We start from the raw sequence: 288,358 nt of genomic DNA on the forward strand, positions 1-288,358 counted from the left end.
CATGTACACACAAATTTGAACAATAATATGTTTTCTTTTTTTTGGAGGCAGGGTCTCACTGTCATCCAGGCTAAAGTGTAGTGGCATGATCAGGGCTCACTGCAGCCTCGAACTCCTGGGCTTAAGTGATCCTCCTGCCTCAGCCTCCAGAGTCACTGGGATTACAGGCATAAGCCACACCATGCCTGGCTTTTTCTTTTGCTAATCTGTCTTTTGTCAGTTTAATGTACAGGCCCCTAAATACTGAATGTAAGAGCACAGAAGAAAAGTTTTCCTCCCCAGCAATGGTCATGCACTGACACTGCACATGCTGCTCAGAGATCCGTGTGCTTTGTAGGCTAAGGGAAGGAGGCTTTGTGTTCTCAGTACTAAACGCAAGGGGTGCATTGACCCTGGGAACTGTTTTGGGGATGGATATAAGAGGCTGTGGGAGAGTTTCAGGAAAGATGAGTCTGAAAGCCTGGGGAATGCCGTAGAGCTGTGACTTCCTAGAGGCCAGGCCCGGGGGAGAAGGGTGCCCTAACAAAGCTAGGAGTCACAGGGGAGCAGGGAAGACAGAAAGGGGCTCAGTGGCCAACAGGACCTGGCACCAGGAAGACATGTAATGAAAGGAGAGGTGGTCTAGAGAGACTTTCTCCTATCTTCCAAGATTCTCTTATCTTGCCATATTGTTTTTATGGGATTAAAAAAATAAAGTGGGAGAATCCAGGGAGCAACACCTCTAGAAAAGTTGCCCCCTGGATCTAAGCTCTCTGGCCCTGGTCTTTCCCAGCAGGGATGATTCCTTCCTGACTTCGGGCTGAAGATCTGGACTGGGAATTATATGCTAAGTTTCTCATGAAAAGAGCAATAAAATTCACCCTCTGTTTCTGCCTCTTTCTCACTGTGCCAAATGTAAAGAAAAAAGAAAAGAATAAGAAAAGCAAAAAGGATTCACTAGAGATTGCAGGGCTAGAAAGGGAATAAGAAATGAAAACAACAAAATGTTATTTTAAATTTGCTTTAACAGCAGCTCAGAGATGCAGGTCAACCATTTACGAGAGGGAAGTGCCTGATACTTCAGGGATGGACTCTGGGCAGGAGACAATTTAGGATGAGAACCAGGGAAAACACATCCCCTGCCAACTTGCCACTGGGTCACGGAGAGTCTCCTTGGGGAATGGGGGTTGCTTGAGATCTTGCCAGAACCATGCACACGTCTATCTGCTGGCAGAAGCGGGCTGCCGGTGGCCATGGGTGGGAGTGAAGGGGCTCAGCCTTGGGGGCGGGAAGTCTTTTCTTCCACCCAAATCCATTGTCTGAGTGTGAAAGTGCTTTCCTCAGCTGCAAACTGTATTTATGGCTTCTCGGAATTTTCCGAATGAAGTAACATTTTTCCCCAGACCGTTTTCTTCACAACTGAAATTGGATCCCCACAGTCCATGGAGACAAACAAAACAGCATGACATCACCCGCCTGGGAGTTGTCATTTCAGACACCATGGCAGCCTTTTGTTCAAGATCAAATGGATGTGATTTGCCTTGTGGAGGTGGCATCCTGCCCGGGCGGAGGAGGGGATGGTTCCTGGAGCTCCATCTTGAGGATCTGGGAGGCCAGGAAGACAGCAGGTGCCCGGGCTGCCTGCAGGGCAGGACTGGAGAGGAGGGGACAGGTGGTAGCAGGTCCCTCTGCCTCCTAACTGCAGAGCTTTGAGATGATGCTCCATGACACAAGTCGTGATGGAAACAGCCCCACCCAACAGGGACACTGACATCTGTATCCCTTCTTTCTTGCCTTCTGAGGCTCAGGAGCACAGGACACTGACCTGGAGATTAGATGGCCTGGATTCGGCTTCTGTCTTGCCTTGCAAAGCTTCCAAGCTTCAGTGTCCTTCTTTGTAAATGTGGGGAAGATAGATTAAAAAAAAAAAAATCCCAGTTCTGTTAAGCTGCAGAGATGTGCCAGGACCAGATACAATCATAAATATATAGAACCATAAAGCACAGGCGTGTTTCTCCTCTGCCCATCTCAGCTCTCAACACTCACAGGAAGGGTCCTGCTGCTCCACAACTGTCCTTGGCTTCCTATAGGGAAGGCTGGGAAGATTGGCAAGGACTGTGTTCAATGTCCTCTCGAGCTAATAAGGTATTATTTAATGAAAGCTCAAAGAGCTGAAGCCATCTGGGAACCTAATCACCCACTGCCTGCAGGCCTGACCAATTACACAAGAATAGAGGTTGACCTGTCTTTCAGCAAATAAATGCTTCCTAATGCAGCACAGGGCAGAGCTCTAGATCGTGCTTGGCCTAAAGAGGAAGTAATCATATAATTACGCTGATTATTGAGAGCTGCTGTGCACCAACAACAGTGTTGAGCGGCTTACACATCGCAGCTGATCCCCTGGTTAGCATTACTATTCCCATGTAACAGCTGATGAGCTGAGTCAGGAATATCCCCATTGAACAGATGGTGTACCTAAGGCTAGGGGAGCAGGGGTAGATAACCTGCCCACTGACACTCCATCATAGTGTAGGCTGGGGATCCAAACCCAGGTCTGTCTGAGTGCGAGACCCCTGTGCTCACCACCACACTCTTCTGCCTCCCAGTCACAAAAGAGTGGGTGTCTGTGACAAGGAGTGTCTTGTTTATTTTCTTATGTATCTGGTAAATGGTGAGGTAGACACCAAGTTGTGTGTGCGTGCGTGTGTGTGTGTGTGTGTCCTGTGGCATACTGAGGGTAGGCATGTCATCTCATCCTTTCACATCTATTCTTGTAACTCAGAAGCACTGTGCTTCTCATTACTACTTATTTTATCCAAATTAAATGACAAAAAAAATCATATACACATACCTATTTTAAAAGGTTGACATTGAAATAAGTTGACTGTCTGTATTTATTCCATGGCTGGGAATGTTATTTGAGCAGTTGTAAACCAATAAACCAAAGTTAGGCTGTTGGCTGAGTCATTAGGGCTCCATTAAAGACAATGAAGAATTTCAGCTGGGCATGGTGGCTCACGCCTGTAATCCCAGCACTTTGGGAGGTCAATGCGGGCAGATCGCTTGAGGTCAGGAGTTCGAGACCAGCCTGGCCAACAATGGTGAAACCCCATCTCTACTAAAAATACAAAAATTAGCTGGGTGGGGTGGCGCATGCCTGTAACCCCAGCTACTCGGGAAGCTGAGTCAGAAGAATTGCTTGAACCCAGGAGGCGGAGGCTGCAGTGAGCCGAGATTGTGCCACTGCACTTCAGCCCGGGTGACAGAGTGAGACTCCATCTTAAACAAATGAACAAAAAGACAATAAAGCATTTCAATCAGTAGGAGAAAGGGGGAAAGGAGGCTCTGCCACATAACTCTGGAATTGGAATAACTTCTTTATTGTGAGATTGAATGAGCCTGTTTATTTAAGAGAAACTGCATTCTGAGTAAGGTCAGGTGTTTGGTCTGTAGAACAGCATCATTTCGAGAGTGGGGAGCTCCAGGACCCTGCTATTTATAGCATTCTCTGAGCCAGGTGCAGGCAGCAAGGCAGCTGCTTACCTTCAAGCCTCTCTTCCACCTGCAGCTCAAGGCTAGGGCAGGGCAGGCCTTGGAAAGGTATAGAATTAGAAATAAGATAGGGCAGAGCTCTTTCCACTGGGGACTGGGACTGGCACTTCCCAGAATGAGAATTCCAGAATGATGACCGGACAATAGCTGAAGTTATTCATTGAGGATGTAGTGCATTCCTGTTTCTTGTGACCAACACATACTTTTTGAAGATTATAAGAAGTTTAGTGGATTTCTGAGCTCAGCCATTAGAACTCTTTTGTAATTAGGCAAGATGATGTCACCACAGCTCTAGGGTCTTATAGTGTCAAAAATCATGACAGAACAGTTTCATGCTTCCTAAACAGAAAAAAATCTCAACCAGAAAGAAAATATAAGCTTCCATAATTCTCACTGACTCTTAGTTCTGAGAGTAGTTCTATTAGAGAATACCTTTTGAAATAATTTTGCAGTTGTGACTAGCAATATCTGAATTTTTACTCATGGAACTCAATCAAAATCATCCTCTTGAGTGTCACAGGATGTGCATTGGGCATTGTAAAATTTCATGATTGGTTAAAAAGTATACACTTCCCTGTTCAATGTAAACCTGAGATTGGCCGGTTTGGGGGTTAGAAGCCCAGGCATTTTCCTTCTCCCATTACTGGAGAGGTCTCTGGGCTCTATTGAGGCTTTCTTGAGAAGAGACTGCTAGAGTTCCTGAGATGATGCCTGGAAGGTTCTATGGGGTCTTATAAGGCCACTGCTATGAAAAACCACGAACAGGATTTGTAATTGATAATGTAGTTATACTTCCTCAACATATCAGAAATTTTGAGATAGTATGTAGATGAGTTGACCATAAGAAGCTGGAGTTTAGTCAATAAAACACATATAACATACATCGAGTCCCTACAGAGCACCAGGTCCTTTCAGATGTGGGTCTTCCTTCAAAGAAGCACCATGGACGGCATAATAGTTGAGCACAAAATCACTGGAGTGAGTTAGGCAGAATCTGGTTTCAAAAATGACTCTACTCCCTGACTTTAGGATAAATACTTAACTTCTTAAGCCTCACTTTCTTTATGGGGATAATAACAGTATCAACCCTGGTAGGGCCTGGTACACATGCAGTACTTAAATAATACAGTTATTATTTTTATTAATCATGATAGGTCTGTGAGGTTCCTATTATTTGTTTTAAACATGAAAACAGATTCAGAAAATGTATTTGATCAAGGTCAGTTCATATTAAGTTGGGATTTGTTGGCTCCAAGTCTACGTGTTTTCTTGTATAACCACAGCCTCCACTGTCTGATCCAAAATTGGAACTTACCTAAAATAACAAATAAATGTGGATTGTTCAATAAGGTGAAATATAGAACTGTTAGCTGGTTAAATATGACTGCCTTTCCCCCAAATCAGGGGATCTACAAAGAGAATTACCCAAACTTAAGTTATAGTGTAAGAATGCAAAAGCACTTTTGGGGTTAGGGTAACATTTAAGGATCTCTAAGTTTTATTTTCTCCTAAACTTGAATCACAATCTAAAAGAACAGACTGTGCTGGTGGAATTGTACTAACTAGGACTATCCAAAGTAAGTTACAGATTTTTGCCAGCTTTCTGTGCCAGTGACCTAGAAACTACTTCAAAACCTATTTTTATTTCTTATGGACTGAAATTTCGGTGAAACAGTCCAGACAACTCTGACCCAGAGTCTTCAAATTTAGAAATTAATCCCCAAAGAAAGGGAGTAACTTTTATTGTGGCAGAGAATAACCTTCTCATAGCCCAATCACAGGAAGAAATAACTAACTCTTCAATGCCACATTTCCTATTTGCAATTTATGATATGAATATGCAAGAGAATTAGGCTAGCAATTATTCTTGAACCTCTAAAAAGTAATTTGGCCTAGGGACACATAAAAACACAAAAGCATTCTGTAAAGCTGATGTTGCATACCACAAAATTGTAAATGTACATAAAGGGATATTGTGAAAAAGAGGAAAACCATTGAAATTTGCCAAGATGTATCTATCCATAAAATATGCAAACATTAATTTGTAATGATTCCAGCAAATATTTATCTATTTTTTTTTTTTTAATTAGGAGATTTACTATTGTGCATTTTAAGCTGAAATTTCCCTAGGTCAGAGCTTACATTTAAATTGATTCTTAAACTAATTCAGACATGAAAAAATAATCCAAGTTAAAAACAACAAAACAATAATAAATCTTTATGGAAAAAAAGGGAGAAGACTCTATTGAACATCCTGAAAAGTGATTCCTAAGCAGAAACAGTGATAGTTTTATCCTGAGTGTGGGTTATCCCTCCATCTTCTTCTTCTTTTTTTTTTTTTTTGAGATAGAGTCTCACTCTGTCGCCCAGGCTGGAGTGCAGTGGTGCAATCTCGGCTCACTGCAACCTCCACCTCTGGGGCTCAAGTGATTCCCAGAGCTCAAGTGATTCTTGTGTCTCAGCCTCCCGAGTAGCTGGGACTACAGACACGTGCCACCACACCCGGCTAATTTTTGTATTTTTAGTAGAGATGGGGTTTCACCATATTGGCCAGGCTGGTCTCGAACTTCTGACCTCAAGTGATCCAACCACCTTGGCCTCCCAAAGTGCTGGGATTACAGGAGTGAGCCACCACACCCAGCCTTATTCCCCCATCTTCACACATATTTCATTGCCTTTTCAGAGATGCTTCTAAAGATGTGGAAAAGGATACAGAGAAAAACATATTGAAGAGCTTAATTAATACCTTGAAGACATCTCTGGCACACTGGAGAACCAGGCAGTAAATGTTTTTTTGTTTTTGTTTTTGTTTTTTTAAATGCCATCAAAAAAGGCATTTTATAATCCCAGGGCTTAAGTTGACAAATGTTCCTGCAACCATTGATCTCCTAACTTGAATCAAAAGTATGCAGTGGACAATGAGCTTGAATATATAATTGCTTCCCTGTTAAGAAAAGTATTGTGACTAGCCAGTACAAAATGTGGTAACATCATGCCTGCTCTTGAAACCCCGGGGCCTGTTGCTCAGTTTCCTCACAGTATTTCCATGGTGCAAGGTGCTTTACAGAGAAAGTGCATTAACCGAAATGGATTTTTTTTGAGAAGTGACAAGATTTCTCAAAAGAAAATTGTTTATCAAGAGAAGGTAAGTTTAGAGTGAGTCTCCTGTTGACACACAAATAGAAACTAGGTTACAGAAATCCACATCCTCAGCTATGACTATCAGCTTGATGAAAAGATCAGTCTGTATTTGGCCTAACTATGAAAGTACACAGAACACAATAGTGAGACAGTCTATCTTTAGGTATTTCACACCAGACTCTTGTAATTTTAATATTTAGAATGGCACGCTGAGGTGGGGGTGCCAGTGATGGCAGCGTGTGAGGGAGGGGCAGTATGGAAGAGGGAAGAACAACAGACTATATCTGGATTCAAATAATGGTTCTGCTCCTTTCCTAAGAATGGGACCACAGTCATTCAGTTCCCCTTGGTCTCCCCAACCCTCTCCACTCCAGATGACTTCTAATGCCCCATCTCTAAAATTCTGTGATTCCAGTAACTTGTTTTTTTTTTTTTTGAGATGGGAGTTTCACTCCTGTTGCCCAGGCTGGAGTGCAATGGCATGATCTCGGCTCACTGCAACCTCCACCTCCCAGATTTCAAGCAATTCTCCTGCCTCAGCCTTTCAAGTAGTTGGGATTACAGGCATGCGCCACCATGCCCGGCTAATTTTGTGTCTTCAGTAGAAATGGGGTTTCTCCACGTTGGTCAGGCTGGTCTCGAACTCTTGACCTCAGGTGATCCACCCGCCTCGGCCTCCCAAAATGCTGGGATTACAGGTGTGAGTCACCGCACCTGGCCCCCAGTAACTTGTTAATTTTCATTTTTCAGGCTTCATTCAAATGATTCATTAGAATGCTAGAATAGAAGTCAGGTCATTTGATTTCCATAGTTTAGAATAATATCGGCTTATTCAGCTGAACATAAATACTTTTTTGGAACACAGAAAGACACAAATAAGGTAAACTGACATTTCCAGGTATGCTAGAAACCATGACTGCATTTTGAATATGTGGCAACAAAGTATTGTTTCAAATTGCAAAAGGTCAATACATTTTCTGCTGTTATGTTCCAGAAATCAAAAAGTAATTTTATGGTAGTCCTATCAATTCATACTAATAGCTATCTAACTATCCACCCCCCCATCATAATCTAAAAACAACTTAAGTAGGCTAAAGTGAATATTTAGAACAAGAAAATAAAACTAAAGATGAGGATTTAAAATAAATAGGAATGAGGTTCTAGTAATCATCATAATGACGTACATTACAGTTGCTTGTGGTGAAACCCAAATTTAGCATTAAGCTTTTCAGCATCCAGTGTGAAAGACGAATTCTACCTGATCAATTACACAACTCCTAGAGAACATAAATTGAAAGTAAAGTAACTGCTCAGCAGAAATACAGTTGTGCGCGTTAAGAAACAAAAGTTCCTTATCAGGGGTCTTCATAAAGAATGGTGCCAACAGCATCCTCAGTAGCTTTCCTTTATAGATCCAATGGTTAAATCCACAGAAGACAATTTTCACTTCAAGACAATTGCATCACAACTAAGTAGACAGGCATCACAGCAGGATGGTGACAAGAGACCCCGGTCCCAAATTGCCTGAGTTCAAATCCCAGCTCTGCCGCTTACTGGCCGTGTTACCTTGGGCATGCTATTCAAACCTGCCTCAAATGCCTTAGTTTCTCTAATGGGGACAATAATAGCATTTGTGAAGATTGAGTTAATAAGTATAGCATTACCACTTATTAATGAATAGCTCAGTAAAAGCAGTTGGGCTGGGCACTACCATTAGCACAGTTCAAGTACCCAGCTCTCCACTGACCTGACTTGAACTCAAGGCAGTTTCTACAACAGTGTGGTCCCAAAGAACTTCCTGTAAAAATGGAATCTTCTTTACCTTTGCTGCCCAAGAGTACCAGAAATGTGGCTAATAAAGAAGTGAATTTCTAATGTAATTTAAACAGCCACAGGTGGCAAGTGGCTACTGCATTGGACAGCATATAGAAAATTTTCAACGTTGCCAAGTTTGATTGGACAGTGCTGCTCTAAAACATCCTCCAAGCAATACTCTCTAAATACTGTTATCAGTTAAGCTTTTAATGAGTGTTGGGTAACAAGGAACTCCAGATTGTAGTCCTTGACATCTAAGGAGTGTGGCCAAATCTCTGTCCCCAGGTGAATGTAGACACCTGTGCCTCTCTGGCTGCGGAGCAGTCTGGTTGTGCTGTGAAAAGTCAAGAATGAGTGGCTGAACAGAATGCCAGCCTATGTGTGCTTTGAGGGGAGCCAAGGCCAAGATCCCCCCTTAGAAAATTGTTTTGAATCTACTTGGAGCACAAAGGAATGAACCTCATCCCAAAGTTCTATTTTAGCACAGCTGGAATTGCTTCAGCCTGAACAATTTTAAAGGTGTTTTAATCAGATACTGGCCTCATTTTCCCCGAATGTTCTATTAACTTTGGGAAAAGCTACTTCCTGGTGTTCACTCCAAGATAAACTATTTGGAAAAGGTACATCAAGATGACTAAATAAGGCTGGGCGCAGTGGCTCACACCTGTAATCCCAGCACTTTGGGAGGCCGAGGCGGGCAGATCACTTGAGGTCAGAAGTTCAAGAACAGCCTGGCCAACATGACGAAAACCCATCTCTACTAAAAATACAAAAATTAGCCAGGTGTGGTAGTGCACACCTGTAATCCCAGCTCCTAGGGAGGCTGAGACAGGAGAATAGCTTGAACCCGGAAGGTGGAGGTTGTAGTGAGCCTAGGTCACACCACTGCACTCCAGCCTGGGTGAAAGAGTGAGACTCTGTCTTAAAAAAGATTAAATAAGCTAAGCTATAGAATGGGTCCCAGATAAGTAGGAGTTAACAACTGTCAAAATCAATAAAATGATTTCACATAAATTATGTAATAGAAACACAAAATAAAGGGAAAGAAATTTATAATAAAATGTATATTTCAATATGTAAATGCTCAGGCCCAGCTACATTAGAAGAAACAACGAAGTCATTAATATCTGTAATAGAATTATGTTGATGACTTAATTATAAGTAGCACTGCTGTCAATAACAAGATTTTTGAAAAGCGGTGCAATTCTTGATAAAGTTTTGAACAAAATGAAGTCGAATCTTCCCTTAATTATCTTGTGGTTGTATTCTTGGAAAATTCATGATACATTAAAACTATACCAGGCCAGGCGGGGTGGCTCACGCCTGTAATCCCAGCACTTTGGGAGGCCGAGGCGGGTGGATCACGAGGTCAGGAGATCGAGACCATACTGGCTAACATGGTGAAACTCCGTCTCTGCTAAAAAATACAAAAAATTAGCTGGGCGTGGTGGCACGCCCTTGTAATCCCAGCTACTCAGGAGGCTGAGGCAGGAGAATGGCGTGAACCCGGGAGGCGGAGCTTGCAGTGAGCCAAGATTGCACCACTGCACTCCAGCCTGGGTGACAGAGTGAGACTCTGTCTCAAAAAAATAATTAAATAAAATAAAATAAAAAAATAAAACTATACCAAATAATACCTTGTTTTAAAATGTGAAATGGTTGGGTTTTAGGTTCAGATATCTAAAATTGTTTGTTTTCTAAACACACAAATGTCCAGCAGAACATTCAAGAATCATGTGGGATGTAGAACAATCCTTTGTTAGACTAAACTGTCCCATGCACTGTGGGATGTAAAACAACTATGGTCCCTGCCCACTGATTGCCAGGAGTGGCCCTAATCACTTCTAAAACCATTAGTCCAAGCTCAACATATGCATTCTACCAACCCCACCCCTGCCAATGACTAGTTCATCAATCCAGGCCTAAGTCAACCTGTGTAAGGGTACTGGTTGGTTTGAGAATGGGGTACATGATATAATGTCAGCCAATGAAACAGCTTGTTTGCATCAAAGTTTCCTACGAGGGAGTCACAGGAAAGACGGTCTCTTCTCTATGTGGTGATAAATGGATATGATGTCTAAAAATTCTGTACTCATTGCAGAACCAGCTGGAGGAAGCAGCCAACAAGGAGGGCAGGGCAACAGCACAAGGGAACTGGGCTAAAGATTCTGGATGATGTCACCCTTGGGGTCAACCCTACCTTTTTATGTAAACGGGCTTTATGTAACTGGACTTCCAGTTACATAAACAAATACATTTCCTAGGGGGTAAGCTGTTTTGAATTTGGATTTTGGTTCTTGCAGCTGAAAGCACTTTGATACATGCATAAACAATTTCACAAGTCAAAGACTGAGGCCTGGTTTTGAAATAAAAACATAGAAACCAAAACAGCAGCAGTGGCAGGTGAATATTGTTCCTGGGCTTCTACACGAAGTGGTAAACCTGTGGCAGGCGCTGCTGATCGGAAGCCTGCATGCTCCATGGGTGAGGGGGCTCCACACTGCCAGCCTGTATAGTTCGTTCATGAAGCTACAGGCGCACTGTGGAAGGAGGACCAAGCACAGCTCACACCTGCAGCTTGTTGCAGGGGATGCATAAAAGGCAAAGAGCTATTCAACCTGAAAAGAAAAAATATAGCTACAGGTATAAAAGCAATGCTATAAGTATTTGTGTACCAAGAGCTCTATAGGATGCTCTGTAGACAGATGGGGTTATAAAAATAGACTAAGTCCCTGCTCTCATGAAGCTTACAATTAAACAAGTTAGAAAGAAAATCATGTTTACAGAGAAACGGATCAAGGAATGCAAAATACAAGTAATAAAACTGAGTGTGGTAAGTGGTGGGGAAAGGAGGGGTTGGGAAGGAGGCAGTCAAGTACGGTTAACTATGGAGGACTTTCTGACAAGCCAGGGTTGGAGTTTGAATATTAAAGCTTCTATCACTGGGAAGATGTGTAAGAAAGGAAAAAAAGTAAGTATATAGGACCACGAGTGGAAAATTTAGTAATGTCCTGCTGAAATGGTATCAGGCGAGGTTCTGGATAAACATGGTTCCATTTCTAGATTCATGAAAGACAGCGGGACAGGAGGAAAGCGCAAGCATAATTGGGGCTGGAGCCTCAATCTGGAATCCCTCTTCCACCAGGTCCTACCTGTTTGACCTTGGACAAGTTACTTAGCCTTCCCTGTGTCCATTTTCTCATCTTATAACCTGGGGACATGTAGTGCTCAAGGGGGCGTAGGGTAAAACTTGCATGCTAAAAACTTGCATAATTGGGAGGGGCTTAATTGTGGTAGTTATGATCATCACCCTTAAATCTACGAGCAATTCACTCAAATTAATTTCACAGTATTTATAAGGCAAAACATATATGAAACTCAATATACCTAATACATTAGGTTTGAAAAAAAGCTGTGTTTTAAAAAGCAGCTAATTGCAATCCATTACAAAATCCCCAAATTAAAACTATAATACACTTAAAAAAAAAAAAAGAGAAATCGTGATTAAGGGATATATAAACACATTTATTGGTGGTATTCCTGAATGATGAATGCAGAGAACAGAATACAAAGAAATCAGCACATAAAAGGAACCATTAATCTTTAAAAATGCTATATACTTACATTTTGACCAATTTTTGCATATTTGTTTAGATTTACAAACAAATGTAAAGCTAATTCCAAAGTTTTCTTCTGAATATACTTCAAATTTGAATTGTAGTGTTCTCCATTCTAAAGCCAGCTGTTTTTTGCTGGATTTATACCAACTACGATTTACTTTGTTTGTATCTAACCTAAAAGCAAGACTCTGCAAGCTGATCCTGAAGCAGCCAGTTACTCAGGAATTTTACAACAGCTATTAAAGAGAGGATAAAGCCACATGAAAGAGCAAGCCTCAATACTAGATACATAGATACAAGAGAAAATACCAAGAAGCAAAAAGAATCACAGAAATACCAATTCTATTCTAAAGCATAATTTCTAATTCTAGCAGCAATTCAATTAGCAATAGCTTAGGTGCCTTTATTCCAAAAAACAAAACCATTAGTTCTTTCACTACAATTTCCTGACTTTACCCAATGAATAATTATCAAGCCTTCATATTCTTTTTTAACCACTCAAGAACATAATTCATACATTACAGAATCATTAACAAAAGAGGCCTTCAAACATACTGCTGAAAGCTGCAATATAGTTTGAGGGCCAGATTTCAATTTACATAATATTACCATTCATAAAGAGTTTATGACACCCAGTACGATACTGTTCAGCACTGTTAACTCAGAAATGCTCCATCCATTCTTGCCATCAGAGAATTACAGATATGGATGGGATTGTTAAAAGTCTAACAGGGCCTCCAAATAGGATTGCACATGAAATAATTATGAACTATGATAAAACTGTGACAACACAGCTAGCTTATAGAACTGAGTTTTTCACTATAATAGCACTACAGAATTATGACAGTTAAATATCAGAATTATTTTTCCCTGCTAACTATTCAGTAGAAAAAGGATTTTCTGACTGTAATTCTGATGAACTGTTATCTTTGATGACTAGGATACTAGGGAAAATTGGAAAGTGAACAAAATGAACTCATTTATTTTTCACAGATATTAACAAGCAAAGCAGTTTACAAAAAGATCAAAAATTATCCTAAAAACAAATAAATATAAGATCAAATCAATTATCTTTGAACAAAATATAGCTCATTTTCAGAAGTTTTGTTTGGTTTGTGACTAGACTTAAAAATACTAAAATAAGCCAAATAGATGCTAACAATACTAATTTGCACACAAGATTTGAAAAAAGTACTTCAAGTTTTATCTCTTATCCCTAGAGAAAGTAAATAAAAAGTGGCTCTTGCAAAAATAAATGAAAACAAAACCACCAACAAAAACTAATCATATAAGATACTGTTTTTCTTTTTGAATACTTCAATTGGTCCTATATTAGGATAAGGTTTTGATAGCAAGGACTTCCTAGCTTCTTCCTTTATCTTCCATTCTCTAGTCACTTCCGTGTTTTTATCAAACAAGGCTACGTGTAGGCTTTCCTACAAAGTCAGGTTGAGTCAGAGGTAGCGTTAGGATGCAATATACTTGATCATAGTATGTAGTTAGTTCAAATGAACACATCGTTATCTAAAAGGATTACAATAATTAAAAATGCAAAAAGAAACATGTACCACCCTCACTGCTTTGCGCTAAGAAAAATTCTGAGAAACTGAGAACAAACATTGGAAGCCAGGAAACAGGCAATTAATTGCCTCATCTTCCATGAGCTCCTTTAATGCACCAGTTCAGGCTGGTTTTCCACGAAGGGTAGCACCCCACTCACATAATAAGCAATGCCAAGAGACAGCAAAGCAATGACGAAGATCAACAACAATACTCTCCAGAAGCCCAGATCCTCCACAAACTCCTGCCACGTGGTTCGGAAGCTGGAAAGGACTCCTTCACCTTGCTGCAGGTTGGGATTGAGGAGTGAATGGCTTTCCATGGCACTGTGGAAGAAGAAAGAGCAAAAAGGGCATTAAAAAAACACAGCAATTCCAAAAACATAAAACCACAGGGCTACTATTTAGAAAAGACCAAATACACACACACACACACACACACACACACACACACACACACACACACACATATATACACACTCTTACATGCTTACGTATCTGAACAATATATCCTAAACTGTAAATTGCTAAATGGTAATGAGTATGTTTCTCTTGGTTTAGAATTTAGTAAACTCAAGTTAAAAATTCTATTTAAAAGGTCCCGGCTGGACGTGGTAGCTCATGCCTGTAATCCTGACACTTTTGGAGGCCAAGGAGGGAGGATCACTTGAGCCCAGGAGTTCGGGACCAGCCTGGGTAACATAGCGAGACCCCATCTCTATTTTTTTTTAAGGTGTCCTGAGCAGAAGTCTTGAAATAGGTTATGAGTTGTTTCCATCAAGATATTAAACCACAACACATTCTTGTTATGTTAAATTTAGAAGATTCAAAGTGCAGACTCATAATTTAAGAATGTGTTAATACGAATAAGCAGACATGCAGGTGATGACACCTGAAGAGGACAGTCATCTACAAGTCAAGCAGAGAGGCCTTAGAAGAAACCAACTTTGTGACACCTTGATCTCAGACTTCTAGGCCCTAGAACTGAGAAAGTAAATGTCTGTTGGGGGGAGGGGGGAAGATGAGTAAATCTAAAAAGTCACTTATACAGTGTGTGTGAATCTTGAAGTTAAAAGGGAATTTTTATTAATTTAGTTCAATAATCTGACCAATGAAGGAATTCCTTCTTTAATTGTAATTCTCTAATAATGGAAGGTTACTCCTCAGCCCGTTGTACATGTGGACTCGTCTAGTCATCAGAAATTCTTTTTTTTTTTGGAGACAGAATCTCACTCTGCCGCCCAGGCTGGAATACAGTGATGCGATCTCAGCTCACTGAAACCTCCACCTCCCCAGCTCAAGCAATCCTCCTGCCTCAGCCCCCCAGGTAGCTGGGACTACAGGTGCATGCCACCACGGCTGGCTAATTTTTGTATTTTTGGTAGAGACAGGGTTTCGCCATGTTGCCCAGGCTGGTCTTGAACTCCTGAGCTTAGGTGATCCACCTGCCTTGACCTCCCAAAGTGCTGGGATTACAGGCATGAGCCACCACAGCTGGCCTAGTCATTAGGAATTCTTAATAGTTTCTTCCTATTGGTGTTAGTTCTATCTTGTACAATAAGACAGAATATGTTCATTTCTCTTCTGCATAAAGGCTAGTCTAGTTGAAAATAAGGTAGTGCAAATACCATAAAAACACTGATTCTGGTTTTCAGAACTTTATCAATGAGAAATACGACTATCACAAAGAGAAACTGCATCTGACTTTGGTACTTGGAAGCACTAAGGGAAGAGCACTCATGGTTATATCACAACATACAGGCCCAATAAGAGGGTATCATTTAGATTAAAGCAACCATAACCATGATCATAGGAATCAACTATCTACTGGTTATCAAAGTTCATTACTATCCTTCCTAACTCCCATAAAACAATATCTTAGAGTCTCACTCATTATGAACTATGAGTAAACATGCAAAACTGACATTTTTTAACCTACAACTTTTACTACTTGATACCATCAAACAAAAGTCCTTCAGCCTTTACCAACATTAGAGGTCTTCTCTGATCATGGGAAACTGACTTCCTAATGGGCCAGTCTGCTTAACACCCAAACTTTTTTTTTTTTTTTTAATAATTAAAACATGTTTATTCTCTGAATAAGAGATGATGTTTTCAGTGGGAAGCTACAACACCACAGTAATTTTGGAACACTTGACAGCAAGTTTAAAAATAAGATTAGAACTTTGAGAAGGCCTAAAACAGTAAAACCACAAATAGATACTAAAGTTCTGCAGAGGCTTAGTTTGACCTATATAAAATTTATTGATTATGAGTTGACATGCCCTTATACATGTTAGGTATAAAATGAAAATTCCATGAGCATTCTCATTGTTCTTCAGAGCTCATGAAGCTCTGCCAATCAGGATATTCTATAAAGACTTTATCCAATGAAATGCTTTCTACTGTCCAGGGAATATCTGATTCTAACATAATGGGGTGTGTGTATAATCTTTTTTTAAAAACGTGATATCTACACTGTCTTTGGGGGGTGTGTTTGCATGTATCTTTTTTAAAAAATGTGATAGCTATACTGTTTTTGTTATCCCATACCTACAAAGTAAAAAGGAATTAAACTTAAGAGTTATATGGAGGAGTGGGGAAATATCTTTCATTAACTTGATTTATAGTCCCTTATAAGGCCTGCAGAAGTTGTGCTGTCTTGGGGGAATCCTAAGAGAAATGGAAAATATTATAGTAAATACATTTAAAACCCTGCTTTATCTTCTGCTCTAGAAAACGCCGTTACACAATTATGCCATAATGCCATGTGCTAGCCAATCTCTTTAAACTTTTTCATCTACTTTTTATTGAGATATAATTCACATCCCATAACATTTACCTTTTGAAACTGTACAATTCAGTGGCTTTTCATATATTCCCCAAATTGTACAACCATCTCTTCTAATTCCAGTACACTTTCAGCACCTCTATAAGAAACTCTGTACCTATTAGCAGTCACTCCTATTGCCCCTTCTCCCAGCTTCTAGTCTACTTTCTCATCTACTTTCTGTCTCTATGGATTTGCTTATTCTGGACATTTCACATAAACAGAATCATGTAATATGTGGCCTTTTGTGCCTGGCTTCTCCAATGTAGCATGTTTTCAAAATTTATCTATGCTGTAGCATGTATCAGTACAATATAATAATATTAGTAATATTCCATTGGATGAACAGATGATGTTTATTCCTTCATCAGCTGATGGATATCTGGGTGGTATCAATGTTTTGGCTATTACGAATAATGCTGCTACGAACATTCATATATAAGTTTTTGTGTGGATATATGTTTCAATTTTCTTTGGTATATTCCTAGAAGTGGCACTGCTGGTCAGATGGTAACTCTACGTGTAGCTTTTTGAAGGACTGCCAGACTTTTCCAAAGAAGCTGCTCTACTTTCCATTCCCATCAGCAGTGTATGAGGGTTCCAATTTCTCCACATCCTCCAGAGCACTTGTTATTATCTATCTTTTTAATTGCAGCTATCCTAGTGGGTGTGAAGTGGCATTTCACTATGGTCCTCATTTACATTTTCCTAATGACATTACCTTTCAACTTTCTGATTTAAGCTTCAACCACTGAATTTCTACCATGACACTGAGGGGTAGGAGTAAGATAGGAAAACTAGGTAATAAAAGTGTTAATAACTCAATTTTTGAAAAACGAGCTTTATACAGTGTTACAATTAATACAAACTCTCATGCTGCAGTGAAATGGCAGGTATGTGAAGGAAGCAGGAGTACTTCCACTGCTCATCCAATGGAATATTATTTTGTACTTATCACTTCTTAGTAAGTAATCACAACTGAGGCAAACTAATGCTAAAAGTATATTTCTAATAAAAAGGTGCCAAAAAACTGGCTATTAACAAAATAAAGATCCTAAAAATATACCAAACAAAAACACATTCTTGGTTGTTTTTCATGGTAAAGAAGCTTAAAGTACTTAATGTTATTTCATAAAAAGATAAAAATAAATTTCAAGTTATCTTAGAGGAAAAAATCTTTAACAAATAATAGTTAACTCAATATTGTTAAAGTGCTTATGCCATTCTGTCAATCCAAAGTACACAGGAGAGAAAAACAAGGGCTTGCAAATACATCTCTGACTTCTTGTTTATCTATTTGTCAGCTTTCAGTGATCACTCAAGAGGAGTATGCACTGTTCCAGAAGTAAAGCTCTTGGATTTCTTTAGGACTGTATTAAAGTGCTTGAAAGTATCTGAACAAAATAGACCTAAGCTTGAGAGTGGAATTAATGGTCCCCAAAGAGCACATCAACTGGCACACGAGAGGAGGAAAGCAAAAATGGGTACAAAGGAATCAAATGAAGGGTAAGCTATGAAAAATAGAGAGGATTTCATTTAGAACTCACAGAAACAATGATCCCAATGGTCTAAGTGGATTATGTGATTCTAAATCCAAGTCCTAGTCCATCAGCTACTAGGTAAACAGCTGATGTGGGCCCTTGCTTATTCTATTTACAACCTACCGAGAATACTGGGAAGAGGCTACGGAAGCTCAGCATCCTTTTTCCTTTACATGTATAATGTGGAAGGCTGAAACTGCACGGTGGTCAACCAGATAATATGCTACTAGAACTAAGTCTGGCCTATTAACTTTACCTGTTGAGCCCAGTGACATCAGGAGAAAAGATGGTGCGCCACCTTTTTGGAGCTCTCTGAACTGCATTCTCCATTGCTTCTAGATGAGAAATGATGAGCTATTCAAGACCCTGTCAGTTACCACATCTTAGCTTCAATTACTTACAGGAATCCAAATTTCATTAGCTCCAACTCATATGAAAGTCACTTTCACTTTCACATTACTGAACTGTGCATGTGTTAAATACTATCTTGCTTTCCCTCTCCTGTTTTCTTGTTTCTCAGCATTCCACTTCCCTACCCTTGAAACTACCTTTCGGTCTTTTCTAAAATTGCCCAAGTTCTTGGCTTTACTTATACTTCTCTTTTTTTTGAAATTCCATTCTTTTTGTGACCTGTACTTAAAATCATCAAGCTCCGGCTTCCTCCCCTCAGATTCATTTGTTACTATTTCTCCTTTGTACTGTCAATACAGCAGGTGGCTAACAGAACATTATGTGCACATGACATGTAGTACTTTCTGTTAATAGCTTCTCAATTGTAATCTGCAGTCATAAGGTCCTATATAAAGTTCAAGTTGCACTTAAAAGCAAATGAATATTAAAGTTCACAAAGTTAACCATAAATCCACATACTTAAAGTGACTTTCCCCTTAAAAAATCGTATTATCTTGCTGGGTGTGGCTGCATGTGCCTATAGTCCCAGCTAGTCAGGAGGCTGAGGCAGGAAGAATGCTTGAGCCCAGGAGTTCAAGGCATGAGTAATACAGTGAGAAAAAAAAAGTTGTATCTCCAGTACCTTTCACTCTCAGCTGTTTGCATGGTCTCCAGTTTCGAGTGGGTTCCTCTGTTAAATCCTTTCACCTCCTGTTCTTCCAAAGATTCCAGCAATCGGATGACATCTTTATTTACTCCTCTGCGCTTTGCCAGAACTAAAGGGGTAGCACCTTGATGATTGCTAAAAAAAAAAAAAAAGTTTATAAAAATAAAGAAGCCATCATAGCAGTTATACTACATTGTCAGTTCCATTTTTAGTACCCACTTATATAGATCTCAGTGAAGAAAGAATGGGCCCAATTAGGGCCTACCCTAGGGCCGTGGGGAACTAAAGGAGTATTTGGCTCACTGCAACTCTTCCACCATGAGCCTTGACCATCAGGCTGCAATCAGACCTTGACTGATGGGATTTCTGCACAGTTCATCACAGAGGCCGTTATCCTGTTAACCAAACACGTGCCCCACCTCCAGCCCCCATCCTCACACCGAATGTCTCCTCAACAGCAGATTATGGTAAAAGTAATAGCCGCGTGCCTCTATTTTTTTTCTGAATTGTACTATAGAAAGTGTTTATGATGAACAAATCACCAGGGGGAAAAAAAGGATGGGTCCAATTTAACTCAAAAGTAAAACCCAGAGCTGAGCCAAACATCCAGTGTAGCTGAATTTTGAATTAACCCTTGTTTTTCTTTCTTTTTTTTTTTTTTACTTCCAGGGAAAAGAAAAAAGAGAACATATAGTCAAAAAAGTGGATAAATCTAGTTCTAGACTCATTCTTATTTGATATTTACATTTTATGAGACAAGTACTTTTTTTAAAAAAGTCTAAGAAAAAAATGTCAAATAAGCTGCTTCAGTTCACGCAGCTATTTAGCGCTAATAATAGGTTAGAACCCCAATCACATTAAATCCTGCAGTCAATTCCTACCCCATTTTGTCCTGCAGAAACAAAAGCATTTACTGTCTTATTCAGATTTAGGGGCATTATGGCATCAATAAATTAGGGCAGTGTGTAACTGCAATTTAAAGGTCAAGCTCAGTTTTACAGGTGACTTGACATCGTTCCCACTCAAAAAGCAGAGTATCACTAAAACAAACAAAAAGCCCCATGACTTCCTCAAATTGTTCAGTCTAAAAAGGATCCTGGACTCCCGGGAGATTATGAAGCTCACATGGTGCGTTACATGACAGAAGGCACACAAGCGTTAGAGTCAGCGGAACTAGGTTCAAATTCCAGCTCTGTCCCTTATAAGCTGTGACCTTTTCAAATCCTCTATAAACTGCGTGAACTTTGTCCAATCCTTTTTTGTCTTCACTATCTAATCTGTAAAATGAAAACACCTATCGTGAGAGCTCTTCATTCTGAGGACTAAATGAGCTAACAAGTAAACACAGTCTAGCTCATAGATTTTCAACAAATGTTCTTTTCTTCTTCTTCCCTTGTTGTAACACTACATAATTAATTAGTAGCAGAAACTACCTACTATTTTCATAGAAAAAAATATGCTGCTTTAGCAAAAATCTAGAAGTCAGCCCCTCATTCCCTCACTTGCCTAACAGGATTACACCGTCTTCAATGCTTTCTGAACTTATTTCAACTGATTAATGAGGAAACAAAAGCAACAGACCCAAGATAAGACTATCAGTTGAGAGACTAATGGGAAGAAATGACTAGACTTCTAAAACCACAGAGAACTTACCAAATATCAATTTTGAGTCCATTGGAAACCAAAAATTGGATCGTATCCACATGGCCACAGAGGTGAAGAGCTGTGTTTCCTTGATAATCTGTCGCCAGAAGATCGGCACCGAATTTATGCAGTAACTGGCAGATGTCTACATTCCCTCGAGCTGCTGCAAGGTGAAGGCCTGTTCTGCCCCTGCTGTCACGAATATTTGGGTCAAAGCCACTTTCCAAAAGCCGTTTGGAATAATTAAAGTCCCCATCAATACAGGCTTGTAGCAAGGGCACGTTAGTCTGAGAAGAATCATTTACAAAAACATACGACATTGTTCTGATGTGGTGGATGGAACACGCCTGTAATGAAATAGGTGAGTGAGATTCCATGAAGACAAATAAAATCAAGACAAAGGAGTCATTTAGAAAAGCAATATTTCTCATCCTTTTCGGCCTCCTGCCTCTAATAAATAAATTACTTTACCAAACAGAAACAACAACAAAGTTATCAATTATATTTTATTTTCCATTAAAACATTTTATTTTCTTCACATCTGCTGGATTAAAATTCCAGTTCAATTACTGTAAAGCTCTATTTTGCTTTTCACCATGTAAAAAGATTAAGAGATATTTTTAAAGTTAAGCAAGATATAATAGCTTAGATTTAAGTATTACATTGTCAGAACACATAGATAACATGGTGTTTAAACATCAAAGAACTACCCATATATAAATGCTACGGCTGGTAGACATTCTTGTTTAATACAAACTAATTCTCTTTGATATATTTGCTTCTTCTTGTCTTTGAGATATTCTACATGGTAACTAAAACTACTTGCATGAAAAGAACTTATATTCAACAAAGACCTGTAGAGTGTTATGTTTATAGCACAATTTTTTTTTTTTGAGATGGTGTCTCGCTCTATTGCCCAGGCTGGAGTGCAGTGGCGCGGTCTTGGCTCACTGCAACCTCCATCTCCCGAGTTCAAGCGATTCTCCTGCCTCAGCCTCCCAAGTAGCTGGAATTACAGGCGTTTGCCACCATGCTCAGCTAATTTTTTGTATTTTTAGTAGAGACGGGGTTTCACCATGTTGGCCAGGCTGGTCTTGAACTCCTGACCTCATGATCCTCCTGCCTTGGCCTTGCAAAAAGTGCTGGGACTACAGGCGTGAGCCACCGCGCCTGGCCTATAGCACAAATTTTAAGAGAAAGGCTAAGGAAAGTAACAAACTGAATTTAAAAATCAGAGCATGAAATCAATGCAGATTATGCTTTTTACACTATTGATCTTATTCTGCTGTGCTCTGTGGTTATCTCAATATGTGACTGTGCCAAATTCCCACCGTCCAAAGACTGAGAGATGAGGGAAAAAAAAAAGTAGGGCTGTCTGGGAATACCAAGTCAGGACAAAGCAGCAATCCCAACTAGGTCTGATGTGAATTTCATCTCTTGGACTCATCCAGCTCACCAGTTTGCCCACATCTCTTTCACAGATGTTTCCTGGCCCCACTGGCGCACCTGAACTCAGGTGAGAGTTCAGCATCTGCCTTGTGCACCTGAACTCTCAGGACATTCTGCTCTACCAAACTGCATACAACTAGGTCTCTCTCTCTTCCCCTAGGTTCATTTAAGAAAGAGTTAAAGCCTGTCAAAAGAAACTTCGCTAGGAAATTGACGAGAAAACAAACAAGAAAACAGAAAGGCAGAGACCAATGCTTTTCTAGAGATGGCTTTTTTATTCTTAGGTTACAAAAGCTTAGTCACATATGGACTTGGCTTATACAGCTGATCAGGTAAAGTCTCTTTCTGAAACACTGATAGAACTGGACGCTAGACCCATCTATTCTTGTGCCTAACCTCAAGGGGATTCAGGGAAGCCTGGTTGCTGAGTTTGGTGAGATTGCTGCCCCTATTCCTTTCAACTTGGCTTCTCAGCAGAGCCATTGTCCCAAAATCTGGGGCTGCCTTACAGAAGGGCTCTGCTGATACCATGGGCTCTCTGTGGAAAGAGTGGGCATTAACATACACTGAGACTTGTTCTGAGCCAGGTACCAACTAGGAGCTTTTAATGAATTTAATTTAATCTTCCTAACAACTCCACAGTAAGGCTTTTTTATACCTGAATTTCAGTGAGGAGCCACTGAAGGATTTTTTTTGTTTTAAATTGAGACAGGTTCTTGCTCTGTCACCCAGGCTGGAGTGTGGTGGTACAATCATGGCTCACTGCAGCCTCAAACTCCTGGGTTCAAGCAATCCTCCCACATCAGCCTCCTAAATAGCTGTGACTACTATTTCAATGAGTCCAGGCCATTGAAGAATTTTAAGTCAAAGAAATGGCACGGTCTTACTAGTCTTTCAGAAAGATGACTTGGATGGCAATATGGAGGCACTGGATTGTAGAGACAAAGACTGGAGGCAGGAAGATCAATCATTAGGTCATTGCAGCTATCTAGGCAAGAAATGAAAACCTGACCTAAGGCAGTGGCAGGCAGAAGGGGACACACTGGAGAGGAACAGAGAAGACAGAATTAGCACAACTTAATGACTCACTGGATATGAAATGAAGGGTGAAAAGGGGCTGTTAAGAATAATTTCAAATAAGAAAAAAAGTTTATGATTAAAAACTACAGAGACTAAAATAAAAATAAACTTCAGATTATGATACATATGATGACTTTTTAAAAATCTGGCTGGACACAGTGGCTCACACCTGTAATCCCAGTACTTTGGAAGGCCAAAATGGGAGGATAGCTTGAAGCCCAGGAGTTCGAAACTAGCCTGGGCAACATAGCGAGAGACCCTGTCTCTATAAAATATTTTAAAATTAGCCAGGCATGGTGGTGCGCGCCTTTCGTCCCACCTGTTCGGGACGCTGAGGTGAGAGGATCACTTGAGCCCGAGAGGTCGAGGTTGCGATGAGCTGTGATTGAGCCACAGCACTCCAGCCTGGGCATCAAAGTGAGGCCTGTCTCAAAAAAAACAAACCAAACCAAACCAAACCAAACCAAACCAACAAACAGAAAAACTCAATGAGAAGAATTTACTCAATAAAATAGTCAAGAATTCTTTTGCGAGGGTAATCTAAATATTTTCCCTTACAGCAAGGGTGTCCAACATTTTGGCTTCCCTGGGGTCACAGTGGAAGAAGAATTGTCTTGGGCTACACATAAAATACATAATGATAGCTGATAAGCTTTAAAAAATTGCAAAAAAAATCTCAGAATGTTTTTTAAAAGTTTATGAATTTGTGTTGGGCTACATTCAAAGCTGTTCTGGGCTGCAGGTTGGACAAGCTTGCACAGTATTGAATCATAAAAATGGAAAAGCTATCACAAACCTTTTTAAAAATGAAATGCCACATATCAAGTGCTTTTCAAAAAGTAATGTGTTTTGGTTAAATTTTTAAAAATAGATAATTTAAAAAATCTAGTTGGTGTTTTTGATTCAAACACAGTAAGAATTCTTGTGGTTTGCAGACTAGGATACTTCTGAATGTTGGCTCAGCAAGAAATACAAGTCTCTATTTTTCAGGTGAGAACAAGTGTGTATTTTGTCAGTTTCTCTGTGTCCCTGAGCAACTACTAAACTTAATCCCACATTTAATAAGCCCAATGATAGTTATTTCTCATCTTGATCACAGAACTGAATCTGTCCTAAAGCAGTTCACTGAAGGTTTCACATCTTGTGAGGAAGTCCACAGTAGTAAATACTCACGTAAGCCTTAAGATTAGATCTTTTCGTTCAGTGGTCACTCAGCAGTTTCTCTGAATTCTCAAGAAAGTTCAACAAAAATATTCTGTAATGTGCTGGCAAGGATCTACAGTAAATAGAAAATTAAGTTATAATAGAAGTGTGGTGAGAAAAAGAACACACTGTTCTATTAAATACAGACAGGTTACTGAGCCTGAAGAAATTCTCTAGAAAATCTGTAGGTGAGGCATCAACTTGTGAGGCCAGAAAAATACCTGACGAGTAACAAAGTAGTGAAAAGGAAGCAAAGAAGGGCTTAATAGAAGCTACTCTGTGGCCCACAAACAAGAAAGCAAGACAGAAAGATAAAAGAATAAGAATCAAATTATGTGCCATCAGTAAAGAACAAATTGGGCTCCGAAAATTCACTCTGTCATTACTTGGAATTCAGAATGCATATTTTTCACATTATAAATGGAGGCTAGATCCCAGATTAGTCCACAAAAGCATTTTTATAAATAAAATACTATTCATAGTGGGAAAAAATAAGTTTAAAAAGCCAATACTTATATTTAAACCAAACAGGATACATTTAAGAAAAAGTATTTCTAATCTACCTTGAATGCTGGTACTTAAATCTCTTTAAATCTGTTCCCTTCCTTGTCTTTTCAGTGTGAAATAAAACCTGGCCAAGTCTATCTGTAGTCTTCTTTACATAGCCTGACGCTGCTCCCCCCGCCCAGGCTGCACTTCTCTGCACTGAGAGAGACTACGAGGGCACCCTGTCTGCCCACTCAGCTCTTCTCTGGAGGGACCGTGGAAGCAGGGTCATGGGCAGGCAGTAAGGACCACAAAAATAGCAATATTAGTTCATGAAACAAACATTCACTGTGTGCCTGAAATGTGCCAGATACCATGCTATCAAGTCCAAATCCCAAATTCCTGGTCAGGGTGAAATACAGGTTAACTTTTTACCGATCATCCTTGTTCATTGTTATCAAATCCCTGTGAACAAATTTATATAGGGAAATAATTAATGGTATTTTACAAAGCTCCATTTACAATATGTAAGTCAGGTTGTATCATAAAGGCTATCAGTGCTAGGCTGGAACTGATGACAATAGCTGACAAACTGTACCTGAGGACCAGTCCCACATGAGGGTCAGTAAATATCACGAAGACATGATAACACACAAAACATCTACGCTCCTCGTTTCCTACTTCTTTTGTGATACCACAGTATCAATTTAGACGAACTTCATATCACGGAGCCACTTACCTTGATTTCCTTAAACAAATATTATGTATTCACCCAAAGCCTAATATTTTTCCTCTCTTGTCCTGACCTCTAGAGCTGAGTCTTTAACGACTAGAGCCTGTCTCTAATGTATGATTTGGCTTTAATTTTCAATGTTAATTAAAATGGTGCAAGTGGGTTATTCTGGATGTGGTAGAGCTCACATTATGGAAAAAGAAAAAATTTTGTTTTTCATCTAGAGATGGAATTATAGTTCATATGGTCATGCCCCCAAATAATCCTAATGTTCTCTTAAATCCACAAGAAAGACAATGCTTCTGCAATTTTTTCTTTTTTTATTTTTGAGACAGAGTCTCACTCTGTCGCTGGTGCCGGAGTGCAGTGGTGCAATCTCGACTCACCTGCAGAGGCCTCCGCGTTCAAGCAATTATCCTGCCTCAGCCTCCCCAGTAGCTGGGACTACAGCCATGTGCCACCATGCCTGGGTAATTTTTGTATTTTTAGTAGAGATGAGGTTTCACCATGTTGGCTAGGCAGGTCTTGAACTCCTGACCTTAGGTGATCCACCCACCTTGGCCTCCCAAAGTGCTGGGATTACAGGCGTGAGCCACCGCAACCAGCCTGCCATTTTCTTTGGATATTACAATGCCCCATAAGAAAATACACTTGAACAAATTACAGATTTGTATGATTTCATAATAATATTATACAAATTCATTAGACTAAATTACTAGAAACCTGCCAAGAAAACTTCCAAGACCTCAATTAGACCTTACTCACTAGACTCTGTTAATAGCTTCCCTAAGAAGTCATAAAGTGAATACAAATCAGAGCACATATTTAACGATTCTCCAATGGGTGAAGAGGACTAAAGACTTTTTTAAATTAAACTTTTTGAGATAATTATAAATTCATATGCAGTTGTAAGAAATAACACAGAGTGATCCTATGCACCCTTTATCCAGTTTCCCCCAATGGTAACATCTTGCCAAACTATAGCACAACATCACAACCAGGATACTGACATTGATATAGTCAAGATACAGAACATTTCCATCACCATGAAAAATCTCTCATATGTTGCCCTTTTTAGCTATTCCTGCTTCCCTCCCATGCCAGTCTCTCCTTAACACCTAGAAAACACTACCTAGTCTTCCATTTCTTTAATTCTGTCATTTCAAGAATGTTGTATAAATGGAGCCATACAGCACATACAGGAACCTTTTGGGATTGGTCTTTTCACTCAGTATAATTCTCTGGAGATTCATCCAGGGTAGCTGTGTGTATCCATAGTTTGTCCCTTTTTTATCCATAGTAGTATTCCGTGGCATGGGTGTACCACAATATAACAGTTCATCTACTGAAGGACATCTGGTGTCTCCAGTTTTTGGCCATTGTTAAAGCTTCTACAAACATTTGTTTGTATGTGACTGTAAATCTTCATTTCTCTGGGATAAATGGTCAGGAGAGCAACTAGTGAGTCGCATGAAGACCTGAAGATTGTGACTAAAAGACTGTTGAGCATGAAGGTGTCTATTTCCCCCATTCAAGAAGAATATAAGGTCATCTTTGGAGTCATGTGTCTCGGTGTCAGGTTATTTATGGAAGAACCTGCAGGACCAAGCATTTGCAAGGGCACAGGTGGATGTACTGGCATTTACCAAAGGGAGTGTTTAATAAGAAACATTCTTCAAACAGAATTACAGGCACTAATAAAAGTGTGAATAATGAACCAGTAATCTTTCAAGATTCACTGAGGACTGAGTCTGTGCCCCTGTGAATGGATGTGAAACCTAAGTAAACATAATGAAGCCTGCTTGGAGAGGTGGGAAAAGTAGCGGGGAGAGATATGTGATAGTCTGACTCTCCTGAAAGGCACTACTCTTAGGAGTGTACCACAGAGAGACAATTTTCTTGTCAGATGCTGTTAAAAGAACTTGATTACTCCACCCAGAATGTATATGGAGCTGGACTGCCTGGGTTTGAACCCCAGCTCAGCTACTCACTAGCTGTATGACTTAGCACTCAAAAATAAGCTATTATCCTTTTCAGGCTAGACACAGTTCTCGGGAGACAGTCCTCAGCCATACGGAAGAAAGCTTGCATACAGCACTGTTCCCCTGGTAACAGAGCAGCTTCTGACAATGGGGTGACATCTAGTGGGCAGTAAAGACCTCCAGGAAAGAAGAATAAAAGAACTGCTTCCTGGCAGAGGAAAAACCACATAGTCTAGTGCAAGAACAGTCAATATGGGAATAACCACGCCCCAGAAAGCACGCTGGTTGCTGACCAGGGCCCTGGTTCCCAAGGAACAGTGTCCATGAGGAACAGTGTCCACTGACTGGTTCAGAGGCAGACTAGCTGGCATTGTTAAAAGCAGAACTTTGGGGGTCAGGTTTTTGAGGGCTGGTGTAGCCTGACACTTAAAACTCCTCACTCTGTGCTCTGTGGCACTGCCTGAGAGACTTGAAGATGGAGTCATTTCTCCTTTCACATGACGCAGTCACTTAGATCGCGGCAACAAGAGCTTCTTATGTCAACCAGCGCGCTTGTCTCAACCCAAACAACAATAAAAAGGTTTTGATGGAAGCTTGTGATTCACTGACTTGATGAAAAGTCATGCCTAATTTTCTTTTATATCTCAAATTTTGGATCCACAATCTTAGGTCAATCTGTAAAACTTTAAGATATAATAGTATTCTTAATGGTTAAGGACTAATGGAGAGAATATATATACTTATAACTAAAAATTGTTCTATATCCAATATCAACAAGAATACATAATAGATGGATTTTTCATTTTGAAAGGCCATTTGGAAAGGGAAGACTAAGTACCACATTCTTGCTTCAAATGGACTGACTACATTATGCCTACACAAGCAATTTTGGTCAGAGATCAAAGCACCAGACATTTCAACAAAATGCAAGGAAAAAACGACATAGCTGGAAAGATATTCTGTCAGATCTTATTGCCTTTACCATTTTCTAATGTCAAAGAAAAGTACTAAAACTGTAAAAATGAATGATACACAGTAAATGAAACCCCCAAATCTAGATTCTATCACTTGGTTATTCTTATCCTTTTAAGAGGATACAGCTGTTTCAAAATATAATCTCAGAGAACTATAAAACAAAAATTTCCAATGAAGTCATTAAATCCTAACTGCTAGTACTTTAAAATTACTGTTCTTAAAACATGAGCTCTGCAAAAACCCAAAGATACTGGGCAAGGAAAAATGTCATGTTGAAAAGAAATTTAGCTGTGAGCAAGTAAGAATTTTAACAATTTAAAATCCTTTCCAAAACATTAACAATATATTTCTTCAGTCTGCTTATCTTCAGCAGCTATTTAAACAGCAACTCTTTCTCTAATACAGTGATCTTAATTCCCAAGGCCCACAGACATTGAGTCTAGGGCCATACTGCTTTAAGTGGCAGAGTGGGGCTTCATATTTAGCTTATATATTTCCAATATGCCCTGCAGCCGCTGTAAGTTGTCAAGATAACCAGGAGAAAACAGTTCATGTAAAACTTTGTTGCTTGTTCACAACTGTCCTAAAATTCCTGCCAGAATATGTTTCTAGAAGCCAAGAAATGGGTCTGATTTGTCTATATATACTGGCTGACTGCAATGCCTGGCACATTAAGTTTCTTGAAGTCTAGACATAGGGAAATCCAATAATTCTTTCCTGAATGTACACTCGATTAAGTTCATTGTCACAAGATTTTAAAGTAATATTTTTTCTTATGACTAGTTCTGCAGTGCATTGTAAAAATTTTTAGGAAATAAATATGAAAAAAAAAGAAACTAAAAGCTGCACACAATCAACTATGAATCAAATTAATGATTCAACCAACCATGAATCAAAAATATTTGGGGAAAAAATTGCATCTATACTGAACACGTATGTACAGACTTTCTTTCTTGTCATTATTCCCTAAACAACACAGTGTAACAACTACTTCCGTAGCATTTACATTGTATTAGGTATTATAAGTAACCTAGAGATTATTTAAAGTATATGGAAAGATGTGCATAGGTTATATGCAAATACCATATCATTCTGTACCAAGGACTTGAGCATCTGTCAATTTTGTTATCTGCATGAGGTCCTGAAACCCATCCCTCTTCAAACAGGGGTTTGAAGAGGATACTAAGGGAAGAGAAACCCATCCCTCTTCAAACAGAATTACAGGCACTAATAAAAGTGTGAATAATGAACCAGTAATCTTTCAAGATTCACTGAGGACTGAGTCTGTGCCCCTGTGAATGGATGTGAAACCTAAGTAAACATAATGAAGCCTGCTTGGAGAGGTGGGAAAAGTAGCGGGGAGAGATATGTGATAGTCTGACTCCCCTGAAAGGCACACTACTCTTAGGAGTGTACCACAGAGAGACAATTTTCTCGTCAGATGCTGTTAAAAGAAATTGGATACTAAGGGATGACTGTATTCTATGTATGTACCATAATTTTACTGAATTCCTTAGCACATTAAAAAAGAATTTGTCCTGTATTTTTCCTATCACATAGATTCAATGACGTTTTTGGCTAATCAAAATGTAAACAGAATTTTGTGATGCAGATGAAAGCTGTCTAATGTATGGCTGTGGAACCAGTCTCTGACCGGTGAATAGTTTTACTGTGACGTCAATCTTGATGCAATGCTTTCTTTGCTCACTGCAAAACTTCTAAGATTCTGGTTTATGGTTCATCCTAAACTAGGATGGACTTAAGTTCCTTATTTCTCTATTTTTTGGAAAATTGTATTAGAAGGGCCTAGGAAGTAATTTCTCACTGATCATATGGCTAGGGCCCAATTTTTAACCTTTTAGTGATCTGTCCTAAATAAAGATAAAATATGTGAATATTTATTTGGATTCTTTAAAAAAGGAAAAGAGTTGCTCTCTTTCTGTGGGAAGTAAATAAAAGGAGGAACTAAGAACACTATCCTTTTAGGATATCCCAGTACTATGAAGAACATTGGAAAGAAGGAGTTTATAAGCAGAATCTTCTGAATTTTATTTCCAAGGCTCAATAATAACAGAAGTTCAAATTTTTTAGCAAATTTTTGGAGCAATTTTTAGGCAGATGTGGATCTACCACAGACATACATTTTTATTTTATATCCAACTTTGTAGAAAACACACATTTTGTGGTATTTCCAACATTTCAGTCTAATGTGGCTGTGTCTAAAATTCTTAACTTTTTGATGTCTTCAATACAAAGCTATTAGTAACTTCATAATTAAAACTATTAATGCATAAAAGTGAGGTTAATTTGAAGTATGTGAATTATAGAATAATACTTAAAGACAGGCCACTAGCCAGGTGCAGTGGCTCATACCTATAATCCCAGCACTTTGGGAGGCCAAGGTGGGAGGATTGCTTGAGCCCCGGAGTTCGAGACTAGCCTGGGCAACAATGCAAGACCCTGTCTATACAAAAAACAAAAAAGGCCAGTTCATTGTGTTAAGTTCATATAATTAAAACTCTGTTAATCAGATATTACTTAGTAGATGTTCTTCTGGAATTAAGCTTAATGAAAAGAGAAAAAAGAATTTCTTGTTTGTTATGTCTGGTATTACTATGCAAATAATTGCTTGGCAACATTTGAGATACACAGTATTCTACATTTATTAAGTTATACTGCAGGCACAGTTCTAAGTGTTTTTCCTATAATAACTCATTTAATCCTCATAGAAACCCTACAAGGTACATGCATACTATCACTATACTCATTTCATGAGTAAAAAAAAAAAAGGTCACTAAGTTTGTTTCATAAGATTTTTTGTTTAATGAATTAGCTTAGCAAATGTCTTCATCAAACATAAGGGAGAACATTAGTCTAGCATACACATTCCATATAACTCTTTACAATCATTTCATTCAAAGTGAACTTCTTAAACTGTAGAAACAATACCTGGAAATGTCTTTTACTTCACAGAAAATATTCTAGCACACATAAGCCAAATTAACTGTTTTTAATCATCTCATAAAAATAAGTTTTTAAAGTATGGGAAAATAACAATAAAATATTTTTGGAAAAGTCTTCTACTTCACAGGTGACTAAATTCTTAGACTCATCATTCTCAAGTACTTCCTACTGATTGGGATAACACGAAAACACCTAAATTTTTCTTTCTCCATCAGGAAATCAAAAAACACCAACAACGATTTCTGATATATTTCTGGCAATATTTATATTGCTTAACTATTATTTGTTTGCATTATTAAAGTTCAGTTACAATTCAACTTTTAGAAAAGGTATTGGCTTAAGACAAATCAAAATTAATTGTTCACAAAAGGAATGCTGGTTATTTTGGATATTCTATTTCACATTCTAATATCTTAGTATTTTCCAAAATCTTTACTATGTAATTTTACCATGTTTAAAATTCTTAGCAAGGGACTTCCTCCTCAGGAGGTTTCCAGTTTATAGTCTATCATTACATAATAAAGTTACTTGATTCTTTAAAACTGTTTTTTCTAGTTGCAACAGCACTTTATTTATATGGCCTAAGGGTGCCACCTTGTGGCCTGCGTAGGCTTCAAGTTCAACTTGAGCATCTAGTATGGCATAAGGTGAGAAGTCTGTACCTCCGAAGTTTCTCTGTTCCATTTCAAGTTATTTACCATAATTCTCACTAACTGTGAATTTGTGAAAATCCAAAATTGGGATGAAGTTCAATTTTCCTTTTAAAAAAACTTTTCAAGAAAATTAATAGCAAAAATATGATTCCAGGCTTATTCAGAAATCTAAACCTCATTAAACCCACCTTAGCAGACTTTATATAAAGTGCTACTTAAATGGCATTCTAACTTATTCATTTATTGTGTTGTTTCAAAATATAAGAATTGTGAGTTTTGCAAAATATTCCTTATTTTCTAAATAGTCTACAAAATTTAAACCAGACTTCACCCTAAGTAAGTTTGAAGGTATGAGATTGTATCCTTAGAAGAAGCTTAACTGTAGTAGTCACGTGTCGCTTAATGATGGGGTATGTTCTGAGAACTGCATTGTCTGGTGCTTTCACTGTTATGTGAACAACACAGAGTGTCCTCAGGTGCCTACACAAGTCTAGAGGATATAGCCTACTACATGCCCATGCTATACATGACTATTTCCATAAAATTCTTAGAGCTGGAAGGCCATCCAACATCATTTAACTCAATCTCATTATTTTACAAATAAGGACACTGAGACCAGAAAGGCTGTAACTTTGTTACTTTACATGCTACCGCTCATCCCCACAGGTTCTAGTCCTATTCATGATTCACTGTCGAAATACAAAATGCAGTCATACACTGCATAATGGCATTTTGGTCAACGATGGACTGCATATATGAAGGTGGTCCCATAAGATTAGAATATTCTTACTGTAACTTTTCTATGTTTAGATACACAAATATTTGCCACAGTGTTAAAACTGCCTACAGTATTCAGCACAGTAACATGCTGTATAGGGTTGTAGCCTAGGAACAACAGGCCATACCATATGGCCTGGGTGTGCAGTAGGCTCTTCTATCTAGGTTTGGGTAGTAAGTACACTTTGTACACAAACAATGAAATAATCTAATGGTGCATTTCTCAGAATGCGTGTGCTTGTCATTAAGCAATGCATGACTATACATCATCTTCAACATAATAGTTTACTTTTCACGATTCTATTGTAATTTGTCCCTTTCCATGCTCTAGATTATGTGCTAGATGGGTGCAAGCATCTTCACACAAAACATACATAATGACAGTGGGTGGACAAGGGCCCTCCTCCCTACACTATAAAACCCTGGAGGATCTAGTGGACTTCTTTAAGGTGGGGTCTGCTGTGTGTGAAGCTATGCAAATCACTAGTCTACATTTACCATTTGTACATTTACGGCCTAGGTAAAACCTTAAAATTCAGAATTCTTTACATATCCTTATTACACACACATCCTACCTCACTCACTCCGACCTCCAGGGGCCCTCGTAAATAAGGATATACAACATAAGACAACCGGACAGCGGACTAAGGAGATGCCTTAGTCAAACTGTATTTTTAAAATGGCATGTTTGTAGAACAGACATGAAACGACTGAGAAACGGCAGAATGACTCATATGTGTGGTATTAGATGTATTTCTTCTCTCGCCACTGGAAATGTTGATTTAATGCTGAGACCCTTGGTAGAAAGGGAATAAACAGTCTTATATCTAAGGGAGTTGAGGAGTGTCTGTGGCTTTAAAGGGAATCGTGGCTCTTTTCCTGCTGTCCCTGCTCTGGACTAGGGGTAACCTACTTTGGGAAGGAGTCTTTTTTGAGAGTAGGAAGTACATGCTTAGAAATGGCTCCAGATTCACAAAAGAAAAACAGAGATTCCCTGCCCCCAGGTTTTCTAGCCTAGTTTATGAGGATAGAAATAAATAAAGGATTATAGGCAGAAGTTGTAACTTTTGGCTAGTGCTTTCCTCATGCTGCCAATTAGGAAGGGGTGGGGCAAGAAGTGGAAGACACCGATATTCTAAAGCAGAGCTCAATCACCAGTCCTGATAACTCCTTCAGCAGAGTAATTTCAAGCATAAGACAGTGAATTACAGCAATTCTCTTTCTGACTGAGCCCTGGACCCTCCACACAGCCTCTCCTATTAAAATGGTGAATCTGTGAGTTAGCTCAGTTTACATGTGTGTACTCAGAGCATTCTGGAGAATCTTTCAGAAATAGGAAAAGAAGATGACAAGTTCCTATATCAGTTTCCCATGGAGCTATTTTTGCAAACTGCCCAGAGACCAGAGACCTGCCCATTGTGACTAACATGGCAAAGAATGGTCAAAGACTATGGATCTCAAGTTTTAATAGCTACATAGCTCTTCCAGATTTGCTGCTTTCCAGGAAATGTCTTTAATAAACAGGCTTTGTTTGTTTAGACACTGTCAATTAAAACTGATTCCCAGTGTTAGCAACTGTTGATACAAACCTTATTTTCCTTTTAATTCTTATTCTCAATCTCAAAACCATTTAATATTTTGCGATTTGTTCTATAACAAATACTAAGGAAACTGGGAATAATATGGTAAATTTCTTTATATCAAAAAACAATTTTCTAAATGACTTGCAGATAGGAGCAGGACACAATATAAAACTGTTAAGAACTCGTTTTTAAAAGTTTGAACAACCGCTAAACTTTCGTCCTTGTACTCAAGAGAACTACAGTGTTAAACAAAGATAATTATGATTTAAAAATTGTTCTTTAAAATGCTGTCAGAAGATAATGGCTTCACAGTCTTCAAACAATAGGAGAGTAAGTTTCTTGTTTTTAAATAAATAAATTACACTCTCAGGATTGACGAGCTTCGGATTTGGGGAAATGAACTATAATATGAAATGTTATATCTTAAACTGTAGAGAAGTATAAGAAAAGACACACAAAAACAAATTAAAGGCAAACTTTCAGGTTTATGGTAGCTATTAAATTTACCACTAATATATTTGCATGTCTTCTTCAGTGATACTATCAAAATAAATCTATTCCAAATACATCTAAATATTTTTATTCAAATAGTGTCCTTTCATACCATGTCTCTCTGGCCCAAATTTTTCGTTTTAATTATATTTTATTGGATGGTTTCAGGAGTGTAATTGAAATCATTTAAAGATTAACCCAAGAGTTCTTAATGTCAAAGACCTTTATGTCCACATCACTTCCATCACTTAGTTGGACTTTGCACACTTAGAACTTAACTCCACTGCCCAGATCTTGACCTACAACTACCTTTTATATTCCCTTACACTTTAGGAAATATTTCTCATTTATGTCTCTCAATCTCTCCCTCACCCTCCTTTTGGCTACCCCAAGCAGCAAGAAATCTGCCCATACAACCATCCCCAACTCTCTTCAGTCAGCTTCTGGTTCCTTCTAAGGCTCAAAGCAGATCACTTCCACTTCCACCAGGAAAGAAAATACCTTACCCATCCATGGGACCCGGACATAAAGAAGCAAGGACAAAGAACATAAGCCTAAAGTTGGGGAGAGGCCTAGCAATTGGAGAAAAGACTATAATCAACATCTAGAAAGAACTGAGCATTGGATCAAATCTCAGTGTCAGGATTCTGCTAACCCCAAAGTACAACTTGCCTCGCACTCTAGACAAGGCTGAAGCAAGGAAAAACAATCAAGTGATCTTAAGTGATAAATAGCAAAGGCAGACTTCCAGACTTGAATCAAGAGATCCATGATCTGTGAATTCATCAAGAATTATTTCTCAGGATAAGCACTAAGTACTAGACACCAATCAAAAGGTTTGTATCTTAGGTCCTAACTCGGCCATTTTCTAAGGCACTATCTTGAGTAGTCCAACTCTAAGAGTCCCAGTTTCCTCATTTGCAAAACTGAGATAATATCTGTCTTACCTACTTCACAATATTTTTGTACAGAACTTTGAAAACTATAATGAAATATACAAATATAAGATGCTATATATTTTTTCTTAGTTTCTTATTCCACATCTTGGTAACAAGTAAAAGGATTTCTGCCTTGAATGGGGTCAGAGGCAACAATGGGAGCAACTCATAGAGTCTGGTGCTCCTCACAGAGTGAACAAGCAGAGAAGCCCAAGGAGATAATAACAATATTGTACACTGGCACATGAGTATGTACATAGGGCAGATCAACAGTCCCAAATGGATATTTTGCCATGGCCTTAATATCATATCTAAAACCAGCACTCCAGAGGCTGGGTGTGCTGACTCATGCCTGAAATCCCAGCACTTTTGGAGGCAGAGGTGGGAGAATTGCTTGAGCCCAGGCATTCGAGACAAGCCTGGGCAACATAGTGAGACCTTGTCTCTAAAATATATATATATAAAAGTTAGGTGTGGTGACGTGCACCTGTAGTCCCAGCTATTCGGGAGGCTGAGGTGGGAGGATAGTGATTTAATTTGGCTTTGTGTCCTCACTCAAATCTCATTTTAAATTGTAGTCCCCACATATCAAGGAAGGGACCTGGTGGGAGGTGAATGGAGCATGGGGGTGGTTTCCCCCATGCTGTTCTCACGATAGTGAGGGAGGGCTCATAAATAAGATCAGATGGTTTTAAAATTGGTAGTTTCCCCTACACATTCTCTCTTGCCACCATGTAAGATGTTCCTTGCTTCCCCATAACCTTCCACCATGATTCTAAGTTCCTTGAAGCCTCCCCAGCCATGTGGAACTGTGTGTCAATTAAACCTTTTGTTTATAAATTACCCAGCCTCAAGTAGTATCTTTATAGCAGTGTGAAAACAGACTAATACAGAGAATTAGTACCAGGAGTAGGGCACTGCTATAAAAATAACCTGAAAAAATGGAAGTGACTTTGGAACTGGGTAACAGGCAAAGGTTGGAACAGTTTGGGGGGCTCAGAAGATATGGGAAAGTCTGGAACTTCCTAGAGACTTGCTGAATGGTTTTGACCAAAATGCTGATAGTGATATGGACAATGAAATCAAGGCTGAGGTGGTCTCAGAAAGAGATGAGGAACTTTTTGGGAACTGGAGTAAAGGTCACTCATGCTATGCTTTAGCAAAAAGACTGGTGGTATTTTGCCCCTGACCTAGACATCTGCGGACCTTTGAACTTGAGAGAGATGATTTAGGGTATCTGGCAGAAGAAATTTCTAAGCAGCAAAGCATTAAAGATGTGGCCTTGATTTTTCTGAAAGTGTACAAATGTGTTCACGAAGAGATAATCTGCAATTGGAACTTCTGTTTCAAAGCGAAGCAGAGCATAAAAGTCTGGAAATTTGCAGCCTGACTGGTAGAAAAGAAAACCCCATTTTCTGGGGAGAAACTCAAGCATGCTACAGAAATTTGCCTAAGTAACAAGGAACAGAATGTTAATAGCCAAGAAAATGGGAAAAATTTCCCCAAGGCATGTCAGAGATTTTCATGGCAGCCCCTCCCATCACAGGCCACAAGGCCTAGGAGGGAAAAAAATGGTTTTGTGGGCTGGGATCAGGCCCCTGCTGCTCTCTGCAGCCTCAGGATATGGTGTCCAGTGTCCCAGCCACTCCGGCTCCAGCCATGGCTAAAAGGGGCCAGACTACAGCTCAGACCATTGCTTCAGAGGGTGCGGGCCCCAAGCCTTGGCAGCTTCCATGTGGTGTTGGGCCTGTAGGTGTGCAGAAGACAGGAGTTGGGCTTTAGGAACCTCTGCCTAGATTTCAGAGGACATATGGAAATGCCTGGATGTCCAGACAGAAGTCTGCTACAGGGGCAGAGCCCTTATGGAGAACCTCTGCTGGGGCAGTGTGGAAGGGAAATGTAGGGTTGGAGCCCCCACACAGAGTCCCCACTGGAGTGTTGCCTAGTGGAGCTATGAGAAGAGGGCCACTGTCCTCCAGACCCCAGAAAAGTAGATCCACTGAGAGCTTGCACCATGCATCTGGAAAAGCCACAAGCATTTAATGCCAGCCCATGAAAGCAGCCACAGGGACAAAGCTGCTCAAGGCCGTGGGAGCACACCCCTTGCATCAGCGTACCCTGGATGTGAGACATGGAGTTAAAGGAGATTTTGGAGTTTAAGATTTAATGACTGCCTGGCTGGGTTTCAGACTTGCATGAGGCCTGAGGCCCCTTTGTTTTGGCCAATTTCTCCCATTTGGAATGGGAGCATTTACCCAATGCCTGTGCCCTCATTGTATCTTGGAAGTAACTAACTTGCTTTTGATTTTACAGACTCATAGGTGGAAGAGACTTGCCTTGTCTCAGATGAGACTTTGGACTTGGACTTTAGGTTAATACTGGAATGAGTTAAGACTTTGGGGGACTGTTGGGAAGGCATGATTGGTTTTGAAATGTGAAAAGGACGAGATTTGGGAGGGGCCAGGAGCAGAACTATATGGTTTGGCTCTATGTCCCCACCCAAATCTCATCCCAAATTGTAATCCCCGCATGTCAAGGGAGGGACCTGGTGGGAGGTGATTGGATCATGGGGGCGGTTTTCCCCATGCTGTTTTCATGATACTGAAGGAGTTCTCATGAGATCTGATGGTTTTAATAGTGGCAGTTTCCCCTGCATTTTCTCTCCCTCCTGTTGTCATGTAAGATGTGCCTTGCTTACCTTTCACCTTCCACAGGGATTCTAAGTTTCCCGAGGCCTCCCCAGCCATGAGGAACTGTGAGTCAATTGAACTTCTTTTGTTTATAACTTCTTTAGAGCAGCGTGAAAACAGACTAATTCAAATGGCTTGAGCCTGGGAGCTTGACGCTGCAGCGAGCTGTGATCATGCCACAGCACTCCAGCCTGGGCAACAGAGTAAGACCTTGTCTCAAAAAAATAGAATAAAATAAAACAAAACCAGCACTCCATACATATACTCCAGACACTGCTCCAAAATTCTCTGCCAATGGTAACAATACCTCCCTAGAAACCCTGGCTTCAAATCCTTGATGCTTTCTTTTCTCCTGACAGTGAATCAGACACAAAGGCCTGTCAGTTCTGTCTTTCATTGTCTTGCAAATTCTTTTTCCATTTTATTGACACTGCTTTCACTCTTAATTTGTGCCCTAACAAACAATTTTATACATGAAGTTTTCCAATGTCTTCCTAACTGGTCTCTCAGTCTCATTCTCTCTTCTGTCACCCTCTACCCCAGTCAATCTCATTAAGCTATCATGTACATTTTTTCAACCCATGCTTTGTGAATATCACTTCCAAGCTAAAAGTATTTTTAGTAGCTCCCATGGCCCAAGCATGGCCTTCTACCTTAGCTAATCTCCATTTTCACTTCTGCCTCTCTACAATCCATTCTCAATACAGAAAAAAAAAAAAATCTTCCCAAAACACAAACCATTTCCTTTCATTCCCTTACCTGAAATATGTCAATGGCAGCCCAATGTATTTAAAACAACAGCCAAAATCCTTAATAAAGGATAAATTATCAGGCTACAAAGCCCTGATAATTTTGTTCCTGCCTACCTCTCCAAATTCATCTTTAAACATTCCCCCTTCTTGTTCTCTATACTCTACCCCCGACTTGCCTCCTTCCTGCCTCAGAGGTACACTTACTTTTCTTCCTGCTGGAATGTACTTCCCCTGGATGGAGAATCACTCAGGTCTCAGCTCAAATGTCACCTACTTCTCCCCACATTACTTTTCACATCACCCTGCTTATTTTGTTCGTGTTCTTATTACAATCTATAATTTTCTTATTTATGTGCTTAATCATGTATTGTACATCTCCTCAGTTTGAAAGTAAACTTTGAGGGCATGAGTTTGTCTTGTTCCACACTATCCACAGTATTTCGCATTACCTATTACACACTAAGTGCTCAACCTGTATCTTTTCTGTTAAGTGAATGGATGGTCCAAACGTAAAGCATGCATTCAAACAAGTCTTTCAGTGGAGTCTGGAAGCCAGTATAAATGCTTAAGTAATGACAATGAAAATGAAGGCATTCACTGAAGGTGGACAAAAAATATAACTAAACTAAAAATGTATAGCAAAAATGGGGTACCAATAAAACTGATATTACATTTAAAAAGAAATCAAATCATGTTCATATGACTACTTCTTGAACATCTTTTAATGTCTGAGAAATAGGAATATTTAGAAATAATAAACATTTGTTGACTCCTCCCATAAGCAGGTACATATTAGATAGAAATGCAATATGATATACACCTATTATGTATCCACAAAAATTTTTAGAAATAAGAAATTTTTTTAATTAAAAAAATTTTAAAGATTTACCCAGAAATGAAAAAAAAAAGTAATTTGGGTATTTCACACTTATTTTATATAATATGGAACACTAGCATTAATGCTGTTTTTTTTTTTTAGTTCAGAATTTTTTTTAAAACATATGGGGTCTCACTATGTTGCCCAGGCTGGCCTCAAATTCCTGGGCTCAAGTGATCCTCCTGCCTTAGCCTCCCAAAGTGCTAGGACTACAGGCATGAGCCACTGTGCCCAGCCTGGAATGTTTTAACAAGTTAAATGTTCAACACATTTGAAGTAAAAAATAACATTTCAGAACATTAAAAACTCATAAACTTATAAAAATACAAGTGTTAAGCATACATTGCCATTCTAATATAAGTTAGGAAAAAAAGTGAAACATTTTAAAAGAAACCATATAAAAATGGGGAAAATTTAAATAATCACCAAAAAATTGAGAATTCTGGTTTCTTCAAAAGCACAATTTTGCATAAAAACTGCATTACTAGTATCACAACTGAGCTGTGAGCATATTTTTTATTACTTTATCTTTTTTAAAACGGTCTTTATTTTTTAGACCAGTTTTAGGTTCACAGCAACACTGAGCAGATTTCCCATATTCCCCCACCCTGCCACCACCAGAGGGTACCTCTGTTATAACTGATGATCCTACACTAACACATCATTATCACCCAGAGTCCATAGTTTGCATTAGGGTTCACTCTTGGTGTTATACATTCTATGGGTTTAGACAAATTTACAATGACATGTATTCATCATTATAGCATCATGCAGATTAGGTTCACTGCCCTAAAAATTTTCTGGGCTCTGCCTATTCATCCCTCTCTCTACCCAACCCCTGATATTTTTATTGTCTCTATAATTTTGCCTTTTCCAGAATGTCATACAACTGAAATCATACGGTATGCAGCTGTTTCAGATTGGCTTCTTTCCCTCGTAATATGTGTTTTCTGTATCTTTTCATGGCTTCATAGCTTCTCTTTAGGACTGCATAATATGTCATTCTCTGTATGTATTACAGTTTATCTGTTCACCTACTGAAGGACATCTTGGTTGCTTCCATGTTCTGGCAATTATGAATAAGGCTGACATGAACATCCACATGCAGGTTTTTGTGTGGACAGTTTTTCACTCCTTTGGGTAAATACCAAGGAGCGTGATTGCTGGATGGTAAGAGTATGTTTAGTGTTTTTAAGAAACCACCAAATTGTCTCCCAAAGTAGCTGTACCATTTGGCATTCCCACTAGCAATGAATAAGAGTTCCTGTTAATCCACATTCTCACCAGCATTTGGTGGTGTCAGCGTTCTAGATTTTAGTTAGCCATTTTAGTAAGTGTGTAGTGGGATCTCATTGTTTTAATTTGCATTTCCCTGATGACATATGACGTGGAGTATCTTTTTCATGTGATTATTTGCCATCTGTATATCCTCTGTGATGAGGTGTCCATTAAGATCTTTGGCTCATTTTTAAAATCAGGTTGTTCATTTTCTCTTTTTTTTTTTTTTTTTGAGTACAGAGGACTTTATTGATGGTACACGACAAGATAGAGCTCTTTGTGGGGTCTGCATGGAAACTGTAAAGAGGGGAGATTCCCAGTGTGGTGGGGGACTGAGCATGGCAGGGACTGCCCAGAAGCTGAAGGTCTCTTTCTTCCTCTTGTGCTCTCACTGGGGCTGGCTGTCGAGCAGTCTTACTCCTTGGAGGCCATATGGGCCACCACCCTGTTGCTGTAGCCAAATTCACTGTTGTACGAGGAAATGAGCTTGACAAAGTGGTCACTGAGGGCGATGCCAGCCCCAGCATCGAAAGTGGAAGAGTGAGTGTCACTGTTAAAGTCAGAGGAAACAACCTGGTGTTCAGTGTAGCCCAAGATGCCCTTGAGGGGCCCTCTGACGCCTGCTTCACCACCTTTTTGATGTCATCATATTTGGCAGGTTTCTCCAGATGGCAGGTCAGGTCCACAACCAACACGTTTGCAGAAGGACACGGAAGGCCATGCCAGTGAGCTTCCTGTTCAGCTCGGGGATGGCCTTGCCCACAGCCTTGGCAACACCAGTAGATGCAGGGATGATATTCTGGAGAGCCCCACAGACATATGCCACAGTTTCCCACAGAGGCCATCGAGTCTTCTGGGCAGGAGTGGCAGCATAGATTGTGGTCACAAGTCCTTCCGCAATGCCAAAGTTGTCATGGATGGGCTTGGCCGGGGGATTAAGCAGTTGGTGGTACAGGAGGCATTGCTGATGATCTTGGGGCTGTTTTCATACTTCTCAGGGATCATGCCCATTATGAATATGGGGGCATCAGCAGAGGGGGTAGAGATGATGACCCTTTTGGCTCCCCCATTAAGTGAGCCCCAGCCTTCTCCATGGTCATGAAGATGCCAGTGGACTCCACGGCATACTCAGCTTCAGCATCACCCCATTTGATTTTGGTAGGATCTTGCTCCTGGAAGATGGTGATGGGATTTCCATTGATGACAAGCTTCCCATTCTCAGCCTTGACGATGTGGTGGACTTTGCCATGGGTAGAAATACTGGAACATGTAGACCATGTAGTTGAGGTCAATGAAGGGTCATTGATGGTGACAATATCCACTTTACTAGAGTTAAAAGCAGCCCTGGTGACCAGGTGCCCAATATGGCACAAATCTATTTACTCTGGCCTTCACCTTCACCATGATGTCTTAGAGACATGGCTTTGAGAAGAGGATGGTCAGCACTAAGCGACCCCAGCCAGCACCCATACCCACCTCTCTTTTTGTTGAGTTTTAAGAGTTCTTTGTGTATTTTGGATAACAGTCTTTATCATATATGTCTTTTGAAAACATTTTGGGCTGGGTGCTGTGGCTCACACCTGTAATCCCAGCACTTTGGGAGGCCGAGGTGGGTGGATCACCTGAGGTCAGGAGTTCGAGACCAGCCTGGCCAACATGGTGAAACCCCCTCTCTACTAAAAATACAAAAATTAGCCGGGTGTGGTGGTGTGCACCTGTAGTCCCAGGTACTCGGGAGGCTGAGGCAGGAGAATAGCTTGAACCTGGGAGGCAGAGGTTGCAGTGAGCCAAGATCACGCCACTGCACTCCAGCCTGGGTGACAGAGTGAGACTCTGTCTTAAAAAAAAAAAAAAAAAAAAAAAAGAAATGTGTTATTTAATGTCTAAGTATTCAGTGATTTTCCAGCTATCTTTCTGTTATCAAATTGTAATTTAATTCCTTTTCGTCTGAGATCAGATATTGGATGATTTCCACTTTGGCCAATTCCAAAACAGCTACAGCCTCACTCATTACTTTGTGCTTGTACTCTATAGAGATGGTTATCCTATTTACTATTCTGACTATACTTTGGAGCTTTTTTTTTTTTTTTACATCAGTTATTGCCAGGTGCCCAAACATGAATTTAATATGTTATTTTGACTGAAAATCAACTATGTGTTTTTAATTTCCTCAGATGTCCACTGCCTACCTAGACTCCATTCCTACCTGTTCCACTGGTACCCAACTCCACTACTCTTCACTGCTCATATGCTTTGGAGGGGTCAGTCTTTATTATCTAAGGCCATGTAACATATCACATTCCCTAGCTATTGTGGTTTATTTAAAGGTGAGCAAGTGACCAGTCCAATAAAACTCTTTGCTTGGAATGCCAGAGAAATACATTCACTTTATTTTTCTAAAAATATGGTGTATAAATGAGATACCTAAAATTGCTTTTGTCATTTTTATATTTCACAGATATCAAGTATACAGAGTCAGGCAGAACAGATAAAAGGGCCAAGCCTTGGGCTTTTCCTATTACGGGTATCAATAAAGGATCTTTTTAAGACAGTTTAAATTAGGTTTTCTGTTACTTAGAACAAAATATCTAAATGACACAGAATCTGAAGTGGTCATTACTATTTGATTTCCACTCTTATATGCTTCTGTCATTGCTTCCTAAAAAGGAAAAAAATATTGTTTGTGGCACATGTTTCAGCAAAAGACAAAGGTCAAAGGGTGAAGTGCACTGATATTTAACTCTCTTTGAGAAGGAGCTGAATCGAGGCCTAAGAAATCTCATGTTCAGCACAGGAGATTGAACACTGACTGAGAGCTTGGTAAATTCTAGAACTGACCAAGGAGATAACCTGAAGGACAAGTTGAAAGGATTTCTGAATAAACAAGTGGAATAAAAATAAGCCTATTGTGGGAAAACTCTTTTATAAGCAATCCACGGTTTTTGTTGTGTTTAAAAAAAATGAGCATTAACAGCCAATGGGCAAAATACAGCCAAAAGACTGAGGAGAGGGCAGAGGGGCAGATTTAAATTAACATAGCAGCAATGCTGGGCTACTGGAAAAAAGATGACTGATAGTAGGACTAAAACTGCCACCAAAGTTAAAATGCCTATATAAACTGTTTCAACAAAGTCACACTCAGAACATTTTTGTTTTTTTAATTAAACTTACGCAGGCTGGGTGCGGTGGCTCATGCCTGTAATCCTAGCACTTTGGGAGGCCACAGCAGATCACTTGAGGTCAGGAGTTTGAGACCATCCTGGCCAATATAGTGAAACCCCGTCTCCACTAAAAATACAAAAATTAGCTGGGTGTGATGGCATGTACCTGTAGTCGCAGCTACTTGGGAGGCTGAGACAGGAGAATTGCTTCAACCCAGGAGGCGGAAGCTACAGTGAGCTGAGGTTGCACCACTGCACTCCAGCCTGGGAGACAGAGCAAAACTCCATCTCAAAAACAAACAAACAAAAACCAAAAAAGCTTAGGCAAACCAAAAAAGGCATCATAATGTAATAAAAGAAAATATAGGTTATTTGGCTAGTTTTAATATGTTTACCTTAAAAAATAAAATACAGCAGAGTATCTAATGTCATAAAGACCCAATATGGAAAGGTAGCTAAATAAACCATTCGTGCTCTTGCATTTGTTTCTGATTTACTTAGTACCATACCTAAATAATAATGTGCACAAATCTTTTAATTGATTGTGTTCAGAATTTATTAAAAGCACCACTTATTGGATAGTTTATTAAATGCATGCAAGTATCTGTATATGATTTCTTCAGCATATGTGTATTTAAGGCAACATGACAGAGAGCTAGAGACAGGAAAGCTGTCCATTTTAAAATCAAATTGGTGTATATCTCCTGCTTATTCAACATGTTTTGGTCTTGGAATTGTTTCTCTAATAATGTACTGGCAAGTCAGACGTTAAATTATTTAAGGTTTCTAAACACTGATTTGGTGGAAGTGCTAACAACCCTTGTGAACAAACATAAGCTTCAGAAAAACTGAACAGCACTAAAAAAAAGTATCTACTTTGGAAAATAATGATCCTTTGTAATTGATTTTGGTTTTAGATATAAAGTTTACACTGGTAATTCTAATGTCTGTTTACCAGTTTAATTTTAAAAAGTACTTAGCTGGGTGCAGTGACTCACACCTATAGTCCCAGCACTTTAGGGAATCTGGAGCAAGAGGATCACTTGAGCCTAAGGATTCCAGACCAGCCTGGGCAACATAGTGTGAAACCCCATCTCTACAAAAAAATTTAAAAATAAACCTTGCATGGTGGTGCGTGCGTGCCTGTTGTCCCAGATATTCAAGGCTGAGGCAGGAGGATCACTCGAGCCTGGGAGGTGGAGGGTGCATTCAGCCATGATTGTGCCACTGCACTCCAGCCTGAGCAACAGAGCAAAACCCTGTCTCAAAAAAACACAAGGAAAAAAAAAAGTACTTAGCCAGGTGCAGTGGCTCATGCCTGTAATCCCAGCACTTTGAGAGGCTGAGGTGGATCACTTGAGGTCAGGAGTTAGAGACCAGCCTGGCCAACATGATGAAACCCCATCTCCACTAAAAATACAAAAATTAGCTGGGTGTGGTGGTGTGTGCCTGTGGTCCCAGCTACTCAGGAGGCTGAGGCAGGAGAATCGTCTGATGCAGTGAGCCAAGACTGTGCCACTGCACTCCAGCCTGGGTGATAAACTTAAGTTCTAATAATACTGAAAGTTATTTTAAATAGAAATCTTTTACAAACATCACAATAGTGTCTTTTATAGAATGCCTAGACGAAACCCAGTTCTCTAATTATTTTCCTTATAGGAAATCTAGAAAAAACCTTTAGTAGAATGGTATTAGTATGACAAATTCAATATTATAGTCTCAGAAGTTCTTTCATTTTTAAAGGATAAAAAAAAAAAAACAAAAGAAAGTCAACATGGAGTCAGTGAAAAAATTCTACACCAGAAGCAAAGAGGTGCACCAGATCTACATGAAGAAAAGCACACCACTGAGAATTATTTACAATAAGAAAATGAAAAAAATCCAGAAAAATACTGTGCTCTCAGGGGCATACAAAAAATTAAGAACTCAGGGTGGGGGAAAAAACAGTATTAAAGAAGACAGGGACTAAAAAAAAAGACTATAAGTTAAATAAAAACACAATAGAAATTTAAAATCCAAATTATAAGCAGTAAGGAAATCAGTGACGGAAGGGCCTAACTTAAGAAGCTATGCAAAAGAAAAAAGTTAGAAAGGATGTGTGAGATGACAGCAATGAGAACAAGAAAGGAGAGCCAACCAATGAAAAATTCCTGGAGAAAAAAACAAGTACAAAACAAAAGGCACCAACTTAATATTTTCCTCAGCTAAAAAAAAAAAAAAAAAAAAAAAAGATTTCAACACCTAAAGGACCTGTTATCTTTTAGATAAAATTATTGGATTTAAAAAATCAGTAGCTATAACCCTAAACTTTGAAATATTTTAATCATTTTACATCGATAATGCAACAGATGGCTGTATTTGCCATGGAAAAGGCACATTTATCCAGTCAGGATGGTGTAAATCTGGTATTTTACTGCATACCTTGATTATTTTGCATTTGGGTTTGGACATTAACTTGCTGAGGGCAGAAACAAGAACCTGAACTCATGCCTTAAGATAAAAATTGCATTCTTTTTATACACTTACTACATTTGAAACTATGCAGTGGCTCAATCATGGCTCACTGAAGCCTCAATCTCCCAGGCCCATGAGATGCTTCCACCTCAGCCTTCCAAGTAGCTGGGACCACAGGTGTGTGCTAGCACGCCCAACTAATTTTAAAGTTTTTTGTAGAGATGAGCTCTCCCTATGTTGTCCAGGCTGGTCTTGAACTCCTGAGCTCAACAGATCCTCCAGTCTCGGCCTCCCAAAGTGTTGGGATTACAGGCACGAGCCACTTCACCCAGCCCACCCAAGCATTTTTATGGGCTCTGAAATGTACTACGTAAAAAGGACACGCTTTATTGGTTTAGAAAGTTAAGTATACATTATTATTATGATCAGCAGTAGGATAGCTATTTTATTTCCACCAGTCATTGATAAAACAATCCAAGTGTAGTAGGTATTAATCAGTAGCTTAAGTTAGAAATAAAAATTTACTATGGGAACGACTACAGTGCTTTCAAATAACCGACATATGAAAAATTTACAGCTAACCTCTTCCAAAGAGCTGTCCACACTGCAGTCTCCAATGCTCTTCCTCCTGTTGTCTCTTGAAACCACACCAATCAGGTTTTCTTCCTCACTATTCTCCTGAAAGTGCTCTTGCAAGGTCACCAAGGACCTTCCTATTACTAAATCCAATGGTCATCTCCTAGTCTTCATCTTACTTGACTTGTCAATCAGCAGGAGGAGACACAGTTGGCCACTTTCTCCCTGAAAAACTCTTTACTTGGCCTTCAGTACTCCATACTCGCTTCTTTTTCCTCCTACCTTCAAAAGCCTCTCCTTTGTAATTATTCATCTCTCCAATATCTGAATGTGGAAAGCCCTAGAGCTCAATTCTCATTTCCTTACACTAGATCTCATAGGCTCATGGCTTTAAATACTACCCTTCTGTGCAGGGGTAGCCAATCTTTTGGCTTTCCTGGGCCACAGTGGAATAACTGTCTTGGGGCACACATGTAACGATAGCTGATGAGCTTAAAAAAAAAATACAATCAATCTCATAATGTTTTAAGAAAGTTTACAAATTTGGGTTGCACAAGCTTGCATTAGTGACTCCCAAATTTCTATTTCCAGTTGGACCTTTCTCTTCAACTCCCGTCTCTATAACCCCACTTGAACAGGCATCTCAAACCTGACTAAAACTGGCTCCACCTACCTTCACACTCAGTCTTCTCCATCTCAGTACACTGTTTAACTAAAGCCTTCCAATAGCTCAGGCCAAAGGCCACAGGGTCGTGCTTCACCCTTTCTCTCATAAGCACATCCAAACCATAAGCAAATCCTATCAGCAATACTCAGAATACGACGGCTTCTTACTGCCTCTCTTACTACCCACCTGGTCTAAGCCACCATTCTCTCTGGCTTCAATTACTGCATCAACCTAACAGGTCTCCCTGCTTCCATCCTTGCCCTTACAGTCAACACTGAACACAGCAGCCAGAGTGATCCTTTAAAAACCTTAAGCCAGATCCCCTCATTCCTCTGCTCAAAACCCTCCAAACACCTCCCTTCTCACTCAGAGTAAAAGCAAAAGTCCTTACCTGGGCCCATTAGCTCTCTGACCTTGTCTCACCCTCCTTCCCTCCGGGTGCTCAAATCTACTGGCCTCCTTGCGGTTCCTCTCTTGCTGTCCCTCTAACAAGACTGAAGGGTTCTGGGCTTTTGCCCTTGCTTGGTATGCTCTTTCCCTAGACAGCTGCATGGCGGTCCCCAACGCCTTCAGTTTTGCTTGAGTCTTTTCCATGGCACCAGTCCTTATTTTAAAACTGCACCTGTTCCTTCCTTGGTGCTTCCTATCCCCCTTTGCTACTTTATTTTTATTCCTAGTAACTGTTACCATCTGACTCCAGATACGTTAACTTTCACAAATCCCGTTTATCGTCCCCAACCCCACCTTCCTCCAGTGACATGTTAGCTCCTGGAAGACAAGGACTTCATTTTGTTCACTCTCACATCCCCCAGTGCTTAGAACAGAGCCTGGCCATAGAAGGCGCTCAATATACGCTTGCTATATGAATGCCGAATATGCAAATTCTTAAATCTATAATAGGTAAGGCTAAGAAGTTTGGGACTATAAAGCCCAACTTATTTCCACAATGGGAAATACAATTTCCCTTTTGATAAAGAACTGTGAGAATCCTTTGTTTTCCATAGTAACACAATTTATATAACATGCCAAAAATTCCTTATCACTTCACATCCTCTCTCCAGTGCCTTTCCTGTATTCTGTAAAATATTAACTTACTATCATCAAAAAATCTTTGATTTCCCTCTGGTACTGCTACCATAATACTGCAAAGGCAAAGTGAACTCACTAAAAATGGTATGGAAACATAAATAATGAAGAAATGTAATAAAGTGTGTTAACAACCAAACAAATTCATCTCTATTTCAAATCAAATTGTACTGACACAGTGAGAACCCCAGTCCAAGTTTAACTTTATTATCACTATAGTCCTTAATGAGCTAACAGTTTTCTTACTAAACTCCTTTTAAACTAAAAAGGAGTTCATGTAGGACTCCTGCATATAACCATGAAAACTAAGCCTGAGAGAAATCAGTTCAGGCTACAAATCTAATTGATAAAACTCTTAGACAGCACTACATGTTTGGCTAGATAACAGACGCAGGGATACTGAAGTAAGGGAGATGAGACCAAATCTCGCTCAGCCTTTGCTAGCTTTCTGACCTTGGACAAGTCAGACTCTCGGTGCCTCAGTTTCCTTATCTGTATAATGGAAATGGTACCTGATAGGGTTGCTTCAAGGATTAAAGGTACCAGGTATTTAAAGCAATGGCACCGTGTCTGACATAAAATAAGCACTGAAAATAGCTATTACTAGAACATAAAAACAATCCCCACACCACTCATATTACAGCTCTTTAAGAGGCTCCTAGGTACCACCGTCATTTTTTAAAGACTGAGAAGTGCTACTATTCAATGGCATATTTTTACCTTATTATGTTCTGTAGCCAATTCCGAATACCGTGGAACGTTACAAAAAACAGATGTTTTTTTCTTGAGGTACTGTTGGGAAAACCTCAGAGAGAACGATCTGCTTTTTAGCACTGCAAGCCAATTAAGGGAGAAAGTTTGCGATTACCCGAGCCCTAAGTGGAAGGTGTGCAAATCCTGCCTTTTGACCCGGGCACCCCGGAGCCATGTGCCATTCTGGAGAGCTCACTCACACCCCAACAGCTTGTCCCGGCGCCTGAACTGTGCGCTCCTGCAAGCACACGCCGCGAACGCACCGTCTCGCCCCGGCCGAGCAGCTGGACCTGCGGCGGGGCTTCCGCGCTCACCCCCCGATTAACCGCGAGCCAGGGCTGCCCGCGCTGCCCAGGGGTTCCCCGGACCACAGCCCTAACCCGCAAGCGCAAACGAGAACCCTCGCAGGCCTCTGCCCCGCCCTCGTGAACACACAGACCGCGAAGAAGCCATCACGGACCCGCGGTCGCTTCCTCGGCCCGGCTCCCTCCAGTCGCCGCGGAAGGTGTGGGAAGCCCGGGCACCCTCGCCCCTCAGGGCCCCGGCCAGGCCTACTGGACTTCCAGTGCTACAGGGACGGTGCAAGAGATATCAAGTGGCTCTAGCCCAGGCGCTGCCCACAGGCCCCGGGCCAAGTACCTGCGACTCGAACGTGCAGCAGCGACAGCGGCAGCTTCAAGGCGGCGGTGACGGGCGGATGGGAGGGGCCAGACAGGGGTAGTCGGAGTCCCCGCTGGGCCAGAGCGGTCTCGCGCTGCAGCCCCCGGCGCGCCCCCTGCAGGTGGGCGGTCCTCACGGTGGCTCGGGCTGCTCTGAGTCAGAGACTCCGGGAAAGCCTGCTCTGAATTAGGGAAAGCATCAAAACTGTGGCTTCAGAAGAGAAAGACAGCCTAGAAGAGGTTTATCCGATCTGAGTCCGGGAGCATTTTGCACTTTTCACGTCCTATTCTAAATTCACATCCCATCCCCTTAGTTAAATGCGGGCTTCAAAGGCAAGGGCAGTTTCATTAGGTGCTATAAGCATCAATTAATAGTTGCTGGCCTCTAGGTAGGTCTTCTATAGACCCCAAATTGACATATTAGGAATAGCCACTAATGATTGCCTGCGCTATTTCTAAAATATAACCCTGCATTTTTACTTTTTTCAAAGGCAGTTTGAATCTTTTTTTTTTTTTAGACGGAGTCTCACTCTGTCGCCCAGGCTGGAGTGCAGTTGCTCAACCTCGGCTCACTGCAAACTCCAACTCCGCCTTCCGGGTTCAAGCGATTCGCAGTTTGAATCCTTCCATCCTACTTTGTAGGGTTCCTTGACTTATTGCAACATGTACAGCCAAGACTAACTAAAAGTGTGGTGGGACATTCATATGCTGGAAACATTCTTTCATGCAAAACTAGTTTTTTCTTTTTTTCATTTTACCAACTCCAGTCCTACAGCCAAGACAACTCTCACTGCACAGTGACCGTCCTCTGAATTCTAGCACCCTCATCCAACCAAGCCACCCTCTATGGCAAACTTGTCCAACCCCTGGCCCACACCTGCAGGCTGCATGCAGCCAAGACAGTTTAGAATGCAGCTCAACACAAATTAATAAACTCTCTTAAAATATTATGAGTTTTTTTTTTTGCAATTTTTTTTTAGCTCATCAACAATTGCTGGTGTTAGTGTATTTTATGTGTGGCCCAAGACAATTCTTCTTCCAATGTGGCCCAGGGAAGCCAAAAGATTGGACACCCCTGCTCTAGGGTATCTCATGGTTCATTCATTCAAGGACCACCTACACCATCTAATAATTTGTTCTTGAAAATGTCATGTAAAGGTTTAGGACTATTGTCATATTAGAGGAAATCACTATTACATTTCTTTCATGTAAGAATTATAAGATCTGGCCATGCACGGTGGCTCACACCTGTAATCCCAGCACTTTGGGATGCTGGGGTGGACAGATCACTTGAGGTCAGGAGTTCGAGACAAGCCGGACCAACATGGTGAAACCTTGGCTCTACAAAAATACAAAAATTAGCCAGGCACGGTGTTGCACACCTGTAATCCCAGCTACTCAGGAGGCTGAGGCACAAGAATCCTTGAACCCCAAAAAGCGGAGGTCACAATGAGCCGAGATCTCACCACTGCACTCCAGCCTGGGTGACAGAACAAGACTCCATCTCAAAAAAAAAAAAAGTTATAAGATCTTAGGGCATTTCACATTTTATTGTGCTATGACTAATCAGCAATATTACTTGTTAAATTGATGACATTTATTAATCAGTTTGTTATTGATGTCCTCCTTCTGGTTGTGTATTGAGTTTATAATATCTTCACTGATGCCTATAAACTATGACAAATTAGCAAGGAAATTAAAGCTTTTCCCAATGTATTAATAAGATTTACTCTTCATTAGTTGACTCATCCAACAATCTGAGAGCCTCTCCATTACTTCTATTCAAATTTATCTCTTCCTCTTCATGAATTACTGCTTTTGATTGATATGAAAAAATGTAGGGATGGGGAAGACAGCTTTTTTCTCTGACGGGATTAAAGTGAACTGCATGCTGCACATATTCTATGACTCCTTCATGTTACCACACCTGGGCACTTTGACACAGTGGCTGTTAGGAGCTGATATGGTTTGGCTGTGTCCCTGCCCAAAATCTCATCCTGAATTATAATAATACCCATATGTCAAGGGCAGGACCAGGTGAAGATAATTGAATCATGGGGGCAGTTTCCCCTATGCTGTTCTCATGAGAGCGCGTGAGTTCTCATGAAATCTGATGGTTTTATAAGGGGCTTCTCCTTTTGCTCAGCACTCATTCTGTCTCCTACCACCCTGTCAAGAAGTGCCTTCTGCCATGATTGTAAGTTTCCTAAGGCTGCCCCAGCCATGCAGAATTGTGATTCAACTGTGAGTCAATCACACCTCTTTTCTTATAAATTACTCAGTCTTAGGTATTTCTTCATAGCAGTGTGAGAACGGACTAATACAAGAGCATTCGCAGAAGCCATTCCTACTCTCCAGCAATAACTTAATGGAGCATGGAAGTGACCACGAACCACATGAACATCTCCCATTAGATGCAAACCAAAGTACCCCCAGCTGCATTTCTGCTTAGCTGGATACCAAAAATGCCTGTAGTCACTCCAATGTTAGCCAGTAGAAGAATACTCCGGAAGTCTGAGTGGAAAGAGAGAAATCTTAATCAATTGTAGGTAAAGTATTTTAATTTTGCAAGCTTTACAAAAACATATAACCATATCAGCACTGCTTCCCAGGGCCTTGGAAGGGGCCTGAACAAGGGAGGGCTATATATTGGTTTCCTATTGTCATTGTAACAAATTACCCTAAATTTAATACTTTAAAACAAGAATTATCTTACAGTTCAAGAGGTGAGAAGTCCAAAATCAGTTTCGCTGAGCTAAAATCAAAGTGCGGGAAGTGCTTTCCTTCTGGAGATTCTCAGGAGAGTTGGTTGCCATGCCTTCTCCAGCTCCTAGAGGCCACCTACGTCCCTGGCTCATGGCTCCTTTTTCCATCCTCAAAGCTAGCAGTGTAGCATTTTTACTCCCCTCTGACTTCTGCTTCTGTCCTTGCATTTCCTCTGTGACTCTCCTGGCTCCTTATAAGGACCCTTGTGATTATATTGCGCACACTTGGATAATCCAGAATAATCTCCCTATCTCAAGATCTTTCACTTAATCACATTTGCAAACTTCTTTTTACCATGCAAAGCAACATATTCATAGATTCTGGGGATTAGGATTAGGATGTGGACATCTTTGAGGAACTGTTATCCAGCCTACCACAAGAGCCCTGAAGCTTAAACTTTACACTCTTCAGGTAAGTCTGCCTCTTCTTCCTCATTACTAAAATCTATTTGATCCTGAATTTTGATCGTGAGAGTTCCAATGGTGGAGGAATACCTGTAATTACAACCGAGATAAGTGTCATGAAGCGAAAGAGAAAGGATTCCTTGAGGGCAAACAATATGGGAGCTAATTTAGATAGAAGGGCAACAATGTCTTCGAATAAGTGATATTTAATCTAAGATGCAAAGCATGAGGAATTAATTATGTAATGAACAAGGGAAGTATTCTAGGCAGAGGAGACGGTATGTTTGGCCTGTGAAAGGTGATGGCAGAAAGCTATCACCTTCTGTGGCAGTATCTCTACCACTGAATCCTTAGCACCACCACAGTGACTGGCACATCAGACATGTTTGGGAATATTAGCTTAGTAGTTTTCAACCTGGCAGCATGTTACAATCATGCAGCAGCTTAAAAAATAACAGTGCCAGCCGGGCGCAGCATCTCACGCCTGTAATCCCAGCACTTTGTGAGGCCGAGGCGGGTGGATCATGAGATCAGGAGTTCAAGACCAGCCTGGCCAAGATGGTGAAACCCCATCTCTACTAAAGATACGAACATTAGCCGGGCGTGGTGGTGGGTGCCTGTAATCCCAGCTACTTGGGAGGCTGAGGCATAGACTTGCTTGAACTTGGGAGCCAGAGGTTGCCATGAGCCGAGATCATGCCTCTGCCCTCCAGCCTGGGCCACAGAGCAAGACTCTGTCTTAAAAAAAAAAAAAAAAAAAAAAAAAAAAAACCGGGCCTGGGCCCTAGCCAAGATCAAGTTAGAATCATCTGGAAGTACGGCCCAGGCATCTGCATTTTTAAAAGCTGCTCAGGGAACTCTAATGTGCAGCCAGGATTGAGTTGAGAATCGCTGTATTAGACACAATTGAGTGAATGAATGAATAAGTGAAAGGAAATATTTGCTTTGGGTAGGCTTTTCATTTAGAAAGTTTTCTTATTAGGGATAAGAAGGGTTTTGGCTATATTCGTTACATAAATTCCTATCCGGTCTTAAAAAATGCAGACAGACTTTCAAAAATGTTATACTTGAATGCTCATCAGAAGAGACTGAAAGTGATCTAGCAACTATCCCAATGTAACTAGTTGTCTCTGTAGAAAGGCGATATGGTCAGAATGGGGAGGTGTTTGAAAAAAATACACCGCACCTACGAAGTAAGTGTTTTGAGCTCTGCTTTCCTGTTCCAGGGTGCGTTTGGTTTCTGTAGTACTGACGAATGACCATGAGAGGGAGACATGCTCCTGACAGGTGTTGCTTCCGTGGGTCTCCCATCTCTCAAGCTCGGCTAGCACGAATCAGGTGTTTTCCACAACACTGTGGGTTCTCAGGCATAACAATGGAATGAGTAAGTACAGGAGATGAGACAAGTAGCACATATTTATCTACAACAAAGTTAGGGTCATTTCAGTTCCCCAACAATTTTAAACATTTAAACAACCAGAAAAAAAAAAATGAAGTGTTTTGTGTGCCGGACATATTTGCGAAACTGTTAGAGAAAAAATTTGAAGCCCAGGAGAATAATATTTTCCTAGAGCAACTGGCACAACTAAAAAATATTCAAGAAAAACTTTCAGAAAGGTATCTCTTTTCTTAATTGCAAAGTAAAATCTTAGATGTCCTTGGGTTTCTGAAGTTACTAAGATAACAGTTGGACTCTTGGAAAGAAAAAAAAAGATCTCAGCTCCTTGCCATAACATCCATTTGTCGTTTCTCTTTCCACTTACCTACACATGCCAGAACCACACAGATTGTCACACACACACACAAGGCAAAATATGATGGAATGTACATTTAGGCAAGTTACCTAACATATGTCCTATACACCTTCTAGCCCTGCTGCCTTGGGAATTAAGTTTCCAACACATGCTTTTTGAGGAACATATTCAAATCATAGCAACTGGTTTGATAAATTTGCTTAGAAGCAGGCAAGGAAAAGTAACAGAAGATAACACCAGAAAAGCTCATGGTCCAGGCTCATCTTACCTTTCCTCCAGTTCCTTTCTGGCCCTGGTTTCCTTTCTAATTTTGTAATATTTCAACTCCTTTGAGACCAGGATAGTTCATGGCTTGTTAAGTCTGGGCAAAGGTAAAGTTAAGGGTTCATGCAGGTCCCAAAAGTCTTTGGGATATCCATTCAGTTCAGATAATGAGGAGAGTTAAGGATTCCAGCAATCTGTGTTGTTAAAAGGTTCACTTCAACCCTAGAATGGAACTTAGCTTACCCCAGGGACTTAAACTGAACTGAAATCTTAGGCTTAGAGGGATCTTAACTTTTACATTAGCCCAAAACAAACTCCTGGCAATCATTCAAACAGAAGCAAAGCACATCTCCTTCTCAGTCTTGAAACATATGCCAGGAACGATATTAGACTTTGCCTCAATTCTGCTCTCCTCCTCTCAAAACACTGATCCTGCGGTTTCATTTCCACCTTTACAAAATTGTGATGCCAGTGTCAGGGTAAAGCCTGAGGCTATCCCATTCTGACTTTTGAGGATATAGTCATACTCTGACAACTATTTTCTGCAAATACAACTGAATGAACATATCTTTTGGACACACACTCCTGCCTTATTCCATTCAGGCTGCTATAATAAAATACCACAGACTGGATAACTTAAAAAGAATAGAAATCTATTTCTCACAGCTCTGGAGGCTGAGAAGTCCAAGATCAAGGCATCAGCAGATTCTGTGTCTGGTGAAGTCTTCTCTCTGCTTCCAAGGTAGCACCTTTTTCCTGTGTCCTCATGTGGCAGAAGCTGAAAGGGCAAAATGCACTAGGGTGTTCCCATCGACCTCCTTTATAAGAGCACTAATCCATTCATGAGGGAGGGCCCTCTTAACTTAGTCATTTTCCCAAAGGCCCTACCTTTTAGTACCGTCACTTTGGGCTTTAAGCTCCAACATATGAATTTTGGAGGGACACATACATTAAAACTATAGCAACTCGTGACCAGCAAGAAAGGAAACTTTTGACATTTTTATAAGAAAAACAAATAGGTGGATAAGTAATACAAATTGCTCTTAGCCTATGATTTATTTTAAGGCAAACAGAATGAGAAAAGACTCTTAACAATGACTTCAAATTATTTTATTTTATTTTATTTTTATTTTTATTTTTTGAGGTGGATCCTTGCTCTGTCACCCAGGCTGGAGTGCAGTGGCGCAATCTTGGCTCACTGCAAGCTCCACCTCCTGGGTTCCCACCATTCTCCTGCCTCAGCCTCCCAAGTAGCTGGGACTACAGGTGCCCGCCACCACTCCTGGCTAACTTTTTGTAGTTTTAGTAGAGACGGGTTCCACTGTGTTAGCCAGGATGATCTCGATCTCCTGACCTCGTAATCTACCTGCCTCGGCCTCCCAAAGTGCTAAGATTACAGGCGTGAGCCACCGCTCCCAGCCAAATAATTTTATTTTTTTATTTATTTTGAGACAAGGTGCAACCATGACTTACTGCAGTCTGGACTTCACAGGCCCAAGCTGACTTCTTACCTCAGCCTCCCAAATAGCTGGGACTACAGGTGAGTTCCATCATGCCTGGCTAATTTAAAAAAAGAAAAAAATTTATAGAGACAGAGTCTCCCTGTGTTGCCCAGGCTGGTCTTGAACTCCTGGTCTCAAGTAGTCCTCCTGCCTCGGTCTCCCAAAGTGCTGGAATTACAGGCATGAGCCACCATGCCTGGCCTGATTTTTATTTTTCAAAGACCTGAAAAATGAATTTTATTTGTTTATCTGGCAGGTCACAAGAGACATTAACAAAATAAATGGAGTTAGTTGCTTTTTGTGTTTTTGTTTTGTTAGTCACCCAACAGGATTTTTTAAGTCGCAGGTAACAGTTTGCAATAGGGTAGTAAGGTTTTAGGATTTTTCTACAGTGAATTAACTGCCTAAGATTTACTCCTCCTATCTTCATTGTGAACCCCCAGACTGCATGTCTGTCACCTCTTTTAATTTTGACAAAGAAAAAGGGAAAACAGAGGAAGTTAAAAAAAGGAGGGGGATTAAAAAAAATCTATGAATCTATGACACAAACAACCCATAGTTAATTGCAAAAGTAACTAATACTTATATTACATGATTAATAAAAATCAAGTTACCTGTAAAAATGTTAGGTTTAACCACTATGATTTGTATCTAGTCAATAATTAAAAATAAACCCTAATTTATAATCTTATTATGTTCTTCCTTAATGTGGTGCTATGCAAGTCATGGTAGTGGAATCGCTTTCTCTTTATGCATAAGTGGGGTACTTGTTGGCAATGTGCCTCTGGAGAGCATGATGCTCCACCAGCTATTGTGAGGCAACACCCAGGTATCAATTCAATAGCTGATTTTGGAATGGAATTTGCCTTCAGGTAGTTGACTTTTACAAATACTTAAGAAGTTTAATAACTGCCATTTCACTTGCTTTACTCAGCATTTTTGTGTTGTAGAAAATCAAATTCTGAACTTCCCCTGATCAGGACCCAAATACAGTAGTAGATTTCTATCTTCTCTTCCTCTGCACACTAGACACCATGACAAAGGGAATCTCCCCAGAAATTCTGCCAGGACCAGTTTCCAGTGAGGATAAGAGCATGCATGCGCACAGCAAAGCCAACTCAGAGGACGAGTTTCAGCCTGCTGCTCTGAGTGCCTCCGCCCAGACAACTGCTGCAGCTTGGAACCCATCAAATACATATGAGCTCGTGTGGACAGATGGAAAACCCATTAGGAAGTACAGCCAACTGTGTGTTACCACATTTCTGGGAAAGAAACCACATTTGGTGCAGGAGCAGTGCAAAATCACTAAGGTCAGCACCTTTAAATCAACAGAATGTCTAACCTCTTTCAAGCTATCACACAAGTAAAGCTATCTGGTTAGCTAAAGACTTTGCCCTACAGAAAAATACATGGGCTAGGGCTAGACCAAAGACCCAAGCCCACCAATGACATCATGTACTTTTCTGTAGCTGTCTAATTTTTCTTAAAATTGTGATACAAACAACTTACTTCATAAGAATACAACTGTTAGCTATTATAAAGTAACTTATGAGCAAAATGTAATTATACCTCAATAAAGTGGGGAGAAAGTACAATTACAAAGCTTAAAAGCCATCTTGTAAGAAGTCGTTGGTTAGCCGTACTTTTTTAAAGTTAACTCAGCATGTCTTTTTGTGTGTGACAGAAAAGCATACCTACTTTTTTGACATTTTTCTTGGACTATGGGTGACAGGAAGGAGAGAACTCTCCCCTGTCTTCCACAGTCCTGCGTCCACGCAAGCCACTCCCCTCATGGGCCACTGAATACACGCTGCAGGACAAGGGACAGCTAAAACAGCAGCTGAGAAAGTAGACTTGCCTCTATTGCTGAGTTTTCTTTTGTAGTTTTCCTTTGTTTGGTATTTTAGAATCATTTTGCCACTGTTTTACCACCAAAGCTTGGCACCTACTTGTTTTTTCCACAAAGTAGGATCACCAAGCTCTTCTCAATTTTACTTTGAGGGTAATCTTAAGGTAATTTCTAACTGAAATGTTTAATGTAAAATTTGCTTAAATGTCCATGTGGGGATGTGTGCAAGCTGTATGCTGACCACACGCTGATGTAAACTGAGACCTAGTTCTGGGGAGGATGTTAGCTCATATATATATATGGGATTTTAGAGTTATGAGCCAGGAACCATGGATGAAAACCAATATATATGTATCATAACACCACCAGCCACCGATGGGGACAGTCCTTTAGTCCCTTCATGTTGAGTGTTAACACATACTTGTGAAGGCATGTAAACCAGCCCTTCATTTTATCTCCCCATTCTAGACAACCAATGTTCTAATTAGTTGTTCTACTTCTCTATTACTAAACGTTTACTCTAAACTATCAGGCCACCCCCTGGTTTTCAAACACAGATCCCTTACATCACAAGAATATACAGGCCAGGCATGGTGGCTTACACCTGTAATTCCAGCACTTTGGGAGGCAGAGGTAGTAGGATCACTTGAGACCAGGAGTTTGAGACCAGCCTAGGCAACGTAGCAAGACCTTGTCTCTACAGAAAAATAATTTTTACAAAAGGATATACAATTCAAAAGATACTGCCTTATTACTAGAATCCCACACAGTCATTAATAATTAGTCCAGTCCGTCATTGTGTATGAATGTCTCCCAGAGTAAAGTCACTCAGGTTTGCAGGTTTCCTCTCAATCTTGTCAGGTGCCAAAAACAGGAGTGGTCTTGGCAACTATCCTCACCCTTTGAGGCATCTGGAATAACTGAGCCGAGACATCATGTCATCTTTTGCTCTGAGACTCTTTTGAGGTATTAATGTAATATTGAATTTCCTTCCATTAATAACCTTTTTTTTTTCTTTACTCTCAGCTACTTTTTCTCCTTCTCTCCATTAATACTCAAACTTTTTCACCTTTGGAAGGGACATGAGAATTGCCACTGTGCTGGTCTAGATTGTGGGCAGCAATACTAGTCTAGCAAGTAGCTCCTCCTCAATCCACTGCCATTCAGATAGGGTAAGGTTACACAGGTGCAGAACTAGTGAGCTAGTTTTGCCACCAGAGAACATAGCTGCATTCACTCTTGATCCCAGTTTCTTAGATGGGGTGAAGGCACAACCTGCCCCCATTATCCCCTTAGGAATTCAGATACAAAGTTTAAAAATGTAGTTACAGCTTCTTGCTTAGAAATCATCCTTGCTTCCAGCACTTGTAGTTGTAGCCCTGGTCCTAGGATCATTGCATCAGGTAGAGGAGAGAAAAAAAAAAATTGAGGTTGTTTGGGGAAGAAAGAGAAAATTATAGTCATTATACTAGTGTACTCCTCCCTTGGCAAGAATTGCATAGTCATATCAGCATCCTCCCCAATCCCTCTTCCCAAATCAACCAAAAAAAAAAAAAAACAAAAAACAGAAAAATCTAGTGGGGACACTCCTTTAGTCCCATTCATGTTGAGTGTTACCACCTACCTGTGAAGGTGTGTAAGCCAGCCCTTCATAATTTATCTCCCTGTTCTAGACAACCAATGTTTTATACTCCTTCTACTTCTCTATTACTAAACTATTACTCTAAGGAGGTATCTCTCTGCGCATTGTTGGATATTATGGCTTATACATTGTTCCTTGGTCTGAAGAAATGACAGTTGTCTGTACAAATCCATGCAAGTCTTCAGTTGTTTTTTTATGGTGCTCTGAGCATTTTCGTCTTCCACTAAGGAAGCAAAGCCCAGTCCACAGTCAGTGTCTAATTCCTGTCAAGACCAATGTGTAGCCCCCCAGGGCTACCAGCATCAGTTTCACTTGCCAGCTCTGGTCAGGGCCTTCCCACCAGGCAATCTGCCCCATAGCCACTGGAAGTTTCTGTCTCTCTTGCTGACAAACAGGACAGTTCTTATTGGCATTCTGTGTCTGCAAAGATGCAAAAGGAACATGTTTAGATTCATCCCATCTCTGCACTGCTGCAGTATTCCTATATCCACTCACTTCATGGACCAGGTGGTGACCACAAGGGCAGACACGGAGATAACTGCTTGTCTATTCCAGTCACCTTCTCAGCCTGGGGAGGAAGTTCTTCTGATGGGCATTGACTTATTCTCCTTTAATGCACCCCTCAAATTTCTATAGGGCTATGCACCATGTGGACATTCCGTTAATAGATCAGATTTCCATCGTCCTCTTGCCTGAGTGTATGGCCAGGCCATTGGTCACTGCCCATGAATCAGTAAAAACCCAAACATGGAGGCTTCTACTACTGTTCAGTTCTTCCATTACTGTAAGAAAGACAGCATGCAGTTCAGCCCCCTCAGCTAATCTGTTTTTACCTTCTTTGATCAAAGCAGCAGGCTTCCAAACAGGAGGATGTTGTCCATTCACTTTGGAAATGCTTTCTGTAAACAGAGCAGCTCCTTATTGGTCAATCAAGAGCTGTTCGCAGTGCACTGTCCAAGTGTCTACAGAAACCAGCAGCACCTCACAGTCTGCGTCAGTCCTGGGGGTAAAGAGGCTCCCTGCTCATGAGTATCTCCTTCTTGCATTCCCCAGGTGGCATGATCCCCTAGAAACAATTTCCATTTTATTGGGGAACTCTTCTGGGCACTGCCACTCCCTGTAGCATGTTTCTCTGCTGTCAGCTCTTCAATCAAAGCCTGCACATGCTTCCCTCCATAGGGCCCAAAGGGGCTCAGTGGGGCCTGACCACAATTTAATCACCTCTGTCCAATAGTTATTCTCATTATGATTTGTGTGAAATTTTCAAACTCAGTTGTGTTTGCCTGTGGGCAAATTGCTTATGCCAGTTATTTTAGGAGTATAAACAGCAGTAAAATCTCATATGAATGTCTAGAAGTGGAAAGAAGTGATGGTGGATATAGACATGGCAGGAGAAAATGTGGTTGCCTGGGGACCATTTTTGCACGGATATGAGGAGTGGACAAAGGCATAGGCTGGTAATTGGCAAAGCCATGTCACACCCCTTAGGATTAGCAGTTACCGAAGGATATCAGCAGTCACCTACCTGATAAAGCCATGCACCAGCTGACGGCTTCTCCAGTGCTGGGGCGGCTGTGCCGGTGGCAGGGACTACCGCAGAGTGAGGTCCTCACCTCCTGGAGTGATGAGGGGGTCTCACTCGCCATCTTCTCCCAGAACCTGCAGCTGGGGAGCTCACTCTGGCAGCTGAAGTTCTGACTTTTTACGCAATGATCAAGTGTTTTGATCCAGAAGTGATTTAAACTCCTAAATTCCTAGATAAAACTAGGCCCAGTAATCCCCCAAAAAGGCTAATAGCTCCTTCTTCTCTCACATAACTACTAAGAAATGTATCATTTTACAAAATAAGTTTTGAATTTTGTTTCAATTTTTGTTTTATCAGGTGCTACCCTAGTTCCTTTATTCTTCATGTTATATTTATATACTGTGGAATGCATGTCATCAATTGTATTTTTCTTTTCATATTCTGACACTGATGATAATCTCAATGTTTGGAAAAAAAACTATTAAATAAAATGCTTCTGTTTTTCTGCATCCTCAAAGGATAAACTGCTCTACATATACTGTAGAGATGCTGCATTAGGATATGCATATATTTCTGATCCATCCCACTTCTTAGCTTTATCTCCTAACTACTCCCTTAACCTAAAACTTCGCTAGCACAGAGCAAGTTTACTCATTTTTCTGCAATGCCACATTTATTCTCCCATCTGTAACTATCCTTCCCTTTCTCTAGGGTGCCCCACCTTTGCCCACATGGCTCTACTCTTTCTTCAAAGTCCCTCTTCCCCTTGGGGCTTTCTTGATGGCCCCGACGTCCTTTGACATGCAGGTCCACACTACGCTGTTGTTGTTGTTGTTGTTGTTGTTGTTTAATAGATATTGGGTTTCACTATGTTACCCAGGCTGGTCTTGAACTACTGGGCTCAAGTGATCCTCCCGCCTTGGCCTCCCAAAGTGCTGGGGTTACAGGAGTAAGCCACCATGCCCAGCCCACATAGCACACTTTTGACACCAACCACATGTTGTCTGGTATTACTCACTCTCTTACATATCAAGTTGAAACATGAAATTGTCAACATAAAACTATTTTTGGCCTACAAAGACAGCAGTTATATATGGTTCAATTTATGTGTCTTCTTACTCCAAATACAATTTGTTGCATTCTTGTTTTCTCTGATAGCCTCTTCCATTGTGTAGGTGTTTGCTATTAAAAAGAGATAGAGCTTGACTACTCTTAAATTGGCAAAATAGTAGATAAACTTCCATTTTAATCTGAAGAGGATCCTAGTCCATTAACACATTCACTTAGGATGATTTGAGATGTTTGTGAGTCTCTGCAAAAATATCCTACTACAGCCTAAAATTTAAATATAAAAACTTCCAGTACTAGGAGTTACAGCTATAGGCATATGTTTATAAATATTATAGAATTTTTAATAGATTCTATATTTCAAAAAGATTATTCACAGAATTTTAATCAACAAATTTTATATTCACTGGAATTATTTTGTATTTATTATATAATTAGGTATACAACCCAGTTAGAACATTAGAATATTGTACTTTTTCTAATTACACTATACAGATTCCTCTGATCATCTCCCTTATTGTGGTCTTAATTCTATACATAATTACATTAATTACCATGAGAGAAATGAAGCTAGATAAGGAAAAACCTTGTGAGAAAGTATACATATTTTTAAAGCTAAGAGAATTATAAGGTATCTGATATCAGGTGCAGAGCCTTATTGCTTTCCAAATTAAAACATTCCAAATAGCATGTTGATTATTGCACTGCCTTCAGTACTCTAAGGGCAGAATAAAATTATAACAATGGTCAAGCAGAGAACAGGGCAGCGTTTCACTTTGAGTACATCCATATTGGTAGGCTCAGACTTATGTGAGGAAACAGATCAGTATTTCATCACCTCCTTGCTCTAGTTCTGTGTGGATAGATCAGAGAACCCAGGTTTCTTTTTCAGTGATTCCATTTCTTAGAGCCCTATTTTCCTCCATTGAAGAGTAACATCTTTAGAAACTGATCCAAAATACCTTTATGATATTTGATGAGACTTTCATTTATGTAAATTCAAAACACATAAAAGACTTCATGAAGCCATATAAAGATCTATTTTAGAGAAAAAATAGAATGAGTTTTATATGAGTTAATTTGAATTTGCCACTTGTCATTTATGAGACATTAAAAACAAACTCTATACTCTCACGACGAAGTGCAAAAATAAAATAAAAACTAACTCTATAACTTGGTTCTTTTTTTTTTTCTAATCTTGAGATTTCCATAGAGTGCTGTGATATAATACCTTGATGAATACAGTCTATCTTAATGCCAAAAAAATGGGAAGAGGTCAAATTTCCCCCACTGATGGTAGGTAGCCCACCTGAATCCCCAAGTTCTTTCACTGTCTTGAGATAGCCTCCAAGGATATTTTAAAATATGAGAGTTTTCTTCAGAGATCTTCTTCCTTTATGTTCCCAAAAACGCAGTCATCTTTAGCTATCTTAATCTTGCTTTTTCTTGATAGAAAACTAGAATAGTCTTTCTGCTGTGAAGTAAACAGAGAGGTCAGAAATGTAAATGAAAAGAAATCATTTCCATAACAATAACAAAGTCACAGAGGTTAAAACAGTATTGAAAGGGCAACAGAAAGCTTACATTTGTATAAGCAATGGTTATTTTAAACAGTTTTATTCTGTAGAAGCTTTATTTTGGGGTGAGTGTAAATACACTCGTTAGGACTGGGAAGAGCACCGCCTACTGGTTTTATGTGTCCTCTGCATCTTTCAGGGCCCCGGGATGTCACCCAGGTTAACATTTAACTCTACCTGTCTTGCCTCTTTCCCCTCTTAAAGCCATGCGACTTTCAATTTTTAACTTTGCCCAAAATCTTTAGGGCACATTCCACTCAGATACAAACTTTAAAAAAGAGGCTGGGCGGCCAGGTGCAGTGGCTCACGCCTGTAATCCCAACACTTTGGGAGGCCAAGGCGGGCAGATCACGAGTTCAGGAGATCAAGACCATCCTGGCCAACATGGTGAAACCACATCTCTAATAAAATACAAAAAAATTAGCTGGGCACGGTGGCTGGCGCCTGTGGTCCAAGCTATTCGGGAGGCTGAGGCAGGGGAATCACTTGAACCCTGGAGGCAGAGGTTTCAGTGAGCCGAGATTGTGCCACTGCACTTCAGCCTGGCAACAGAGTGAGACTCTGTCTAAAAAAAAAAAAAAAAGAAGAGGCCGTGTACAGTGGCTCACGCCTGTAATGTCAGCACGTTGGGAGGCTGAGGTGGTGGATCACTTGAGGCCAGGAGTACGAGACCAGCCTGGCCAGCATGGTGAAACCCCATCTCTACCAAAACTACAAAAACTAGCCAGATGTGGTGGTGCACACCTGTAATCCCAGCTACTCAGGAGGCTGAGGCAGGAGGATCGCTTGAACCTGGGAGGTGGAGGTTGCAGTGAGCCGAGATGGCACCACCGCACTCCAGCCTGGGCAAGGGAGCGAGACTCTGTCTCATTAAAAAAAAAAAGTGTTACCCTTATTTTAAAACATTTTAGAGGTTAGGGTTACCGCAAATCTTTAAAGAGTAATTTGCCTTCAGTACTTATGAAATCTCAAAGACAGGGTTATGGAAAGTGGAAAGTGAAAAAAAAAATGTGGAGCCCCTCAATGGGCAGATGGGCTACAACTTTTTTTCTGCGAGGGATTTGTTTTGATAGAGGGCCTCACTGCCAAGTGGTTAAAGCAACAAACTAATTTTATTTGTTAAACAACAAATAAAGACTGCTTGGGTTCAAATACTGGCTCTGATATTAACTGACTGTGTGACCTTGTGCAAGTGACTTAACCTTTCTGTGTTTCAGTTCTCTGTGCAGTAAGCCAAGGATAATAACAGTGCTTTGGTTGTTTATTGGGATTAAATGAGTTATACATAAAAAGTAATTATAGCAGTTCATGGCTCAGGATAAGGTCTATACAACAGTTTGCAAAATAAATTAAAACTCAATATAGTTGGACACTAGGTCTCTTTCTGACCTGCTGGTCCTACTCACAGCATGAGATAGGTTGGCCTGTATTAGAGTTACCACTCATCTGAGAGGACAACTGAACTGATCACAGTTGTGCTGAGTGTTATCTGTTGTCCTAGGACAGTGGCTCTCAAACTTGAACATGCATCAGATTTGTCTGGTGGTCGTGTTAAAGAGATTGTTGCGGCCTTCCCCCAGAGCTGCTGATCCAGTAGGTTTGGGGCCTGAGAATTTGAATTTCTAATAAGATCCACGTGATACAGATGCTGTTGGTCCAGGGACCACACACTGAGAACTGGTGTTCTAGGATAATGGTTCCAATTCTGGTTGTATAATAGGACCACTTGGGGAGCTTTTAAAAATTCCATTGCCCAGGCCCCTCGGACCAATTAAATCCAAATTTCTGAGGGTGGGGCTCAAGCATTAGTTTTTAGAGCTCCCCAGGTGATTCCAATGTGCAGCCAAAGTTGAGAACCACAGCTCCATGCTGTCGGCATGCTGCTAAAATGGGTGCATTAAAATGATGAAGTGATTACCATCTACATTCTACAGACAAAGATATGGAAGTGCAGTATCAGAGTCCCTAATGAAGTTAGGTTTTGGATCTGGCTAATGACACATAGCCAGTAAGCAGTGGAGTTCCTATCTCGTCTCTCTGTCCAACCAGCCAGAAATGCTGTGATTATGAAGGAGAATGCTTTTATGCATTTATGCTAGTTTATTTTCCCTGACTGTATTCATTCAAGAAAGGACTTTATGTACTTACATATTTATAAATACTGTACATATATACTAAGGATGTTTACATACACACCAGTCTCTGTGACAGTTGCTGGATCAAGAAGAAATCCCATTCAAATGCTACTTAGAAGTCACTTTTCTTTCATTCACCTACACTAGGATTTGGACTTAGAAAGGAAGAGTTAGCAAGGGCACAGTTAGTTAAGGCATAGTTCCAGGGTCAGACTGCCTGCTTCTTTCCATCATTGACTGCTGTGCAACCTTGGGCAGGTCACAAAACCTCTCTGTGCCCTAATTTCCTCAACTTATTTATAGGGCTGTGAAGGAATGTGTTAATTCACATAAAAGTGCTTAGAATACTGCCTGGCAATAATGAGTGCTCAAAAATGTCATTGATTATGATTTTTTCTATTATTATCTGCACAGCAGATCTAAATGCTCAAAAAGTATTTTGTAAACTTAAAAGTTGCTTTATACAGAGTATACTGCAGAAAACTATGAGACCAAAATATACTAGATATGTAACATATACAAACTAGAAAGAGAGTTGCCTCCAAAAAGTGCATGGGGTGTACAAAAAAATCACCAAATAATTTTGTGTTTCTCTTGGAAATTTTCTATGTAAAAATTCTTGGTAGTGCTATGGGGTGCTACAATAAAAATACTATGCTTCTGTGATGGCCTTCCAATTGGCCCAATCTACAAAGAGGAGCTTCTGAGAAACATAATTCTGACTTATTATTGAAAGTGGGATGACTTTGGTTAAAGAGGAAAAAAGATCAGATTTATCAAAATTATAATGTATCAATTACATAATTTTACTCACAGACCTGGCTTTGTTGAATGTGGTATTTTTTACTTTTGCTTTGTTCCGGAACTTCAATCTGCTAAATAGATTAGTGAAATGTCAGTCAGCTCAGCCCAGAGAAGCAAGCACACAAACAATCTATTTAACTAGCACATTTTCCCTTCCACGATAATCCTCTTAATGGTCCCAAAGGCTGCCGGTCAGCAGGTACACCTGCTTGTCATCTGTGCATTCCTCTTTCACTTGTCAGGGTCTAAATGTTACAGAAATAGAGTCCCCAAAAGTTAAGTAAAACTTAATGTTTCACATTAGTGGTTGTCTATGGATTTTGTGATTGAAGAAAGCTTTTAAAAGAACATCACACGAAATGAAATGTCCTTCCAAATCCTGAAATAATTCTTGGGGTTGCAATCCATATGCTGACTCAAAGCCCAGCGGGGCTTTGGTTAATCAAAAGCCACCATTAATCAAACGAAGAATCAAAGCGAAGTTCAAGACACTTGAATATACCTCATGTACATAAGGTAAACCCAATATATCAGCAGGAAACAGATGGTGCAATCTTGGGGTAATTGAGGAGAATTTTAGGAAGGAACCGTTTAACTATTTAATGGAGGTGTGGGCAGGATTACATTGAATGCATGAAGGGATGTTGGGGCCCCCAGGGGCTAGCAATGAGGGGGATTTCCAGAGGATTCTTACCACCTCTAGGCCTGAAGGGGCGAGGGAGCAGCTGGGGCTGGAACCAGAGAGTAGCTGTAGCTATAAGGAGGAGAGAGTGCCTGACGGGAGCTGTATCCCTCAGTAGAGAGACATTCCAGCCACAGAGACCCAGCAGGTTCCAATATGGAGAAATAAACACCCTACTCTCACTTTTCTCCCACCCTCCAATCTCCTGCTGGTTTCCCAATGAGTTATCCAGGGATGTCCAACCTTTTGGCTTTCCTGGACCACACTGGAAGAAGAGAATTGTCTTGGTCCCCATGTAATATAGCTAATGAGCTTTTTAAAAATCACAAAAAAAACCTCAGTGTTTTAAGAAAGTTTATGAATTTGCATTAGGCCACATTCAGACATGTCCTGGGCTGCATGCAGCCCGCAGGCTGCGGGTTGGACAAGCTTGAGTTATCCCATTGAGGGTAAGGTTGTAGTACACAGTCTCCCAGGGCACAGAGCAGAGTGGGAGTGAATCTGGAAAGGCAGAGTGCCTGGCACACCTAGTAAACACTACCTAGCCAGGCTTTTGGGGGAAAGAGTTCTTAGACTCTTCTTAATGGGAAAGAAAAGAACTGCTATTAAACAACTGTGCGTTAGGTACATAACTCAAACAAGTTGCAGTATTTATTTACCCTACAATTGTCAACGTCTCTGTATTAATCGCCTTTCTCCTCCAACATATTAGCTCTTTGACTCTGGATCCTCAGGTTTAGCCATCACATGGTACACACAGGCATTCATAAATGACAGAATAAAAAAGTGACTTAATTGTTTATTATTGCTTACTTCTCATGAGAATATAAACTGAGACATTTCAAAATAAGTGGGCTAAATAACATGACACTGCAAAAAAGCATTACCTTTTAACTATGGTTAACTTTGTTGTAAAATCAATTGCTTTAAGGAGGTATGCATAAGACTTCCTTTAGGTTAGTACTCTTAATGGAAATGTTCACATATTTAAGCCTATTTCAATAATTTTTTATTTTATTTTATTTTATTTTATTTTGAGACAGAGTCTCGCTGTGTTGCCCAGGCTAGAGTGCAGTGGCACAATTTTGGCTCACTGCAACCTCCACCTCCTGGATTCAAGCGATTCTCCTGCCTCAGTCTCCCAAGTAGCTAGGAATACAGGTATGCGCCACCATGCCCATCTAATTTTTTTATTTTTGGTAGAGATGGGGTTTCACCATGTTGGCCAGGCTGGTCTCAAACTCCTGACCTCAAGTGATCCACCTGCCTCGGCCTCCCAAAGTGCTGGGATTACAGGCACAAGACACTGTGCCCGGCCTCAATATTTTTTAAAAAACCAGTTATTAAGTCTTGGTAAATGAGAAATTAACAGTCTGATGTCTTATGTGTTTTGCTACTATTATTATTATTTTACAGTGTTACATTAGGGTCCGTAAATAGTCTTGCAGCCATGAAATACAGAGCTTGGAGGAAAATTCTCAGAATTTTTCTCTCTCCTAGTCTCCTTCCCCTCCTGCTCCCTATGTCAAAGTAAATAAAATCGAACCACTACAAATGTTAAGCAATTTCTGACATAATCAGTTTCCTTGACTTCTTGCAATAAGGCCTTCAATACTTTATGTACTAGGGGGAATAAAGCTGGGGAAACAAGCAAATCTTTTTTCATAATGCAGTATTCCTATACTTTCTTTTTCATCAATAGAGTGGTTTCTGTTAATAACATAATCACTTATTCCTGCATAGTAATTTCCCCCTGGCTGTCTAAAACTGTGTCCTCCTGCTATGCTCATACCATTCTCCTGACTGCCATACACAGTTTTTCCATTTTCTATATTGGACCAGCTCTTCAAAAGGCTAACATTCCTCAGATATCAGAGGCCACTGTCCTTGGTGTTTCCCCTCCTCACTATATAATAGAAACATGTTTAAAATTGCCAGTTGCCTTTTAAATGGTTTCACCTTGCCTAAAAGGAAAGAAGAATGGAGGGAAAAATACATCTGGTGATGGTAGTTGAGGATGGAGTAAGAGGTGTAAGGTAATCAGGAATCAGAAAGCCATCTTGTTCTTTGCCATTTTTGAGGGAAACTAATTTTGAGATCAGATCTACTTTTAAGAAAAACAAAGGGAAAATATACAAACTAGGTATAGATTATTAGAAATATAAATTGTTTCTTGCCAGGCATGGTGGCTCACACCTATAATCTCAGCACTTCGGGAGGCCAAGGCAGGCTGATTGCTTAAGCTCAGGAGTTTGAGACCAGCCTGGGCAACATAGTGAGACCCCTGTCTCTACAAAAAATACAAAAATTAGCCAGGCATGGTGGTGTGTTCCTATAGTACCAGGTACTTAGGAGACTGCAGTGGGGAGGATGGCTTTAACTTGGGAGATGGAGGTTGCAGTGAGCTGAGATTGCACCACTGCACTCCAGCCTGGGAGACAGAGCCTGTCTTAAAAAAAAAAAAAAAAAAAAGTCTTTTTAAGTCAGAAAATTATTCACCAGCATACTCCTGATGTACATCTCATGTATCCAGATTACAGTTCAATATGTAAAATAATAATAATGCACTTTCAGAAATTCCTTAGGAACACATCTATTGCATAAAATACATCTACTCTCTTTTCTTGGTGTCTTTTGGAATTCTCTAAATGGCAGAGATTGTTGGTAGTTTACTCCATTATCCATTCCGCCCTTCTTCCTTAGTAATTACACCCAGTTTTATTTGAATAGACAACACACCCTGCTAAAAGACCACATTTACCAGACTCCCTTGCAGCTAGGTGTGGGCCTGTGATGTGACTATCTCTTGGCCAATTGTCGTAGGGGAAATTCTGAGTGAGACTTCTGAAACTTCTCCTTAAAGAAAAGAAGTGAGCCCTGCTTCATATTTTCCTCATACTTGCTGCCTAGAATGTGGATGTAATGATGGGTGTTCTGGCAGCCATTTTGGGGATGAGGTGAAAGCCACATACAGAAGATCCACAACAGAAAGGTCTGTGTTGATATTATGGAGCCACCCCATCCAGCCCTAGACTGCCTACCTCTGAACTTCTTTTAGATGAGAGAGAAACAAACTTCACTGTGTCTAAGACACTTGTTTTTTCTTTTGTTTTCTATTATATGCAGCAAAACCTAACTCTAACTAATATACTTTATTTTTAAATAAAGCAATCCTTTATAATTCTGCTCTAATTAAGAGCAGCAAATATTAAGGAAATTGATTCAGGCTTTTGTACAGGAGCATAGCTTTAAGAAGAATGTTACACTTTTTTTTCTTCCAGTTTATGGTTAATATTGCCTTTAAGGGCCAGGTACAGTGGCTCATGTCTGTTATCTCAGCAATTTGGGAAGCCAAGGTGGGAGGATAGCTTGAGTTCAGGAGCTCAAGACCAGCCTGGAAAACATAGGGAGACTTTATCTCTACAAAAAAAAAAAATTAGCTGGGTGTGGTGGCACATGCCAGTGGTCCCAGCTACTTGGGAGACTGAAGTAGGAGGATCACCTCAGTCTGGGAAGTTGAGGCTGCAGTGAGACATGGTTGCACCACTGCACTCCAGCCTGGGTGACAGAGAGCGACCCTGTCTTTAAAAAAATTATATATATATATATATATATATATATATATATATATAGCATTTAAGAACTTAATATATTTTTGTTGTGGCTGTATGTTTACATTATTCTTTAGTGCATTTGCTTGACCCAAATTTTAATGACGTCTTCATAAACAGAGCACAAGTTTTATCTTTGAAAACATTACCTAAAGCTAACTAAGCTAATTAAGTTAACAATACATTTCTTTTTTCCCTCATTTCCTCTTACTAGGATAAAACTAGCACTATTTAATCTGCTTCTAGGGATGATCTGCCTTATTTATGGGGCTCATTTGGTTACAGTTCTCTCCCCTGCTTCAGATTCTTTAAGATGATCAAAATCTTGGACTCGGAACCTGCCCTGCAAAATAGAGACCTCTGTGTCCTAGTCCATACAAGCCTTCTATAAGTGCTATGTGTCAGTTTTGACTTTGTGTGTTTCCCTGGAAAACAAGGGAATGTCGCCATGGTACATTTATATGGTTTCCTTGAGCCACAAAATGACTTTAATCGACTGTACTTGTGAGGGGGCCCAGGACTCAGGATGAGTTCAAACACTGAACTGTCTGCTCTCTCTATCTCCCAGGTTCCCCTCTACCCAGAGCTTTGTAGATAAAATTCGAGATTAAAATGCAGACTATCCTTACAAAATCCTCTTAGAAACCCAATTTTCAAAATGAAAGGTCTGAACTTTTCATTCCAAGAGCCAAAATAAGTAAAAAAAATAAAGAGTTTCTGGAACTAAAACGTGTTAAATATTTGGATAAAGCAATACAAGGGTACTGACTAATGTGCTGATCTTGCTAACCTCAGAGATTAATTATGGATTTCGATCCATGTGCAAACTTAAGATACATAGTGTGGTTGTTTTTCTTGAAAACTTTAAATAGACTACTACTTTCTCCATTTTACTGAGTTAACTCTTTAGCTACTTATTGTACAAGTATTTCCTGAATCAAGTAGCTTACATTTTTTTCATCCACATTTGAGAGCACTTCTCCCTTTTAATGAGTCTACTTCAGTTAATTACTTTTCTCTTTCTTCTTTTTAATACATACAATAATCTCAGCCTAAGAGGGTCCATCCTGCCTGAGAGGTTGGATTTTATTATACTACTCTTTTAAAAAGAGTTTCCTTGATTCTTTTATTGCTTTGATTTACTACTCTCTAGCACATTTTGAATTGTTCAACCACCAAGAGGCAGTGAATTTATTTTCCCTGGAAAAGGTACGTTCAGTTCTAGAAGAAAGAGAAATAATTACAAAACACAGCTATTTTCTTAGAAAAAAGCTGGAAAGTCAAGTAAAGATCAATGTTAACTAAAGATGTCATCCATCGTCTTAGTCTAAATTTAAATGAAAACATTAGAAAAGTTTCCCGGCCGGGTGTGGTGGCTCATGCCTGTAATCCCAGAACTTTAGGAGGCCGAGGCGGGCGGATCATGAGGTCAGGAGATCGAGACCATCCTGGCTAACATGGTGCAACCCCGTCTCTACTAAAAAAAAAAAAAATACAAAAAATCAGCCGGGCGTGGTGGCAGGGACCTGTAGCCCCAGCTACTAAGGAGGCTGAGGCAAGAGAATGGTGTGAATCCGGGAGGCGGAGCTTGCAGAGAGCTGAGATGCACCACTGCATTCCAGCCTGGGCAACAGAGTGAGACTCCATCTAAAAAAAAAAAAAAGAAAAGAAAAGAAAAGAAAAGAAAAGTTTCCCAATATTTTCTATTATATTTTAAAATATCAATATAATATTCTACAAAAGAATTAAGTTTATGAATGTCAACCAGGTACTGGTATTTCTTTCTTTCTTTTTTTTTTTTTAAGATGGAGTCTCACTCTGTCACCCAGGCTGGAATGTAATGGTGTCATCTTGGCTCACTGCAACCTCTGTCTTCTGGGATCAAGCAATTCTCCTGCCTCAGCCTCCCCAGTAGCTAGGACTACAGGTGCCCACCACCACACCCAGTTAATTTTGTATATTTGGTGGAGATGGGGGTTCACCATGTTGGCCAGGCTGGTCTCAAACTCCTGACCTCAAGTGATCCCCCCACTTGGCCTCCTGAAGTGCTGGGATTACAGGCATGAGCCACCATGCCCGGCCCCAGGCATTGGTATTTCTAATCATTTAAAAAAAAAATTGTACTGTCTTGTTTGGGACATACTTGTATCATGATAATGACTAGACAATTAAAACAGTTTAAAATATAATTTTTTCACAGCCTTCTCACCAACCTTTCTGATGAGTTACTAGGCCTTTAATAAATATAATAATAAATAAACACTAGAACAATAAAGTTTAATTTTATATTGAGGAAAAAAAATAGCCTTGAGAGTTTATTTTACTACTTCCCCCAATTGTTAAAGGCATTTTCATTTGGCACAATGGAAGTATCAAGAAGCTATGGATTCTTTCTGGAGATAAACTTATAATAAGATCATCCCCACTGTGTTAAAGACCCCTCAAGACCCTGACTTGAAGATGTAGCTTCTATAATAAATCTGAAAGCCTCCATGTCAGAGAAGGCTGAAATAAAATGATACAAAGTCGAGGGTTAGAATTCTCAGTAACCCAAAGATGACTTCTCATTGGAAAAATGACTTCAATTCTAAAGACAGGCTTCCTTCTGCCCTGCCATCCTGACCACTGAGCTACCAGAGGGAAGAGGAGCTCACTTCTGTGGTTTGGAGTCCTCCCTTTAGGACTAGACCTGCTGGCTCAGGGAGCTCATGAGTGTAGTTTGGTCTCCAACTGTTGGCTGATGGTGGGAACGTAAAGTGAAAAATAGACACAGGTAAGAGCACTCACCATTTCTGTATTCTCAGCAGCTAGCTTTACCATCTTTTCTGAGATCATCTTTTTCAAGCAGCTACTCAGCAAAAAAGCCTAAGAAATGCAGGAATAAAGAACTCTTGTAACCGAAGAAATCTTCACTCTCTTTCTTCCCTCCTCACACCACAAAGTGGATTTTGACTCTGCCCTCCAATAACACACATTCAAGAATTTAGATTTCTTCATTAACCTCTAGAAGTTTTCATAAGATCCAATTAGCAAGTAACTATACATTTTCTCAATTATGTGGATATATTTACAGCAAATTTTTTAAAGAAATGAAAAATGTCCAGGATCTCACTATTAACATTTTTCCTCTTAAAACTCACCCCCTTGCATCCCATGTTTTCTATTATTTTGTAAGCAGATCATGTTTTATGAGCAATAAACAATAAAAACTAATTATTATTATTATTATAATGAGATGAACTGATGATGGTCAATCCTATATTTAATTCTAGACATTGTATACATAATTATTGAGAGACCTCTACTGGGCATAAAAGTAACTGGTTTGTTTGAAGGAATATATTAGCACCTTATTACTTTTACTAAACTGAAAAAAAAGATCAGCTGTTTTTCTTCACTTCACTTTCTTATTTTTCTTTTTCTTTTTTTTTCTCTGAGACATAGTCTCACTCTGTCACCCAGGCTGGAGTGCTGTGGCTGCGATCTTGGCTCACTGCAACCCCCGCCTCCTTCGTTCAAGCGATTCTCCCGCTTCAGCACGCCACCACGCCCAGCTAATTTTTTTGTATTTTTAGTAGAGACGGGGTTTCACCATGTGGGCCAGGCTGGTCTCAAATTCCTGACCTCAAGTGATCCTCCCGCCTCGCCTCCCAAAGTACTGGGATTACAGGTGTGGGCCACTGTCCCTGGCCCACTTTCTTATTTTTCTAGTATCTTTAATCACTCATGTTCTAGACTCATAGTCACTTCCACTATCCTTCGTGGCTTAATCATCATTAGTGCCAAGACACTCATAGTTGTACAACTTGCTACACAAAAGCTGGGCTTCCTTATTCCAGGCTCTTCAATACTATGAGCAAAATTGAAGGTTCCCTGTGATTTTCCCATTTGCTCCTTTCCCACTTATCCTTTTTCTCTCTTGTCCTGCTCTTAATTCTTGGCTTGCTGTTTTCTCCTTTGGCCCTACTAAGGTTTGGGACAACTGCCAATCAAAGTTGAGGCTAGAAGAACTTAGCGCAGGGCTGTGTTCAGGGGTGGTCACTGTGTTGGAGGCGAGGTTGGAGAGGAGAAGGGAGGAGAGAGTGAGAGAAAGCACAGGCTGGGGTGGAGCCAAGTAGGAAGTTCTTGGAGGGGAGAACACAGAAAGCAGAATTAGAGGGAAAATGGGCTACATACAGCTCTCAATGTCTTGCAGGGGTGTAGAGCATTACAGGAATTAATTTTATTTAAAACGGGAAAAGAGGGAAGAGAGAAAAAAAGGCTGACATCAATTTTTAAAAGAATTAACAGATGGGGCATTTGTGCAAACATTTTGACTTCCTAGCTTTGCTAAGAACTAGCCCTGTTTATATGTGCATATATGTAACCTATGCAAAGCCAGATAATAAAATAAACAATAAAACCCTGAGCAAATGCAGCTAGGAAGGATGTTTAATAGTGTCCAATAAGATGCAGACCAATTCCATACTCTTATACAATGTACACAAGTACATAGGCCAGGACTCTGCTATAAACTGTCAGGTTTATTAAATATGAAAAGATTGAAAATGAATAAAAAATTTAAAAAAGACAAAGCAAAAGGATCGAGTTGTTGTTTTTTTTTTTTTTTGAGATGGAGTCTTGCTCTGTCGCCCAGGATGGAGCACAGTGGTGTAATCTTGGCTCACTACAACCTTCGCCTCCCAGATTCATGGGATTCTCCTGTCTTAGCCTTCCGAGTAGCTGGGATTACAGATGCCTGCCACCATGCCCAGATGATTTTTGTTCTTTTGGTAGAGATGGTGTTTCACCATGTTGGCCAGGCTGGTCTTAAGCTCCTGACCTCAAGTGATCTGCCGGCTTTGGCCTCCCAAAGTGCTGGGATTACAGGCATGAGCCACTGCGCCTGGCCAACGATTCAGATTTCATTTAAAAGGTCTCAAAAAGATTTGGGCCCAAGCCCTCATTTGCATTTGCAAAGCACACAAGTCACATTTCCACCTTTTACAAAAGTAGCCCTTGAGTGTGTACAACTATTATATATCCATAAAAATTATAATGTTTTTAAAAAGTAGCCTTTGGGTGTACATCAATAAAACTCACACTCCAGGGGAAATAAGACCTTACTAGGAATCCTTTGAAAGAATGTTTATTGAACCTCTTTATGGTGGTTTAAACTCATTTGCTACTGACTAGATTGAAAAATCATAGTAAAATTTAACCGCACTTAGCATTCTGAGGTTGGGAGGTAGTTTTACTACCCAAATCTCTCTATGTCTCTCCAAGTGACTGATAATCTTGCCTTAGCAAACCAGTCTACCATTTCCCTAAAGATGTTTCATATTTAAGGTGGACCTAAGGACCCACTCCTTTAACCTAGAATTTTGGTTTAGTACTTCATGTTTTCAGAGGACTTTGATATAATAACTCAACTATACTAGAAGTAAAGAGTCAAAAGGGGCCTTGGTTTCTGAACCAGAATGTTCCATGGAACTTAGCCTGATCACCAGAGACTCAAGTTGAATATGACATCGATGCAAAGAGTACTTTACTATTTTGATTCCATTTCAGAACACCTACAATTTTGGTTTCAATTTGAAATGGCTTAATTTAGTAAAAAGGACTTTTCAATTGGATTTGGTGTTTAGATTTTCTCTTTTTTAGCATTTCCACTCCAATTTTAGTTAAAAGCCTATGGTAGACATGGATAGTTGGCTACCCAACAGCCATTGCACCTTCTTCTTTCCTAAGAGACCCTGATTTTTTTGGGGACGATAACATGCTCAGCCCCAGGCAATGGTTCATGCTTACTCTAAGCCAACCATAAATCCTGTTTCTCTTTGCTAGATGCTTGGTTCCCAGACTCCCTTGCAGCTAGGAGTGGTCATATGATCCAGTTCTGGCCATTGAAACATAATAGGAAGTCTACTGGGGGGTTTCTGGGGTAAAACTTTTGCTTTCCAGATAAAAGAGATATGGGTTGAGCATCCCTAACCCAAAAGTCCAAAATGTGAAACTTTTTGAGCCACTTAAATGATGCCACAAGTGGGAAATTCCACACCTGATCTCCTGTGACTAGTAACAGTCAAAAGCCAGATGTACAGCACAGATTCTGTTGCTGTTGTTTCACAGGGTTCACAGCTGATACAGGTATTCTAGTGATGCTATTGTGCTGATTAGCTACCCTGAACACATAATTTTTCACTGCATTAATGGTATGTCATGTTTTCTACTGTTGATTATGTATATGTGAATAAGTATAAGAAATGGATTGCTTATCAGTAGCATATAAATTCAGAGTCAGGAATGATGGTGATGCCCAACAACCATAGATGGTCCACATGTGTGGCTCAGGTAGTGACATCTTTGCTTTCTGATGGCTCAATGTCCACAAACTTTGTTCCATGCACAAATTTATTTAAAATATCATATAAAATTACCTTCAGGCTATGTGTTTAAGGTGTATATGAAACATAATTGAATTTCATGTTTAGACTTGGGTCCCATCCTCAAGATATCTCATTATATACAATTATACATCACTTAATGATGATGGGGGTATGTTCTGAGAAATGCATCATTAGGCAAGTTTGTCATTGTGCAAACAACATAGAGTGTAGTTACACAAACCTAGATGGTATAGCTTGCTATATACCTAAGCTAGATGATAGAGCCTCCCACTTTTAGGCTATAAACCTGTACAGTATGCTACTATACTGAATAAATTCTGAGGCAATTGTAACACAATGATAAGTATGTGTATCACCTAAACAAAGAAAAGGTACTACAGGAAAAAGGTGAAACATTAAAAAAAAAACATAAAAAAGGTACAGTAAAAATACTGTATTACAAACTTATGGGACCACTGCCATATATACAGACTGTCATTGACCAAAATGTTATGTACCACATGAATGTATATGCAAATATTTCAAGATTAAAAAAAATCTGCAATTGGAAATAATTCTGGTGCTAAGCATTTGGGATAAGGGATACTCAACCAGCGGCTTTTTATCTGCTTGGAAAAGGTCAAGAGAATAATAGGGATGCCAATCATCTACCCTCAGTATTTTTATTAACTAAGATCATAAAAATCTGTATTGCCTAAGTCAGGGGTTGGCAAACAAGGCCAGACCACCATCTGTTTCTATAAATAAAGTTTTATTGGAACATAGCCAGACTCACTTGTTTATATACTGCCTATGGCTGCTTTTAACAGAGTTGAGCAGTTGCAACAGAAACTGTATGGATCTCAAATCCTAAAATATTTACTATCCTTTAAGAAAAAGTCTATGGACTCCTGGTCTAAGCCACTGTTGGTTGAATCTTCTATTACTTGGTAACTAAATTCATTTCTAACTGATACAAAGGCCACGGTGACTAGTAAAATATAACAAAACATAAAACAAAATAAAAGGTATTACGGTCCCAAATGAGAGTGCATAGAACACTTTAGGGTCCTGCTCTAGTTGGGTTAGGGTCATGTGCTTCATCCACCCCAGCAAGCAAGACAGTATTTCAGCACAGAGGGTGTTCAAGGTCTGCCCTGAGAACTCACCTGTTTGGTGTAAATAGCAAACCACTGCCAGCAACTATCCTCACTGTATTGAAATCTGAGCTCTAAGTTCTGGTTGAGAGTTCTCTGGGGCCCATCCGTATCCAGCAGAGTTCCCTACAAAGGAAAATATTTTATATTCAATGTAAATTTAAATGCCTATTAATTTGCCGGGCACGGTGGCTCACACCTGAAATCCCAGCTGAGGCGGGCAGATCGCCTGAGGTCAGGAGTTCGAGACCATCCTGGCCAACATGGTGAAACCCCATCTCTACTAAAAATACAAAAATTAACCAGGTGTGGTGGCAGGGGCCTGTAATCCCAGCTACTTGGGAGGCTGAGGCAGGAGAACCACTTGCACTAGGGAGACAGAGGTTGCAGTGAGCCGAGATCATGCCATTGCACTCCAGCCTGGGTGACAAGAGTGAGACTTCATCTCAAAAAAAAAAAAAAAAAAAAAGCCCATTAATGTGTTGGGCAAAATATCAAAATGAGGGAGACTGTCCCTATTTCCAAGAAGGTATCAGTCTATGGAGGAGCCATGAAAGTAAATCACCACAGTTTGATATATTAATAGTTAAGTGTTAGGAAGGAAACACAGGTCTATGGAAGTAAATAGGAGGGGCACCTAACCCAGGCTAGGAGGGCAAAGGAAGACTTCCTGGAAGGGCCATCTGAGCAGAGGTAGAAACTACCCAAGTTTGTTGTGGTGGTTTTATTTTGTAGTGTGTAGGGGAGGTGAGAGGTGATTTTTGAAAGAGGAAATATTCTAGCAAGTGCAAACGTCCTGAGGCATGTTGGAGACACTACAAGGGACTGTGCATGTGGCTGCAGTACAGGCTCCAAGGCATGGAGGGTGATATGAGAAGAGGCTTAGGACCAGATCCTGAAAGCCTGGTAGGCAACATCTGTGATTTTTGCTTTGCAGCATCCATCATTCTTTTTCCTAGTAATGGAGTCTCAAATACCCTTGGAAAAACCATCCCTCTTCCACTGTTGGCTATTTATGTAGGACTATCAGGGAATGAAAAGTCAGAGGATGGCATATGACCAAATTTCAGGCCAAGTGGACAAGTAATTCTCTATGCTCCTCATGTTATTCCAGTCAGAGAGACCCAAATGGTAGGTCCTGATAGAGTTCCTATTTCTTAGAAAGCTTGAGCTCCTTTGGTTCTTAACTTTCTAAAGCCTCTGCATCCGTTTTTCCTTTGAATCTGTAGGTTACTCCATATCCTTCCAATAAATCCCATTTTCCACTAGAGTCCAATGTGTTGGTTTCTATTGCTTGCCAACAAAGAGCCCTAACTCTTACAGGTTTTATAAGCTAAGGATCCCTTCCTGCAGATTATATGCAGTACACAAAAAAGAAATAGGGAAAGAAAAAAGATATTTTTCCCCCTAGGGGGCAACAGACATTATCCTAAGGGCAACAGATTTTCTTTAAGAGGTTTCAGCTAGGTGTGGTAGCTCATGCCTGTAATCCCAGCACTTTGGGAGGCTGAGGCAAGAGAATCTCTTGAGCTCAGGAGTTTAAAACCAGCCTGGGCACCATAGCAAGTCCTTGTCTCCAAAAAACAGGAATTAGATTTATATTTTAGAAATATTGGTCTGGCAGCATCAGTTAAAACATGAATTGGAGGCTGGGTGCAGTGGTTCATGCCTGTAATCCCAACAGTTTGGGAGGCTGAGGCAGGCAGATCACTTGAGGTCAGGAGTTTGAGACCAGCCTGGCCAACATGGTAAAACCCCATCTCTACTAAAAACACACAAAAAATTAGCTGGGTATGGTGGCTGGTGCCAGTAATCCCAGCTACTCGGGAAGCTGAGGCAGGATAATCACTTGATCCTGGGAGGTGAAGGTTGCAGTGAGCTGAGATTGCGTCACTGCACTCCAGCCTGGACAACAGAGTAAGACTCCATCTCGAAAACAACAACAACAACAACAACAAAATATGAATTGGAAAACAGCTGTTTTCAGACACTGAACAACAGATAACGCAGTACTGTTAACCCAGAGAGAAGGAAAACCAAAGGAAGTGAGCCCCATAATTATCCCAGCTTACCACCTGAAGAGGTTTCCAGGATATAACACAAAGACAGGGAACCCAAACAGAGCCCAGAGGTCTTAATGAGTAGAGGAGAAAGGGTAAAAGTTTCAAGAAGTTGAGATTGGAATTTGTGGTGCAGAATACCAAAGACTAGGGCTTTAAACACAGCGAGAGCTCTAGGGAGTTTTTGACAAATCTTTGGCTGAATAATGATCTATGCATGTATAGAGTAAACCTACATGAGGCTGGGGAAAGAACATCTGGAAAGCAGTAGGTTGGAAATTGCAGGAGCTCACAAACAAGGATGGAAAGAGTTCATGTTCCCATTGGTCAGAGCAGAGAGACAATAGACAAGATGTCAGGTAGAGCTCTAAGAATGGTAGCTAAGGCACAAAGGGCTAAATTAGCCCTAGACTAAAGATTACTCTGCAACTTCATTAAGGCGGGCAGACGCCTGTAGTCATAGCTACTCGGGAGGCTGAGGCAGGAGAATGGCTTGAACCTGGGAGGCAGAGCTTGCAGTAAGCCGAGATCGCGCCACTGCACTCCAGCCTGGGCAACAGAGCGAGACTCCGTCTCAAAGAAAAAAAAAAAAAGAAGGAAATAAAGCTTAAAAGCAAGCATCAAAAAAGTAAAACTGGCCAGGCATGGGGGCTCATGCCTGCAATCCCAGCACTTTGGGAAGGTGAGGCAGATGATTGCTTGAGGCCAGGAGTTCAGGACCAGCCTGGGAAACATAGCAAGACCCTGTTTCTACAAAAAATGAAAATTAGCTGGGCATAGGCACATGCTTGTAATCCCAGCTACTTGGGAGGCTGAGGAAGGAGGATCTCTTGAGCCCACAGGGTTGAGGCTGCGGTGAGCCATAATTGCGCCACTGCACTCCAGCCTGGGTAACAGAGTGAGACCCTGCCTCTTAAAAATAAAAATAAAAATAAAACCAATCCTAAGTAATGTAACTGCATGCCAGAATAAAATCTAATGCTCTTTAAAGGAATTCAATAAAATGCGACATTCAACAATGTAAAATTTGCAACGTTTAGCATGCCACAAAAAATTACTTGGCATGAATACGAGGAGGAAAATATGATCTGCAAACAGTAGAAAAATCAATCAATAGTACATACTCAATGTCAGATGATAAAAACAAACAAAAAAAAGCAAAAAGAAAAAAGTAATCAATCAGTAGAATTAGATCCAGAAATGACAGAGATGATGGAATTAGTAGCAAAAATATTGAAACTGCTATTTAAAGTATGTTCCATACACTCAGGAATTTGGAGAAAAATAGTAGCATGATAAGGAGAGAAATGGAAAATATAAAAAAGATCTAAACAGAACTTCTAGAGATGAAAAATACAACACTAGAAGTAAAAATGCACTGAATGGGATAAATAGCAATGTTAGACATTACAGAAGAAAATATCAATAATCTTAAAGCTACAGCAGTAGAAAGAACCACAAATAAAGCAGAGAGAGAAAAAATACTGAGATAAATGAAATCACAATGGGATACCGTGTCACATCTATCTACTAGGTTGGCTATAATAAAAAATTAATAACAAGTACTGGCAAGGATGAGGAGAAATCAAAACCCTCCACTGCTGCTGGGGATATAAAATGGTGCAGCCACTTTGGAAACTAGGCTGGCAGTTCCTCAAAAAGTTAAACACAGAATTATCATTTGATCCAATGATAATTCTACTCCTAGGTATATACTCAAGAGACATGAAAACATGCCTACACAAAAGCTTGTGCACAAATGTTCATAGCAGCATAATTCATAACAGCCAAAATATAGAAGCAACCCAAATGTCTATCAATGGATGAGTGGGTAGAATGTGCTATAACCATAAAGTGGAATATTATTTGTCCATAAAAAACAATAAAGTACTGATGATACATGCTACAAGAATGAACCTGGGAAACATGCTAAGTAAAAAGCTAGTCACAAGGATCACATATTATATGATTCCATTAATATAAAATATCCAGAATAGGCAAATCTATTCTATAGAGACAGAAAGTAGATTAGTGGTTTTTTAGGGCTGGGGGGATAGGAAAGTGACAACTAAAAGGTATGGGGCTTCTTTTTCAGGTGATAAAGTGTTCTAAAATTGATTGTGGTGATGGCTGCACAACTCTGTGAATATACTAAATACCGTACCATTGAATCGTATACTTTATATGGGTGAATTGTATGGTATGTGAATTATATCTCAATAAAGCTGTTACAAAGAAAGACACGTGTGATATTTGTGGGGGAATATACACATAGATCAGCCAAACAGAACAGAGAACCTAGAAACAGACCCATACAAACATGCCCAACTGATTTTTGACAAAGGTATATAAATAGCTTACTTGAGGACAGACAGTCATTTCAACAAATGGGTACTGGAGCAACCGGACCTCCAGAGGCAAACAAACAAACAAAAGGTTGGGGATGGGGGGATAACCACCTTATTTTTATTTTATTTTATTTTATTTTTTCGAGACAGGGTCTTGCTCTGTCTCCCAGGCTGGAGTGCAGTGGTGTGATCTTGGCTCACTGCAACCTCCCCCTCCCAGACTCAAGGGATTTTCCTGCCTCAGCCTCCCAAGTAGCTGGGATTACAGATGCGCCCCACCACGCCCAGCTAATTTTTGTAGTTTTAGTAGAGACAGAGTTTCTCCATGTTGGCCAGGCTGGTCTCAGACTCCTGACTTCAACCAATCTGCCCACCTCGGCCTCCCAAAGTGCTGGGATTATAGGCATGAGCCACTGTGCCTGGCCTGATAACCTTATCCTAAGTCTCATGCTCCATACAAAAATTAACTGAAAATGGATCATGAACTTACATGTAAAACCCCTAACTGTAAAACTTTTAGGAAAAAAAATAGAAAAACTTCAGCATCTATAACAGGATTTATCAAAGAGTTCTTGGACTTGACGGCAAAAGCACAATCCAAAAAAGGAAAACTGATTAATTAGATTTAATCAAAATGAAACATTTTTGATCTGCAAAAGACCTTGTTTAAGAGGACGAAAAACTATAGAGTGGGCCAGGTGTGGTGGCTCACACCTGTAATCCCAGCACTTTGGGAGGCTGAGGCAGGCAGATTGTTTGAGGTCAGGAGTTTGAGACCAGCCAGGACAACGTGGTGAAACCTCATCTCTACTAAAAATACAAAAAATTATCCCTGCCTGGTGGTGCATGCCTGTAATCCCAGCTACTTGGGAGGCTGAGGCAGGAGAATCCCTTGAACCTGGGAGGTGGAGGCTGCAGTGAGCTGAAATTGCACCACTGCACTCCAGCCTGGGCAACAGAGCAAGACTCTGTCTCAAAACAAAACCAAAACAAGGAAACAAACAAACAACAACAACAACAACAAAACCAAAACTATAGAGTAAGAGAAAATATTTGGAAACCAGATGGCCAACAAAGAACAAGTATCTAGAATACATAAAGAACTCTCAACACTCAACAGTAAAGAGCCAAACAATCCAATTCAAAAATGGGTAAAAGATATGAGAAGACATTTTACCAAAGAAGATATACAGATGGCAAATAAACACATGAAGATATTCGGCATCATAAGCCATAGTGAAATGCAAACTTAAGTCACAATGAAATATCTTTACACATATATTAGAATGACTACAATAAAAAAAATAGTGACAACACCAAATGCTGGTGAGAATGCAGAAAACTGGTTCACTCATACATTGCTGGTGGGAATGTAAAATGATATAGCCATTCTTAAAAACAATTCGGCAGTTTCTTTAAAAAGTAAACATGCAATTACCGTACAACCCAGCAATTGCACTTGTGGGCATTTATTCCAGAAAAATGAAGATTCATGGTCAGGCAAAAACCTGTATGTGAAGATTTATAGCAGCTCTATTCATAATAGCTAAAAACTAGAAACAACCAGAGGTTCTTCAATGAGTAAATGGTTAAGCAAACTTTGGCACATCCAGACCATGGACTGCTGCTCAACAATAAAAAGAGACAAACTACTGATATAGTCAGCAACCTGAATGAACTTCCAACAAATTATGCAGAGCAAAAATGAGCCAATCCCTAAGGCAATTGATATTTATAGAATGTTCTACCCAAAATGGAAGGCACATTCTTTTAAGATACATGTGAAACATTTACCAAGATAGATCAAATTTGGGGCCACAAAACACGTTTCCATACGTTTCAAAGGGCTAAGATCATACAATATATTTTTTCTGACCTCCAGGAGGAAAGAGTGGTGTAGGGAGAAGGATTAGGAAACTGTTCAATCCATCCACACACGGCATGTTGAGACCAAGCTGTGAGTGCGGAGATAGAGGGAATTTTTTTTTTTTTTTTTTTTCAGACGGGTCTCACTGTTGCCTAGGTTGGAGTGCAGTGGTAATCTCACCTCACTGCAGGTTCTGCCTCCCAGGCTCAAGGGATCCTCCCACCTCAGCCTCCCCAGTAGCTGGGACCACAGGCGCACACCACCATGCCTGGCTTATTTTTGTATTAGTTTGTAGAGATGGGATTTTGCCATGTTGCCTGGGCTGGTAAGGAAGACTTTTGAGGGACAGCAAAGTATAGAATGGATAGGTCTCCATTAGCACTTAAATGTGTAGGGTCAGAGAAAGAGAAAAGTCAGAGATAATTTCAAGATTTCTGGTTTGGCAATTAGGGTGTGGTAGTGGAAGTTCCCTTGACCAAGTAGGGAACACAGGCAGAAGAACCCCATGAAAGGCATAAGGAGGAAAGGACACGTCTGCTTCGGGGAAAGGCTGCATTTGAGATGTCTGTGAGACACCTGGTTGAAAGCATCCAGAGGTAGAAAAAACTGGGCCTTTGAGCAGGGTCTGGGCATTGATTTCAGAGAATATGTAGAGGAATGATGCTAGAATGCAATGCCAGAAACACCAGAATTTCAGGAATGCTCAGAGGGAGAAGTGGCCTACAAAAGTAGGGGAGAAAGGAGAGAGATCTTTGAGAAGTAAGAAATGGTTGACAGTATCGAATGCCACAGAGAGGTCAAGTATGAGCCCAGCTAAAAAATCCCCAGGGATTCCATGGATTTAACAAGTGGCTGTCATGCTTTGATAGCTTTTGTCCTCTATTAGTTAACCTCAGTTTCCTGTGTAAAGAGCATAACACCACTTAGCTCACTGGGGTCTTACAGGCTGAATTAAATAATAGATGAGACAGTGCAGCGCAGCCCCTGGTACAAAGTGGGCACTCAATAAATCTAATAAGGGTTTCTCTTGGGAGAAGCTGGCAATGCAAGCATGATGCCAAGGTGTTGTAAGAAGAGCTCTGCCAGTCAGTGCCAGTCTTGAAGGGTAGAGACCTTGTCAACACTGAGCACGTAGTAAGTGCTCAATAAATGGTAGCTGTTATTGCCATCTGCTGTTATTACTACAGCCACCCTTCAAGCAGTAGGGAGGCCTGTTGTTAGGAAGGTGGAAAGATCAATGTCTCTGCTTCTCTGGGCGGGGAACGTGCATCAGACTACAGATAGGTTTTACCACTAGGTGATATTTAATGTGGCTTAGATGTCACTCCACTCAAGGTACAGATTCAAATGGCAAACCTGTCTCCCTAGTGTCAACTTTGTCATCCAAGGGCACTAGGATTTTTAAGTCATGGGCAAAGCATGGTGCCAAGATACTCACAAGGAAAGTGACCTGCCAGCACTTCACCCTGCTCATCTGGAAAACGATGTCTTGGGTCTGGCTGTCAGGCAGGGTGATGCAGCAGCTGATCTCATTATTGCCAACAGAAAGAACAGCTCCAGAGCCTGATTCTGGGTAGTCACAGGTACAAGGATCCAGCTGCAGGTATCCATAGTGCCGTACCTCCCGGGCCAGCTCCAAAAACTGCTCCAAAGAGGGTGATGTGGGGGGAGGGGAGGCAAGAGGAAGCAAAAGACCACTTGAAACAGATGAAAACCTCATGTCAGAAACTACTGCCATTCTAGGATAATACATGGAACTGAGTCATAGTGAAAGCTCCTTTTCTTGATCCTACACATAGAGATAATGCCCCTGGTGCTCACCAGAAGCCCAGGGGAAATTCATGGAGTGTCCTTCCAGGGAAGGGACCATTCCTGCCTCTTTCACCACTGTGTCCCTGCCCCTGTTATGGTGCTTGGTACACAGTGGAAATGAAAATATTCCATGAGTAAATGAAGAATGAAGAAAAGAGTCCATAAAATGGATGAACAGATATGATTCTGTCTCAGCAGATTATAATGGCAAGTAAACAAAAAAGTGTATATTGGCTTTTTTTTTTAGACGGAGTCTCGTTCTATCACCCAGGCTGGCGTGCTGCGGCACGATCTCGGCTCACTGCAACCTCCGACTCCCTGGTTCAAGTGATTATCCTGCCTCAGCCTCCCAAGTAGCTGGGATTACAGGCACGTGCCACCACACCCAACTAATTTTTGTATTTTTAGTGGAGACAGGGTTTCACCATGTTGGCCAGGATGGTCTTGATCTCCCGACCTTGTCGCGATCCACCTGCCTGAGCCTCCCAAAGTGCTGGGATTACAGACGTGAGCCACTGTGCCTGGCCTAAAATGTTGGCTTTTAAAAAACTAAGCTGAGATCTACGTAGGAAGAAAAGTGGTTCATTTCTACAGGCTGCTTTATATGATGGTGGTAGTAATTGCCAGAGAAAGAGATTTTAGAAATGGCAATGAGGGCACGAGCTGGTCTGCTTTCTAAATAGAATTCCAGAGATCCCCCAGTTGCCCAGGGAAGACTTTTAAAATTTAGCTTTTCCCTCTGCTTCTGAAGTAACCTAAGAACTGAGGACAGCTGCATTCACACCACTGATCAAGGCATCCTGTCACATTAATGTCTGTCCAGGGCTTTCCATTTTGTTAATGATTGCATTTAAATAAGCTGGTATAGGTTTGGTGAACTCCACTCTGTTCTTCCAGCTTTCGCCATGGGCCTGGCCTAATGGTATGTGAGATGTGCATGTGGAGAACAGAGTTCCCACTTTAGCACATGGTTAAATCAGAAAGAAGACTACCTAGTGACAACTTGTGATCCTTTCCTGAAGCAAGGTAACTCACACCTCCTTTACAGGGACTCCGGAGGCGTTCTCTGATACAGTGAAACAGGCCGAGTCAGAAGCAGTAAGGGACAGCTGACTCCTGATCTCATGCTGGCAGGAGTATTCAAAGCCACTGTCCCATCCAGCCACATGTGCCAGCTCATTGTGCTATGGTCCAAGCTTCAGCTTGGGAGATGCATTAAGGTGCTGGCCTTCAGTTGGGTCAGTGAGAGACATCAGAAAGGACAGGTTGTAAGTACATGGTACTTGTGCAGTGATTGGGGGCAGGAGCTGAGTCATCTTGTCACAGAGCAGACAGAGAGTAGTGTCATGCTTTTGCTACAACACTTTCTAAGTGATATGGTATAAATTTATAATTGTTTATCTTATTGTTTGATAACACTTCTTTAAAATTGTAATAATCTCTTGGCTGCAATGAGCTAAAAGAAAGGAAAGTGTTTGTTTAATTAAAAGTGAAGCTCTATTTTGCAAGAAAGTTGGTGATGAGTAAGTAACTTATGTAAAATGCCTGTTGGCATTTGACATTCGATAAAAGGGTGTTGTGATATTACTAACTATATGAACACCAGAAGACAGGATTCTACAAGGATTCTCTACTTGAAAATTAGTTAAGATTGTACCTAAAAAAGACAATTTAACATACACAGCTGCAGAAAGTATGTTTATATTAATATATTTTCATTTTGATCAGGGATTGGTAAACTTTTATGTAAAGAACCATCTAGTAAATATTTTCAGCTATACAGACATATGGTCCCTGTTGCAACTACTTACCTCTGCCACTGCAACACAAAAGCAGCCTTAGACAATACATGAATGAATGATTGTAACTGTGTGCCAATAAAACTTTATTTGCAAAAAAAGTGGCCCATGGACCACAGCCTTTCTCTGATTTAGATCAAATGACTCTTTTTTAAGTTAATTTCATTCATTTCACTTCCAAGTTTTCTTGTACAGAAAGTATAGTTGTTAATGTTTTTGCTCCATTAGCAGAAGAACTTGACAAACAAATAATGTTGGTTACGTATCAGTACATGTAGATGCTTTGAGAGAAAGTAAATCTCAATAATAATTAAATTTTTTGATTCAATTTATGTACTCAAAGCAAAGCTTTTTTAAAATAGCATTATTACAAATAGTATGGTAAATTCAGATAAAATGTTTATCATAGAAGATAAAATTTATTTTGTGGAAAAACTACAAATACACATTTTGGCAGGGCATGGTAAGAACAATAGTCTTACTAAATTAAGAAGTTTATAGGGCAGATATGTGTGAAGACTTGGTTGTGGTGTACACAGTTTGTAATTGCATATGAAGTAACAGCGATATTCTATCCATCAAAATAGAAGCTGCACTTGTCAAAATTTACAAACACACAGAGAAACTGAACTCTTTTTTGTGTGTGTGACAAAGCTGAGGTAGAACACTGGGCTGGCAGGTGGGGGGGATACTAAATTGTGGCAGTATGTGCCTTTCCTTTTTCTCTTTTTGCAGTTCATCAATAAAAATCTCAAAGGTCTGAGCCTTTGAAGAATTATTTTCTGTTACGTATAAATGAGTCCTCTAAATTTTGGTTGTATTTTGTTCAAAAATCAATGTTGCAGTTGTGAACATTGGCAAAGTCAAAAGAATTTTTAAAAAGACAACACAACAAAACAGAGGCCATTTCTTCTGTTAAAATACGTCTTGTCAGACACATTCACTGCTTGGGGGCAGGAGGTATGTGATTTGGTAACACCTTTACGGAAACTTTAAAAATGAATGTTTAGAAATATATCCTAAGGAATAATAGAACACATACTCAAAGAGGATGTTGGTTGAAATGTTCAGGGACTTCAGCCAGGAACTGTACCAGGTGCTGTGAATACACAGAGTATGTATAAATTATACACAGCCCTGGGCCTCATGGCTCTTGCTGCCAAAGTGATTTATAGCAGCAAGAGCTGGAAACAACCTGACTTCCAGTAATAGAAAAGTGGTTAGCCAAACGATAATATAACCATAAAATGGAATACTCTGTAGTCACTAAAAATAATGCGGAGGATCTATATTAATTAACTCAGCAGAGGACTCACAATATACCGTCTGTATTTTTTTTAGAATCTTTAAACAATAAGCTTTTATTAATTCTGTACTCAGAACAATCAATGAAGATATTCTTATTTTTTTAAAAAGAGCTCCACTTTTAGTGCTTGGTAGGTTTATCAGTTACAGAAACAGTTCAATTCTAATATGTTTCTTTAACTCCCTTTCAAGGGATTTCTCTTGGAGCAATATTTGATTCACCTTTGTTTGATTGTCTTCTTTCTGGAAAGCTTCTAATTTCTGCCTCTGTGCCTGTGTGGGTTTGGCCCATCCTTTTTCAATGTCCTGTATTGCCTTAAAATAACATAAGTTGTAAAATTAGCAGTCTTAGCAGAAATTAATCAATCTGACAAAAACATACTCTTGTATGAGGGGATATAAAAACAAACCCAAGTGGATATATATTTAGGGATTTAGCATATTATAAGTCTTATTTTTTAAATTAGTAAGAAGAGATTGTTCAACAGCTTGGGGACAATTGGCAACACTTGGCAAAAAAGAAAATAAAATTAGCTCTTTCCCCACACCACCTAATCAAATAAATTCCAGATAAAGATTTAAATGTATAAGACCATAAAAGAATCAGGAAAAAAATAAAGGTAAATATTTTTATCTGATCTTGAGGTAGGGAATATCTTTTTTAAGATATAAAAACAAAATGTCATAATGAAGAAATAGTCATATATAATTATGTGAAACATAAAACTTCTGTACCTGAAAACCAACAACAACAAAACTAAGAATCAAATGGAAAAACAAGGAAAATGATTGCATCATATATATCAAACAGTTGATATTTATATAAAGCAATAGGAAAAATGTAAGCATCACCAAAAGGAAAATGGGCAACAGCTATGTATTGGCAATTGACAAAATGGAGTTCCAAATAATAAGTATATTTGAATCATAAACACAGATATTGGAAAAAATATATTGATAAGGTCATTACTGCTATTGTTTATAACAATGCAACATTTTCAACTTGATAGTGGCAAACACATGTATAGTGCTTACTATGTGTCAGGCAATGTTCTAATTGCTTCAGAACAAGTCAATCCTTACAGCCACCCTGTGATGTAGGTACTGTTATGAAATGCCCCAAAATAGGCAACTGAGTTTGGGTATAACTAAATAATAGGCTATGCTATCATTAAAAATTACACAGAATATTTAACAACATGGGAATGTGTGTAATGTGCATGAAAAATATCAAATTGCCAAGTAAGAGTCTAGTAGACCCTAATTTTTATAAAACAACAAAAAATAAATATAAAACAACACAAAACCCTCATATGGATACTTACAAGTCAAGGAAATGGATGTGCAAATACATGAAATGTATGAAATAAATATACCCAAAGAGTTAATCAATAGTTTATATATCTGGTTGATTTAAGATTTGGGGTGACATCTACTTTCATTTTTGAACTCTTCCACATTTGCAAACTTTTTATAAGATAAAAACGAATTTCACATTAAAAAAATTAAAGTTGAATATATTGTTGGGTCCTGTCTGGTCAGCCTAGGGTAACCATCATCAGCAAGTGTTCCCAAACTCCAAATCCCTAATGGGGTTCTTGGTTGCTTCCTAATCCACTGCAGGCTTCAGCAGAATGACACTGGGCTCAAAGGCAGAAATCGCCTTGAAGGCAATGGCCCCCTGTGGAAGCACGTCAGGACTGTGGTGAAGCAACATGAAACGTGGAAGTAACAAAGCCTGTTGTCTCAGCCTACCCTCCCTGAGCTAGGCACCTTTTCCTGTGCTCTTTCTCTCTCCTCTCCGCACCCAGCTCCCTTCCCCTTTAGCCAGTCTGGCCCTGAGGAGGCCGTGGAATCAGCTGTCCACTTCCTCAGCCACACACACTCGGCCTGTGCTGCTCTAACTTGTCATGACAGGGCAGAATTTGCCATTGTCCCTCAGTTAGGCTGTCAACCCCTAAGGGAAGACCCCGCGCCCGTCGTCTCAGTGTGCCTTGCCCAGTGTCCTACATACGGCAATGCCCAGCAATTCTTTGCCAATTATCAGGTGCTTATTTTCACCTTAGTCTGAACATAAGCCTATCTGTTACATCCCTCAGTGATATTGGCAGGCTATGCTTTATCTCCCAGAGAAGAATGAAAAGCTAAATATGCCTTAAATATTGCTGTTTAGGCTGGGGGAAAAGGACATGGGATTTAGAGAGGAGAAGAAAAATAACAATATTTGTTGAAAACTTGTTTTAGATCGATTTTATCATTGACTTTTTCCCAACTACAGTGGTCCCCCTTATCCTCAGGGGACACTATCCAAGACTCCCAGGAGGGATGCCTGGTACTGTCATGGATAATACCAAACTCTATATATAGTATGTTTTTTTCCTGCATATACATACCTATGATAAAGTTTAATTTATAAATTAGGCACAGTAAGAGATGAACAACAATAACTAATAAGAAAATAGAACAAGTATAACAATATGCCAGCATCACTACTCTTGCACTTTAGGGCCATTATTAGGTAAAACTGGGGCCTTGAACACAAGTGTTGGGATACCAGGATGGTGATAACTGAGATCACTACTAAGTGACTGACGGGTGGATGATGCAGACAGCACGAAGAAACTGGACAAAGAGATGATTCGTGTTCCGGGCCAGCAAGACATTTCATCATACTACTTAGAATGGCATGCAATTTAAAACTTATGAATTGTTTATTTCTGAAATTTTTTCACTTAATATTTTCAGACCATGCTTGACTGCAGGTAACTGAAACCACAGAAAGCAAGACCAAGAATAAGGGGGGCCTACTCTGTTCTGTGGGAAGGAACAATACCACCATTTTACAGATGAGTAAATTGAGGTTCAGAGAGGTTACGATGTTCAAGATGACCCAGCGAGTAAGTGGCAGGAGTTAGAGCAAACCCAGGTCTGGACACTACACCAAGCCCTCCTTCCCTTGCCCAAGCCACTGAATCCTTACCAGGTAGGCAGCTACCCACCCCAAGGCTTTCTCTGTGTCGCCAATTCTTCATCAAACCAAACCTACAGACCATACGAGAAAGCATGGTGTGAAGAACGAAACGCTGCCTTCTTTCCTGAATTGTACTTGATGGTAGAGCCCAGTAAGGGCTGTTGGCACAAGGGAACAATATCAAAAAGAAGGGATGGCTGTGTAAAGATAAACAGGAGTCACAGCAGTAAGTACTAATCCAAGACCTGTCATTCACCATCAGAGTAACTGGATCCTCAGACAGAGATGCAGATGTCTTACAGCAAAGGTAATGTAACTGTTTTGTTTCATTACCTCTTTTTTTTTTTTTTGAGACGGAGTTTTGCTCCTGTTGCCCAGGCTGGAGTGCAATGGCACAATCTCGGCTCACTGCAACTTCCACCTCCCGGGTTCAAGTGATTCTCCTGTTTCAGCCTCCCAAGTAGCTGGGATTACAGGCATGCGTCACCATGCCCAGCTAATTTTTTGTCTTTTTAGTAGAGATGGGGTTTCACCATGTTGGTCAGGCTGGTCTCGAACTCCTGACCTCAGATACCTCGGATGATTGGCCTGCCTTAGCCTCCCAAAGTTCTGGGATTACAGGCATGAACCACCACACCCGGCCTTTTTTTTTTTTTTTTTTTTTTTTTGAGACAGCCTTACTCTGTTGCCCAGGCTGGAGTGCAGTGGTGTGATCTCATCTCACTGCAGTCTCCGCCTCCTGGGCTTAAGCCATACTCTTGCCCCAGCCTCCCGAGTAGCTGGGACTACAGGCATGTGCCACCACACCTGGCTAATTTTTGTATTTTTAGTAGAGACGGGGGTTCACCACATTGGCCAGGCTGGTCTCAAACTCCTAATCTCAGGTGATCTGCCCACCTCTGCCTCCCAAAGTGCTGGAATTATAGGCGTGAGCCACTGCGCCCAGCCTTATATCATTACCTTTGAAAAGAGTTGACCCTGATTGTGGGTTCACAAGTCATCACTCAAATGTGATATTATACAGTGCCTCACTCTGAGTAGGTCCAGACAATGAGAGTCGAGTCTAGACAAGTCTACTCAGTTACACGGTTCCCTGAACACTGGCTGAGAGGGGCGTATGCAGAACTGAACTTAAAAAATCAAGCATCCTAAAGGTGCTGCAGATAGAAAAAAAGAAAAAATAATAAAATTAAAAATTTTAAAAATCAAGCAAAATCACATAAGCCATAGTCTTCCTGAGCTTCAGTCTCACACGCTCTAGTGTCCTCTGCAGAGGGCACAGTAGTGAGAAATGGAGGTCATATGCCTCTCAAAGGCGGGCACTGGCCACTCGGCTCTGGCGAAAGCATGGTGGAGAAGGGCAAGGGACGTGTGTGCCTGGACAAGGTCACCAGGCCATAGGGGAGTCAGGAAGCCAAAGGTCAGCTCCCCTCCACTCACCAAGCCATGGGCCCCGATGCAGGACTAGCCCCACCTGGAGGATGGGGTGCCTTTTTCTAATTTGCATCACTGTCCAGGCCAGCAATGGCCCTGCTGAAATGCAGGCCCAGAATTGACTGAGCCTTCAAAATTTATACTTACTTATAGTTTTAAATGCAATCTCTCATTTTTAAACTCAGGTTAAAAGAGGAGCAGAAGAAAGGAAACAGGCTGTGGGAATTCAGTTGACTCATTGGATATCACTGGGCACATCTGCTTTAGAAAATCAAAGCTGTGCCCCTTAATAGTTAATTATGATGGCTCCATTATTTATCAGAACTCAAGAGCTTTTCATGTTAACTTTTTTAAAGGATGACTGCTTCTTAGTCTTTTTTTTTTTTTTTTGGACACAGTCTCGTGCTGTCACCCAAGCAGGAGTACAGTGACATATTCTTGGCTCCCTGCAACCTCTGCCTCCTGGGTTCAAGTGATTCTCCTGCCTCAGCCTCCTGAGTAGCTGGGACTACAGGCGTGCGCCACTGTGCCCAACTAATTTTTGTATTTTTAGTAGAGATGGAGTTTCACAATGTTAACCAGGCTGGTCTTGAACTCCTGACCTCAGGTGATCCACCTGCCTTGGCCTCTCAAAGTGCTGGGATTACAAGTGTGAGCCACCATGCCTGGCCACTTCTTAGTCTTTCACATATCCCAGGCACCCAGGACACAGGAGGAATGAGACAGTCTCTGCCCTTGGCCATTCAGAGTCTGGTTGGGAGAAGTGGGAGGAAGGTAGGAATTTTCTTCTGGGGAGAGCCAAGGCAGGCCTCCCAAAAGAGGCAGTGACTATGGTCCTGACTCTCCTGCTGACCTTGGACCCACCTTTGACTTCTTAGCTCCTCTACCCAGATTCAGGGAACAATGATGATGATGATGATGATGATGATGATGATGATGATGATGATGATGATAATGATGATGATAAAGATTATTATGACATCAACTACAATTTTTTGGAGACTTTGCCAGGCAATGAGCTAAGGTTTGTATGACAGTCTGTTAAAGCTTGGAGAAAACTTAGAGATTATGTTAGTTCCACCTCGTCTCAACAGGGAGATGTCGTGGTTCAGAAGGATGTGGTGGCTGGCCCAGGGTCACCCAGAGAGAGGATCAGTGTCAGAGCAAGGGACAGAATTCATTTCTGAAACTGCAATTCAGTGTGCCTCCCATGAAGCCACGTTTTTTTAGCTTTGAGCAGTGGAAGTACCATCATCTGTTTCCCTCTAGTTATAAATCTTTAATGAAAACAGATTTAAAAAGTCACATTATGATGCTCGAAGCTCTGAACTCTCATCACAATGAGAAGCAAAAGACATGCCATAAAGATGATATTTCCCACAGGAATGATATTAGAATTATGTGATGCAATCTCATCCAAGGACATGGTATCAAACCAGACACAGCTAATAATGTATCATAATAGCAAGGATACAGTAGCAAGGATGGGCCTCAATAAACACTTAAAGTGGAAAAATTCTTCTCTAACTCATATCAAGTACACTGAACATGATTTTTTTTTTTTTGAGACAGGTTCTTGGTATGTTGCCCAGACTGGAGTGTAATGGCGTGATCACATCTTAAGTGACTTCCGCCTTCTGGGCTCAAGCCATCCTCCTACCTCAGCCTCCTGAGTAGCTGGGACCAAAGGCACACACCATCATGCCTGGCTGACTTTTACATTTTTGGTAGAGATGGGATTTTGCCATAGTGCCCAGGCTGGTCTTGAACTCCTGAGCTCAAGTAATCCACCTGCTTCAGCCTCTCAAAGTGCTGGGATTACAGGTATGTGCCCCCGTTTCCAGGCTGAACATAATTATACACGGATTAATGTATAGTACGGAATGAACTCAAAGCTATATTCTAGCCATAAAAATACAATGGTGAACATTAAACATTTAATAAGTGGTATTTTGATTTGCCCTCTTAGAATTTAGAAGAGCTTTAGGGTCTTGATCTCTAAAAGTTACTTAAGGAGGCATGGGCTAAGTTTCTTTCCCTCTTCTACGCCCTCTGGTAAGCCAGGGTATCAAAATCCACCCATTGACCTTTTTCTGTACCCAAAGTACCACAGTAGGTTTTATTAACATTCCACTTGAAAAGCTCATTAAAAGTAATAACTTATCCACCATCTCTCTCTCTCCTGAGTTTATAAAAGCTACCGAGTGTAGCAGCTTAGAATCACGCTAAATAAAGGCCAGGCCACCTGTAGATAAGTGTTGTTAAATTTCTTTAGCTACATCCTCTATTAATCCAAACCCACTACTCAATCTTTTGACAGCAAATCTAATGTTTTTCTTCCTGAAAGTGTGGATGGTACCAACTGCCTTACAGAGTTGTTATGAAGCTCCAATGACATAATGCACTTAATTAATACGATGCCAGGCCCACCAAAGGGCTTAATGCTGACATCGTGCCCGGAACAATTCCAGGTTCTGGGGATGCAGCAGTGAACGAATAAATACCCACTTTCATGGAGAAATCATTCCAGTAGGGAGAGAGTAAACAAATATACACAACACACACACATACTTACATTGGCAGATGGTAGAAATGCTACAGAGGAAAAAGAAAAAGGACATTGGGATTTGGGGTTTAGCCTGAGTGAGATGGAAAGTCTGGGAGGGGTTGGAGCAGGGCAGGGCTGTGACCCACCACCCTGCCTGCTGCCTGAGAATAGACTGTGAGACGTTCTCAGGGAACTCACTGAAAGAAGCTTCTGAGCTTTCTTCCCAGAATTGTGGAGCCAAGCCTGGAAAAGATCAGGTCTCCGAAGATGGCGGTGTGGTGAGTGTGAACACCTGGGGCAGCTGGTGACCTGGGTGTGTATGTTGGCAGCAGCACCGGCTGACCATTCCATGACTTGGCCGAAGCTTCATCACACGAGGCAGGAGAAGGGAAGGAACTGAGGCCAAGCTCGAAATTTACTTTATTAGAGGCTGGGGGTAGGAGTAGGTAGAGCCAACTACATAATTTTCAGGGTCTACCTAGCGCAAAATGAAAATGTTGTTCAAAAATTAAAAATTTTGGGTAATGGGCACAAAAAAATAGAATGAAGAAGACCTAGTATTTGCTAGCACAACAGGATGACTATAGTAAACAAAATTAATTGTACATTTAAAAATAACTAAAGGAGTATAATTGGAGTGTTTGTAACATAAAGGATAAATGCTTGAGGAAATAGATACCTTATTTACCCTGATGGGATTATTACACACTGCATGCCTGCATGAAAATATCTCATGTACCCCATAAATATTATATATATACCTACTATGTACCAATGAAAATTTAATTTTTTAAAATAAAAACTAAAAATAAAATGAAGAATTTCAAGATGGTAACCGCGATCATTACAGGAGCATGGGTTCTCTGAGCCCGGAGCCCAATGCAACTGCGCAGGCCACACGCCCACCCAGCTGGAGCCAATGGCAGGCAGGTTGCTTGTTGGCTCAGGGGCAAGAAGGCTATGCTAGAGTGAGATTTAAGGATCACGTGTGACTTTAAGTTATCAGGGATATCCTTTCTAGGCTCATGATGACAGTGTGTCAGCTGCAAATTCAGAGATGGATTGTTAAAATGGAGATAGAATTCCTTTTCTCTCTCTAAACTCCTCTACTTTTTACATTTTATTGTTATCGTGGTAAAATATATACAACGTAACTTGTCATTTTAACTGTTCACAAAATTCAGAGTCATTATATACATTCACAATGTTGGATAATCATCACTGCTATTTAGAGCTAAAACTTTTTTTTATCATCCCCCAACAAAAACTTGTACCCATCAAACAATAACAACTTCTTCTCCACTCCCCACAGCCCCTGGTAATCTCTGTTCTACTTTCTGTCTCTATGAATTTGCCTATTTTAGGTATGGAGGTAGAATTATTAACTGCCACATAATTTTTTTAGTGACTCCAAGCCAACATGGCCTATGATCTATGGTGCTGTCTGAGCTCTTGGTGACCCTCACCTGCATGTAGAGCAAATCTACCGCCACCCTGCAGTCCATCAGCACGGAGTCGAGGGATGGATCCATATACCTGCAAAATTCAGGAGCGTGAAATTCATTCCTGTGACATGGCCCATGGGCACACCTGGCAAGTGCTTTGGAAAGTGGTGGCCCTCTACCCTATGAACCAGGGCCCCCTTTTCTAACAAAGCCACACCTCCACTTGCCCAGCTTTCACTCTGCCTCTCCACCTCTTTTGTTTCCTAATTTCTTTACACTGTAAGCTCTTGCCTGGAGGGCTCTAAGAGTAAAGAGGCACAAAAATAAAGCTTTAGGGGAATGGTCTGCATCCCTGTTCACATTCAGCCTCACTCTTGGCCACCAAGATGTGGATTCCCTTTCTCCACCGCACAGTACCTGGCATAGTCAACTGCCCCACATAGACCTACCCCCATATTCACCACCCTGCAGCAGGGCCACCCTCATCTCTTGCCTGAGCTGCTCTGGGAGCCTCCTTTCCAGGCTTTCTGTCTCAGCCACACGCCCTTAATCTGATGCTCCACATTCTAACCAGAGTGGTCTTTCCTGTGAAACTTTTCAGACTCTCATTGTTCCTGGAGTTAGATATTTATTCTACTCACTTTCAAGGCCCTTCCGGGGACCACCCCCACTTTCATTTCCAGTTCCATTTCTCACCAACCCCACCACCAATGCTACATTCCAACCATGTTTTCTCTCCTCTCTCCCTGCCTGGAAGACCAAGGCCCTCACCAGTCTCCTCCCCTGACTGATTGGCCTTTCTTTGCAAGCCTTATGCAGTGCCCCCTCCTCTGGTCCCTACTCCCCAAGGCTGTATTAGCCGCCTGTCCACTGTGCTTCCTCTACACCCTGAGTTTATTCCAATTGCCACTCTGATTAAGTTTTCTTGACACCATCTGTGAAGAACCCCAAGGCCAGGGGCCTATCCAGAGTTGCCCCTCTGCATCTTGACAGAGTGATTTGCAAATAGCAGGGGCTCCGTGTCTGCCTGTCAGATCCAGAATCACAAGGAACTGAAATTAATGACTGTAGAAGCACAGTAGCATGTTAAGAAGGAACTGAAACTGTCAGGAAAGGGTACCTATGGCTGATCTCTACCAACCAGAAGGCAGAGGCAAGCAGAGTTGCTAGGCTCAGAATAGGGTGAATAGACCAATGGGGTTGGCTTAGATCAGGAAAGGGATAAATATGGTGCTTGAAGGTCAACTTCATTCTGGGGTGGGGAGAAGTAACTGAAGCATCCCTACTTACATTCCAGGTAACTATGCACCCACACATCCCAGAGGCCCCTGTGTGCAGAGAATAGACCCATCCCAGATTGGGGCTCTCACGGGCCAGCACAGGTACCCTCTGGCCTGGAGGAAGCCATATCATCATCATTGGAGAGATGCACCCAGGCATCTCTCCTTAAGGACAGAGAAGTCCTTAAGATGCCCCTTAGGCCTCACTGAGGCTTCACCTGCTGGGAATCACTCAGCTTTTGGAGCTAGCCTTCCAGCTCCCACGCGGCAAGACTTCCCTCTGGAAAGAGGGCAAGGCACCTGCAGGAGCCTATGCCAGAATCTCCCCTCCAGAGACCTGATCCTCAGCTCTGACAATAGAAGTGGAACCTCCTTTCTTCCCAGTTCCCATCAACAGAGGCAATCTGCCTAGATCTGAGATGCTGGCTAATAATTTGGGGTAGATGTTTTCTCTTGCACGTATCATCTAGAGTTTACGTATTTAAAAAAGACATAGGCAATGCCTAATTTCTAATTCAAGCTTCAAGGTAAGAAACAGAATCATCATCTCTCCTTTAATCTCAGGTTTTATGAAGAGCACATGAGTGAAAATCTAAGCCTCAAAGATTTTTTTTTTTTTTTGCTTCCTATAATCACCATCATCATCAATATAACAGTCACAAACATGACCAAAACTTACTGAGCATATGGGACTATTTTACATAACTCTTGCAATAACCCTTATAATAATCCAATAAACTATTTTTATTATTCCCATTTTACAGATAAAGAAACTGAGGCTTAGAGAGCTTGAACAACTTGGCTAGGTTTACGCAGCTAAGACCTGAGCAAGCCGCAACTTAGATTCACATACTGTAATTCCAGGAACAACTGTGCTCAGCCATTCACTACAGCAAGCAGCTTCCAGAACAGCTGTGCTCTAAACCATTGGATGGAACTGAGTCCTTCTCCCCTTCTCAGGGTTTCACACCTCAAGATCTGGACCATTCCTCAGGATACTTCTGAACAGCAGTATATGAACTGCCTTGCTGGGAATATCCTTCCACAATTCAAAGCCACAAACTGGAGCTCTAGAGCAAGGCATCACAAGGTCAAGGGAATTCTTAGATTTCAAAATACTTTTCTTTAAAACTTCTGTACTCAGATAACAGAATAAATGGGCTGGGAGAGAGCGAGCCTAAGGAGCAATCCCCTGCAGCCACGGTAATAAACACTGGGAGCTGCAGGTTATAGGACTGGGGGTGCATAAGGTCCTGCTGCTCAGCGCTATTTTCTATAATATTTTGTTCTCCACGGGCCCCTGTGTTACTGGAGGAAATGACAGTATTTTCTGCAGAGGGATACTTGTGTCCTACCTATCTAGGAATATGGATGGCCCTGTACACATCCTTCAGGCATGTGTAAGCCTAGTACTTAGAGTTCAAATTCACTGCAAACTGGCTGAATCCACCCTTCACCTTCAGGGAATACCACACTTCTACGGATAAATCAGATCTGGTTGTAATCATCAACAAAGTCCCTCCATTAATGCAGTCAGTGATGCATTGCAGAGCAAACCCAAGGCCAGCCATTTCCCACCATTACCTGCTTTAATCCATGTCCCCTGGCCCCACCCCTGGTTTTCAAGTCTTACTTTCTTGTTCGCCTATCAGTAGAGATGCAGAAAGATGGCTACCCTCCTCATTTTCATACCCCACCCCGCCCTGAGTATTTACCTGAGACTACTGATAGTCATCCTCAACATCCTATTCTTTAGGACAAATATTCAGAAACTAGTTTATTTCACCCTCTCTCATTTTCATTGCTTTTCTTTTCTTTTTGAGACAGGGTCTTGCACTGTTGCCCAGGTTGCAGTGCAGTGGTGTAATCTTGGCTCACTGCAGCCTCGATCTTCTGGGCTTAAGTGAGTCTCCTGCCTCAGCCTCCTGAATAGCTGGACCACAGATGCACAACACCACATCTGGCTAATTTTTTTGATTTTTAGTGGAGATGAGGTCTTGCTATGTTGCCCAGGCTGATCTTGAACTCCTGGGCTCCAGCAATCCTCTTGCCTTGGTCTCCCAAAGTACTGGGATTATAGGCATAAGCCACAGCACCTGGCCTTCATTGCTTTTCTCAGAGCCTTCTCTAAGTTCTCGGTCTCCAGCTGGCAGGCTATGAGCAGGATGTGATGGGACTCTGGTAAGTCCTGATGGGCAATGGCGAAGTGTCGTCAAACGCCTCTGTCACTTTCAGAACCTACTTACCACTTTCGGAGTCCAACCTTACAGTTTTCCACCTCAGAACTTCCAAGACTAACATAAGGGAGTTCAAAGTCGGCCAATTTTTTCACAACTAGAGAAAGGGGAAAGCCGGTCTTACTGGTTGAAACAGCACAGACAGCTTATATATAGCAGCTTTCAAATGAGAAAATAAAACCTTCTTATTGGAAATAATAAAATCACAGTAAGAATATCCTCTGTATTTACATGTAATTTTAACTTTCTGAAGTTCATTCAAAAAATAAATATCATTTGATCCTCAAAAAAAAAAACAGCCCCTTGAGTCGGGGGTGTTTTACACTGTGATATAGATGAAAAAATAGATCCGGAGACATCCAGTGCCTTCGCAGCTCACTGCAGGGCCTAGCAGCCAACCCTCTACACAAGCCCCTTAACTTCCAACTCAAAACCACCTCCCCTGGCTTCTTGAGGACATTTATAAACTACTTTAATATAACTGATACCATTTCACAAAAAAAAACTTGTAATATCTAGAAACATACTGTAGAGAAAACAAAAGATAGGAGAATCAGACTGTCTTCTTACACTATCCCATCACACTTGAAAAAAGAATCTAATAACTCATTGATATCATCCACAAATAGTCCTTAACAAGGAGAAATGATGCTGTGGTGGGGCGTCCTGACCCCTGGAGTCTAGCACTCCATTCACAGGAAACGGTGCAGGTGAGTGGTCAGTGGTCAGGCCGGGCCTGCGGTAAAGGGGAGGGGGTCAGGATTAGGGCTGGGGGTACACAAGTGCAGTTACTGGACCACCCAAGGTATGAGCGGTTTGCCCCCACTCTCCCCTAACAAGGACGCAACCTCCTATTCCCTAAACCCTTAACCCAGTGACTGAAAACAGTGGTAGGGATCACAGCCCAGTGGGTGGCCAACCCCTCAGCTGTGACTCCCATGAGCCCCTGCTCCTACCTGTCCACCCCATCTCCTAGCTGATTCATTTGTTCCTTCCTTCTTACCAGAGAGCTTGCCCTCCTTGCCAAACCGAATGAGAAAGAGGCCGAAGTAGCCCAAGAGCTCTCGACACAGTCCAGTTTTGTGTGACACCACCTTTAACCAGAAACAAGCAGAAGGGGAAAAAGTTCGGTGTGCCCACCATGCATCCTAACTGTGACATGCGGACTTGGAAATGGCTGGTACACGTCAATAAAAAATGCTGTCATGGGTTAGTGAACACTCAAAGAAAGCTTTTAGGAATCAAAAAATGGTATCCATTTTAGAAAATTTTAAAACACAAACAAATTAGAATAAAGAAAATAAAAATCAGTCCCACCACAATGGACAGAGGCTGGCCCCAAGTTGAGGCTGGTCATCCCATCTCAGATGTGGACACACTCCCGGATTGTCTTGGTCTTTATTTTCCCCTGGAGGGCAGCAGCCATGCTCCATGAACATCTGTCCTTCTGTGATGTCTGTCCCTGGAGCCTGCACACTAGTTTACCTTCCTGTGGGCTGCATTACCAGCTATTTGGAAAAGGATCACTCCCTGCCGCTTGGCTGGCATACAAACGTGCACGCGCTACTGCCCACCTTTGACACGCCAGGCCTGCTTCGCCTTGATGTTTCCTGCGATGGTCAACTGTAATTTACTAGGATGTTTGCAAAATGAAAACCTCAGATCCCAGGCACAGGTTGCCTTCCTTCACATTCCTCTTTGACTTATATCAAACAGCTTTCATTTCAACACCAGTGGCTTCATTTTTACCATCAGCCTATCAGGGTGTCACCTCACAGCATTGGACATCTACTCACGCTCCCTCAGCAGAAAATTCTACAATTCTACACGACCACAGGCTACCTCCCTGCCATCTGCCCAGCCCAGCCCCTATTTAACACTGGGCTCTCGAGTAATTTCTTTATACTCCTGGTCTTAACTCACTAAATCACCTCAGTACCACGCAAGGAGTGGCCTCCAAGCACTGCCCTCCAGAGCTGCTTTACCCACGGCTCCCAGTTCTCTAGGTGGCAGTTGTACAAATACCAGGCTCACAGGGGGCCTTCTCTTGTCAGAGATACATAAATTACCCCCAGGAAGCAGTCTGATTAGGTGGCTGGTATGAGTGGGTGTTCTCAGCATAGCTTTGAAAATAAAGAGCAGCTCAGGAATAGTTTCACCACTTTCAAAGCAATTCCCTTCCCCTTCTTTCTGTCTCTCTCTTTCCCCCATGTTTTGGGCTGCAAAACACCCAAAAGCCAAACACAGTGGGTAAGTGTGTGGTAGGTAACAGCATAGTAAAGACATCTTTCCCAGAGTAAACCTGACCCAGGTCCACTCAAATTAGATTTCCTTCTTTTCTGTCTAATTCAGGGAAAACAACAAGCTTACATGCCAAGGCAGACAGAGGAAAGGCATGGGGGCAAAAGGAGAATGAAGAAGCCTTTCACATTCATAAAGACATAAATATAAACACCTGCTTTTGAGAGGAGTGAGCATCAGCAAAAAAATACGTAATAATATTTTTCCTCTTAGCAAATGTTAATGATTATTCAAAACACGAACGCCATCACTAGCACCACAGTAGTCCTAGATTTTAGCTTGCTGCTGGCCCTTAAAGAGGCCATTGAGGCCCGGCACGGTGGCTCATGCCTGTAATCCCAGCACTTTGGAAGGCCGAGGCGGGTTGATCACCTAAGGTCAGGAGTTCAAAACCAGCCTGGCCAACGTAGTGAAACCCCATCTCTACTTAAAAAAAAATACAAAAATTAGCTGGGTATGGTGGCACGTGCTTGTAATCCCAGCTACTCGGGAGCTGAGGAAGGAGAATCACTTGAACCTGGGAGGCAGAGGTTGCAGTGAGCCAAGATTGTACCATTGCATTCCAGCCTACGCAACAAGAGTGAAACTCCATTTCAAAACAACAAAAAAAGAGACCATTGAAAAGTAAAAGGCAGGCTGTGGGTGAGGCAAACCTGGGGAAGCAAAGTGAGAATGGCAGCAAGCATGCTGGAGAAGATGCAGAAGGTGATTTTTAATTATAAAACTTAAATTATGGTTTTATGCAAGCTAGAGAATTTCCCAGCTCCTGGAAGGAAATTCACACCTGTGGCTGACCAAGTGACCACTTCACCTATTATGGAAACTACCACTTCTAGGGTAGAACCTCCAGTTAAACTTACCTGATCTGATGATGTCAACGTCTTGGGTCTGAATTTCTCACAAGCCAACATAATTGGAAGAGAGGAAGCACATTTTTCTGACTGCAAATGTACTTCATCAAATGTATGCGATTAGTTTCAAGGGAAATGGACAAAACAGATGGTACCACAGAACCCTGGAGATACTGCCCTACTCAGTACGTATTCAGCACTCCCTCCAATATCAAGATCAATACCAATACCAATAATGATAAATAAACACAACTGCCATTGTCTCGGGAACGTGAACTATTTCTATAATTATTTACTTAGACATTGTCTGTAAAGTAACTTACCCAAATTCACACAGCCCTTACACAGCAACACTGTACAGCTGTGTTTTGCTTAATGACAGGAATACATTCTGAGAAATGCATCGTTAGGCGATTTTGTTGTTGTGTGAACACTGCGAAGTGAACTTACACAAATCTAAATGGTATTGCCTGCTATACACCTAGGCTAGATGGTATGGCCCGCTGTTCCCAGGCTACAAGCCTATTAGCCCAGGTTTATAGTAGTATAGTAGGCATGTTACTGCACTAAATACTCTAGGCAACTGTAACATGCTGGTAAGTATTGGTGTATCTAAACATATCTATTGTTATTATTATTATTATTTTTGGAGACGGAGTCTTGCTCTGTCGCCCAGGCTGGAGTGCAGTGGCACGATCTCGGCTCACTGCAAGCTCCGCCTCCCGGGTTCACGCCATTCTCCTGCCTCAGTCTCCTGTGTAGCTGGGACTACAGGCACCCGCCACCACGCCCGGCTAATTTTTTTTTTTTGTATTTTTCGGTAGAGATGTGGTTTCACTGTGTTAGCCAGAATGGTCTCCATCTCCTGACCTCGTGATCCGCCCACCTTGGCCTCCCAAAGTGCTGGGATTACAGGCGTGAGCCACAGTGCCTGGCCAAAACATATCTAGACATAGAGAAAGTACAGTAAAATATTGTATCATAAACTTATGGGACCACCATTGTATATGCAGTCCAATGTTGACCGAAACGTCATTATTATGTGGCACATGACTGTAATTTGAATCCAGGACTCATCCTAAACCCAGAAGATAGGAGACCCCAAACTATCACCACCACCACTGCCTTCAGCTGCAGGCATGTCTAGTTTGGTCAGCAAGCGCAGTGTGTAAAAAAAGAAGTCAATGATGATGTCTTTGGGGAAGGCAGGTGCTCTCTCCTGTTCTATATCTGATCCTGCAGCTGTACCCCAGAGCTACCTGCCTGGCCCCAGACACATGCAGTCTGTGGCTCCCACTCTATCACTGCCTTCCTACTCCTCCTTCATTTATGAGTCTGTCTCCCATTCTAGATCCTGAGCAATTGAGGTTTTTGTGTTTGGGGTACAAACTCCCTCAAGCATCAAGGGCCTTTGATACTTTTTAGAAAGACTATGCTGGAAATCAACACAGAAGATTAGCAAGACTGGAAGCAGGGAGACTAGTTTAGGGGCAGCTGTAGAGATCTAGCTGGGAAACAATGAGGGCTGGAGCTAAGGTCAAGATGTAGGATCGAGAGGAGGAAACGGAGAGACGATGAATATAAGAGAGACTGGAGATACAGGAATAGGTTAAGTCAAGGCAGGCCCGAAGAGCTAGCAGCCAAAATGGGAGTGCTTCCGTTTCTCAGCTCAGAAAGGGTCAGACGCCATAACCCAAGCACAAGAACGTTCTGTCCTTTGAAAGGTCCTAGAAACTTTCTGACTCTTCTTCATGTTTATAACTTTGTATTTTCTCTTGTATGTTTCTCTGGAGGATTAGAGCTAAAACCTTCCAGAGGAAAAGGGCCTGGGAGCTTGCCCCCAGGCAGCAGGATGTGGGTGTGAGAAGACAGTGTCCCCTCTGCAGCCCCCTCAGCAGATGGAAAAGGGGTCTGGGAGGCAGAGCTGCTGAAGAAGGACGAAGCCTTCTGGGTCTTGTCCTATTAGTCCTCAGACAGTGGACTACAACTCATGTCTGGGCTCTCTGCACCCAGAATTAGCCCTGATGGAGCACTGGTTTCAAGAATTTTCCCTGTGGGAGAATAGGAAACTTCAAGAACTCCCCTGTCACCTGCACACCTAGGTATGACCTGTTTCAGACTCTGCCAAGCCCCACTTTCCTTCCTGCTCCCAACGATGGGACATCCAATAATAAAGCATTTTACATATTTCCAGGCCACATCCCTGGCTAAGTTCCAAGGAAGTGACAGCAGCCTTCCAAGAGATCTCTGGAAAATTGGTGCCCCCAGGGAGGGTGAAATCAAAGAGGCCCTGGAGGATTGGCTGTATCTCAGCTTCCTTGGTTGTTCTCCCAGGAAATGCCAGTACCTCTGCAGATAATCATCCACAGAGTAAAACAACAGGCCAGAAGCTCCGGGAAGGTAACCGTATCCCACTCTCTGCTTTCCAAACAGAACCATCCCTAGATTCAGCTCTGGAGCTGGAGTTTAAACAAAGCTTACCTCTAGGACTCTTTCAGCAGTGTCTGATGTTATAATTTCGATTCTAATACTCTGTTCATTGGGCAGCAATATGTCCAGATAAGCTTTCTTGGTGGCGATGTCAAATGTATTCTATAAGCAAAAGAAAAGCAAAATAAATTTCCACACCTTTTTTTTTTTTTTTTTTGGAGGCGGAGTCTCACTCTGTTGCCCAGGCTGGAGTGCAGTGGCGTGATCTTGGCTCACTGCAACCTCTGCCTCCCGGGTTCAAGTGATTCTCCTTCCTCAGCCTCCCGAGTAGCTGGGATTACAGGCACCCACCACCACGTCCAGCTAATTTTTTGTATTTTTAGTAGAGACGGGGTTTTACTGTGTTGGCCAGGCTGGTCTCAAACTCCTGACCTCAGGTGATCCACCCTCCTTGGCCTCCCAAAGTGTTGGGATTACGGGCCTGAGCCACCGCGCCCGGCCTCCACACCATTTTTTAAAGCTGCACCATTGCAGCAAGCGAACAATCCACAGCTTCCTTTTTTGGTGCTCTTCTAGCATATGGTACCCAAAGTTCCCAAGAGACAAGTGCAGAGACTGGAAGCGTTGTATTGTGGGGTATAGTGGAGGCAAGGCAAAGGAGTAACATGAAGCTTAAAGAACTTCCAAGTAAACAACTGAGTATCTATATTGGAGAAAACAGCTTTTGATAAAGTCTGCATCCTTAACAGTCTCATAATTAACTTGCCCAGTTTTCAGTATTTCCAAGCATCCCTAAAGCCCATATCCCTGATTTTTTCTGACACTAATTGTGGGTGGGGGTAGGGGGAAGGTGTTTCCATGTAGCAACCAATTCTCCAATTCTTGAACATCACAATGGCTGTCCAACAATTCAATTCAATTATGACATGCTTTGCTTGGAGTTGGCATCAGATCCCACAAGTTTAAGGGCTCAGCTCCACAAGACTACCCCCTTCACATGCCAGTAGCAAATATGGGGCCCAAGTTACCCACATTTCTGCCCAGCTGACTACAAATTCTGGTTTCCATGACCCCCTCTCAGGTTTGATAGTTTGCTAGAACAACTCACAAAGTGAAGGAAAATCGGGTACTTACTATTACTGGCTTATTATAAAAGCTACAACTCAGAAACAGCCAAACGGAGGAGATGCACAGAGCAAGGTGTGGGTGGGGTTTCCATGCTCTGTTTGGGTGCCCCACCCTCCCAGCACCGCCATGTGCTCGCCAACCTGGAAGCTCTTCAAACCCCATTGCTTAGGGGGGTTGTTTTTGGAGGTGCCGTTATGGAAGCTCCTCAAACCCCATTGCTTAGGGGTTTCTTATGGAGGTCTACGACACAGGCATAATTGATTAAATCATTGGCCACTGGTGACGAAACTCAATCTCCAGCCACTCCCCCTTCCCAAGAGGCCGAGGGTTGTGGGGTGGGGGCTGAAAGTCCCAATCCTCTAATCATGCCGTGGTCTTTCAGGTGACCAGTCCGCATCCTGATACTATCTCGGAGTCCCCCAGCCAAGAATCATCTCATCAGCATAAACTCAGGCAATGCTGAAGGGTGCTTGTTATGGATAACAAAAGGCAGTCCTAACACTAAGGAAATTCCTAGGAACTCTGTGCCAGGAACTGGGGACAAAGATCAAATTGGTTTTGTATTATGCCACACTAAATATGCAGTAATTTATGATTTTGCTATAGCAAAAATCTGAGCTGCACAAACTGTGAGGCCAGTGAAGGGAAGTGAGTTGCCATCTAGTGAGTGAGTTTCCAGCTGAAGGAGCAGCTCCAGCTGGACACAACTCTGCAGGCTTAAGCATAAGCATCCTGCAAGGGGAAGGATGTGTGCTAGAAGCAGGAACAAATCTGGGGACCTGTGACATTCTTGGGATGGAGTTGGAGACATTGTTAGGCCATCAGAGTTCAGGGAAGCACAGGCTGAATTGTTACTCCAGCTGCTATAGGGAGAGGGAGGACCCCAGGAGGAAGCAGGGTCCAGAGAGGCCAGCGGCTGCTCACATGGGGCCTTGCAGAACAGCGATCTGGGGGTGGATTGTTCCTTGGCATCTCCTAAAGGCGATGCTGTCAGTCCACAGACCTGCTTCATCTCTGGCTGATTGAGGTCACAGCCTTTCTCATCCCAGATTCCCTGAGAGGATTAAACTCTAATGCCCCAAGGCATCCACAGTATATAATAAATTAACTTCTCTCCTAGGCATTCAGAATGGTACTGGCCATGTAACATCCTCAGGAAAATGGAGAAAGGAGTCACATCATCTTCTGTGTTTGGAGACTGCTATGTAAGCCAGAATACTAGTCACACAGTGCAGGTGGGAGTGGCGGGGAAGTAACCTCCTTTTTTTTTAGACTAATACATTTATGGTATACACCTGAATTTGTGTTGCAAAAATCTGATACCCATTGCACACATTCTGTATCATGTTTAAAATAATTTCAACTTTTATTTTAGATTCAAGGGGTACACTTGCAGTTTTGTTACACGGGTTTATTGCGTGATGCTGAGGTTTGGGGTACAATTGATCCCATCATCTTCCAGGTGTCAGGATGTAAAAGGGAAGATCCAAATGACCAATCAGGAGATTACTGGGGGACCACAAAGTTGGGGCTCAGGTCAGCTGACCAGATGAGACCCTGTCCCCACCATGAGCAACAGCTCCCCTTTCCTCAGGCCCCCTGACCTTTCAGACACAACAGATGCTGCAGTCTTCACAGGGACCTGGGGAGCCCCAGCAACTCAATCACATTGCTCGGTGACCCCAAAAGGCTGATCACATTAGCAACAGGCTTATTTTTCGTCATTTCATTATCAAAGGGCAAGTTTTGACTTTACATTTTAATTCCTCCCCACCACATGCTTACAATTACTAAATTTCTATGATTCTGAATCTAAGTTCTTTAGAAGAGAAAATCTGCTCTCTTCTACATTCAAAGGATTAGTCCAAAAAAAGCAATATATTTGTGTGTTGTATCTACATACATAAGAAGCTGTGTATATAGCACATCATTTATGGATAAAATATCTATATATTTATTGTATACAAATATTTTATTAGATTGTGATCCTGATCATTGGGCTCATTGTTTCACATATAGCAGCTCACTTAATTCTCATAACAACTCCATGAGGCATATACACTTACTAATCCCATTATTTTTTCAGATGAAGTACAGGTTCACAAAGGTTAAATAACTTGCCCAGGCCGAGCATGGTGGCTCATGCCTGTAATCCCAGCACTTTGGGAGGCTGAGGTGGGCGGATCACCTGAGGTCGGCAGATCACCTGAGGTCAGGAGTTTGAGACCAGCTTGGCCAACATGGTGAAACCCTATCTCTACTAAAAGGAAAATAAAAAAGGAAAATACATTTTTAAAAAAATTAGCCAGGCATGGGGGTGGATACCTGTAATCCCAGCTACTTGAGAGGCTGAGTCAGGAGAATTGCTTGAACCCGGGAGGTGGAGGTTGCAGTAAGCTGAGATTGCACCACTGCACTCCAGCCTGGGCAACAGAGCAAGACTCCATCTCAAAAAAACAAAAACCAAAAAATAACTTATCCAAGGACACACTGCTAGTTGGTGGCAGAGGCAAAACTCAAGGCCAGCTCCATGTGACTGTAGGTTCTAAATAGGGTAAACATCTCTCCCAGCTGGCCCAGAAGCCTGGCACCCCAGTGTGATAACTGCAGCACTCTTTTCACTCTCAAAAGCATCCCAGTTTGGATAAGCTATATGGCTGCCCTAGCTCTAAGCTACCATGTGTTAAGCTGCCTCTCTCCATGTAGAAGAGAGTTAATATTTGACTTACTGGCAACAGGTAAGAAATAACGGAGTCAAAGAAAGATTCAGAAAAGTCTTTTCAACACTCATATCCAGTCAAGTTCTGAGACCTCCACATTTCCCATCTTAAATGATCTCTTGAGTCCATCTCCATCTTACCACCAGCACCTTAGACCCAGCTAACATCCCCTCCGCCCTAGACTCCCCACTTCAATGGGCTCCTTACAAGTCTCCTTGCTTCCATTCTCCTCCCCTACCAAGTGGTCCTCACACAGCCTGAGATATGTTTTTTAAATGCAAACCTAAAAATGTCCCTTTCTTGCTTAAAACCCTCCAACATCCTAACATTAATCATAGGTCACCCGACTCTTTGCCATTGGTCAGGATGAGAGGAATTGGTGGCCCACTGCCCCTTACTTCCTTTCCTCCTCCTGTCTGGCACGTCCTCCAGGTTTCGATGCTCAGTGCAATTCTCACTCCCTCGGAAGAAGGAAGGAAGGGCAGGGTCCTCGCCTTCAGCTGGGGCTGCTAATCTTGAAGCAAATGGAGGGAAGCTCTGTGAGAATAAAGTCAATGTAGAGGAGAGCAGGGTTTGGGGTAGAGGTGAGAAGTGGGAGGCAGCCAACCTTCCACGACTTCTTAGTTAAATAAACAAATTTCTGTTTTGTGATTTTGGCCTTTGCAATGAAAATAACCTGACTAATTGGAAGTAGTTGAGTTCTACCTTCCCCACTCTAAATGCTTATTTGTAGAATGTTGTTGGCTTTTTTTTTACGCTTAATTAGTTTAAAGCCATGTTAGATGGCTGCCTAGAAGATAAGCTCCTTCAGAGCAGGATTATGTGGTGAGTTTATCTTGAAGAGTGCCCTGTACAAGTAGACATTTAATAATCTTGGTTCCATATTTCTCAAAATAATCCAAGTGAGAAGAGAAAAAGAACTAGCATAGTAGCGTCCGCAATGGGGCATTTTCCAGGTGCGGTGGCTCACGCCTGGAATCCCAGCACTTTGGGACCCAGCTGAGGTAGGTGGGTCATTTGAGGTCAGGAGTTCGAGACCAGCCTGGCCAACATGGTGAAACGCTGTCTCTACTAAAATACAGAAATTAGCTGGGCGTGGTGGCACATGCCTGTAATCTCAGCTACTTAGGAGGCTGAGGCAGGAGAATCACTTGAACCCAGGAGGCGGAGGTTGCAGTGAACTGAGATTGCACCACTGCACTCCAGCCTGGGTGACAGAGCAAGATTCCCTCTCAAAAAATAAATAAGTAAATAAATAAATAAATATAAATAAAAATAAATTAAATGGGGGCATTTAAAAATGGAGTGTTGATACATGAACTTCCCTCTCTAGCCCACGACTGCATACTTATCCTACAGATATGTAACAAGAGAATATTAAGGCTAAAGCCTCCAATGTTCTGTTTTGATGTCGCAGTACTGGTTTTGGCTGAGGTAACCTCCTCTCAGAGAACCTGCACATCAAGGGAGGCAAGAGGTTAAAGCACCACCCAACCTGCTGCCATTGGCCAGGATGGACAAATCAGTTGGTAGCTGCACTCACCTTCCTTCCACCTTCTATCACACCCTACTGGTTTGTATTTCTCTGTTTTCACATTGCTATAAAGAAATACCTGAGACTCGGTAATTTTTATAAAGAAAAGAGGTTTAATTGGCTCACAGTTCTGCAAGCTGTACAGAAGCATGATGCTGGCATCTACTCAGCTTCTGGGAAGGCCTCAGGAAGCTTACAATCATGGTGGAATGTGAAGGGCAAGCAGGCATGTCTTACATGGCTGGAGCAGGAGCAAGGGTGGGTGGAGGTGCCACACACTTTTAAACAACCAGATCTCATGAGAACTCACTCACCATCATGAGAACAGCAACAAGGGGAGGGTGCTAAACCATTCATGAGAAACCACCCATGATCCAATCACCTCCCACCAGGCTCCACCTCCAACACTGGGAACTACAATTCAACATGGGATTTGGGGGAGAACAGAAATCCAAACAGTTCCCTCACCCAGTGGAATTCTGACTCACATTCATCTTCAACCTCATCCACTTTCCCCAGGACTCCAGCCACACTCTCCTCCTCCCTCCTTCCCACCAGCTAACCTCACTTCCTATTAGTCACAGAGAAAACAGCAAGATGGGAACTTACTCTGCTTCCCCTCACTGTCCAGCCTTGGACCCTGCCTGTAGCCTTGCTCTATCTTTCTTTGTCCTACACCCAATTTAAAAGGTGCCCTTCCTCCACCTGATCCCAGACCTTGTGCAATTCTCCTTCCAGGAGGACTTGGAGCCACTGATAATCAAGGCCCCTCCTTCACACTCCCATCTTCCACTTCTCCTTCTCTACCGGCTCCTACTCACCAGCAGGCAAACTTATTCAAGTCTCTGTCATCAAGAGCAACAAAGTCAGAGACTTTGGGTAGATCATCTCGAAGGGAAAGAACCTGATGTGCTTGACTATGGGGAAAATTCTGTCTTCAGGGCTGCTATAGGTACGGAAGGAGTTTAGTCATATGTTTTGAGACAACTAAGCATATTTTTTTTCTTTTAAGTGATTCAGTTTTAATTGCAGTTGGCGGGGAGGTGGGGGGATCGGGGGAGGAAAGAGGAAGGTGTTGACTCAGGACTTAATTTTTTAAAATTAAAGTTAGGGGAGAAAGGAAGAATAGAAGAAGTGACACAAGAAAGCTGAAATCCTCACATCCATCACAGTCAGTGGATAGGGTTTAAAAATTGAAGAATAATAGCTGAGTGCTATGGCATATACCTGTAATCCCAGCTCCTGGGGAAGCTGAAGAGGAAGGATCACTTGAGCCCAGGAGATGGAGTCCTGGGCAACATAGTGAGATCCTGTATCTAGAAAAAAATAAAATGAAGAATAAGAGATAGTCATATATGTATATAATTAACCTCCATATTTTTAAATATCTGAAGAGAAAGCTGTAAGATTTGAAAGTCATTGCCTCTGGAGGACAGGGGAGTGTTATAATCCTTTTAATCACTATTTTACTGCTATTTTTAGATTTTTAACTTTTATTCCATCCATGATGTCTATTTCATTTTTCTAACTATAAGCACATTTTGCTTTGGTAAGTAAACAAACATTTTAGAGCAATATAATAAAGAGGAGAATTGATGGCATCAAAATATCTTGGTGTGATGAGATCAAAGCAAGCACAAAACAGATCAAACAAGTTTAGAGTGGAAATCAAACAACAATTTGGCTCTATTTGTGATATTTGAATTTTACTAGAATGTTTTAATGTATTATTCACAAAATTAATGAAATGTAAAAGCAATACAAAAACCAATTGGGGGGAAAAGTCAACCTGGTAGAATTGGCTTGTATAAAAAAACAAAACATTAAATGAGCTGCTATCCTTTTTTTTTTTTTTTTAAGTCAGGGTCTTGCTCTGTTGCCCAGGCTGGAGTACAGTGGGCTGATCATAGCTCACCATAGCCTCAAAGCTCTGGGCTCAAGCAATCCTCCTGCTTCAGCCTCCAGAGTAGCGGGGGCTATAGACACGTGCCACTACCCCCATCTAAATATCTCTTATTATTATTTTTTGTAGAGACAGAGTCTCACTATGTTGCCCAGGCTGGTCTTCAACTCCTGGCCTCAAGTAATTCTCCCACCTCAGCCCCCCAAAGTTCTGGGATTACGGGTGTGAGCCACCACGTTTGGCCCAGCCGCCATACTGATCTATAATGCAGCAGGAATGAAAAAATGCAATTGATACTAGAAAACTAACAAAAATACATTCATTTTAAAGAAACCTCAAAATCCTCCAATACCATGGGCTGCCTTAACGTTTTAAAATACGTGCTTTGTTGCTATTCTGCTCTGAGGCAGAGGAACATTCTTAAGAATGTTTTCCATTTCCCTTGTAGAGAAATGACAGTGGCCCATCATTGCATGTGATGGAGGTTTAGAGCCTGGTGAGTCCACATATGGATTTTCTTGGATGCGCACCATGGCTATTAGACATTCCTCTGCCTCAGAGCAGAATAGCAACAAAGCACACCGATCTCCTTGAAAAATTAAAAGATTTCTCCAGTTGTTAAATTCAACTCAATTCAACTCAAAAAGAGCACATATTTTGAAAAGTGTTAAGGTTTTGGGAAGTGACTGTTACCTCTGTCCTGCCCTCTTTTTAGAAGCAAACAGAAAACAATGAAAAGGAAAGCATCCTTGAAGAAACTTACAAATAGCCCTGAGCCTGAGGTTTTCAGAAGGGCTGCCAAGTGCAGTGAAAATTGAACCTGGTCAGGAAGGAGGGAATTAGAGGTCTCAAAGTGCTGCAGAACTCAAGCAATGCATAAGCTGCCTCAAAGCAGTTAATCACATGGTGCTCAGCCTGTCTGAGAGCGCTACTCCGGGCCCCACTGGATACCACCTAGTGGCAGGGGATGCTGAAGAGATGTACAGACACTCCATCTTTGCAAAAAGCAATCTCTCAGCATGGCTGGGGAAAGAAAAGGGACTGGCATTAAGATTTTGCTTTTTAAAACCTATGTCTTGGCCAGGCATGGTAGCTCACACCTATCATCCCAGCAGTTTGGGAGGCCGAGCTGGGTAGATCACCTGAGGTCAGGAGTTCAAGACCAGCCTGACCAACATGGAGAAACCCCGTCTCTACTAAAATACAAAAATTAGCTGGGTGTGGTGGCATGCGCCTGTAGTCCCAGCAACTCAGGAGGCTGAGACAGGAGAATCGCTTGAACCCAGGAGGTGAAGGTAGTGACTACCTCATATCTATTAACATTGTGCCAGATGATATGCTTTAAGGGTATCAGTTAATTTAATCCTCAAAGCAACCCCAAGAGACAGGAGCTCTTCTCCCCATTTTACAGATGGGGAAACTGAGGTACAAAAAGCCTAAGTAAATTGACCCAAGTCATATAAATCAAAAGTAGGGCAGCCAAAATTTGAACTAAGGCCGTCTCACTACTTAGCCTGAACTCTTAACCCCTAGACCAGGTCAGGGGCTGCTGATCTTAGTCAAACAAAATATTTAGAAGGCTAGATCATGATATGAGGAGCTGGGGTTTAAAGCTTTGCTGCTAGACAGTCTGCTTAGGCCTTAGGATAGCATGTTCATAAGAAAGTGCTCAGAAACAAGAAACAAGAACTGGAAATACAACAGATTCGATGAATTCAACTCAGGCCCCCTCCCCAGTACTATGTGTCAGCAAACAGCTAGCTCACAACAGCAGCCCGTTTCAAAGTTGACTGATGACTTAAAGATAACTAGTAAGGGATCTATGCAAAAATCCTGCAAGAAAGGAGGAAAGAAACATGACCAATGAAAGGCAAATAACATATACCAAAAGAATTACATCATTAAGCAGATGAAAATGATGGATGTGTTAATAAAAACAAGGTGTTTCTGAATGAAGACCTCAAAGAATAGATAAAAGCCTCAAGAAATAAGATAACAAAAGAATATAAAAGTGAGCTGGTAAAGTTCACGGAAGAAATGGAAGAGGAAAATAAAGCCATTACAAAAGTGAAAATCGCGTTAGAAAAAGTAAAAAGAGGCACTGAAAAACACAGCTAGAGGTATAAGGCTTTTGTATGAAGTCACAAAGGCAAAATATTAAGGAAATGAAATCAGGTATAAAACCTTTCAAATTATCAGGAAAATAAGATACACAAAACTGGCTGGGCGCAGTGGCTCACGTCTGTAATCCCAGCACTTTGGGAGGCCGAGGCGGGAAGATCACAAGGTCAGGAGTTCAAGACCAGCCTGACCAACATGGTAAAATCCTGTCTCTACTAAAAATACAAAAATTAGCCAGGCGTGGTGCCACATGCCTTTAATCCCAGCTACTTGGGAAGCTGAGGCAATAGAACCACTTGAAACTGGGAGGTGGAAGTTGTGGTGAGCCAAGATCATGCCATTGCACTGTAGCCTGGGCAACAAGAGCAAAACTCCGTCTCAAAAACAAACAAAAAAAGAGATACAAAACAAAGCTTAACAACATTGAATGATCCCATGAATGATGGAAAGCAAAACCCAGAATGCACCCCAAAAAGACGACTGAACTAAAGTCAACTTATGATTATATGTGCAGATATAGAATGATCTGCAAGACATAGGTCTAAAAAAGCAACGTCAATTAAAAAAATTTTTTTTTTTCGAGACAGAGTTTTGCTCTGTCACCTAGTCTGGATTGCAGTGGCATGATCTCAGCTCACTGTAACCTCCACCTCCTGGGTTCAAGCAATTCTGCCTCAGCCTCCCAAGTAGCTGGGATTGCAGGCATGCACAACCACGACCGGCTAAATTTTTATTTTTGTAGAGATGGGGTTTCACCACATTGGCCAGGCTGGTCTCAAACTCCTGACTTCAGGTGATCCGCCCACCTCAGCCTCCCAAAGTGCTGGGATTACAGACATGAGCCACAGCACCCGGGCATTAAAAAGCAAGGGCTAATATCCAGAATCTACAATGAACTCAAACAAATTTACAAGAAAAAAACAAACAACCCCATCAAAAAGAGGGCAAAGGATATAAACAGATACTTCTCAAAAAAGACATTTATGCAGCCAAAAAACACATGAAAAAATGCTCATCATCCCTGGCCATCAGAGAAATGCAAATCAAAACCACAATGAGATACCATCTCACACCAGTTAGAATGGCGATCATTAAAAAGTCAGGAAACAGCAGGTGCTGGAGGGGATGTGGAAAAATAGGAACACTTTTACACTGTTGGTGGGACTGTAAACTAGTTCAACCATTGTGGAAGTTGGTGTGGCGATTCCTCAGGGATCTAGAACTAGAAATACCGTTTGACCCAGCCATCCAATTACTGGGGATATACCCAAAGGATTATAAATCATGCTGCTATAAAGACACATGCACACGTATGTTTATTGCGGCACTATTCACAATAGCAAAGACTTGGAACCAACCCAAATATCCAACAATGATAGACTGGATTAAGAAAATGTGGTACATATACACCATGGAATACTATGCAGCCATAAAAAATGATGAGTTCACGTCCTTTGTAGGGACATGGATGAAGCTGGAAACCATCATTCTGAGCAAACTATCACAAGGACAAAAAACCAAACACCGCATGTTCTCACTCATAGGTGGGAATTGAACAATGAGAATACATGGACACAGGAAGGGGAACATCACACACTGGGGACTGTTGTGGGGTGGGGGGAAGGGGGAGGGATAGCATTAGGAGATATACCTAATGCTAAATGACGAGTTAATGGGTGCAGCACACCAACATGGCACATGTCTACATATGTAACAAACCTGCACATTGTGCACATGTACCCTAAAACTTAAAGTATAATAATAATAAATTTTTTTAAAAAAAGCAAGTTGAAAAAATGTGTTGAGTATGCGCTTGTTTGTAAAATAAAATGGGTGTGTGTGTGTGTGTGTGTGTGTGTGTGTGTGTGTAGTCATGTACCCCTTAATGACATTTTGGTCAACAGCAAACTGCACATATGGCAGTAGTCCCACAAAATGATAGTACCATATTTTTACTGTGCCTTTTTTATGTTTAGATACACAAATACCAAGGTGTTTCAATTGTCTACAGTATGCAGTACAGTAACATAGTATACAGGTTTGTAGCCTAGGGGCAGTAGGCTCTACCATCTAGGTTTGTGTAAGTACACTCTATGGTGTTCACACAATGACAAAATCGCCTAATGATGCATTTATCATAACGAATCCACATTTTTAAGTGACACATGGTTGTGTGTGTGCATGTATGTGTATATATATGTGTGCATGTACGTATATATGTATATATATGTGTGCATGTATGTATATATGTGTATATATGCATGCTTATATATGTGCAGAAATGTGTAGCAAAAGAGCACTATAAACTATTAGACTATACACAACAGTTGTCACTGAGGAGGGGGATCATAAGGGAAGAAAAGTTACTTTTCATTGTATACACTTGGCTATTTGAATTTTACTATCATCACCACTTCCACAGCAAACTTTTCAAAGAATAGGAAAGTGTGTGTATATATAAACCATCAAGCAATTGTGAAAATATGAACCACTACAGAACAGAAGGCTCTAGGGCCATTTCTCAGGTTGACTGGGCCAGTAAATATTCCACCACATTTGAACCCCTGTTTACATGAGATTTGTTCTGAGAACCCAGTGGGATTTTATTTTATAAATGAGCAAATGAATGAACGAAATGTGTTCTCGTTTTTGCAAACCTGATCATTCCTCCCCTGGCTAAGGATCCAGTTAACTAGTATCATATTACTGCGGAACTTAAATTCTCTCAGAGCTTTTCCAGCCGAGCTCATACATACGGGCATAACGATGTTTCCTTACGTGTCATTAGAATGAGTGTTGTGCTAAGCAAACGTACTTAGCAGTTTCAGCCTAGGGAGCAGGTGACCCATGACTCTTTAGACCAACAAAGGAAAGGGAGTTGCTGTATGTCATTCTGTTCATGTTGAATGTTCTCCATGATTCATTTACAATAAAGGTAGGGGTAGAGAATATACAAGGAATAGCCAGCATGGCCTGCTTTCCTGATGTCTTCACTGTGGCCCATTTGGAAATCTCAGCTACAGAAGCAGGGTCACAGACATGTTATGGGAACCCTTAGTGATAAAGGCTGTAGTTCTTGTACTATACTCGAAGGTCCTCTTCTTCATGTCCTGTTTTGAGATGTATGATTCTTAGGCTACAGAAAAAGGGATCTACTTAATAAAATGAGCCAAAGGTCAAGTGACACACTTCATTTTCCATCTAAAATCTAAACCTCCAAAAGAACAAAATAGGAACCATCCCCCAATTGACTTGAAATGAATATATTTTGTCCAAGTCCAGGCTCTGTGGGGCTGTGACCAGTGCACACATGTGTGTGTACCTGCACACTTGGTTCATGAAGAGTGTCCTGCAGAGGAATGATGGCCCCATTAAAGAAGAGCAAGCTTACCAGCTGCGCCAGTTTTAAAAACTCAACGAAGACATCACTTCTCAACACGTTTGGGTCCATGGTTACTGAAAAACATGGACGGTGAGCCAGGTTAGCATGGGCTGGGCTGGGCCTTGCCTATTAATTGCTATGTCCTCCAGAGATCCCTCCATGCCTTGCCAGTGCTCTGTCTCCTCCCTGAAGTGATGAATGTTGAAACCTCTCAAATACAGGAAAACCCCCAAAGCTTGCCTCCTATAGGCAGCCTTAACAACAGGAACCCATGACACCCATCCAGGGTGACAGTGTTCCCAGGCATCTCACTTTATTTATACATACCCATACTACCCAACATCCATTTTGCTGCCCTACCAGGATGATAATGAAGTTTATATGAAGAATCAGAAAGATCTTAAAACCTGCATCTAGACTCCCAGCCTAGCAAGACACAGGGTAATTTGAAAATTTAATTCAACCAAGAAACATCAACTGAGAGCACCTCTTTGGAGTCTCGCCCAGTCGCCCAGGCTGGAGTGTAGTGGCGTGAGCTCGGCTCACTGCAATGTCCGTCTCCTGGGTTAAGGCGATTCTCTTGCCTCAGCCTCCGAAGTAGCTGGGATTACAGGCACCCACCACCATGCCCAGCTAATTTTTGTATTTTTAGTAGAGATGGGGTTTCACCATGTTGGCCAGGCTGGTCTCAAATGCCCAACCTCAGGTGATCTGCCTGCCTTGGCCTCCCAAAATGCTGGGATTACAGGTGTGGGCCACCGCACCCGAGAACACCCCTTTGAATGATAGGAGTTCTCAAGATGTTACCAAAAAAAAGCAATGATAAGGCAGTCAGAGAGATTTAAAATATTTCATTCTTCTATACTTAACAAAAATATTTTTACCCTTAGTTTTAAAGCTCCTGACACAAATAGCCAGGAGATATGGGCAGAGCAGATGGGGCAGACACACCCCCATGAGAACTGCAAACCCACAAGGTATGGCCCAGCCTGGTTCCTCCTGGTTCACGCCCCCTTGCCACAGATCCTCTCCTATATCCTGTGCTTCAGCTACACTTACATACTTACTAAATGCTGCCAAATTTCTTTCTTCCTTCTGTTTTCATTGCTGTTTTACTTTTTTTTTTTTTTTTTTTTTTTTGAGATGGAGTCTTGCTCTGTCACCCAGGCTGGGGTGCAATGGCGTGATTTCACCTCACTGCAACCTCCACCTCCCAGGTTCAAGCAATTCTCCTGCCTCAGTCTCTCAAGTTGCTGGGATTACAGGAGTGTGCCGCCACACCCAGCCTGTTTTACTAATTTTATCAAACATCCTCTACCAGCCTTCAAAACTATCACTGACTTCATTGCAGGCTGTGCCTTTCCCAAAAGACTCATGTTTTCCAAAATAAACAAAGAGAGAAAGTCCCTGCAACATGAGAAACTATTTATAAAAAGCATTCTGTCTTTTCTGAGGGGTAATTCCCGGAGTGGAGGAGGGGAAGCCCTTGCATTATTTTCTGCAATGGGGCATATAGTCAAACTACTAATAACTATATTCATTAGCATAAATTCTTGGGAATGAGGAAAGCTGCTGAAAAAGGTGTTCACCCAACTGGTATTTACTGCGTGACTATTAAGTACCAGTAGTAGGCTAAAAACTTTGTATATTTTAGCTTATCTAACCTTCATGACAAACTCGGAGGTAAATATTATTTCTATTTCACAGATAAAGAAGCTGAGGCTCAGAGAAGGTAGGTATCTTGCCCAAGGTCACACAGCTGGTGAGGAGCTAAAGTGGGGTTTGACACTGGGTCTGATTCGAGAACCTGTGCTCTGAGTCATGAGGCTAAGCTGTACTGTCTTCCTACTGGACCTTGTCAAAGACGGTACACAGGTCATCCTGATAATTGAATAAAGACCAGGCCTGGAAAAGCGAACCCTTAAGCACGGTGATCATCTGTAAAAAGGCCAGGTATTAAAGGAACATTTTGCTAAGACATGAGAAAACAAACTAAGGGAGAGTGAAAATTCAAAAGATATTACATTTTGAACTTGAACTTTGAAAGAGCTCATTCAGCAGGTCTAAAAACAAGTATGGTCCCATGACAAAAAAAAAATTAATGGGAAATAGATGGCTTCTAGAATTTTTACTTACTATGTTTAAGAAAAATTTGCAGCCATGAAAAATAATGAGATAAATCTATGACTGCTGATGTAGAATGACTTCTAAGACATATATTTTTTAAGAGAAAAAAGTCAACATACAGGAGAAAAACCTTTTTTCTTGAGCTACAAAGGACATTAGTATAATAGTTGGCGATGTTTTATTTATTTATTTTTAGATACAGGGTCTCCATCTGTCACCCAAGCTGGAGTGCAGTTGCTCAAATCACAGCTCAGGAGGTCGAGACTGCAGTGAGCAGTGATTGCACCACTGCACTCCAGCCTGGGTGACACAGCAAGACACTGACTAAAAAAAATAAAGAGATCTATATTGCTCAGGTTGGTCTCAAATTCCTGGGCTCAAGTGATCCTCTTGCCTCAGCTTCCCAAAGTGTTGGGATTACAGGTGTGAGCCACCACGCCCAGCCTAAATGTCTCAGCAGTTTTATGTTTGCTGACTTTATTTTTTGAGACAGGGTCTTTCTCTGTTGCCCAGCATGGAGTGCAGTGGCAAGATCAGAGCTTACTGCAGCCTGAAACTCCTGGGCTCAAGCAATCCTCCCACCTCAGCCTTCCAAGTAGGTGCAGGCACGTGCCACTACACCCAGCTAATTTTTATTTATTTTTTATTTTTGGGTACAGATGGGGTCTTGTTATATTGCCCAGGCTGGCCTTGAACTCCTGGGCTCAAGGGATCCTCCTGCCTTAACCTCCCAAAGTGCTGGAATTGCAGGCATGAGCTACCATGCCGAGCCTAATTGTTGGTGAAGTTTGAATAAGGTCTCTAGATAAATTATTGTATCAATGTTGTTTCCTGGTTTTGATATATTGAACATTATTGTATCAATGTTGTTTCCTGATTTTGCTAACTATACTGTGGTTCTATAAGACAGTCTCTGTGATCTTAGGAAATACACAAAGTATTTTATTTATTTTTTATTTTTTTGAGATGGAGTTTCACTCTCACTGCCCAGGCTGGAGTGCAATGGTGTGATCTTGGCTCACTGCAGCCTCCCCCTCCCAGGTTCAAGTGATTCTCCGGCCTTAGCCTCCCAATTTGCTGCGATTGCAGGCACGTGCCACCATGGTCAGCTAATTTTTTGTATGTTTAGTAGAGACAGGGTTTTGCCATGTAGGCCGGGCTGGTCTTGAACTCCTGGCCTCAGATGATCTGCCCACCTCAGCCTCCCAAAGTCACAAAGTATCTTAAAATAAGATGGCTGAGGTGTGTAACATTCAAGTGAGTCTAAAAAAGAGATATAGAGAGATTCATATATACACATACACACACAAGGAAAAAAGAATGATAAGACAAATGTAAAATGTAAACATCTGGGAAATCTGGGTGGTGTATGCAGAAATGCTGAGCATTATGTTTGCAACTTTTCTATAAACCAAACTTTCAGAATAAAAAGCTCTGAAAATCAGCTACAGAAAAGTATGTATAGTAAAGTTCAATTTGTGTTGAGCAAAAACGGATCTATATACACGCAAATTGCTGCTAGGGAATATACAAACAGCCTGGGGTGGAAAGGGAACTTACCTTTCATTGTATATTCTTTTAGGTAGTTTATATTTTAAAAAATATTATGTGTACACACTTTTCCAATTTTAAAAACTTTAAGTCTTTAAGTGCCAGTTTTGCCATTCCCCCTCAACATCCTATTTTCCGTGAGAGCCTAATCTTGCCAACAACAGTTTTGCTGTACACAGCATTTCTAGGACCCAGGTGAAGGGCAAGCTGCTGTACTGTAAGCCTCACAGGGGACACAGCTGAATGTCCTTGGTGCCTTAGCATGGTTTCCTGGTAAGGACTAACATGGAGGCACAAGCTCTGGCACTGCTAATAAAGACCTCTGATATCTCTCAAGAGCTTTCCTGTAAGTGGTTCATCTCATCCTTTTGTTCATTCCTAATCCAGAAACTTTTTTTTAACCTCCCAATCAAAGCCAAAATACAGCACCCAAGTGTGACTCTAAACATAAAGTAGGCCAGGCATGGTGGCTCACCCCTGTAATCCCAGTACTTTGGGAAGCTGAAGTGGGCAGATCATTTGAGATCAGGAGCTTGAGACCAGCCTGGCCAACATGGTGAAACCCCATCTCTACTAAAAACACACAAAAATTAGCTGAGCATGGTGGCAAGCACCTGTAATCCCAGCTACTAGAGAGGCTGAGGCAGGAGAATCGCTTGAACCTGGTAGGCAGAGGTTGCAGTGAGCCAAGGTCACACCACTGCACTCCAGCCTGGGCGACAGAGAAAGACTCTGTCTAAAAAAAATAAAAAATAAAAAAAATTAAATATTGGGTGCAGTGGCTCATATCTATAATCCCAGCACTTTGGGAGGCTGACATGGGAGGATTGCTTGAGGCCAGGAGTTTGAGACCAGCCTGGGCAATATAGTGAGACCCCACCTCTATAAAAAAAATTTTTTTTTAATTGGCCAGGCATGGTGCGTTGCACATATAGTCCCAGCTTCTCAGGAAGCTGTGGTGGGAGGATTGCTTGACCCCCAAGAGACCAAGGCTATGGTTAGCCATGATTGTGCCACTGTACTCCAGCCTCATCAACAGGGAAAGATCCTGTCTCAAAAAATAAAATCAGCAAACATATAACTGCTGAGACATTTAGGCTGGGTGTGGTGGCTCGTACCTGTAATTCTAACACTTTAGGAAGCTGAGGCAGGAGGATCACTTGAGCCAAGAAATTTGAGACCAGCCTGGGCAACATAGTGAGACCTCATCTCTTTTATTTATTTATTTATTTTTATCTTTTTTAGAGTCACTGTCTTGCTGTGTCACCCAGGCTGGAGTACGGTGGTGCAATCACAGCTCACTGCAGCCTCAGCTTCCTGTGCTCAAGCTATCCTCACACCTCAGCTTCCTGAGTAGCTGGGATTATAGGCATGCACCATCATACCTGGCTAATTTTTAAAATTTTGTTTAGAGACAGGATCTCTCTATGTTGCTCAGGCTGGTCTTGAACTCCTGGCCTCAAGTGATCCTCCTGCCTCAGCTTCCCAAAGTGCTGAGATTACAGGTGTGAGCCACCATGCCCAGCCAGACTTCATCTCTTAAAAAAAAAAAAAAAAAAAAGGTATTTTTAAAACCAAATACAAAGAACACATATTATACAATCCCTTATATATGAAATGTCCAGAATAGGCAAATCTTTAGAGATAAAAATTATAGTGGTAGTTGCCAGGGCGTGGTGGGGAAGGGAAAGAGGAAGTGATTGCCAATGGGTATGAGGTTTCTTTTGGGGGTAGTGACAATATTCTAAAATTAGATTATGGTAATGGTCGCACAATTAATTACATAAATATATTGTAAAAGAATTGTACACTTTAGCAGGTGAATTTTGTGGCATATAGCTTACATTGCAATAAATCTGTTTTTTAAAAAACCCTGCAAATACATACCATTTTGCAAATATTGTTCCAGTTGGTCCCTCCTCTCATCAGCCATAGCTGTGGTCATTGCCAGATAGTACTTTGGTGGGAAGGGTGGCAGGCAATTTCCAAAGACCCGCCTTAGCTGAAAGATCCAGGAAACACAGTTAAGGCAGGTGAGCCGCCAGTTCAGGGTTGATGAGATTACTAAAGCCTCCTTTAGGGCAAGTCCCATCCCAGCACTTTATTTCAAATTAAGCTTTCCTGGTGGCCCAAAGGGGGAAAAGAGGACAATTTGATTTTCTTAAGGAGGAATTTATTTCAGTATATATTCTGGAGACATTACTAGACATATCACAGACCGACAGCTCCAGTCTAAGTTTGGTAGAGCTGAGATGTATTTTTATTTTTCATTTGTTTTACAAGACTAGCCACTGCTCACATCATACAATATTATCTTGATTCATTCCACAATAGTGTCTGTGATATCAATTACAACGGGAATTAAATTCCTCAACCCTACCGCCACCAAATCTGAACTTGACAAATGCTTACAGCTGTGTCACCTAATGCAGTAGCCACCAGTCACCTGTTGCGAATGAGCACTTGAACGTGGCTAGTTTGGATTGAGATGTGTTGTAGGTGTAAAATACATTCCAAATTTCAAAGAAAAGAGAATGTAAAATATCTCGCTGATAATTTTTTATATTGATTACATGTTGAAATGATAATATTTTGGATATATTGAATTAAATAAAATATATTATTAAAATTAATTCCATCTGTTTCCTTTTACTCTTTTTAATGTGCCTATCAGAAAATTTTAAATTACATAGGTGACTCATATTTCTTTCTTTCTTTCTTTCTTTTTTGAGACGGAGTTTCACTCTTGTTGCCCAGGCTGGAGTGCAATGGCTCAATCTTGGCTCACTGCAACCTCCGCCTCCTGGGTTCGAGCAATTCTCCTGCCTCAGCCTCCCGAGTAGCCGGGGTTACAGACATTTGCCACCAGGCCAGGCTAATTTTGTATTTTTAGTAGAGATAGTGTTTCTCCATGTTGGCCAGGCTGGTCTCAAACTCCTGACCTTCGGTGATCCACCTGCCTCTGCCTCCCACAGTGCTGGGATTACAGGCGTGAGCCACCACACCTGGCCGGGTAACTCACATTATATTTCTATTGGACCAGTGCTGGTTACAGAATTCCAATAAGGCTGACATATGATCCCAAGTAGAAACCAGCCAGGCCCTTCTCTCCCACTTACTCATATATGACCCATGACCATGGCAGTAATTATTTTTATGGAACCTAAAAAGTGGATGCATAAAAAATAATTTTAAAATTAAGAACTAAAAATGTGCATCTTTATTCCAGCCCTACACTTGTAGTGGCAGCTTGAGGGTAAGGCACAGACTCATTCTCCTGAAAATAAGAGAAAGGAAACCACTCAGAAACCCAATCAGGTTTTGACATGGTACCTCTAGAGCAGGAGGGCTGAAATCTTACTATTACCATACTCAGTGGCTTAAAGAAAATGAAAGATGGAATAAGAAAAATGAGGCTGCAAACAGCAAGATTTTTTAATTCCATGGCCTTTGTCACAAATACAGTGAGTATCTGACAAATATTTACCTTGCATAGACAGGCCCTAACTTCAGAAAAGTCAAGAATCTCATGACTTCTCTCCATGCCCACTACCATCACCCTGGTCCAAGCCACTATCATCTCTTTTCTAGATTATTGCAATAGCCTTCCAACAAGTCTCTCTGCTCCTACCCGTGACTCCTTCAGTCTATTCCTAACACAGCATCTAAGGCGATACTTTATTTTTATTTTATTTTATCTTTTTGAGACAGAGCCTCGCTCTGTCGCCCAGGCTGGAGTGCAGTGGCATGATCTTGGCTCACTGCAACCTCCACCTCCTGGGTTCAAGCGATTTTCCTGCCTCAGCCTCCTGAGTAGCTGGGACTACACGTGTGTGCCACCACGCCCAGCTAATTCTTGTATTTTTAGTAGAGATGGGGTTTCGCCATGTTGGCCAGGCTGGTCTCAAACTCCTGACCTCAGGTGATCTGGCTGCCTCGGCCTCCCAAAGTGCTGGGATTACAGGTGTGAGCCACTGCACCCAGCCTAAAGTGATACTTTAAAAATGTAAGTCAGCCAGGTGCAGTCATGCACACCTGTAGTCCCAGCTACTTGGGAGGCCGAGGCAGGAGGGTTGCTTGAGCCCAGGAGTTCAAGGCTAGCCACTGCCCTCTAGCCTGGGCAACAGAGCAAGACTTTATCATTTCTTAAAATAAGAAAAGTAAGTCAGATCATTCCACTGCCTTTCTCAAAATCATCCTCAACTTCTCATCTCACTCAAGTAAACCCAAAATTCTTACAATGACCTAGAACTGTGCCATCTAATATGGTGGGCATTAGCCACCTGTGAGTAAATTTAAACATAATTAAAATAATTTGAAATTTTAAAATTCAATCTTCAGTCTTGCTAGCCACATTTCAAATGCTTAATAGCCACTTGAAATATTGTAATTTGCTACTGAGTTGGGCAAAGCAGATATACAGCATTTCCATCAGCACAAAAGTTCTGTTGGGAAACATTGGTCTAACATCTGGAATGGTTATTAACTGCCTGCCCGTGGGCAAAACACACTTCCCTGATGCATTTTTTTGGTGGTTGGTTGTTTGATTTTTAGATAACTGGAATTTGGTACCAGCAGTTATTTGTGTGACTTAAAATTTTAAAAACTTGTATCTTGAAGAGAATACAGAATATTACAACCACTTTGAAAGACAGTTTGGCAATTTCTTACAAAGCTAAACATAGTCTCACTCTATAATCCAGTGATAAATACCCAACTGATTTGAAAACTGTCCATACAAAATGTTTATGGCAACTTAATTCATAACCCCCAAAATTTAAACAACAAAGATGTCCTTCAGTCTGTGAATGGATAAGCAAACTGTGATATATCCATACAATGAAATGTGTTATTCAGAAATAAAATGAAATAAGCTATCAAAACACAAAAGACATGAATGAAACGTAAATAAATATTGCTAAGCGACAGGAGTCAGTCTGGAAAAGCTATATACTATATGATTTCAATTATATGACTTTCTGGAAAAGCCAAAAGTATAGAGACTTTATAAAAAGATCAACAGCCACAAAGTTTTGGGGCAGGGAGGTATGGAATAGCTGAAACACATGGAGTTTTTTAGGGCAATAAAACTAGTCTATATGAAACTAGAATTGTGGATGCATGACACTATGCATTAGTCAAAATTACAACAGAACTTCATGTTTTCTGAACTTTACAACAGAAGCTTCATGTTTGCAAATATTTTTAGAAATAATTTAGGAGGTTGGGGGAATCCGAGGATGGAATGTAGAATGTGACAAAACTATATTACAAATGTATGAAACCAACTCACTGAACGTGGTGAGAAAAAAAGTGCTGACCTAAGTCACTTTGAAAATGAGTGGAGTCTGTAAACTAAAGGCAAAGAAACTAACTGTACACAGGCATTGGACTCTGGCTGATAAAGTTGTTTTCCACAGGAGTATAGGTTAACAGCCCTATACCGCCACATGTGTATACGGAATCAAACAAGTAAATGAATGGCAGATAGTGGGAGTCAGGTTTCCAACTGTTGTAGTGGCAGTTTACACATAAGGGGAAGAGGCTAGAATGATCCATGTGGTAATGCACCAGAGTTGAATATATTAGTATGACCACATGTTTAGTTTAATATAGATGATTACATATGGAAATATTTATTCATGTGTCTGTATACATGGGTTTGTATACACACATATATTTCCTTGCTCTGTCAGCTGAGAGGACCTAGATGCAACAACACTCCAGTAGCAATGAACATATCTAGTGCCCAGATCTTAGTTTCCAATACCATTCTACAATCAGTGCAACCAAGGATCTGTGGAGAAATGGCTGATTTCTAGGACTGAGGCAGGAAATATACAAGATGGGCCTGGAGTACCTTGTAGCTCCAGAAAGTAAGGAAACATTCAAAACAAATGAAAAAAACAAATCAGGAATGGGAGTATGTCAGAGACAAGGAGCAAAATGAAAGAGCTTCCATGGGCCAAGATGGAACAATTTGACCAACCAAGTAGTAGTGAAATATAACCCAAAGTATAAAGTGAATATCCATGAGTCCTTACAGACTTGTTTTAAATAAATAGGAGCGACTAGACAAATCTCTTGTGCAGAAGAACATCAGATAATTTCTTTTCTTTTCTTTTCTTTCTTTTTTTTTTTTTTTGGAGACAGTGTCTTGCTCTTGTTGCCCAGGTGGTTGGAGTGCAATGGCGCCATCTTGGCTCACTGCAACCTCTGCCTCCTGGGTTCGAGTAATTCTCCTGCCTCACCTCCCGAGTAGCTGGGATTACAGGCATGTGCCACTATGCCTGGCTAATTTTGTATTTTTAGTAGAGACGGGGTTTCTCCATGTTGGTCAGGCTGGTCTCAAACTCCTGACCTCAGGTGATCCACCCACCTTGGCCTCCCAAAATGTTGGGATTACAGGTGTGAGCCACCGCGCCCAGCCATATCAGATAATTTCTATAGATACTCCTCAAAAAGGGGGAGCATAAATCCCCACTCTCAGTGTGGGCTGCATGTAGCGACTTCCTTCCAAAGAGGATACTATGGAAAGAGAGGACAAAAGAGTAACTTTACAGTGGAGAAAACTGACAAATACTACCTCACCCAGGTGATGAAGACCAACATCAAGAGTGTAAGTCAGATGATAGTAGGTACTCTTGATACGATGTGATTAGAGCGGCACTTTATCTCTGGGGTCTTCATCCCCCCAACCCATAACCCCCATCTAATTATGTGAAAAATATAAGACAAATTCCAAGAAGGCTATTCTACAAAATATCTGACAAGTACTCCTTAGAATTATCAAGCTCATTAAACATAAGGAAAATCTAAGAAACTGTTACAGTCAAGAGGAACTTAAGGAGACCTAACAACTCAATGTAATGTGGTACACTGGCCAGGGTCCTGGAAGAGAAATAGGACATTAGGTAAACACTAAGGAGGTCTGAAAAGTTATAGATTGTAGTTAATAAGAATGTATCAATACTGATTTGTTAATTGTAATGAATGCACCATATTAATATAAAACCTTAATAATAGAGGAAACTGGATTATATGGAAACCCTCTGTCCTATCTTTTCTGAAAACTAAAACTAAAACTATTTCAAAAAATAAAGTTTATTTTAAAAAAAACTGATGTTCTGGCTTCTCTTGAAAACTGAGATCTGGAATCAATGGGTTCACACTCAGGCAACTGTCTGGTGAGGGGACCTAAACCATTCCCACCACTCTCCACTGTTGTTCACCTGATCCTCATCTCTCATTTAAAGTACCTGCCAGTTGGCTGCGGTGGCTCACGCCTGTCATCTCAACACTTTGGGAGGCCTAGGTGGGCAGATCGCTTGAGTCCATGAGTTTAAGACCAGCCTAGGTAACATGGCAAGATGTTGTCTCCACTAAATATACAAAAAATTAAGCCAAGTGTGGTAGCATATGCCTGTAGTCCCAGCTACTCAGGAAGTTGAGGTGGGAGAATAACCTGAGCTGGAGACTTCAAGGCTAAGGCAACAGTGAGCCAAGATCATACCACTGCGCTCCAGCCTGGGCCACAGGAGTGAGACCTTGTCTCAAAAAAAAAAAAAAAAAAAAAAAATATATATATATATATATATATATACACACACACACACACACACACACACATGCACACATGCATATATATATATATATATAGTACTTGCCTGTAGCCATTTAAGTTTGCAATCTCTCATCTAAACCTAGTATAATTTTTTTTTTTTGAGACAGGGTCTCACTCCTGTGGCCCAGGCTAGAGTACGATTAAACCTACTATAAAATATTATAGGCCGGGCGTGGTGGCTCATGCCTGTAATCCCAGCACTTTGGGAGGCCGAGGCGGGCGGATCACGAGGTCAGGAGATCGAGACCATCCTGGCTAACGCGGTGAAACCCCGTCTCTACTAAAAATACAAAAAAATTAGCCGGGCTTGGTGGCAGGTGCCTGTAGTCCCAGCTACTCGGGAGGCTGAGGCAGGAGAATGGCGTGAACCCGGGAGGCGGAGCTTGCAGTGAGCCGAGATCGCGCCACTGCACTCCAGCCTGGGCGACAGAGCAAGACTCCATCTCAAACAAACAAACAAACAAACAAAATATTATAAAGACAATTCTGTTTCTTTTAAACTCAAGGAAATTTTTCTGCCCTTCCGGAGACTGTCAAAAGGCATCCCAGTTGGAGCATTATCCCAGGCAGGGCTGCTGAAACAACCTGGGATTGATGCACCCATCTCTGCTAATTCCATTAAATAGAAGCAAAAATTTGACTTCTTTGCATGCAATTATTTCTTGGCTAACTGACTAAGTGATCTTTAAAAGGCCATTGTCTTCATTGGCATGTGTTCCTAAATGTCATAAATGTTGCAGATGTTCCCGAATCAGTTCTAATCACAGCAGCCTTGAATCAACAGGGCTGCCTGAGTTATCCATCTGCAAGACAGTATCTTGGGGAAGCCCTGAGGCCAAGATCTGGGGAAAAATCAACAAGGATTAAGGTTCTAATACCTATCACAGAGCAGAAACCTTCCCAGCAGGTTTTTACAACCTGAGCTGACTTGTCAAGGAATCTTTCTCCTCCCTTCTCGGATACTGACCTAAGGGGGACAATGAACATAAAGGAAACTGAGTAGTTAAATGTGCCAAAAGTCAACAATCAAATCCAAATTCAACTCCACCAAAAGAGGACCTTTTCCATGGGTCTCAGTACACAGTTGAGCTATCAAAACCACCAGCGTACTGAGAAGTATCTGGTACTACAGTTCAGCCCTACCTGTCTTTCAAAAAACTGTTTAAAGAGATCAAAAGGAAAACATATCTGTTCTGCTCTTTTATTATGTGGTGTTTTTGTTTGTTTGGGGTATTGTGGGGTTTTTTTAAGACTGTGATCTGACAAATATTTTCATAAACCCCAGAACAGGGCAGGCGCGATGGCTCATGCCTGTAATCCTAGCACTTTGGGAGGCTGAGGCAGGCAGATCACCTGAGGTCAGGAGTTCAAGACCAGCCTGGCCAACATGGCAAAACCCCCTCTCTACTAAAAATACAAAAATTAGCCAGGTGTGGTGGCAGGCACCTGTAATCCCAGGTACCCGGGAGGCTGAGGCAGAAGAATCACTTGAACTTGGGGGGGTGGAGGTTGCAGTGAGCTAAGATCGCACCACCTCACTGCAGCTTAGGTGAAAGAGCATGACTCCATCTCAAAAAAAACAAAACAAAACAAAAACAAAAAAATCCCAGAACAATCTCCTGTACCAACTACCCCTTCGTACAGCTCTGCCTTTTAACATGAAGAGGCCTTTACAGGCCAGTTGAAAATGTCACCTACTTCCCCCACCTTACAGCATTCACACCCCCCTATACCTATGCCAAAATGGTGATGGCCTGGGACAAGTAGAATTGCAGACACAAAAGGTGTCTGTTTCTAATGTCGACTCATTCATCCCACCTCTCCAAGTCCCCTTGTAGTTAAAAACCCAAATTCACCAGATAAAGGGCCACAGCTCAGAGTCTGGGTGGTGGCATCTAGCACCTAAGAGCATGGCCTAGAGCTTGCATATTATCCCATTTGTTCCTCAAAACAGCACTACGAGGTAGACAGATCCTCAGCACCATGAACATTGTCATCTTCCACCTTGAGCAGGAGCAACCCCAGACTCAGGGAGATGAAGTGACTTAAAACTAGGACATCCAAGCTGATGACTGGCAGAAGATGGACTCAGTCTTCTCACTGCTGTCATCATCATCACCATCACCTTTTCCACCAAATCTCTGCTAAGCAACTACCAAGGCAGAATTCCATGCTGGGTGTTCCATACCCACAAGCCTTCATTCTGTCCCTTCATTCAAATATTTGGGTTTTGCTTGTAAATAATCAGGGGAGACAAAATATAAACACAAAAAGAGGAAGGAGCATGACAAGGTTGAAACATGAAGCGGCACAGCAATCAGAGAAAGGCATCTCATGCAATCAAGGAGGACTTCCTGGAGGAGATGGGACTGAGGTGGGCTTTGAGAAACGATTGCTCCCTTGACAGGTAGACTAAAACCAGGAGTCATCCCAGGCAGAGGAAGTGAGCCAGGCAGAGACAAAGAGTGGGCCAGCCTGATAGGAACAGGAGGTATGGGTAGGGAAAGAGGAGATCAGGTTAGGTCAGAGGGGAAGCAGCCAAGTTGGGTCAGCACTTGGCAGGGAGGACAACTGAACCAGCGCATACAGGCTGCACAACCCTCCCTCCTACTGACGGGTCCTTTGCAAGCTTTCCCAACTTGTCCCCATTGCCATGTCTGATGCTGGCAGAGTGCAAAGAAACAGAGCCCCATATCACTGTTCACAGAGCCCCATATCACTTACACAGGATGGCCTCATCTGTAACTTGGTCGAAATGAGCTGATTAAATGTTTCCCTCACAGATTTCTTTAAATCTATTTGGGCAGGGTGGTGCCAGCAAGAGCAGGGGCATAAATCAAACTGGTTTTGTTTATCTAAAGGCACAGAAAAAGGTGAGGCCAGCCAGTTCACACGGCAGGAAGATGAGCAGCACTGAGCAGCAGAGGGTCAAAAAGCTGCCAGAGCCCGAGGGAGCCTCACTGGGGACAGGACTGTAGGTGAGGATGACAGAGGGCGCAGGTCACAGCAGAGCCCATGGAAACACATCCACCTCTTCCCAAGGTCCAGCTTTTCTTTGTTTTGGTTTTTGTTTTGAGACAGAGTCTCCCTCTGTTGCCCAGCCTGGAGTGCAGTGGTGGGATCTCAGCTCACTGCAATCTGTGCCTCCTGGGTTCAAGCAATTCTCATGCCTCATTCTCCCAAGTAGCTGGGATTATAGGCACATGCCACCACACCTGGCTAATTTTTTGTATTTTAGTAGAGACGGGGTTTTACCATTGCCCAGGCAGGTCTCAAACTCTTGAGCTGAAGTGATCCACCATCCTTGGCCTCCCAAAATGCTGGGATTCCAGGTGTGAGCCACTGCACCTGGCCAACCCAGGTCCAGTTTTTATGCATTAGCTCTCCACATACCCTGGCTGAGATGGAGTAGAGGCCACCTCACCTGTGCCAGGTACTGCCCCTCAATCTCAGTTATCCAACATGCAAAATATAAGTCCAATTCTTAAAGCCAAAGATCACACATGCTAAAGTAATAGTTCTAATTTAACAGAATGCATGGCATATAATAGAAACTTAGTAAACATTTCTTAAGCAAATAATCAGTTAATTATATAGATGAAAACTATTCTATCAGGATGCAGAACTTCCCAGAAAATAAACTGGGAATAAACTCATATTCCCCAAACACACACACAGATGGGACCTTTCTACTATTTCCTTTTTTACAGTGCTCTGTGTTAAATCAGATTAAGAATTCTGAGCCGTTTCACATCCTCCACTGAATAGGAGAAATAAAAACTAGCTGAGAAGTAACTGGGAGAGGTCACCCAAACTTTCAGTCTCAGACTTAGGGTGGCCAGATAAAATACAGGATGCTCAGTTAAATATGTATCAGGTGGTGCATGGGACATACTTATACTAAAAAAAATTGTTTGTTGTTGATTTGTAATTTAAATTTAATTGGGAGACTTTGTATTTGTATTTGCTAAATCTAGCAACCCTACTTAGACTCTTCATTTTTTTTTTTTTTTTTTTTTGAGACAGGGTCTCACTCTGCCACCCAGGTTGGAGTGCAGTGGCGCAATCTGAGCTCACTGCAACCTCCACCTCCCAGGCTCAAGCGATCCTCCCACCTCAGGCTCCTGAATAGCTGGGATTACAGGAGCACCACCATGCCTGGCTAATTTTTTGTATTTTTGGTAGAGACAGGGTTTTGCCATGTTGCCCAGTCTGGTCTTGAACTCCCGAGCTCAGGCAGTCCACCCACCTTGGCCTCCCAGAGTGCTGGGATTGCAGGTGTGAATCACCATGCCCGGCCTCAGACTCTTTACCTATAAAATGAGAATGATGATGATGATTGAACTGCTGACCTTAGTGGCGACTTGCTGGAACAAAATCCTGTGTCTGGAACTCTCATGACAGAGAGTGGATGTTGGAGGCCTGGGGTCAGGGCTGAATGAAGGCGATTGAGAGCAAAAAGAATATCGGGGCCAAGGGTAAAGTTCCCCTTCATCCTCTGAAGCTTCACTGAAAAACCACCTGACAAAAGGCAGATTCATAGGAGAAAAGGCATACAAATTTACTAACATGCACGGGAGTCTTACAAAATATAAGATCTCAAAGAAATGGCCAAATGGTTGATGGTTTTATACCATCTTGAGATTACAGAAAAAAGCGGCATGGTCAAAAACAGGTTATGGTGGCAAATCAGGTTATGGTGGCAAGACAGGTCATGGGAAGAAGAGGAGAGACCTGGCAAGCAAAAGTGGTCTTAGTATACAGAGGAAACCCACAGGTAGCAGCTCTCAGAAATAGTTGGTAAACATTTGTTTCAGACCTTTAAAGGTATCAGACTGTCTGTGATTCTTTCCTAAATCTGAACAAGAGAGGACTTCAGAGAAAGCCTGGCTGCATCAGTACAGATTCTCTCTACAGGTGCAAATCTCCTCCACAAAAGGCAGCTTTTCAGCTATTCTGATATTTCCAGCTTTCTACACAGCCATCTTGAAATATGTCATAGTAGTACATTTTGGGATAAAATATTTTGGTTTCCTTCAAGGACAAGGGGACTTTTAGAGTGAGGCAAAAAAAAATTTTAACCTTGATCATGGTGGTGGTAATTGTATACATTTACCAAAATTCGTTACACTGAACCCATAAAGTCGGGGAATTTTATTACATTACATGATTCCAAAATATAGTAAAAGTATGTTAGTTTAGGACTCAGTCATTTGACTCATTGTTTTACTGATACGATTTATTTTATCAACTTTAGAAAGAAATCACATTAATGTAATAGGTCAGAGCAGGTTCTAGAAATCAAGTCCTGCCTCCAACATTAACAGTATGACTTTAGGAAAATTGTGCCTCAGTTGCTTCACCTGTTAAATTGGACTAATTCTAATGCTAGCTCATAAGGCTATTATAAAAATTAAGCTATTACAGGTAAAGTGTTTGGTACCAAACTCAGCACACAGTAACTACTTGTTATTGTTTCAGATTGATTATAAATACCAATAGCCATCTAAGATCTACATAGTTTCTTTAAAAATGTAGTAGTTTGTATAGAAAGGGGGAAAATGATAAATATTCATATGCGATATATGGAAGTTGGAAACTGACAAAGAAATTTCCATTTTACTATTTTGAGAAATCTGGGATAAATATGAAATATTTATTAAAATCTATTTTATTAAAATCTATTGTATGCCCTACTGAGGGCACTGAGCCATGGTAATTCAATATTTAAAGGCCCCGATAGTAAATAACAGACAATTTCTACTTCATGTCTTACCAAACAGAAGATCAAGAATAAAATTTACTCACTCTATGCCTCTGCTTCTGGACCTGCTAGGATTTGGTTCATCTGAGTTTTCCTGAAAATAAGCATTTTCCCAAGTCTGTTGGGTAAGGAGGGCCAGATTCAGGAGTGCTTGAAGCCTCTTGAGTCCACAAATGTTTGCTGAGCATATATTACGTACCAGGCTCTGCAAGCAGCTGGCCCCTAATCTTCACAAGCACACTGTGAGGCTGACATCCATAAGGACCCATTTGCTTATTATTTCTGATGAGAAAATTGAAGATCAGAGGAGAGGTGAGGTGATCAGCCAGGACGCAGTTGATCAGTCACAGGCTCTCTTGCTGCCTCCTGCTCTGCTCCCGCCCCTTCCCCACCTCAAGCTGCAGGAAGACAGAGGAGGGTAGGAGAGGATACCCTGCCTCCCCCTGCCAATGCCTAAGACACTCATCCTTTCTCTTCCTTTGAGATCCCTGCCTCTGCAGTCCTCACAATTCCCCATGTGTTTCAGTTACAAGTAGCTTCTTATCTTCCAGAAGTCTGAATCTATGCCATTCTTCATTCAATCATTTGACAATCGTTCCTAAGGACCTACTGGGTCACAGCACTAATAATACAAAGATGACCACTCAAATTAACTAGTAACCACATTACAACTGTTCTTGGTTGACTCCAAAGATACTTAATCACACCTTGAAAATGGACTTTTCCAATGCACTATGATGTATGAGCAAGAAGGCTTGCTACAGTGACAATTTAATAGCAGAAAAAACAAACTAAGCTGTCGGTCAACAGAAGACGGTTAAATGAAACATGGTGTATCTAACTCACTAGAAACCCAGAGACTGTCTGAAAAAACTCTCTCAAAACAAGCAAACAAACAAACAAAAACAGCTGTTGCCTCTGGGAAAGTTTTTCAGTTTTCTCTACACTTTTTTTTTGTTTGTTTAATAGAGATGAGGTCTCGGCTATGTTGCCCAGGCTGGTCTCAAACTCTGGGACTCAAGTAATCCTCCTGCCTCAGTCTCCCAAAGTATTGGGATTACAAGCATAAGCCACGGTGCCTGGCCTATACTTTTGTTTTTAATGTTAGGTATGTGCTCTTTATAACCTAAAATCTAAAACAAAAGAACAAAAAGCACCATTCATGGGGGAGTGGAGGAGGAGGAGGGTAAAGTTTATTTCTAAACTTTCATTTACTTCTCTAATCCATTTTGAAGACTTATAACACCTCCATATAAGAACAATGAAACCCATTAGAGCAGACTAATAAATCAGTCTGCCTCCCAGAGAAAATACTGTCAAGACAGCAGGGTGAGAAACTATCTTAGCTTGGTAAGTCATGTTCCCTGGTTCCCAGCCTGCCAGTACTTGAAGCCTCATGGCCATTCAAAAACAAAACTAGAGACACACCTTTTTAAACGGGGCAAACTTAAGAAACTCTCAAGACAAAGGAGATTAGATACCCATGTACAAGACTCCAAAGACTTTAGGCCTTGATCTAGACCCAGTTTCCAAATTTTGGAGGGAAGCACTGTCCTGGGGAACAGCGGGCACTGAAATGGGGCCCAGCATAGCCCCAGCGCCCTGCCAGGCGGCGCTAGCGGGGATCACCCGGCTGCAGCTGCGAGGGGCTTGGAAGAATCACCTGCGCCCGGTTCCCTCATCTCACAGCTGTAGGCGACCAGGAGCCGCAGCACGCATTCATCCAACTGTATGCCAAGCAATTCAGTTCATCCTTACCAGGACCCTGTTTCACAATAGGAAGCCCAAGGCCGTGAAAGGCCCAGTGTCTTGCCAGAGTCAGAGGAACAGAGCGCTTTGGGGACAGCTTTCTCCACCTGTCTCAGTGGATGGGCTCGTACCCGTCTCCAACCTGCTCACCTGTTCGTTCCAACCGTGCAGCTGGCTGTAGCGCACCCTGCAGAAGAGGAACCCGTCCAGGTGCACGGAGTACAGCTGCAAACACACAGACACCCCCTCCCGGGTGAGCCGAGGGATAAGTGAGCATTGCCACCGGCCCCCTCCCTGCTCACCCTGACCCCAGCCCTGGGCGCACCACGTAGCGGCCCCCCAGCGCGTCGGACCGCTGCTGGGACACCGGGATACAGAAATGCATCTTCATGGCTGAGCGGTGTCTTGGGAGTAGCGCTGGGAACCCGACCTGCGGCGGCGGGCGGTGCGCGGCTCTGAACTCGGCAGCGGTGGACGCAGCGCGGCCTGCCACGCGACTCAGAGAGAACCCCGGCGCCCGCTCTCCCCGGCCCGGGACATCCACAGGTGGGGCCGGGGCCGGGCCGCGCCGCCTCCCAGTCCCCGCCCCATCCAGCCCCGCCGCTCTGGTCCCGGGATAGGTGGCGCCTGGGGCTGGGGAGCATCCACGGCCACCCCCACCCCGGACATCCGCCACTGTTGGCATTTTCTCCAAGAAGGCCCGTGAGGGGCTTGAAAACAGTTTGTGTCCCATTACCTGCCAACGCTGCCTGCAGTGCACTAATTAAGATTTCTGTAATTACATAGATCTAGTAACTGCCTTATGATTAGCAGAGTTATGTTTGGTCAGTTTTTTTGTATTGACATTTGTTAAATGTAACACAAGACATGCAGCAATATATGCAACCTTGCTTTAGTATTATTCTTTCAATGTTGTTTTTTCCCCTTAAAATACCAGAAGCCCCCCCAAATGGAAATGGCTTGGGTCTCTCTTGATCCCTGAGAAGCCCTCATTTTTAGACAGATGCATTCACATAAACACTTGGTTCTCTGGACTACCCCGTGCAAGTTCTTTCAACAGTCTCTCATTTTTAGTTGCTGTGGAAAATAATCTTCCTAATTCTCTTATTTTAGTTAAATGAAACTAGAATTCCTCCCACCTTGCCGTGATCACAGAGCACAGACATGCTGCAGCTCTCACCAGCCTGTTCTGTAGCAAGCCCTGGGCCGGCTCCATTCTTCTCTCTCTCCTTTAATCTACCCATAACTCTTCCAGGTAAACAGAGGACATCCTACCACGGACAAAACAGGCCCAGGGGGTGGAGGAACTTGTCCAAGCTCACAGGGCATTTTTTTCATGGGTCTGAGTCGTTTACTGCAGGATTTCATCAGGATCATTGAAAGTCCTTTCAAATGCCAGTCATCCCTGGGGTAAGAGCTGCATGCCTGAAACGGGAATCTGAGACTAAGGAAGGAGAAGCGATGCCTGCCAAACACCGGTGCCTCCTGCGTGCTTGCTGGGTGCCAGGACCTGACATATGCTATGCCATTTAATTTTCACAAACACCTGTGGGCTAGGAGCCATTGACAGTTCTGGTCTTATAGAAAAGGAAATTGAGACTAGGGCCATTAAGTGAGGGAAGCAGTATCATACAGTAGTTAAGAGAATGGCAACAGGAATTCATGTCCCAGCTTAGTGGCTTCTAGTTGAGAGGCCTTGGGCAAATTAGTGTTTTTTGTGTTTTTTTGGTTTTTTTTTGTTTTGAGACAGAGTTTTGCTCTTGTTGCCCAGGCTGGAGTGCAATGGCACGATCTCAGCTCACCACAACCTCTGCCTCCCGGGTTCAAGTAATTTTCCTGCCTCAGCCTCCTGAGTAGCTGGGATTACAGGCATACGCCACCACACCCGGCTAATTTTGTATTTTTAGTAGAGACAGGGTTTCTCCATGTTGGTCAGGCTGGTCTCAAACTCCTGACCTCAGGTGATCCGTCCACCTCGGCCTCCCAAAGTGCTGAGATTACAAGTGTGAAATTAGTGCACTCTTTAAGCTGCAGCTCCTTCTTATGAAATCATGTTGATAACTCTACTTCAAGGGAATTTTCAGTCCAGGATAGATGGGCCTTAGGGTATTTCCCCTGCCCATAGGCCATCTCCGATCTGGAAGGCCTCCCTATACCAAGGCCAGGGGCATTCCTGAGCGCCTCTTGGGACAAAGCCTGATCACGGCAGCTCTGGAATCTGGTCTGATCTTCAGGGCAAAGCAGAGCATTTTGGTCAGACCCAGAAGTGGCCCCAGCTTTCCTAGAACTTTCCTGCTCCAGTGAATGGCCTGGACCCTGGTTTCACCCCATGGCAATGTCCAAACAGGGCCATTTCCTTCCTTTCACTAAGTGCCCCCCTGGAGTTGAACTGGAACAGGACAGGCCTCTGTGCAAGTCACCGTCCTCTTGCATCCCTGACCTCTGCTGTAGCCAGTCGGCTCTTATTCAGTCATTCAGTCAGTGAACATTATTGAGCTCCTTCTGCGTACTCCACACTGTGCAAGACAATATTCAAACATGACCAAGAGAGAAGTATAATAATGGTAGCTGACGCGATTGGAGGCGCTGCTCTGAACACTTTACATGAATGAAGTCATTTAATTCTCACAATTGCCTGAAGTAGGTACTGATGTTATTCTCATTTCACAGATGGGGAAACTGAAGCACAGGGCAATGAAGAAACTTGCTCAGAATTGCAGAATTTGTGAGTAGTAGATGGGGGGATGTGAAGTAAGTGGTCTGCCTCTAGAGCCTGTGCTCTGTGAAGCTGCTTTTCAGGGGTGCCTGGGGAAATCTGTACCACGACTTGACAAGCGCACCCTTTACAAGTTTTTAATTCTTTTTTTTTGAAACAGTGTCTTGCTCAGTCACCCAGGCTGGAGTGCAGTGGTGTGAGCTCGGCTCACTGCAAGCTCCACCTCCCGGGTTCACGCCATTCTCCTGCCTCAGCCGCCCGAGTAGCTGGGACTACAGGCACCCGCCACAATGCCCGGCTAATTTTTTGTATTTTTAGTAGAGACGGGGTTTCACCGTGTTAGCCAGGATGGTCTCGATCTCCTGACCTCATGATCTACCCACCTCGGCCTCCCAAAGTCGTGGGATCACAGGTGTGAGCCACCGCGCCCGGCCCACAAGTTTTTAATTCTTGATGGAGTTTTAAATAAACATTTATGGTGCTCAATTTCTGAATCAATCCTATATTGTTTCCAAGGGGTATTTTAATTTACTCTGTGCCTGGTGCATGGTCAGCACTCAATAAAAGCTTAACATTTCTTCATTCAGGGAGTATTCATTGAGTGCTTCTTATGGGCCAGGCACTGCAGTGAGGCTGTTAGACATGGCAGCCTCAGTCCCCTAACCTTGTGGAGCCTAAGCTTATTTACAGATTTTAAAAAGAGGCAATTTCTGTAATATGGCCCATAGTATTACAGAACAAATGCACTATTTCCTACTTTGAAAGCTTTAGGCATTATTTGCATGTTGCCTCTCATCTACTTGGTGTGTAATCTTTTTGGCTCTTTGATATCTGGTACCCACACTCTTTTGGAGGTATGGATAATGAGGTATGGCTCTGTCTTGTTCTGGAACTTTCCATGTCTCCTGAGTCCTTCACACCCTTGGGCCTCTGGGATGGGGAGGGCAGTAGGGTCCACGAGGGAGCCAGTGAGATGGATCGTAATGGCTGGTGCTCTACACCAGAGGGGCCCAGCCAATGTGCATTATGGGTTCCTTTGCTGCATCTTTTCTTATAGCCCAGGTGTTGCACACGTCACCCCAACAGTCAAAGCTGTGGCCATATGAAAAAAAGGGTCTTGAGCAAACATGGAAGAGATTCCTGGTTGGTGGACACCTATTTTGAGCAAACACAGAAAGGGATAGGAGCTGGAAGGTTGGGCATGCAGAGTTAAGTCTTCGCATCCTGTGTATTTTTCTTCATCTGCCTGTGTCCTCCTCACTCTCTTGAGGTTCAGACGAGTGAGTCAGAAAGGTAAGGCTGGATGGCTTGGGATGTGTATCTTTCTCTGTCTTTACCTCTATTGGTCTGTGTTGAGTGCTCTAGGGTCTTTGGAATTTGAGGAAATATACAAAATTATACGATACATAGGAGAACTACAAAATCACACCAGTGGTTCTAAAATGTCCATGGTTCCTGGAGGATTTTCTGGTCCAGAACACCTACTCAGAGACTGACTGTAGTTGGTTGAATAGTGTCCTGATTTGGAAATAGGGTCTCGGCAGACATCATAAGGTAAGGCTCAAGATGAGATCCTACTGGATTAGGGCAGCTCTACATCCAATTAGCGTGTCCTTATAAGGCACAGAAAAGGAAATACAGAGACACAGAGGAGAAGGCCACATGAAGACGGAGGCAGAGCTGGAGTTGTGCTTCCAGATGCCAAGAAGCGCCTCAGGCCACCAGAAGCTCAGGAGAACAAGGAAGGAGTCAGCCCTAGAGCTTTCAGAGGGAGCACGGCTCTGCCGACACTTTGATTTCAGACTTCCAGCCTCCAGAACTATGAGAGAATTCATTTCTGTGGTCGTAAGCCACCCAGTTTGAGGCACTTTGTTATGGAAGCCATAAGAAAAACCTACACTGATGCTGTGGCCACAGTCAGCCTCATACCAGAGAGCAGAGGGCTGAGCCCCTGGCCGTGTGCGCATCTAGGAGGAGAATGGAACAGAGGAAGAGCAGCTCAGAGGAAAGGAGACCTGCAATCTGAGGGACAGTGTCCTGAATGTAGTAACAAGACTGGCTAACCCTACGCAGCACTCACTCTCGGCCAGACATAACTCTGTGTAACATGCACAAACTCATTTAATGCTTGCAACAACCACCTGAACTTGGTGGGTTTTGTTTTTGTTTTTGTTTTTGAGACAGGGTCTTGCTCTGTTGCCCAGGTTGGAGTGGAGTGGCATGATCATGGCTCACTGCAGCCTTGACCTCCCCAGGCTCAGGTGATCCTCCCACCTCAGCCTCCCAAGTAGCTGGGACTACAGGGGTGCACCATCACACCTGGCTAATTTTTTTATTTATTTTTGGTAGAGATGGGGTTTTGCCCATGTTGCCCAGGCCAGTCTCTAATCCCTTGGTCTCAAGTGCTCCTCCCACCTCAGCCTCCCAAAGTGCTGGGATTACAGGCGTGAGCCAGTGCCCTGGTCTTTGGTGTGATTGTTATCCCTATTTTATAGGAGATGAAACTGAGGTGGAGGGAAATCAATAACTCACCCGAAGTCGCACAGTTTGTAAGAGAAGAGTCAGGATTCAAATCCAGGCTGCCTGGAAAGTCTCCAAAGCCCTTGCTCCTAATCACTTCTCCAAACAAAAATAACGTTTCAGTCTGTACTTACTCATTTGAGGAACTCTGGAAAATCAAGAGTCCCCAAATTTGAGGGATGACATCAGGAAAATACCACTCTATGGAAATGAAATTGCTGGGAATCGAGCCATGGCAGAAGTGACCCCCACCCCAGGGGACCTGGGAATGGGCTGCTGAGAAGCACACGTCCCTTTCAGGGCCTCTGTGCAGGCATCACATTCAATGTGGGAATTGAAAGATGAAGATGGAAAAAGTAAAGATGGGGCCGGGTGCAGTGGCTCTCACCTGTAATCCCAGCACTTTGGGAGGCTGAGGCATGCGGATCACTTGAGGTCAGGAGTTCGAGACCAGCCTGGCCAACATGGTGAAACACTGTCTCTGCTAAAACTACAAAAATTAGCCAGATGTGGTAGTACACACCTGTAATCCCAGCTGCTAGGGAGGCTGAGGCAGGAGAATTGCCTGAACCCAGGAGGCGGAGGTTGCAGTAAACTGAGATTGTGCCATTGCACTTCAGCCTGGGTGACAGAGTGAGAATCCGTCTCAAAAAACAAAACAAAACAAAACTGAAGACAGAAGGTGGGGCCAGTTACAACAACCTTACTGCCTAGTAAGAAGAGGCAGACAATATTTAAAAACTGCTAAATACCAGCACCTTGGGGAAGGGACACGGTGATGTCCGGTCTGCCACAACAGCACACAGGAGGGACATTGACCCAGCAGGCATGAAGGGAGGAGCAGGGCGGGAAAGGCTTTCTGGAGAAGGTGATGTTTGAGAGAGATTCTTCAGGAAGAGTTAACTGGTAAGAGCATTTAAGGAAGGCAACACAGCAAAGGCCTGGGATAAAATTAAAAGAAACAAAAAGCCAGGTGATATGGTTTGGCTGTATCCCCACCCAAATCTCATCTTGAATTGTAGCTCCCATAATTGTCACATGTTGTGGGAGAGACCCTGTGGGAGATAACTGAATCATGCGGGCAGTTTCCCCCATACTGTTCTCGTGGTGGTGAATACGTCTCACAAGATCAGATGGTTTAGGGGAAACCCCTTTTGCTTGGCTCATTCTCTCTTGTCTGCCACCATGTAAGAAGTGCCTTTCAGCTTCTGCATTCTGCCATGATTGTGAGGCCTCCCCAACCACGTGGAACTGTAAATCAATTAAACCTCTTTTTCTTCATAAATTACCTAGTCTCGAGTATGTCTTTATCAGCAGGAGTTTGTTGTTACGGAGAAGTATAGGTGAGGCCTAAGAAGTGGACAGTGAGGCTGGGGAGGGAGGCAGCCTGATCTTTTGAAGGTTGCAGCTGCTGGGCCAAGAAGCTTGGAGTTTGCCCTGTAGATGAAGAAGAGCTACCTATGGGAGAAGGTGTGGACAGCATGTGTTCTAGATGGAGATCACTGTGGCCGGTATGCAGGGAATGAGGGGGGCTGTCACATAACTAGAGGCAGTCAGACCAGCAAGGAAGTTTTTTGAGAGAAAAGATTGTAGAACATGAGTCTTGTAAAGTGCTCCTCAAAAACTGGGTGGGAGGCCTGGGTGGCATCATCTGTGATAATCCTTCTTGGATGTTCACAAAGTGCTTTAGTGTATGGAGGGCTCTGAGATATCTGCAGCAAGGAAACCTGGGACTCTGTTTTACATTGTACCTGTTCACATTGCAGAGGCTAATGTCCCAGGAATGGCTGTCAACAGAAGACAGAGACCTAGGCAAGGGCAGTGTCAAAAAGGATGGATTTAAAAATATTTAAGAAGCATGCTTGGTCTCTCAAGTCACCTGCTTGTCCCTCTTCCAAGTGTACTTTCCTTCCTTTTTTTCTTTCCTTACTGTTCTAAAGATTTTAAAGAAACTTCCACTCCTGCTCTGAAAAATAAACAAAAACAGCCAGACATGGTGACTTACACCTGTAATCCCAGCACTTTGGGAGGCCAAGGCAGGCAGATCACCTGAGGTCAGGATTTCAAGACCAGCCTAGTCCAACATGGTGAAACCCTGTCTCTACTAAAAATACAAAAATTAGCCAGGCGTGGTTGTGGGTGCCTGTAATCCCAGCTACTCGGGAGGCCGAGGCGGGAGAATCTCTTGAACCTGGGAGGCGGAGGTTGCAGTGAGCCGAGATAACGCCACTGCACTCCAGCCTGGGCAACAGAGTGAGACTCTGTCTCAAAAAAAAAAAAAAAAAAAAAAAACCTTAAGAGCAAAGCACAAACTGTGTAATTAGCTAGAAATGGCTCCTGTCCTCAAAAAACCAAAAGATAACCATTTAGGCTTTAACGATTTGTTGACCCTAAACCACTTCGGGATCCTTTCACAATGTGTTGCAAAGTTTGGCTACTTGTACTTGATCTACATTCTGGAGGTTTTCATTTCCTTTCTCTTAGATCCTCTCTTCATGTGTAATGAATGGTTGCTGCTGACAATGATTCCCAGATGTGACCCTGCTCTGTCCCAGTCTGGCAGCGAGAAGTATGGAAAAACTGAACCAGGCATTGAATTCTGAAGAAATACAGGTGCAAGAGCAAGCATTCGACAGTCATCACCATGCAAATGAAGCTTACACAGAAAGATGGCGTGCCACTGGATATTGTACCTTACAGTAAATTAATATTTTGTTAAAATGTAATTTTAAAAAATGAGGAGGGAAAGTGACACAAGACTTGAATTAATCAGGCATGGGAAGTAAAGAAAAGCAGGGAGGCTGGGCATGGTGGCTCACGCCTGTAATCCCAGCATTTTGGGAGGCTGAGGCAGGCGGATCACCTGAGGTCGGGAGTTCAAGACCAGCCTGACCAACATGGAGAAACCCTGTCTCTACTAAAGACACAAAATTAGCCAGGTATGGTGGTGCATGCCTGTAATCCCAGCTACTCAGGAGGCTGAGGCAGAAGAATTGCTTGAACCTGGAAGGCAGAGGTTGCAGTGAGCCAAGATCGCGCCATTGTGCTCCAGCCTGGGCAACAAGAGCAAAATTCCAACTCAAAAAAAAAAAAAAAAAGAAAAAAGAAAAAAGAAAGAAAGAAAGAAAAGGAAGGGAAGGGAGCCCCGAGGCTGCCTCTGGGTTTGGGTGGAACAGGCTTGCTGGCCAAGGAGACCTCATTTGGGGAGGCAGCAGGTATACATGTGGAGTCCAGACTGTGCTTGGATGTGTGGGAAGGAGGTCCAGCTGGAGGGCTTGGGAGCCAATCTGAAGTGGAGGGACAAGACGGGGATTGGGAATACAGGTGAAGATCAGGGTCACGGGAGATGGTGCAGTCACCTGGTGAGGGTCCAGAGGTGAGGAATGAAGTGGACTACTTGGGAGGCTGAGGCAGGAGAATCCCTTGAACCTGGGAGGCAGAGGTTGCAGTAAGCCAAGATCGCCCCACTGCATTCCAGCCTGGGTGACAAAGGTAGACTCCATCTCAAAAGAAAACAAAAAAACAAAAAATAACAACAACAACAACAACAACAAACAACTAAAAAAATTGGTCACCACCTGTGATTTGTTACCACTGTGAAAAATCACAAATCCTTGGCATTTTGTTTAGACCTCGGCAGGTCAGTTCAGCCCAGCCTGGACTGACCATGGGAATCATCTGGGAAGCTTTAAAAAAATGCTGATGTCCGGGTCCCACCTTCAGGGATCCTGATTTAATTGTTTTTTGGAGGATAGCCTGGGCATCGGGATGCTAATGCTCCCGAAGTGTGAAAACTACTGGAGAGTGAGTAAAACCCACTGTGGTCAGAGCCCCTCACAGCTCTGAAGATTCTAAAGGCTGCAATTTTGGCTCAGCTTGCTGTCTAGGAGATGGAGGCTACTGTTGGAAAAATGCCTCCCTGGGAAGCTACGTTAGAATCTCATCCAAGCAGCTTGCAGGGACAAAACTGCAGTGAAACATTGCCTGAGATTTTATTCAAAGTCTTTTTCATTCATGTGCAGAATGAAAGTTCATTTCTTGTGCTGCTAGAAACCTATTGAGCGACAGTGAGTGGATGCTCAAATGCTGCTGCAGAGGCATTAGCCAGTATTTAAGAGCATAGTTTACATGTAGTGGGTACTTCCCATGTGTCAGACACTATTCAGGGCACTTTACAATATTACTTCACTTGATCTGCACAATAACCCTATGACATAGGTACTACTGTTTGCACTTTACTGATAAGGAAACTGAGATCAGAGAGGTTAAGTATCTTGCCCAAAGTTGCACAGCTGGTAAGTCCCACAGCCAGGATTTGAAACTCGAGTGCCCAGGCTCTGCAGTGATCTGTGGGACACTAGGACCACAGTGGGGCATGGCCAGTGTGGACTTTGTGTAAGCACACATGAGATGCTTCCGGAATCACCGTACTTTCAAGAGGTTCTTTGCGATGAGTCAAGGTCTTGGTTAGGGGTGAACCAATGACTGCTGTTTGATCACTCCTGGTGGGACCTACTCTGTGCCCACTGGCTGCTAGGCTTGGCAGAAATCAAATTTTAATACAGTTGTTTCCAACTGCATTGTACAGGTGGAAAATATGTTGATTTAAGAAGAACTTAGATTCATGTGGGATTCACACATGGATTACAAAGCAGGATCAAGAATTAAGTAAGGGACATAAGAAGGTGTGGGGGCTGGCCGGGCACAGTGGCTCATGCCTGTAATACCAGCACTTTGGGAGGCCGAGGTGGGTGAATCACCTGAGGTCAGGAGTTCAAGACCAAACTGGCCAACATGGTGAAACCCCATCTCTACTAAAAATATAAAAATTAGCCAGGCCTGGTGGTGAGCACCTGTAATCCTAGCTACTCGGGAGGCTGACGCAGGAGACTTGCTTGAACCCAGGAGGCGGAGGTTGCAGGAGCTGAGATCACACCACTGCCCTCCAGCCTCTCCAGCCTGGGCGACAGAGCAAAACTCCATTTAAAAAAAAAAAAAAGCGTGGGGGGACATCACACTGTTCTTTTCATTCAGGGTCAAGGAGCACAGCAAGATATTCCTGAGGCTGTCCCATGTACAGGTCTCAGAGACAGATATCTAAGATATTTGGTTTGAGGCATTTTAATTATTTTTGCTTGCTTACAGATGGCTATCTTTATTGGTTACAAGTAACGAGAATGTTTCCTGCTTTTCTGAACAAAGGTAGCAACTCCATAGACATCAGAACTATTTTTAAGTGTTTTTTTTTGTAAAAGCAATATCCATTCATTGTATAAAATTTAGAAAACACAGATAAACCAAAAGAAGAGAGTAAAAAGTTTCCTCAACCCCAAGACAAAGAGTAATTACTGTTTGTGTTTTGGTTTGGATATTTTGGCAAACATTTGGTACAATTTTAGTTTATATCTTTCCAGTCTTTTCAGTTCTGGCTTTATAAGTTACCCCCAACCACAAAATGAGGTCTTTCAAGACATACAGTTTTAGAGCTTTTGTTTTTTTTTCACTTAATCCTTTTCCTTTTTCTCCTTATTCTGCTTTCATAGGTAAAATGAGACAAACTCTTTGATCTACTGACAACTCTACTGTATCATTTCTCTATATAATGAAAAAGATAATAATAGAAGGATTAACAATAGATAGAAAAATGACTTAGGAAGTACGGGAGAAAAAAGAATGAAAATATGATTAAGATCACTCTTTGGCTGAAAGTAAATTATGCCAGTGGAAATGATTTTGCTCAAATTATATATCAGTTATTATGATTATTAGTTACCTTTCTCTGAGCACTTACCATCTTCCAGAGAACCATTTTACGTAAACTACTGTGTTCACTCTTCACACCTACCCACAGATTAGCTAATGGTATTAGCAGTAGTAATAATAGTAGAATGCTGATTTTCAGATTAAAAAACTAAAGCAGAAAGAGGTGAGCTTGTCCCAGTCACATTGTTTAAAAGTGGCAGGGCCAGAAATTGAATCCAGGCTCTCTAAGCCTCAACTCTTTGCAGCAATTTTTATTATTTACTTTAAATTTACTTCATTTGAGTTATTAGCCACTAATGTATGCTGTTTCCTGTAAACACAATGTTTTACTCATGCCTGCAGGCTCTTCAGAGTGGTACTAAATGATTGTGTTTTACACAAGAGATCAAACCAGGTCCTGCAATGTCACTCAGCACTGGTCTCTAACTCAAGTGGCAGGCGTCCCTGACCTGACAGAAGAAGGTTCTGTAGGGGTCAAACTTGATGTCCAGAAAGTTCCTATATTCAGCCTTCCCCACTAACACTGGCCTGGCCTCTCCCAGCAGCCTGGCCTGGGCCTGTCAAACTCCAGTGTACTTGCTCTGAATCCCTCCTCTCCACAGACCCCAATGATTAGCCATAAAATGAGCTCACAAAGGCATTTACACTAAAATCATGAATCTGAATAATATTTGTAAAAGGGCTGCTTTGAGAGGTTCTACTCAGTATCGGGTTCTGCTGGCAGACCAAGCCCTGGCAATCACACATTCATGCTAATGCAGCATGGATCATCCCTTTATATTTTCCTCATGCAGTACAGTTTTTAGGAGCATTTTGATGAACATTCAATCTTCACAACAATCCTACCTGCCAGAAAAGCAGGTCGATATATTTTTTTTTTTTTTTTTTGAGACAGGGTCTCGCTCTGTCGCCCAGGCTGGAGTGCAGTGGCGTGATCTTGGCTCACTGCAACCTCCGCCTCCCAGGTTCAAGCGATTCTCCTGCCTCAGCCTCCCGAGTAGCTGGAATTACAGGCATGTGCCACCATGCCCAGCTAATTTTTGTATTTTTAGTAGAGACGAGGTTTCACCATGTTGGCCAGGCTGGTCTCAAACTCCTGACCTCAGGTGATCTGCCCGCCTCGGCCTCCCAAAGTGCTGGGATTACAGGCGTGAGCCACTGCACCCGGCAAAAGCAGGTAGATGTTATAAGTTCCATATTACTGACGAAAAACACTAAGGCCCAGAGAGGTTCAGAGGATTAGAAAGTTATAGAATCATAAATTCTCATAAATGCAAGAGGATCAAAAAGGTCCATCAAAACCAGGAATAACAAGACTGGAACTGAGTGTTGGCTCTGATTCAGGTAGCGAACACCTGAGGCCCTGTGTTAAAAAGAATGAGGTTAGTGGGAAATAATGATAGCTAATATATATATTTTTTAATCTAGATAGGGTCTCACTCTGTCACCCAGGAAGGATTATGGTTCACTGCAGCCTCGACCCCCGGGGCTCAAGTCATCCTCTCACCTCGGCCTCCCAAGGAGCTGGGACTATAACATGCACCACCACACATGGCCAATTTTTTTTAATTTTATAGAAACAAGGTCTAACTATTTTGCTGAGGCTGGTCTCAAACTCCTGGGCTGTAGCAATCCGCCTGCCTCAGCCTCCCAAAGTGCTGGGATTACAGGTGTGAGCCACTGCATCCAGCCGCTGTTTTTTTTGTTTTTGTTTTTGTTTTTTTTGAGACAGAATCTTGCTCTCTTGCCCAGGCTGGAGTGCAGTGGCATGATCTTGGCTCACTGCAACCTCTGCCTTCCAGGCTCAAACAATTCTCGTGCCTCAGCCTCCGGAGTAGCTGGGATTACAGACATGCACCACCACGTCCAGCTAATTTTTGTATTTTTAGTAGAGACAGGGTTTCGCCATGTTGGCCAGGCTGGTCTTGAACTCCTGGCCTCAAGTGATCCATCTGCCTTGGCCTCCCAGAGTGCTAGGATTACAGGCATGAACCACCGTGCTCGGCCATATTAAATCATTTAACCTCATGACATGTAGTAGGTACTCTTCTGCTCGTCCCCTTATTGATGAGCTCACTGAAGAACCGTATGATTGAGAAAACTGCCCAAGGTTATGCAGCTGTTAAATGACAGAGCCAGGATATGAACACAGACAGTGTGATTCTAAAGCCGGTATTCTCAACTGTCATGTTAAACTGCTATGATCACTTAGCAATGCCTGTCAGGGGCAGGAGTAGGGAGAGATGGCGCTTGTACCATGTATTTGCAGCACCCAAGCTCTTAATAACTGCCATACTGGGTCGGGCATGGTGGCTCACGCCTGTAATCCCAGCACTTTGGGAGGCCGAGGTGGGCGGTTCACCTGAGGTCAGGGGTTTGAGATCAGCCTGGCCAACATGGTGAAACCCCGTCTCTACTAAAATACAAAAATTAGCCAGGCGTTGTGGCAGGCACCTATAATCCCAGCTACTTGGGAGGCTGAGGCAGGAGAATACCTTGAACCCAGGAGGCAGAGGTTGCAGTGAGCCAAGATTGCGCCACTGCACTCCAGCCTAGGCCACAGAGCAAGACTCCGTCTCAAAAAAACAAAATGAAAATAAATAACTGCCATCCTTTCTCATCTAAACTGTCCTACCAGATGTTTAAGTCCCCTCTACAATATCAGTTTCAGCTGTTGCTTGAATGGAGAACATTTTGAGGTAGGAATTTGCTCAGTGTTAGAAATTTTTGTTCCCAAAAATAGAGTATCATAACACACTTGGCCTAATTTAAAAATACATATTTTTGACTTTTGAAAATAAATCAATGCTCTACTATTAAAAAAACAAGAACAAAATCATGCTCCTTGCAACAACATGGATGTAGCTGGAAGCCATTATCCTAAGCGAATTAATGCAGGAACAGAAAACAAAGTACCACATGTTCTCACTTGTAGACGGGAGGTAAACTTTAGGTCCACACAGACACAAAGGTGGGAACAACAAACACTGGGGGCTCCAAAAGGAGCGGGGGCTGAAAAACTACCTTTTGGGTAGTATGTTTGCTACTTGAACGACAGGATCATCAGAAGCCCAGACCTCAGCATCATGCAATATACTCTGCCTAACAGAGCTGCATAGATACCCCCCAATCCAAAATTAAAGTGAAAAAGTAAATAAATGAAAATCAGGAATGTTTGATTCCCACTGAGCAGTATCTTTGTATTTGAGAGTTAAAAGACAGAAATAGCTCTTTTCTCGACAGTACAACTGGAAATAACCCAACCAAGCCTTTTTTGAATGCACAGGGCTTTTGAGGAATGCTTTTTCAGAGTTGTTTTGTTTCTGCTTTTGATTCTTTTTGGCTCCTCTTCCTCAGTTGCGAGGATACCATGTGAATTAAGACAGCGATGTCCCCCAGCTCTGAAGCAGTCAGAGTGGAGCCCTCTGGAAACCCTATCGAGTAAAAGGTCCCATAAAGAAGATTTTGTTTCTTCAACAGAAATGAGAACCATAGCTCCATGGGTGGAGAATAAAGGAAAGGCATTTTCAGCCATGCCAGTGTGCACTGTAAATAAGAATGTGGCTGGGTACGTCCTGCCTGCTGAGCTTGTCTTACTATTCAACTATCGGACTTTGATTTTGGTTAAGTAAACATGAACTTGGGGACAACCAGCTTTTCTGCATCTCTAGTCAGGGAGTTGTAGGCGTAAGGTTGAGCTGGTGGCTCTGGCAGTGAGCTGGCCAAGCGAGGTGGCCTGGTTTTCAGCCAAGAAAGGAGAGAATGAATATATAGTGGATACCTATGGCGGATCTGGCACTGTGGATGGGCTGTGGGTCCCACAGTAGATGTCTCTGTGCTCATACAGTCTTACAGGGAAGCCAGACATTCAGCAAGAAAGAACACAAGGGGATTCGATTCCAAGCGTGATCCACTCTAGGAAGGGCAAGCACAGAGAAAAAGGTTGCCTCTTGAGAGGGAGACAATGGAGTGAGGCCTGAGTCTGCTGTTTCTACATAAATCTTATGGAACTAGTTGATTCTTTAACCTGTATACAACTACAGTCTTGATAAAAAATTTTAAAATGAAAAATAAAATCAAATGAGGGGGTGGGACTAGATAACCTCTGTGCTTTATCAGAATTTCTAAGATAATCTTAGATCTGAAATTCTAAGATACTGCCTGTTGTGCTAATGCTTTGGGAAGAACTGGTTAACAGCTAAACACCCTGAAAATACTGGAGTTCACCTCCCCTCTCCCCACCTTTTTTTTTTTTTTTTTTTGAGACACAGTCTCACTTTGTCACCCAGGCTGGAGTACAGTGGCACGATCTCAGCTCACTGCAACCTCTGCCTCCCAGGTTCAAGTGATTCTCCTGCCTCAGCCTCCTGTGTTGCTGGGATTAGAGATGCGCGCCACGACGCCCAGCTAATTTTTGTATTTTTAGTAGAGACGGGGTTTCACTATGTTGGCCAAGCTGGTCTTGAACTCCTGACCTCAAGTGATCCACCCTCTTCAGCCTCACCAAAGTGCTGGGATTACAGGCGTGAGCCACCACGCACGCCCCACCCACTTTCCTTTTCTTGAAATGTGGTAAGGAGGAAAGGGGAAGTCATAGGAGAAACAATGTTTGGGCCCTGACTTACGCCCAGGTACTCAGCTAAGCACATTTGTCTTCGATCATCTCAGTTAGCTGTCATGGTTATTATTGTCCCAAGTTTAAAGATCAGGAGAGTCTGAAGTAATTTACCTAAAGAAACACAGCTGATGAGAGTCCGAGCCTGAATTTGAACCACAACTCCAGTTGTTTTTTGTGTTGACATTTGATTAAACCCAAGGGCAACACATTACCTCCCCATCCCTGAGCCGGACCCCTTGAAGGCAATTTTGCAGGAGCTGATCCTGCTTTGCAGTGTGGCTTTATGATGTAATCTGATCTAATTCTATCTAATTTGATGTGAGGAGAAAACTTAGAATACCTATAGGAGTGAGATGTGAGCTTATAACTCTTTAGACACTAGTCCTAGAAACTCATTAGAAATATCCTAATTTTTTTTGTAAAGACGGGGTTTTGCCATGTTGCCCAGGCTGGTCTCGAACTCTTGGACTCAAGCGATCTGCCCACCTCAGCCTCCCAAAGTGCTGGGATTACAGGCGTGAGCCACCGTGCCTGGCTGAGACATCCTGAATAAAAAGCGGAAATGTACTTAGTGCACAGGCGTTCTTTTAAGAACTGTAGGACAGGATATATATAGTTGGGTCTTGAGAAGGGATGGATCTTGAAACTGGAAAGTTTCTGAAACTCTCTATATCTCTTTTCTCTGCACATCTGTTAATCCGTTTTCCCTTCTTCCCAAAATAACCTGGCAGAATATAGTCACTGTGTAACTCTTGCCCTTCTCCATCCTCGTTTTCATGTTACCTGTAACTGTTCCAGCCTTAGAGAGTGATTCAGTCTGCTAGCAACCTGGTTTGAAGTTCCTGAGAAAGAGAATTTGATTTGTCCATGCCTGGTCTAATCAGCAGAGAATGTGGCCATCCTACATGAATATGCATGTGTGTGTGTGTGTGTGTGTGTGTGTGTGTGTGTGGTGTATATGTGTGTGTGTGTGTGTGTGTGTGGTGTATATGTGTGTGTGTGGTGTGTGTGTGTAGCAGTTCCATGAGAAAAAGAAAAGGTAGGGCCATGTGCTCACAGGTTTTACTAAGTCTGACCTGCTAGGACATAGCACCCCGGAGTTCACTTCCCCTTTCTATTCCTACTTTACAGGACTAAAAAATAAATTTGTGATAATAACAAAATATCATTAAAGAAGCAAAACAAAAACGTTTAAATTATATGTACAGTGGCCTTTTGAAATACGTATTAGTCTAATTTTTGGTTGCATATGTCAGAAACTAAACTCAATGTAACTCAAGCAAAAAGAAAATTGACATTCATGCAAACTGGGAAATACAGATGTGATCTGACATCATGCATACATGAATCTGGGATCTCAAATAATATCTTCGGGGCTTTGCCTCTCTCTTACCACTTCTCATTTCTGCCTTCCTCTCCACGTTGGTCTCATTTGTTTCTTCTATAGATGGCTGTTTCCATGAGGCTGGGAAAGATGACTACAAGTAGTTCCGGTTTGCCAGCAGTTACAGCCACTCATTCCAGGAACAGTGCTTCTTCGTGTGTGGAAGGGGAGGTCAGTAGCACCCCCTGAAGAGCATTTTGGGAATTTGTGGGGATGGTTTTTGTCGTCACAATGATGGTGGAAAGCTATTGCTTAAATTTTATGCTAGACTTGCTGTGAAGCATGGAATAGTCCTACACAAAGAATTATCCTGTGTCTCACACAAATTTATAATGTCCAACTGGACATCTATGTGGGTGGAAAGCCTATTTGTAATTAATTGAGCCTAAACTTAACGCTATTTTATATATAAAGTATTTCTTGCACAGTTTTAGTATACATTGAGTTGTCCATACATACTACCTTGTGTAAAACAAAGGAAAGTTTTATTTTCTTTTGTTTGAAATTTTGCCAAGGGCTGTTCATGATTTCACTGTTTCAGAAACCACATCGCCGATGGCAATGCCACTTCCGGTGTTGGAGGTATCACACAGCATACCTGCATATGGCTTCATCTGTGGCTGTCACACTCACAGTAATTCTACATGTTTGAGCAAGCATCCGACTCCCTCATTGTGTCTTCTAGTGTGGGCATAACCATGCATTTACTTATTGATGAATTATTATTTTATTATATGCTATTTTAGAAATGATTTTATTTTATTATAAGCTATTTTAATTTCTCTTTTCTACTACAGTTAGGGCATTATATTGATTTTTTTTGTTTTTTTTTTTGGTATAGACAGGGTCTTTTTTCTGTTGCCTGGGCTGGTCTTGAACTCCTGGCTTCAAGCCATCCTCCCACCCCCAAAGTGCTGGCATTACAGGTGTGAGCCACTGCACCCTGCCTGAGGTTTTAAATAACATGTACATTATCTATTACCTTTCAGTATATTAAAAGGATAATAAAGTATTTGTTTATAAGAAGAAAGTGTTAGATTTTAGAACCACTGTCTTAGAGGAAGAGGGCTGTGTACTCCCTCCTAATGAGCATCACCTTGCCAACTTGCAAGGTTGACCCAGATGGTCTAGCGTGGGTCATAGTCCACCCCTGAACCCAAGGGGTGACCAAGAAAGGAAGTGCTCCTGGCTAGCTTGGTTAGTGGGGCACCCTTGGGAAAGGGGTAAGAAGGGAGGCAGAACAGGCAGGACCCCAAGATACATAGCTTCTCAGGGCGGCATGGAGTGGGGAGGGGCTCCACAAAGGGAAAATGGGGTGCTGTTACTACATAAAGGCAGAAGGGAAGCTGGACAGGCTAAAGCGACAATTATGGACAAAAAAATTAAAAAAAACATATTCATGACTTAGAAACCTAAGAAACGGAAAAGTGTTGAGGAAACATTCCCTGCTATAGCCTGCAGGGCTTACAGAACAAGTCCACTACAAATCCAATTGCTAAGGATGGAGAGAAACAGAAAACGATCATTGAAATGCAGAAAACTGCAAGAGTAAAAGCCAGGATCCCCTCTAAACAACATCGATGATGCAACAATAACAAAGCTTCCTGCCTAAGATTGGCAGGAATTCCAGCTATGCTGTGCACAGTGGGAGATGGCCACGCCAGAGAGCTGGGCTTGGCAGCCAAGCTCCTCGGCTGAATGTTGAATCAGTCCCCAGGACTCCGCTAGTGGAGCACTAATTTTGGTAATCCCTGACTGCATATAAGCAGTTGTACATAATAATGGCACTCCAGGGAATTGTATCCACTCACTTGGAAGAACCAAGCAAAGGATTTGCATTGTTCTCATCGACTGGTTGCCCATCTGGACATCCTCCTTGTGGGCTGAACTCTATATTTTTTTATAGAAACAAAGCCTTAGGAGAGCTCCATAAATATCACTTCTTTCAGTTGGGTTGTGCCTGGAGCTAGGGAGTGAACAACTGAGCCTAGAATGTTGATATTCTAATTTGCTGATGGAGGGGCTGTACGCGTTAATCATTATTTTTTCTTTATTCAATAAACATTTATACAGCATATTCCATGGCCTGATACAGGACCGAGTGATACAAAGACTTGAGACTCATAGCTAGTGTGAGATCATGATCCATAAGCAGAAGTGCTGGATGACACCATGGGCTCATTCCCCATTCACTCCACCCCATGCATTGCTGCCCTCTTCTTCTTGGGCCTATCAAGCTGACTCCTGCCTCAGGCCCTTGTTTTTGGCTGTTTTCTCATCCCTAGATAGTTTATGAGTCCATTCCTCTCTTCCTTCAGGTCTCTGCGTAACTGCCACCTCCACAAAGAGGCCTTCCCTTCCCTAAACACCCCAGCTAAAAGAACCCCTCTCACGTCCCCTCCCAGCCCTTATTCTCTTATTCGTGCCTGTTTTATCCCCTAACCTAGTTTGATTTTTCATCAAAAGAGTCTCATTAATAAAGCTGGAGAAGAAAATATTATCAATATCTTATGTTAAAATAATGGTTACTTCTTACTAAATATTTTCTATTTAGGCCGGGTGCGGTGACTCATACCTGTAATCCCAGCATTTTGGGAGGCCGAGGCAGGTGGATCACCTGAGGTCAGGAGTTCGAGACCAGCTTGGCCAACATGGTGAAACCCCCGTCTCTACTAAAAATAGAAAATCAGGCAGGTGGTGCACACCTGTAATCCTAGCTACTCGGGAGGGTGAGCATGAAAATTGCTTGAACCCAGGAGGCGGAGGTTGCAGTGAGCCAAGATCGCACCATAGCACTCCAACCTAGTTGACAAGAGCAAAACTCTGTCTCAAAAAATATATGTGTGTGTGTGTGTGTGTGTGTGTGTGCACGCACATATTTATCTGAAATTGATGTGTTTTAAGTATATTAATAACTTTTTTTTTCTTTTTTGAGACAGGGTCTCACTCTGTCACCCAGGCTGGAGTGGAGAGGCACTATCATAACTCACAGAAGCCTCGAACTCCTGAGCTCAAGCAGTACTCTGGCCTCAGCTTCCCAAGTAGCTGGGACTACAGGCACATGCCACCATACTCAGCTAATTAAGGGCATTAACACTTAATTCTCTCCCAATAACTTTTTGAATTGGTTCTGAGCTTGTTCTTATTATCTTTTTTGAAAAAAATAATAGGCCGGGTATGGTGGCTCATGCCTGTAATCCCAGCACTTTGGGAGGCCAAGTTGGGAGGATTGCTTGAGGCCAGGAGTTTGAGACCAGCCTAGTCAATATAGTGAGATAAAACAGGTGGGAATATAGTGGGAACATAAATAAATACATTTTAAAAATTAACAAACGTTACTTTTTAGATCAGTTTCAGGTTCACAACAAAATTGAATGTAAAGTGCAGAGAATTTCCATCCAAATACTCCTTGCTGCCCACCCCACAGTCTCCCCCACCAGAGTGGTACTTTTGTTATAATTGATGAGTCTACACTGACACATTATTATCATCCAAAGTCCATCGCTTATATTAGAGCTCACTCTTTTTTTTTTTTTTCTTTTTTTGAGACAGAGTTTCACTCTTGTTGCCCAGGCTGGAGTGCTCACTCTTAATGCTGTATATTCGTCATCTTCTTTTTACAAATAAGGAGGCCAGGTGTGGTAAGTCGTGCCTATAATCCCAGCGCTTTGGGAGGCCGAGGCAGGTGAATCACAAGGTCAGGAGTTCGAGACCAGCATGGACAACATGGTGAAACCCCATCTCTACTAAAAATACAAAAAATTAGCTGGGCACGGTGGCAGGTGCCTGTAATCCCAGCTACTCAGGAGGCTGAGGCAGGAGAATCGCTTGAACCTGGGAGGCAGAGGTTGCAGTGAGCCAAGATTGCACCACTGCACTCCAGCTCGGGGGACAGTGCGAGACTCCATCTCAAAAAAAAACAAAAAAACAAACAAAAACAAAAAAACAAACAAACAAATGAGGAAACTGAGGCAAAAGGGGTAAGTAACTTGCCCAAAGTCACCCACAGCCAGGGTTTGGACTCCAGCCAGGTTGAGTCCAGGCTCTGAACCACTAGGCTGTACAGCTGCTCTCCACATTGTCACTTACCTATTGACTTCGTTTGACCGCCAACCACCTCCCCTCTAGAATACAATCTCCAACAGGACAGAGATTTGTCTACTCCACTGCTATACCCCCAGTGCCTTGGGGAGTGGCTGGCACAGAGCCAGCACTCAACAAACCCTAGAGGAATGAATGGATAGTGGCAGGAGGCAGACAAATCCTAGGCAGACAGGGACAGGTTCCCAGTGGAACCCCACCTTCAAGCCGAGGACAGTTTAAAGCCTAGCCATAAGTCCCAGATAAATCCACAGACTGGATTGAGAAACTTTCTTCTTGTTTGGCACACTTTCCTCTGATTGATCCCCACTCTTCACCTATTTTACATACACCTGCCCTTCCCTAATTAGTTTATTACACTGTTGTGCCCACCTTTGAGTGGCACTTTTGTTTTAGCCTTTTTTGCATACTCACAAACCAATCAGCATGCAGTCCCCAATTCTTAGCCCATAAAAGCCCTGGACCCAGCCACACTGAGAGAGAGACCACCTGACTTCAGGTGGTGGACCACCCTCATGTCCCCTCTCCACTGAGAGCTGTTTTGTCACTCAATAAAACTCTTCTCTGCCCTCCTCACCATCCAGTTGTCAGTATAATCTCATTCTTCTTGGATGCAGGACAAGAGCTTAAGACCCACCAAACACAGATATGAAGAAGTCTGTAACACTATAGCCCTCCTGGCCTCTGCGGGCAGAGAGTAGCTGCCCCACATGGCAGGAAGCAGTGGTGGGGCTGGGCCAGTCCCAGAGCCTAGGACCGGAGTGGAGCAACGGGACTGACAGAGCTGTTAACACACCCCCGTTCATCGGGCCATGGATGGCAGGACAAAAGAGGTATTAGCATGCTGTAACACCCACTCTAGGGCTTCAGGGTCATGGGCATCCCTGTTTGGGTGCCACTGCATTCCCCTTGTCTAGACGTTGGAGTCCACCGCAACACGCCTGGTCCAGTCACAAGCTCTGCAGAGCCCACTCCTGTGCCAGTGCTTGGAGCAGCCGGCCGGACCACACACTCACTCACATGTTCGCTCCTGCTGCAGGCTGAGTGTGCAGTTGTGGAGGCTGCAGGATCCACCCCAAAGCGCAAGTCAGGTGCAGTCCAGCAGGCCAAGTGAGCAGGGACACTGCCAGCTGTGGAGGTCTCCAGCTGGCAAAGCAGCATTAAAAAATATCCTGCATCATTTTGACATTGGTAAATATTCCTGCCCTCGCCCCTGAGGTACTCCAAGACCCTAAAGAGTTCTCTGAATTGCCACATGATCAAGACTTGGGAAGCTGTGGCCTCACCCTTAACAAGAGTAGCACTTTCTACCAACAGATCTCAAGGCTGGCTGCACACTGGCATCACCTGGAAGCTGTTAAAATGCCAATGCCTTGGCCTCACCCTAGATCAATCAAATCAGCATCTCTGGGTGGGACACCAGTCTCAATGTTCACAGAGCTCGATTGTTGATTCCACTGTGCAGCCAAGTTTAAGAACCATGTTCATAGTTGAATCCCATCAAGTGGTAAAGCAACCTGAGTGGAGTTATAAAATATTGTCTCCTCAAATCTGGGGATAAAGTCAACAAAAATTACACAAGAATTAAGCAATGAGTATTTGAGTAATTTAAATTTAGGGACTGTTAAACCTCAACCCACCATAACTTTCTGGGAGAGCAAGAAATCCTTTCCTGTAGGCTCAACTTGTTCCTCCTTGTCATTAAAAAAATCAAACCAAAACAAAAACACACAAAACTCTGCTTAGATCTCTGTATCTTCAGAACTTGTGTCCTGGCCAAAACTATCTGATTGGTCAGTTATCTTAGCCCAGTCAATAGAAGGTACCCTCTAGTTTGCCTGGGATGTTTCCTTCCTGGGTATGTGACTTTACCCCTGGAAACTCTTAGACTTAATCTTAGAGATAATAAAATTAAATCCATTGTATCAATGTTTTTGTGTTACATTTAGAAGTGGTCTGTGTAATATTTATCAATAGGCACCTATAATGATATAATGTTTGTGATGTTTGAGAGGACTTGGCATGGTAGAGTATGCAACATATTAGACTTGTGAGTCCAATGTAACATGTGTAATTGAGTATTCAATTGTAGACTTTAGATTTTAAGTTGAAAAATAAAATAGCATTTTTTCAAGTTTATTAACAATATTGTAATGTTTGAGATAACTGGCAAATCACTGTTGTTACTCATTTACTTCATTAGCTTTCCTACGGTGGCTTAAGTATTTGGGGAACATTTTGCTTCTTAGTCTGGCATTCGAGAAGCTTAAAGTTAAATATGTTTAATGTGTAAACACAGCTTAAGATATTAATATTTACAGGGCTTGAACTGTGTTGTAGAAGGGGGCCGGTGTTTGCTTTGGAGACACCCTGGACTCTCTCTCTCCCTCACGTACTCCATAACTCACCTATTGACAAAGCCTGTTGGCTTTTCCTTTAAAATATATCCAGAATTTCACCCCCTTTCACCTTTTCCTACACTCACCCTGGTGTAACCACCATTCTCTCTCACCTGGATTAATAACATGGACTCCAACTGGTCCGTCTGCTTCTATCCTTTTCCCCTCCTATAAGCCAGGCCATGTCACTCCTACCCATCTTCCAGCAGTTCATATGGGGTAGTAACTCACCCTGCTCCCATCCTTTTCTGACCTCATCTCTTCCCGCTCCCTCTTCCTTGGGGGCAGTCACTCTGGACTCATGCCTGAAGCAAGCACATCCCCACTCTAGGGCCTCTGCACTGGCTGCTCTCTCTGCCTAATGTTCTTTCCCCTGGTGGCCACATGGCTCATCCCTCACTTTCTTCAGGCCTCTGTTAAAATGTCACCTCCTCTGAGATGCCTTTTCTGAACATCCTATGCAAACCCCTCCATGCCCTCCTCTCACCCCTTCAATCCTGCCCCGCTTACCCTACTATTGTTCTATAGAGCACTTATTGCCATCTAACAGATTATATACTGAACATCAGAGGCATCCAAAAAAGTCACACTGACATGACAATGGGAAATCATATTACATTTAGAATGATGTCAGCATTAATTGTTATATATATATATAATATATGTAATATATATATATTTTAAATAGAAATGAGGTCTCACTATGTTGCCCAGGCTGGTTTTCAAACTTCTGAGCTTAAGCAATCCTCCTACCTAGGCCTCCCAAAGTGCTAGGATTATAGACATGTGCCACCATGCCCAGCTGTTTTATACTTTAACATTTATTATTCATATGTTTTAAAAAATAGAGAGCAGCACCATGTAAATAAAAACTAACAAAGTGCTTCCAGTTGGTAGGTATCATTCTAAGTACTTTAATCACTTAATTCTCACAACCATGTTAGTTGGTTATTACTACTAGTTCTATTTTTCAGATAAGGAAGTTGAAGACAAAAACAAGTGTGTTGCCCAAGTTCACACAACCACAGGTGGCACAACAGGGATGCCAGGCCAGGCCATCTGGCTCCAAGGCCCATGTTCTTAACCACTTTGCTAGAATATTCTATTGAAGGCCCCTTCCCTGTGAGAGATAGAGAACAAGTCTAGGCTAGTCTCTGCCACCAGTCAACAGGGTGACCTTGGACAAACTAACTGCTTAACCTCCATCTTATCTGCACAATGACTCCCTTTCAGCTCTGAGTCTTGATTAATTGACATCAAATAACAATTATCTGAGTTGCTGCAGAAAACTCAGGATAAGAGAAAATTGATTTAGAAGACATGAAGGATCTGGCTCACATGCCCACTTAGAATAAAGACCCACTCTCCAGGAAAACTTACATGTGCCTACAATTTTGTAAACTATTTCAGGTTTATAAATTCCCCACTGCCCTAAGTCCTGGGTTAAGAACCCTTATTATAAACAATAAATTTCAGACCCTGGAAAGAGTTCTAAGGAATATGGGTTCTCGGCCGGGCGCAGTGGCTCACGCCTATAATCTCAGCACCTTGGGAGGCTGAGGCGGGTGGATCACGAGGTCAGGAGTTCAAGTCCAGACTGGCCAAGATGGTGAAACCCTGTCTCTACTAAAAATACAAAAATTAGCTGGGTGCAGTGGCAGGCGCCTGTAATCCCAACTACTCGGGAGGCTGAGGCAGGAGAATCACTTGAACTCAGGGGGCGGAGATTGCAGTGAGCCAAGATCATGCCACTGCACTCCAGCCTGGGCGACAAAGTGAGACTGTCTCAAAAAAAAAAAAAAAAAAAAAAAGGTTGGGGGAATATGGGTTCTCTTTCTCTGGAGGGGTTTTTAAAAATAAAGCTGGTCTTCCTTCTTTCCTTCCTTGAGAGACAGGGTCATGCTCTGTCACCCAGGCTGGAGTGCAGTGGTGCGATCACAGCTCACTGCAGCCCCGACCTCCTGGGCTCGAGCAATCCTCCTGCCTCAGCCTCCTGAGTAGCTGGGATTACAAGCATTCACCACCACACCTGGCTAATTTTCTTGATTTTTTTTTTTGTAGAGACGGGGTCTCGCTATGTTGCCTAGGCTGGTCTCTAACTCCTGGGCTTAAGCAATTCTTCCCCTTGGCCTCCCAACGTGCTGGGATTACAGGCATGAACCACTGCACCAGGCCAAGGCCAGAGGTTTGAAAGGTTGGAAGTTGTCTAGATGTGGTTCCGCTGGAAGAAGGAAGAATAAGGACCCTCAGGGCTCCCCAAACTCCTAGCTGTGCACCTGAGTCACCTGGGGCAGAGATTCTCAACCCCGGCACTACAGACATTTCACAGGATGACTACTGTGGAGGCTGCCCTGTGCATTGTAGGATGTTTAGCAGCACCCATGGCTGCTACCTGTTTGCTGCCAGGACCACCCCTCCTCCAGGTGTGACAACCAAAAATGTCTCCACACATTGCCTAATGTCCCCTGGGGGTTCAAAATCAACCCTGATTGAGAGCCACTGACGTAGGGGAGCAATTTATTTTTATTTTTATTTTTTGAGACAGGGTCTCACTCTGTTGCCCAGATTGGAGTGTAGTGGTATAAACATGGCCCACTGCAGCCTCAACCTCCTGGGCTCAAGAGATCTTCCTGCCTCAGCCTCCTAGGGTAGCACTTTTTTATTTTATTTTATTTTATTTATTTTATTTTATTTATTCTGAGACGGAGTCTCGCTCAGTCACCCATGCTTGAGTGCAGTGGCATGATCTCGGCTCACTGCGACCTCTGCCTCCCAGGTTCAAGCAATTCTCTTGCCTTAGCCTCCCAAGTAGCTGGGACTACAGGCATGTGCCACCATGCCCAGCTAAGTTTTGTATTTTTAGTAGAGACAGGTTTCACCATGTTGACCAGGCTGGTCTTGAACTCCTGACCTCAGGCGATCCGCCCTCCTCAGCCTCCCAAACTGCTGGGATTACAGGTGTCAGCCACCATGCCCAACCAGGGAGCACTTTAAAAATAAGCCTTGTTCACACAAAAACTTGTACATGAATAATCATACCAGCATTATTAACAATAGCCAAAAAGTGGAAAGAGCCCAAATGTCCATCAAATGATGAACTGATAAATAAAATGTGGTATCCATACAATGGAATATTATTCATCCATAAAAACAATGGAATATTGATACATACTACAACACGAATGAACCTGGAAACATTATGGAAAGTGAAAGAAGCCAGTCACAAAAGATCACAAAGTATTAATATATGACTCCATTTATATGAAATGTGCAGGATAGGTAAATCTATAGAGACAGAAAGTAGATGAGCCAGGCACAGTGGTTTACACCTGTAATTCCAGCACTTTGGGAGACTGAGGCAGGCGGATCACCTGAGGTCTGGAGTTTGAGACCAGCTGGCCAACATGGTGAAACCCCATCTCTACTAAAAATACAAAAATTACCCAGGCATGGTGGCAGGTGCCTGTAATCCCAGCTACTCGGGAGGCTGAGGCAGGAGAATCGCTTGAACCCAGGAGGCAGAGGTTGCAGTGAACCGAGATCACACCATTGCACTCCAGCCTGGGTGACAAGAGTGAAACTGTTTCAAAAAAAAAAAAAAAAAAAAGAAAGAAAGAAAGTAGGTGAGTTGGTGCCTAGGACTGGGAAGACTGGGGAGACAGGGTGATTGGGGAGTGACAGCTAATGGTCACAGGGTTTCTTTTTGGGGTTGGTTAAAATGTTTTAAAATTGATTGTGGTGCTGTTTTGCATAACTCCGTGGATATACCAGAAAACATCTAATTGTACACTTTAGAAGGGTGAATTGTATGCTATGTGAATTGTATCTCAATAAAGCTCTTTACCAAAAAAAAAAAAAAAGTCTCTACCATGCCCCCAACCTCCTGCCTCAGGCCTATTAAATCAGATTCTCCAAGCAACAGGCCCTGGGAATCGAGTACATGTCAAAGCTCCTGGATGACCCTGATGCAGCTGGGGAGCCTCCTCTAACTCTGTGGGTGACTCAGACTAAGTGACTATAATTTGTTTTTTTTTCATCAACCCTTGCCTGCTAGTCAGAAGAGGAAAGAGGAGCATGAATTAATGAAGACCAGCAAGTTTCCCCATTGAGACAATAATGGAGTTGTCATTTGTCTATATCCAGGAGTTGTTTTTCATCTTCTGGTGTCTAGCAATGGAATGGAAAATTCCACAAATTATGAATTGGCAAGCAATGCCCCCCTGTGGACTGTCACAATAAGAAGTCCCAGTGTTTACATTGCTTTTAGATCTTTTAACCAAGTATCTTTCCTGCCTGCATCATTTTATCTTCAGTTCATTTGTCTTAGAATCCAGATAGAGAGCATATGTTAGGTCTTGGAAAGTACAAGAGGAGAGAAAGCACTTTGAAAGGTGACATTTCCAGAACTGGTAAAGTTCAGGAACAGATTTCTTGAAGGTAAGTGAGGTCTGGTCATATGGTTTTCTTTCAGGTTACCACTGGAAAAGGCTCCAGCTGCATCCGCGGCCTTTTCAGTCGGTGAAACAGTACAGCATGGTCATGTTAGCACAGCATCCTTACCTGCTCCTGGCGGAGGCAATCTTAGTGCTCTCTTTTCTCCTCTTTTTTTTTTTTTTTTTTTTTTCCTGAGATGGAGTTTTGCTCTGTCACCCAGGCTGGAGTGCAGTGGTGCGATCTTGGCTCACTGCAACCTTTGCTTCCCGGGTTGAAGCAATTCTCCTGCCTCAGCCTCTGGAGTAGCTGGGATTACAAGCATATGCCACCACGCCTGGCTACTTTTTGTATTGTAAGTAGAGATGGGGTTTCACCATGTTGGCCAGACTGGTCTTGAACTCCTGACCTCATGATCCACCCACCTCAGCTTCCCAAAGTGCTGAGATTACAGGCATGAGCCACTGTGCCCGGCCTTCTTCTCCTCTTTTGTTGTCTGCTCCCTCACCAAATGGACCTTGGCTTCAAGTGCTTCCTAGCCACTCAGACCGACCTGGGCTCCAATGCTGGCTTGCTAAAGCAATGTGGCAGTGCTTTTCAGGAGTTATCCTAATTAATTATCAAAACAATCCTATGAGAGAGGTGCTGTTCTTTTTTTTTTTTTTTTTTTTTAAGACAGGGTCTCACTCTGCCACCCAGGCGGGAGTGCAGTGGCACTATCTTGGCTCACTGCAGCCTTGACCTCCAGGCTCAAGCGATCCTCCTGCCTCAGCCTCCTGAGTAGCTGGGACCACAGGTGCATGCCACCACACCTGACTAAATCTCCTTAGGGTCTTCAGATGTGGAAATTGGGCTGTCAAGAGCTAGGTCAATTCAGTGCAAGAAGCACAGTCCATGGTGCATGGTATGCAGCAGGGTTGCATTAACATTTCCCTCATTCTCCAAGTCCTATTATGCTCTTTGCTGATCAATTTAACTGACCCTTGATAAGTGTCCATGTCTTCCAATGACCAATTAAAAAATACAAATAAAAGTATTAGCACTTTTAGGCCAGGCACAGTGGTAGCTCACGCCTGTAATCCCATCACTTTGGGAAGCCGAGGTGGGTGGATCACCGGAGATCAGGAGTTCAAGACCAGTCTGACCAACATGGTGAAACCGTGTCTCTACTAAACATGCAAAATTAGCTGGCCTGGTGGCGCATGCTTGTACTCACAGCTACTTGGGAGGCTGAGGCAGGAGAATTGTTTGAACCAAGGTGGCGGAGGTTGCAGTCAGCCAAGATCATGCCATTGCACTCCAGCCTGGGCAACAAGAGCAAAACTCTGTAGCAAAAAAGAAAAAAAAAAAAAGTATTAGCACTTTTAAATAGCGTGTATACATTTTAGCAGGGGTCTTCCAGCAACCAAACCATAAACCCCAAACTGAATCCCTAATGCTGGGATTTCAAGAGCTATGTCTCATGGGGGTGAAACAGTGTGATCTGGGCCTGGGACTTTCCAGGCGGGCTGCAAAGTATCACCTGGGCATATGGTAACACTTACTTCAATTTGCCGAATGCTTCTCTGCTGGGGAGTTTATGTATTTTATCTCTGTTAATCCTCCTGATTACCCACAAGGGCATGATTATCCCCATTTTACAGCAGAGGAAACGACGTAAGCCCGAGTGGCGGTGAGCAGCCGAGCCGACATTCACACCCAGGTCTTCCTGGCTCCCAAGCTTGTGCTCCTGGGTGTGCTGCCTGGCCCCTCAAGCAGCCTTTCAGGAGTGAGCTCCGTCAGAGGTCTGGGCACTTTCTTTCTTTCCATTTATGTCTATGCCACACTCCCTAACAAACTATGCTATAAACCTCTGCAGGGGACTGAAGCTTATTCACTGTTTCCTATAGCATCTGTGTTGCTCATAGGTGCACAATGCATGTGTGATGCATCACCGGATGGCTGCTTAGACATGTGGCTGCTTGTTTGTTGCAGACATGTACTCTGCATTCAAATGAAATATTTCCGCCATGCCACAAATGCTTGCCAGCAGGTTAGGAACACCTTTCCTATGGCAGATAGCAATGGGCATCTGTGCAGTCTAATTGTAGTAGGCAAAGTTAGCCACATCAGATACAATTTTAAATTTATCTTTAGGCCAATTTTTTCCCTAATGTCCTAACCTAATGTCTCTCCGGTCCTGGATCTCTAGGCCCAGACCACTGGGTTAACTTGCCTTAGCCAGAGATCTTTATTTTGTGAGTGACAAAACCCGAACTCAAACAAGCTTGCATAAACTGGAGAGCTATTGGCTTTCACAACTGGGAATGACTTGGGAGGCTTGGAGAACTGAAGGAAGAGTTCCTGACCCCAGGGAACTGGGGATGGAATGAGGGACCCTACCTGGCAGGACCTTCTCTCCTCTCCACTTGCCAGGTTTTATTTTGTAGACAGGTGACCACATAAGGCAGGAAAGATAGTCATCTGCAACCCAGAACCTGCCTCCTTGTATCTTAGGATCCCAGAGGAAAGGAGAACAACTCTCCTCCCACTTTGATTTGGGAAATTTGGGGGAAAGGCTCTAGTTGGCCTGATTTATGTTGGATGCCCACCTCTTGGACCAGTTCATTCACTGTCAATCATTCAACAAATATGAGCAAAAAATGATACTGGGCCTAGCCCCATGGAGTTCATAATCACTGGGGAGACAAACATAAATCAATTAGCTAGCAAGTGTGAAGCTGCACTGTGGCGAGTGCTTTGCAAAGGAGATAGGTGGTACCTGGAGAGTATACATGGAGGATTTGATCTTGGAGGTTGGGAAAAGCTTCCCTAAGGAAATGATGCTTGCACTAAGACAAAAAGGATGAGTTACCTAGGTGGAGGGTTAGGGAAAGGGCATTTTGGATGGAAGAATCGCTATGCACAAAGCACCATGTTAGTTAATACCAAAAACTGGGGCTGCAAGAATGTCTAGCAGCTGAAATAGCAGAGAGCAGGACAAGGTGGGACAGGAGAGGTGGGGGGTGTAGTCCATGGGGCTTGTGGGCCACATTAAGGAATTTTGTCTTTATCCTAAGGCCGTAGGAAGCCAAGACCAAAATTGGGGGTGGGTAAGGTGTCACAATCATATTTGTCCTTTGAAAGAATGACTCTATGGCAGGGCGCAGTGGCTCACACCTGTAATCCGAACACTTTGGGAGGCCAAGGCAGGTGGATCACCTGATGTCAGGGGTTCGAGACCAGCCTGACCAATATGATGAAACCCCGTCTCTACTAAAAATACAAAAATTAGCCGGGCGTGGTGGCGGGCACCTGTAATCTCAGCTACTCAGGAGGCTGAGACAGGGGAATCACTTGATCCTGGGAGGCGGAGGTTGCAGTGAGCCAAGATTGCACCATTGTATTCCAGCCTGGGCAACAAGAGCAAAACCCCATCTGAAAAAAAAAAAAAAAAAGACTCCAGCTGCAGTAGGCTGCATGGAGGTGGCCCGGAGCAAATGTGAGAGTATCAGTTAGGAGGACACTAACTAAGAAGTCAGATAATAACAGCTGGGACTTGGGTGATTGAGGAGATGGACAGGAAAGAGATCCAGGAGGCAAAATTGGCAGATCTGGGAGCTTGGATATGGCAGATAAGGGACAGGATGTTGTCAAGGATGACCTCCAGCTTTCTAGCTTACTCAACAATGTCCAAAGGGATGCAGGACTAAGTTTGGCCTGGCTGGGTCCCATTCTCACCCCTATGGACAGGATCAAGTACTATGGCTCATTAAAATTACTGGATTCATGTAGAGTTTGGGAGAGATTTTCTGAAGAGAAGTGGTACTGTTACCAGGAAAAGAGGGATGGGAAAACCACAGCCACTCAGCCACTGCAGGGAAAACATAGAGTGGCCAGTCTCTGGCCACCCTGAGATACTTAGCAGTAAGTGCTACATTTATATTTGCCATTAAACATCAGTTTGCATATGCCACAGGGCAAGACACCAAAGGTCACGTTCCAGCTGCTTCAGGAGCCCCCTGGGGGAGGTTTCCTGCTGTCAAATTCACTGTCATAAGCACTCGCCAGTAGGGGCACTGTTACTCTTCTCAGCCACTTCCCTGGCCCCTGAGGTGGCCAACCAGGTGGCATCTTGGCCCCAGCTTGAGTTGGAGGTTAAAAGGACAGAGAGATTAGTTCCAACAGTTTCAGTCAGCCTTGGAAGTGGCAGAATGAGCTACAGTCATACTGCACAGGAACATTTAGTCCTAGTTTTGCATAAAGACCCACAATGCACTCATGCACTCTTCGGCATTCTTTAAATCTTTCCCCATTGTGACGTGGAGACATGGATCTTAAGAAGAAAAAATGGTCTTTGTTCATCTTAGGTATTTCTTTCAGTGGTACCTAGAGGCCATTGGCAAATATGTTCAAATTATAAACCAAAATGATAAGCCAGGGAGGAAGTTAAAAGAATAAGAACTGGTCTTTCAAGGTCCCCTAAGGTATTCAGCCAAACCGGTTGTATTAATGACAAAGTAAAAGAAGCCAAACTGCCCAGGATGTTTGTCTAAGAAAATGATAGGCCACTTTTCACGTATCGAGTGACAGATGCAGACTTGCGAGGGTTTGCTAAGTTCTTGTAAAGGGGCAGGGGTGGCTGCAAGTTTCGTCATGGAGAGGATGTATGCAAAGTCAAATGCTCTATCTAGCAGGTCAATTTGTTTTCTTGCTTCTTTGTTTTTTTTTTTCCAAAATACTGTTTAAAAAAAAATGTGTTGGAAATAGTTTGAGCAGTCAAGAAAAACAAAAGCAAACTCGGGGAAAGACAATATACTGTCTACACAATACCAAAACAGGAAAGTCCTGGGTATCTGTCACAGAGGTGTAGAATGGCAAATGGAGCTGGCTTCAATCTCCTCCAAAATGGTGGAAATCCTGGGCTTTTTACTTAATACTTTAGTACTAAGTAAATCGATGGCACCTCCAAGTTGGTGGTTTCTGTACTTCCTGCAGAACAGGTCTCTGGGCCTGAGCCCACCATCAGGGTTGGCAGCCACCTCCAGGGCAGTGCTATCTTTGCTATGGTATCTCGGCTTAGTAATAAGAACTAAGGTGTATGGGAGCTCACTGTGGGCCAGGTGCTCCACGAGCTTTGCATAATAGTTATTTCCATCAAATCTTCACAACAACCTGTGAGGTAGCCCTATATCTATCCCATTTTTTTTTTTTAAGATGGAGTCTCACTCTGTCACCAGGCTGGAATGCAGGGGCGCAATCTTGGTTCACTACAACCTCCTCCTCCCGGGTTCAAGCGGTTCTCCTGCCTCCCGAGTAGCTGGGACTACAGGCACGTACCACCACGCCCAGCTAATTTTTGTATTTTTAGTTGAGACAGTATTTCACCATTTTGGCCAGGATGGTCTCGATCTCTTGACCTCGTGATCCACCCGCTTCAGCCTCCCAAAGTGCTGGGATTACTGGCATGAGCCACTGTGCCTGGCTTTTTTTTTTTTTTTTTTTTAATTTTGTTTAAATAGAGACGGGATCTCCTTACGTTGTCCAGGCTGGCCTCAAACTCCTGAGCTCAAGCCATCACCCCCCTCTTGGTCTCCCAAAGCACTGGGATTACAGGCATGAGCCACTGCACCCAGCCTCATCCCCATTTTAACACAAGTACACTGAGCTCTAGCAAAGAGCTATAACTTACTGAAAACCCCACAGCTGATAAGTGGTGGCACTGGGATTTGAACCTGAGCAGTCTGTTTCCAGAGTCTGCTGGTTGAGCTACTGTGCAAAAACAGTGCCTTCCAAACATTCTTTTCTACCTTATTGCTCCTTGAATTCTGGCCCTGGCTCCAGTTTGGGGCCAAGCAGAAGATAGGATTGGTGGGCATGATGGTAACAGGGTCTATATGATAGTCAGTGTTTGGGGCTGGGTGCAAGGGCTGACATCTGTAATCTCAGCATTTTTGGGAGGCTGAGGTGAAAGGATCACTTGAGGCCAGAAGTTCAAGACCAGACTGGGCAACACAGCAAGACGCCATCTTTAAAAAATAAAAAAAGTAGCCAGGCATGGTGGCATGTACCTGTAGTGTCAGCTACTTGGGAGGCTGAGGTGGGAGGATCTCTGGAGCCTGGGAGTTCAAGTGTGCAGTAGGCCACGATTGCACCACTGCACTCATGGAAAGAAGGAAAGAGAGAAAGAGAACAGGTGTGGTGGCTCACACCTGTAATCCTAGCAGTTTGGGAGGCTGAGGGGGGCAGATCACATGAGGTCAGGAGATCGAGACCAGCCTGGCCAATATGGTGAAACCCCATCTTTACTAAGAATACAAATTAGCTGAGCTTGGTGGCACATGCCTGTAGTCCCAGCTTCTTGGGATGCATGAGTCCCAGCTTTTTGAGGCACAAGAATTGCTTGAACCCGGGAGGTGGAGGTTGCAGTGAGCAGAGATCGTGATGCTCAGAGAGTGCACTCCACTCCAGCCTGGGTGACACAAGACTCTGTCTCAAGAAAAAGGAAAAAGAAAGAAAGAGTGCTCACGTTGACAGCATATGTACTAAAATTGGAATGATACAGAGATTAGCATGGCTCCTGTGCAAGGATGACACAAATTCCAAAGCATTCCATAGAAAGAAAGAAAGAAAGAAAGAAAGAAAGAAAGAAAGAAAGAAAGAAAGAAAGAGAAAGAAAGAAAGAAAGAAAGAAAAGAAAGAAGGAAAGAAAGAAAGAAAGAAAGGAAAAGAAAAGAAAAAAAGAGAATGAGAGAGAGAGAGAAAGAAAAAGAGGGGGTTGAGGTAGGGGTTTTACATTTGTCCTTCAACTATGGGCTAACCATAGTGACTTCCCTGCTGTCCACATAAGGGTGATTGGTTGTTGTGCCCAGTGTTGGCTGCTGCTGCCAACAATTTCCCAGTATGCTGAGAGGACACACAGGCTGCTCCAAGTAAGACCAGAGGGGCAGAGACTCTTATAACCCACCCAATAGCTAGCATCTCTTTTTTTTTCCTTAGAAACAGAACATTAAGGCCAGGAGCGGTGGCTCACACCTATAATCCCAGAACTTTGGGAAGCCGAGATGGGTGGATGACCTGAGATCAGGAGTTCGAGATCAGCCTGACCAACATGGTGAAACCCCATCTTTACTAAAAATACAAAATTATCAGGGTGTGGTGGTGAATGACTGGTAATCCCAGCTACTTCGGAGGCTTAGGCAGGAGAATTGCTTGAACCCAGGAGGTGGAAGTTGCAGTGAGCTGAGATCATGCCACTGCACTCCAGCCTGGGGAGACAAGAGCAAAACTCCAAGCTCCAACTCAAAAAAAAAAAAAAAAAAAGAACATTAATTTTATTTAGTTGGGCAATGCCCCCCAACTAAAACACTAGATTTCCCTGTCTCCTTTGCATGCAGGCATGTGACTAAGCTCTAAACAATGAGACATTAGCAGAAGTGTTCTGAAAGACTTCTGGGATTAAAGGGACCTAACTCAACAGGAGGTGAATTCTTTCGCTCCCATCCACCTTCCCGATGGCTGAAATGAAACGTGATGGCTAACATGCAACATGACGGCTGACACTCAAATAGCTAGATTGGACAGTAGAGTCTACTCTGTAGGTGAGCAGTGCTTCCAAAGCTTTAAAGTGCATGTGAATCCCCTAGGGATCTTCTTAACACTGCAGACTGATTCAGTAGGTGTTGGATATGTTTCCTATATTCCCTAGTTCTGTTCATGAAGGCAGCCTAGGTGCAGTGACTGCCCTAACGTATAGGAGCACACCTGACACCCAGATCTTGGCTTCTAAATGCCACATTGCACTAAAAGAAACCAGGGCTTCTTGGAAAAATGGCTAATTGCAAAGCAGGAGCAGGGAAGATATAAGAAAAGACTGGTACCTCTTGTGCCATAAAGCCAGGAAGTAGGCCGGGCGCAGTGGCTCATGCCTGTAATCCCAACACTTTGGGAGGCTGAAGTGGGCAGATCGCAAGGTCAGGAGTTCGAGACCAGCATAGCCAACAAGGTGAAACCTCGTCTCTACTAAAGCTACAAAAATTAGCCGGGCGTGGTGGCAGGCACCTGTAATCCCAGCTGTTCAGGAGGCTGAGGCAGGAGAATAGCTTGAACCTGGGTGGCAGAGGTTGCAGTGAGCTGAGATTGCGCATCAGCCTGGCCAACAGAGTGAGACTCCGTCTCAAAAAAAAAAAAAAAAAGCCAGGAAGTACTAAAAAAATAATGGGGATGGGCCAGGCGCGGTGGCTCTGGCCTGTAATCCCAGCACTTTGGGAGGGCAAGGCAGGCAGATCATGAGGTCAGGAGTTTGAGACCAGCCTGGCCAATATGGTGAAACCCCGTCTCTACTAAAAATATTAAAAATTAGCTGGGTGTGGTGGCGCACACCTGTAGTCCCAGCTACTTGGGAGGCCAAGGCAGGAGAATCACTTGAACCTGGGAGGCAGAGGTTTTAGTGAGCCGAGATCACACCACTGCACTCCAGCCTGGGTGACAGAGTGAGACTCTGTCTCAAAAAACGAATTAATTAATTAATTAATTAATTAATTAACTAAAATAAAAAACAATAGGGACATGTCAAAAGGTCAAAGAAGCCAACTTGAAGAAGCTGCCACGAGTCACATCAGGGACAATCTGAGCACTAAAATTAATAGTGATAGTCGTCGTTTCCTGCTGGGGAGCGAAAGAAAGCAGAAAAAAAAATTTAAATAATGATAGTAACAGATTATAACTCATTGACTAAAATGGGAAACCATAAACTCATACAGATATAAATAAATCAGTGAACAAATGGAATGTTTGATGGGCAAGCAAACATTTACATAGTTTCAAAATACCTCCCTACAACATAGTAATTATAAAGAGAAAAATAGCAACTTTACAGTGGCAGATAACAACTTAATCAAATGCTCAAAACAAACGCCATTGGTAATGAGATAAAACAGAATCACAGGCCACCAGACAGGGTGTAATGAGAAGAATGCAATGTCAATTCTGTGATAGTTCCACCAAAATGTATCATTTCAATCTAATAATAAAGAGGTATCGGACAAACCCAGATTGAAAGATATTCTATTGAATAACTGGTCTATAATGTTCAAAAGTGTCAAGGTCATGAAAATCAAGGATAGACTGAAGAACTGCTCCAAAGTGAATGAGCAATTCTTATGTTTTAGGCACGACAATGAAATGTAACTCCCGATTTTGAACTAGATCCTTTTGCTATGGAGGACATTATTGAAGCAATCGAGGAACTTGAGTGGGGTGTGAGGATTCGACGGTGCTGATCGTTTTCTTGGCGGTGTCATGGTTATGGAGGAGAACGTCCTTGTTTCTAGGAAATAAATATGTGTTTGGGTACGATGCATTAGGTCAGCAACTCTCAAATGGTTTAGAAAATAATTTTTTGTACTGCGTTTCCACCTTTTCTGTAGCCTTTGTCATTGTTTCAAATTAATTTTAAATTCCATTTATAAAAAAAAAGCTTAGCACAAAAGCAAGACATTTTGATTCTGCTACTCTGCTGTAGGGGATTTGGAGGCTTGGATGTGGATATGATTGTTTTGATTTGTTTAAAAATGTAAAATCATTCTTTAGCTGCAATGCACTTAAGTTTCACTTCAGACCTAACTCCCCATCTCACCCCCCACCCCCCTCAATTATGAAGGACTTTTACTTTCTGCTGAATTCTGAGTTAGTTTTTAAGAGGAGCTATTATTTTTAAAATAAGAGCAAGAACAAAACAATGAAGACACTTTTAAAAAATATGCTGTAACTGGGTTAGCCTCTAAGGTGGTGCTGCTTGGTGCCTCTTCATACCTCACCACCAAACAATTAAAAATATTATTTTAAATGGTTAAAATTTAAAATATTAATAAACGTATAATATAGTATAATTAAGTATAATATATAATTAAGTATAATCTATAAATATAGTATAATTAAGTATAATAAAATATACTTGAAATATTAAGTATAACACGACCAGGGGCAGTGGCTCACGCCTGTAATCCCAGCATTTTGGGAGGCCGGGGTGGGTGGATCACTGGAGGCCAGGAGTTCGAGACCAGCCTGACCAATATAGTGAAACCCCCTCTCTACTAAAAATACAAAACTTAGCTAGGCGCGGTAGCCTGTGCCTGTAATCCCAGCTACAGAGGAGGCTGAAGCAAGAGAATCGCTTGAACCTGGGAGGTGGAGGTTGCAGTGAGCCAAGATCGTGCCATTGCACTCCAGTCTAGGCAACAGAGTGAGACTTCATCTCAAAAAAAAAAAAAAAAGATACACTGGACTTTACCCAGATTAAAACCTTATGCTCATCAAAAGATGCCACGAAGACAATGAATAGACAAGTTGTCTATTAGACATATAGAATGGGAGACTATATTCAAGATAGATGCATATGACAAAGGACTTGTATCCAGAACATATAAAGAAATTCTACATCTCAGCAATGAGGAGACAAAAACCCAATTAAAAATAACTGGGCAAAAGTCTTGAACAGACACTTCATAAGAGATATGAATGGCCAATATGCAAGAAAAAAAGTGCCCAGAATCCCTAGTCATCAGTAACAGGAACCTTTAAATTAAAAGAGGCTTAAGAGATATGTTGACCAACACAAATAACTAGACTTATTTAAATCCTAATTCAGACAAATAACATGTAAAAAAATTATAAAACAACTGGAGATGTATGAACACCCACTGGATATTTTATATTAAGGTATTCTTGGCCGGGCGCAGTGGCTCACGCCTGTAATCCCAGCACTTTGGAAGGCTGAGGCGGGCGGATCACTTGAGGTCAGGAGTTTGAGACCATCATGGCCAACATGGTGAAACCGTCTCTACTAAAAATACAAAAATTAGCTGGCCGTGGCGGCACATGCCTGTAGTCTCAGCTAATCGGGAGGCGGAGGCAGGAGAATCGCTCGAACTCAGGAGGTGGAGGTTGCGGTGAGCTGAGATTCTGCCACTGCACTCCAGCCTGGGCAACAGAGTGAGACTCTGTCTCAAGAAAGAAAAAAAGAGAGAGAGAGAGAGAAAGGAATTCTTACTCATTTATTTTAACTGGGATAATGGTATTGTGGCAACAATTTTAAAAGTCTTTATCTTTTATACACACTTTGAAATAGTTACAGATAAAATGACATGAGGTTTGAAATTTGCTTCAGAATAATCTAGGGACATGTGAATTGGGGGAATGTAAATGAAAGAAAATGAACCAAATGTTGAGAGTTGTTGAAAGCGAGTGATAGGAACATTGGCTTTATTACATTACATTCTATACTTTTGTACACATTTGCAAGTTTCCAAAATAAAAACAGAAAAGGGCAAAACAACAAAAAAAATTGAGAGGAGAAGGGAGAGAGGAAAGAGAAGGGAAAGTAGAATAAGATCATTGAGTGTTAGATTGTTGGATAGTTGATACCATTAAAAAATTGACAGACCAGACAATAAAAGGTTTAGTTAAAAAAAAAAAAAAAATGGCCAGGCACGGTGGCTCACGCCTATAATCCCAGCACTTTCGGAGGGTGAGGCAGGGGTATCACGAGGTCAGGAGTTCAAGACCAGCCTGACCAACATGGTGAAACCCCATCTCTACTAAAAATACAAAAATTAGCCGGGTGTGGTGGCACATGCCTGTAATCCCAGCTACTCGGGAGGCTGAGGCAGGAGAATTGCTTGAACCCAGGACGCAGAGGTTGCAGTGAGCGGAGACTATGCCGTTGCAGTGAGCGGAGATTGTGCCATTGCACTCTAGTCTGGGTGACAGAGCAAGACTCCATCTCGGAAACAAACAAACAAACAAACAAAAAACAGGTGGGCTTGGTAGTTCATGCTTGTAATCCCGGCACTTTGGGAGATTGAGGCAGGAGAGTCGCCTGAGCCCCAGAGTTCAAGACCAGTCTGGGCAACATAGTGAGACCTCATCTCTTCAAAAAATAAAAAATACATTAGTCAAGCATGGCGATGACTGGTTGTCTCAGCTACTTGGAAGGCTGAAGTGGGAGGATCACTTGAGCCTGGGAATTTGAGACTAAAGTGAGTAGTAATCACACCACTGCACTCCAGCCCAGACAACAGAGTGAGACCCCATCTCAAAAAAAAAAAAAAAAAGTAACACAATTAGAACAAAAATGCAATCTTTTCTAAATACCAAAAGATGTACTACATAAAGAAAAACATAACATTACATATCTAGCAATAAGGTATTAAATGTGTCAAAGGACACGTTTAATACTAAAAGACACAATTCATTATGGATATGCATACATGAACATACATACACATATATTTTACTTTATTCAAAATATATACATCAGTACATATATTTATATGTATGTATCTCCTATATAAATTACACGTGTGCGTGTAGGTATATGGAGATATATATCTCCATCCTAAAGCTGGCATCTTACGTAACAGTGAAATACTAGAGACTTTTCGACTAAGGTCAGAAACAAGACAAAGATTCCTACTGTCTCCACTACTTTTTTTTTTTTTTTTTTTTGAGATGGAGTCTGGCTCTGTTGCCCAGGCTGAGTGCAGTGGCGGGATCTCGGTTTACTGCAACCTCCACCTCCCGGGTTCAAGCAATTCTCCCACCTCAGCCTCCCAAGTAGCTGAGATTACAGGTGCCTGCCACCACTCCCAGCTAATTTTTGTATTTTTAGTAGAGACAGGGTTTCACCATGTTGGTCGGCTGGTCTCAAACTCCTGACCTCAGGTGATCTGCTGGTGTAGGCCTCCCAAAGTGCTGCAATTACAGGTGTGAGCCACCACACCCGGCCCACTAGTATTTACACAACAGGTATTTGACCAATACAATTAGACAAAGCAAAGGCATAAAAATTAGAAGAAAGAAAAAGTGAAACTATCTCTATTCGTACATGACATGATAGCACACCTCAGACCCTGGGAAAAAATGATAAAATAAACTCAATTTTAAAAAAATCAATGTAGCAGTATATAAAAATTAACATACAAAAATCAACACAAGTAATTTTTTTTTCATATACTCAAGTAATAACCAGTTGGGATATATAATGGTGGAAGAAAAAACCCCATTTACAAAAGCAACAAATAGCTAAAATAGGAATAAAACTTAACAAGAAATGTTCAAAACCTATATGAATGAAACTATGAAACACTCTTGAAATACCTGAAAGTGAACTTGAGCAAAAAGAAAGACTTCTGTTCTTGCCTAGGATATCTCAGCTTCATTAAGATTTCAATTCTAGACTGGGTGCAGTGGCTCATGCCTGTAATCCCAGCACTTTGAGAGGGAGGACAAGGTGGGCGGATCACTTGCGATCAGGAGTTCAAGACCAGCCTGGCTAACACGGTGAAACTCTGTCTCTACTAAAAATACAAAACTTAGTTTGGTATGGTGGCCCACACACCTGTAGTCCCAGCTACTTGGGAGGCTGAGGCACGAGAATCTCTTGAACCTGGGAGGCGGAGGGCTGCAGTGAGCTGAGATCACACCACTGCACTCCAGCCTGGGCAACAGAGCGAGGCTCTGTCTCAAAAAGAAAAAAAAATATTTCAATTCTAAGTCAATATATAAATTTAATGTGATCTGAATATAATTCTCAAAAAGTTTTTTTTCTGGAGATAGGCAATTGAAATGATCATATAGAAAAATAAATATGAGAAGAGAGCTAGGAAAACTAAGAAGGAAGGGCTCTGAGGAGATACCAGTCCTGTAAGACATTAAACCACATTACAAAGCTGGTATGATAAAGAATATGGTTGTGTAGCATGAATAGACAGACTAATGGAACACAGTAGGAAGCCCAGAAATAGACACAACTACAAATAGAAATTTAGTGTATGATAAAGGTGGTACCACAAGTTACCAGGGAAAAGGTGGGTTTTTAAATAAATGATATTAAAACAACTGAACATGCCAAATCTGTCCAGCTTAGGGAGAAAAAGAGAAAGAAAAACAAACAAAAAACTGGACAGCCATTTGGGAAAAGATAAAATTAGATCCATTCTTCACACGATCTTTTCACACAAGCATAAACTCCAAATAGATCAAAGATCTAAATGTAAAAAACGAAACTAAAAATAGTGGAAGAAAACGTGGGCAAATTTCTCCATAAAATGGGTGTAGGAAAAGTCTTTCTCTCATTATGACTCAAAATCTAAATGAAATAAAAGATTGATAAATTTGACTACATAAAAAAAACTTTTGCATGACAAAAAAAAATCACTGTAAATAAAGTTAAAAGACAAAATACAAATTGGGAGAAAGTTTTCCCGACATACATCACAGACAAATGGTTACTATCCCTAATACAGCACATAAAACTGTCTTTAAAATTTAGGAGGACAAAAAGTCCAAAAACCCAATAGAAAAATGGCCAAAAGCCATGAACAGACAATTCAAAAAGATATAAAAGTGGTCTACATATATATGTGTGGGTCACACCTGTGGTCTCAGCTACTTGGGAGGCTGAGGTGGGAGGATGGCTTGAACCCAAGATGTTAAGGCTGCAGTGAGCCGTGTTCGCCCCACTGTACTCCAGCCTGCCTGACAAAGAGGGACCCTGTCTGAAAAAAAGAAAAAGAAAAAAAAAGCATATATATATATATAAAGATATATATATATATACACACACATACATAAATGTTTAACTTCACTTAGAGAAATGCAGATTAAAATTACACTGGGCCAGGCACAGTGGCTCACACTTGTAATCCTAGCACTTGGGAGGCTGAGGTAGGTGGATTGTTTAAGCCCAGGAGTTTGAGACCAGCGTGGACAACATGGCAAGACTCCCATCTCAACAAAAAATAAAAAAAATTAGCCAGGCGTGGTGGCATACACCTGTGGTCCCAGCTACTCCAGAGGCTGAGGTGGGAGGATGGCTTGAGGCCAGGAGATCAGGCTGCAGTGAGCTGTAATCACACTACTGCACTCCAGCCTGAGTGACTGAGTGAGACACTGTCTCAAATAAATAAGTAAAAATAAATAAATAATAAAATTAGGCCGGGCACAGTGGCTCATACCTGGAATCTCAGCGCTTTGGGAGGCTGAGGCAGGAGGATCCCTTGAGCCCAGTAGTTTGAGACCACCCTCAGCAACATGGGGAAACCCTGTCTCTACAAAAAAATAAAATAAAAATTAGCCAGGCATGGTGGCACACACCTGTGGTGTCAGCTACTTGGGAGGCTGAGGTGGGAGAATTGCTTGAGCCCAGGAGACGGAGGCTGCAGTGAGCCTAGATTGCACCATTGCACTCCAGCCTGAGTGACAGAGCGAGACTCCATCTCAAAAAAAAAAAAGAAAAAATTGGAGGTTGAATTGAGACTTACCAGCGTGAACTTTTATAACTCTTATATTTCCTAACTCTAAAAGGGCTTAGAAGCAATGTCAAATCAGTTGCAATGAGCACACCTAAAGCCTTATCTTGGTTTTTACTCCTTAGAGGAATGTCTGGTCCCAGGGCTGGGGTAAGGAAAGTTCAAAATAAACCTCGAACATCTTGTTAAGCCAAGAAGTGAGAAAGTGTTCAAAACATGATGGCAGATTGTTAAATGCACACAGGACCCAATTTGAACGGGTTCCCACTGGCCAAGTGTGAGAAAATGTGAGCACCAAACTAAGAATATAATGGATTATAACCCTGGTTATAAAACAGGAATTCTTTAGGTCATACTGATAATCAATCAATCAATAAGTGTGGGAGGTGCCCTTCCTTATACCAACTGATACATGTAAAGGAGTTGTGAAACTGGAAAATCACCATTCTCAACCATCCTCGTAAAGGTTGGTCCAAGCAAGAATAATTAATGAATGCTAAATCTAGGGAGAAAGTTTGGTGAGGAACAGAATATTTATATAGTTTCAAAGTGTCTCTCCACAGACTGCTAATTAGTTACAAAAGGTAAAACAGTAACTCTTCAGTAGAGAAAACAGACAACATCTTGATCAAAATGATCACCAATGAGGAACACAGGAACAAAGTGTGCCTCTGGATGTGATACACTGGAAAAAATACATTATTTGGGTTGGGAATAAGTTAGCTGAAATCTAATCTTAAGGAAACGTATAACAAACTCAAATTGAAGAACATTTGTAAAATAAGGAGCGATATGATGAAAGCTAATAAAAGGCTGAGGAACAGTTGCAGACTAAAGAAAACAAAACAAAACAAAAACAACAAAATGCAAAACATGATCCTGGACTGGAGGGAAAAAAATTTCATGAACATTATCACAGCAATTGAAAAAGTTGAGGTACAAGACTTATGATTTTCTCAATGTTAAATTCCTGAATGTAATAACTGATTTATAGCTATATAAGAGAATACCTTTGTTCTCAGGAAATACACAAATAAGACGACGGGGCCAGGCGCAATGGCTCATGCCTGTAATCTCAACACTTTGGGAGGCCGAGGTGGGAGAATTGCTTGAGCCCAGGAGTTCAAGACCAGCCTGGACAATGTAGCAAGACCTCCATCTCTAAATATATATCTATTTATATATATATATAATTTTTAAAGATAATAAGAGGTAAAGGGAAATGATATATGCAACCTATTCTAAAATGGTTCAGAAAATATATATATATATATATATATGAAGGGAACGAAAAAAGTATATGTGGCAAAATGTTAAACATTGGTAAATTTGGGTAAAGGATATATAAAAATTCTGAATATTATTCTTGCAATTTTAAGTTTGAATTATTTCAATGAAAAGTAAAAAACAAAAGTATGCCAAGTCTTAAGTAATCAGTTTCTAATTTCAGAAATGCATACCCTGAAGAAAAATGGTATCTCATGTTTGAACCATTCATTCAAGTATTTACTGAATTCATTCAACAAGCATTTACTGAATGTGCCAAGCAGTAAAGCGAGACAGAATACCCCAGTCATGCCCCTACTCTTAAGTGCTCTTACAGAGATAGGGCTGCCTCTATGTGTTTTTTCCATTTTTGCTGGAGTCACCTCATCTAGGATCCAAATATCAGGGGTGGGTATCAATGCAAATCCCTGAATCATCGTCATTGTTTTTATCATTGTAGTTGTCATTATCGTTGTAGTGTTTTTCTTCTTTAAATAGCAAAACCCCTTCCTAACACTTGAGAAAAGGTGAATTAAGAGAAACGAAGTTATATGTAGCTTTGTTTAAAGTCACGAAGTAGTAGTAATAGCATCCATTTCGAGACATTTCATTTTATGAGGACAGTAATTGTTCACATTTTAAGACTTGCTCTGATTTTGCAGAGCTTTTGAAGACATTTTCCCCTTGTTTGGGAATCAATATGAAAACATTGATTGTCCTGCAATTATCAATGTTACATTGTCTCTGGAGTTTTTGGCCTTGTTTCAATGCAATAAATCAAGTTGTAGATTGCTGGTGGCCTTAGCAGAGCAATTATCACTGCAGCACATAATATCCAGCTTGCTGCCTTATTGTGATTCAGAGACCTAGTCACAAGCTTGCTTTTTGTCTAAGAGCCAACAACTAAAAACCCAAGTTTCCATCAACAGAAGGAATAAATTGTGGTATATTCATACATGGAGTACTATGCGGCCACATAGGAGCTAACTACTGCTACATATAATACGGAGTAATCTCAGACATGATGTTGAACAAAAGCAGACAAGCACAAGTCAGTATGTGTGCATTTATTTATATGAAATTCAAAACAGCTACCACAAGTATAGGACACAGGAAGAATGTCTACCTTTGGGGAAGGGGGCAAATATTAACTGAGTAGGGGCCCAAGGGAGCCCTCTGAGGTACTGGAAATGTTCTATATTTTTATATGAGTGGTTACAGGGTATAATCATTGGTCAGGGCCAGGCTCATGCCTGTAATCCTAGCACTTTGGGAGGCCGAGGCGGGTGGATCACCTGAGGTCAGGAGTTTTGAGACCAGCCTGACCAACATGGCAAAACCCGGTCTCTACTAAAAATACAAAAAATTAGCTGGGTGTGGTGGCAGGCCCCTGTAATCCCAGCTACTCAGGAGGCTGAGGCAGGAGAATCGCTTGAACCTGGGAGGTGGAGGTTGTAGTGAGCCGAGATCCCGTCACTGTACACCAGCCTGGCGACAACAGCGAAACTCTGTCACACACACAAAAAATTAATTAAAAATAAATAAAAAATAAACATTGGTCAAAAATCATAAAGCTGTATCAACTGTATATAAATAATTCAATTAAAATATCATGCATAAAATCTGGGTGTAATAAAAACAAAGAATAATTTTTTTAAAACCCAAAGCAAGGCAAGGGGTGATGCTACCAAACTGCCATGTGTCAAAGATGTGATTAGAAGGAAATCCTTCAAGGGGAGCTTATTTATGGTATGCTAGATGTCTTCTGGCTCCATTCACACATGATAAATAACACCACCTCTCCAAGTCCACTGGTTTGTTTCTTCAAGGAAAGAGTTGGAACAGGATCAATGTTTACACTCACATGACACAAAACATCTATGTCATCTCCATCTGAGATCAGATGAAAGCTAAGTTTAAATGACAGTAGTTGTTATTCATTAATATAATTGGTAAAGAAAATATCAAACATTCTTGTCTGCATAAATAGCAAGACAAAAGCAAAATTAAACAAGTTAATAGCACAGACCCTGAAGTCAGAGAGCCAGGAGTTCTAGATGGGGCTTTGCTACTGAAGTGGCAGTGTGTGTTGCTTATCTGAAAGAAAACATTCCCAATTTGTTGGAAAGTTCTTCTTTAGCAGTAGTAATCGGTGTTTTATCCAACATATTTCTTAATAACTGTTGAGAAAAGGTTGAGACATCTTCCCAATTGGCACAGAAGTGCAATACAAGGCCAGAACATTAATTTCACGTTTTATTAAAAATTCATGGTAATTAAAAGGTTTTCGTTAAGTCTATTTATCAATTCTAAGAGAACCTAGAACAGGAATATGAACAAGCTCAGCAAAATGATCACAAGGCCACTAAAAGAATGTCTGATATTCCCCAGGCAGTCAAAGATGTTCAAAGGAAGAAAAGTATCCTGATTTAGAATTTTATACCCAGCACGGTTAAAGATCTCCTTTTTCTTCTGTTTTTTAACTTTCTTTTTTCTTCTTTTTCAAGACAACTCGTCACTAGGATTCCTTTTCTTCTAAACAATGACTTTCTCATTCTTTTTGGCTGTCTTAAAATGTGACAACAAAAAAGCATCTTTGCACATTAGGAAGCCGAGGCAGGGGGATCACTTGAGGTCAGGAGTTCGAGATTCGCCTGAGCAACATGGTGAAACCCCATCTCTATTAAAAATACAAAAATTAGCTAGGCATGGTGACATGCGCCTGTAGTCCCAGCTACTTGGGAGGCTGGGGCAGGAGACATGCTTCAACCCGGGAGGTGGAGGCTGCAGTGAGCTGAGATCGCACCACTGCACTCCAGCCTGGGTGACAGTGAGATTCCGTAAAAAAAAATACAAATTTAAATTTAAAAAAAAAAAGGAACTTTGTTTTTGCTTTATATTTCATGCTTTGATAAACATAAAAATTTGCTGTCTCCCCATCCCCCACCTCTCAGACTGAAGGTAGTCCAAGTACCTTGAGATTTTATGGAGTTTTACTTTTTTATAGTTTATAGGCAGTTTATGCCAAGCCTAAAAGTGTGAACTCTAGTCTGTATGTAGGCTTGGATTTAAAGCCCAGTTCCACCCCCACTTACTATGTGACTTTGGACATGTCGCGGTTCAGTTTGATGCTTCAGTTTCCTCATCTGTAAAATGGGAATATATTAGTGAACCAATTTCATAGGGTGGTTTTAAGAATTAAATGATATAGTGCAAGTAAAGAGTTGACTTGTTAAGTAAACACATACATATACTCAATATTAGCAGTTACAAATGTTAATTCTGAGTTGGCTCTCGCAAATTTTTTTAAAAATTGGTTGATTAAAAAACAGGCATATCGGCCGGGCACAGTGACTCACACCTGTAATCCTAGCACTTTGGGAGGCCGAGGCAGGATGACTGCCTGAGCTCAGGAGTTTGAGACTACCCTAGGCAACATGTTGAAACCGTCTCTACTAAAAATACGAAAATTAGCCAGGCATGGTGGCAGGCGCCTGTAGTCCCAGCCACTTGGGAGGTGAGGCAGGAAAATCATTTGAACCCAGGAGACGGAGGTTGTAGTGAGCGGATATCGCACCACTGCACTCTAACCTGGGCGACAGAGCAAGACTCCATCTCCAAAAAAAATCACTACTCTATACTTCTAAGAATCTTCTAAGAATCCCTGCTTCTTTTTAGTGCACATGACTTGGTTCCTCAGGCAATTATTTTACAATCTTCATTGCTGGCCATAATTGCAGTGCCACCAAATTACCAGTGCATCACAAATGGATTTGTAAAGAATAGTCACCCATATTTATAAATGATTTGCTTACAAAAATATCTGTTAAAGCTGGGCGCAGTGCTCACGCCTGTAATCCCAGCACTTTGGGAGGCTGAGGCAGGTAGATCACCTGAGCTCCCGACCTCAAGACCAGCCTGACCAACATAGAGAAACCCCGTCTCTACTAGTAAAACACAAAATTAGCTGCGTGTGGTGGCACATGCCTGTAATCCCAGCTACTCAGAAGGCTGAGGCAGGAGAATCGCATGAACCTGGGAGGTGGTGGTTGCAGTGAGCCAAGATTGTGCCATTGCACTCCAGCCTGGGCAACAAGAGTAAAACTCCATCTCAAAAAAAAAAACCTGTTAAAAATATTAAGTTAAAAATTTAAAGGACTTGTTTAGCATATAATCTGGCATTTAATCCATTTTACATTATAACTTTTTATTCTTAATAGTAAAAATGTCTTCTGATTTAAATAGTTTGGGAAATATTAACATCTAGGGGCTGATAAAATACTGTTGAATGTCAGGCTGGCCATCTACCTGGCAATACGAAATAAGCATAATAAAAAATATTCCATGTACCACACATTTTTTTTTTTTTGCTTGCAGTGGGGTATAGAAACAAAAACCCATCACCAATCATAAATCCAGCTGTTCACGTATGCCTTATCAATGATCAAGTATCTTGTGGGAACTTTCTGAAAAGGACAAGTGTTCCAACATGTAGAGCTTTTTCTCTACAGAAAAAACATCAGCTAATCAAAAGCCCATGTTGTTTCCTTTTCTGGGGATATTGTCAGTAACAAAGTAAATAAATTGCATGTTTTTCTACCTTTTTAGATAATACAATATTTTGCAAACTTGCCATGATTGTGAGGGTCAAATAAAAGAATACTATCTAAAATTTACAAATTAGGTTATCCTGGCTGGGCGCGGTGGCTCATGCCTGTGATCACAGTACTTTGGGAGACCAAGGCGGGTGGATCACCTGAAGTCAGGAGTTCCAGACCAGCCTGGCCAATGTGGCGAAACCCCATATCTACTAAAAATATAAAAATTAGCTGGGCGTGGTGGCACGTGCCTGCAGTCCCAGCTACTTGGGATGCTGAGGCAAGAGAATCGCTTAAACCTGAGAGGTGGAAGCTACAGTGAGCCGAGATTGCACTATTGCACTCCAGCCTGGGTGACACAGCAAGACTCCATCTCAAAAAAATAAATAAATAAATAAATAAATAAATAAATAAATAAATAAATACATACATAAAAATTAGGTTACCCTGCAATTCTGCCATGCATCTCCCTAGCATGCGAAACTAGGTGGTAGAGAAGATACAGCAACAGGAGACGTATCAAAGTGATCTGAGTGTTACAGAAAGTGGTAACTAAAAACCCTTAAATCTAACTTAGTAGAAGACAGGCTATATTTACTGAAGAGGGAGAGTCAATATGAGGCCTAAAAAATAGGAGACAAATAATTCATTGCCAGGCATGATGGCTGACACCTATAAGCCCAGCACTTTGGGAGGCCAAGGCAGGAGAATCGGGAGTTCGAGACCAGCCTGGGCAACAGATCAAGACCTCATTTCTAAAAAAGTAATTAACCAGATGTGGGAGTGTAACTGTAGTCTCAGCTACTCAGGAGGCTAGGCGGGAGCATGGCTTGAGCCCAGGAGGTTGAGGCTGCAGTAAGCTGTGATCACACCACTGCACTCCACCCTGGGTGACAGAGCAAGACTCTGTCCCTACTAAAAAAAAAAAAAAAAAAAAAAATTCATCGGTGTAGGGCCAAGTGCAGTGGCTCACACCTGTAATCCCAGTACTTCAGGAGGCCAGGAGTTTGAGACCAGCCTGGGCAACATAGCAAGATCTCCATCTCTACAAACAAAAATATTAGCTGGATGAGGTGGTGAGTGCCTGTAGTCTCAGCTACTTGGGAGACTGAGGTGGGAGGGTCTCTTGAACCCAGGAATTGCAGCCTGCAGTGACCTACAATTGTGTCACTGCACTCCAGCCTGGGCAACAGAGATCCTGTCTCTATAATACAAGAAATTAAAAAAATTCATTGGTGTAGCACTGGCATTGTCCAAAGGTACGTCTGCCCTGACTGGTTTACTCAAAGACGTCCCCATGACTGGTTAGGTCTCCTAGCAGAGATCCATGCAGCAGATTATCATAGCTGGACAGTGTTAGGCAGTATATTGACCAGCTCCACCCATGGTGCTTCCAACTCGGACTTAGGATTTAACTTTGCTTCCATGACAACTTGTCTAGTGCACTCATTAAACGTTAAGTATCCAGATACTCTTCAAAGTTATATACTTGCTTTCGGCCAGGCATGGTGGCTCACGCCTGTAGTCCCAATACTTTGAGAGACTGCGGCAGGCAGATCACTTGGGGTCAGGAGTTCAAGACCAGCCTGGCCAACATGGCGAAACTCTGTCTCTACTAAAAATACAAAAATTTTAGCCGGATGTAGTGTTGTGTGCCTGTAATCCCAGCAACTCGGGAGACTGGGACACAATAATTGCTTGAACTCAGGAGGCAGAGGTTGCAATGAACTGAGATCGCACCACTGCACTCCAGCCTTGGTAACAGAGCGAGACCCTGTCTCAAAAACAAAAAACAGACAAAAAAAACAAAGCCATATACTTGCTTTAAATGAATAATCTGGGATCACAATTTTAAACCAAAATAATAAGCAATTTTCAAAGTACTCTCCATTAACATCTCTCACATAACCAAAGATAGCATACTATAAACAAGGCACATTACTTGAGCTTATTTCATCTATGCAAGTCTTAGCATACGTGTTGAAACAAAGATTCCAGAAGTTTCCAATTAACCATTATACATCTAGTATCCACAGAAAAATGTCACCTGTTAGTTTGTATCAAAACTGTCAAATGATGCAGTCATACACATGCTTTAAAAGATACACGGTAGCCCAAAAAATGTCAGTTGTCTTATTCTGTTTTGCATCTCAAATTCTGCTATGAAACTAGGAGTTTCAAACAAACCACTGTGGATTATGAACGTTATTTACCATATACTACAGTCAGTTCTTTTTACTCATAGCAGTTATGTTCTATGAAATCACCATGGGCCGGGCACCATGGCTCACGCCTGTAATCCCAACACTTTGGGAGGCTGAGGAGGGTGATCACCTGAGGTCAGGAGTTTGAGACCAGCCAGGCCAACATGGTGAAACTCTGTCTCTACTAAAAATACAAAAATTAGCCAGGCGTGGTGGTGTGCGCCTGTAATCCCAGCTACTTGGGAGACTGAGGCATGAGAATTGTTTGAACCCGGGAGGCAGAGGCTGCAGTGAGCCGAGATCGTGCCACTGCACTCCAGCCCAGGCAACAAGAGCAAGACTCTGTCTCAAAAAAAACAAACAAACAAACAAAAAAAACAAAGAAATCACCATGAACACTGAATTATTAAATACAGGTTGAGTATCCCTAATCCAAAAAGCTCCAAAACCCTAAACTTTTGAGTGCTGACATGACACAAGTTGAAAATTCCACACCTGACCTCATGTGATGGGTCAGTCAAAACTTTGTTTCATGCACAAATTTACTGAAAATACTGTATAAAATTACATTCAGGCTGTAACATGTATGAAATAAATTGTTTAGACTTCAGTCCCATCCCCAAGATCTCATTCTGTATATGTAAATATTCCAAAATTCCAAGCATTTCTGAAAAGGGATAATCAACCTGTACTGACAGGGTTAGGTTCCTGTAAGCCTGTGACATTTCCAGCAATTAATACATGACCTTGTTTTATGTGTTTGTTAAGATACCTTATTTAATATACATTAATACTGAATTCATGTAACTCATGTCACCCATGCCTGGAAAAAAGCCTCCCTAACATCCATTTTCTCCAAAAGGCTCATCTCTTCCTTCTTGTGCTAAGGAACACCAGGTAACACTTCTGCGCTATGCTTGGGGGCCATTTTAAACAGCAAAATCCACCCACAAAAGGCACAAAAATGTCAAGAACATAGCACTCAAGAGACCATGAAAGGGATACTCGTCTGGGAAGTGTGTTATCAGGTGACGCAAACTTTTTGTTGCTCTGCACACATCCATGAAAGCAGCATGCACACTGATTTGGGGGTTACAAATAAATTTCAGTGAGTAGGCAAATTTGTAAATATGGAATCTGCAAATGAGATTCAACTGTTTCCTTAATTCCTGCAAGAATACAAATGTCTACTCCCCAAATCTGTTGGCTCTGGCCACTTAAAGTTTGCTCTATCTGAAAAAGCAGACATTTCAGGAACAGATGAATATGACTTATCTTCGAATCTCACAACAAATACTGACTTCCAATCAATCAGCTACCTAACATATAAAGCTATGAACCCAACCTGGCACTAGATTTTGGTGTGTGAACTAGTGTGTGCACTTTATAGATTTGACTTCAAGAGTCTCAAAATAGCCAGCTCTTTTAAAACCTCAAAATTTGAACCATTTTGTATTACAATTTTGAAAAAATATGGTGTTTCTCTGCCTTAACACAATGAAGAAAATCTTTCAAAAAAAAAAATTGTAATGAACCATCAGCCCCTGAGAGGGTATGTCTGTTGTGAGGCAAAATACAAAGTGATCAGGATCCCCACTGGATGCACTGTTCTATGCTAAAGGGTAGGAGGGTGGAGTTTGTATTATCTTGAGTTTCAAAACAAGAAGCCAAAGTGAAAAGCATTCTAGGTACAGAAGCATCACTAGGCTTCATCAGCAGGGAGGGCTGCCACTGTCACAAGCTAGGGTTTTGTTTAGATTTATTTAATCCCAAAGGGTAATAGAATTGTTTATTTAGCATGGAATGAGATAACCACACGTTTAACTTAGAAAGCTATCTCTAGCAGTAGTCCACAGAGAATGATCGGTTAGAAATTAAAACTCAAAAGTGTAAATTGCCTGGGTTATCAGTTTTATGCAGATACCCTATACTCCAGGCTAGATCTTCTAAATCCATCCTCCTAAAAGAACCCCACATCTTCACCTTTAACAAGTACTTTGGGTATTACACTAAAATTAAGCCACAATCATGAACTACCAAATTAAAGACGTTACAAGAATAAGGTTTAAAACTAATCAGAACTTTTAACACTTTAATATTAAAATCATACCAAAGCCTATCTTATCTACATCCTCTTCAAGAGTAGCTATCATTGTTTTATATCATGTAAGGGTTTAAGCTAATAATCTCATAGCCTAGAAACCTCAATATAACCATAAACTGGCAGGCCAGGCATGGTGGCTTATGCAGGAATAAGCCTTATGCTTATGCTTGAGCCCAGGAATTTGAGACCAGCCTGGACAAAATAGGGAGACCCCACCTCTACCCGCTAAAAAAAAAAAAACCCATAAACTGGCTTATCTTCAAAAGTGGATGGGTGTCAGTCTTGTACATGAAATATTAAGATCATGTAACAAATACATGTAACAAATTGTTTCAATAATCCGTATGGAAACCTTAACTCATAAAATGTACTACAGGAATTGTCTTGTGCCTTTTACATAAAACCAATAGACCCCTTGAACTTAACAGTACATTTTTCATGAAAGATTCTTATGTCGGCTCAGCACCATTAAGATATTACCTATTTATGCATGGCAATTATAAAGACTTTGAAAAAAAGCAAATCCGTGCACTGTTTAAGGAATTTTTATTAAAGCAAGAATTTTATAATCCAAATTACGTTTCCTTGCTCAGTTATCAATTCTATTACTTAAAACAGAACTGACATTTTGAGCTATTCCACAGTAAAGAATTACAAAATTAAAGAAAGGAATGCTTTAAATTTTTGTACTTTGCTGAAAATTCTTTTTCCCAGGGTCTATAAAACATTAATTTGTTTTTATATTTTACTATTTTTTTGTGTTTTTTTTTTTTGTTTTTAAATCAATAAGTAATCTAGGACTAGCATTATGTTTGCTAGACCTGGCATTTGCTCGGTACATAAGGTTCAAAGTTTCCTTTCCTTTTTTTATTTATTTTATATTTTGCAATGTTTTTTTTCCATAATATTTCAGTTTTTCGATGTTTAGATATTTTTCTTCGGTGAAGCACAAGTTTCTTTTCGTGGTCCCTGATCAATCTGTAAATGTTAAAAAAACAAATTAAGACCAGGACTATCACTTGTCAGTAGCAAATTAAAGCCCTTAGCCAAATTCAGTGTGGCTGTTTTTATCTATAGTTTTATTGGAACACAGCCATACCTGTTCATTTGTATACATACTATCTATGGTTGTCTTGACATGGTAACACTGGAACAAGATCATTTCAGAGATAACACAGTCCTCAAAGCCCAAAATATTTCCTATCTGGCCCTTTACAAAAAACATTTGCCAATCCCTGGTCCTGATCCTGGCTGCACTACTCAATTTCTTGGGAGTGATGAAAGACAGTAGTAGAGACCCAAGGGCACCACCCAAAAAGGAAAGGTAAAACTATGAAAGCCAACCTGTGACAGGTCATTTTATATATATATATTACTATACAAAATCTGGCAGGGCGCAGTGGCTCACGCCTGTAATTTCAAGACTTTGGGAGGCCAAGGTGGGCGGATCACTTGAGGTCTGAAGTTCCAGACCAGCCTGGCCAACATGGCAAAACCCCGAGTCTAGTAAAAATACAAAAATTAGCTGGGCACGGTGGCAGGCATGGGCCTGTAATCCCAGCTGCTCGGGAGGCTGAGGCAGGAGAATTGCTTGAACCTGGGAGGCGGAGGTTGCAGTGAGCCGAGATCGCGTCAATGCACTCCAGGTTGGGCGACAGAACGAAACTCCATCTCAAAACAAAAACAAAAACAAAACAACAACAAAAAAACACCACCTGAAAGTCCTGGGATTTTAAAAATCCAACAGTTAATGGGTAAAATTCCTTTAACTCCTCTATAGTTAGTTCCACTTTTCCTTGAAAAATTAGCAATACATTTAAATGAACTGTAAAATGATCTTTTGCTATGTACATTTCAAAATATGCTCAACAAACTTTATAAAAGATGAAGAAAACAAGCTTAAAACAACAAACCAGAGGGAAAAGCTCACTTTAAACAGTTGGAACACCGGTGGCACTGTTAACTGCTTTCTGGGCAGCCTCTTTAGCTTGGTGGGCTTGTAGTACAGCTACAGCTTCATCAACCTAAAAAAGGGGAAAACAGATAAACTGGTTCAGGAAAGGAACGGAAATAAAGAGTTTCATATTGGTAACATACCAATTCCCAACAAAGATAAGTTTCTTCCCTCAGATCAAAGTATAAATTGTTACATTAAACAACTATATCCATTCAATTTTGAGTTCTATTACACCACTATTCTAGAATTATGAATCGCTCCCCTGCACTTCTCTTTCCTTGTCCTCCCCACACTCGAAAAATATTTCTCTTTCTCCACTAGAGAAAGCAGCAGCAGTTGAGAGTATGGCTGTTGGAGCTGATGGGATTTGAAGCCAGGTTCTGCCACTTAAGAGTTGCGTGAGCATTTGGCAAATTATTCAGCCTGTTTCAGTTTACCTATCTATAAAATGGGGATAAATAGCGCCACAGGTTATTATGCAGACTTTACAACTGTACATGGCTTATATATAACACGATGTAAGTGTTCTGTAGAATTAAGTCTCCATAAAAAGCCATGTAATAACTGTGTAAGAGGCAACTTGGTAAATAAATTTAAATCACCTTAGAACGGAGTGACTCTGGAGACTCGAGCATATGAAGAAGTTCTGAATTATCAATCTCCAACAACATGCCAGTGATTTTACCAGCAAGAGTAGGGTGCATGGCTTGAATAAGAGGAAACAGCCGTTCACCTAGGAACAGAAACATTCAAAAACTCCCTTCAATAAAAAAAGGTTTTTAACTGCATTGAATTACCACATTAAACTGGGGTTTAAGAACCCTGCTTCTGTCTCACGTATATAATAACCCATAATCCACAATTTCATTATGTCTTCAAGGGAAGACAGAATAAAATCTGCCAAAAGGCAATTAACTCTTGATATTATCAGCTTGCCAATTAAGCAATGTTACCATTAGGTTGTTAAATCGGTGTTCAGGCAAAGTCAGAAGTTTTCTTCTCATTTGCTTCAAATTCCTTCTCTCAAAAATGTAGTGAGGGCCCATGGTGGGTAATGCCCTACTACCCTATTTATTACTAACAATACATTTTCTTATTGGCTTTCCAGTGGTTTTAATTAGGCAGACCAACTGTGCTATCATAATCATTCATGCCAATTCAGATCAATTCCACTGCCCTAGCTGTCAACTGATTGACCTAGTGCCTAAGTGATTCCTATATTTTCTAGTCTTTCTGAACTGACAAGGTGGGACAGAAGTACTCACCCAACATTTGCTTTTGCTCTTGAGGAGGGGCAGATGCCAACATGGAAGCAGTCAAAGGTTCCTGACCTTGTACATGAACAGCAGGCTAGACAGAAAAGAGAACTCTTTAAGTTTAAAGCACAGAAAAAAATGGCAAATACAAATAGTCATCAATGGACATCTGCTGAAGTGGTAGACTTCCAACGAAACATGAGGTGGAGAAGTTGAGTGAGCGAATTAGAAAGAAGCCAAAGTAGTTATTATACACTATGTATCACAGATACTTTTTTTTTTTTTTTTGAGATGGAGTCTCACTGTCGCCCAGGCTGGAATGCAATGGCACAATCTTGGCTCGCTGCAACCTCCGCCTCCGGATTCAAGCAACTTTCCTGCCTCAGCCTCCCCAGTAGCTGGGATTACAGGCATGTGCCACCATGCCTGGCTAATCTTTATATTTTTAGAGCTGGGGTTTCACCCTGTTGACCAGGCTGGTCTCAAACTCCTGACCTCAAGTGATCCACCTGCCTTGGCCTCCTGAAGTGCTGGGATTACACACAGGTGGTGAGCCACCACGCCCGGCCCATAGCTACTTATAATAGTTGTTTTAGAGCAGGCGTGGTGATTTAGGATGTGAATTTCTTGCTGCTTGTCCAATTCCAAAAGCATAAGACATTTTACATACTATCATATTAGCAGAATGTTCCAGATAGGCTCTCAATCTATCATGCAGCTGTCTTCACATTTTTTCTTTTGAGACAGAGTCTTGCTGTCACCCAGCAGGGATTACAGCTTGCTGCAGCCTTAAACTCCTGGGCTCCAGCAATCCTCCTGCCTCAGCCTTCCTAGCAGCTAGGACTAAGGCTTATGCCACCACACCCAGCTAGTTTTCTTTGTGGAGACAGGGTCCTGTATGTTGCCCAGGCTGGTCCCAAACTCCTGGTCTCAAGCAATCTGCCTGCCTCAGCCTCCCAAAGTGCTGGGGTTACAGGTGTGAGCCACTGTGCCCAGCTGTCTTCACATCTTTGATTTCACCCAAGAAACGTGATTTTTATTAAGAAATCATTAAATCCATACCTGTTGCATTGTAACTTGTGGCTGTGCATTAAGATGTTGCTGAGGATTGCGAACTCCTGCAGCATATTTATACTGTGGAACGGTGCGGACAGCAGGAGTAGCTGCAGCAGCTGCAGCTGCAGGACGTGGACCCATTGTCTGTGTTGATGTGTTAGCTAAAAAATAAGAACATTTTGTATTTTTATCTTGCTCTTTCAAATTGGTGATCAATTTTTAAAGGAAGGATTAAGACTCACCAACACGCTGTGTTGACATGACTCGTGGAACCTGTGAAGAAGCTGGTCTCATAGTACTAAATGGTGGTCTAGGAGCAGCTGGGCGGATAGCACCGGGCATATTTTGGAATGCTGCATTTTAAAGATGTGAATATACATTAACTGGGAAAATTTACTGAGTGAAAAGTGTTTATGCTGTTTTCTTCGATCTGAGGTTTGCATAAAAGACTAAAAAGTGACAAAACTTTTTAAAGCTGAGTCTTAACACTTGCCATTTTCCCAGACTCAGAGCATCGATAAGTAAAAACATTAATTCATACAAGGACGAGTACTTATATGTAGGGACCAGCCCCACAGGGTCGGTGGGCTTCTCCCTGTGTGCAGTGACGAGAGAGTGCAAAAATAAAGACACGAGACACAGAGATTAAAAAAAAAAAGACAGCTGGGCGCGGGGGACCACTACCACCAAGACACGGAGACCAGTAGTGGCCCCAAATGTCTGGCTGCACTGTTATTTATTGGATACAAAGCAAAAGGGGCAGGGTAAAGAGTGTGAGTCATCTCCAATGATAGGTAAGGTCACGTGGGTTACGTGTCCACTGGACAGGAGGCCCTTCCCCGCCTGGCAGCTGAGGCAGAGAGGGAGAGGAGACAGAGAGAAAGACAGCTTACGCCATTGTTTCTGCATATTAGAGACTTTCAGTACTTTCACTAATTTACTACTGCTAGCTAGAAGGCAGAGCCAGGTGTACAGGATGGAACATGAAGGCAGACGAGGAGCGTGACCACTGAAGCACAGCACCACAGGGAGACAGACGGTTAGGCCTCTGGATAATTGCAGGCAAGCCTGACTGATGTCAGGCCCTCCACAAGAGGTGGAGGAGTAGTCTTCTCTAAACTCCCCCGGGGAAAAGAAGACCCCCTTTCCCGGTCTGCTAAGTAGTGGGTGTTTTCCTTTGACACTTACGCTACCGCTAGACCTCGGTCCGCCTGGCAACAGGCGTCTTCCCAAACGCTGGCGTTACCACTAGACCAAGGAGCCCTTTGGTGGCCCTGTCTGGGCATAACAGAAGGCTCGCACTCTTGCCTTCTGGTCACTTCTCACTATGTCCCCTCAGCTCCTATCTCTGTATGGCCTGGTTTTTCCTAGGTTATGATTATAGAGCGAGGATTATTATGATATTGGAATAAAGAGTAATTGCTACAAACTAATGATTAATGATATTCATATACAATCATATCTAAGATCTATATCTGGTATAACTATTCTTATTTTATATTTTATTACATTGGAACAGCTCGTGTCCTCGGTCTCTTGCCTTGGCACCTGGGTGGGTTACCGCCCACACTTATAAATATACCTGAAACATAATCATGATAAAATTCTAAGTGCTCCCAGCCTGGCCAACAGGGCAAAATCCCGTCTCTACAAAAAATTTAAAAAATTAGCTGGGCGTGGTGGCATGTGCCTGTAGTCCCAGCTACTTGGGAGGCTGAGGCAGGAGGATCACTTGAACCCGAGAGGTGAAAGCTGCAGTAAGCCAAGATCATGCCACTGCACTCCAGACTCGAAGAAAGAGTGAAACTCTGTCTAAAAAAATAAACTCTTAAGTGCTCTTGGAATATAACATACTGTTCCACAGGACAAGACTTAAAATACCACGACTCTGATTCTCATACATGATTAAATGGAACGAGACCTTTAAAACTGTGGCCTGACAAAATATGAAATTGGCTGGGTGCCATGGCTCACGCCTGTACTCTCAACACTTTAGGAGGCTGACGTGGGCAGATGACCTGAGATCAGGAGCTCAAGACAAGCCTGGCCAACGTGGTGAAACCCCGTCTCTACTAATAATGCGTAAGTTAGCTGGGCGTGGTGGCGGGCACCTGTAATCCCAGCTACTCCAGAGGCTGAGGCAGGGAGAAATCGCTTGAACCTGGGAGGTGGAGGTTGCAGTGAGCCGAAACTGAGCCACTGCACTCGAGCCTGGGGCAACACAGCGAGACTGTCTCGAAAATAAATAAATAAATAAATAATGAAGAGCTGTACCTATTCCCAAAACTTTTATAAAGGGAAATCAAACCACTGTAGACATTACTATCTTAGCACTGTTTTTAAATGCTATAAAAATGAACATCCATAACCACAAATTATGTGAAATACAATAGTTAACCTAACATTGACATAGAAGAGCTGATTTACCCAATGCGTTATTTTTAACTCAATCTCCAACCTTAATTAAAAGAAAAAAGACTTACGATGAGGTCTGGCACCCTGAGCAGTCCAGCGAGGACTTGGTCTTAGTTGAGCAATTTGGCTAGGAGGATAGTATGCAGCACGGTTCTGAGTCTGCAGGGGAAAAAAGCACATGAGTTTATCAGTTGAAGAAAAAAGCAAATAATGCAATAAATTATATGTACTTTTTCAAAACATTTACCAGGACTTCACACTCAAGCATTTTTTCCAACTCAATCATAATTCACCTTTCTTAATGTTTCACATTTGCGGGGCGAGGGGCACAAAAAACACTAGAAATGACCAAATACGAAAACCTTCATGGTTCTGGTTGCCTTCTAAAACCTACCTGTGGGATAGCTGCCATGAAGTAACCTGAAGGAGGTGCTGGCTGGTAGGGGTTGATTACAGGGTTGGGCACAGCTCGTACACTTGCCATTCTCTGCATATACTGGTTAGTGAGGTGAGCCTGGCGCTCTTCTTTGCGCTGAGCTAAAGCTACATACAATGGCTTTGTGGCCACAATTCTACCGTTCATTTCTGTAACTGCTTTAGTGGCTTCTTCTGGGGAGGAGAAACATACAAAACCAAACCCTTTGCTGCGACCACCCTCCATCATAACCTATTAAAAAAAAGAAAAAAAAAGTTAACGTAATGGTAGAATGAGAAGCAAAAAAAGAGCATTACAATTTAGACAACTATAAATCACTGAATCAAATAACTAAACCCTGTTAATGCTTAATCATCTTGTATTCACCCATTGAGTTCACAATTTTTCCTTAATACCCAATTATTAAGGGCAAACTACACATATACATTACCCTAGCCAGGTCAGAGAACTGACAGAAGTGAAGGCTGCACAGAAACTTTTAAAGATTTTAGATACTGAATTTGATTGGATTTTCAATATTAAAATTTAATTATCTAAATAAATACATCCCAGGCCTACTAAATTGACTTTGGGGCACCACTGGAAGCATTTCCCAATTAAATTTTGACTATTCTAACAATTCAAGCTGACAAGATGCTTTACTATGCCTTTGAGAAAAAAGTAGTTGAATCTTACAATACCCACATCTTAAAATAAAAGTTTTCACATTCAAGAGCAGAGGATCCATAAATATTATGGTATAAAGAACACTCAAGAGGAAGGTTCTTCTAAAATTGATTGCAAAGACCTTTTAAATGAGCAATGAAGACTTGCAAAGAACCACTCGCTAGGCCAGCAATATATATAAGCATGCTATAAAACTACATTAACAGTATGCGAATGGCATAGGAACAAACGGTAATAAAACAGAGGCCAGAAATATACCCAAGCAATTATGGGAATTCACTGTGTTAAAGTTAACATTTTAAAGTACTGGGGAAAAAGGACTTTGGGCTACTCAATACATGACACACTGGGACAAATGAAAAAATGTAGAACTCTTAATTCACATTACATTGAAAAATCTTAAATGCCAGGTAGATTCTGAATCTGAACATAAAATGTAGAAATAGAGAGAAAACCTTTCTAAGATCACACACACACACACACACACACACACACACACACACACACACAAAGTGAGGTCTATAAAGTGGAAAATCCGAAGAAAATATTTCCAATATAAAACAAATGTTTGGCCGGGCGCGGTGGCTCACGCCTGTAATCCTAGCACTTTGGGAGGCCAAGGCGGGTGGATCACCTGAAGTCACGAGTTCGAGACCAGCCTGGCCAACATGGTGAAACCCCGTCTTTACTAAAAATACAAAAATTAGCCGGGCATGGTGGCAGGTGCATATAATCCCAGCTACTCGGGAAGCTGAGACAGGAAAACTGCTTGAACCCAGGGGGTGGAAGTTGCAGTGAACTGAGATCACACCACTTCACTCCACCTCAAAAAAATAATAAAACAAATGTTCCCTCAATCAATAAAAAGACAGACAACCACCCGGGCACGGTGGCTCACGCCTGTAATCCCAACACTTTAGGATGTCACCTGAGGTCAGGAGTTGGAAGACCAGCTTGGCCAACATGGTGAAACCCCATCTCTACTAAAAATACCAAAAATTAGCTGGGCGTAGTGGCGCATGCCTGTAATCCCAGCTACTCAGGAGGCTGAGGCAGGAGAATCGCTTGAACCCGGGAGGCAGAGGCTGCAGTGAGCTGAGATTGCACCACCGCACTCCAGCCCAGGCGAGAGTGAGACTCGTCTTTAAAAAAGACAAAAAAAAAAAAAAAACCTCATAAGTTTAAGAATTTGTGTTGCACTGCATTAAAAGCATTCTTGGGCCGCATGTGGCCTGCAAGCAGCGGGTTGGACAAGCTTGGCTTAAGCCCAGGAAAGGCTGAAGCTGCAGTGAGCTGTGATTGTGGCATGCCCCTGCACTCCAACCTGGGCAACATAGTGAGATCCTGTCTCAAGAAACAGAAAAACATGCATGCTTCATACATTCAAAATATGCTGATGCACAACACTCAATTTAAACAATATCCAGGGAACACACTGAAGACAAAAACATTCAGGAATAAATTCTATCATACTCCAATACTCTTACATAAAAAGCATAATCTGAAACACAAGACAACCATGGCACTTAAATCTTACTTGTATTCAACCACCTTTCCCCTCACATTTCCTCACTCTCACAGAAGCTTCCTCGGACTTGCCAGGAAAAGCTGACTAGAAAGATCAGCCACAGCGTCATTCCAGTTCAGTTGAGTTGTAATTTTTTCTATGCACTCTTCCCCAACCCCAGCAAAATTATGTATGCACAAAACCTTGCATATAGGGGAACTCTTGGCCCACGGACACTAGACAAAAACATCTAGAAGAGAACTTCTTAAATCAAGATTTCAGAATTTGTACTAGAATACTACTGCTGTGTTTCTTAATCTCTGATTTCAAATAAAAGAAAATATGATCTCTATTCTTACTGCTAGGGGGCAGGGGAGGGAACTGGGGATTGACTACCCAGAATGAATTGTAGAAATGAATAAACAGATCAGAACTATAGTAACAATTATAAGTCCCTAATAAATTGCTTGCTTTAGCAAAATGACTAGTTGTTGGAATAGTGCATATCATGTGAGGATATCAGCCTTCCTTAGCAAAGAGTTCAGCGCTTGCCATTTATAAGTTAACCATTAGGCTACGACAACCAGTTCAAATGTGAATTTAAGTTTTAGAAGTAACGAAGCAAACACCTCTCTAGTGGCTATAATAATACAAAATTTATATACATATATCTACATGTATGAATTTTTACCAGACCTCAAATAAATGAACCATATGTTTTCTTACCTTTGCACTAGTGATTGTACCAAATGGAGAAAACTCTTTCCGGAGACGTTCATCATCAATACCATCATCAAGATTTTTCACATAAAGATTAACGCCCTAAAAAGAAGAAAAGAAAACTATAGAAAAAGAAAACCATGGTGGTACCTAAGTACATCTATTATTTTACCCCATGTTTCTTCTCCTATTCCCCTCTCAAACCCTCCAGCTACCTGGAAGTAACTGAAATCAACGTAAAATAGGTTTCCTCATCCCTGTCTTATTTTGCTTGTTCAATTAAAAATGAACCTGGTATCTGGTGATCCTATCTTGCTTCATCTGTTCAAATTTGCGCTTAAGTTCCGTCTGCCGTTCCACCTTTTTCTGAGCTCGACCAACATAAATTTGTTTTCCATTGAGCTCCTTTCCGTTCATCTCATCCACAGCCTTCCCCCCAAAAAAAAAAGAAAAAAAAAAATCACAAAACTTCCAACTTACAGTTAACAGTTAAGACGAATTTGTTAAGTCACAAAAGCTAAAGACAAACCCATCCCAAAATCTCAAGGTTTTGGGACAATATAGGTTACCAATTTATACTCTCAAACCTAATGCATAAAATGCAAATAACTGAAAATATAAGAACATGTCAAATAGCTATTAGTATGCACATAGACTTCAACACAAGAGCAACTCAACTTTGTACCCCCTTCTTCCTGCTGAATACAGACCACTTACTTTCTGTGCATCTTCATGCCTTTCAAAGCTTACAAATCCAAATCCTTTGGATTTTCCACTTTCATCAGTCATTACTTTCACACTTAAGGCAGGCCCTAAAAAATTTTTTTACATAAATCAAAGATATTCCATACAACATTCACGTTATACATTTCAAATTTCAACATACAAAGCCGTGAAAAAAATTTCAAAGCTCCGTAACTTGACTCCTCCCTCCCAGCCTTCTATGCCCCAGGTAGGTATACTTTTCCATTGAAAGACCTTTTATTATTAAGAAGGTAAATACCTTCCCTCCCCTGAAGGATTCCTCCTTCCATTTAAGGAGGTACACTTTAAACGGCTGTAAAAAGTTTTATTCTCAGCTCTAGCACAAAAGAGTTGCATTTTTTACCCAATAATTTGATTTTTTCCCTTTTCTATAGAGACAGTGTATCATTCCATTGCCCAGGCTGGAGTGTAGCAGCACAATGAATAAGCTCACTTTAACTCAACTCCTGGACTCAGGTGATCCTCCTGCCTCAACTTACCAAGTAGCTGGGACTACTGGCCCACATACCACCATGCCTGGCTAATTTATTTTTTGTAGAGATAGGGTCTTGCTATGTTGCCCGGGCTAGTCTAAAACTTGTGGCTTCAAGTATCTTCCCTCTTTGACCTCCCCAAGCACTAGGGTTACAGGCATGAGCCACTGTGCTAAGACCAATTTGATTTTCTTTGTATCAATCAAGAAACAAGTATTTATTAAGCCTTGGCCTACCCGACTTTCAATAGGAGTGGAAGGAATACATGGTTGGACTCTTTGGTAAGACATAGGTAATATAGAAATTTGAAAGACAGGGAAAAAATATTTGTTTTTAAAGACACAGGTGAATTACCTGGAAGAGGAAGCATTTATTTCTGAAGACATGTTTTCCCCTAACTCCCTCTAAAGTAGGAGAGACAGGTAACTGAGGTGGGTGGTTATCTCAGGCAAGTGGGGCAGAAAAGGTTAAAAATCACATTTGATTACAGAAATTTAGAAGATGTATGGGCCAAGGCAGATTTTCTTCTGAATGTGCCTCTCTCCTGAGGCCAAAGTCAAGAAAATATGACATATTCACATATTTGTGGTCAACTTATGCAACATTACTCATAGGGTAGGTAGTTAACATCAACTTTTACAAATAGCTTCTAATTAAAAGACATTAAGAAGCATGACAGTTGAAATATATAAAAGGCAGTAGCTAAATTTGGGGGTTGAGATGTAAACATGATGTCACTTTCTACGTTTTATATCATCTGTCTTTGTGCAAAATGGTACTTTTTTGCTCTAGCGGAGGGCTTGATGTGACATGCTAGCATGGCAGTAAGATATTAGATTTCCTGGCCAGGTGCAGTGGCTCACACCTGTAATCCCAGCACTTTGGGAGGCCGAGGTGGCTGGATCACTTGAGGTCAGGAGTTGGAGACCAGCCTGGCCATCACGGTGAAACCCCGTCTCTACTAAAAATACAAAAATTAGCTGGGCATGGTGGCGCACACCTGTAATCCCAACTACTCAAGGTAGAGATAGGAGAACTGCTTGAACCCAGGAGGCGGAGGCTGCAGTGAGCCGAGATCACGCGACTGCACTCCAGCCCGGGTGACAGAGCGAGAGTCAAAAAAAAAAAAAAAAAAAAGTATTACATTTCCTAATTATTATTTGACATATTAAAAAAAGCAAGACACCTCTAAGTTCAACACAAAATGCAAAGGGCGGGGTCAAGCAAATCATCTGCACATGAACACTTAAAAGTTATTTTATCTGTTATACCCCTACCCAAACTAAGGCTGGTTTGTGCTTCATCAATTTCAAGTTTTATGAAGTTATTTTTAAATGCAGGAAATAAGTACTTTGAATCACTGGAAAATCTGAATTTTTGGCTTCATCGATGAAAAGTCATTGTTTTAAACTGCTCAAACATGATGTTACTTAGACTGACCAGCTTTATTGTTCTATGAGACTGCATTCCACTGTGGGCTGGCTGTGTCAAATATATGCTTCTGATGACATGGGATCTCTAATTACACACACACACACACACACACACAATCTCTCCAGCCTCTTAATGTAGTAAAATATTTTAAAATCTGTTCTAATTACTTGGTCATACCTTACTGTGCTAATCTAATGCTATTAACCTTTAACCTGGATAGAATTCTATTTATTTGCATTATACTACTTTGTAGTGTAATAGATGGCCAGCAGCTTAATTCAAATAACCACAAATATTTTAAAGTACCATGTAAGTCTAATTTTATTGACTTTAGTATAAAGTTATAGCTAAAATTAACACTGAGCACTAATTCAGAGCTTTGTGTGTAAAAATTTAATTAAGACACATTACCAAACTTGCCAAAGAGATCCTTAAGGCGCTCATCATCCATGTCTTCTCCAAAATTCTTGATGTAAACATTGGTGAATTCTTTTGCCCTAGCTCCAAGTTCAGCTTCCCGTTCTTTACGAGACTTAAATCGTCCAACAAATCTAATAAGATATACAAGGACTATAACATTAGATTCTATTTTATAAAGTTCAGATTAAGTAAGCCTGATGGTTGGTTTTGTTACTGTTACTGAGAATATTCGGAATCGCTAATAAAAAGCACACTACAAAATAGAAATAGGGCCGTAATTTAAGATATGACACCATGAAATATATGAATAAACCTCTAACTACAATCACAAAAAAAAAAACACTTCTTTTAATACACACTTCTCTCTTCTCTAGCTAACCTAGGGTTAAAGGGATCACTCCCATCAATACAAATGAGTGGAAGTGCATATGTACCATGCCAATAAAAAGACCTCTATCAAATTAAAAAGCTTTCATCGTCATTTTAAAGTGGCGCTTGCGCTTTGCCATCTCCTAGAATAAAAATTTAAACTTCCCAATCGTGTACTCTAACACACAACAGCCTGACATAACTGCAGCATTTTCAACAACATGACACTAAAACTTAATTTTTTCTGAATATAACAGTAGTAATTCAGAACAAGGATTACTGGGCTAGGCAGTGGCTCACACCTGTAATCCCAGCACTTTGCAAGGCCAAGGTGGGATGATCACTGGAGGCCAGGAATTCGAGTTCAGCCTGGCCAACATGGTGAAACTGTCTCTACTAAAGTACAAAAATTAGTTGGGTGTGGTGGTGTACACCTGTAATCCCACCTACTTGGGAGGCTGAAGCACGAGAATTGCTAGAACCCGGGAGGCAGAGGTGGCAGTGAGTGGAGATTGCACCACTGCACTCCAGCCTGGGCAAGAGAGCAAGACGTCTCAAAAATATAAAAATAAAAAGAACAACGATCACTGAAGAAAAAAAGGTAGCACATGTGTCATAGCATATTATAATACACAGCAAAGTAGAAGGAAAAACCACCTTACATAATCTCACCCTAGTCATCTAAATTTCCTTATCTCTAACCCAGCTTTAGAATAAAAAGTAAAATAAAAATAATTTCCTTATCTCTCCACAAAATATGGTTGGTCTTCGCTAAGCTATTAGTTTCATCAATGTTCTCAAAGGGAGCGTATTTCATTGTGACCATCACTTTCTGCTTTGTAAATAATGCTGCAACTTTTTTAAGAGACAAGGTCTTGCTATTTTGCCCTGGCTGGAGTGTAATAGCTGTTCACAGGCACAATCACAACACACTACAGCCTTGGCTCAAGCATCCTGCCTCAGCTTCCCAGTGGCTGGGAATAAAGGCACACTGCAGTAAAGCTGAAACTTTATGAAAGACACTTTGTGTATTTCTTCTTAGGACAGTTACAAATTTCCAAAAGAGTTATATCACTTTTACTCAAAACAGCAATATATCATTCTTTTCTGGATCCTGCCAGTGTTGGGCTTGCTTTTCTTTTCCTCCTAAAGCACTGGTAACAGGCATTTGTGAGTATTTATTTTTTTTTTTTAAAGACAGTTTCAATCTTGTCGCCCAGACTGGAGTACAATGGCGAAATCTCGGTTCACTGCAACCTCCGCCTCCCGGGTTTAAGTGATTCTCCTGCCTCAGCCTCCCGAGTAGCTAGGATTACAGGCATGCGCCTCCATGCCCAGCTAATTTTGTATTTTTAGTAGAGACGGTTTCTCCATGTTGGTCAGGCTGGTCTCAAACTCCCAACCTCAGGTGATCTGCCCACCTCGGCCTCCCAAAGTGCTGGGATTACAGGCATGAGCCACCGTGCCCAGACTTGTGAGTAATGTATGTCTCTCATTTTACAGTACATAAAGTAAATTATTTTGAGTTTCCTCACCTATAAAATGGGTTAATTTAACCAGTACCTCAATAATTATGAATATTAGGTTGGTCTGAATTCCTGATTTTTCACTAATGCACTCATTTTGAAAAAGCTTCATTTTTCTGTTTACTTATCTTCTGTTTTCCTTTTGGCATGAATGTTAATTATACTAAACCTGTTATTCGTATGTTACACTTACTGTGTAGAAAATTCAATTGTAAAAATCAAGATTAGCTTATTAATTTTCGAGTACAACTACATGAATTTTTCTTGTTATTCATCTTTAAAATGTTTTTATTCTTTTATCTTATGTGTATCTAACTTCTCCCTGACAAATATTAACTTAAAATGAATGGATTTGGAATTATTAAAAATAAGATTCAAAATATGGTTAGCTAGATATTTATAACTTACACTTTGCGATCATTTAGGAGCATTCCATTCATTTTTTCAATAGCTCTTTCAGCTGCTTCCTGCGTCTCAAAGTGTACAAATCCATAGCCCTTGGAACCATTTTCATCACAAACCACCTAGGGAAAAACATATACCCATTTTTCTTTATTTGCTATTGATTTAACATTTGTTCAGTGTTGAGAGACAATCTGTTAGCCATCTAACCTGGATATTTGTGAAATAAAGATATCCATTACTGCACAGTTCCTATTTCAAGCACTAAACTAAATGTAGCTCAACAATGTAAACATGTGTATCGGACATTTTTGGCTTACCTTACATGAAAGGATGTTACCAAAAGCAGAAAATGTATCATACAGTGCTTTATTATCAATGGATTTGTCCAGATTTTTAATGAATATGTTGCCTACTCCACTTTTGCGAAGTGATGGATCACGCTGAGACCACATGATGCGTACTGGCTTGCCCTTTATAACATCAAAATTCATGGTGTCCAAAGCACGCTCCGCTGCAGGAAAGACATTTTCAGAGTCAATATTACTTTAAAATTTTTGCTGGCTACTTAAGATTATATAAACTATGGTGAGTGGAGTGGGAGCACACATGGTCTCACAGTTGAACGCTTCCTCTTTAAGCTTCAAGATGGCTAGACCTTTCAAGTATCACACACTGGTGTGGGACCTAAGTTGTATAAAGCAAAGACAAATACCAGAAGCCCCCGAAATTTCTCACATATAAAAGGATGCCATATTGCTAATAATTAATGAATTCTTGAAGCAATCTCTTACCTTAATTGCCATTAAATCGAAAGCACTTTTTTCCTACTTATCAAAATCCAAATTCCTTCACATACAATCTGTTTAATGAGCAGTATAAAAGACATTACGCAACAGATTTATCTACAAGCTGGAAGTAGTTTATAGATTTAAATATTTTAACTTCTTCCCAACTACTTGCTAAAATTGGTCATTTCATTGCTAATAACTAACAATATTATATGAAAACTAGTCCATTTCCTAAAAAATGAAAGTTTCTGAATTATTGGGGGGAGGGTTTCAGTGATTCATGGCACAACTTCCATTTAAGAAAATGAAAGGCTAGACCAAGATTTGAATCATGCTTTCAAAAGCTAATGTGAAGTTAGACATATTTGGTTTCATAATCACAGAATTTTAAAAACACCAGGTCTGCAATATTCAGAAATCACCATTAACACTCTCTTGACACATAAAATCAATTTCACTTTAGATCGCTGATTTTCTTAACAACTGATTTAGTTATTTCTGAATACTGCTAGAAAATTTCAAAATCTACAATTAATTTCAGGATCTATAAAGGATTGAATTATGTATACCTGTACCACTAAAGGCTCTAAATGAAATAACACATCCTTAAATAAAAAGACTAGTCCCCGAAGAGAGGGAAAACGGTCCCTTTTAAGCCCTGAAACAATTCCTACAAATTCCATGCCAATGTAAATTTAAAGTTATTGACAGGATGAATTTTCCGGCCACCTCCTTTTTTATAAATGAAAGTTCCAGTTTCTAGAATATAGTGATAATCAGCTGTTAGCTCATTATCAATTGACCACACCTACTCAGCTTCCCTAGTTTTTTTTTTTTTTAGCTGACTTTGCTTGAGCTATTTTTCAATGAGTCACCTCTTCCTATGAAATTGAAAACTGGTCACTTTCAGAAGCTATTCTGCCTATCAATGTAGCAATAAGTTTTAAAAAAAGAACAAGAAATCCACTTAAGTAATTAATTGGATAGTAAATTGTACATATAGAAACTAGACAAATGGAAAACTGCCATATTTTTTTCAGTAGTTACGGTACTGGTCTACTGGTACAGACTGATAATATATACCGTACACTGTAACCACGGCAACCTGAAGTTCAACTCTTCGAATCCCAAGAAATGTAAAAATTGTTTTTTGGATTTAAAAACGTTAAGCTGAGAAAGAGTAACACTTTCAAGTTATCATTTTATGGTCTCTAGAATTCATTCCCATGTTTTCTCTACCAACTCTTAGGTTGTGATAACCTGCCCCAAAGTTATCTACCCCCATCTGACATGCATTGATACATCCTGCCTAAGGTTGACAAGAACTGTTATGAAGTGACATTTGGAGTTACTGCTTACAGAGCAAAAGGGCAGGAAACCTGCAGTGCAGTTTTACAACTTCTGGCTCTGTGTCACTCAATATTCTGCTTCCAAAATCAGTATCAACTTTACACAGTGAAGAGCTGATCAGTAACCTAAGTTCTACTGAATGAATGTTAATAGGAGCTTAAGTTCCACCCTTAAGGCCTTTTCTAATAAAAATGAATTCTTCATATTTCGATTATTTGACACGTATTCAAGTGGCCAGCCTGTAGGGGGGAAAAAGGCAAAATTGGGCCGTAAAATGGAATTAAGCTGACTTCTCAAAGCCAATTGATCTAAAGACAAATCCTAGCAACTCAACAGACCACAGATATTATCTGTTTACAAAATTGTGTTTCTGTTAACTGTTTAGCTTCAAAATAAAAGCACAAAGTTAGCTGCATTTCCCCCATAAATTTCAAGCTCAATTTAATCTCCGTTATTTTGTACTCAGTCATTTCTCAAGATTTACAGGTATCATGGGCCACTTTTAAAAATAAAAGAGAAACTTGAACTTCTTGCATGCTACAGATAAGACTGATCCAGTTGGAATTACACTAAAGTAACATTTTATAGTCAAACTTGACTATTTTATAAAGAAAAGCCCCTCAAAACGACAGGAACTATTTCAGAAGGTAACAGAATATACTCGAAAACCACCAGTATTGTGAATCTAAGATAAAATTTGACTAAAAATGGTCTAAGTTGCCTGAGAAAACTGGCCTTCAAAGTAGTCGGCTGCCACATCCCCTCCTCCCACTCTGCCCTTTTAATGTTAGAGAAATGCTTGATCTAGGGGAAACCCCAAATGCATGTCTCCAGTAAATTCCATTTCTAGATCCATCAGTCACTGATGAGTTCTGGGGAGTGGACTCACAAGCCTGAGGACCACCACCACACCACACATCGCCACAGGAACTTTATCCTAAGGCCTGGTGGCTCCCCCAGGCGACTGGGCCAGGAGCAGGAGCAGAAGCAGGCCTCGGGCCTGCGAGGTTACAGGGTTCAACACGTGGTATTTTTCGAGCACAGAACTGCACTTCCTCCCCAGGCTGGGGCGCCGGCAGGAGCTCCGGGTGGTGGGAGCGCCTCCACCTCTTACCCACGAAAGCAGCTCAGCGCTCAACGCCCCAGAATCCCGGGGCCACTGGCGGGAGCGCCGCGGAGGAACCGAATCTCACCCACCCTCCCGGCGCGTCATCACCCTAAAGTTTGAGAGCGTCTGAGGCCGAGAAAATGGTCGCAAAGGAGGAAGTAGCCGGGCGTGTGGCTGCCGGCAGCGCGGGTCCCCGCCGGCTCGGGAAACGCGGCTCCAGGGACCCCGGCGCCTTCCCGCCGGCCGTCGCGGGGTGACATGCCCTCCCGCCCCCCGCCCCGGGCCCGCCGGCCTACCCCGCCCGCCGCCGCCGCCCGAGCCTCATGGCCGCCCGCCCGACCGCGGAGCCCGGCGCTCACCGTCCGCCGGCTGCTGGAAGTTCACATACGCGTAGCCCAAGGAGCGGCGGGTGATCATGTCCCTGCAGACCCGGATGGAGAGGATGGGCCCGGCCGGGCTGAACTTCTCGTAGAGCATCGCCTCGGTCACGTCGGGGTGGAGGTCCCCCACGTACAGCGAGGCCATGGGGTAGCTAGGGGCGCTGGGGTTCATCTCGGCACGGCTGCCCGCAGGGCCACAGGCCGCGACCTTTCCGTGAGAGGATGAGAGCGAGTGCCGGGGCTGGGGGCCGGAGCCGGGGGGAGGGGAGCGGGGAGCAAGCGCAGAGGGACAAAAATCAACCGGAATTGAAAACTACTCAACGGCCGCACAACGGGGTCGATCCACTGCCGCTGGCTGCCGGCTGCCGGCGGGGAGCGAGGGTGGCGGTGTCGGGTCCGGGCAGCGGGAAGGCCTCGGTCTCTTGGTTCCTTCTTGGAGCTGCTGCGGGGCCGCGGGCGGGCGGGTCGGTCTCGGCTGCTTCACCGGGTTATTTTATAAAAGAGGAAGAAAAAAAATAAAAGTCTCCGGCGGGGGAGACGCGGATTTTTTGTAAATTTTTTTGGGGTTTTTTAAAAGATTTTTTTAGATTTTTTTTGGATTTTTTAATAATAAATGTGTGTTCCGAGCCCGGAGCACACACTCCGCACTCTCAGCACTAACCGCCGGGGAGAAGGGGAAGCACCGCCTCCTGCACCCTCTACTTATACCCCGCGCCGCACTCGCCCCGCCCCCGCGCGTCTGACGCCGGGGCCCCTACGCGAGCGTCAGCGCCGGAGTAGGAGGAGACGCGGAGGCCAGAGGGAGGAGGGAAGAGAAAACAGGAGGAAAGAGCAGAGAGGAAGGGAGAGGTGGCGGCGGTGGAGGCTGCGGTGTGGGGGTGGGGCTCGGGGGAAGGGGCGGGGCTTTTGCGCAGGCGCCGCGGCCGGAGTAGCGGAGCTCGCGCTGCGTCGCGTCCGTGGGGGTGGGGAGGGCGGCTCGCGGGCGGTCCTCGGGGGTGTTGGCTGAGGCGGCCCCGCCTTCCGCCCCGCCCGCCCCCGCCTCCACCAGGAGGAGCGTTAACCCGTCACCACGGCGGTGGGCGGTGCAAGGGACTTCCGGGTTCCTCCGCGTTAACCACCCCCCACGTGCGCGGCCGCCTGTGGCCTCTTCCCGCCGCGGCCGGCCCGGCTCCTCTAGCCCCAGCTCCGGGGGACGCCGGGCACGGGTGAGCGGGCGTGGTCCCCTCCGGGCCCGGTTTCCGAAACGTGCGTAGATGGAGCCAGCGTGGCTCCCTGTTCTATCCTACCCGGACCGCACTACGAGTCCCAGCGGGCACCGCCGCCACGCGCTTCGGCCGCAGAAGCGGTGCCTGCTGGGAGCTGGAGTCCCCAACGGCCGTGGCGCTCGCTGACCCCAGCTGGCTGCGCGGGTCCTGGCCGCCCGCTCCGGGACCCCCAACCGTCCTGCGCGCTGGACCCCGGCGCCGCTGGAGCTCCCGGCGCGGGGTGGGGGGTGCAGGGAGAGAGAGGGGAGGGCCCCTCGGGTTCCTCGTCCTCTTCTTTTCCAGCCCGACCCTCCTCCGTGTCTTCACTGGACGTTGTCGTTGGTCAAAGTGGCTTTAATTTGGGATAGCTGTGTTGGGGGTCTTTGGTCACTTCTTATCTTAAGGTGCTAGGCTGGAATCATTGATTTGTGCTGCTTCTGCCAGACATTTCTTGGCGATAGAAACCAGGAGTGGAGAAAAGTGAATGTTTTTCCTGAAAGTACGGATTTGTCACAATCACTACTATATGGCATCACAGCCCTGCAACCAGACAAAATTAGGAATAGTCTAAAACAACGTCCTTATAAATAACTAAAACAATTCTGCACATTAGTAGTGGGTTTTAATAGGAATGCTGTATTTAACGAATTGATAATAATAAAAACCGTCTCTAGGAATAACATTAAATCAACATACAAATTCCACTCGAAAGTAGTAAAGTGCTTTTACAGTTTTTAAAGCACTCGCGTAAACATACTATCATTTGTTCCTGAGAGCAATCTTGTGTGGGAGGTGGAGCAAGTAGTAATAATTTTACTTTACTGTTACGGGAACAGTCTCAAAGAAGTTAAATGATTGCCCAATTTATTCCTTAATTCAATAAACTTTAATGGATGTCAACTGTATTGCTAGGTGTGGAATTAAGTACTTTATATCTGTTCTCATTTAATTAGAATTTAAACCAGTGGAATCCCACATAAATACTATTTTGCTCCTATTAGAAAGACGATAAAATGTGACCGGGCGCGGTGGCTCACTCCTGTAATTCCAGCACTTTGGGAGGCTGACGCACGCTGATCACTTGAGGTCAGGAGTTCGAGACCAGCCTGGCCAACATGGTGAAACCCCGTCTCTACTAAAAATACAAAAAGTAGCCGGGCGCGGTGGCTTACGCCTGTAATCCCGGCACTTTGAGAAGCCGAGGGGGGCAGATCACGAGGTCAAGAGATCAAGACCATCCTGGCCAACATGGTGAAACCCTGTCTCTACTAAAAATACAAAAATTAGCTGGGCGTGGTGGCGCACGCCTGTAGTCCCAGCTACTGGAGAGCCTGAGGCAGGAGACTCGCTTGAACCCGGGAGGCGGAGGTTGCAGTGAGCCAGGATTGCGTCACTGCACTCCAGCCTGGTGACAGAGCGAGACTCAAATAAATAAAAACAGTTGTTAGGTTTCCAGGGCAGCTTGACAGGCAGTGATGCCCTGGATGGTAAGTGGAAGCATTCTCATCACTAGAAAAGGATATTAGTGCTTTGTAGGTGAATACATAGTTTGGGAAGGGAGCCAGTCATCAGGACGTCTATGCAGCTGTGGCTCTTGCACTCAGTAGATGTCACTGTCATATTTTATGGAGGTACAGTTGAGTATGTGCAAGGGAAAGTAGAAGCAAAGTCCATACCTGAGGAAAAGGAGCTGCTATTTAATAGAATAGGAGAGAGAGTCAGAGCCCAGGAGGAAACAGGAGTGGGATCTGGAACTGAAACCAAGAACCTGTTCCCTTGATCCATCAATCACCTCTTTTTATTTCCAGCCAGCTCCTTTCGCTCAGATCAGAAACTGGTCAATTCAGATCAAAAAGAAAACAAACCAATCTTCTCTTAATGACATATTCCTCTCTCATTCACTTTTTTTCATAGCCAAGCTTTTCATTTCTGCTTTCTCTCTCCTTAGTTCCTCAACACTACCGTATGACTTCCAGCTGCACTCAAATTGCCCCATCAAGAGTTGCCAGTGATCCCTGTTCTATTTGACAAATCCAATGGACTTTCTTCAGGTCCATTTTACTGGACATCTGCAGAGTTTGACACTGTTTTCCTCCCTCTCTTTTGTCACACACTCTCTTGGCGTCTGGGCTACACTTTTCTGGTTCTGCCTCTCAGACTCTTCCTCCTCTCCCCCAGTAACCATTCCCTGAACACCAGGTAGGATTGGGCACCCTTCCTTTGGTTTTTCCCCTGCCCCCCGCCAACCCCGCCACTACATTTACCACATTATATCAAAATAGTGTGTTTATGAGCGATCTCCCAAAATAAGTTGTAAGCTCCAAAAGAAGGCTTATGTCATGTTTATCTGCATCCCAACCATCTACCGTGAAGCCTGGCACACTGAGGGTGTATTTTTTCTTTTTAAACCTAACTTCAGGGAGAGGGCCAGCTAGGCCTTGTAGACTGACCATATAGGATGAGGGTTAGTTGGGAGGTCTCAACCTGATGGTCACATGGGCACCTAGGGCCGTGTTCACCTCCAGACTGCTTGGCCTGCTGCAGCATGTTACCTCTCAGCTCCACAAGCTGTTTCGGGGAGCGCTTCCTGACATGCTGGTTGGGCTCTCATTTCTAGTGCTGGAAGTAGTGGACTTTTAGTACCCCAAATCAGGCAAGCAGGGACAAGCAAGGACTCCTGGACAACAGGAGTCTGGACCTCCAAAGCTGAGGACGCTGTACGGTGGTAATCCCACTAATGTTCTGAGACCCCCTTTTTGATGTTAGCAGTCTGATTGCTTGTGATAGAGGTAATTAAGGCTACGAATAAAAGGCAGAAGATGAAATATTTGTTGATTCCTTTTGCCTTTTTGATTCACTACTCTCATTTTTCTCTCCTATCATTTTTTTTGTCTTAAAAAATGTGCTGTCTATGTTTATCTGGCTTGCCTGTGTTTATCTAATTTTAGATTGCAAGCTGTGGGACAGAATAATGTCTTTATATGTGCAGCATCTCACTGTGGGTGCCTAAGAATATCTAATGACATTAAAGTCATTCAATTAACCTGTTTTTATTTAATGAGTAAACTGTAAAGTTCTCCAGAGAGCTTATTCACTTGAACTTCACTAGCAATTTATAAGTAATTTTCAGGTTATATCCAGGATACATTCAGAATATATCCAGGATAATTTATAGTATCTTGTGTAATGTAAGATAACCTGGCCTTGTAAGATCTTTAGGTAATATAGAGAGATATATTTGAAATGGATAATAAGTGTATTCGTTGAGAGCAGATCCCTCTCAATTGAAGGGGTATACTTTCTGTAGATCCTTGAAATAGAAAAAATATTATATGATGTCTGTGATAAAATCAAAACTATGCAATGTTTCAGAAGATGAGCTTCCCACTTAATTGGTTTGCCAGGTTGGTGAGGAACATAACACCTACTCAGATTTGCAAATTGTCATGCCCATGATCAGAGGAATTCCTATAATGAGACTCACTTAGAGTTTATGTTTTCTTCCATACGCATTGCATATTTTTCTCATACCAACCAAGAATGAAGAAAGGAATTTACGTGAGTTTGAAATGGGGTCCTGTTTCTAGATAGTGTGTGAGATGTCGTAACCTGACATTAGTTCTGAGAAAATGGCAAGCAATCAGACTGCTAACATCAAAGAGGGTATCTCAGAACATTAGTGGGATCACTGCCATACAGCGTCCTCAGCTTTGGAGGTCCAGAACCTCCTGTTGTCCAGAAGTCCTTGCTCGTCCCTGCTTGCCTGACTTTGGGTACCAAAAATCCACTACTTCCAAGCTCAGCACTAGAAATGAGAACCCAGCCAGCGTGTCAGGAAACGCTCCCTGAAAGAGCTCCTGGAGTTTAGAGCTAACATGCTGCGGCAGGATTAAGGGTCATAAGGTCAAGGGTCATAAACACAGACTCAGAAACACAGAAACATTGGGAAAAAAATGTAGTTAGTGATTTTGTTGTAGAAGAGAATATGAGAAATCTCAAAATACTAAGGTTTCTTACAAGGTGCTTTTCTAATGGCATAGCCATCTATGTTAAACCAGTGTAGTTGTTATAATGATTGTTCAATATAACAGGGATACTACGGCCAGGCACGGTGGCTCACGCCTGTAATTCCAGCACTTTGGGAGGCCAAGATCGGCAGATCACAAGGTCAGGAGTTCGAGACCAGCCTGGCCAACATGGTGAAACCCTGTCTCTACTAAAAATACAAAAAATTAGCCAAGCGTGGTGGCGTGCGCCTGTAATCCCAGCTACTCAGAAGGCTGAGGCATGAAAATCACTTGAACCCGGAAGGTGGAGGTTGCAGTGAGCTGAGATCGCACCACTGCGCTCCAGCCTGGGACAGAGCAAGACTCTGTCTCAAAACAAAAACAAAAAACAAAACAGGGATACTACTACCTTCCTAATAGGATTCTTGTAAGACTTGAGTAAAATATTATGTGTAAACTTCTTTTTTTTTTTTTTTTTTGAGACAGTCTTGCCCCATCCCCCAGGCTGAAGTGCAGTGGCACGATCTCTGCTCACTGCAACCTCCGTCTCCTGGGTGTGATTCTCCTGCTTCACCCTCCCAAGTAGCTGGGATTACAGGCACATACCACCAAGCCTGGCTCATTTGTGTATTTTTAGTAGAGACGGGGTTTCTCCATGTTGGCCAGGCTGGTCTTGAACTCCTGAACTCAGGTGATCCACTAGCCTCGGCCCTCAAAAGTGCTGGGATTACAGGCGTGAACCACCACACCTAGCCTATATGTAAATTTTAATAGCATAATGTACAGCGCTACCACTTATCGAATACCTCTTATCTCTCTCTATTACCACACATCAATTGATTTGGTAGATACCAAGTTCAAATGTGTGACAGAAGTATTAAGCAGAGACATACACAAGAGGCTGGGGAGGGGCAAAAAAAAAAAAATAAATAAAAGAGACATACACATGCAGACACATGAAAGAGATACAACTGTTACTGTCCTAAACTAATTTAGAGAACAGAAAAATGCAATGACCCCATTGAGACAATATTAAATATTAGATGCATAACAAAAAAACTCACGAGAGGGGTCAAAGTGAGAATATTCTTGCAATGGGTCATATTCTAGGACCACTGTTCTTAAGGCACAAATACTTTAAGAACATAGGTTAAGATGTAAAGTATTTGGGGCTGGGCACGGTCACTCATGCCTGTAATTCCAGCACTTTGGGAGGCCGAGGCGGGCAGATCACTTGAGGTCAGGAGTTTGAGACCAGCCTGGCCAGCATGGTAAAACCCCATCTCTACTAAAAATACAAAACTTAATTGGGCATGGTGGTGCATACCTGTAATCCCAGCTACTTGGGAGGCTGAGGCAGGAGAATTGCTTGAACCTGGGAGGCGGAGGTTGCAGTGAGCTGAGATCACGCCACTGTGCTCCAGCCTAGGCGACAAAGGCAGTGAGCTGAGATCACGCCACTGTGCTCCAGCCTGGGTGACGAAGCTAGACTCCATCTCAAAAAAAAAAAAAAGATATAAAGTATTTGGCCAGGCACAGGCATGGTGGCTGGCTCACACCTGTAAACCCAGCACTTTGGGAGGCCGAGGTGGCACAATTGCTTGAGGCCAGGAGCTTAAGACCAGCCTGGGTAGCACAGTGACACCTCATCTCTACAAAGTTAAAACAAAACAAAACAAAGCCAGGTGCGGTGGTGTGCATTTGTGGTCCCCACTACTGGGAGGCTGAGGCAAGAGGATCACTTGAGCCAGGGAGGTTGAGGCTGCGGTGAGCTGTGATTGTACCACTACACTCCAGCCTGGGTGACAGAGTGAGACCCTGTCTCTAAACAAACAACAAAAAGATATAAAGAATGACAAAAATACTTTTCAGGTAAATAGAAGAAATTTTAATTTTATTAAGAGCTAATATTAATGGAGCATGGATATTTATTGAACCTGGATAATTTTCTTTTTTCTTTCTTTTTTTTTTTGAGACAGAGTCTCGCTCTTGTTGCCCAGGCTGGAGTGCAATGGCACAATCTCAGCTCACTGCAACCTCTGCCTCCTGGGCTCAAGCGATTCTCCTGCCTTAGCCTCCTGAGTAGCTGGTATTACAGGTGGCCACCACCATGCCCAGCTACATTTTTTGTATTTTTAGTAGAGATGGGGTTTCACCATATTGACCAGGTCGGTCTCAAACTCGTGACCTCAGGTAATCCACCCGCCTCAGCCTCCCAAAGTGCTGGGATTACAGGCGTGAGCCACTGCTCCTGGCTGAACCTGGGTAATTTTATTGCCTCCTCACAGAATCTTATCAGGCAGAAAACTACAGTATTGCCGGTGAGGAAACTGAGGCTAAAGTAGTAGAACAACTTTGATTCAAACACAGGCAGTGCAAATTTCAAAGGTTGTCTTTGATGTGGGAATGACAGGGGGCAGAACAGTACTTGGAATAAGGAAAGGAAAGGGCATTGTAAGGTGGAAGAAATAACATCAGGAATGTGGTGGAGGTGGGCATAAGCAGCATGTGTTGAAGGGATGATGATCCCTTGGCTGAAACAGGGTGAATAGGAGGGCATAAAGGCAGGCAGGAGAGGAGGCAAGTACGGTAAACAATAGATTAGGGCTTGAATGAAAAGGGAACATAGGATCTAAACTCTCGGCTTTCAGGTTTTTTCCAAAAGGTAATTCCAGTGGTGGTGTAAAAGTACTGGATTTGAAAGATGAGAGCCAAAAGAAGACCAATTGAGATATTCTTGGAAATGGCCTCACTTTCATCTTCCTGGAAGTCGAAGAAACAAGTTCCTAACTGTCTAATGAAAAGCAGCACAACAGTTTTATTCAGGAAGACTAATTTTTTTCCTATAGTAAATCTTTAAAAGAATTTATTGTGTAGCTCTTTAAAGACATTGAATTATATAAGTCAATTATTCATTCACTACAAATCAAATGCTTTTTAGGCCTACAGTGTGTGTTGTTATAAATGTTGTTATAAACATTAAAACCACTGAAGTGTCTGCCCTTATGGAGTTTACTTTCTAGAGAAATTGTCTAGGGCAGTTGTCTTAAACAGTGATTTTTATTTTTATTTGTTTTTATATTCTATTTTTTTCTGCAACAAAAGCCACATTCAAATGATTGTTTTTAATGCAAGAACAATTTTTTTGTCAACTCTTTCCTTTTTCTCTCTCCCCTTTCCTTTCCTTTCCTCTTCTTTCCTCTCCTTTCCCTTCCTTTCGAGACAGGGTCTCACTCTGTTGCCCAGGCTGGAAATGCAGTGGCACAATCTTGGCTCACTGCAGCCTCCACCTTCCAGACTCAAATGATCCTCCCAATTCAGCCTTCTGAATAGCTGAGATTACAGGTGAGTGCCACTACGCCCAGCTAATGTTTTATGTTTTGTAGAGACAGGGTTTTTTATGTTGCTCAGACTGGTCTCAAACTCCTGGGCTCAAGCAATCCACCCTCCTCAGCCTCCCAAAGTGTTGGGATTACAGTCATGAGCCACCAGGCCCAGCCTCTTTTGTCAGCTCTTATTAATGGCAAATTGCCAGCCTGGCTAACATGGTGAAACCCCATCTCTACTGAAAATACAAAAATTAGCCGGGCATGGTGATTGTCACCTGTAGTCCCACCTGCTTGGGAGGCTGAGGCACGAAAATCGCTTGAACCTGGGAGGCAGAGGTTGCAGTGAGCCGAGATCACACCACTGCACTCCAGCCTGGGTGACAGAGTGAGACTCTGTCTCTGAAGAAAAATAAATAATGGCAAATCGTAATGCACTAATGGCATTCCTGTTGAGAACTAAATTTAACATAAAGCTTACGAAATCTACAGAAACTGATGGTGGTGCACCCTTTAGGCAACATATCTCAAATATCAGTGATTTTATCTGGGCTTTTTAAAAGAGCTGGGGCTGGGCACTGTCGCTCGCACCTGTAATCCCAGCAGTCTGGGAGGCCGAGGTGGGTGGATTGCTTGAACCCAGAAGTTCCAGACTGGCCTGGGCAACATGGTGAAACCCCATCTCTACAAAAAATACAAAAATTAGCCAGGTGTGGTCGTGCATACCTGTAGTCCCAGCTACTTGGGAGGCTGAGGTGGGAGGGTTGCTTGAGCCCAGGAGGTGGAGGCTGCAGTGAGCCATGATCGCACCACTGCACTCCAACCTGGGAGACGCAGCGAGACCCTGTCTCAAAATAAAAAATAAAGCCGGGTGCGGTGGCTCACGCCTGTAATCCCAGCACTTTGGGAGGCCAAGGTGGGCGGATCACTTGAGGTCAGGAGTTGGAGACCAGACTGGCCATCATGGCGAAACCCCACTCTATTAAAAATACAAAAATTAGCCGGGCACAGCAGCAGGCACCTGTAATCCCAGCTACTCGGATGGCTGAGGCAGGAGAATCGCTTGAAACCAGAAGGCGGAGGTTGCAGTGAGCTGAGATCATGCCACTGCACTCCAGCCTGGGCAAAAGAGTGAAACTGTCTCAAAAAAATAAAATAAAATAAAATAAAATAAAATAAAATAAAATAAAATAAAATAAAATAAAATAAAATAAAATAAAATAAAATGAAAAATTAAAACATGATAATAGCCACCATTTAAGGAGCCCTTTTGCTTAAAACAACAGCTCAGGGGAGCCAAGTGAGGCCCAAATAAGGTCAGCACACAGCGAGACCCCAGGTCCAGGCTCGCTAGCGGTGTGCTGAGTGGTAGCACTGCCTTCTCTGGGGTAGACCATGACAGAGGTGCCAGGCAGCTCTTGTGAATCATAAATGACCTACCTGTCAGATTAAATGATGAAATCAGTTCCAGTTTTGTATTACTAATTAGGGGACAGCTCCTGTAACTATGGTTCATTGGTTTGTTTTCTCTTCTAGGAAACCAACCAGGTATGAACAACTCCCTTCTAGTAATCTTTCTTTTGGCTCCTTCACAGGCTGAGCAAGAAAATATTTTTATGCTGAATGGTGGTAATGGCTTATGTCCTGACAATTGTGTGTCAAATGATTGTCGTGACAGAATGATGTGTGTAGGTACCTGTCCAGTGTGTCTCTGTCTTGCAAATCTATAGTTGTATTGTCTGAATGATAAACCTACTGTTCATCAGAATTACCTCAAGTTACCTACATTATACCATTTCCTTGTCATGAATAATTTTGGAACATTGTTCATTTCCTTTCATATAAAAATCTATTTTTAAAAGATAATGTGAAGGTAGCCTATCTGCCATTTAACTATTGATAAGATAATTTGCATTTTTAAAAAATCCTAGCCTCTCAAGAGAAAAATGGAGAAGCTGAAAGCCATTCCCATCTAAGAACTCAGAGGTGTCAGTTGTTTGCCTGCCAACGCTCTCATGTGAACTAAGAGAATGGAACCGCGCATTCGTGAAGTGCTCAGTAAGCAAACAAAACGAAGACTTCTTGTGAGGGACAAAATCATTGGTTTGGTCACCTTAGTGAGATGCATTTTAAGAGAAAAGCAAAGAATTTTAATGTTATTCAGTAGTTTTACTATTAGTATTAATAATTGCATTACTATTTCATGCTTTTTTCTATTGCCAAATAAAAGAAATAAGGGATTATGCTAACTTTGTTAAGAATTTAACATTTTTTTAGAGTGATAATTCAGTGTTTCATTGAGTTATAAAGAAAGAGAAATATAATTATAACTTGGAAGAAGAATAAAAAATTCGAGTAGACATGCAGTAATGAAAGAACTAAGTTGAAAATGTTCACACAAACTAATAACACTTAATAAAATATGTCTTTTCTAACTTTGTTCAATGAAATTGCCAAGGAGCAATATTACACCACCAACATGAGCCTGATCATATGCACTCCTGCTGGCTAAATTTTGAGGTCTAAAACCATTTTTCACTTAAAGGAACCAACACACCTCAGAAAAATGGCTGATTCCATGTCTGGGTCTAGGGAAGCACAGGTGAGTCTTGGAACATTTTGTTTGGGCCAGAAGGCAAGTACTTTCTAAAAGTAATGGTGTTGGGGCCTGGCATGGTGGCTCACGCCTGTAATCCCAGCATTTTACAGCTCGCCTGTAATCCCAATCCCAGGCCAAGGCAGGAGGATCATTTGAGGTCAGGAGTTCGAGACCAGATTAGCCAACATGGCAAAACACTGTCCTACTAAAAATACAAAAATTAGCCAGTTGTGATGGTGTGTGCCTGTAGTCCCAGCTACTCGGGAGGCTGAGGTGGGAGGATCACTTGAACCCAGGAAGTGGAGATTGCAGTGAGTCAAGATCATGCCACTGCACTCCAGCCTGGGTGACAGAGCGAGACTCCATCTCAAAATATATATATATATATAAATAAAAATAACAGTGTTGAAAATAATGGGAGAATACAGAAGCCAGTTTAATGGGACACGCATTGACTAGATTCTGTTAAACTGTGTATCAAAAGGAAAATGATGACTATAGTTAGTTGAAATGCCTTAAGTAGGGAGGTGATGAATTCATAATGATAGCAAAAATGAGATAAGTCGATGAATTGTACTAAAGAAATTGAATATATCAATCTCATTATTTACCCTGTTATCATGTTAGTACTACTGACTCATTTATTGAGTCAGTGCAGATACCAAATTCAGTAAATAACAAGTATGTTAATTTTAAGTTTACATTGAGAAAAATAGTTCTTTAACTCTTAGGCTATAATGCTTGTGTCTACTAGTGCAAACCGCTTTTTTTGTAGTGACGAAATTATTTGTGTATGTAGGCACCTTCCAAGTGCATCCCTGCCTGCCTTAGAAATTGAATACTGAGGGTTTTGATTGCACCTCAAAATGTCATTTTAGTGAATCATCTCAGGAAAACTGGTGTTGGAATATATTCGAATTTGTTTCAGTCAACTAAGTTTTGTTTTATTTATGTATTTATTCTGAGATGGAGTCTCGCTCTGTTATGCAGGCTGGAGTGCAGTGACTCACTGTAACCTTTGCCTCCTGGGTTCAAGTGATTCTCCTGCCTCAGCCTCCTGAGTAGCTGGAATTACAGGTGCATGCCACCACACCTGGCTAATTTTTGTATTTTTAGAGAGACTAGGTTTCACTATGTTGGCCAGGCTGGTCTGAAACTCCTGACCTCAGTTGATCTACCTGCCTCAGCCTGTCAAAGTGCTGGGATTACAGGTGTGAGCCACTGCGCTCGGCCTATCAAATAAATTTTAAGAGGCAGTTTATAACTCTGGTGGTATTTTGTTTAAGTATATAGCAGGCTGTTCAATAGAAGTTTCCACGATGATGAAAATATTGTATATCTGTGCTGACCAATATGGTAGCCATTAGTCACATGTAGCTAATGGTTACTGAACACTGAAATGTGGCTACTGTGACCAAGAAACTGAATTTTTAGTTTAATTTCATTTAATTTAGATTTAAAGTAAAATAGACACATGTGGCTAATGACTAATGTATTGAACAATATAGGTCTAGATTTCCAGTCACTTTTAATTTTTTTTTAGAGACAGGGTCTCAATCTGTTGTCCAGGCTGGAGTGCTGTGGTGTGATAATAGTTCACTGCAGCCTCAAACTCCTGGCTCCAGCAATCCTCCCACTTCAGCCTCCCAAATAGCTGGGACTACAGGCTTGCGCCACCATGCCTGGCTAATTTTAAAGTTTATTTGTAGAGATAGGAGGTCTTCCTATGTTGCCCAGGCTACTCTAGAGCACTTGGCCTCAAGAGATGCCCCTAAAGCTCTGGGAATATATGCCTGAACCACTGCACTGTTCTATTAAGCCTCCTTCAAATTAGATGGTTTTTCCTCAGTGTGACCTCTTGAGAAAAAAAAGAAAAAGAAAAAGAAAACATAAAAACAAAAAAATAGATGGTTTACCCAGTGATGCAAATTTCTTCTCACCAATTCTGGAAGATTGTCCATTTTCTTTCAGATAAGGATCTATATTGAAAAAATTTAGAATTTATTGTTTGAATAGGTAAATTCATATTGTTTCAGAACACTAAAGTGACAAAAAGATGTATAGTAAGAATTATCTCCCATCCTATCCCTCAGCTACCCAGGTCTCTTCAGCATAGGTGTGACCGATGTTACCGGTTTCTTATATATCCCAAAGACACTTTATGCATTTACAAGTAATGTTAGTACATCACTGTTGTTCACAAGGCATTTTTAATTCCTCTTAACATATTTTAAGGGTCACTTTATATCATTTCATCAACTGTCTCCTTCCTATGACTGTGTATTCTTAAGAATCTGTTTTAAAAGATACCTGAAGGTGGCCTGTCTGCCATTTTGACAGTCAACGAGATAACTTGCATTTGAAATGTTAAAAATCCTAATTTTGACCAGGCACAGTAGCTCACCCCTATAATCCCAGCACTTTGGGAGGCCAAGGCAGGAGGATGGCTTAAAGCTAGAAGTTTGAGAGCAGCCTGGACAACATAGTGAGACCCTGTCTCTACAAAAAATAATTTTAAAAAATCATAATTTCATAAGACAGGTAATCATAACAGCAGGTAGAGCCTGTGACAGCCCCTACTCGGTGCACCCTGCCCATATGCAGGAAGCTCGCATTTCAAAATACCTAGTCCTTTTTCTTTTCAACACTTGTATTTTGGGGGCCGGGCTTGGTGGCTCACACCTACAGTCCCAGCACTTTGGGAGGCCAAGGTGGGCAGATGACGTGAGGTCAGGAGTTCAAGACCAGCCTGGCCAACATGGCGAAACCCCATCTCTACTAAAAACACAAAAATTAGCTGGGCCTGGTGGCAATGCCTGTAATCCCAGCTACTCAAGAGGCTGATGCAGGAGAATCACTTGAACTCAGGAGATGGAGATTGCAGTGAGCCGAGATCGCACTGCTGCACCAAAAAAAAAAACAACAAAAAACTTATATTTTGAACAAAATCTAGTTAAGTTTTGTGAAGTGATCCAAGATATTATAATGATAAATATGACTGTTTAAAAAATAACACAATTTAAATTTCAGTAATATGTAATTTCCTTTAGTGGTTTTCCATTGCACAAAGAATAACATCCAAACTCCTCCCCAAGGCTCACCAAGCTTTGTGTGATCTGGCTCCAGACTTCTTAATCAGGAGGCTCCAGCCACATAGACCTCTTAGCACAGCCAGCTTTTGCTGCCCTAGGGCCCTTGTACTCACTCTTCTCTCAGCTGGCATGCTCCCTCCTGGGCTCCTGTGCCTCTCTACTTCATCCTCCATCCTGGCTGGCACAGTGGCTCATACCTGTAGTCCCAGCACTCTGGGAGACCAAGGAGGGAGGATTGCTTGAGCTCAGGACTTTGAGACCCACCTGGGCAACACAGCGAGACCTCGTCCTTACTAAAATTTGGAAAAATTAGGCTGGGCACAGTGGCTCACACCTGTAATTCTAGCCAGGATGGGCAGATCACTTGAGGCCAGGAGTTTGAGACCAGCCTGGCCAACATGGTGAAACCCCATCTCTACTTAAAAAATACTAAAATTAGCTGGGTGTGGTGGCACACAGCTGTAGTCCCAGCTACTCAGAAGCTGAGGTGGGAGGCTCACTTGAGCCCAGGAGGTGGAGGTTGCAGTGAGCCGAGATCGCACCACTACATTCCAGCCTGAGTGACAGAGTGGCTCCACCTCAAAAAATTTAAAAATTTTCTTAAAAATTTAAAAAAGTTAGCTGATTGTGGTGGCATATGCCTTTAGTCCCACCTACTTGGGGGATTGAAGCAGGAGGATCACTTGACCTTGGGAAGTTGAGGCTGCAGTGAGCCTTGATCATGCATGCCACTGCATTCCAGCCTGGAAGACAGAGTGAGACCCTGTCTCAACAAAAAAGACACCCTCATTGATGTCTTCCCTAAATATGCCATCCATAGTCCTCCCCACCCAGTCCCTATACTGCTTTCTTCATAGCACTTAACTATAATCTGTAATTATTTTGTTTATTTAATGCTACTTATCTGATTGAAATACAAGATCCCTGAGAACAGGAACTTGAACTGTCTTCACTGGTATGTCTCCAGGGCCTAAAACAGAGCTTGGTATATAGTTGGTATACAGCTATTATTTGCTAAACCAAAAAAGGTTGAATAAGCAAATTTGAATGCATTTCAAATATAGGATCAGAACTTGGGGGAATTTGGACAAATGTTATGCTTTTCAAATATTCCCTCATAATTAAACAAACATAATGAATTACTTTCATAGAAACAGTGATTTATGTGAGGTTTTTGATTCATTAGCACCTATCTGGAGTCCTATTAACTTGTTTTGTAAGTCAGAGACATTCAGTATGTTTGAATCACTAGGCTGCTTGCTCTGCTGCGATTGCTGTTTATGAAGTGATGCTGCTTATGCCATAATGTATGTGCTCTTCATCTTATAATCTTGTTAAATCACTAAGCTGACATGTATTGGTCTCTTAGTCAACACTTATTAGTCAAGTGCTTACCTTGTCATTACTAAGAAATACGTGGTGGCTCATGCCTGGAATCCCAGCATTTTGGGAGGCTGAGGCAGGAGGATCGCTAGAGTCTGGGAGTTGGAGACCAGTCTGGGCAACAGAGTGAGACGTTGTCTTTACAAAAAATAGACAAAATTAGCTGGGCATGGGTGACATGAGCCTGTAGTTCCAGCTCCTCAGGAGGCTGAGGTGGGAGGATTGTTTGAGCCCGAGAGGTTGAGGCTGCAGTGGGCTGAGATCATGCTGCTGCATCCCGACCTGGGTAACAGAGCAAGACCCTGTCTCAAAAAAAAAAAAAAGAAAAGAAAAAGGGGGAATATGCATTTGTTGGTGCTTTAAACTTTGTAAAACATTTTTCTTTTTCTTTTTAGGAGACCTAAGTTGCCTAGGCTCGTCTCAAACTCCTGGCCTCAAGTGATCCTTCTATCTCAGCCTCTCAAAATTCTGGGATTACAGGTATGAGCCACTGTGCCCATTCTGCAAAGTTTCTATTGTCAATTTATTTGATCTTCCCAAGCCCCCTACTCTGTAAAGCATTTTATGGCCATTTTACTGGTGCGGTTACTGGAACTTAGGAGGGATTAAATTTTGCTGGTAAAACTCTTCTCTAAAAACTTTATATAGCCTTATTTTTTTTCCTTTTCAAGACAGAGTCTTGCTCTGTCGTGCAGGCTGGAGTGCAATGGCATGATCTCAGCTCACTGCAACCTCTGCCTCTTGGGCTCAAGCAATCCTCATGCATCAGTCACCAGAATAGCTGAGACTACAGGCACTTTTGTATTTTTAGTAGAGATGGGGTTTCACCATGTTGGCCAGGCTGGTCTTGAACTCCTAGCCTCCAGTAATCCACCTGCCTCGGCCTCCCAAAATGCTGCGATTACAGGCATGAGCCACCGTGCCCAGCCAAAAACTTTATATAGTCTTTTAAGGAAACAATACATATGCAAAACCAAAGACATTGTTGCAGAATAATATAAACATGTGGACATTAATTACAGAAATGTATACGGATGCCAAGGAGATTGTGAATTGTTTATAGCCAAATGAGATCTAGTATAAAGTGTGGGAAGAGGTGAGTGTTTAACAGGGTTTGGAAGGAAAGGAAGAAACCAGAGTTGAGGGGTGGGAAACAAGAGGGGTCAGAGCTTTCCAGACAGAGGAAATGGACTATACAAAGATGTGTGTGTAGGCACAACGGCATTGGAGAATAGGACCAGTAAATTAGCTTGACAAAAACAGAGGGGTCCCATCAAGAAATAATAAAAGATGAAGATTAAGAGTACCCCTATTGGTGAAAATGTTTGGATAGCAAAAGGAGCTTGGGTTTTATTTGACAGACATTGGGGAGTCCATAAAAGTCTATGCAAATACAAATTAGAGACGAAAACAAAGTTTGGTGGCTCTTGTGGGAGCTCTGTGTGGAATGAACTGCAGCAGGAGAAATTGACAGAAGACTGCTGCAGTAATCCTGGCATAAGGTAACATGGCCATAGCTGATGGTGGTGACTGAGGAAATTGGAGCAAAGTGGACCCAGCATGAAAGGCTCGTCAGGACTGACTGATGGATTTAGAGTAAAAGAGAAGGAGAGGAAAGAGTGAAAAAATGACTGGAAGGTGACCAGCCTGTTGTATTGGGCTGATTATGGTGCAATAAACACATTATTTATGACAGGAAGCCTTTTGGCTGAGGCCAAGAATAGAGAGATGGGGATGAGGAAGTGATGAGCTAAGTTTTTGAAATGCAAAGTTGAAGATGAGGCAAGGATGTTCAATTGCAGGTCTGTAGGTAACTGGAGAAACAAGCCTGGAGAGAAGGTAAGAAGTCAGAGTTTGTACTGTGTCATTCTGATTAGCCTCTGGCTCGCCTTCCCAACTCTGCACACTTGCCTCCTATTTACCCGACTCAAATGCACTTTTCTTGGACATTTACTATTAGGAAGAATTTACATTTATAGATTTGGATATTTCCTGGTGAACTTTCTCTATGGTAGCATTTAAAAGAAAGATAAAAATAAAAGACTTTTTAAAAACTCATTAGAACTTTTCACGCTGAAATGATTATTTAGAAGTTACTTAGGGGCCAGGTACGGTGGTTCATGCCTGTAATCCTAATATTTTAGGAGGCCGAGGTGGGCAGATACCTTGAGGTCAGGAGTTCGAGACCAGCCTGGCCAACATGGTGAAACCCCATCTCTACAAAAATACAAAAGTTTAGGTGGGCATGGTAGCGTAATCCCAGCTACTCAGGAGGCTGAGGCAGGAGAATCGCTCTGAACCCGGGAGGAGGAGGTTGCAGTGAGCCAAGACTGTGCCACTGCACTCCAGCCTGGGTGACAGAGCAAGACTCCATCAAAAAAAAAAAAAAAAAAAAAGTTACTTGGGGCTGGGCACAGTGGCTTATGCCTGTAATCCCAGCACTTTAAGAGGCCCAGACAGGTGGATCACTTGAGCTCAGAGTTTGAGACCAGCCTGGGCAACATGGAGAAACCCTGTTTCTGTCAAAAAGAAAAAGAAAAAGAAAAAAAAAAGCCAGGTGTGGTGGCAAGTGCCTTCTGTCCCAACTACTCAGGAGGCTGAGGTGGGAGAATCACTTGAGCCTGGGAGGTGGAAGTTGCAGTGATCCGAGGTCCACTCCAGCCTTGGTGACAGAGTGAGACCCTGTCTCAAAAAAAAAAAAAAAAAAAGTTAAAAAGTTACGTTTTTTTTTTAAATTATTTTTTAAGGATGGTCAGATGCCACGAAGTAGGTGGCAATGCCTTAACTGTATGTGTGTTGTCAGGCTTGAGGGCCTCTTTCATCCTTGTCAAGAGTTGTGCCAATTTTCTCTCCTTTCATACAACACTACTTGGGTTTTTAAAAATTAATATTCACTACTTTCACATTTAAAATCTCAATCTTTTACATTAAACATTTCCATTTTATTATGCTATTTATAAATCTAACAAACAATGTCTGAGCCACTTGGTTAATCATTTTAAACACTTTAAATTGCATTTATTAATTTAAAAATTTGATTATTTTTTCAAATACATCAATTTTCTGATTAACACACTTTTCCAAATTCTTAAGTAATTCTCATTAAACAAATACATTAAACTAATACATACAGTAAGTTGTAATTTATCTTAAAAGTTCTAAAATAGGGCCGGGTGCGGTGGCTCAAGCCTGTAATCCCAGCACTTTGGGAGGCCGAGGCGGGCGGATCACGAGGTCAGGAAATCGAGACCATCCTGGCTAACATGGTGAAACCCGGTCTTTACTAAAAATACAAAAAATTAGCCGGGCATGTTGGTGGGCGCCTGTAGTCCCAGCCACTCAGGAGGCTGAGGCAGGAGAATGGCGTGAACCCGGGAGGCGGAGCTTGCAGTAAGCCGAGATCGCGCCACTGCACTCCAGTGTGGGCAACAGAGTGAGACTCCGTCTCTAAAATAAAATAAAATAATACAATAAAATAAAAAATAAAAAAGTTCCAAAATAGTATATAAACTTTTAAAAGATTTTAAAATTATAATAAAAAATCTACATCAGCAAGTTATATACTTTAAACCAGCATTGCAAGGTTAATTTTAATTTTTTTTAAAGATGGGGTCTTGCTATGTTTCCCAGGTTGGTCTCAAACTCCTGGGCTCAAGCAATCCCCCTGCCTCAGCCTCCCAAGTAGTAGGGACTACAGGTGTGTACCATCATGCCTGTGCAAGGTTAATTTTTAGACACTTCAGTAAACATTAAAAGTATGTCTAGGCAGGAAAAGACACTTCTCAAAAGAAGACATTAATGCAGCCAACAAACATATGAAAAAAAGCTCAACATCATTGAGCATTAGAGAAATGCAAATTAGGCCGGGTATGGTGGCTCACACCTGTAATCCTAGCACTTCTGGAGGCCAAGGCAGGTGTATCACTTGAGGTCAGGAGTTCGAAACCAGCCTGGCTAACCTGGTGAAACCCCATCTCTACTAAAAATACAAAAAATTAGCTGGATGTGGTAGCGCGTGCCTGTAATCCCAGCTACTCAGGAATCTGAGGCAGGAGAATTGCCTGAACCCAGGAGGCGGAGGTTGCAGTGAGCCAAGATAGCGCCTTTGCACTCCAGCCTGGGCAACAGAGTGAGACTCCGTCTCAAAACAAAAAAGAAAAACAAAAAACACCATGAGGTTTGATTGCCTTCGTTATATCTCTATGTAATTCTAAATCTTCCCAGGATTAAGAGATGCATATCCACTAAAAAAAAAATTATGTCATCCCAAGCAAATCTAGGAATACCTTCCCAAGGAATGATTTGGTTTACCTTCTTGGCTGGAGGTTTCTATATGGTCAGAGTTCCTTGGCCTCTGTGTCTCTGATTCTAGCTTCCTCTCTACTGGGCATCCCAAGGGAAGGGGGCTCAGCTTTCTCTACTCGAGTGGAATTGGCCAGACTCCAGTTCTGCACCTTCTTTCCCACCACCTCCTTAGAGACTGTTCCTTCCCTCAGGATTCCAGTATGCTCAGGAAGCCTCTGGAGGCCCTGACCTCCTGCCTAAGGACCTGTTCTAGGTCAAGTGTAGTTGACCCATTACAACCTGAACCTCTTCCACCCTTCATCACCCGTAGTGGGGAGAAAAAGTATGTTGTTAAGATTAAAATCTGCCAACAGAACTCCTCTTAGGAGAAAGAACTGTCTTTACCTGAAGAACTAGATTTAGCAAAGCACTCTCACAGGCCATTTTGGTTGTCCAAAGGCAGTCCTGACGGGACGGCAGGAATAAGTTAGGAGTAAAATAGTGGACACAATAAATTTTCAATTCCAGAGGACAGTCTGAGAGGAAAAAGGAGAAAAATTAGAGTGAATGGGGAGGGAGAGAAGTCAAGCTCTGAGGATAAGGTAGGTGGGTGGACTCCATGGGACGGGCACATGCCAATTCTCTGGTGACAGGCTTGGTGCCTGTGCATTATAGTTTGTTCTGCAGTGTGCCCTTCCCTGTCATGACCATAGTGGTGTCTGATGAAAGTTAATCTGACAGTGATGTGCTGTGGTTTGGATCAGAGCCAGGAGATATTTGAGATTAGAACAGTTAGGAGACACTCACAGTTGACCAGGATGAAGACTTTAGTTATCATGGTGTCAACTGGAATGGAAGGGAATAGAGGTGACAGAGGGAGGGCAGACTCAGGGATATCAGTAAAAGTAGTAAGAGTAGGAGCCACAGTAAAAGAAAATAGTGGGACCAATCACAGAAGGAATGAAGTGAAAACATTGGGGGCAGGTGGGCAGGAAGAATGACGGGGTAGAGAGCGTGGGGTAGTGACGCTGAATGCTGTACGCTGGGATCTTTGAGTGGATTCTGTGGCTGGAAGATAGGCCATGGCAGTGATATTTGGGACAGTGAATGGAGTGCATTTCCAAAGGACTGAATTTAGAGAGGAAAGCATGGACTCTGCACAGCAGGACGGTTTGAGAGCTCTGCACGTCGGAATTAAGGAGATGGGGAAGCGGGGAAAGAAACTCTGGGGAAAACTTAAAGAAATGATGTGTGGCCAGGTGCAGTGGCTCACACCTGTAATCCCAGCACTTTAGAAGGCCGGGATGGGAGGATCACTTGAGGTCAGGAGTTCGAGACCAGCCTGAGCAACATAACAAAAATAAAATAAAATAAAAATAGCCGGGTGTGGTAGTGCACACCTGTAGTCCCAGCTACTTGGGAGGCTGAGGCAGGAGGATTGCTTGAGCCTAGGAGGTTGAGGCTGCAGTGAGCGAAGATCACACCACTGCACTCCAGCCTGGTCAACAGAGTGAGAGTCTGTACCCCCGCCCCCCCCAAAAAAAGAAGAAGAAGAAGAAGAAAGAAATGGTGTAAGAGAGAGGAGAATTTGGATATTGCTGAATCATAGAGAGCTAAGGAATGGAATAAATGAACTGATCCCAAGCATATATAAAATATGCACTTCAGTTTAGTTCATTAGCCATTCTTTTTTTTTTTTTAGAGACAGATTCTCATTCTGTCATCCAGGCTGGAGTGCAGCAGTGCAATCTCGGCTCACTGCAACCTCCCTCTGCCTCCTGGGTTCAAGTGATTCCCCTGCCTCAGACTCCTGAGTAGCTGGGACAACAGGCACGTGCTACCACGCCCAGCTTTAGTTGTCTTTAGTAGAGACGGGGTTTCACCATGTTGCTCAGGCTGGTCTTGAACTCCTAAACTCAGGCAATCCACTCGCCTTGGCCTCCCAGAGTGCTAGAATTACAGGTGGGAGCCCCCAAGCTTGGCCCATTAGCCATTCTTAAATACTTCCTGTGTGCTAGACCTAGAGAATACATAAAACAAGGCTCCTGACATTGTCCAAGTTAAAGCCACTTTCTAACATCAGGAGGAACCCATCCAGGAAGGAGGTCTGCCTGGGTATGGGTCAGGGTGTGTGTTGTGAGGAGGGCCCTGGACTCTGCCCTAGATCAGTGATTCTCAAATCCAATCACACTCACCTTGAGGGTTTGTTAAAACAGATTGCTGGGCCCACCCACTAGAGTTTCTGATTCAGTAGGTCGGAGGTGGGGCCCTGAATTTCTACCAAGTCCCCTGCAGTGCTGATGCCACTGATGTAGAGACTGCACTTGAGATCCACTGAGGTTGAGTTGGCGGGGTGGGGCTAGGTGTGGATGCACAGAATAAACCATGCTGGCCAGGCATGGTGGCCTATAATCCCAACACTTTGGGAGGCCCAGACGGGTGGATCACTTGAGGCCAGGAGTTCCAGACCAGCCTAGGCGATATGGCAAAACCCCGTTTCTACAAAAAATACAAAAAAAAAAAATAAAAAAATCAGTGAGACTCTGTCTCAAACAAAAACACCAAAACAGTGCTATTCCTCACCTTCCTTCTCTACAGGTCTCAGGGTCTGATCACTGAGCTTCCATCACTTCCCTATGTTCTTTTCACCACAATTTTACTGCTGTGTCAACTTCTAACCCTAACAAGTTGTTAAAAGAGCTGCAGCTCTTGAAAATTGTGCTAGAGTGGAGATAGAGGAGAGGAATCATCGCCTAAAATTTTCCCCAAGAGCTGGGTGCAACGGTTCATACCTGTAATCTCAGAACTTTGGGAGTCTTAGATGGAAGGATTGCTTGAGCCCAGAGTTCAAGGCCAGCCTGGGCAACGTACTGAGACCCCATCACTACAAAAATGTTTTTAAAAACTAGCCAGGTACAGTGCTTGGAGCCTGTAGTCCCAGCTACTTGGGAGGCTGAGGTGGGAGGATCGCTTGAGCTCAAGAGTTTGAGGCTGCAGTGAGCCATGATTGCACCACTGCACTCTAGCCTGGGTGACAGACCCTATGAAAAAGAAAGAAAAAGAAGGAAGGAAGGAAGGAAGGAGAAAAGAGAGAAAGAAAGAAAGAGAGAGAGAAAGAAAGAGAAAGGAAGAAAGAGGAAGAAAGAAAAAAATTCATCTCTTAGTGATGGGCTCAAATTAACTATTTTCTTGAAAAATGTATAAAGTCACCAGGGATGGTGGCTCACGTCTGTAATCCCAGCACTTTAGGAGGCCAAGGTGGGCGGATCACTTGAGGTCAGGAGTTCGAGACCAGCCTGACCAACATGGAGAAATCCTGTCTCTACCAAAAATACAACATTAGCTGGGCGTGGTGGCGCATGCCTGTAATCCCATCTACTTGTGAGGTTGAGGCAGGAGACTCCCTTGAACCCAGGAGGTAGAGGTTATGGTGAGCCAAGATTGGGCCATTGCACCCTAGCCTGGGCAACAAGAGCAAAACTCTGTCTCAAAAAAAAAAAAAAAAGGAAGGAAGAAAGAAAGAAAAATGTATGAGGTCAGGATATGAACAGATTAATTTCAAAAAGAATGACAATTTTCTTTTTTTTTTTTGAGACAGAGTCTTGCTCTGTCGCCTAGGCTGGAGTGCAGTGGCACGATCTCAGCTCACTGCAAGCTCCACCTCCTGGGTTCAGGCCATTCTCCTGCCTCAGCCTCCCGAGTAGGTGGGACTACAGGCACCCGCCACCACGCCCAGCTAATTTTTTGTATTTTTAGTAGAGACGGGGTTTCACCATGTTAGCCAGGATGGTCTCGATCTCCTGACCTCGTGATCCACCCGCCTCGGCCTCCCTAAGTGCTGGGATTACAGGCATGAGCCACCGCACCCGGCCAAAGAATGATAATTTTCTTAAAACTGTAATACTGGAATATGAGAGACTAATGCACTCTTTCCTTGCAAACAGACTTACCCTTTTACTGAAGTCAATGCAGTTGGCAAAATAGTAATAGTCATTATTGTTATAAACAGCAAACAGACCTACCCATGAAGATGAATGAAAATCAGAACAATGGAAGCTGAGTAAATCAAACATTTGGTGGAATCAGGGTGAAAGTTTGATGCCTCTATCTCCACATCAGGAATGGGCTAGCCAATGGGACCATGATATCAGAAGACAGTTCATTTGTTTCCCCTCATCCCGGGCTGAAGTCTGGATAATCACTACCCATGATTATCTGTGACTCCCTTTTTACTTTCCTGGCCAACCAAAAGTCACTCCCCGACCCCTGGCCTGAGTGCCTCTTGCTCATTAATCCTTTAATGTAGTTACTGAAGAGCCTGTTAGTAAAAGCCATCCTCTCAGCTTGTACTTTGATCCTTAAAGTCATCAATATCCTTAAAGTCATCATTCAAGAGCTGCACTGTATTTCCAAGTTCTTGTTGAAGGCCTGCCTGTCTGTAACAGCCAAATAGAAACTAGAGGCGGGGAGTGGTGGCTCATGCCTGAAATCCCAGCATTTTGGGACGCCGAGGCAGGCGGATCTCCTGAGGTCAGAACTTCGAGATCAGCCTGACCAACATGGAGAAACCCTGTCTCTACTAAAAATACAAAATTAGCTGGGCATGGTGGGACATGCTTATAATCCCAGCTAGTTGGGAGGCTGAGGCAGGAGAATCGCTTGAACCTGGGAGGTGGAGGTTGTGATGTGCTGAGATCGTGCCATTGCACTCCAGCCTGAGCAACAGGAGCGAAACTCTGTCTCAAAAAAAAAAAAAAAGAGAAAGAAAGAAACTAGAAACTTTCACATGTATCTGTTATTATCAGAAGCATGGGGTGAGAGCTGTGCAGGGAAAGTGGGGTGAGGAGTGGAGAGATTGGGGAAAACTTTATTTCCTGAGAAATACCTCCCAGGCTAATGGGATCCTCCTACCTCAGCCTCCTGAGTAGCTGGGACTACAGGCACGCATCACCATGCCTGGCTAATTTGTTCTTAAAATGCTGATGAAATCAGATTTCTGAGTCAGCTAGGAAATGTCTCAACAGACAGGCTGCCAGTCTTCTTGGAACACATTATCACAGGGTAAGATGACAGGTAGCCAAAATCCTGCCTGAGGGTTCAGGGGAGGATTCCTGGAGTTGATAACATCTGAATTTTATCTTAAAAGGTGATAAGGTTTTCAGGTAAAGAGAGGTAGGCAGGGCATTCCCAGCGAAATCCAGGGCACAGAGAAGAGAATTAGGACAGCAAAGTGGGAGGACAAGTAGTGAAAGTTGGGGTGTGGCTGAGAGATAGAGAGGGGTCAAATCAAGGAGATCCACAAGTCTCGAGGGGAAGAAAGAGTCATTCAAGTTTGTGTTTGTTTGAGACAGAGTCTTGCTCTGTCATCCATGCTGGAATGCAATGGCATGATCTCGGCTCACTGCAACCTCTGCAGCATCCGAGGTTCAAACGATTCCCCTGGCTTGGCCTCCCGAGTAGCTGGGATTACAGGTGCACGCCACCATGCCCGGCTAATTTTTTGTATTTTTAGTAGAGGTGGGGTTTTGCCATGTTGGCCAGGCTGCTCTCAGACTTATGGTCTCAAGTGATCCTCCCATCTCAGCCTCCCAAAGTGCTGGGATTACAGGTGTGAGCCACCGCCCCAGCATTCCCCAGGCTCTTAAAAGCAGAGAAGAGTTGTGGAAGAATTGGGCTCCTTCACTTTGTCACTGTTCAGTCCTTCCCACTCTGCTCCAGACCTCAGCCAGGATCCATTTATCACCAATATGTAAGCCAGCTCTTCCGTGAGAAGGGAGGTATACTTAGCCTTCAGGCTTGAGCTGATCTTGGAAGTCCTGTCCCAGCCTGAGGGGTCTGACCAGTCACTCAGGCTCTTTTTAAGTTTAGTGATTAAAACTTTTCATACTTAAAAAAAAAAAAATCTTGTTAGGAGAGAAGACAAGAGTGGGAAGTAATGGAGAACACACAAGATTTACTGATGGGCTTTTTGTTTCAAGTATGAAAGATGTGGCTGGGCACGGCGACTCATGCCTGTTATCCCAGCACTCTGGCAGGCCAAGGTGGGCAGATCGCTTGAGCCCAGGAGTTCAAGACCAGCCTGGGCAATATAGCAAGACCCCATCTCTACAGAAAATAAAAAATTAGGTGTGCTGGTGCATGTCTTTGGTCCCAGCTACTCAGGAGGCTGAGGTGGGAGGATGGCTGGAGCCTGGGAGTTTGAGGTTGCAGTGAGCCATGACGGCACCACTGCATTCCATTCCAGGTGGCCGAGTGAGTCTGTCAAAAAAACAAACAAAAAAAAACAACAACAAAAAAAAACAAAAACGACTTGAGCAAGCCTGAAAGAGAAGAGAGAGCCAATGGACAAAGAGAGATTCAAGATAGAAGACAGAAGAAACTAACAATGAAAGCAGATCCTGGAGGAGCAGGAGGAGGGTTGCAGTGGAGATCAACCCTAGACGGGCTGACTCCAGACAGGAGGAGAGAGACTCGTTGGGGACCTGCAGATGCTGATGCCACAAAGTCGGGTGGGGTCAGTCATGGAAGACACCCCCGGGGAGGTCATCTGAATTTTACATAAATCCAAAGTCATTTAACAAACCATGAGATGACTACTTGGTGAGAGCCGTTCACGTATATCATTACATTTAATCTTCACAACAACACTATGAGGTAGATATTCTTTGATTTTATACTAGAGGAAAGAGCTCAGAGAAGTTAAACAACATGTCCTAGGTCACACAGTTTTCAAGAGGTAAACCTGGGGTTTGAATCCAGCCCATGTTCTTTGAATGACCCGTATGACACCACGCTGCGTTACAGCAAAGGAGATGGAGTTGTGCCTGTCACAGGAAGCCCATGTGGGTGATATCAGAGGACAGTGCATCTCTTAATCTCTGAAACCACCGCCAGGGTGTTGTCTGTCTAGACGTTGAGCTTCTCCTGAAATCCAGATTTTCTAGTTTGTCTAGAAAGCTGTCCAACTGCAGCAAATGGCATAGGCCTTTCTAGGGCCTGAAAGTGTTCGGGAATAGCCTGGTAAGAATTTGAATTAAAACTGCTAAACAATCTTCTGATTTTGTATCTTGTATTCATTACACAAGTCTTTGTGATAGTTGAACACGTGGGAAGGGCTGGAGAAAATATTTGCAACCTGAAGATTCTGATCCGGTAAGCATGAGTAAATCCCATGAATGATGTGATCATTTATCAGGTTGGTAGTAGTAGTTATCTCTAGGAAAAGGAACCTAGGGGATCATCCAGGGAATATTGACCTATGTATATATGTTATTGAATCAAATATATTTAAAATCATATCTCTACATGATGGCATAAACTTACTTGTTAAATGCAAAGTCCAGGTCGAGCACGGTGGCTCAAGCCTGTAATCCCAGTGCTTTGGGAGGCTGAGGTGGGAAAATCATTTGAGGCCAGGAGTTCAAGACCAGCCTGGGCAGTATAGTGAGACCCTGTCTCTCTAAAAAATAGAAACAATTAGCTGGACGTGGTGGCATGCACCTGTAGTCCCAGCTACTTGGGAGGCGGAGATGGGAGGATCACTTGAGCTCAGGAAGTCAAGGCTGCAGTGAGCTGTGATCTTACCACTGCACTCCAGCCTGGGTGACAGAGTGAGACCCTGTCTCAAAAAAAAAAAAAAAATTTTGTCAGAGGAAAGGATTTTGCTTTCCTTTCTCTTGATGAGTGTAGACTTGTAATTCGAATCAGCCACCTTTCCCTGATCTTAAGTTTATTTAAAAATAGTTGGTGCTTTCTTTGTGCTGGGCTCTGTTCTAAGTTCTAGGAAAATGGGTGAATAAGAAGGATAAAGTAGCTTCTCTTTACTTTGGCGATGCAAGCAGTTAGAAAATAGAAAGTATTGGGAGTTATAATGAGAGTGACCAGCTGGAGAGGACTGCTGGGCCCCTTCACATGCTCAGCAAAGGCCCCTCTGCTGAGAGGAGGTTCAAGCTGAGACCTGAATGAGAAGGAACAGGCAGCTAAAGATCTGGGGGATGAAGGCTCGAAGGCTGAGGGAACAGCAAATGCAAGCTCTCCCTAAAGTGTGAAAGGACCTGGCATGTTTGAGAAACAAAAAGAAGGAGCGAGTGGGAGAGGTGTCGAGGGGGAGAGGTGTCGACGGGGAGAGGTGTTGGGAGAGGAGGTTGAAGCATGAGTTCCAGCTGGGGTGAGGAGTGTGGGTTTTATTGTAAGGGTAATTGGGAGCCATTGGAGATTCTAAGGCAAGGGACCAACGTGATCCTCTTTATGTGTCAGAAGCTCTCTTTGGCCATGACGTGGAGAAGCGATTGTATAGGGCAGAGAATGGAATCAGAGAGATCAGTTAGAAGGTTATTGTCTTATAATCCAGGTGATAGGCTTGAACCAGGGTGGCAATGGAGGAAGAGGAGGAGAACGGGTGAGATCCTGGATACATTTCAGAGGTAAGGTTAACAGAGCTTGCTGATAAGTTGGGTGTAGGAAGTAAAAGAGAAAGGATTGTTTCTAGATTTAGAACTGGGCAACTGTGTGGCCAGGTGCGGTGGCCAGGATGTCTAGATCTCCTGACCTCATGATCTGCCTGCCGTGGCCTCCCAAATTTACAGGGATGAGCCACCACACCTGGCCTTTTTTTTTTTTTTTTTTTTTTTTTTAAGAGATGGAGTCTTGCTTTGTTGCCCAGGCTGGAGTGCAGTGGTGCGATCTCGGCTCACTGCAACCTCCACCTCCCGGGTTCAAGCAATTCTCCTGCCTCAGTCTCCTGAGTAGCTGGGACTATAGGCGGCCGCCACCACACCCAGCTAATTTTTGTACTTTTAGTAGAGACAGGGTTTCACCGTCTTGGCCAGGCTGTTCTGGAACTCCTGACCTCATGATCCACCCGCCTCGGCCTCCCAAAGTGCTGGGATTACAGACATGAACCACCATGCCCGGCGAATCTCCCCACTTTCATCTTGGCCTTGCCTTTTGGATTTGACTCTGAAGCAGCAATTCTGGCTTCCCAAAACCTGGCCACCTCTCTGGACTAGACTTGGCCTTGGAAACTTTTGAATCCAGAACTGGCGCTGGGGTGGGGCTTTGGACCATGTAAAACCACAGTGAGAACAGACCGAACCTATAAACTATACACCAAATGGAATGATCCCTAGTGGAGTCTAAAAGTCCTTCTTCTTGTTTTTTGTTTGTGCATGTGTGTGTGCGTGTGTGCGTGTGTGTGTGTGTCTTGGCACAGAACTCACCACTTTAGGAAGAGGAGGGAAGAGGGAGAAGAAAGGAATAGGCTGGGGATGGGTGGTGCTGGCAATTCTGGTGGAGCTGGAATCAAGGGGCCTCCCCTGAAGTCTTCCTTTCCTAGTGAGGACTTCCATCAATAATCCTTTTATAATCTCAGTTCAGTAGCCTGAGCATTCTCTCCACGGCCAGCCTTTCCCACTTCCCATTCTGCCCTCCTTCCTCTCAGCACTGCAGGATGTACAAGTCACATGGCTGGTTTATCAGAAAAGAGGATAACTTCTGGCCTTAGTACCGTCTGAAAAATTCTAAGGGCCCTAAAGTCAGAAGTCAAGCAGCAGTGTATTCGCTCAGAAGAGGGACAGAGAACAAGAGAAGGCTTGTAGCCTGGAGCCAAGGAGGGCAAGGGCGGGAGTTCAGCACACACATGCTGAGCACCCCTGGGCATTCTTTTTTTTTTTTTTTTCTGTAGAGATGGGATCTGTTATGTTGACCAGGCTGGTCTGGAACTCCTGGCCTCAAGGGATCCTCCTGTCATGGCCACCGTGTTGCTTGGCACCCCCAGGTATTCTTTTTGTTGTAAGGGTTCAGAACAGACTCTTACAGGGGCCTTTTTTATGTTAGTGAAAACTTTTTGCATGCCCATTTTTATAGTTTATTATTATTATTTATTAATAATTATTGCCAATTTTGAGGACTTTTAGTTCCCTTATATATATTTCCTTGAATCCTTAGAATAGCTGTTCTCCCTTTTTATTTTTATTTATTTATTTATTTTTGAGACAAAGTATCCCTCTGTCACCCAGGCTGGGGTGCAGTGGCGCATCTCAGCTTACTGCAACCTTCACCTCCTGGGTTCAAGCGATTCTCCTGCCTTGGCCTCCTGAGTAGCTGGGATTACAGGTGCCTACCACCATGCCTGACTAATTTTTTTTGTACTTTTAGTAGAGATGGGGTTTCACCATGTTGGCCAGGCTGGTTTCAAACTCCTAACCTCAAGTGATCCCACCCGCCTTGGCCTCCCAAAGTGCTAGGATTACAGGCATGAGCCACCGCGCCTGGCCTGTCTCCATTTTTATAAATAAGGAAACTGAGGCCGAGAGGGTCAAGGAGTTTTTACAAGATCAAACAACTAGTGTGGTGGAGGTTGGATTTGCAGGTGGGTCTGTCAGACACCACACATACTGGCTGTACAGAAACAAGTATCCGAGGCTGGATGCCGTGGCTCATACCTGTAATCCCAGCACTTTGGGAGGCCAAGGCGGGCAGATCACTTGAGGTCAGGAGTTGGAGACCAGCCTGGCCAACATAGTGAAACCCAGGAGGGTTTCAACATGGTGAACCCAGGAGGCGGAGGTTGCAGTGAGCGGAGATCACACCACTGCACTCCAGCCTGGGTGACAAAGCGGGACACCATCTCGAAAAAAAAAAAAAGAGAGAGAGAAGCCAGTTGTTAGGTATACATGGCTCTACCAGCCATTCACTATGTGAATGTGAGTTTAAAACTTCATGTTCATCTTTTATAGAAAAGGTATAATAATAATACTTACCCTATAGGACTATTGTATGTGCATTCTGTTAACTCTTGCTATTATCCCTTTTGTGTTTGGCTGTGAATTCTTTTCTTTCTTTCTTTTTTTTGCTGGTTCACCATAACACATCTTCAATCTGTCCACACCTATTTGCACTAGTACATCTTGCTTATAAACGACAGAGGGCAGGTCCAGGATTATATCATTCTTTTGTGTGGCTTTTTTTAATAGTCACTTTGATGAAGACAACGATGAACATGTTGCTAAAAAAGAAAACTTTCATCCTGGCATTTGGCCAGTTCCTTTTTCAGTCCAAACAGCAGACTGCTGGACTGCTGACTGTGCAGAGGTCCCTTTTTGGAGAGGAGAGGCTCTCTTCCAGTTAGGGTGAACTCCTGGCCTCTCTGGATTTATGCACATCCAATATGAATTTATAAGCACGGAGGAACTGTTTGCAAAACATCCTGCTCCCACTTGGATGCTACTTTTATTTTTGTGTGGTTTACATATACTTTTGCACAATTAATTGAAAAGTAATCTTTGGTTAAGTAAATTTGTTTCTTAGCCCTGAGCTACTAGACATTACAGTTTGGTGGACTACAAAGATTTTTATCTCTAGTGATTGATGCAGAATTGATGGTTGTTTCTTAGTCTCTCAGGTTCTAATTGGAACTGGGTGGTCTTGAATTATACTGGTTTACATTACATAACTAGAGGATTTGCTCCAGTTATGAGCAGTTTTGTGAAGACTGGAAGAGTCAGAAAGACCAGGCACCTAGAAAATGTGGGGAAAAGGATAGTCAGGGACTAATGTCACCAGGATTAGGGCAATTGAGGGAAGAGCTCAAGGTTGTCTGTGAACTGACTGAGTGCCCAACTCTATCCCAACTCCCAACTGATCCTTTCTTTCCTTCCTTCTTTTCCTCCCTCCCTCCTTCCCTCCCTCACATCTTTCTTTCCTTTCTTTCTTTCTTTCTCTTTCTTTCTTTCTTTCTTTCTTTCTTTCTTTTTCTTCCTTCCTTCCTTCCTTCCTTCCTTCCTTCATTCCTTCCTTTCTCTCTTTCTCTCTCTTTCTTTCTCTCTTTCTTTCTCAGTCTCACTCTGTTGCCCAGGCTGGAGTGCAATGGCATAATATCAGCTCACTGCAACAACTGCTTCCAGGGTTCAAACGATTCTCCTGCCTCAGCCTCCCGAATAGCTGGGATTATAGGCACATGCCAGGATGCCTGGCTAATTTTTGTATTTTTAGTAGAGATGGGGTTTCCCCATGTTGGCCAGGCTGGTTTCGAACTCCTGACCTCAGATGATCTACCTGCCTCAGCTTCCCAAAGTGCTGGGATTACAGGTGTGAGCCACCGTACTGGCCTTCTTTTTTTTTTAAGAGACAGACAGGGTCTCACTTTGTCACTCCAGTGGCACTGGAGTACAGTGGTGCAATCATAGCTCACTGAAACCTGAATTCTGGACTCAAGTGATCCCCCCACCTCAGCCTCCAGAGTAGCTGGAAGTACTACAGTTGTCAGTTGTGCACCACCACCACACCCACTAATTTCTTTTTTTTTTTTTTTTGAGACAGAGTTTCGCTCTTGTTGCCCAGGCTGGAGTACAATGGCGCAATCTCGGCTCACTGCAACCACCTCCTCCCGGGTTCAAGCAATTCTCTTGCCTCAGCCTCCCGAATAGCTGAGATTACAGGCAGGCTCCACCACGCCCGGCTAATTTTTTTTATTTTTAGTAGAGACAGGGTTTCACCATGTTGGTCAGGCTAGTCTTGAACTCCTGACTTCAGGTAATCCACCCGCCTCGGCCTCCCAAAGTGCTAGGATTACAGGCATGAGCCACCGTGCCCAGCTTTTTTTTTTTTTTTTTTTTTTCATAGAGACGTGGTCTCACTATGTTACCCAGGCTGGCCTTGAACTCCTGGCCTCAAGCGATCCACCTCAGCCTCTCTAATTACCGAATTACAGGTGGGAGCCACAGTGCCCAGCCCACTAACTGATTCATTTTCTGCCCTTCTCTGCCTCGTTTTGTGCCTGGAAGGCTGATGTCTATGTGGTGCACCACCCAGGCTCCCTTGCTGGAAGGCTTGGGTTAAGTCAATGGGAGGCACCAGTGGGTGATAAGAGGCTGGAAACAGACAAATGTCAGAATACGTATTACTTCCACTCTCTCCCTATGGTTCTCCATTATGAATCATAGTGACTGTGTCCCTTTGTGGTCACAGCTTCCATGGGACAGACACTTTTCCAGGGCTCCAGTTTTTTACTTTTTAAATTATTATTTATTTATTTATTTATTTTGAGACAGCATCTTGCTCTGTCGCCCAGGCTGGAGTGCAGTGGCATGATCTTGGTTCACTGCAGCCTCCGCCTCCTGGGTTCAAGCAATTCTCTGCCTCAGACTCCCCAGTAGCTGGGATCACAGGTGTGTGCCATGACGCCCAGCTAATTTTTGTATTTTTAGTAGAGATGGGGTTTCATCATCTTGGCCAAGCTGGTCTTGAACTCCTGACCCCGTGATCCGCTCGCCTCAGCCTCCCAAAGTGCTGGGATTACATGCATGAGCTACCGCGCCTGGCCTATTTATTTATTTTGAGATGGAGTCTTGCACTGTTGCCTGGGCAAGAATGCAATGGTGCAATCTCAGCTCACTGCAACCTCCCCCTCCTGGGTTCAAGTGATTCTCCTGCCTCAGCCTCCCGAGTAGCTGGGATTACAGGCACCTGCCACAACACCCAGCTAATTTTTTGTATTTTTAGTAGAGACGGGGTTTCACTATGTTGGCCAGGCTAGTCTCGAACTCCTGACTTCGTGATCTACCCACCTCAGCCTCCCAAAGTGCTGGGATTACAGGCTTGAGCCACTGCACCCAGCCTATTTTTTTTTTTTTTTTTTAAGGCTAGTCAAGCAAAGCAGTGGGAGTGGAGAAGGAACAAAGGAATCAGTAGCTGGTTGTGATAAATTAGTTGTAAACACCACTGCAGTTGGTGTTTACACCAGGGCTCCAGTTTTATAAGCTCTGGTAATAGCAATTTTTGCCCCTGACTCTTGGTATTGGTGGTGATGTCTTCCACTGTTCTTGGTCCCTAGGTGCCTCGCTTGGTTGTCTTGACTCTGCCCTCACTCAGTGAGTCATCTTTTCATTAAAAATTTCTTTTTCTTTTTTTTTTTGGCCAGGCACAGTGGCACATGCCTGTAATCCCAGCACTTTGGGAGGCCAAGGCAAGTGGATCACTTGAGGTCAGGAGTTTGAGACTAGCTTGGCCAACATGGTGAAACCCTGTCTCCACTAAAAATACAAAAATTAGCCAAGCGTGGTAGCACCTATGGTCCCAGCTATTTGGAAGTCTGAGGCAGAAGAATCACTGGAACCCAGGAGGCAGAGACTGCTGTGAGCTGAGATCACACCACTGCACCCCAGTCTGGGTGACAGAGTGAGACTCCATCTCAAAAAAAAAAAAAAAAAAAAAAAGGAAAGAAAGAAAAAAAAAATCACTTTTTTTTTTTTTTTTTGCAAGTTTTGTTTTTTAAGAGATAGAGTCTCATTATGTTGCTCAGGCTAGACTCTAACTCCTAGGCTCAGGGGATCCTCCTGCCTCAGCCTCCTGAGTAGCTGGGACTACAGGCACACACCACCACATGCGGCTCAAAATTATTTTTCTATTGTAGCTGTGTGGACCATCTGCCTCCCCCCATGTCTGAGACTTACAGTACCCACATAAATCCAGAAAGCATACCTGGTATCAAGCTGCGTGAGAGGAATACTCATTGACTTGTTATAGTCTACATTTTGTGATATTTCTCTCTCTTTCGCCTCATCTGGATGTCTCTTTGAATGTTACACCCTTCAAACAGGCATGAGATGACAAGGCTGATATCTGCTGCTCATTTGGGGGAGGTTGATAAGCAAATGTCTTTTGTAAGCCCGGTGCCTCCTGGAGAGAGGTACTCTGTGCCTGCTTCATGATTGATTGATTGTTTGCCTATTGATTGAAAGACACATCCTTTTCATTGAAATCATTATAATTACTTTCTTATAATTGGCAAAGAGTGCCACAGTTGTTATCCTAAAGAGGATATGGTTTATTTTTAAACTATAGATGAATCTGAATTTTTAAAATCGCTAGCGTCTGAGCAAATGCCATGAGTAAACACACTTCAGCTGCATCCGTCTGAACTGCTGCTGGGTGGAAGGCTGACGGGTAAAAATACTTTATATTTGTACCACTCGATACGTGTTTCTACGCTCTCTCTCCCAAATTATCGCATTTGCTCATTACAACAACTTGTCAAGACAAGCAGAGTTGAAATTTTTATTTCCATTTTAAAGGCTTCATTCATCACACATTTATTGATCCTCTTTTATATACCTGTCCCTCTGCTGGGCACTGGTGATACCGAGAAGATGATAACATAATTTCTGTCCTCAATGCAGTGCAGTGGAAGATGCAAACATAGTAACCAACTAAAGTATGGTGTGGTGAGCAGTGTGCAACTGGTAAGAGTGAAATGCTATGGGTGCCAGGAGGAGGGAGTAATGAAAGGGGTGGGGAGATTACATGTCATTGAGTGCTTGCCAAGTGCCAGGTATTGGGCTAGGGCCCTGCCCTGCTACTCCAAGTGTGGTCCACGGACCCCCAGCAGCTGCATCACCTGGGAGCTTGTTAGAAATGCAGAATCTGAGGCCGCACCCCAGACCCCACTGATTTGAGAATCTGCATCTGACTGGGCGCGGTGGCTCATGCCTGTAATCCCAGGACTTGGGAGGTAGAGGTGGGTGGATCACCTGAGGTCAGGAGTTTGAGACCAGCCTGGCCAACATAGTGAAACTCTGTCTCTACTAAAAATACAAAAAATTAGCTGGGCGTGGTGGCAGGCACCTGCAATCTCAGCTACTTGGGAGGCTGAGGCAGAATTGCTTGAACCCGGGAGATGGAGGTTGCAGTGAGCCAAGATTGCACCACTGTCACTCAGCCCAGGTGACAGTGCGAGACTGTCTCAAAAAAAAAAAAAAAAAAGAAGAAAGAAAGAAAGAAAAGAAAGAAAAAAAAGAGAGAAGCTGCATCTGAGCAAAATGTTCAGGACGTATCTATGCACATTAAAGTTTGAGAAGCACTGGGCTAGGTGGTGGACAGATTTATTTTATTATTGTTATTATTTTTAGAGATAGAGTCTTGCTGTCATCCATGCTGGAGTGCAGTGGTGCCATCATAGCTCACTGTAGCCTCCAACTCTGGGGCTCAAGCAATTCTCCTGCCTCAGCCTCCTGAATAGTTGGGACCACAGGCACGTGCCACCATGCCCAACTAATTTTTAAAAGGAAAGTTTTTGTAGAGACAGAGTCTCTCTATGTTGCCCAGGCTGGTCTCAAACTTCTGGCCTCGAGTGATCCTCCTGCCTTGGCCTCCCAAAGTGCTGAGATTATAGATCTGAGTCATGGTGCCCAGCCGATGTATAGATTTCGTTTAATTCAAAACCTGGTGAGGGAGTTGCTATTATCGTTGTGTAGGACAGGAGATGGAGTTAGGGACTTCTCTCCATGTCACATACCTATGTCATGAAGCTGGAATTTGAACTCAGGCCTGACAGACTCCTAGGCTCCAATCACTACCCCAGGCAACTCCTTCCTCTCTGGGGATCGCAGGGAAGCTTCACAGAGGAGAAGGTGTCTGAGCTAGGCTTGGAAGGACCTTGTCTGGAGGAAGGAGGGCGTTCCTGTCAATATACCAGTTGAGCAAATGGTTGGAATGGGAATGGAGTAGGGCCTGTCTTGGGGAGTGGTGGGAAATAAGGTGAGTGAAGAATATTGCAATCACATTATAAAGGGCCTGGAATGCCATGCTAAGGAAGGTGAATTTCTCCTGTGAGTGGATTTCGCAACGTGCTGTGGAATTGTGATCGTGGGCAGATTGTTTGTGTTTGAAGCCCAGCTTCCCCTACTCATGGGCTGTGCTGCAGGTTGGGTTCTTTGCAGGCAGACACTGAAACGGATTTGGAGTGTAAGATGTTTATTAGGAATTAACAGCTGTGAGAGGAAGAAGGAAGAAGCAGGGTTGGGCAGACGAAATCAAACAGCAGGCCCAACAAAGTCTTGGCCAACCTGATGGGAAATTCTGGAACGAGTACGGCCTGCCAGGGTTGACCTGTATCAGGCTGAAATGTCCAGGCCTTTATAACCCTACCTTGCTCCATCACCAGACACAGACTGCCCCAGGTGGGGCCAGGCCTCAGGCGATGTCTGCAGCAGTGGAGACCCTGCAGGAGGAAGCTGTCTGCTCACTGCACTCCCCATAGCTGGGTGGAGTGCATGGGGGCTCTGAGCAGTGCATCTTGGTATCTACCACAGACGGTCTACTTACTTCTGCGTCTCTGTCTCTTCAGTGGCAAAATGGAAATATTAGTAGTAGATCCCTCGCAGGGCAATTGGAGGATTATATGACTGGTATCTAACCCAAAGGATACCAGGTATTATTATTCTCTGCCCTGATGAAGAAGTCACTATATACTTTCTACTTTGAGAGCACTTGGATTTTGAAAATCCCTCAGCGTGGCCCAAGGAATAGAAGAGGGTCATGCCCGTCCCTCCCACCCCAGCTGGCTGCCTGGGATTCCTTCCCTTCCTCACAATGCTTCAGGTTAATGTTTGTCAGGATATATTGGTTGTGTCAAGCTGTGCTGGACAATAGGAAAGATTTGAAGAATTTAATGAAGGAGAATGACATGTCAGATCAGTGGCTTAAAAGATAGCATAAGCTGGCCTGGGCATGGTGGCATGCACCTGTAGTCCCAGCTAATCAGGAGGCTGAGGCAGGAGGATGGCTTGAGCCCAGGAGTTCAAGGCTATAGCTATGATTACACCTGTGAATACCCACTGCACTTGAGCCTGGGCAACATAGCAAGACCCCATCTCAAAACAAAACAAAAAGATAGTGTAAGTTGAATCATGAAGGATGATCTGAGGGGTGTATTATTTGGGTATAGGCTAAACTTTTATAACATTGAGACTCAAAATAAGGCCCAAACAAGAGTTTCATGTTACAGTGTAAAAGTGAGTGGTCAAGAGCCACAGAACGGATACTGCTCTGTGAGGCCACTCGGGCCCAGGTTTCTTTTACCTTGTTACTTTGCTATCTCTTAAGAGAGTGGTTCTCAAAATGCAGCTGCTGGGGCAGCAGCATCAGTATCATCTGGGAACTTATCAGTAATGAAAAATTTCAGGCCTCACCCAAGCCCTAGAAAATCAGAAACTCCAGGGGTGGGGCCCAGCAATCTATATTTTTTTCCCTGGGTGTTGCCATGGCAATGGTAAACTGACATGAGCAATCTGTATTTCAACAATCCCTCCAGTTGATTTTATTTATTTATTTATTTATTTATTTTTTGAGACAGAGTCTCGCTCTGTCACCCATGCTGGAGTACGGTGGTGCAATCTCAGCTCACTGCAACCTCCACCTCCTGGGTTCAAGCGATTCTCCTGACTTAGCCTCCCGAGTAGCTGGGACTACAGGTATGTGCCATCAAGCCCGGATAATTTTTTGTATTTTTAGTAGAGACGGGGTTTCACCATGTTGGCCAAGGTGGTCTCAAACTCCTGACCTCAGGTGATCACGCCTCGGCCTCCCAAAGTGCTGGGATTTCATGCGTGAGCCACGGCGCCCATCCGCCTCCAGGTGATTTTGATGCACACTCAAGTTTGAGAAACACTAACCTAGGATTTTGTCCTCATCTATCATGTTAGAACTATGGGAGCAGCCTGTAGAGAGGCAGAAAGAAAGGAAGAAGAGAAAGGAAGAAGGAAACCATTTCCTTTTTCCAGAAAGTACCTGGAAGTTGAGTGTATCACTTCTGCTCACATCCTTCTGGTTAGAATTTAGTTACGTGTCCGTGTGGTCTTGTGGCTTAACTAGCTGTAAGGAACCTTAGGAAATCTTATCATCTCTAGCTGGGAAGCCTTGTATACAGCTAAAACTGGGCTTCTGTACTAAAAGAAAAATCAAAGGAATGTATACTGGCAGAAAATTAACAGCCTCTGCCACCATTGTAATAGAATAAGACAGACAAACAGTGAAGGACAGAACTAAAGCAGCAGGTGTGTTTCGGAGAGGAAGGGATGTACTTCAGAAATCAATTCTGTTCTGATGACTGCTTTGATCTTGTGGTGAGGGAGAAGGAGAAGTGGACAACTCCTAGGTTTCTAGACAATTGGATGGTGATGGTGTTAACTGTGGTAGAGAGTCTATATTTTTATTTTATTTGTTTATTTATTTATGATAAGGTCTTGCTCTGTCGCCCAAGCTGGTGTGCAGTCGTGTGATCATAGCTCACTGTAGTTTTGAACTCCTGGGTTCAAGCGATCTTCCCACCTCACCCTCCCGAGTAGCTGGGACTATAGGCGTGTGCCATCACACCTGGCTAGTTTTTATTTTTTATTTTTAGTAGAGATGAAGTCGCTATGTTGCCCAGGCTGGTCTCAAGTTCCTGGCCTCAAATGATCCTTTTGCCTTGGGGACCCAAAGTGCTGGGATTACAGGTGTGAGCCATCACACCTGGCCTGTGGTAGAGATTCTAGAGGAAGAGAGAAGAATATGAGCTTAGTACTAGACTTAATAAATCTGAGTTGATTGCAGAATATCCAGGTAGGGCCAGGCGTGGTAGCTCACACCTGTAATCTCAGTGCTTTGGGAGGCCGAGGCAGGAGGATCACCTGAGGTCAGGAGTTTGAGACCAGCCTGGCCCAGCCTGGCCAACATGGTGAAACCCCGTCTCTACTAAAAGTACCAAAAAAAAAAAAAAAAAAAAAATAGCCAGGCATGATGGTGTGTGCCTGTAATCCCAGCTACTCAGGAGGCTGAGGCAAGAGAATTGCTTGAACACGGGAGGCGGAGGTTGCAGTGAGCCGAGATCTCGCCCACTGCACTCCAGCCTGGGCAACTGAGCAGGACTCCATCTCAAACAAAACAAAACAAAGCAAAACAAAACAAAAAAACCCCAGAATATCCAGGTAGAAATGTCCAACCCTGTGGGTAGTTGCAATACCTGTCCAAGGACCCTGAAAATGGTTGAAGTTGGAGACAGAGATTTAGGAAACGCCATGGTAGTCAGAGCTTGGATATGAACAGGATTGCCCAGAGTATTAGATGGGAAGAGGGAGTACTGCCACATAAGAGGTGAGCACTGGAAGAGAAACGAATGAAGAAGATGAGAACGAGGGGTCAGAGTAGTTGGGAGAGTCAGAGAACACAGGGTGAAAGAAGTCAATGGAAGAGGCAAGGCACTTAAGGCCGGGGGAGGGTACAAGTGTCAGATGCTGCAGAGATGACACATAGGACAAGCACTCAGGAAGGTCTTTGGCAACAAATGAGAAAAACTGAGACCCAGACAGCTTAAGGAATATGCCTAAGGTTCCACAGCTAGTAGGTGGCAAAGCCAGGACTAGCCCTGTCTTCTGGCTTTAGTCTTCTCTTCCCATGAGAAGCTGCCAAGGAGCCCCTGGTTGCTCTTCTGATACCTCTGTGCCTATGCAGGAGCCCTTAGCACTGTCTCCCACACCAGGCTGGGATAGAACTGCTTCCTGGTTAGTGTCTGTCTGTTTGTAGGACTTGTTTCTAAAATTATCAGGGATCTGTCTTCCTCCTATTTGCTTGAGCAGACCCACCCTGAGTCTAATTGACACACCAGGTGGGTTTATGGGCTTCTCCTTCCTCCCAAGCATCCCACAGCCGCATTGCCTATTGTCTTTGTGGCAAGTCTTGCCCGGCAGCCTAGCTTCAGAGCAATGTAAGTGGTTGCTGTTATACCCTTCTGCCCACCATGTGCTGGAAAGAGGAGCATCATGACTAAAAGGCATGACTCATGTTCTAATCCATGGCACTACTGATCCTACTTTTCTGCATTTTAAAGTACAAACAGCTGGATATTGCTGAAGATGGCTCAGGGGGTCAAGGACAAATTTCACAAATGTGACCTCATTCTCCAGGCTGCCTGTTTATCCTGGAGGTTGATCTTGGACTTGGGACCATTTAAGGTTGCCTATCTTCAAAGTGCTCAGCTTGGCTTTTTAATTCTATACTCCTAAATCTTTGACAGCTGTGCATCAACAAGCTTTCAAGGTAACTGAAGCCTATGGCAGCTTTCTGCCCTCTGTTACTGGTGAATGTTTTTGCCTGTTGGAAGGACGTTGCAGCTACAGGCAGACTCCCACCATCCACCAACGGCCTTATTGTCAATCCATAGTCGTGTGCTGACTGCAAAGTGGCCTGAGTTTTTTGCATATCTTGTGAGATCACTATGGGAACGCAGTCATTAGAATACAGCAGTTCCTGTCTTGAGGACTTTTGATAGTTTTATTTCTTACAGTTTCATTTCCTATTGATACAAAAGAGACTCTTGGTAACCAAAAATAAATGTAACCAGAAATGTCGGATTCTTTGTTTCATATATGAACATGATTTTGTAATGTAAATTGAATAAGCCCAGATCTATTATGCAACTATATACTCTCGTAACAAGTGAGTCACAGAAGCCTCCGTCAACACTGACATGTTGATGACCTTAAGAAGTTAGTGATTACCTATGATGTACAACAAACAAGGCTGGTAGCTGCCAGCAGAAACTAGGCATAACTACTTCTAGTAAGTACTACTACTAGTTCTAAAATTTAAATTAAATCAGCTCACACCTTATTTTGTGCTGCTACCACTAAAATCCAAGCCACCATGACATTATCGCTAACCTGGACTACTAACTCATCTTCCCGCTTTCACTCTGACCCCCTCCATTCATTTTCCCTGGTGAAGCTAGTGTCATCTTATAAGTAAATCAGGTCATGTCATTCATCTTACAACTCATCTGCTTTCCATCTCACCGCAGAATAGAATCCAAACTCATCACCATGGTCTGTGAGACCCCCTGTGATCTGGCCTGCCTGACTCTCCGATCTCATGGCATTACCACTCCCCTCCCTCTTGTGATGATCTGTCCACACTGAACTTTGCTGTTTCTCATGCCTGGCCCACTGTGTGCAGACATGCAGGCTGTACACTGCATAACTCCAAGAGAGGCATTCAGTAGGCTGCAGGGTGAATGATGCCCTTGGAAGTATGTAGTGTGGTGACCCTGGTCACATGCCCAGCTCTTTCCTACCACAAAGCCTTGGCACTTGCTGGCCTTTCTGCCTGGACATCCATCTGAAGATTTTTTGCACAGCTGGCTCCTTCTTGTCATTCCCTTGACAAATATTCCACCAAACACTACCAGGGAGGCTCCATACCAGGCAGGACCAGCTATATACTTTGCAGGTCCCAGTGCAAAATGAAAACCAGGGCCCCTTGTTCAAAAAGTATTAAGAATTTCAAGACGGTGACAGCAGAACATTAAACTAAGCATGGGGCCCTTCTCAGTGCGGGGCCCTGTGGGACAACATAGGTCACACCTCCATCAAGATGGCAAGGGTTTCACATGTATTCATGAACTCAATTGTATTTTAAAGTTTAGTAGAAATTGCACAATTAATAACTGGCTAGTGTATATTTACCTCTGCCTTTGGAAGTTAAAGTTTTTTTTTTTTTGAACTAAAAATTCCTTAAGTGTAATTGCATCCTTGAAAAGTCAAAGATTTGTTGTTTTGGCACATTGTCAAGTTTTTAAAATTTAAAATACAGTTAGTTCAAAATATATTCACAGCTTTCATTCATGAGACATTTATAAATATTGGGTTATAAAGTTCCACATTTAGTATTTAACTCAAAAAAAAAAAAAAAGGATGCCTGTAACAACTTCTTTACGTATAAGACCTTCTCACTTAGTTATGGGTTTCTCATCCTCCTAGGAATCCAACATTCTCAGTCTAAATAACAACAGGAGAGGCAAAAAGTTTAAGGCTCTGTGACAGTGAGATAAGGCAAGAACATGTCTTTCTTCGAGGGAGTACCATCGCTGCCAGCTCTCCTGAAGCCATCTGGGGGATCAGATACTATTTCTGTAGTGGGTTACCCTTGGGTTAGTGCCAAGAGCTAAGTAGTTGTAAAAATGCGAACACTCCGAAAGCACTTGTAACCAACCAAAGAAGAAAACATGTTTCTGCCCCAATTTTTGCTAATTTGTAAGTGACCATTAAAAAGAAAAAAGAAGAAAGAAACAATCCAAGGAATGATGTGCATTTATATTAGTGTAATGTAAAGAACAAAAGCAAAAGGTAAATGCCCAAGACTAATTTACGACGTAAGCAAACTCTGACTTCCTGCTTACCCACCCCACTTGCTCTCTGAAAAGTAGCTGATAAACTCATTTATATTAAGGTATAAATGCCCAATAAGTATTAATCGCTTATCTTCTACAGGAGTATTTGCTTTAGAGCAGGGAAAAAGCATCTTTGCCAAAGGGTTGAAAGTTTTAGTGGCAGAATTTCTGCAAAGCTCAAAAATCAACCACAGATAAATTATTCTACCTTGAGAAAATTGTGATACTTCCTGCTCCCTTTTCATCTCCTCCCATTCTCTTTCTCAATGTTTTGTTTGGGAATAATTTTTGATTTATAGAAAAGTTGCAAGGGTAATTCAAGAAACACCCATATACTCCTGACCGAGTTTCTCCCAATGTTAACATTTTATATTACTATGCCACATTTATTTATTTGTTAAAACCAAGAAACTACGATGGAGACATTGTCAGAGGCATTTGAACCAGAGCAACTCCATCTTTTTTTTTTCTTTTTTTTTGTGACGGAGTCTCACTGTATCACCTAGGCTGGAGTGCAGTGGCATGATCTCGCTCACTGCAACCTCCGCCTCCCGGGTTCAAGCGATTCTCCTGCCTCAGCCTCCTGAGTAGCTGGGACTACAAGCGCCCGCCACCACGCCCAGCTAATGTTTGTATTTTTAGTACAGACGGTGTTTCACCATCTTGGCCAGGCTGGTCTTGAACTCCTGACTTCGTGATCCACCCGCCTTGGCCTCCCAAAGTGCTGGGATTACAGGCATGAGCCACCGTGCCCAGCCACGCAACTCTATCTTGAATGGGGGCTGGGTAAAATGAGGCTGAGACCTACTGGGCTACATTCCCAGGAGGTTAAGGCATAGATAGGAGATCGGCACAAGGTACAGGTCATAAAGACCTTGCTGATAAAACAGGTTGCAGTAAAGAAGCTGGCTAAAACCCACCAAAACCAAGATGGCGATGAGAGCGACCTCTGGTGGTCCTCACTGCTACACTCCCACCAGCGCCATGACAGTTTACAAATGCCATGGCAATGTTAGGAAGTTACCCTACATGGTCTAAAAAGGGGAGGCATGAATAATCCACCCCTTGTTTAGTATATAATAATAATAAAAAAAAATTGGCAACAAGCCCAGCCTGGCCAACAAGGTAAAATCCCATCTCTACTAAAAATACAAAAATTAGCTGGGCGTGGTGGCAGGTGCCTGTAATCCCAGCTACTCGGGAGGCTGAGGCATGTGAATTGCTTGAATCCCGGAGGCTGAGGTTGCAGTGAGCCAAGATCTCACCACTGCATTCCAGCCTGGGTGACAGAGCAAGACTCTGTCTCAAAAAAAAAAAAAAAAAAAAAAGGAAAAAGCAACAAGCAGCCCTTGGGGATTCTCTGCCTATGGAGCAGCCACTGATTTATTCCTTTACGTTCTTTTATTTTTATTTTTATTTTCTTAAAATGGAGTTTGGCTCAGGCTGGAGTGCAGTGGCATGATCTCGGCTCACTGCAACCTCCGCCTCCCGGGTTCAAGCGATTCTCCTGCCTCAGCCTCCCGAGTATCTGGGATTACAGGTGAGTGCCACCACACCCGGCTAATTTTTGTATTTTTAGAGAGACAGGGTTTTGCCATGTTGGCCAGGCTGGTCTTGAACTCCTGAGCTCAGGTGATCCACCCACCTCGGCCTCCCAAAGTGCTGGGATTACAGGCATGAGCCACCCTGCCCGGTCTATTCCTTTACTTTCTTAATAAACTTGCTTTCACTTTACTCTGCGGACTTACCCTGAAGTCTTTCTTGCTCGAGATCCAAGACCCTCTCTTGGGGTCTGGGTCAGGACCCCTTTCTGGTGATGACATGACTATTCACTAAGCTCCAGATTGTATTTGTGTTTCACCAGTTTTCTCATTGTTTTGATCCAGTCCAGGGTACTGCATTGTATTTGGCCTATTCTCTTTTAAAACCAATCTAATTGTGCTTTCATCTTCAGAACTCTGCAAAAACAGCTCCTGTCAAGGGCATCCATGACCATCATGCTGTCAAGGGCAATGGCCTTTTCTCAGCAAGGTAGGGTGACTGACTTTTCCAAGTTTTTCAGGGACTCTCCGGTTTGAAAACTGAAAATCCCTTTATCCTGGCCCCACTCTGTTCCTGGCAAACCAGCACAACTGGTCATCCTTGCTTGGGGTGAGGATGTGGGTGTATGGGGATTTGCAACATTTAATATAAAGGTCAGAGAAGGCCCAAAGAAGACATTTGGACAAAGGCTTGAAGGAGGCGAGGGATTGAATTTGTCACACCTTAATGTTGTGTGATTCCTTGGGGGCCTGGCTGCAGAATCCACTGAGCACAGATAAAGGAAACTTCAGTGGTTATATAAACATACACTTTTAGACATTGTTTTTAATAATCAAACTCTCAGATTTTAAGAGTATCTACAAAGAATACGAGTCAAGGAGACTTTAGAGTCAGACAAATTAATAGTCTTGACTCAGCTGTGTGACCCCACAAGTTACTTAATTTCTCAAAGCCTGAGTTTCCTCATCTGAAAAAAAGAAATTATAAAAACCAGCCAGGCATGGTGGCTCACGCCTGTAATTCCAGAACTTTGGGAGGCTGAGGTGGGCAGATCACAAGGTCAGGAGTTCAAGACCAGCCTGACCAACATGGTGAAACCCTGTCTCTACTAAAAATATAAAAATTAGCCGGGCGTGGTGGCATGTGCCTGTAATCCCAGCTACTCAGGAGACTGAGGCAGGAGAATTGCTTGAACCCAGGAGGCAGAGGTTGCAGTGAGCCGAGATCCCACCACTGCACTCCAGCTTGGGCGACAGAGCAAGACTCCGTCTCAAAAAAAAAAAAAAAAAAAAAAAAAAAAATTTAAAAACTTCAGTGGTTATTGTGAAGATCAGAAGAATCAATATGGTTAAAATGACCATACTACCCAAAGCAATCTACAGAGTCAATGCAAAGTCAAAATACCAATGACATTCCTCACAGAAACAGAAAAAAGAAAAAAATAATCCTAAAATTTGTATGGCACCACAAAAGACCCAAAATAGCCAAAGAACTCCTGAGCGAAAACAACAAAAGCTGGAGGCATCACACTACCAAACTTCAAAATATACTACAAAGCGGTAGTAAACTAAAACAGCATGGTACTGGCATAAAAATAGACATATAGACCATTGGAACAGAATAGAGAACCCAGAAATCAATCCATGTATCTATAGCCAACTGATTTTTTTTTTTTTTTTTTTTGAGACAGAGTCTCAGAGTCTCATTCTGTTGCCCAGGCTGGAGTGCAGTGGTGCAATCTCGGCTCACTGCAGCCTCCACCCCCCGGATAAAAGTGATTCTCCTGCCTCAACCTCCCGTGTAGCTGGGACTACAGGCATGCGCCACCACACCCAGCTAACTTTTGTATTTTTAGTAGAGACACGGTTTCACTGTGTTGGACAAGCTGGTCTCGAACTCCTGACCTCAAGTGATCTGCCTGCTCGGCCTCCCAAAATGCTAGGATTACAGGCGTGAGCCACTACATCCAGTCACCAGCTGATTTTTGATAAAGATGCCAAGAACATACATTTGGGAAAGGACAGTCTCTGACAAGTGGTGCTGGAAAAATTGGATATCCATATGCAGAGGAATGAAACTAGACCCCCACCTCTCACCCTCTATAAAAGTCAACTCCAAATTGATCAAATATTCAAAGTGTAAGACCCAAAACTATAAAATTTTTAGAAGAAAATATAGGGGAAACAATTCAGAAAATTGGTCTGGGAAAAGATGAATATGGCCTCAAAACCAAACAACAAAAGATAAAATAAACAAATGTGATTATATTAAACTAGAAAGCTTCCACATAGCAAAGGAAATAATCAACAGTAAAAACATGACCTACTGAATGGGAGAAAATATTTGCAAACCATTCATCTGACAGGGGATTAACATCCAGAATAGATAATGAATTTAATCATTTCAACATAAAAAAAATCTGATTTAAAAATGGGCAAATGATCTGAACAGACATTTCTCAAAAGAAGACATACAAATGGTCAAGAAATGTATGAAAAAATGCTCAACGTCGGGCCAGGTACAGTGGCTCATGCCTGTAATCCCTGCACTTTGGGAGGCTGAGGTGGATAGATCACCTGACGTGAGGAGTTTGAGACCAGCCTGACCAACATGGTGAAACCCTATCTCTACTAAATACAAAAAATTAGCCAGGCATGGTGGTGGGCACCTGTAATCACAGCTCCTTGGGAGGCTAAGGAAGGAGAATCACTTGAACCTGAGAGGCAGAAGTTGCAGTGAGCTGAGATTGTGTTACTGCACTTCAGCCTGGGCAACAAGAACAAAACTCTGTCTCAAAAAAAAAAAAATGCTCAACATCCATAATCATCAGGGAAATGCAAACCAAAACCACAATGAGGTGTCATCTGACCCCAGTTAGGATGGCTATTATCAAAAAGACAAAAAAATAACAACTGCTGTCAAGGGTGTGGAGCAAAGGCAACTCTTATACATTGTTGGTGGGAATGTAATCTAGTAGTACAGCCACTATGGAGAACAGTGAGGAAGTTCCTTAAAAAAAAACACAAATAAAATTACCATATGTTCCAGCAGTTCTACTACTGGGCATTTATCCAAAGGAAAGGAAATCAGTATATCAAAGAGACATCTTCACCCCCATGTTTACTGCAGCATTAGTCATCATAGCCAAGATATGGAGTCAACCTAGGTGTCCAACAACAGATGAATGAATAAAGAAAACGTGGTGTATATATTTTATATATATATGAAATATATATATAATTTATATATTTATAAATTATATATAAAATATAAATATGCAATATAATATATAATATATAATATTATATAATATTATATAAAAATATATATTATATATAATATATATAAAAATGTATATAATATATAATATATAAATATATAAATTTATAAAATATATAAAAGATAAAATATATAAAAATTAAAAATATATATAAATATATATAATATAATATATAATATATGGTATATATAAATATATATGGTATATATAAAATATATATATATAATTTTAGATGGAGTTTTGCTCTTGTTGTCCATGCTGGAGTGCAGTGGCACTATCTCTGCTCACTGCAACCTCCAGCTCCCAGGTTCAAGTGATTCTCCTGCCTCAGCCTCCTGAATAGCTGGGATTACAGGCGCCTGCCACGATGCCTGGCTAATTTTTGTATTTTTAGTAGAGACAGGGTTTCACCATGTTGGCCAGGCTGGTCTTGAACTCCTGACCTCAGATGATCCACCCATCTCGGCCTCCCAAAGTACTGGGATTACAGGCATGAGCCAACACGCCTAGTGTATATGAATATATTTTTATAAATACATAAAATATATAATTATATATAATGTCTTATATATAGTTATATATAATACTTTACATATATATATATAATGGAATACTGTTCAGCCCTTAAAAAGAATGAAATCCTGTCATTTGCAGCAACCTGGATGGAACTGGAGGACATGATGTTACGTGAGTAAGCAAGGAACAGACAATTAAACACCGCATGTTCCCACTAATATGTGGAAGCTAAAAAAGTTGATCTCATAGAAGTAAAAAGTACAGTAGGGGATACTAGAGGCTGGGAAATATAGGAGGAAGGGGTATACAAAGACTGTCATCTTCATGGGATTGAATGACCAATACCACTAACTTTGTGGCAGGGAGGAGTACTGGAGGCCAAGTAGCATAGGTCAGTAGCCCTTATCACTTCATTGCTGGACAGTTGCAGTGGGTACCTCTTCCTGCACTTTATACTGCAATCCATGGTAAACCACACACTGTGCTTCTGATAGTTTTTTTTTTTTTTTTTTTTTGAGACAGAATTTGAGACTCCATCCAGGCTGGAGTACAGTGGTGTGATCTTGGCTCACTGCAACCCCTGCCTCCTGGGTTCAAGTGATTCTCATGCCTCAGCCTCCCGAGAAGCTGGGACTACAGGCACCCACCACCACACCCAGCTAATTTTGTATTTTTAGTAGAAATGGGGTTTCACTATGCTGGCCAGGCTGGTCTCAAACTCCTGACCTCATCATCTGCCCACCTCGGCCTCCCAGAGAGCTGGGTCTACAGGCATGAGCCACCGCGCCCAGCCAGGATTATTTCTTAGTGATGTTCTTCTATTAATACCTTGAGCATAATCAAAGCTACCACTTACTGAATGTTTTCTATGACCGAGGGCTCTGTGCTAAAATACTTTTCCAGTGTTGCCTCAATCTTTACAATGGCCCTGTGGGGTAGGTAATAGTATTGTTCCCATTTAACAGATGATAAAACTGAGGTTTAGTAAGATTAAGTAACTTGCCCAGATCATATATCTAAAAAATAGGATAACTGGAATTAAAACTGAGCCTGATTCCAAGGCTGTTCTTTTTTTTTTTTGAGACAAGAGTCTCGCCCTGTGGCCCAGGCTGGAGCGCAATGGCACCATCTCGGCTCACTGCAACCTCCACCTCCTGGGTTCAAGCAATTCCCCTGCCTCAGCCTCATGAGTAGCTGGGATTACAGGCATGCACCACCACACCCAGCTAATTTTTTGTATCTTTAGTAGAGACAGGGTTTTGCCATGTTGGCCAGGCTGGTCTTGAACTCCTGACCTAGTGATCTGCCTGGCTCAGCCTCCCAAAGTGCTGGGCTTACAGCGCCCAGCTATTCAAGACTGTTCTTAACCACCCACCCATATCCTCCTCACACTTACAGCAGAGTGTAGTGGAAAGGGACTGGATTGAACGTGGCCAGTGAGAGATATTTTCTTTCCTTCCTCAGTGGGTTGACATGTGAGTTGAGGTGGCCGAATATAAAACCATCAATGACAATAGAAGGCAGTATAGATAGAGCACCAACCCATGCCCTAGAAACCGAGGCATGGGGCAGCTGGGAGAGGCTTCTGGAGAAGGCATTTGAGAGAGATGGGGCCAGGCCTTCAGTGTGGGCCTGGAATTACACCTATGAGAAGCCCCTATCTGGCAGGGCTCACACTGTCCCCACTCTTATGTCTTATTTCACCCTGCCTTCCCGTGTCTCTATCCTCCCCTTCAACCAAATGGATCTGTGGGAGGCTTTCTTCACAACACATAATGAGCCCAAGAGCTAATACTTAGGGAGGGTGCATATTGTGCTAGTCACTATTCTGAGCACTTTACATAAGGCAGTTTAATCCTCACAATAGCCCTGTAACATAGGTACTGCTATGAGCCCCATTTTACAGATGAGGATATCGAGGCACAGAAAGGTTAAGTAACTTGCCCAAGGTCACCCAGTTAGTGTGACAGCCGGAATCAGAACCCAGGCAGTTTGGTTGTAGACTCCCTGCCTTTGAGGTCTGGGCTGGATTACATCTCCAGTATAATTTCTGTTCTCCTGCATCTGAGCCTCCCTGGAGGTCCTGACCTCTACTTTGCAAGTCCTTTTCACACATTTCTATAAAATCCAACCCAGTCAAATGCAAGTTAAATAACGCAACAGCAATCACTATAAGGGGAGCAAACACTTTTTGAACAACAAACTTCTATGACTGGCCCTGAGCCTGGTGGTTCCCATTTAATTTGCACAACAGTCCTGTAAGATAGTGGTCTCCAACCGTTTGACACCAGGGACTAGTTACATGGAAGACAATTTTTCTATGGAGAGAGTGGAAGTGGTTTCAGGATGAAACTGTTCCACCTCAGATCATCAGGCATTAGATTTTCATAAGAAGAGCACAACCTAGATCCCTCGCATGTGCAGTTCACAACAGAATTTGTGCTTCTATGAGAATCTAATGCCATTGTTGATCTCACAGGTGGTGAAGCTCAGCTGATAATGCTTGTTTGCCCTGCCACTCACCTCCTGCTCTACAGCCTGGTTCCTAACAGGCCACAGAAGGGTCCCCCCAAGGGTAAGGGACCCTTACTGTAAGGTTTTTATAAACGGGGAAATTGAGTCTCAAAGACATTAAGTAACTCACTCAAGGGCTGACTCCCATGCAAAACCTAAGCCCTCCCCTGTACAGCTTGGTCTCAAATCCCTTCTCCTCACTGAAGCCTTCCTCCCCACCCCAACAAGTGCTGCTCAGCACTGACACACTCTTTTTTTTTCTTTTTTTTGAGACAGGGTCTCACTCTGTTGCCCAGGCTAGAGTGCAGTGGTGTGATCACGGCTCACTGCAGCCTCAGCCTCCTGGGCTCAAGTGGTCCTCCTGCCTAGGCCTCCCAAAATATTGGGATTACAGCCATGAACCACTGCACCCAGTCTACTCATTCATTTTTGGATGAGCTTTGATTCTTCTGCAGCTTATCAGATATTCTCCCAGTGCCTTCTCTCTGGTGTTCTGAGTTCTGCCTTCAGTAGCTGTACATGACAAGTCTAGCCAGTCTCTTAGGACAGCCCTTCACCTGCCTGGGAGCAGCTATTATTGTGTTTCCTTCAGGGAGTCTCTGCAGAACCTGAACCTCAGTCCCTCCAGCTGTTTCCTGAAAGACACAGTTTCAGTGCCTATCACCCTACTGGCTGCCCTGCTTTCAATGAACTGTGCTTGATCTCAAGAACAGAACATTTGACTCTACAGTGTAAAGTTGTAGGTTGTGGGTAGATCACTGCAGAATATTCTAGATTATTTCTCCCTGAATATGGACCCAGTTGTTTTATAAAGACAAAACATGGGCCGGGCATGGTGGCTCACGCCTGTAATCCCAGCACTTTGGGAGGCCGAGGCAGGCAGATCACAAGGTCAGGAGATAGAGACCATCCTGGCTAACACGTGAAACCCCATCTCTACTAAAAATACAAAAACAAAATTAGCCGGACGTGGTGGTGGGCACCTGTAGTCCCAGCTACTCGGGAGGCTGAGGCAGGAGAATGGTATGAACCCGGGAGGCGGAGCTTGCAGTGAGCTGAGATCGTGCCACTGCACTCCAGCCTGGGTGACACAGCAAGACTCCGTCTCAAAAAACAAAACAAAACAAAACGAAAAAAACAAAACACATTTTTAAGCTCTATCCTAAGCAGAGTTCAGTCCTCAATGGGGTGAGCCAGACTAATTGCTTAATAACCTAGAAGCTAGGCTGAAAAACTGGTGCCAGTGGAGGGGGAAGACTTTCCTTCCTCAAGGGCTTCTATTCAATGGGGGTTCCTAGCCAGAGGCTGGCCAGGGAGGCCAAGGGGGAGAGAGGCAGTGAAGAGCCTGTACTTGCTGGTCACTAGCAGTCCCAGCAGGCAAGGGAAGGGCACAGTGTTAGGGAAGGGGGCCAAAGCCAAATAGCTTACTATCATTTTGATTTGTCCACTTGACTTCTTTTCTTATGAGGGAAGTTAAGCACCTTTTTGTATGTATAAAAATAATATATATATATTTTTTGAGACAGAGTCTCACTCTGTAGCCCAGGCTGGAGTGCAGTGGCGCAATCTCAGCTCACTGCAACCTCCGCCTCCCAGGTTCAAGCGATTCTCCTGCCTCAGCCTCCCAAGTAGCTGGGATTACAGGTGCCCACCACCACACCCAGCTAATTTTTTCTATTTTTAGTAGAGATGGAGTTTCACCATGTTGGCCAGGCTAGACTCAAACTCCTGACCTCAGGTGATCCACCCACCTTGACCTCCCAAAGCGCTGCGATTACAGGCATGAGCCACTGCGCCTGGCCTCTGTTGCTGATTTCTAGAAGATTTTTATATGTTAAGGAAATTAATTCCTTGTGTTATACAGTACAAATGCATTTTTCCAGTTTGTCATTTATTCGCTTAATGTTTTATTTTAATTTTAATTATTTTTAGAGATGGGGTCTCACTCTGTTACCCAGGCTGGAGTGCAGTGGTGCCATTATACTCACTGCGGCTTTGAACTCCTGAGGCCAAGCGATCCTCCTGCTGAGAGGATCCTCCTGAGGGAGCCTCCCAAGTAGCTGGGACGATAGGCACCCACCACCATCCCCAGCTAATTGTTGTTGTTGTTGTTGTTGAGACGGGGTCTTGCTGTCTTTACCAGGATGGTCTCAAACTCCTGGCTTCAAGTGATCCTCCTACCTCAGCCTCCTAACATGTGGGGTTAATAGGCATGAGCCACTGTGCCTGGCCAATGCTATTTTTTTTTTTCTATGTAGAAACATTTTATTTTCCAAGTAGTCAAATGTATCAATCTTTTCATTTGGGGATTCTTTGCTTCTATTTCTCCTCCTTCTTTTTCACATATATCATATCTAGGAAAGCCTTCTCTATTCTGATATTATAAAAATAATATCCTATGTTGCCTTCAATTATTATTATTATTATTTTGAGACAGAGTCTTGCTCTGTTGCCCAGATTGAAGTGCAGTGGCACTATCTCAGTTCACTGCAAGCTCCGCCTCCTGGGTTCAAGTGATTCTCATGCCTCAGCCTCCCGAGTTGCTGGGATTACAGGTGTGCGGCACCATGCCCAGCTAATTTTTGTATTTTTAGTAGAGACGGGGTTTCATTATGTTGGCCAGGCTGGTCTCGAACTCCTGACCTCAAGTGATCTGCCTGCCTCAGCCTCCCAAAGTGCTGGGATTCCAGGTGTGAACCACCGTGCCTGGACGTCTTCAATTATTTTTATTATTTTACTCTTTACATGTCAATCTTTGATCCATCTGAAATTCATTCTGATGTACTATGTATTGTTCATTTACTGTATGTGCTGAGCATGGCACTCAGCACTTTATATACATTATCTTATTTAACAGTAGTTATGGAAACCTCTATTATAATGATGAGAACATTGAAGCTTAGCAAGGCTAATTCAGTCAAGATCTTACATCCAGTGTCAGGACAGAGCCCAAGTCTGCCTGAATCCAATTTTCTTTTCTTTTTTTTTTTCTTTTTCTTTTTGAGATGGAGTTTCATTCTTGTTGCCCAGGCTGGAGTGCAATGGCGCAATCTCGGCTCACCGCAACCTCCATTTGCGGTTGTTTGTTTTTCGAACTCGTTACCTCAAGTGATTCACACACCTCGGCCTCCCAAAGTGCTGGGATTATTGGCTTGAGCCACTGCGCCCAGCCTATCTTGGTTGTTTTTTGAAACCTTCTGTCGACACCTTAAAAAAATCAAGAAAGGACCAGCATTAAAATTTGAGGGGTGGGATGGGATATCTGTGTTGGAAGAAAATCCTTAAAGTAACTACTGGCCGGGTGCAGTGGCTCACTGCAGCTTTGAACTCCTGAGGTCAGTTCAGTCACTTGAGGTAAGGAGTTCAAGACCAGCCTGACCAATATGGTGAAACCCCATCTCAACTAAAGATATAAAAAATTAGCTGGGCATGGTGGCGTGCACCTGTAATCCCAGCTACTCGGGAGGCTGAGGCAGGAGAATCTCTTGAACCTGGGAGGCAGAGGTTGCAGTGAGCTGAGATCATACTATTGCACTCCAGGCTGGGTGACAGAGCAAGACTCTGTCTCCAAAAAAAAAAAAAAAGAATTCTTTAAGGCAGGCTGGGTGCAGTGACTCATGTCTGTAATCCCAGCACTTTAGAGGCTGAGGCAGAAGTATCACTTGAGCCGAGGGGCTCCAGACCAGCCTGGGCAACATAGTGAAACTTTGTCTCTACAAAAAAATTTAAAAATTAGCTGGATGTGGTGGCACATGCCTGTGGTCCCAACTATCGGGAGGCTTAGATGGGAGGATTGCTTGAGCCTGGGAGGTGGAAGTTGCAGTGGCCAAGATCTTGCCACTGCACTGCAGCCTGGGTGACAGAGTAAGACTCTGTCTCAAAATAAATAAATAAATAATAAAAAGATTTTTTAAAAGAAATACTTCATAACTGACACTCCTGATGGTTCAGGGAACAACTGTGTTTGGAAAAACAGAACATACACACACACGACTCTGAAGTGAAATGCGTTTCAGAAGATTGGACTCCCAAAGAGAAGTTTGAGGAATACCTTAACCAATTTTTTTTTTGTCTTACGTTTTTCTTTTGTTTTAGGCACGCTTGATATATGACACAATCTATGTCTATTAAACTTTTTGTTTCAGCAACTGACAGTCAATTAATGAAAGTACAGGCATTGATTTAAGCATCAGCAATGGTGACTTTGGCTTCAACTCGTGGCTCAATACTGATGGGAATAATCAGTTCAGCCATCTCAAAGAACTATGCAAATCAATGATTGCTTGTGGATTCTCATCTGGAAAGGATCCCATGTCTCAGAACCTTAAGCACAAGGAGTTTATCTTCTAGCAGTTCTCAGAGTTTTGGTAGGCATCTGGACAGGCCCTTTCACTTTGAGGATCTTCTCTTTTGCGCCTCTGATCAAGTCAGCCACACCTTCTCCAGGGGTTTTCCTTTGCGGCTGGATAGCTTGACTTCAGTTCTGTGACTCCCCACCTCTGGCTCCATGGGTGTCTTTCCGGTGTCTTTAAAGGCCAAGGCTTTGGCAAGGCTTCCTGGCCAACCTGTTCCTAGTCCAGAACGAGTTGCTCCTTGGGCTGTGAGTCAAGTGCAGGAGTGGCCAGCCCCGCTGCAGTGGTGGCTCACCTTCCTCAAAGAGTTTAAAGTTTAAAAGTTTCTTTTAATCATCATGAAATAAAAGTGTGAAGTGATACAAAGACATTGTGTCAGTACCTTTTGTTGTTGCATATATACTTGTATGTTGCTTAATGATAGGGATACATTCTGAGAAATGGATCGTTAGGTGATTTTTGTGTGAATGCTATAGAAGGTGCTTACATATAAACCTTAGTTTACTGTAACTTTTTAACTTTATAAACTTTTTAATCTTTTAAAACTTTTGGGCTCTTTATAATGTCACTTAGTCTTTTATAGTTTCACTTGGCTTAAAACACAAATACATTGTGCAGCTGTACAAAAAATTTTCTTTCTTTATATCCTTATTCTATATGCTTTTTTCTTTATATCTTTATTCCATATACTTTGTATCCTTATTCTACATGCTTATTCTATATCCTTTTTTCTAATGCATATGTCAATATGCATTAACCTAGGCCTACACAGGGTCAGAGTCATCAATATCACTGTCTTTTACCTCCATGTCTACCTGACCCACAGGAAGGTCCTTGGAGGCAATAACACACGGGGAGCTGTCACCTCCTACGACAACACTGCCTTCTTCTAGAACACTTCCTGAAGGACCCTTCTTGAGGGGGTGACATTCTTTTCAGAAATATGTCCATGGTGGTTTGCTTGGTTTCTTTCTTTTTTTAATCAAAGATTTTCCTGAGTAATGACATTGGGCTACAAATGTTATGACAGCTACAGTGTCACCGGGCGATAGGAATTTTTCAGCTCCATGATAATCTTATGGGACCCCTGTCATATATACAGTCCACTGTTGACTGAAAGGTCATTATGTGGCATGTGACTGTATATCATTTGAACTCCATCTTTGGCAACTGACTGTATCAATGGATCTAATTAGTCTCCTAGGTTGGTAAATTTTTTTCTTATGCTCTTAGACTGGGTGTCCCTACTTGTATTTACCATTGAAACCAGATTAAAGGATTCTACCACTGCCTTTATTAAGCTTCATCTTTTTTCTTTTTTTTTTGAGATGGAGTTTTTACTCTTATTGCCCAGGCTGGAGTGCAATGGCGAGATGGCTCACTGCAACCTCCGCCTCCCCAATTCAAGTGATTCTCCTGCTTCAGCCTCCCAAATAGCTGGGATTACAGGCAACCACCACCATGTCTGGCTAATTTTTTGTATTTTTAGTAGAGACGGGGTTTCTCCATATTGATCAGGCTGGTCTCGAACTCCTGACCTCATGTGATCCACCCACTTGGCCTCCCAAAGTGCTGGGATTACAGGCATGAGCCACAGCACCAGGGCATTTTTTTTGTTTTGTTTTTTGAGATGTAGTCTCACTCTGTCACCGAGGCTGGAGGCAGTATGGCTCACTGCAACCTTCACCTCCTGGGTTTAAGCAATTCTCCTGCCTCAGCCTCCTGAGTAGTTGGGTTTACAGGTGCACGCCACCATACCAGGCTAATTTTTGTATTTTTTGTAGAGACAGGGTTTCGCCATGTTGGCCAGGCTGGTCTCAAACTCCTGACCTCAGGTGAGCTCCCTGCCTCAGCCTCCCAAAGTGCTGGGATTACAGGCATGAGCCACCATGCCCAGCCTTTTTTTTTTTTTCTTTTTCTTTTTTTTTTTTCAGATGGAGTTTTTCTCTGTTCCCAGGCTGGAGTGCAGTGGTGTAATCATAACTCACTGTAGCTCCAAACTACTGGGCTCAAATGATCCTCTTGCCTCAGCCTCCCAAGTAGCTAGGGCTATAGGCACAGGTCATCATGCCCAGTTAATTTAGTTTTAAAATTTTTTTTGTAGAAATAGAGTCTTGCTATGTTGCCCAGGCTGGTCTCAAACTCCTGGCCTGAAGTGATCCTCCTGCCTCAGCCTCCCAAAGTGCTGGGTTCACAGGCATGAGCCACCATGCCTGGCCTTTGTGATTTCTTAAAGATTGGTGTTGATGTCTGTATGGACATATCTGCAAATTATTTCATTATCTTGGAAGTATTCCATAAGATTTGCAGAATTAAGCTTATCTGAGGCAGTTGGTAGTCTCTTACCACCTCCTCACTTGTCTTGGGCTTCATGGTGGTTTTATTTATTTATTTACTTTTATTTTTATTTATTTATTTTTTGAGACAGAGTCTTGCTCTATTGCCCAGGCTGGAGTGCAGCACCGCAATCTCGGCTCACTCCTCCACCTCCCGAGTTCAAATGATTCTCTTGCCTCAGCCTCCTGAGTAGCTGGGACTACAGGCACACAGCCATTTCTAGCTAATTACATGGTTTGTGCTGTGCTCTTAAATTTTTTTTCTTTTTTTTTTTTTTTTTTTTTTGAGATAGAGGCTCACTCTTTCACCCAGGCTGGAGTGCAGTGGCACTATCTCCATGCAGTGCAACCTCCGCCTCCCGGGTTCAAGTGATTCTTGTGCCTCAGCCTCCCAAGCAGCTAGGACTGAGCACATGCCACCATGCCTGGATAATTTTTTTTTTTTGTACTTTTAGTAGAGATGGGGTTTCACCACGTTGGCCAGGCTGGTCTCGAACTCCTGGCCCCAAGTGATCCGCCCACCTTGGCCTGCCAAAGTGTTGGGATTACAGGCATAAGGCACCACACCCAGCCTTCATGGTGGTTTTAAATCTTTAGAGAACATCCATCAGAAGTGCATGGAGTGGGCAGAGCCTGTTCAAAATGTAGATTCCCAGTCTGCTCCCAGAGATTTAGGCATAGTAGAGCTGAGATGGGGCCTGAGAATATGCATTTTAACACACTGGTTGATTCTGATGCTCCACTCTATGAGAAGCACCTTATAGAGAGGAAAATGATGCAAAATAATAATTCCACACTTACAACTTCTCCTGATAATCTGTTGGCATTACATATCTCTCCCAAGCAATGGATCATAGTCTTACTTGGTTGCTCTTTTTAATGCAGCATGGCCTATAAAAAGCCCTTTTGCTTAACACTTTTCACAAACCTCAGATTATTCTGCATTTTGTCCTTCCTGACTTCCTCACAAAACTGCCGTTTAAGAGTAATTATTCCTGGCCATGGGCCATTCCTGTTATGAGTAGCATGGGTGCTTTAAAAACCTGAGCCCACCAGAGAACTCTCTGTCCAGCCCTGCCTTGGCTACTTCAGGTTCTCACAGGGCAGTCGCCTTCCCTGTATGGCATTCAGCAGGGATTCATTGATAATGTGATGAAGACTGTGGTCGACAGGGAGAAGCGCTATATGGGCTACTTATTAGGATGCCTATATGAAATTTGCCCAGGGATGGGTAATACACTGGAGCTCTTCCACTTGGAAGCGGTTGAGGTAAGAGGATAGTGGATTCATGCCAAAGCTGAGGCTGTCCAGCCTTCTGGAACTGCTGACATCTGACCTTCTACCCCTCCCCACATGCCCCCATCCAAACCCTTCCTCTCTGACTCTCTGGATCTTATATACACTTCCACTACAGCATATTCTACACTGCATTTTAATTGTTTGTATGTCTGCCATTTATTATACTTTCTGAAAGGCAGGAACCATGTCTCCTTTATTTAAAATTAAAACAATACAAAAGCCAGGTGTGGTGGCTCACGCCTGTAATCCCAGCACTTTGGGAGGCCGAGGCAGGCTGATCACTTGAGGTCAAGAGTTCGAGACTAGCCTGGCCAACATGGCAAAACCCCTTCTTTACTAAAAATACAAAAATTAGCCGGGTGTGGTGGCGCATGTCTGTAATCCCAGTTACTCGGGAGGCTGAGGCAGGAGAATTGCCTGAACCTGGAGGCAGAGGTTGCAGTGAGCCAAGATTGTGCCACTATACTCCAGCCTGGGTGACAGAGGGAGACTCCATCTCAAACAACAAACAAACAAACAAACAAACAAACAACAGAAGCCTGTGCTTTAGACACTACTTGGCACGTAATAGGCACTCAATAAATATATGTTAAATCAAACCAAAGATGACAAATATTTGATGTGCATACTGACCTCCCTCTCCTGCATGGGGGCAGACATTGCTAATGGATCTTAATGTTCTTTCCTACTGAGCCTGGAAGCAGCTTCAATATCCTTCAAAACATGGCTTTCCATAAAATCTGCCAGAATTGGCTTGCAAAAGAAACCTATTTGCCAATTCTAAACAAAATGGAAGTCCTTTTCTCCCTACCTTTCAGTTCTTCACTCCGTTCGTAGCATCACAAATAAAAACTTACAAATATAAATTAGGCACTTAAAAAGTCAGTCCAAGTTGGTGTGATATATACTAAGGGGATAATACAGGGAATTACAGTGAAATGTAATGCTGGAGGAGCTAGCATCTAGCAATAAGCAGATGGCTGAGTCTTCCAACTTGTGAGACTCTGAAATGATATGGTGAGATAATAGTGAGAATGACACTAAAACTCAGCACCTCTTCTCGTGGGATCAGCAGAACTGAAGCTTTTCAAGTAATGATTCTAATACCATAAAAGCAGGGCCCACATTTCAGTTGGATCCAAAATCTATGTGTAAGTTGGGAATCCTGGCTTCTGACACTCACCAGGAGGCAGGGATGGTATTATTAATGCTAAAAGGGAGATAAACAATAGCAGGGAAGACCAGGCGTGGTGTCTCAGGCCTGTAATCCCAGCACTTTGGGAGGCCAAGGTGGGCAGATCACTTGAGGTGAGGAGTTTGAGACCAGCCTGGACAACATGGCAAAACTCCATCTCTACTAAAAATACAAGAATTAGCCAGGCGTGGTGGTGCGTGCCTGTAGTGTGTGCTGCTTGGGAGGCTGAGGCAGGAGAATCACTTGAACCTAGTGGGCAGAGGTCGCAGTGAGCTGAGATCACGCCACTGCACTCCAGCCTGGGTGACAGAGTGAGACTCTGTCTCAAAACAAAACAAAAAAATAGCAGGGAAGTCCAGGAGCATTTTCTTTTCTTCTACTCCCTTCCCCTTCCCTCTCCCTTCCCCATGCACCCTTTGAACCGTGATTATCATCTTTTACTTAGCAATCTTGAGGTTTCCACTGATAAAGTTCTTTTGTGTGTTTACATAACCTGCCCAAAGTGGGGCTGCTCTGAAGTAAAGCCAGATCCTCTATCACTGACTCTTTCTCTCTCAGCAGTGGCCACTATGGTTGTTTTCCCTCAAATCCATTCTTTAGAACTCAGCGACACTGAGAAAAACTTCTTAAACTCCTAGATTGGAGACTAAAGCACTTAACAGCATATTTAAGACTTGAATAAGCTCTAAATTTTCTGGTCTCAGTCTCAGAGGGGAATTGGGTTTTAAGGACCTGTAATACAGAAATCCTTACTTATAAGACTCTACTAGTAAGTGAGATTCTCCAAATTAAAAACAAAACAAACAAACCAAAAATGACCATGGTGGCTTATACCTCTAATCCCAGCATGTTGGGAGGCCGAGGCAGGAGGATTGCTTGAGGCCAGGAGTTTGAGACAAGCCTGGGCAACCTAGCAAGACCCCACCTCTACAAAAAATAAAAAAATATAGCTGGCAGTGATGGCCACACCTGTAGTTCCAGCTACCTAGGAGGCTGAGGTGGGAGGATCACTTGAGCCCAGCAGGTCAGGGCTGCAGAGAGCTGTGATAGTAACCCAGTATACCAGCATGGGTGATAAGGCAAAACCTGCCTTTAAATAATAATAATAATAATAATAATAATAAGGCCAGGTGCAGTGGCTCACATCTGTAATCCCAGCACTTTGTGAGGCTGAAGCAGGCAAATCACGAGGTCAGGAGATCGAGACCATCCTGGCCAACATGGTGAAACCCTGTCTCAACTAAAATACAAAAAATTAGCCGAGTGTGGTGGCATGAGCCTGTAGTCCCAGCTACTCAGGAGGCTGAGGCAGTGGAATCGCTTGAACCTGGGAGGCGGAGGTTGCAGTGAGCCAAGATCATGCCACTGCACTCCAGCCTGGCGACAGAGCAAGACTCCATCTGAAAAAAAAAAAAAAAAGATTACCATAAAAGCAATTTTTCTGTGAACATACAATGTAAATATAGAAAATATATTAATGTATAGAGGCATTAGATCCATCTCTGCTTTCATAAACAGCCTAACTAGTTCTGTGCTGCCCCAAGATCAGAATCAAGAGCAGAAATATTTGTTCACTATGCTGTCAAGTAGTGCAGGAGCTTCCCACAAGATTTTGTGGTATGTTGGCTTAAATGTTTCCATTGTGAGGCCAGGCATGGTGGCTCACACCTGTAATACCAGCACTTTGGGAGGTCGAGGCGGGTGAATCACTTGAGGTCAGGAGTCTGGGACCAGCCTGGCCAACATGGTGAAACCCCGTCTCTACTAAAAATACAAAAATTAGCCGGCTATGGTGGTGGGTGCCTGTAATCCCAGTTACTCAGGAGGCTGAGGCAGGAGGATCACTTGAACCCAGGAGGCAGAGTTTGCAGTGAGCAGAGACTGTGCCACTGAACTCCAGCCTGGGCAACAGAGTGAGACTTTGTCTCAAAATAAAATAAAATTAAATAAGTTTCAACTGTGCCTCTTTTTGAGCTTTTAGGACAGGTTTTTATAGTCCTGTGTGTTCTCTCCTTCTGGAGCTGTCAGATGCCATACCTAGCTCTCACTATGAGCCCGCCTGCCTGCCTTCCTTCCTTCCTTGCTTCCTTCCTTCCTCCCTCCCTCCTTCCCTCTCTCCCTCCCTCCCTCCCTTCTTTCTCTCCCTTTCTTTCTCTTTTTTCTTTCTTACTTCTTCTTTCTTCTCTTTCTCTCTCTCTTTCTTTTTCTTTCTTTCTTTCTTTTCTTTCTCTCTCTCTTTCTCTCTTTCTTTCTTTCTTTTCTTTCTCTCTCTCTTTCTTTCTCCCTCTTTCCCTCCCTCCTTCCTTCCTTCCTTCTTTCCTTGTCGCACTCTGTCACCCAGTTGGGAGTGCAATGGCACAATCTCGGCTCACCACTGTAACCTCCGCCTCCCAGGTTCAAGTGATCCTCCTGCCTCAGCCTCCCGAGTAGCTGGGATTACAGGCATGCGCCACCATGTTCAGCTAATTTTTGTATTTTTAGTAGAGACAAGGTTTCACCATGTAGGCCAGACTGGTCTCAAACTCCTGACCTCAAGTGATCTACTGGCTTCAGCCTCCCAAAATGCTGGGATTACAGGTGTGAGCCACCGTGTCAGGCTATTTTATTCTTTATTTTTTAAAAAATAAAGTCAGGGCCTCACTATGTTCTGAGGTTGGCCTCAAACTCCTGGCCTCAAGTGATCCTTCCACCTTGGCCTCCCAAAATGCTGGGATTACAAGTGTGAGCCACAATGTCCTGCGAGCCCACTTTCAAAATGTATGTCTACTTTCAAGTTATTATTTCTAAGAGCTTATGGGCTAGAAAATTAGAGAATCAGATTTCTTTGAGTTGTGTATAAAATCAGAGTTACTAGGCTCTAAATGAAGCCTTAGGGGCTTTCTGATGAATAAAGTGCTTCAAATAAAGTAATGAACATTGTGCCATCTAATTGGACTATGTAGAGTCATGTTATACTCATTCCTGGATTCTTGGGTGGCTGAGTTTGCTGGAAAAGTAATTTTTGGATAAAGTGTTACAATTTAAAATAATTTAATAGTGGTTAAAAAATTAAATTAAAAAACATTTCTTAGAAAATTTCTGATATGTTCCTGAGACATTTTATGTAATTCAATTTTTGTATCTATTTAAGGGAAGCTTGCAATGATAATTTTCCTGAAGTACATAAGAGGTAAGAAAACATATGCTTGGTTTTCCATATGTTAAGTTGTTGAGAGCAAGTTATGCTGGTTTTTTAGTTTCTAAGTGTGCAGTTCAACAGAGCCTACAAAGATCAGGAAGGGATTTGCACGTCCGGGAATAAGGCAAAATAGGTATTCAGATGAACTTCCCACTGAAAACAACCAAAAATGTTCGCTAAAAAAAATGTTGGCCAGGCACGGTGGCTCATGCCTGTAATCCCAGCACTTTGGGAGGCTGAGATGGGTAGATCACTTGAGACCAGGGGTTCAAGACCAGCCTGGCCAACATGGCGAAACTCCATCTCTACTAAAAATACAAAAATTAGCCAGGCATGATGGCGTGTGCCTGTAATCCCAGCTACTCGGGAGGCTGAGGCATGAGAATCACTTGAACCTGGGAGGTGGAGGTTGCAGTGAGCCGAGATCATGCCACTGCACTCCTGCCTGGGTGACAGAGTGAGATTCCATCTAAAAAAAAATGTTTAACTTCTCAAAAGCATAAAAGATCTGGCAAAATAGTAAAAAACTAAAGTCCAAAATCAAAGGGAAAATAAGAACTCTGAAAGTTATGTAGAGCCCTGAAGCTGTTTTTGCACTGAGGGCATTTGCCAGCTTAGGCAAACTTGAACTTTGTTTCTGAGGGCCTTTCAGGACAAGGGGTACAGAATCATAGCCCACCACAGCCTGTGCCTCCCCCTACTAACATGGGTCAACTCCACAGACAAGGGTGAAACAAAAGTCAATGTGCCTTCCCCATCAGGCCCAGGAGATCACAGGCAAAGCTGCCCTTCTGATAAGCAGACTAGGGCAGGTAGCAATGGTAGGAAACAGCCCTGAGAAGTTACAAGTGCAAATTAGTCCTTTCATGGCTTCCAAATTTATATCACTTTGGTGGTCAAAAATAAATTAACAAAAGCAAATAAACAAAAGAAACCATAAAATCATAAAAACCTCTCGAGTTGTGAATTTAGTTTAAAGTACCTTAGTGCAAAGTGCCCCCTGGGTGCCTGGCACAAGCAAATGAAAGTCCTCTCTGTAGGAAATTAGCATCACCCTATGCTTCAAATAATCCCCCCAAATAATTTTTAAGGACAATGATCAGCACGTAGTCAAAAATAACCAAGCCTATAAGGAAATAAGCCATCAAGAATCAGAAATAGAAGAAAGAGACCTGCAAAGACTTCAAATTTTGAAATTATTAGATGGACTCTATAAAAACAACTACGCTTACTAAATTTAATAAAAAATTAGTAAAAAAAAAATATGGAAAAGGGAACTATAAAAGTGACCTAGCAGATTTGAAAAAGAACCAGGCCAAGTGCAGTGGCTCATACCTGTAATCCCAGCACTTTGGGAGTCCCAGAGGGAGGATTGCTCGAGCCCAGGAGTTCAAGACCAGCCTGGGCAACATGGTGAAACCCTGTCTCTACAAAATATACAAAAAATTAGCTGGGCCTGGTGGTATGCACCCGTAGTCTCAGCTACCTGGGAGGCTGAGGTGGGAGGATTGACTGAGCCCAGGAAGGTTGAGTCTGCAGTGAGCCAAGATCATGCCACTCCACTCCAGCCTGGGTAACAGACTGAGAACCTGTCTCAAAACAAACAAACAAAACCCAAATTGAACTTCTCAAAATAAAAGATACAATAACCAAAATTTAAAACTCAATTGACATATGCTAACAGCAGATAAATACTAATGAAGAGAGAATTAGAGGACTGCAATATAGATCAGAAGAAATTATGTGCAGTACAGCACAGAAAGACAGCAGTATAGAAAATACGAAAGATAGATTAGGAGACATGGAGAATATAGAGTGAATAGGTCTAACATTACTTTCATCAGACTCCCAGAAGGAGAGGAGAAAGGGACTTGGAGAAAAATAACATATGAAGACATAATAGCTGAAAATTTTCCAGAACTGATCAAAGACATCAGTCTACACATTTAAGAATGGTAGAAAGAAATGGCAAGAAAAATAAAAAGAAATCTGTATCCAGACACATCATTGTGAAACTTTAACAACCAAAGACAAATGAGTCTTAAAATCAACCAAAGAAAAAGATGATCTTCAAAATAGTGACAAATAGGCAATAGCTGCATGAAAGTAGCAAAGGAAGTCCAAAGCCAGTGGAATGAAACCATCAGTGAACTTAAATAATTGCCAAACCAGAATTCTATATCCAGCAAAAATATCTTTCAAGAATGAAGGCAAAATAAGTCATTTTTAGAAAAATCAATACAGAGTTTCCTCCTAGTACAGTCTGACTTCAGACCTTTCCTTTAGGTAGAATAAAAGTGATCTCATAAGGGACACCTGAGATAAAAGAAAGAAGAAAGTTCAAAGAAGTGGTAAGTATATGGATACATCTAAGTAAATATTATTAAAGTGGTGCAAAAGTAATTGCGGTTTTTGCAACGAAACAAATTCTCCCATGGAGTCTCTAGAAAGACCACAGCCCTACAGACTCATTTTAGACTTCCAACCTCTAGAAGTGTAAGATAATAAATTTGCGTTGTTGCAAGCACTAAGTTTGTGGTAATTTGTTACAGCAGCAATAGGAAACTAATAAGTACACACACACACACACACACACACACACACACACACGCAGTCCCCAACTTACCATGTTGACTTAACAATTTTTTGACTCTATGATGGTGGGAAAGTGATATGCATTCAGTAGAAACCACACTTCCAGTACCCATACAACTATTACGTTTTTGACTGTCACTACAGCATTTAATAAACTATGTGAGATATTAACACTTTATTACAAAATAGGCTTTGTGTTAGATGATTTTGCCCAACTGTAGGCTAATGTAAGTGTTCTCAGCACATTTAAGCTAGGCTAGGCTAATCTATGATGTTTTAGTAGGTTAGGTGTATGAAATGCAATTTTTTTGGAAGACTTTATCTATAGGTGAGTGTTGAATTCTGCTTTTCCCATGGACAGCCTGCATGCATTTTTTTAAAATTATTTTTTATTACTTCCTTTACTATCATTCCCAATAAATGCATTTTTAACTTATGATAGTTTTGGCTGGATGGAGTGGCTCACGCCTGTAATCTCAGCACTTTGGGAGGCTGAGGCAGGGGGAATGCTTTGAGCTCAGGAGTTCAAGCTCAAGACTCCATCTCTACAAGAAATTTTAAAAGTTTGCCGTGCATGCTGGTATGTGCCTGTGGTCTCAGCAACTCAGGAGGCTGAGGCAGGAGGATTCCATGAGCCCAGGTGGTAGAGGCTGCAGTGAGCCATAATCATGCCACTGCACTCACTCCAGCCTGACAGAGCAAGACCCTGTCTCAAAAAAAAAAAAAAGAGAGAGAGATTTTCAATTTACGATGGGTATATCTGGACATAATCCTATTATAACTCAAGGAGCATCTAAATATATGTGGGGGGGAGTTATGTGTGTGTGTGTGTTACTTATAACAAAGTAATAAATAAAAGCAAGGAAGTGACTATCACAGAAGTCAGGATGGTGGTTCCTCTAGTGATTGAGAAGAGAGTCAGAGAGGACAGGGCTCTGAGGCCCTGGCAATTCTGTATCTTGAAATGGGTAGGGTTGCACAGGTTATAATAATTATTATTATTATTTTTTGTTATGGAGTCTCACTCTGTTGCCCAGGCTGGAGTGCAGTGGCATGATCTCAGCTCACCTCAACCTGCACCTCCTGGGTTCAAGAGATTCTCCTGCCTCAGCCTCCCGAGTAGCTGGGATTACAGGTGTGCACCAATGCACTCTGCTAATAATTATTCTTAAACCATCCATATATGTTTATCCACTCTTTCTGTAATAGTTAACATTTCACAATAACAAAAATGTAAAAAGCCAAAAAAAGGGCCCCGCCAAAAAAACCGAGGAATTCTGGAATTTACATGGGATTCACAGACTATTTAATTATTAAGTTTCGAGTCATTGAGAGACAGATGAACGATCTGTAGAATATCCCTGTTCCTTATAGTGTCTCCTTACTGCCACCTCACATTTGACTTCTCCTCTGCTTGTTAATTCCCCCACCATAGTTGGCAATGGAAAGAATGTGGAGGAACAAAGGCCACGTGTGGGCACTTTCGTTAATTAAATATGTGAACTTGGACAAGTTACTTAAACTCTTTGTTTCTTAATCTATAAAATGGAAGTAATCATTTCCTATAAGAACCTCTTAGGGTTCTTTTACAGGAAATAAATGAGATAAAGCACTTACAACAATTTCTATGTAGAAATGTCACTTCTTTTTGAATTTCATTTATCCATCCCCTGTATCTCCACCTCTAAATGTTTATGGAGAACTTGCCTTGTACCAGGCCCTTTGCTGGCTCCTAGGGATACAAAGCCAATAAACCAAAACCCCATCTTCAAAGTGTTCATAGTTTAATAGAGGAAGCGGATGAAAACTACACGATGGTAATGCAAAGGGTCAGTGAGACAAGTAAGGTTTAAACAATGTACTGAGGCATTCCAAGGGAAGGAGTCATTAACCCTGCCGAGGGTGGAGTGAGGCAGGGGCCTGGTCAGGGAAGCCTGCCCAGGGAAACCCTTGAGCAAAGTCTTGAAGGATGAGTTGGAATTTTCCAGCTGGAGAAAATGAGGGAGGAAAGGGTAAATTTCCAGGAAGGGATCAGTATAGGCAGGCTTGGAAGGAGATGATGGATTGGGGAAATGGCAAGTTGTTGGGTATTAGGGTATTGAGGAGGGAGATGAAATTGGAGTAATCCGCTGTGGTCAGAAATCAAAAGGCCACATTCACCAAATGTAAGTTTGGAACTTCCTCCCCAGGCAGTGGAGGGTTGTTGGGAGCAGGGGTGAGGAGGATCAGAGCTGTATTTTGGAAAAATCCCTCTGCCTCTGTGGGGACGGATGGGAAAGGCTCTACTTGCAGTGAGAGGTGAGAGGACTGAACTAAGGGAGTGGCCTTGGAATGGATAAAGGGGACATAGATTAAGAGTCATTTAGGAGACAGAATTGGGTGGACTTGGTACTCATTGATTCAGGGTGGGGGTAATTGCTCTATTTCCAGCTTGTGCTAATAATGATGGTAGATAATAATACCATTAACCAAGTTAAAGGAAACCAACAGATCGGCTGTGGGGTGAAGATAATAAGAAGTTTGTTTTGGATTTACTGTGGGATATCCAGGCAGAGATTTCTAGTAGGGGGTTGGAAATTTTGTTCTGAAACTCAGGAGAGAAATGAAATGTGGACATAGAGATTTGAAAGCCATTAATATAGAAGCCAGGGGAATGTGTGGGCTATCCCAAGCAATCGATGTTTGTTGAATCACTTGAAAAGCATGAGCAGTATGCTCCCCTAAGTGCCTTTTTCCTTAGCATGTTTTTGGACCTGGATTAAGAATGTTTTTATTGAGTACCCGAGATCCTTCACCCCAGATCATACAGATTGTAGAGTAGCTACTAACAACTTGGGTCCAGGTTACAGCTTAAATTTAGAGTGTTGGATTTTACCAAAGTCATTCAGGAATGACAAACAAGCAGAAAACTCTCTTAGAGTATTCCGACAGGCAAATCTTGTACCTGGATACCGATTAAGTAAAAATTTTGCACAAAATATTCAATATAATAGCAAGGTTCTGAGAATGTCAAGATCTGTACTCTTCTCAGATGGAAATTTGGTGAGTAACTTGTTAAAATTTTGTAGCATAAATAAAAAATCCCTGATGTTTTAAAATTTTCATCTATTATTGTGATTTTCAGTAGCATACCTTGGAAGTTTCAGGCCTTTTGAATGCAGAATCATAGAATTTTTAGCCCTGGAAGGAGCCTTAAAGTCATTGAATCCAGTCCTTTAAGTTTGCAAGTGGAGACACAGAGACTAAGGCGACAGTGCCATGCTGGGCCACTCCGTTTGGGGTGAGTGACCAACCCGAGTGGCCAGCTGATTCCTGAGTCATTCTTTCCCCTTTCCATATCCTTCCTCTCAATGGAGTCCAAGCTTGCTAAAGTTTCAGGATAAAAATGAACTAAAACTCAGCTGTCCAAATGAAAGGTTTTAATTGATTTATGAATTTAACGCATATCTGTGATGCTTGGAGCTAGATAAGAACAAAAAGCCAAGCGTGATTAAGATTCTTCTTTTGCCTCCTTCTGTCCCAGGTTTCTTGGCAGAATGCATTATTGGAGTTCCACAAGGACAGACCTGCCTGCAGGATAGGACAGTGACAAGGGTCTGATCTCAAGTAGGGTTGCCAGATTTAGCAAATAAAACTAGAGGATGCCCAGTTAAATGTGAATTTCATATAAGCCATGAGTAATTTTCTAGCATAAGTATGTCTTATGCAATATTTGGGATACACTTATACTAAAAAAGAGTGTCCACTGCTTATCTGCAATTCGAAGTTAACTGGGAGTCCTGTATTTTACCTGGCAATCCTACTCATAAAGGACACAGATTTTTAAGCATTTACAGATTATTGAGGCAGTCAGAGTCAGCCCCACTAGAGGTAACTGATGTTTTACAAAATTGCACATTTCAAAACTACCTAGGATTCACTATTCTTTGTGCAAAAGTGAAGGAGTTTTTATGCTGTGCCACTCCCATCTCCTGCCCCCTAAGTGGTAGTATAATGTGAGACCAATCTTTGACAAGATTAGCAAGCGTGGTGGCGGAGGGGGTGGGAGGGCACAGACAGAGTGCCTCAATCTCTGTGTGTTCTAAAGTAGTTGCATTCGCCTTTGTCTTTAGTGGCACAGACCAATTTTGCAGGCACAGAATCAGAATTCGTTACATAATCAGTGATTACAAAACCAGAGCTAAAATGTGGAACAATACAATGTTCCATCACAGAAAACCATAAAAAGAAGCATTTTGCAAGACAGTGTTTCACTCTTGGCGGATCCTCCATGTGAGCCTCGTTTAATGAGAGACTGAGCTAGTCCCACCGTACTGCAGGGAGCCTCATCACAAAAAAGGGCTGAGCTATGAGTGCGATGAAATGCCAGCCATGTCTCAGCAAATTAGCAGAGTTTGGCGACACGCTCAGCGGCAGTAAGATGTCATGACAATACTAGCTCTAAGAGTGATTTTCAAGTTCCGCCCCTGTGTCCACATGATGAAATCACCTTCCCAGGTGGCTCCGATGTGGTCCGCTGAGAGTGGTAGGGGTGGTGACAGCAGTGTCAGTGGAGGTAGGGAGAGGGTTAAAGTGATTCGGCAAATCCAGAAAGAAACACAATTTGATCAATAGAATTAGGATATAGTTGCAAGGATGTTTGTAAAGTCACACCTAGAGCCATGGCCATATTTTCTCATGGCAGCATTGAGAATCATGCAGTCAGTGTCAATTTCAACAGAAAGGCTTTTATAGGACACGTGAGTCTAATATTTTTTAAAAATTCATCATTCAGTCTTAATGTTGTGTAGAGTGAAAAATAAATGTTGAAAACCAGGCCATAGTGAGGTTAAGAATATGGTTAAGTGGCCGGGTGTGGTGGCTCATACCTGTAATCCCAGCACTTTGGGAGGCCAAGGCAGGCAGATCGCATAAGGCCAGGAGTTTGAGACCAGCCTGGGAAACATGGCAAAACCCCATCTTTACTAAAAATACAAAAGTCAGTGGGGTGTGGTGGCATACACATGCCTGTAATCCCAGCTACTTGGGAGGCTGAGGCATGAGAATCTCTTGAACCCAGGAGGTTGAGGCTGCAGTGAGCTGAGATTGTACCACTGAACTCCAGCCTGGGAGACAGAGCAAGACTGTCTAAAAAAAAAAAAAAAAGAATTTGGTTAATTGTACGAAGTCATATGTGGCTGCTGCCATGGCCAAAATTCACATTAAACAATTATATAATAGTTCTATTTTCTGAAACTGTAATAAAGAATAGTATTTGGTGTCTACTGTGGGCCACATGTTTTACAGGAGCTTTCTATGATCCCATCTAATTATTTTTAATTTATTTTTAAACTGTGATATGGTGGATATACATAACATAAAATGGACCATTTAAACCATTTTTAAGTGTATTTAATGCCACTAAATTATTAATTTTATTTTTTTTATAGAGACAAGGTCTCACCACGTTGCCCAGGTTGGTCTCAAACTCCTGAGCTCAAGCAATCCTCCTACCTTGAGGATCCTCCTACCTCCTACCCAATATCTGCCAAAGTATTGGGATTACAGGTGTGAGCCACTTCACCTGGTGGCCCAGCATAGGTTTGTTTTGTTTTTTGTTTTAGAAACAGGGTTCTTGCTTTAGTTCTCAGGCTGGAGTGCTGTGGTGTGATCATAGTTCACAGCAATCTCCAACTCCTGGGCTCAAGTAATCCTCCAACCTTAGCCTCCTGAGTAGCTGGAACTACACGCTTGAGCCACTCTGCCCAGTTAATTTTTATTTTTTGTAGAAATAGCGGTCTTGCCATCTTGCCCAGGCTGGTCTTGAACTCCTGGTCTCAAGCAATCCTTCTACCTTGGCCTCCCAAAGTGCTAGGATTACAAGTGTGAGCCACTGCACCCAGACTTAATGCCACTGAATTTTAAGAATCAATTCAGTGGCATGAAGTACGCTCACAATGTTGTACAACCATCATCACCATCCATCTCTGGGACTTTTTCATCTTCCCAAATTGCAGCTCTACCCATGAAACAATAGCTCCCCATTACCCTCTCCCTCCAGCCCCTGGTAACCATTATCTGACTTTCTGTTGCTATACATTTGCCTATTTGAGATACTTCATATATGTGAAATCATACAATCTTTTTCCTTCTGTGTCTGACCAATTTCACTCAGCATAATGTCTTCAAAGTTCACCCATGATGTGGAGCATGTATTAGCTCATCTAATTCCTAGAACCTGAGAAATTGGTTCTATTATCACCCTAAGGAAATGGCACTGCCCCCCCAAGCATTGCATGCTTCTGTCTCTGAAATTAAAGTGGAAGTGAATGGTCTATCCTGCTAGGATTGCCCTATGGACACCATAAAGTGTGGCCACATCCTGGGGTTAAGGATCCCAAGTCCTTAGAATCATCCTGGAAGAGGGTTTGGCGATGCCGTGGCAGATGTTTTTGAGTTCTTTCAGCCTCCAAGAAGGGATGAAATGGGCCTCGGTGAGAAACAGAGCTGGTTGGTGACTTTCTGGGAACAAGGCCAATTTGTCCAAAGCAACTTTCAGAGGCCCTGAGCCCTGAAATGATCCTGGTGACTCATCCTGTCTCCCCCAAACCCCAATATGGAATTCGCAATAGAAACAATACCAAACCATTCAACTGATGCAAGCATTCAACGAATGCAGGGAAACCCACAATGGTCCCACTACTCCAATGCTTTTTTTTTTTTTCCCAGAGACTGAGCTCGCTCTGTTGTCCAGGCTGGAGTGCAGTGGTGCAATCTTGGCTGACTGCAACCTCCGCCTTCAGGTTCAAGCAATTCTCCTGCCTCAGCCTCCTGAGTAGCTGGGATTACAGGCATGCACCACCATGCCTGGCTAATTTTTGTATTTTTAGTAGAGATGTGGTTTCACCATGTTGGCCAGGCTGCTCTCAAACTCCTGAGCTTAACTGATCCTCCTGCCTCAACCTCCCAAAGTGCTGTGATTACAGGTGTGAGCCACTGTGCACGGCCCCTGATTTTTTTAAGAAAAATATATTTTATTTTGACATAATTTCAGACATACAGAAAAGCTGTAAAAATAATATTGAGTTTTCCTAAATGCTTCACGTAGCTTTCCTTAATGCTAACATGTTGCATAACTACAGTACATGATTAAAATTCAGAATTAACACACACACAATACTATTAACTAGATGACTGACTTTGTTCAGGCTTAACTAATATTTTCACTAATGTTCTTTTCCTGTTTCTATATCCAATCCAGGATTCTGCACTGCATTTTGTTGTCGTATGTCCTTACTCAGCTCCAACCTGTGACAGTTACTCAGTCTTCCCTCATCTCTCACAATCTTGACTTTTTTTTTTTTTTGAGATGGAGTCTTGCTCTGTCTCCCAGGCTGGAGTGCAGTGATGCAATCTCAGCTCACTGCAACCTCCACCTCCCAGGTTCAGGTGATTCTCCTGTATCAGCCTCCCAAGTAGCTGGGATTACAGGCACACCCCGCCATGCCCGGCTAATTCTTTGTATTTTAGTAGAGACGGGTTTTCATCATGTTGTCCAGGCTGGTCTCGAACACCTGAGGTCGGGCAATCTGCTTGCCTCAGCCTCCCAAAATGTTGAGATTACAGGTGTGAGCCACTGCACATGGCTAATGATGATTTTCTATTTTCTTAATTATTAATACATTTATTTGCTTTGAATTCTTCTGTAAGGAAAAGCTGTCCTTTCTCCCACATTTATTTATTCAATTATTTATTGATACCAGTATGGATACATGGATATTTATTTTATACTTTGATGCTTTAAACAATTAATCAAATGTCAAATTATTTTTAAAATTTCTTCTTTTTCTTTCTTTCTTTTTTTTTTTTTTTAAGGTGGAGTCTCACTCTGTCACCCAGGCTAGAGTGCAGTGGCACGATTTAGGCTCACTGCAACCTCCGCTTCCCGGGTTCAAGCGATTCTCCTGCCTCATCCTCCTGAGTAGCTGGGATTACAGGCACCTGCCACCACGCTTAGCTGATTTTTTGTATTTTTGGTAGAGACAGGGTTTTACCATATTGGTCAGGCTGGTCTTGAACTCCTGACCTCAAGTGATCCACCCACCTTGGCCTCTCAAAGTGCTGGGTTACGGCGTGAGCCACCGCACCTGGCTTAAAATTTCTTTTCTCTCTCCCATGTTCATTCTCTGCCTCTTCTTCTGTTACCCAGCATGGTTGGTGACCTAACCATGGAGTGGGCCTGCCTGTTGAGCCATTCTGCTGTGAAGAGATGGGGGTAAGTTCACGGAGAGCTGGCATTGAAGGATGGCTGGGAAGTCTCTGTGCTAGGGTGGGGCAGGCAATGGCAATGGCAATGTGTGTTCTAGATACTGACATGACTCACCTGCAGTGAGGAGCAGAATTCCTAAGGTCCCCAGGAGGGCAGGAAAGGTGGGGATTCACATTCAGCCACAATGGTCAAGAAAGAGAAAAGGAGTGGGGCTTCAGAACACCTGGGGGTTGATGATGTCTTACACTTGGTGTTTCTCAAGTCCCAGGGCTCTGGAGAAAAGGTGATTATGTAGGTCAGCGTCTCCAACTATAGAAAACAAGGCACTTGCTAGCGTAAGCTCAAGGCCATCCTCAGGAATGAATAGCTGTTGACTTTTCATTTTAAGTGCGGATTCGGGCATGTGAGGACAAAGTAATAATTCGGGTGAAAGGTCTCCCTTATGAAAGGATTCACTTTGAACGGCAGAAAACAACTCCTTCTCCTCCTAAGTACACCTTAACATTATTCCTTTTATAAGGGTAAGAGTCAAACTGGGACTTGGTAATCCAGCCAAAAACTGGATTCAGGGTGTGAATGAGCCTTATTGACTCTCTGTGTATCCATAAACCACCTTGTAATCCCCCACCTGACATTATGCCTACCTGTCCTATTGAATCAGAGGTCCCCAAAGCAAGCTGAGGGTGCCTACCTTCTTGGGAGAGAAGGACCCAGGCTCCATTCCTGCCACCGTGGGTTTGTAAGTCTTCATAGACAGTGAGCCCCTTCTGCTCGGCTTCTCCTCCTCAGCTTTTGCAGGCAAGCTAAGGCTTTAGCCTTTCCTCGAGGGAGCTTTGGCCAATTTAGGGCAAAGCGGAACTGTGTTTGGTAGTAACCTCGGGCTTGGGTTTCTGTGTCACTCAGCATATGTGGAATGTTCATGTTTCTGTCTGCCTTCACTTTCGAGCATGTTCTGTGTACCAGGCCCCATACAAAGTGCTTTAGGTAAGTATTACTATCCCATGACAAATGTTTTAGGTAAGTATTATTATCCCATTTTACACGTGAAGAAACTGAGACTCAGAGATTTCCACCACCATGGATGGCACAGAGTTAGGACCGAGGTCTCTCCAGCCCCAAAGTTGAGCCTTCATCCATCAAGCCATGCCACTTTTGGAAGTGTGTCTGTCCAATGGCAGAACTTCTTTCATTCCCTGTCCTTGTCCTTGTTGAATGTTGTATGTCCAGAGATTTTTCCTTGGCTTTAGGGTCTGGGTCACAACTCCACTGCACCCTCAGGGACATGGTGCATCTCACCAGGGAGGTTATTCCTTCAAAAGTGTGGGCTCTTGGGGCGACACTGAAAGGGGAGTCAGAGCTTCAGAGTTTGCGGTTTCCTGGGCAAATTCCACAGTGAAAAGAACATGACAAGAATCATTCGAGTGCTTTAAAATAATAAATTATTGTTTGTATTTCCTGAGCACTTACAAAGTGCCAGGCATTGCGACAAGCACTTCACACACATTATCTCACCATATTTCCAACTACCCGCAAGGTATAGGTCCCAATCCCTTACCTGGT

The 288,358-nt window shown here is 42.4% G+C and overlaps 3 protein-coding genes, 2 long non-coding RNA genes, 2 other non-coding genes and 1 pseudogene across 20 annotated transcripts in view; 3 read left to right on the top strand and 5 right to left on the bottom strand.

Moving 5' to 3' along the window:
- Positions 1 to 11,991: 11,991 nt before the first annotated feature.
- ANKRD46 (ankyrin repeat domain 46) lies at positions 11,992 to 53,855 on the bottom strand. 11 transcript variants are annotated; one of them, XM_063709413.1, is made up of 7 exons: positions 50,987 to 51,037; positions 38,752 to 38,934; positions 24,441 to 24,543; positions 23,587 to 23,691; positions 20,748 to 21,085; positions 19,071 to 19,229; positions 11,992 to 13,993 (listed from the first exon to the last, which is right to left on the bottom strand). In XM_063709413.1, exons 5-7 carry the CDS (start codon positions 21,056 to 21,058, stop codon positions 13,777 to 13,779), a joined length of 687 nt encoding a protein of 228 aa, XP_063565483.1. In that variant the 5' UTR covers positions 21,059 to 21,085; positions 23,587 to 23,691; positions 24,441 to 24,543; positions 38,752 to 38,934; positions 50,987 to 51,037; the 3' UTR covers positions 11,992 to 13,776. The 11 variants fall into 11 exon arrangements, with proteins under 11 accessions (XP_063565483.1, XP_055204107.1, XP_063565484.1 ...); XM_055348132.2 differs by lacking the exon at positions 23,587 to 23,691 and adding an exon at positions 50,315 to 50,427 and having other exon boundaries at positions 50,808 to 51,012; XM_063709414.1 differs by lacking the exon at positions 38,752 to 38,934 and adding an exon at positions 50,315 to 50,427 and having other exon boundaries at positions 50,808 to 51,007.
- On the bottom strand, positions 41,852 to 47,019 carry LOC129523988 (glyceraldehyde-3-phosphate dehydrogenase-like; annotated as a pseudogene).
- A 10,312-nt stretch (positions 53,856 to 64,167) lies between the features above and the next one.
- SNX31 (sorting nexin 31) lies at positions 64,168 to 140,946 on the bottom strand. Of its 2 annotated transcripts, XM_004047380.5 has the most exons (14): positions 140,731 to 140,946; positions 140,556 to 140,630; positions 127,156 to 127,270; positions 121,600 to 121,664; positions 108,854 to 108,964; positions 104,224 to 104,314; positions 103,230 to 103,317; positions 99,725 to 99,794; positions 91,528 to 91,620; positions 87,828 to 88,031; positions 80,127 to 80,240; positions 75,377 to 75,454; positions 68,311 to 68,367; positions 64,183 to 65,254 (listed from the first exon to the last, which is right to left on the bottom strand). In XM_004047380.5, exons 1-14 carry the CDS (start codon positions 140,794 to 140,796, stop codon positions 65,159 to 65,161), a joined length of 1,323 nt encoding a protein of 440 aa, XP_004047428.5. In that variant the 5' UTR covers positions 140,797 to 140,946; the 3' UTR covers positions 64,183 to 65,158. The 2 variants fall into 2 exon arrangements, with proteins under 2 accessions (XP_063565071.1, XP_004047428.5); XM_063709001.1 differs by lacking the exons at positions 121,600 to 121,664; positions 127,156 to 127,270; positions 140,556 to 140,630; positions 140,731 to 140,946 and adding an exon at positions 109,569 to 109,642 and having other exon boundaries at positions 64,168 to 65,254.
- A 33,891-nt stretch (positions 140,947 to 174,837) lies between these two features.
- Positions 174,838 to 174,941, top strand: LOC115935663 (U6 spliceosomal RNA). The gene has a single exon (XR_004071286.3). It is a non-coding gene; the product is annotated as a U6 spliceosomal RNA (small nuclear RNA).
- Positions 174,942 to 194,328: 19,387 nt separating this feature from the next.
- PABPC1 (poly(A) binding protein cytoplasmic 1) lies at positions 194,329 to 213,782 on the bottom strand. Its single transcript, XM_031013846.3, has 15 exons — positions 212,810 to 213,782; positions 209,522 to 209,715; positions 209,208 to 209,323; positions 206,896 to 207,035; positions 204,530 to 204,624; positions 204,104 to 204,241; positions 203,819 to 203,914; positions 200,878 to 201,150; positions 200,552 to 200,642; positions 198,311 to 198,421; positions 198,075 to 198,229; positions 197,022 to 197,106; positions 196,359 to 196,489; positions 195,730 to 195,823; positions 194,329 to 194,777 (listed from the first exon to the last, which is right to left on the bottom strand). The coding sequence occupies exons 1-14, from the start codon at positions 213,000 to 213,002 to the stop codon at positions 195,731 to 195,733; spliced, it is 1,911 nt and encodes a 636-aa protein (XP_030869706.1). The 5' UTR covers positions 213,003 to 213,782; the 3' UTR covers positions 194,329 to 194,777; position 195,730.
- Positions 213,783 to 213,938: 156 nt separating this feature from the next.
- On the top strand, positions 213,939 to 268,191 carry LOC129523989 (uncharacterized). Of its 3 annotated transcripts, XR_008667639.2 has the most exons (8): positions 213,939 to 214,035; positions 221,308 to 221,426; positions 223,339 to 223,465; positions 223,866 to 224,009; positions 228,877 to 228,961; positions 257,698 to 257,774; positions 261,220 to 261,252; positions 267,741 to 268,191. It is a non-coding gene; the product is annotated as an uncharacterized lncRNA (long non-coding RNA). The 3 variants fall into 3 exon arrangements; XR_008667638.2 differs by lacking the exon at positions 223,866 to 224,009; XR_008667637.2 differs by lacking the exons at positions 223,866 to 224,009; positions 257,698 to 257,774; positions 261,220 to 261,252; positions 267,741 to 268,191 and adding an exon at positions 236,775 to 237,023.
- Positions 231,222 to 231,347, bottom strand: LOC115935704 (U6atac minor spliceosomal RNA). The gene has a single exon (XR_004071323.1). It is a non-coding gene; the product is annotated as a U6atac minor spliceosomal RNA (small nuclear RNA).
- Positions 268,192 to 286,740: 18,549 nt separating the features above from the next.
- LOC134759036 (uncharacterized) overlaps positions 286,741 to 288,358 on the top strand; it is a 15,097-nt gene continuing 13,479 nt past the window's right edge. Inside the window, exon 1 of the long non-coding RNA XR_010134889.1 lies at positions 286,741 to 286,804. This is a non-coding gene — a long non-coding RNA (uncharacterized lncRNA). The remainder of the gene's footprint in view (positions 286,805 to 288,358) is intronic.

This window comes from Gorilla gorilla, chromosome 7 (assembly GCF_029281585.2).
Source record: "Gorilla gorilla gorilla isolate KB3781 chromosome 7, NHGRI_mGorGor1-v2.1_pri, whole genome shotgun sequence".
Taxonomy (NCBI): Eukaryota; Metazoa; Chordata; class Mammalia; order Primates; family Hominidae; genus Gorilla; species Gorilla gorilla.

Coding starts and splice junctions, on each gene's coding strand:
- ANKRD46 (XM_055348130.1), bottom strand. CDS start 21,058: ATGTCGTATGTTTTTGTAAATGATTCTTCTCAGACTAACGTGCCCTTG. Junction 19,230..20,747: donor GGACTCAAAATTGATATTTG/GTAAGTTCTCTG, acceptor TTTTTTTTTTAG/CAATCATCAAGGTGCTACCC. Junction 13,994..19,070: donor CAAACAGCTGAGAGTGAAAG/GTACTGGAGATA, acceptor CTTCTTCCACAG/TGCCATGGAAAGCCATTCAC.
- SNX31 (XM_004047380.5), bottom strand. CDS start 140,796: ATGAAGATGCATTTCTGTATCCCGGTGTCCCAGCAGCGGTCCGACGCG. Junction 99,795..103,229: donor AAGGTTGGACTCCGAAAGTG/GTAAGTAGGTTC, acceptor TGAATTTTGCAG/GTATATGGATCCATCCCTCG. Junction 75,455..80,126: donor TTGCTATTTACACCAAACAG/GTGAGTTCTCAG, acceptor TGCATTTCTTAG/GCTTTTTTGCTGAGTAGCTG.
- PABPC1 (XM_031013846.3), bottom strand. CDS start 213,002: ATGAACCCCAGCGCCCCTAGCTACCCCATGGCCTCGCTGTACGTGGGG. Junction 209,324..209,521: donor GTAACATCCTTTCATGTAAG/GTAAGCCAAAAA, acceptor GTTTTTCCCTAG/GTGGTTTGTGATGAAAATGG. Junction 204,242..204,529: donor GGCATGAAGATGCACAGAAA/GTAAGTGGTCTG, acceptor TTTGGGGGGAAG/GCTGTGGATGAGATGAACGG.